General features: G+C 52.9%; 5 protein-coding genes, 1 long non-coding RNA gene and 1 other non-coding gene across 20 annotated transcripts; 6 read left to right on the forward strand and 1 right to left on the reverse strand.

The window, feature by feature from the left end:
* Positions 1–3,553: 3,553 nt before the first annotated feature.
* Positions 3,554–56,355, forward strand: SLC43A2 (solute carrier family 43 member 2). 10 transcript variants are annotated; one of them, XM_030799287.1, is made up of 15 exons: positions 3,554–4,388; positions 6,174–6,373; positions 17,237–17,444; positions 18,952–19,007; positions 20,747–20,823; positions 37,688–37,780; positions 39,275–39,408; positions 39,481–39,683; positions 40,004–40,150; positions 44,304–44,315; positions 45,137–45,275; positions 48,939–49,071; positions 52,372–52,445; positions 53,992–54,115; positions 54,957–56,355. In XM_030799287.1, exons 2-15 carry the CDS (start codon positions 6,214–6,216, stop codon positions 55,116–55,118), a joined length of 1,722 nt encoding a protein of 573 aa, XP_030655147.1. In that variant the 5' UTR covers positions 3,554–4,388; positions 6,174–6,213; the 3' UTR covers positions 55,119–56,355. The 10 variants fall into 10 exon arrangements, with proteins under 10 accessions (XP_030655147.1, XP_030655151.1, XP_030655145.1 ...); XM_030799285.1 differs by lacking the exon at positions 3,554–4,388 and adding an exon at positions 4,894–5,309 and having other exon boundaries at positions 54,957–56,341; XM_030799288.1 differs by lacking the exon at positions 3,554–4,388 and adding an exon at positions 5,320–5,431.
* Positions 17,711–17,812, forward strand: LOC115831656. Its single transcript, XR_004027175.1, has one exon. It is a non-coding gene; the product is annotated as a small nucleolar RNA U13 (small nucleolar RNA).
* An 11,404-nt stretch (positions 56,356–67,759) lies between the features above and the next one.
* PITPNA (phosphatidylinositol transfer protein alpha) lies at positions 67,760–112,667 on the forward strand. The gene is made up of 12 exons (XM_030800375.1): positions 67,760–68,042; positions 72,101–72,131; positions 78,056–78,201; positions 83,071–83,162; positions 89,546–89,553; positions 90,962–91,036; positions 93,147–93,230; positions 96,578–96,655; positions 96,804–96,914; positions 97,708–97,830; positions 108,996–109,063; positions 110,124–112,667. Exons 1-11 carry the CDS (start codon positions 68,023–68,025, stop codon positions 109,038–109,040), a joined length of 813 nt encoding a protein of 270 aa, XP_030656235.1. The 5' UTR covers positions 67,760–68,022; the 3' UTR covers positions 109,041–109,063; positions 110,124–112,667.
* LOC115831547 lies at positions 112,560–113,730 on the reverse strand. Its single transcript, XR_004027062.1, has 2 exons — positions 113,570–113,730; positions 112,560–112,937 (listed from the first exon to the last, which is right to left on the reverse strand). It is a non-coding gene; the product is annotated as an uncharacterized LOC115831547 (long non-coding RNA).
* A 68-nt stretch (positions 113,731–113,798) lies between these two features.
* On the forward strand, positions 113,799–135,967 carry INPP5K (inositol polyphosphate-5-phosphatase K). 2 transcript variants are annotated; one of them, XM_030800376.1, is made up of 12 exons: positions 113,799–114,226; positions 116,731–116,838; positions 117,149–117,257; positions 120,920–121,036; positions 121,367–121,542; positions 122,314–122,425; positions 123,463–123,572; positions 132,405–132,591; positions 133,735–133,872; positions 134,136–134,219; positions 134,374–134,478; positions 134,659–135,967. In XM_030800376.1, the coding sequence occupies exons 1-12, from the start codon at positions 114,183–114,185 to the stop codon at positions 134,713–134,715; spliced, it is 1,347 nt and encodes a 448-aa protein (XP_030656236.1). In that variant the 5' UTR covers positions 113,799–114,182; the 3' UTR covers positions 134,716–135,967. The 2 variants fall into 2 exon arrangements, with proteins under 2 accessions (XP_030656236.1, XP_030656237.1); XM_030800377.1 differs by having other exon boundaries at positions 113,947–114,226; positions 117,156–117,257; positions 134,659–135,965.
* A 1,838-nt stretch (positions 135,968–137,805) lies between these two features.
* On the forward strand, positions 137,806–167,027 carry MYO1C (myosin IC). 3 transcript variants are annotated; one of them, XM_030800378.1, is made up of 32 exons: positions 137,806–138,117; positions 146,559–146,714; positions 147,138–147,253; positions 147,800–147,998; positions 148,267–148,347; positions 149,999–150,178; positions 150,277–150,375; positions 151,185–151,298; positions 151,388–151,459; positions 152,153–152,272; positions 152,384–152,466; positions 152,677–152,782; positions 152,898–152,978; positions 153,272–153,363; positions 156,180–156,274; positions 156,354–156,400; positions 156,522–156,602; positions 159,014–159,119; positions 159,218–159,335; positions 159,869–159,982; positions 160,058–160,134; positions 160,442–160,510; positions 160,611–160,695; positions 160,795–160,954; positions 161,521–161,604; positions 162,774–162,867; positions 162,962–163,017; positions 163,148–163,283; positions 163,362–163,432; positions 163,681–163,778; positions 163,916–164,015; positions 165,471–167,027. In XM_030800378.1, exons 1-32 carry the CDS (start codon positions 138,043–138,045, stop codon positions 165,495–165,497), a joined length of 3,192 nt encoding a protein of 1,063 aa, XP_030656238.1. In that variant the 5' UTR covers positions 137,806–138,042; the 3' UTR covers positions 165,498–167,027. The 3 variants fall into 3 exon arrangements, with proteins under 3 accessions (XP_030656238.1, XP_030656240.1, XP_030656239.1); XM_030800380.1 differs by lacking the exon at positions 137,806–138,117 and adding an exon at positions 138,807–138,940; XM_030800379.1 differs by lacking the exon at positions 137,806–138,117 and adding an exon at positions 145,054–145,159.
* An 8,688-nt stretch (positions 167,028–175,715) lies between these two features.
* On the forward strand, positions 175,716–211,417 carry CRK (CRK proto-oncogene, adaptor protein). 2 transcript variants are annotated; one of them, XM_030799970.1, is made up of 3 exons: positions 175,716–176,106; positions 195,741–196,276; positions 208,526–211,417. In XM_030799970.1, the coding sequence occupies exons 1-3, from the start codon at positions 175,866–175,868 to the stop codon at positions 208,661–208,663; spliced, it is 915 nt and encodes a 304-aa protein (XP_030655830.1). In that variant the 5' UTR covers positions 175,716–175,865; the 3' UTR covers positions 208,664–211,417. The 2 variants fall into 2 exon arrangements, with proteins under 2 accessions (XP_030655830.1, XP_030655831.1); XM_030799971.1 differs by having other exon boundaries at positions 195,741–196,106.
* The last annotated feature ends 17,274 nt before the right edge of the window (positions 211,418–228,691 follow it).

The following is a 228,691-nucleotide window of genomic DNA, read 5'->3' on the forward strand; positions in this document are numbered from 1 at the left end:
ATTTTAAACAAAAACAAAATTTTAGCATACTAAGCATACCATTCCTCATCTTCTTTTTTTTGTTTGTTTTTGAGACAAAGTATCACTCTGTGGCCCAGGCTGGAGTGTAGTGGTGCAATCTCGGCTCATTGCAACCTCTGCCTCCCAGGTTCAAGCGATTCTCCTGCCTCAGCCTCCCGAGTAGCTGGGACTGCAGGCACCCACCACCACGCCCGGCTAATTTTTGTATTTTTAGTAGAGATGGGGTTTCACCATGTTGGCCAGGCTGTTCTCCAACTCCTGACCCGCCTTGGTCTCCTGAAGTGCTGGGATTACAAGCATGAGCCACCGTGGCCAGCCTCAACTTGCTTTTTCACTTAACGACATATCCTGGATATAGTTCAATGTCCATAAATATAAAGCTAACTCTCTTTATTTAAAAAATGACTACATGAGATTCCATCTAGCACAATTATTTAAATCATTCCCCCGCCAATGGAAGGTTGCGTTGTTCTGATGTGTTTTGATACAACAAGCAATGACATAGTGTACAACTTTGTCCATATTTATTTATTTTTTGAGACGGAGTTTCGCTCTTGTTGCCCAGGCTGGAGTACAGTGGCACGATCTCAGCTCACTGCAACCTCCGCCTCCTAGGTTCAAGCGATTCTCCTGCCTCAGCCTCCTGAGTAGCTGGGATTACAGGCACCCACCACCACGCCCGGCTAATTTTGTGTTTTTAGTAGAGACGGGGGTTTCTCCATGTTGGTCAGGCTGGTCTCGAACTCCCGACCTCGGGTGATCTGCCCACCTTGGCCTCCCAAAGTGCTGGGATTATAGGCGTGAACCACCACGCCAGGCCCCATATTTATTTTTACATTTGTGCAAGTTTTTCTATAGAATAGATTCCTAGAAGCAGGGTTGTTGAGTTGTAGGATAAGGAAGTTAGACACTTCTGTACTTACTCCAAATTGTCTCCAAAAATGTTGCCTGGATTTGTATTCTCACAAATTATGGGGGAATCCATTTCCCCACACTCAATCTGATCAGTTAAAAAATGGTATCTCATTATTTTACCTTGGTAAAAATAAAGTAACATATGCTAAAGCTTCTTCATTTTTTTATTTTTTGAGACGGAGTCTCTTTCTGTCGCCCAGGCTGGAGTGCAGTGGCACAATCTCGGCTCTGCAACCTCTGCCTCCTGGGTTCAAGCAATTATCCTGCCTCAGCCTCTCGAGTAGCCAGGACTACAGGCACGTGCCACCACGTCCAGCTAATTTTTTTGCATTTTTATTAGAGATGGGGTTTTGCCAGGTTGGTCAGGTTGCTCTCGAACTCCTGACCTCAGAGGATCTTCCCGCCTTGGCCTCCCAAAGTGCCGAGATTACAGGTGTGAGCCACTGTGCCCAGCCACTAAAGCTTCTAAAAAGTATATATAATTTTTTTGTGTGTGTTTAGCCATCAACAATTGTATCTCATTACAATTTAAATTTCTGAGTATTCTAAGGTTTTCTTTTCTGTCTTGGCTCACTGCAACCTCTGCCTCCCAGGTTCAAGCCATTCTTGTGCCTCAGCCTCCTGAGTAGCTGGGATTATAGGCGCCCACCACCATGCCCAGCTAATTTTTGTACTTTTTGTAGCGATGGGGTTTTGCCATGTTGGCCAGGCTGGTCTCGAACTCCTGACCTCAGGTGATCCACCCACCTCAGCCTCCCAAAGTGCTGGGATTCCAGGTGTGAGCCACCGCGCCTGGCCTTTTGCCACTTTTCATGAGTTCATGTTTTCATTCCACAAACTCATATTGTGCAACTGCTTTGTGCTTGCTTCTCTATCAAGGGCTGGTTATACAAAGTTGAATAAGACACCGTCCTGCCCCCAAAGAGTTCATAGTCAATTAGAGAGGAAGACAAACAGATGAATAGCTAATTATAAAACAATGCCAGCGGCCGGGTGCGGTGGCTCACGCCTGTAATCTCAGCACTTTGGGAGGCCGAGGCGGGTGGATCACGAGGTCAGGAGATCGAGACCACGGTGAAACCCCGTCTCTACTAAAAATACAAAAAATTAGCTGGGCATGGTGGCGGGCGCCTGTAGTCCCAGCTACTTGAGAGACTGAGGCAGGAGAATGGCGTGAACCCGGGAGGCGGAGCTTGCAGTGAGCCGAGATGGCGCCACTGCACTCCAGCCTGGGCGACACAGCGAGACTCCGTCTCAAAAAAAAAAAAAAAAAAAAAATGCCAGCAGTGGACAAATAAAGTGAACAGTATTAATGGGGAGTGGTTAGGGAAGGCTTCCCAGAGGAGGTGCTGTCCAAAATGAGGCTATGTCGAGAGCTAGAGGAGAGAGAACAGCAGGTGCAGAAACCACAGGCGATTCCATGTGACTGGAGCATCAGGGCCCAGGCAGGTCAGATGTCCTCCAGAGGGAGGGAGAGGGAGGAGCCTGTGTGGGTCAAATTGGGGAACTGGAGCTTTTTAATTTTATTTTTTTGAATCGGAGTCTCGCTTTGTTGCCCTGGCTGGAGTACAGTGGTGCAATCTCTGCTCACCGCAACCTCTACCTCCCCGGCTCAAGCAATTCTCCTGCCTCAGCCTCCCCGGTAGCTGGGATTACAGGCGCGTGCCACATCACCCAGATCTTTTTTTTTTTCAGATGAAGTTTCGCTCTTGTTGCCCAGGCTGGAGTGCAGTGGCACAATCTCGGCTCACTTCAACCTCCACCTCTCGGGTTCAAGTGATTCTCCTGCCTCAGCCTCCAGTGTAGCTGGGATTACAGGTGTGCGCCACCACGCCCGGCTAATTTTTTGTATCTTTAGTAGAGACAGGGTTTCACCATCTTGGCCAGGCTGGTATCAAACTCCTGACCTTGTGATCCGCCTGCCTCAGCCTCCCAAAGTGCTGGGATTACAGGCATGAGCCACCGCGCCCAGTCATTTTTGTATTTTTAGTAGAGACAGGGTTTCACCATGTTGGCCAGGCTGGTCTTTAACTCCTGACCTCAAGTGATCTGCCGCCTCAGCCTCCCAAAGTGCTGGTATTACAGGCGTGAGCCACCGTGCCCAGCCAGGAACTGGAACTTTATCCTGTTTTACAAATAAGTTTCTGAAGGACTTTGGCAGAGGTCACATTTACATTTCCCTTAGTACCCTGGGATGAGATGGGGGCTGGATTTGAGGAGCTGAAATTTGAAGGTGGCTCAACAGTAGTTATGGGCCTAAGGGCTCAGATGGACCGATTAGGTAAATATGTAGGAGATACAGCTGTATCAGCTTGATGGGGATGGAGTGAGGGAGAGGCAGAATCACAGCGACTGCCTAACAAATGTCTGATGAAAGGATGGTTCTCAGCAGGGCACTGTGAGTCATGCCTGTAATCCCTGCACTTTGGGAGGCTGAGGTGGGACGATCACTTGAGCCCAAGACTTTGAGACCAGCCTGGGCAACAGGGCAAGACCCTATCTCTACAAAAAATACAAAAATTAGCCAAGTGTGGTAGCACGCACCTGTGGTCCCAGCTACTTGGGAGGCTGAGGCAGAAGGATCACCTAAGCCCAGGAGGTCGAGGCTGCAGTGAGCTATGATCATGCCACCACACTCCAGCAGTCTGGGTGCCTGAGATCCTGTCTCAAAAAAAAAGAAAAAAGAGAGGGTTCTTGGTATCTAACTTCAGTAGACAGTAGTATGGTTATCTGAGAAAATGTGGAGGACAGTTCTGGGGGATATTTGAGGTATGTTTGACCCTGCAGTGCCCTCAGGCTGCTCAAAGAGGAGGGAAGGGTGAAGGAAGAGATTTTTCAGATGGCAGTTGAAAGCTTGTGAGTGGGAAGGGTTCCACAGGGTGAGGAACCGGGGAGGTTACCAGCTGGAGCCGCCCCCCAGCAGGCTGACAGCTCCAAGCCTCGTCTGGGGGCGGTTGCCCTCGCCAGGTGGCCCGGGCGGATTCTAGACAGTAGGGGGCACACTCGGACTGGGGCAGGTGGAGCAAGAGGCGTTTGGGGCTCCTACAGCCCTGGGGTGGTGGTGGGGTTTTTATTTTTGGTTTTTATTTTGGTAGAGATGTTTCTCGCCATGCTGCCCAGGCTGGTCTCGAACTCCTGGCCCTAAGTGGCCCTCCGACCTTAGCCTCCCAAACCGCTGGGATTCCAGACGTGGACACCACGCGGCAGCCCTGGAGTGCTAAGCCAGCCCCCCCGGGAGCAAGCCAGGGAGACCAAGCCGATTCTGGGGCAGTCAGACGGTCTTCCGAGGTCGGGCTAGTGCCTCGGATCCGGGGGACGAAGACGGGGAGCTGAGCTTTCGGAGCCCGGGCTTATCAGACGGGGACCCGGAGCCCCCTCGAACCCTCGCTGGCTTGTACCAGCTGGCGGACGTGGCCCGGAGCATCGCCCTGCGGAGGGACCTTCCCTGAAAGGTACGGGGAACGGGGTGAAGGTGGCCAGCGCGGGCAGGGAGCACCCAGATGACGATCAAGGGTGGAGGGTCCCCGGGGGACCGAGCAGTGCGTGAACACGGGCAGAGAAAGGTCAGTCTGATGGGGGGACCTCAGGAGACCCCGTCCTAGGACAGGACAGACCAGCCCCAAATCCCATTGCAGATTTCCAAGGGCCAATTTCCAGGGACCGGGCAGACGGCACCCGGGAGAGGGGAAGGGGTCAGTGCATCAGCAGGGGGCGCCACGGCTGGACCGGGTCCGGGATCCCAGGCCCCGAATACACCGGGACGGGAACCACCGGGGCGGGGGAGCGAGGAATCAGGACGCAAAGCCCGAGGCGGCGGGGCGGCGGCGCTGCGCGGGGAGGAGGCGGGGTGGGGATTCGAGAATGGAACCACCGTGCGGAGCCGGCGCATCTGGGCGTGGTGACTGGCGCGCAGGGGGCAGCTGGGGACGGCGGGGCGGCCGCGGGAGAGCCCGGCTGGGGGCGCTGGTGGCCCGGCGGCCTCGGTGGGGAGTCCGCTGGGGGCCGGGACGCGGAGCCGGAGCCCCAGCCTGGCAGGGTCAGGTCGCTGGAGAGGCCGCGGGGCGATGTCGCCGGGGGTTCCCGGCTGCGCTGTGACTCGGGTTGAAGGCTGCAGAGCCGAGGCCCGGCCCGCAGCGCCCAGGCCCCTCCCGCCCCCCATCTCTCTTGTTTGTCTCCGAGTCCGGCCGGAACCGGCTTCTGCTCGCGGCGGGGCGGGCGGGGGGCTGGCTGCTGATTGGTCGACGCCTGTTTCCAGCCCCGCTCAGCCAATCAGCGGGCGGCAGTGTTTTCTTCTTGGGGTCGGAATAAAAGGGCTGGAATAAAAGAGGGCAGAAAAGGCGCCGGGCGGGCCCGACACACGCCGGAGGAGCCGGGTGAGCTGGAGCCGGGGATCGCAGCCGGGGCGAGGGCGCGGGGGCAGAAGCGGCCGCCGAAGGGGCGTAGGGAGAAAACGTGGGAATAAGAGGAGAGAGATGGAGTGATGAGGGGCCGCCAAGTAAGAGATGACGAACAGATGCGGGCTGGGGATTGGAGGCGCGGGGGTCCGAGGCCATGGAAATGGGCGAGTTGCCGGGGAAACGCCCGGGATGGGGGTCGCGCGGCTGGCTCGCGCCGCCGGTTTGAACCGGCTCCTCGTCTCCCACGCCGGGTTCGCGTGGCCGCAGCGCCTAGCGACCTAGACGGCGGCCAATGGCGCGGCAGTTCCTGCGCCGTCCGGCCAATGAGCGCGCCGGGGCGGGCCGTTCCGTAGCTCTGGGCGCTGATCTTGTGGTTGAAGAAACCAATTCTGGGGAAGGGTCTCGGGCGCGGGCGGGAGGGCACCTGTCAGGGTCCCTGGGAGAGGCAGCCCTCGGATCTGCCCCTGCCCACCTCACGCTGCGTTCCATGCTGGCCCCAGGCGATGTCAGTCCTGCTGCAGGCCAGGACTAGTTCCACGGCCCTGAGCATGCGTTAGCCCCTTCTTGCCTCCATGCCTCAGTTTACCTCGGAGTGAGCTGCGGGAGACGTCTCCCTGCCTGGCCGGGGCGGCTCTGTCGTAGCGGAGGGTAGCGGTACGAGCCGGCCGCGGGGTAGGGGTGGCCCAGGTCCGGGCAGGGCTGGGGTTCGCCGCCTCCGCTGCGCGCACCGGCCACCGCGGCCGGGGAGGGGTGACAGTCCCGAGCCCTGCGGCAGCGGCAGCTGGGGGCGGCCGCAGGGGCTGGGCAGGGCCGGCCGCTGACGCCGAGGTCTGTGCGCAGGTGGTGCAGAGCCGGAGCCGGAGCCGCGCCGCGCCGCACCATGGCGCCCACCCTGGCCACTGCCCATCGGCGCCGCTGGTGGATGGCCTGCACGGCCGTGCTGGAGAACCTCCTCTTCTCGGCAGTCCTCCTGGGCTGGGGCTCGCTGCTCATCATGCTCAAGTCGGAGGGCTTTTACTCCTACCTGTGTACCGAGCCAGGTGAGACAGGCGCCTGGGGCTGCCGGGGGCTCCTGGAGCCAGGGCTTTGGGAGGGGGCGGGATGGGGGCGAAGACCTAGCGAGCCACCGCATTGCCCAGTGCCTCTCGGGTATCAAAAGGCCCATCTGATCCTCACCCAGCCCTGCCAGGTACTCGTCATTGCCCCTGTTTTGTGGACGAAGACATGGAGGCTCAGAGCGATCTGTCTTGCGCAAGGCCACAGAGCCTGGGCCTGCAATCCACCCAGAACCCCACCTGCTGTCCAGGGTGTTCCTTCCACCCGCTACGAACATTGCTGGACTCCTCTCCTCTCCTCCCAGCCCTGGAACATAGCTTGGCTGGTAGTAAACATGTTGCTGTCTGCTTGTGAGAAAGAGGAACTCCAGATTTAGGGGCTGGGGTGCAGCAAGAGAGGAAGTGGCCTTGCCTCCTCCACCCCAGGGAGGGCTCATCTAGAATCTAGACGTTCCTCAGGCCATTGTGGAGGCTCCCAAGTGCTTGCTGGACACAATTTCTCGTCTATTTTTGCTGCCTTCTTATTCTCCAAAGGACATTTCCCCCACGGGCTCTGAGGACATCTCCGTGGCTTTCCAACCTCATGGGCATGAAGGGGAAGAGAAGGGAGCATTTATGGAAACGATGTTAGGCTTGTTCTCTGCTCTTTGCCTCGTCACTGGAATTGCTGAAGGCAGGCTGAGGATGCTTCTCTACATGACATCTGCACCACCCAACACACACTCACCTTCACACCTTCACACCCTGTTGGAGGATCCTGATTCCTTCAGGGCAGTAGTTTCAGCCCCACAGGAGGGCCACAGCAGCCCCCAGCCTCTAGCCTCCTACCCTCCTTCTTAGGCAACCTTGACAGGAAATGTTTCCCTCTGCCTTCTCCTTGATCCCAACGGTAGCTGCATAATAGCTGAGCTCACATAATCTCTCTCGCCAGTGCTAGAGTGCCCTTAGATGGAGGTAGCCCAGGTTTGACTTCCTGAATCCCCAGCAGCAGGCCTTTTCTTTCTAGAGCTCTTTGCAGGAAGAGAAAGCTTTGGACCAGCTCATGCTGGGTGTAATCCTTTGTGGAAGCCTCCCTGTTTCCCTTCTCTGATCTGCCCTGGAGATTCCTGTGTGTCCCAGTCTCTAGGGAGGGAGGCTTAGCTGGAGAGGTTCAGGGCAGGAGAAAGCAGGCGAATGCAGAGGCCGCGGGGAGAGGACAGAAAGTATATGATTTATAACTAACCTTTAGCCTTTAGCCACTCAAAAATATTTCCTAATAGCCTAAGGGTTCTTGGCAGGCCTTTCCCCACATCAGCAAGAAATCTTGGGAGTTGGGAAGAGTCAGACCTTGTTCCCTGAACAAGCTTTCTGCTTTGGCCAAGAGTTGTTAGGAGATTAATGCCTGTCCCCAAAAGGCACAGGTTGGAGTGTTTGCTGCTTCCTCTTCTTTCCTCTCTCCTCCCTTAGAGATCGTGACCCTTCCTGCTTGCCTCCCTGATGGGCTCTTTCAAGCTGGACACAGGGTTTAAAAAAAAAAAAAAAGAAAGAAAAAAAGCAGAAAAAAAAGTCATCATCCCCAGAGAAAGCTTTTAGTGTCTCACCCAGACCAGAGAACTGTTGTGGGCAGGTTTTTTTTTTTGTTTTTTGTTGTTTTTTTTTTACCCACCATGGTGTCGGAAGGTCAGATTCTAGGACTTTTTTTTTTTTTTTTTAATAGATTGTCCACGGATTTAATTGATTGTATGGTTTTGGCAGAATTGGGTCTGGTCCCTTCATTCCTGCCTCAACCTCAGCTTCTTCCTCTGTCTAAGTGGGAGGAGTCCCAGAGATTGTGCCAACGCGGTGCTGAGTTGGTGTTTTAAGCCCTGGGCAGACTTGACAGGTAGCTCCTCTAAACCAAAGTGAAGGTGAAGGGTCAGGATTGTGGGTTGAACATCAACTTTTTTTCCCGTACTTTTGCTCCTGCCTCCAATTTTGGTTTTTCTGATTATCTGGCAAACATGCTGGGCCCACGTCCTGGGCGGGAAGGCTGCTGATTCCACACAGCTTATCTCTCTGGACACACTGCTCCTTGATTCTTGGAGTCGGCATAACCAGTTTTCTTTTAGGCCAGAAATCCCCGCACTTGGCTCGTCTGGGAGTGCCTGGCGAAGTTAGGGTGAACGTTTCTGCTTCAGTCTAACATTTTCAAACTTGGTGCATGGCTGAATTGCAGGGAAGCAGTTAGGCCATTTTTGAATTTATTGAATTAGACTTGTGAAAGGCTGAGCAATGTCCAGCTGATTGAGATGCAAATTTGTCAGCTTCGTGTCGCTCTAGGACGATGCTTTAGTTTGTTTGTTTTCTAAAGAAAATTTGCCTGAACCTGTTGAAAGGTTCTTAGAACTCTTTCTTAGGACTCCAGCCAGAATCTGGCTACAGACATGGTGTTGGGTTCCAGCCGGGTGAGGTGGCAGAAGGAAGGAAACAGCTCATTTCTCGGCTGCCCCTCAGTTTGTCCTTCCTTGCCTGCTGGGAGACATGGCAGGCTGGGTTTGGGGACCTGGGTGCGGGAAGCTGGCAACGGGTTTTGCACAACATCCTCCAGGTGTTGGCTGCTGGATGCCTCCCTCGTCCCCCTGGTGAGGGCAGGAGACCAATTGGGTTCTCAGCCCAAGAAGCACGGGGCTTCCCAGAGCTGTATCCTCTTGGTCTCTGGAATGGCAATGTGACCGTCCACGCCTGAGCTCTTTCTTCATTTTCTCTGTTGTCCAGTGGCCCCCACTTCAACAGGGCAGGGTCAGCCTGGGGGGCTGCAGCTAACTGTGGATGTTTTCTTTTTTCATTTGAGACAGGGTCTCGCTCTGTTGCCCAGGCTGGAATGTAGTGTTGCAATCACAGCTCACCGCAGCCTTGACGCCTGGGCTCAAGCAATCCTCCCACCTCAGCCTCCTGAGTAGCTGGGACTACAAGTGTGCGCCACCATACTCAACTAATTTTTGTATTTTTTGTAGAGACAGGGTCTCGCCATGTTGCCTAGGCTGTTCTCAAACTCCTGGGCTCAAGCGATCCTCCTGCCTCAGCCTCCCAAAGTGCTGGGCCTACAAGCATGAGCCATCATACCCAGTTAGTGTTTTGTTTTTGTTTTTGGGATTACAGGCGCCCACCACCATGCCCGGCTAATTTCTGTATTTTTAGTAGAGATGGGGTTTCGCCATATTGGCCAGGCTGGTCTCGAACTCCTGACCTCAGGTGATCCGCTCTCCTCTGCCTCCCAAAGTGCTGGGATTACAGGTGTGAGCCACCGTGCCTGGCCCTGGTTAGTTTTTGTTGTTGTTGTTGTTGAGACAGAGTCTTGCTCTGTCGCCCAAGCTGGAGTGCAGTGGTACGATCTCGGCTCACTGCAAGCTCCGCCTCCCGGGTTCACACCATTCTCCTGCCTCAGCCTCCCGAGTAGCTGGGACTACAGGCACCCGCCACTGCACCCAGCTAATTTTTTGTATTTTTAGTAAAGACAGGGTTTCACCATAGTCTCGATCTCCTGACCTCGTGATCTGCCCGCCTTGGCTTCCCAAAGTGCTAGGATTACAGGCATGAGCCACTGCATCCGACCCCCTGGTTAGTTTTTCAACTTTTTTTGTTTTGTTTTGTTTGAGACGGAGTCTCACTCTGTCGCCAGGCTGGAGTGCAGTGGCACAATCTTGGCTCACTGCAACCTCTGCCTCCCAGGTCCAAGCAATTCTCCTGTCTCAGCCTCCCAAGTAGCTGGGACTACAGGTGACTGCCACCATGCCTGGCTAATTTTTGTATTTTTTAGTAGAGATGTGGTTTTACCATATTGGTCAGGCTAGTCTCGAACTCCTGACCTCAGGTGATCCACCCGCCTTGGCCTCCCAAAGCCGTGGGATTACAGGTGTGAGCCACCGTACCCGGTCAAATTTTTTGTAGAGATAAGGGTTTCATCATGTTGCTCAGGCTGGTCTCAAAACTCTTGGGCTCAAGTGATCTGCCGGCCTCAGCCTCCCAAAGTGCTGGGACTACAGGTGTGAGCCACCATACCCAGTTAATTTTTAAATGTTTCGTAGAGATAGGGGTTTCACCATGTTGCCCAGGCTGGTCTTGAACTCCTGGGCTCAGTCGATCCACCCACCTCGGGCTCCCACGTTGCTGGGATTATAGGCGTGAGCCACTGCTCCAGGCATACATGTGGATCGTTAATCCCCTCTTTCTTGTAACCTAAACATTCAGTAAACATTGACGAAGGTGCCGTGCTGGGTGCAGAGCAAACAAGTCATCACATACATACCTGTGTAACCTGTATAATTCCAGGGGGTGGTCGGGCCCCCAAGAAAGCAGGGTGCCAGGAGCCAGAACAGCAGTGGAGGTGTGGCTGCTACCGGGTGGGAGGGCCTCTCTGGGGTTCAGGCGGAAGCCTGGAAGTTGAGGAGGGGTGATTCAGGAGAGGAGGGTACACTCTGGAGGAGAGGAGAGAAGTGGGAAGGGGCTGGGCCTGCAGGGACTGGGAGGCCATTCAGGGAAACTGAATTTTATTCCCAAGGCAGGAGGAAGCCAGGGAGGTAGAGGAGGGCGACGATCCAATTCCCCTGTTAGAGGCTCGTGTGAATTGCTGAGAGCTTGCCACATGCTGGTATGTTTGGGTGGCATAGAAACCAGAAGTCATCATGGCCTCTGCCCGAGGAAGTCACTCACGGTCTGACCATGGGCGTGAAGGCCGACCCCGGTTGTATGCTCTTGACCACTGCAGTTGCTCTGTCTGTGGTAGTGGCAGGGAGCCTCTCACCCTGGCACAGAGGTCGCTGCGAGTTCACCCTGGCACAGAGGTCGCTGCAAGGGCAGAGGGGCTGCCGCCCACCTTGGGGAAGCGGGGCCAGGCTTGATCCCCACGGGCTGAGTGAAGCTGCAGATGTGGACAGGAGACTTCTCTGCTGCCTCGAGGACCTCTTTTTTCTTGGGGGACGGGGAGGCGGGGACGGAGTTTCACTCTTGTCGCCCAGGCTGGAGTGCAGTGGCGCAGTCTCGGCTCACTGCAACCTCTGCCTCTCGGGTTAAAGCGATTCTCCTGCCTCAGCCTCCCAAGTAGCTGGGATTATAAGCACCTGCCACCATACCCGGCTAATTTTTTGTATTTGTATTTGTTTTTTATTTTATTTTTTTTTGAGATGGAGTCTCAGTCTGTCGCCCAGGCTGGAGTGCAATGGCGTGATCTCAGCTCGCCGCAACCTCCATCTCCTGGGTTAAAGTGATTCTCCTGCCTCAGTCTCCCAAATAGCTGGGATTACAGGTGCCCACCACCACACCCGGCTAATTTTTGTGTGTTTTTGGTAGAGACAGGGTTTCACCATGTTGGCCAGGCTGGTCTCCAACTCCTGACCTCAGGTGATCCACCAGCCTTGGCCTCCCAAAGTGCTGGGATTACAGGTGTGAGCCACCGCGCCCGGCCGGATAGCTTTCTTAAATCCAGCCTTTCACTTTTATTGCTGTAAATGTGACTTTTAAACTTTTCCCCCAGTTTATTTGCAATTTTAAAAATTCCATAGCAACGAGTAAGAAGGTTTAAAGGCTGGGGCCGGCAGCCTCAGGATGCGTCTCAGAGAAGAGCTGGCGGCCTTGGCTCTTCCCACTGCCCCAGCCTCCCTCCTTCTTGGTTCGTGACCTCATTTCCCTCCCAGACATCCGCTGGCCACCCCTGGCTTCTGGTGTCCATGAAGGTCCTGTCCAGCTTAGGCTGGCGCTCAGGGACCTCGTGGGACAGGCTTAGTCCGGTGCTCACCAAGCGATATTCAGAGCCTCCTGGTGTTGCCGACACCATGGGCAGCCTTTTCCCGGCTCTGTTCTCTCAGCATTTTCTCTCTGGGATATGAGCCTCTAACCCAGGTAGGCCAGCATCGGCACAGCCCAGCTTCCTCAGGGACCCCCATGAGACCTTCGGCAAGTGACTTGCCTGCTCTGAGCATCCCTCGGGGATACGCTGACAGTATCCTCGTGGGGAATATGGGGTGGGCGTGGGCACACCCGTTGAGCGTGGCAGCTGGCACACACTTTCACTGCGCACATGGCAGCCGCTGCTGGGACCACTGCTCAGGGGCCAGGCCCTGGTCAGCCCAGGACAGCCTCTGCCTGTCCGTGCCCTCCTGCCTGTTGTTTGCTCTGTGTCTGAGCCGACCTCTCACCTACATCTCCCCTGCCGGACCGAGGACTGAGATGCTGCTTCCTGTTGCCGGATAGACTAAGGATTTGAGAGACGGGAGATCCCGGGCAGGGGCCATGGGTGGGCTGTCCAGGGGCCCGCACCCTGGAGTGGGGGGCTCAGAAAGCAACCAGTCAGGGAAGGGGGCAGCTCAGGAATTGAGAGGGGACCTCAAGGCAGGTACTTCTTGGCCCCCTCAAGCATCATCTTGGAGGCCCCCCTCCCTTTGTCTCCCCGGGGTGTGGGGAGGCTCCTCTTTGACTCGGGGGAGACTGGGGGGCCACAGCACCCTCTTATCTCCCTGATTCCTCTGTAAAGATCTTGTGCGTCTTCTGCGAGCGGGGCTGGACGGTGTTCCTCCTCCCTGGCCCTGGGTCTCCCCCTGAGCCGCCCTGTTCCTGTTCTTGGCACTCACTGGCCACGCTGACTCTTGCCTGTCTTCTCGGTTCACCTTCTCTGGCCGGGCTGGGCTGGGTCACTTCTGGCCGCCCCCGAGGAGGCATCTGTTTAATAAACAGGTGCAGGTGTGGAGCAGAGCAGGCTGGCCCGGGGTCAAGCTCTAGGCTGGAAGCAGAGGGCCACTCCACGCCTTGGCACTTCCTGGGTGCTTAATGTGTTTGTCTCTCTCCTGGCCCACGGTGGCCCAGGTGGGAGGAGGGGGAGAGGAACAGCCTGGGTGTGTCTGTGTTTGGGCATCTGCTGGGGCTGTGCGGGTGCGTGTGGGCTGTTTACTGTCAACAGAGCTTCTCGGCTCACCAAGGGCTTCCTTCCCTCCAGCAGGAGGGAGGCTCTCAAATTGCTCCACAAGCAGAAGGAGAAGCCGCTCACCTCCCCCGCCCCAGGCGCATCTGTTGCCGGACAGGACGGCCTGGAGGCAGGCGGCCGGGCAGAGGGCCTGGTGGCCCCATCGGCAGGGATTTGTTTAAGAGGAGAAGGCTGTTGGCCTAAGTGCGAGGTCCCTGCCCCTGTGTGTAGTCGCTCCAGGGTAAAAGATGGGAAGGACAGATACCCTCGCCTCTAACCTGACCTTGCCTCTCCCCTATGTGGTTAAAGGGGTGACCAGATCTCTAATCAATTTAAGACTTTTGTTTGTTTGTTTGTTTGTTTGGAGACAGAGTCTCACTCTGTGGCCCGGGCTGGAGTGCACTGGTGGGATCTTGGCTCACTGCAACCTCTGCCTCCCGTGTTCAAGCGATTCTCCTACCTCAGCCTCCAAAGTAGTTGGGGTTACAGGCACCTGCGACCACACCTGGCTAAATTTTTTTTTGTATTTTTAGTAGAGATGGGGTTTCACCACGTTGGCCAGGGTGGTCTCAAACTCCTGACCTCAAGTGGTCCACCTGCCTCGGCCTCCCAAAGTGCTGGGATTACAGGCGTGAGCCACCACGCCCGGCCTAGCCTTGGGATTTTTATCTTCTGGCTCCAGATGAGAAAACCCATGGGTTTAGAGACCCAGCTGCGGTTCCTCCCTGGGGTAACTGGAGGTCCCTGGTGCCTTTACTCACAGGCAGTGCTGCCTCACCCACTCCATTCCTCGTGCCTGTGGCTCCTGCTTGCAGCAGTAGAACCTACGGCCCCCCAAGCCCTCCGTCATTCCACGGCCCCTGTGCAGTCACTAACTCCAGACTGTGCATGGCCCCACAAGTCACCCATCCTGGGCCCTGGCGTGCCCTCTCCATCCATCCTCTCTGTCACCTCTATGCTGGTTTGCTCCTATCTGCATGTCAGCCTGGAAATGGCTGTTGCTTTGTAGAGACCCTCTTTCCCCGACTTCAGAGCCAATTCCTTTGCTGCTGGCAGAGCTGGCATTTGAAACCAACACCAGCTCACAAAGCAGCTCCTCCTTTCCAGAAGCTGCCGCACTGTGCATGGGCGAGTGGCCCAGGCCCGCCGGCTGAGGCGGTGTACGTGAAGCTCTGAGCTCGACCCTGACGGGCTCGAGGACCCCGTCTGCCATGTGTTTTGGCTGACCGTGTGGTGGAGCTTGTTTTTGGAAAACCGAGAGAAAGTGGCTGAGGGGGAATCTGGTTGGTAAGGTTGTATTTCTAGGGCTCCAAGTGATTGACTTGTGGTTCTGATCTCCTTAAATCCCCCCTAGATTCAACTTGGTTCTGTTGATTCCTCTCTCGATCCTTTTGGCCATTGTGATCTGGTTCCATTGTTTTTTTGTTTTGTTCTATTTTGTTTTTCGAGATGGGGTCTCACTCTATTGCCCAGGCTAGAGTGCAGTGGTGTGATCTCAGCTCACCACAACCTCCGCCTCCCAGGTTCAAGCAATTCTCCTGTCTCAGCCTCCTGAGTAGCTGCAATTATAGACGCCCACTACGCCCGGCTAATTTTTGTATTTTTAGTAGACACAGGGTTTCACCTTATTGGCCAGGCTAGTCTCGAACTCCTGGTCTTAGGTGATCCACCCACCTCGGCCTCCCGAAGGGCTGGGATTACAGGCGTGAGCCACCGCGCCCGGCCTTTTGTTTTTTTTTTGAGACAGAGAGTGCAGTGGTGTGTGATCTTGGCTCACTGCAACCTCCGTTCCCCGGGTTCAATGATTCTCCTGCCTCAGCCTCCCGAGTAGCTGGGATTACAGGCATGTGCCACCATGCCTGGCTAATTTTTGAATTTTTAGTAGAGATGGGGCTTCACCGTGTTGGCCAGGCTGGTCTTGAACTCCTGACCTCAGGTGATCCACCCACCTCTGCCTCCCAAAGTGCTAAGATTACAGGTGTGAGCCACCACACCTGACCCTGTTGTTTTTATTCATTCAGTAAACAGCTATTGTAGGCCAAGACCTGGGTGAGATACTGGGGACACAGAAGTGACCACAATGCAGGCCCTGCCCTTCAGGGCTCACAGCCCTGGGGGATTAGACATGCCTTTGCGCTTCCACACACGCTAACGGGACTGTGCTCCCCGCAGCCATTGCATCCGGCTCTGTGCCGGCTATTGGTGCCGTGATTCCACCCGGAGCCTCCAATAGCGGCAATGATCGTAATAACCACGAGAACAGCAGCAACTTGTAGCTGTTTGTTATTGAGTGCTTTCTATGCCTGGGTGAGCTCTAGAAGGTTTTCTGAGTTTTTCTCATTGATCTTCCCCCAAACTCTAGGAGGTGGATCTTATCATTATATGATGTCCATTTTATAGATAAGGGAACTGAGCTAGAGCAAGGTCATGCAGGTAGAAAGTGGAGGAACAAAAATTGGAAGCTAGAAACCAGATTCCAGTTCCACGCTTGTCATCCACACGGCCCTGGCGGGGCTCCTCGGCCACACGTTGGCATGAAGCACGATTCCACCTGTGCGCATCCTTTCCAGTGACCTTGGAGGAGCCCTGGGAGGCCCGAGCAAGCTTTTGCAAAGCTCAGCGCTACAGCCCTGGCGCCAGAGGGCTGCAATTGGAAGGCAGGCGGTTATCGGAAGAAAAGCGTTTGCCTGACTCTCCCAGTGTGACCTCACATCTAATCAAAGTCGGCTCCTGTTTCCTGCAGGATTAGTCAGCGTCTCTTAACTAGCAGTCCCGGCCAGGGGAGCTTCTCAGCCACGTTCCCAGCCCGTCCTCCACCTTCCCGTCTTCAGCTGCCACAGCACTTTTCTCTTCCTTTTTGTGTTGTTTTGGTGCTGGGTGGACTTTGGAGGGGGCCATTAAGGGCTGGGTGTGGCAGACACACCAGACTCAGCACCCAGCGAGGTCTGGGCATGGCCATGGGATGGCATCACAATGACCCCGGCAAGGAAAATAAGAAAGGTGCATATCGGCGGGGTGTGGCAGCTCACGCCTGTGATCCCAGCACTTTGGGAGGCGGAGGTGAGAGGATCACCTGAGATCAGGAGTTTGAGACCAGCCTGGGCAACATGGTGAAACCCCCGTTTCTACTAAAACAAAAATTAGCTGGGCACGGAGGCAGGTGCCTGTAATCCCAGCTCCTCGGGAGGCTGAGGCAGGAGAATTGCTTGAACCCGGGAGGCAGAGGTTGCAGTGAGCTGAGATCGTGCTACTGCACTCCAGCCTGGGCAACAGAGTGAGACTCCGTCTCAAAAAAAAAAAAAAAAGAAAAGAAAAAGAAAATATCAGGGGGAGAAGGAGGCATCTGTTCTATGTTTGAGAAGGCAGCTGGACTTTGCATTGAAGGAGGCGCCCCAGTCTCCCCACACGGACAGAGGAGAACCAGGCTATTGGGGTGAGACCAGTGCTTGTGCTTCCCAAGTGGTCTGGGATCTGCCTCCATATTGGCTGCAGTCTGTCCCCATGGACGTAGCTGCCGTGAGAAGGTTCTCGCCAGCCTGGGGCCCCACAGCCAAGGCTGGGCCCTGAGGTCTGCTGTTCTAGGGTGGCGATGCTCTCGAATGGGACTCTCAGCCTGGGCTGCGTTGCTCTTCAAGGGACACACGAAGCTCCTGAAACTGTGGATAAACCTTGGTGTGCATTTTCTGGGGAGGTCTTTATTGGATTCTTCAAAGGGTCCGTGGCCCCCACTAAAGTTAAGAACCTCTACGTTTTCACTCCAGGGAACTTGGGCCAAATGGCCATCCAAGCCTGCTGCAGGGGTAGCCTGAGCCCTCGAGAGGCCCCCAGCCAGCCCTGGCATTCCCAGTGGGGGGACTCTGAATGGGCACCTGCCCTTCTGATCTTTGGGAATCCCTGTCATGACCCTGAGGTCAGGGTTTCCTTCCCTCTTCACACAGAGAATGTCACCAATGGCACAGTGGGCGGCACAGCAGAGCCGGGGCACGAGGAGGCGAGCTGGATGAACAGCTGGCTCAGCTGCCAGGCGCAGGATGAGATGCTAAATTTGGCCTTCACTGTGGGCTCCTTTCTGCTCAGTGCCATCACCCTGCCCCTGGGTATCGTCATGGACAAGTATGGCCCGAGGAAGCTCAGGCTGCTGGGCAGGTCAGTGCGGGTCCCTTAGGGGGCAGGGAGTGGGCAAGTGGACCCCTGGGGCTGAGTTCCCCACAGAAGGGTATCCTGGTCATACCTGATAGCAGGTGTACCGTGGAGCTCCCTGAAGGCCTTCCCGAGTGGAATTCCTACCCCGTCCGCCACCGAATCAGCAGGTGCTGTGGTCCTCGCCGTGCTCCAGTGCCAAATAAGAAAAGCTCCAGGCTCCAGGCCGCCCGGGGACCGGAGTTGCTTGTCGCTAAGAATATGGGTTTCCGGTCGCTTTGTAGTTCATAAGCGCGATAACTGGGGTTTCACTCTCATGTGAGACATGCTTCCCTCAAACCTTGTTACGAAGCTGGCACAGTATCCATCTGATGAGAAAAAAAAAAACAAAAAAAAAACACTGGTTTCCACAGCCCGTTTGACCTTATAGCTCCACCAGAAAAAAGATTGTCAACACGTACCGCCAATATAATAAGCACATGGAATTGCAAATGATGTATATCTGTGCTTTTTTTTTTTTTTTTTTTTTTGAGACAGAGTCTTGCACTGTGGCCCAGGCTGGAGTGCAGTGGCGTGATCTCGGCTCACTGCAACCTCCGCCTCCCCAGTTCAAGCAATTCTCCTGTCTCACCCTCCCGAGTAGCTGGGATTACAGGCGCCCACCGCACCCAGCTAATTTTTATATTTTTATTTTTTCATATTTATTTATTTATTTAATTTTTTTTTTGAGATGGAGTCTCCCTCTGTCGCCCAGGCTGGAGTGCAGTGGTGCAGTCTCGGCTCACTGCAAGCTCCACCTCCCGGGTTCACGCCATTCTCCTGCCTCAGCCTCCCGAGTAGCTGGGACTACAGGCGCCCGCCACCACGCCCTGCTAATTTTTTGTATTTTTAGTAGGGACGGAGTTTCACCGTGTTAGCCAGGATGGTCTCAATCTCCTCACCTCGTGATCCACCCGCCTCAGCCTCCCAAAGTGCTGGGATTACAGGCGTGAACCATCGTGTCTGGCCCCTATGCCATTCTTTTTTTTTTCTTTTGAGATGGAGTTTTGCTCTTGTTGCCCGAGCAACTGGAGCTGGAGTGCAGTGGCTCCCAGCCCCCTGTGCCATTCTTAATGTGCTTTATACAAAATGAAAATGGGCCGGGCACGGTCGCTCACACTTGTAATCCCAGCTTTTTGGGAGGCAGAGGTGGGTGGGTCACCTGAGGCCAGGAGTTCGAGACCAGCCTGGCCAACATGGTGAAACCCCATCTCCACTAAAAATACAAAGATTAGCCAGGCGTGGTGGTGGGCGCCTGTAATATCCCAGCTACTCGGGAGGCTGAGGCAGGAGAAATGCTTGAACCCAGGAGGCGGAGGTTGCAGTGAGCTGAGATCGCGCCACTGCACTCCAGCCTGGGCGACAGAGCGAGACTCCGTCTCAAGGAAAACCAAAAGAAGAAAACAAAAACAAAACAATAACACTGAATAAAGTCATAATGGTAAATAACATTCCGTTTCTGCTTGGCTTTTAGCGCCTGCTTCGCGGTTTCCTGCTTGCTGATTGCGTATGGAGCAAGTAAACCAAACGGTGAGTGTGCTCTTCCTCCGTCTTTTGTCAGGGACTGGGGAGAGAGTGCCCCGAGCTGCTCCCAGACCCACCTGCTCTTGGACACTGTCCTGGGCTTGCTGCTCACTGCTCAAGTTAGAGGGGACACCTGTTAGGCCTCTACTCAGTTACTTACCTCAAATGGACGGCGGGATCAGGGAGCAGCCACCCCAGACGGGAGCTTCCAGGATATGAGCAACTTCCATCTCATCACCAAACCAAGCCAGTCCCTCACTGATGCCAACCTGAGAGGCAAGTTCTAAGAACCAGGCCGGCTGTAGGGGCACGGTCCTCGGTGTGTGCAGAAGTCACGAGCTGAGTCCCCTCCAGGCAGCACAGGCCAAAGCATGAAGGATAGCTTAGAAGCCACCTGGTCCACAACCCTGCTCAGGTGGAGCCGTTGTTTTAAGGACTTGTAGAGCAAACACCAAAAAAGGACTTGAGTTTCACCGAAATCTCAGCCAGGCTCATCTACTGATTTTCGGGAACCTATATTTTTGGTTTCAGTGAAGTAGCTTCCTTAGGCCTCCGCTTGCTGCTGTTTCTTTTTTTGTTGTTGTTGTTGTTTTGTTTTGTTTTAGAGACAGGGTCTCTCTCTGTCACCCAGGTTGGAGTGCAGTGGTGCAGTCACAGCTTACTGCACCCTGGACCTCCCGGGCTCAAGTGATCATCCTACTTCAGCCTCCAGAGTAGCTGGGACTACAGGCACGCACACACACACCTGGCTAATTTTTTTTCTTTTTTTGAGACAGAATCTCCCTCTGTTGCCCAGGCTGGAGTGCAGTGGCGCGATCTCGGCTCACTGCAAGCTCCGCCTCCCGGGTTCACGCCATTCTCCTGCCTCAGCCTCCTGTGTAGCTGGGACCACAGGCGCCCACCACCAAGCCTGGCTAATTTTTTGTATTTTTAGTAGAGACGGGGTTTCACCGTGTTAGCCAAGATGGTCTCGATCTCTTGATCTCGTGATCCACCCGCCTCGGCCTCCCAAAGTGCTGGGATTACAGGCGTGAGCCACCGCGCCTGGCTTCACCTGGCTAATTTTTAACTTTTTTTAGAGATGGGTTCTCATTTTGTTGCCCAGGCTGGGCTTGAACCGCTGGACTCAAGCAATTCTCCTGCTTCAGCCTCCCAAAGTGTTGGGATTCTAGGCGTGAGTCACTGCCTGGACACTGCTGATATTAATTGGAGAAAAGAAGGTGGGTGTGCACCTTTTTCAAGAGCCCACGCTTTGTGAAATAGGCAAGAGGAGGCCGGGCACGGTGGCTCACGCCTGTAATCTTAGCACTTTGGGAGGCTGAGATGGGCAGATCACCCAAGGCCAGGAGTTCGAGACCAGCCTGGCCAACATGGCAAGACATACAAAAATCAGCCGGGTGTGGTGGCGCACGCCTGTAATCCCGGCTACTTGGGAGGCTGAGGCAGGAGAATCACTTGAACCCGGGAGTCAGAGGTTGTAGGAGCCAAGATGGCGCCATTGCACTCCAGCCTGGGTGACAAGAGCAAAACTCCGTCTCAATTAAAAAAAAGAAAAAGAAAAAGAAATAGGCTAGAGGAGGGATGAGAAAGGGGCAGTTCCACTCCCCAGATGTCAGGTACTAACCCTGGCCTGCATTTACTGGATTTACAGGGAGCCTGCACCGCTCAGGACTCTGAGCCGGTCCCGGCTTCCCAGGAGCTCAGCTGGAGTCTCCTCCACTCACGAGCTTTCCATTTCCCCACAGCTCTCTCTGTGCTCATCTTCATCGCCCTGGCTCTGAATGGCTTTGGTGGGATGTGTATGACCTTCACCTCATTAACAGTGAGTACGGACTTTTTAAAGCTCTGTAGTTCAGTAATCTGCTTCTAAATTTGAGGCCACTTTGATTGCTTTCTATTTCCTTGCCTTCCATGTGCCTGCATGTGCCTGGGTGTCCCAAACAGTAGAGGGGCTATGGGCGAGGTGGCCTGGCAACAGAGCCTGGCAGGGCCTCCTCAGCTGAGGTCCACAGGCAGCAAGGCGTGGCTCTCACAATCCCTTGCCTTTCTTTTTTTTTGTTTCTGAGACCGCGTCTTGCTCTGTCGCCCAGGCTGGAGTGCAGTGGCACGATCTCGGTTCACTGCAACCTCCGCCTCCCAGGTTCAAGCGATCCTCCTGCCTCAGCCTCCCGAGTAGCTGGGACTACGGGCATGCGCCACCACACCTGGCTAATTTTTGTATTTTTAGTAGAGATGGGGTTTCGCCATGTTGGTCAGGCTGGTCTCAAACTCCTGACCTCAGGTGATCCACCCGCCTCAGCCTCCCATAGCGCCAGGGTGACAGGCGTGAGCCACCTTGCCTGTTCGACATTCCCTGCCTTCTGATCTGGGCTTTGACGCTGAGGAAGCAGCTCACTAGCCTTGTGCCCAAGGAAGGCAGAGGCAGGAAGACAAAACGCTGCCGCCCACTTTCTTTTCCTGTTTTCCTCAGCAGCTGTCATCAGGGTCTCCGGGAGCTTCTGCTCATGGAGCAGCCTGAACACCCCCCTCCCGTGGAACTGCCCCAACCTTTGCCTTTGTCCGGAGCCAGACGGAAAACTCAGGGAACACCTGGTCTTCTGCTCCTCTTGTTTCCTCTGTGCCCGGGCATAGACAGTCGCCTGGGGGAGATGTTTTCTCGGGGTACTGAGCACCCCCTTGTTGGGAGTCTCAGGACATCACAAAATGTGCTTCTTCTTGATGTCAGGGAGGCAGAAGGAAGGTGGGGTCGAAAGAAAGAAAGTCAAAAAAGGGGCCGGGTGTGGTGGCTCACACCTGAAATCCCAGCACTTTGGGAGACTGAGGCAGGCGGATCACTTGAGGTCAGGAGTTTGAGAGCAGCCTGGCCAACATGGTGAAACCCTGTCTCTACTAAAAAATACAAAAATTAGCCGGGCGGGTAGTGCATGCCTGTAATCCCAGCTACTCGGAGGCTGAGGCAGGAGAATTGCTGGAACCTGGGAGGCAGAGGTTGCCGTGAGCCAAGGTCGAGCCACTGCACTCCAGCCTGGGCGACAGAGCCAGACTCTGTCTCAAAAAAAAAAAAAAAAAAAAAAGAGAAAGAAAGTCAAAAGAGGAACCAAAAAGTCTCTCCCAGAGGGAAGAAGGGAACTCTCTGTGGCTCGCCCAGTTGGGCAATCGTGCCATTCAGAGCTGGCCACTGGGAAAGAAGTGAGAATAATAGCTTTCTTCCGAGAGACTTCTGTCCAGCAAGGAAACCTCGCCTGTGTCAGTTTACCGGAGAAAAAGTTTCTAAGAGGCAATATCTACCATTACTATTCGTAGTACACTCTGGTTTCCGATTTCCCTTGTCGTGCCATTGAAGGGTTCTTGTTCAGCTTTGAGGGAGCTCTGGGGGCTTCTGGGCCTCTTCTTTTTTTCTTTTTTTTTTTTTTTTTGAGTCTGCTTGGTCGCCCAGGCTGGAGTGCAGTGACGCAATCTCGGCTCATTGCAACCTCCGCCTCCCGGGTTCAGGCGATTCTCCTCCCTCAGCCTCATGAGTAGTTGGGACTGTAGGCACGCACCACCACGCCTGGCTAATTTGTGTATTTTTAGTAGAGACGGGGTTTCACCATGTTGGTCAGCCCGGTCTTGAACTCCCAACCTCAGGTGATCTGCCTGCCTCAGCCTCCCAAAGTGTCGGGATTACAGGCATGAGCCACGGCGCCCGGCCGAAAACCAGCAACTCTTTCATCAGCATGAAAACTAAAAACCTGGCCTCACCTCCATTATTTTAGTCACGCTACGCCTCTGTCACGGCAGGCCTGAATTTCGGGGGTAAAGGAACGAGATGGTCGTTGACCTTGAGGACCTCACACTCTGAAATGCAGAGAGATGCTTTGTCATGAAAAACGACAAACCAACCATGAATCCCTGTTAAGAAAGACTTTAGGCCGGACGCGGTGGCTCACGCCTGTAATCCCAGCACTTTGGGAGGCCGAGGCAGGTGGATCATGAGGTCAGGAGTTTGAGACCAGCCTGGCCCAAGATGGTGAAACCCCGTCTCTACTAAAAAATACAAAAATTAGCTGGGCGTGGTGGCGGGCGCCTGTAGTCCCAGCTACTCGGGAGGCTGAGGCAGGAGAATCGCTTGAACCCGGGAGGCGGAGCTTGCAGTGAGCCGAGATCGTGCCACTGCACTCCAGCCTGGGCAACAAGAGTGAAACTCTGCCTCAAAAAAAAAGCCTGCCTGCCACCACAGGCCCACCAGCGTGCACACAAGTGTCTTTTCCTCCATGTCCCTTCCAGTGCCATGTCATTCCTCTTTCAAACATAGCCACTCTGATCCGATGAAAAACGACATACCATTTTTAAAATTTATTTCATTATTAGTGAGACAGAGCATCTTTTCTCCTCTTTATTGGTAATTTGCATTTCTTCTGTGAATTGCTTCTTTGTGTCATTTGTCTATTTTTCTACAGTGCTCTCGATTTTATTATTATTAGTATTTAGTGACTTGTAAGAGCTCTTTCAAATACAAAGAAACTAGTGTTCTTTCCGAGTGAGCAAGAGATCTTACCCTGGGGTTTTCAGGTCTCTACATGGTCCATGAGTAAGCTTCAGGAGAGCTGTGCATGCCCTTGAAATTCCATGCCAACAAATCATGTGTAGGTGCCGCTCAGCTGTGTCTTTCTGGAGGGGAGGGTCCATTACTTTCACTGGCCTCTGGCAGGTCTGTGTGAAGGCTAAAAACCACTGCGGTGGCTGGGCACGGTGGTGCACGCCTGTTATCCCAGCACTTTGGGAGGCCAAGGCGGGTGGATCACCTGAGGTCAGGAGTTCAAGACCAGCCTGGCCAACATGGTGAAACCCCATCTGTACTAAACATAAAAAATTAGCCTGGGATGGTAGCAGGCGCCTGTAATTCCAGCTACTCGGGAGATGAAGCGGGAGAATTGCTTGAACCCAGGAGGCGGAGGTTGCAGTGAGCTGAGATTGCACCACTGCACTCCAGCCTGGGTGGCAGAGTGAGACTCCGTCTTAAAAAAAAAAAACACGGCTGGGCACGGTGGCTGACGCCTGTAATCCCAGCACTTTGGGAGGCCGAGGCGGGCGGATCACAAGGTCAGGAGATCGAGACCATCCTGGCTAACACAGTGAAACCCGTCTCTACTAAAAATACAAAAAATTAGCCGGGCGTGGTGGTGGGCGCCTGTAGTCCCAGCTACTCGGGAGGCTGAGGCAGGAGAATGGCATGAACCCAGGAGGCGGAGCTTGCAGTGAGCCGAGATTGCGCCACTGCACTCCAGCCTGGGCGACAGAGCGAGACTCCGTCTCCAAAAAAAAAAAAAAAAAACCACAAACTACTGCAGCTCTCCCACTGGAGGCAAAAAGCTACACAGGCTAGAGAGTGATGAGGCAAGAGAGTCACCTGATCACCATTTGAAGCGTTTGGCTATCAGAGGTCTGTCTAAGGGAGGCTGCTGGTTTGTTCTTCAAGGTTTTTATTTTTTCATCTAGAGCAGGAGTCACCATTGCCAGGCCAAATCCAGACCACTGCCTGTTTTCGTAAACAAAGCTTCATGGGGTAGAGCTGTGCCTGTTTGCTCCTGTCTATGGCTGCTTTTGTGCTATAGCGGCAGAGTCACGCAGTTGTGACAGAGACCATATGGCTTGTAAAGCCCAAAAGGTCTACTATTTTAGCCAGGCACAGTAGCTCACGCCTGTAATCCCAGCACTTTGGGAGGCTGAGGCGGGTGGATCACCTGAGCTCATGAGTTTGAGACCAGCCTGGCCAACATGATGAAACCCCGTCTCTACTAAAAATGCAAAGATTAGCTAGATGTGGTGGTGTGTGCCTGTAGTCTCAGCTCCTCAGGAGGCTGAGGCAGGAGAATTGCTTGAACCTGGGAGGCAGAGGTTGCAGTGAGCTGAGATTGTGCCACTGCACTCCAGCCTGGGTGACAGAGCGAGGCTCTGACTCAAAAAAAAAAAAAAAAAAGTCTACTGTCTGGCCCTTTATGGAAAAAGTTTGCCAACCCTTGGTCTAGAGGCCCCAGGAAGCTGCTAAGTCACTGTTCCTCGTCTGAGGGCATGTGCTGACACCCACCATTCACACCCATACCCTCTGGTTGCATGGGCCAGCTCTCCTTCTAAGTCATGTCTTTCCCCCTCCCCCCAGGGTGGAGGGAGCTCCGTGGGCATTCCCCTGTCCCATGAGGCCTCTGATGAGGGCTCCAGTGCCTGCTCCTTGAGAACAGACCCCAAAAGGGAAATGAGGTCAGTGAGGACAAGGCTGAAGCAGTTTAGCAACACCCTTGGGCTGACTGGGGCTTCTGCTGAGCAGAGCTGAATCATTCTGATACAACCCAGGCCTTCAGAAAGCAGAACTGTGGGGATCAGCTCCCGGAGACGCCAAGCTCAGGGCACAATGGCACTTTCTGTTTGCGTCTCCCACCCGTGTTCTAATTTTGGGGACAAAGGAGTCTCCAGGGTCGCCTTTAGGAATTTCTAACTCCAATCTTCAACAACCGTGTTGGGGCCGTGGATAATGGCTCTGTGATAACCCAGGAATCTAGGGGACGGCGTTGCCGTGGAAGCCTTAATCTGGGGACTTCCTGGGTCCCAGGGGGCTTTGTGCTGCATGGGCTATGGTCTAAATAGAGATGACCAGGGACTGCGAGCTGTCACCCCCACTGGTAGGAGAGCGGGCTCCAAGCGGGCACACGCCTTTTCCTTGTACTCCAGGAGGAGATGGCCGCAAGCCGTCCTTCCAGACCCGAGAGGTTGGCACCCATGGTGCCCAAGTGGAGGCTCCGAGGGGCAAGGGTGGCTTTCATGTCAGGTGGGCTGCCCAGTAGCCAGTGCTGGCTCTCCCAGGGCCCTGCAGCACAGGGCCTGGGCCATCATGTAGCATCCGTGGAGGGCGGACACCAGGTCACTCCGTGGGGTCAGAGCACTCCCCACAGCGTGGAGCCTCAGCCTCCCCCGGGACATCTGGACAGCACGCTCAGTGTTTGCTCAGTGCCTCGCGTTTGTACAGCCCTTTGCACTCGCTTCATCGGCTGGAGTACAAACACAGCCGGCGGCTGAGGACGCGTCTTGGGGTCGCCACCCTCCAACCCGGAGCCTGGGTTGCTTAGAGATGGGAGCAGCTGCAGCCAAAATTGTGAACTTGCCATTTCCACTCCATTACTCTGACCCCTGTCCCCATGGGTGGGACAGGGAGTTCTCAGCAGAAGCCACACAGAAAACGGGGTTTCAAAACGTTGCCAGGCTCCCCGATGAAATGTTTCTCTGTGGCGTTTCCCTTTTGATTCCTTCAAGTCTGACTTTAAACCTGAGGAAGAAGCCAGGCGCGGTGGCTCACGCTTGTAATCCCAGCACTTTGGGAGGCCGAGGCAGGCGGATCACGAGGTCAGGAGATCGAGACCATGGTGAAACCCCGTCTCTACTAAAAACAAAAAAATTAGCCGGGCATGGTGGCGGGCGCCTGTAGTCCCAGCTACTCGGAGAGGCTGAGGCAGGAGAATGGCGTGAACCCGGGAGGCGGAGCTTGCAGTGAGCCGAGATTGCGCCACTGCACTCCAGCCTGGGTGACAGGGCGAGACTCCGTCTCAAAAAACAAAACAAAACAAAAAAAACCTGAGGAAGACATGATTTCATGGGAGGTGGGATCTGAGGGAAGTGAAGAGGATAAACATCCCTCTTCAGATCCTGGAGAGGAGGGCAGGGCGGCAGATGCCCCCAGAGAGGGGAAAGGAATTTAGTGCCCTGGCTCAGTAGACCCTGTGTCTGCAGCCAGGAGAGGGTCCCGCGGTGCCCCCCGGCCAGCTCTGGAGGGTCCAGGAGAGGGTCCTGCGGTGCCCCCTGGCCAGCTCTGGAGGGTCCAGGAGAGGGTCCCGCGGTGCCCCCCAGCCAGCTCTGGAGGGTCTAGGTGCCTGGTGAGCTGGACTTGCCAGTGCCCAGTGCCTGCTCTGCCTCCCCACCTTCCTCTGTTTCTGCCTTGTGCCTTGGGGAAGCTCAGGCAGTCAGCTGCTTGCCTTGGTTTGGGGAGAATTCGCTGTCTGAGGTTCTGCCTCATGAATTTGCTGCAGCATGTGACCACATTCAGGGGCTGGACAGAAAGGGCAGTGGTATTGGCAGGACTGGGCCCGGCCAGGAAGGCACAGGAGGTGGCCGGGGGAGGGGAGCACGCCCTTCCCCTCCCTTCAGCACTGAAGCAGAAAGGTGACCACAAGGACCTTCTCCCGGGCGGCGTGTGCTTGGAGGTGCCGGTGGTTGTGGGTAGGAAACAGCCCAGCCTGGCCAGGTCTACCTGTGCAGTCTGGTTCCGGGATCCTGGCCTGTGCAGGTTGCACAGAACTCTGGGTGTGTACTCCAGCCACCTGAGGACAAGTCTCCCTCTGGAAGGGACCCGAGGGCCAGAATGCCAGCCCCCACCCACCTCCCAGCTCCCCAGCCTCCTGCATGCCAGGGAGGACTCGGGAGGCCGTGGATGTGGAAAGTCAGGGCCAGGGATGCCACAGTTGCCCCTTGTTTCTGCCTGCCAGCAATGCCATGGCCTGCCCTGGGCCAAAAGGCACATACATCTGGCATCTTAGAGAAGCTCCCTGGCCCGCACTGTCCCAGGGCCTTGGCCCTCCGGGGACTCCTGTCCGGTGGCCATGCTCTACGGCCAGAATGCCAGGGGAGGGGCCGCCTGCAGCTGCTGTTTTCCCCTCTGGGAAGGTCACACAGTCCGGCCTGTTTATGCTGCAGCCAGGGGGCTGAAAGAGAGAGAGTCACGGGCTTCCCTGTGTGAGTGAGGCCGCGTGGAGGCAGTGAGTGAGCAGCCCGGGCCGGCAGGACAGGTTGACCCGCACGGAGGCGGAGGCAAGGGGGCTGTGGGAAGCACCCGAGGGCTGGGAGAGGGGCTTGCACTCCCACCTGTGAGTGTGGTGGTGAGTCAGGAAACACAGCGCCGGCTTCCTGCCTGGCAGCAGAGCTGGTCCTTCCCCTCCTGGGGTCCTTCCCCTCCGCCGGCCCTCGAGGCCCGCACTGGGGTGCTCTGTTCAGCACTCAGCCCGCACTCTGGCACCGCGGCTTCCGAACAGCCATTATGCGCAGCTGAGACCGGTGGAGGCAGGGAAGGGGGGGACAGAGTGAGTGAGTCGGGGAATGTGGGGAGTGACCCAGATGTCAGGATGACCCACGGGAGTCCACAGGCAAATGCAAGCCCATCCGGTTCTGTGGCGCCGGAGTGTGGGGAGGTCAGCCGAAGGCAGCAGCAGGAGGTGAGGGCAGGGGGCAGATGGGTCTGAAAGGAACTTCAGAAGGAATGTGAGAAATCTGTAGATGGGGACTGGTATCCCCCTGTAGTCTCAGCTACCCAGGAGGCTGAGGGGGGCAGATCAGTTGAGCCCAGGAGTTCTGCACAATAGTGTGCTGTGTTGAGTTGTCTGCACTAAGTTCAGCATCAATATGGTGACCTCCGGGGGCTGAGGGACCACCAGGGTGCCCAAGGAGGGCTGAACCGGCCCAGGTCAGAAACAGAGCAGGTCAAAAGTGTCCTGCTCATCAGTGGAGAGACTGCGCCTGTGAATAGCCACTGCGCTCCAGCCTGGGCAACATAGCACGACCTCATCTCCAAAAACAAATTTTAAAAAATGACCGGGCGCGGTAGCTCATGCCTGTAATCCCAGCACTTTGGGAGGCCGAGGCGGATGGATCACCTGAAGTCAGGAGTTCCAGACCAGCCTGGCCAACATGGCGAAACTCCGTCTCTACTAAAAATACAAAAAAAGTTAGCTGGGCATCGTGGCAGGTGCCTGTAATCCCAGCTACTCGGGAGGCCGAGGCAGGAGAATCGCTTGAACCGGGGAGGTGGAGGTTGAAGTGAGCTGAGATCGTGCCACTGCACTGGAGCCTGGGCAACAGAGTGAGACTCTGTCTCAAAAAATAAATAAGTAAATGAATGAAAAATAAACCTCTAGTTGAAGGGCACAGATTGGATCTTAATAAGGCACATGTAAAAGCCGTGGGATCCAAACTGAAGTGTGTATTGCCCGGGGCCGCAGGACACTCCAGAGAGGCAGTGTGGCCTGGGGCCTACACACAGGCTTGGCCTGGCTTGAATCCCCAATATGACCATTACTAGCATGGGGGAGTCCCTTGACTTTTCTAATCTTTAAGTTTTTTTTTTGTTTTTTTTTTTTTTGAGGCAGAGTTTCACTCTTGTTGCCCAGGCTGGAGTGCAATGGCGTGATCTCAACTCACTGCCACCTCTGCCTCCTGGGTTCAAGCGATTCTCCTGCCTCAGCCTCCCGAGTAGCTGGGATTACAGGTGCATGCCACCATGCCTGGCTAATTTTTTGTATTTTTAGTAGAGACGGGGTTTCACCATATTGGCCAGGCTGGTCTCAAACTCCTGACCTCAGGTGATCTACCCGCCTCAGCCTCCCAAAGTGCTGGGATTACAGGTGTGAGCCACCGCGCCCGGCCTTATGGTGTTGTTTGGCCAATAAAACTTTTAAAATAGGTGGTCAAAAGTGTGTTTCAGCTTTTAGGGAGTACCTAGCATTTGTGTCAAATGAAATCTCTCTGAAGAGAACATGAGGGATAACCTTGACCAGTGAAATCCAAAGCATAAACATCCTGACGGCAGTCAATGTGTGGTCCCAACAGAATAACAAGGACAGGAGAAGAAAGGCTGTCTCTGTGGACACTAATTATTTATTTAAAGGGGAATACTAATTTGTGTTTTATCCTGTGGTCGGCTTCCTTTTCTTCCTCCCAAAGCTGTGGTTCCTGCCAGAGGACACTTCCCTCGTTGGCTGTGCCTGGGAGCAGCTTGACCAGATTTTCCTTGTTATTAAGTCATAACACATAATAGTAACTATTGTTACTACCTACCCTATTTATGATCTTTAAAACCCTCGGCCGGGCGCAGTGGCTCACGCCTGTAATCCCAGCACTTTGGGAGGCCGAGGCGGGTGGATCACCTGAGGTCAGGAGTTCGAGACCAGCCTGGTCAACATGGTGAAACCCTGTCTCTACTAAAAATACAAAAATTAGCCGGGCGTGGTGGCGCACGCCTGTAATCCCAGCTACTCAGGAGGCTGAGGCAGGAGAATCGCGTGAATCCAGGAGGTGGAGGTTGCAGTGAGCCGAGATCACGCCATTGTACTCTAGCCTGGGCAATAAGAGTGAAACTCCATCTCAAAAAAAAAAAAAAAAAAAGAAAAAACAAAACACCATGAATTAAGAAGTTAAATGACAAACTAGGAAAACTTATTCATAGTATAGAGAACTGTGAATGTCTTCATTTTATTTTATTTTTATTATTTTTTCGGACAGAGTCTCGCTCTGTCACCCAGGCTGGAGTGCAGTGGCACGATCTCGGCTCATTGCAACCTCTGCCTCTGGGGTTCAAGCGATTTTTCTGCCTCAGCTTCCCAAGTAGCTGGGATTACAGGTGCCTGCCACTATGTCCGGCTAATTTTTGTATTTTTAGTAAAGACGAGGTTTTACCATGTTGGCCAGGCTGGTCTCAAACCCCTGACCTCAGGTGATCCGCCCTCCTCAGCCTCTCAAAGTGCTGGGATTACAGGTGTGAGCCACTATGCCCGGCCTGTGAATGTCTTTAATACATAAAGAGCCTTCACAAAATCAATATACAAAGATTGGCCGGGTGCAGTGACTCATGCCTGTAATTGTCGCACTTTGGGAAGCCAAAGTGGAAGGATCGCTTGAATCCAGGAGTTCAAGACCAGCCCAGGCAATAGAGTGAGACCCTGTGTCTATAAAAATAAAAGAATTAAAACAAAGCTGAAGGAGACCTCGCTGTGCAGCCCCCCGCAGCTTGTGCGCCCTTGTGGACCCACGCGGACCTTCAGGAGGGCGGTGCATGCCTGAGGTAGTCTCGGTGCAGAAGGACTCTGGCTCAAGAGCGCCTTTGCATCGGTTTGGCCTTGCTTCCCGGCACTGGTTGTTTCTGGTGGGGTTGTGGGCTGTGTGAAGCAGGCAGTGTGCCTCTCTGGCTGTGGGGCTCTCTTCGGTGGCATAGCAGGCCTGAGTGCTTATTAGCCGTCTCGGGATCCAGGGAGCATTTGGGTTTTCCCAGCGACACCTGGAACGTTGGCAGGCATATGGGAATGAGACTCTACCACTCTGGAAGATTCGTGCCCGCAGGTTTAATTGCAGTTTGCTGATGGTCCCCAAGCCTGGAATTAGTGTGTTGAACAGACCCCTTTGGTAGCAGTCTAGTGCCAGCTTGGACCTAAGAAGAATTAAAAATCTGCAAACTTCCACTATTTTCAATGTCTTAAGAGAAATAAATGCAGCATTTTTGCATTTCTGACATTTTACTTAAAACAAACAAACAAAAAAAACCACCAAACTGGGAGGGGTGGAAAATCAGTCGTTACCACAACAACCGTATGGAGGCAGCAAATATGCAACGCGATTCTTGTATACAGATATTATCTTCTCTTTCGGTATCTCTAGGTAAAATCTCAAGGGTAAAATGTTAGTTGTCAACATTGAGGGCCCTGAAATCTGATTCCTCACTCAGAGGAACAGTGTGGGAAAAAAAAAAAAGTCTGGGCGCAGTGGCTCACGCCTGTCATCCCAACACTTTGGGAGGCTGAGGTGGGCAGATCGCTTGAGGTCAGGAGTTCCAGACCAACCTGACCAACATAGTGAAACCCCGTCTCTACTAAAAATACAAAAATTAGCTGGGTGTCATGGCAGGCACCTGTAATCCATCCCACCTGCTCAGGAGGCTGAGGCAGGAGAATCACTTGAACCTGGGAGGCAGAGGTTGCAGTGAGCCAGAATCGTACCATTGCACTCCAGCCTGGATGACAGAGCGAGACTCTGTCTCAAAAAAAAAAAAAAAAAAAAGGAAAGAAAAAAATCTTTCATGAGATTTAGAATATCTGTTCTTTTGCTCACCTTAGAGCACAGACCTACTTTGAAATTATGGTAAATGAAATATTGGAAGGGCGTGGTGGCTCACACCTGTAATCCCAGCATTTTGGGAGGCCGAGGTGGGCGGATTACTTGAGGTCAAGAGTTTGAGACCAGCCTGGCCAACACGGCTAAACCCCGTCTCTACTAAAAATACAAAAATTAGCCAGGCATCGTGGCAGGCACCTGTAACCCCAGCTACTCGGGAGGCTGAGGCAGGAGAATCGCTTGGACCTGGGAGGTGGAGGTTGCAGTGAGCCGAGACAGCACTACTGCACTCCAGCCTGGGCGACAGAGCCAGACTCCGTCTCAAAAAAATATATATATATACGTATATATAAGTATATATATGTATATATATATATGTGTGTATATATATACATATATATTCAATTAATATATAGCTTACTGTAAAAAAAAAAAAAAGATTAACATCCCCATAGAAAAAAAGGACAAATGATTTTTTTTTTTTGAGATGGAGTCTCGCTCTGTTCCCCAGGCTGGAGTGCAGTGGCGCGATCTCGGCTCACTGCAAGCTCCACCTCCCGGATTTACGCTATTCTCCTGCCTCAGCCTTCCAAGTAGCTGGGACTACTGGCGCCCGCCACCACGCCCAGCTAATTTTTTGTATTTTTAGTAGAGACGGGGTTTCACCGTGTTAGTCAGGATGGTCTCGATCTCCTGACCTTGTGATCCACCCGCCTCAGCCTCCCAAAGTGCTGGGATTACAGGCGTGAGCCACTGTGCCCAGCCAAATGATTTTTTAAATTGTAGAAAAATGTTGAAAGTCATTAGTAAAAGTTTTTTGTTTTTTTGAGACGGAGTCTAACTGTGTTGCCCAGGCTGGAGTGCAGTGGCTCAATCTCAGCTCACTGCAACCTCTATCTCCCAGGTTCAAGTGATGCTGCTGCCCTAGCCTCCCAAGTAGCTGGGACTACAGGCACCCCCCACCATGCCCAGCTAATTTTCTGTATTTTTGGTAGAGATGGGGTTTCGCCATGTTAGCCAGGCTGGTCTTGAACTCCTGGCCTCAAGTGATCCACCTGCCTCAGCCTCCTAAAGTGCTGGGATTATAGATGTGAGCCACTGCGTCTGGCCTCAGGGTGATTTTTACTTTATTCTTTTTATACTTTGCTCCAAACATTTTGCGACGGATATGCTTTTCTTTTCTTTTTTTGAAACAGAGTCTCTGTCGCCAGGCTGGAGTGCAGTGTCATGATCTCAGCTCATTGCAACCTCCGCCTCCTGGGTTCAAGCAATCCTCCTGCTTCAGCCTCCCAAGTACCTGGGACTGCAGGTGCACACCACCACACCTGGCTAATTTTTGGTATTTTTAATAGAGATGGGGTTTCACCATGTTGGCCAGGATGGTCTCGATCTCGTGATCCGCCCACCTCAGCCTCCCAAAGTGTTGAGATTACAGGCGTGAGCCACCACGCCCAGCCCAGGCATTGCTGTTCTAAGGAAAAGATCATAATTAAAAATACAAGATGTCGGTGTTGGTTTGAAGGCTACCTAGTGTGGTCCCCCTAAGGCACTCTACTCCCCTAAGGAATGGCCCTGCTGACCAGAATAACATGTTGGGAAGAATTTTCTTGGTGCTGGTAAGAATGTTCCAGGCGGCAAGAGGCAGGGCATCAAAGGGAGCAGCTGGGAGGCCCCTGCCCTGTCCAGGCCTGAGGGCAAGGCCTCATCCATGGACAGATGGAGAGTCGGCCTCTTCCCCAGGTTCTGCTCTTCCCCATCCTGGATCTAGTGCTGGGGAGAAGACTCCAGAAGACCAGGCAGGGCCACATGGTCACCCCAAGCCCCTGTGGCTCTGTGGTCTGTAGTCTCGGTTAGGGTTAAGGCAGGCAGGCTTGAGATTAAAAAGGTAGAAGGCAAATGCCTAGCTAGCAAGCTCTGCTTTTCCGGAACATTCTCTAGCTCTGTTGAAAAGTTTGAGACACTCTTTTTGCCCAAAGGTGACTGCAGCAACCTACATGTCAGCCTCACCTGACCCTGCACCAAGGGAGCCAGGCTCTGGGCTTCCATCTGCCCTTCTGGCTGGGTTCCGAGCCTTCTTTGGGCCCCCCCATTTTTTTTTTTTTTTTTTTTGAGACAGTCTCGTTCTGTCACCCAGGCTGGAGTGTAGTGGCACGATCTCAGCTCACTGCAAGCTCTGCCTCCCGGGTTCAAGCAATTCTCCTGCCTCAGCCTCTTCCCCAGTAGCTGGGACTACAGGCACCCACCACCACGCCCAGCTAATTTTTGTATTTCTAGTAGAGACAAGGTTTCACTGTGTTGGCCAAGCTGGTCTCAAACTCCTGACCTCATGGTCCACCTGCCTCGGCCTCCCAAAGTGTTGGGATTACAGGCGTGAGCCACCGCGCCCGGCCCCTTTCTTTCTTTCTTTGCCCCGGCTGGGGTGGCATGCCGGGCAGTAACACTTCCCTCCTTCCGCATAAGCAGAGCAAATACTTGGATTCTCCCTGGGGTAGATATGGCCACGGAGATGCCTTTGCTACACTGCTGCCTCGCTGGAGTAATGGAGCAGCCCAAATATGTGAGCTTGGGAACCGAGGCTTGTCCCTTGAACTGTAGCATACCTGGGAGGCAGGTGCCCAGAGAGTACGATTGCTCACCTGGGTGTGCCTGGGCACCCGTAAGCACGTCACATTTCTTTTGTCTTCTGTTGGAAGGGATTTCTTTTCATTTCTTTTTTTTTCTTTTTTTTTTTTTTTTTGAGACAGTCTCACTCTGTCGCCCAGGGTGGAGGGCAATGGCAAGATCTTGACTCACTGCAAGCTCCGCCTCCCAAGTTCAAGTGATTCTCCTGTCTCAGCCTCCCAAGTAGCTGGGATTACAGGTGCCCACCACCATGCCCAGCTAATTTTTGCACTTTTGTAGAGACGGGGTTTCGCCATGTTGGCCAGGCTGGTCTTGAACTGCTGACCTCGTAATCTCCTACCTCGGCCTCCCAAAGTGCTGGGATGACAGGTGTGAGCCACCGTGCCCAGCTGTCTTTTCACTTTCTTGATGCCATCCTTTGAAGCACAGAGGTTTTAAATTTTGCTAACATCCCTTACTCATTTTTAAAAGTGGGCAAAACAGGCAGAAATGACTGCAGACAGGTATGTCGCCAAGTTCAAACTCCCTCCACTCAGCAACAGTTAATTTGCTTGCAGGTAGGCAGGTTTGATAAAACAAAAATTATTTAGTTTGGGAGGCCCAGGTGGGAGAAGAGCCTGAGGCCAGGAGTTCAAGACTAGCCTGGGCAACATAGTGAGACCCCATCTCTACAAAAATAATTAAAGGCCAGGCGTGGTGGCTGATGCCTGTAATCCCAGCACTTTGGGAGGCCAAGACAGATGGATCGCTTGAGGTCAGGAGTTCAAGACCAGCCTGGCCAACATGGTGAAACCCCGTCTCTACTAACAATACAAAAATTAGCCAGGCGTGGTGGCGCACACCTGTGGTCCCAGCCACTCAGGAGGCTGAGGCAGGAAACTCACTTGAACTTGGGAGGCGGAGGTTGCAGTGAGCCAAGATTGCATGTCAGTGCGTTCCAGCCTGGGTGACAGAGTGATACCCTGTCTCCAAAAAAGAAAAAAAAACTAGCTGGGGCATGGTGGCGTGGGCCTGTTGTCCCAGTGACTTGGTAGCTGGGGTGGGAAGATCACTTGAGCCCAAGTTGGAGGCTGCAGTGAGCTATGATTGCATTACTGCACTCCCGCCTGGGCAACAGAATGAGACCCTGTCTCTCTCTCTCTCTTTTTTTTTTTTTTTTTTTGACACAGAGTCTCGGTCTGTCGCCCAGGCTGGAGTGCAGTGGCGCAGTGTTGGCTCACTGCATGCTCCGCCTCCCGGGTTCAAGCCATTCTCCTGCCTCAGCCTCCCAAGTAGCTGGGATTACAGGCGTGCGCCACCACACCCAGCTAATTTTTGTATTTTTAGTAGAGACGGGGTTTTGCCATATTTGCCAGGCTGATCTTGAATTCCTGACCTCAGGTGATCTGTCCCCCTTGTCGCTCTCTCTTCTTTTTTAACTTTAAAAAGATACAGAGGCAGGGTTTCGCCATGTTGTCCAGGCTGGTCTTAAACTCTGAGGTCAAAGGCAGCACTCTGGGATTGTAGGCGTGAGCCACTGTGTCCAGCAGATCCTGTCTCTCAAAAAAAGAGAAAAACGCCAGGCGTGGTGGTTCACGCCTGTAATCCCAGCGCTTTGGGAGGCCGAGGCGGGCGGATCACAAAGTCAGGAGATCGAGACCATCCTGGCTAACACGGTGAAACCCCGTCTCTACTGAAAATACAAAAAATTAGCCGGGCGTGGTGGCGGGCGCCTGTAGTCCCAGCTACTTGGGAGGCCGAGGCGGGATAATGGCGTGAACCTGGGAAGCGGAGCTTGCAGTGAGCCAAGATCGTGCCACTGCACTCCAGCCTGGGCGACAGAGCGAGACTCCGTCTCAAAAAAAAAAAAAAAAAAAAAAAGATTCAAGACAAATGGGGAGTGGTGGGGAGGGTAGGGGGGACGTAGATTAAGTCCCCATAAGTAGCCTGAATTTAATGAAATAGGTTGGTATGGCTATCCAGAGGGCAGCCCCCAAGGCCAGGAACACTGGGTGTGGACAGGAAAGGTTGGCTACACACAGGGTGATCTCTCTTGAGGTTAGAGGAGCTGTGCCTCTTTGGGAGGATGTAGTTTGCCCTCGGCCTGGATTTCTGTAGAATTAGCATGAGTTAGCCTTGAAGTCCTGTTCAGGTGGGCCCCCTCTTGCCCTGTACCCAGAATGAGCTGATGTGAGATGCTGAGAGTGGCTTCGTTGGGAAGACAGCCCGGGCCTTTCTTCCCATTGGCCTTCTAGGATGCTAACTGCTAGGGCAGAACATCCTGTGGGAAGGTAATCCCTGGCTTGTACTGAGAAATTCAGTAGCAGGAGGCCGGGCGCGGTGGCTCACGCCTGTAGTCCCAGCATTTTGGGAGGCTGAGGTGGGTGGATCACTTGAGACCAGCCTGGCCAACATGGTGAAACCCCGTCTCTACTAAAAATACAAAAATCAGCCAGGCGTGGTGGCGGGCACCTCTAATCTCAGCGACTTGGGAGGCTGAGGAGGGAGAATCGCTTGAACCAGGGAGGCGGAGGTTGCAATGAGCCGAGCTCACACCACTGCACTCCAGCCTGGGCGACAATAGCAAAACCCCATCTCAAAACAAAGAAAAGAAAGAAAAGAAATTCAGAAGCAGGAATCCTGGGCCAGCTTCATCCTGAGACCGAAGAGAACTGTAGAATTCTGATTGACATCTTCCCAAACAAAGGTCAATTCTGATGGACCTCTCCAAAAGCAGTTTTTGCTGACATCTGGTCTTTCTGGGATGCTGATATTTTTATTTATAAAATGATGCTATTATCCCCAAATAGATTCTTATTTTTAACAGGCTTTCTTCCCTTTGAGGGCTGCCTGAGGCTCATAACTTTGTTCTCTGGCATCTCACTGTTACCCTGAAAAGACAAGAAGGCTCCTGGGCTTTGCCGGGAGCAGAGAGATGGGGAGGGCTGCCAGCCGGAAAGTCAGACGACTGCTTGTATTCTGCGTTACCTCTCTCGTTGCCCCCATCAGCCTCAGTCCAGGAAGGTGAAGCCTTCAGTGAGCGGTCATTGAACTAATGCCCCTGTGAGTCACACAGGAAGGGGTGCAGGTGAAGAAGGGGCCTGATGGGGCCTAGTTCTCTGTCCCCTCCTCCTCCCATTCCCTGGTGCATCCTCCCCACTGAGGTTTCTCTGCTTCTTATCTCTCAGCTGCCCAACATGTTCGGCGACCTTCGGTCCACGTTTATTGCCTTGATGATTGGCTCCTACGCCTCCTCCGCAGTCACCTTTCCAGGAATCAAGGTGAGCACGTGTATTTTGCACTGGCGTCTGTGCAGAGGCCTGCTCCAGGCTCCTTCTGCCCTCTCAGAAGAGGGAGGCAATTGTGGGCACCGGGGGTGGCCCCTCTCCGCCACCCCAACCCGGGCAGGATGCACCTGGGCGTCACAGGAGCGGGAAATGAAAACCGCGGGGCCTCAGGGGACAGGATTCACGCATGTGGCTGCAGGATCTGCCACAGGTGCCTTTGCATTTCTGGGCTGGGGCAGGGAAAGGGCGGTGGGTGAGTCTGTCTCCAGTTGTGAGTTCAGCCCCCGTCTCCTCCGTCGTCCTGGTCTCCCCCTGCTCCCCTGGCTTCCCCGCCCCCCAGCCTGCTGTTATTGTGCCGTTAGTCCCCGCCAGCCAAAGCACTGCTCTTGGCCAAGTGGTTCAGCTGTTTCCCTCCTAGGCAGGATTTTGAGCCTGTGGAAGTCACACAGGGTCAGGACGAAGCAAACACCTCACAGTCCATCAGCCCAAGTTCCCCAGACCCTGCGGCTCTGCGAGGGCCTCGTAAGGGCTTCTCCCACCTCTGACCCTCACACTAAGTAAAAGCCCCTTTCCTCAGGGGTGTGTGTAGGAATGCTGTTGGCGAGGAGAGGGGGTCACGGTGTGGGCTGGCCACCTGGGCATTGAGGTGGTGGGAGCTGGGACTCTGGGGCCAGCCATCCTATGGACTTGCAGAGATTCTCATGCCCCTGGAGCGGGGAGGATCCCGAAAGTTCTTCCTCCTCCTTCTTTTTGCGGGGGGCAGAGTCTTGCTCTGTCGCCCAGGCTGGAGTGCAGTGGCACAATCTCGGCTCACTGCAACCTCCACCTCCCGGGTTCAAGTGATCCTCCTGCCTCAGCCTCCCAAGGAGCTAGGATTACAGGCACCCACCACCACGCCTGGCTAATTTTTGTATTTTTAGTAGAGATGGGGTTTCACCATGTTGGTCAGGCTGGCCTCGAACTCCTGACCTCGTGATCCGCCCACTTTGACCTCCCAAAGTGCTGGGATTACAGGTGTGAGCCACCATGCCCGGCTTCCTTGAGCATTTCTTTGGCCTCTGCCATGTGAGCTCTCAGAGGCACTGGGGAAGCATCAGTGGACGGGGCTGGCCGGTTCCCGCCTTCAGGGAGCTCCACTAATGCCAGACAAGCCGATGGATGGACCAGAAGCACCGTCCCCTCTGCTGGGCAGATCACTATGAGCCTGCAAGACGTGCCGTGATCATGGCGGGGTGGTCAGGAAGGCCTGCAAGTCGGGGGGCTAATGACATGCCAGGCCCAGATAACCAGCAGAGCAGGCACAGTGGGAGGACTGGAAGGCGGGTGCCTGATGCCCCCACGCCCAGGCTGGCAGGGCTGTGCCTCTTTGCACGGCTCAGCACAGGGACAGCAGGGGTGGCCAGATGCCCCTGCCTGCCACGGCTCTGGCCTCCCTGGGCTAACTCTGTCCCCTCCCCCACCCCACCCTGTCCCCGCGGTGCCTGTCAGCTCATCTATGATGCCGGTGTCTCCTTCATCATCATCCTCGTGGTCTGGGCCGGCTGTTCCGGGCTGGTTTTCCTCAACTGCTTCTTTAACTGGCCCCTGGAGCCCTTCCCGGGGCCGGAGGACATGGACTACTCGTAAGTAGAGGTGCCCCCGCCCCCCAGCCGGGGTCCTGGGCAGCACCCACAGACACTCTCCTGGGGCCCCAGGGTGAAGATCAAGTTCAGCTGGCTGGGCTTTGACCACAAGATCACAGGGAAGCAGTTCTACAAGCAGGTGACCACGGTGGGCCGGCGCCTGAGCGTGGGCAGCTCCATGAGGAGTGCCAAGGAGCAGGTGGCGCTGCAGGAGGGCCACAAGCTGTGCCTGTCCACCGTCGACCTGGAGGTGAAGTGCCAGCCGGATGCCGCAGGTACCTGCGTGAGACCGCAGCCGGGCGACGGGCAGGGAGTGCTCCGTGGGTATCGGCTCACCCCGTTCCCACCTCACCCCAAAAGGGAAGGCGGCCCCGCCCTCCCTGGTCTGCAGAGGCGCTCAGGAAGGCTTGGGGGAGGGAAAGGGATTTGCCTGATTTCACACAAGAGGTGACCCCACCGCAGCGCCAACCCCGTTACCCTCACCAGGCCCGTCCCGAGGGGCCCCCTCCTGGCCTCCAGTGTGGAGGGATCTGCACGGCCCCCGGTGGTGGGGACAGCGTGCCCCGGCGCTGAGCCCCGCACCCTCTCCCCGCAGCGGCCCCCTCCTTCATGCACAGCGTGTTCAGCCCCATCCTGCTGCTCAGCCTCGTCACCATGTGCGTCACGCAGCTGCGGCTCATCTTCTACATGGGTGCCATGAACAACATCCTCAAGTTCCTGGTTAGCGGCGACCAGAAGACAGGTAGGCGCCCCGGGCAGCCTCGGTCGCTGTCACTCCCCGGCCTGAGCCCAGCCCACTGGCCGCCGGCCGGAATGTGTTAAGCTGAGCCAGGCCAGCAGGGCCACGGGAAGGCCGCATCCCAGGAGCTGTCTGCGTGTCAGAGCTACTTCATCACTGCCAGCCCCAACTGTTTCTTCATGTCCCCATCAGGGTTTCCTGGTCCAGGAGGGAGGGAAGGACCAAAATAGCCTCCTGGGTGTGGGGTGCGGGGTGTGGGGTGTGTGTTTTCCAGTGCCTGAGGGGGAGGGTTGCCGTGTGTGTCTGTAAACGAAAACAGAACAGAACGCTCCACCTGAGCGTGGCTGAAAGACAGCAGGTCAAGCCCGAAGTCCTCCCAGAAAGTGGCACGGTGGGTGCGTGGACACCCTGGGTGTCGAGGTCAGGACGTGGCTGGAGACGCTGGAGCAACTGGCCCACACTGGGATCTGCATCCCTCACCGCGAAACAGGGCGGGGCAGAGGCTTCCTCGGAGCCTGCAATCAGTTGAGGCTTGTCAGCTCCAGCACACACAGCTGATAACCCACACTCCACTTTTCCACACAGCGCGGGTCTTCAGCTGATTAGAGGTTTCGATTCTACAGAGAAAGTCAGGACTTCCCCGGGGCCTGAGCTGAGTCAGCCTTAGTCATCCCCAGGCGGGACAAACACTCCAAATCCTTTTTATTGGCAGCCTCCCTGGTGTGCAACTTTTTCCAATGGTTTACTTGTTTTTATCAAGGTGAAGATACCCTAGGACTTGTGAAGAATCAGTTATCAGGTTTTTAGGGGATGAGAAAGCCAGCTTTATCAAAAGGAAAAGATAGCAAAAGGAACCAGATAACAGCCAGTTCTACTGTGAAAATGGGAGTCTAGGCCAGGCACGGTGGCTCACGCCTGTAATCCCAGCACTTTGGGAGGCCGAGGCAGGTGGATCACCTGAGGTCAGGAGTTCAAGACCAGCCTGGCCAACATGGTGAAACCCCGTCTCTACGAAAAATACAAAAATTAGCTGGGTGTGGTGGTGGGCACCTGTAATCGCAGCTACTCAGGAGGCTGAAGCAGGAGAATCAGTTGAACCCAGGAGGCGGAGGTTGCAGTGAGCTGAGATTGCGCCACTACACTCCAGCCTGGGCGACAGAGTGAGACTCCGTGTACATAAAAAAAAAAAAAAAAGGCCGGGCGCGGTGACTCACACCTGTAATCTTAGCCCTTTTGGAGGCCGAGGCAGGTGGATCATGAGGTCAGGAGTTCAAGACCAGCCTGGCCAAGATTGTGAAACCCCATCTCTACTAAAAATACAAAAAATTAGCCGGGCGTGATGGTGGGCCCCTGTAATCCAAGCTACTTGGGAGGCTGAAGCAGAGAATTGCTTGAACCCAGGAGGTGGAGGTTGCAGTGAGCCGAGATCGCGCCACTGCACTCCAGCCTGGGCGACAGAGTGCGACTCTGTCTCAAAAAAAAAAATCCATGGAACACACTTTGGGAAACCCTAATCTATCATGTCTTTTTCTTCCTTCCTGTTTTGAGGCAGGGTCTCTCTGCGTTGCTTAGGCTGGAGTGCAGTGATGTGAACACTGCAGCCTTGACTTCTTGGGCTCCCCAGGTGCGCCACCACACCCAGCTAATTTTTAAATTCTTTGCAGAGATGGGGTCTTGCTGTGTTGCCCAGGTTGGTCTCGAACTCCTGGGCTCAAGGGATCCGCCCCCCCTTGGCCTCCCAAAGTGCTGGGATTACAGGCGTAAACCTCCACGCCCGGCCTGGTAAACACTCAGCCCTGGAGTGGCGGAAACCCCAAGGTGTGCAGAGAGAGCTGGTCCCTGGCCCTCGAAAGGCACATCTCCCTGCTGCTGCGTCAGCGTCTTTTACTCAGGCTCTCTGAGAAATCTGCTGCTGCCCAAGAGGAATGTGACCAACTGTTTCCTATGTTCAAAAAGTCAATTTCAAGAAGTAGAGGAAGCCAGGCCAGGAAGGTTGGTCTGTGGCAGACGAGGCACTGGTTTTCCCCCTCCTCCTTCTGTGACCCGTTACACCCAACACCCGTAGCCCTAGCTCTGGCCGAGAGGCGGCTGCACAGTCTGGGTCACTTTCTGCAACTCATGAACTTTGTGGCTCCCCAGGAGCGGGTGTGCCGTGCTGCTGAGGAACGGCTCGAAGTACCAGAGCCATCGCCTCCATGTACGGCCCCACGACCACCCCCAGCAGAGGCTCCCGGGTGCTGGTTCCAAATGGAGACTCCAGGCCTTGCTGCTGCCCGGTGACTCTGCTGCCTCCCAGCGTTTGAGACCCGCCATCAAACAGGAGTGCAGATTCGGGGAAACCCTAACTAGCCAGGGTGCTGCCAGCTGGGAAAAGGCCGCCTTTTTTTTTTTTTCGAGTTGGGGTCTTGCTCTGCCACCCAGGCTGGAGTGCAGTGGTGCAACTGATAGCTCACCATAGCCTCCGACTCATGGGCTCAAGGGATCCTCCCACCCCGGCCTCCTAAGTGTCTGGGACTACAGGTGTGTGCCACCATGCCTGGCGAATTTGTTGTTGTTTTTTTTTTCTGTAAAGACAAGGTCTCGCCATTTTTCCCAGGCTGGTCTCAAACTCCTGGGCTCAAGCAGTTCTCCCACCTCAGCCTCCCAAAGTGCTGAGATTATAGGCATGAGCCACAATGCCCAGCCAAAAATACAGCCTTTTTTTTTTTTTTTGAGACGGATTTTCGCTCTTGTCACCCAGGCTGGAGCACAGTGGCGTGATCTCGGCTCACTGCAACCTCCGCTTCCTGGGTTCAAGCGATTCTCCTGCCTCAGCCTCCCAAGTAGCTGAGATTACAGGCATGCACCACCATGCCCAGCTAATTTTTGTATTTTTAGTAGAGACAGGGTTTCACCATGTCTCCAACTCCTGTCTGGTCTCCAACTCCTGACCTCAAGTGATCCACGTGCCTCAGCCTCCCAAAGTGCTGAGATAACAGGCGTGAGCCACAAAAACCAGCCAAAAAAGCCAGTCTTGAGATGGGGAAGACGTGGCCCGTGCTGTCACCAGCAGTGCCCAGTCCCAGCCAAAGTGGGCACCGCTGCCTCACTCTCCCACCCACTCTAGGGGTGTGGTACTTACTGGGAAGAAGCAGGCATTGAGAAACCAGAATTGAGGGGAGAAAACAGTCCGGGGCCAACAGTGCTTGGGGATTGAGGCCTGAAAATGGGAGCAGGGTACAGAGGCTGTGGCTGGCCAGATGAGTTGGGTGCCCCCTGCACCCCCACCCGCTAGTCAGGGGCCACCTGTCCTACCCTCCCTTTGTAAGCGTTGACAGGTGACATGTTTTCCTATTGTTGTCCTTGACTTGATAACAATCTAGGAGTTAAATAGATACTATCATTTGTTTACATCATCATTTATGATAGATACCATCGTCATGTACAACTGAAAAATGAGGCCTAGAGTGATGGAGTAACTTGTTCAAGGTCAGAGCCAGGACTCACATATGGGTCTTAAGACACTGGAGCAGCCAAGGGCCTCTAGACCAGGACATTCCACTCGGAGCAGCAGCTCAGGGGCCACCAGGCCTCTGTCGAAGGGGGGCCACGGCCCAAGGAAGGGGAGCAGGCCCAGGCATGGTCCCCATTTCTTGGAGTGGAAGGGAGACCCATGGTGTCAGATGCCTTGGCCGGGCGTCTGGGGCAGGTTCTTTGACCTTTCCCTCTCTCTGAGCACAGCAGGAGGTAGCTGTGACAGAGCCGCTTCCCCCAGGCAGCGGTGAATCAGTGGTGACAGGGACCCTGATTGCACCAGGCCTTCCGCATGCCCGCCACTTCCCCATCACGCTACCCTCCAACGTCACAGGCCTAATTCACCAGCCTGCCTGTGACCCGGCACCAGCAGACAGGAGAATGTCAGCAGGGGCCCGGGCTGGGCATTGTCCCGAGTCCACTTCCAGAGGCCTGGCTGCAGCTCCGCCTCCCCTGAGTGCCCCGAGTCACGCTTGGTGGGAAATGCAGTGTGGGAAATGTGCACGGGAAACGCAGTGTGGGAAATGCAGTGCTTGCTGGGTGTGGAGTGAGCCTGCCTCCTCTCCCATCTCTCTGTAGCAACGAGATTTCTGCCACTAACCTCTCTTCTTTCTACTTTTTCACTTTTGCTTTCTTGATGCAGTGATGGCCACGGGTAAGCGGGGGGTGGGGGATATTGTCAGGGAATGCTGTGATGTCCCCTCCCAGCCAGTCTGGAAAATCTACCGTAATTTTAAGTCTTTGAATATGGAAGCCCTGACATCAGAGCCCTGTGAGTGGTGCCTTTCTGGGATATTTCTTACTTTCTTTTCTTTTTTTTTTTTTTTTTTTTTTGAGATGGACTCTTGCTCTGTTGCCCAGGGTGGAGTGCAGAGGCGTGATCTTGGCTCACTGCAACCTTCACCTCCCGGGTTCAAGTGATTCTCCTTGTAGCCTCCTGAGTAGCTGGGGTTACAGACGTGTGCCACCACGCCCGGCTAATTTTTGTATTTTTAGTAGAGCTGGGGTTTCACCGTGTTGGTCAGGCTGGTCTCGAACTCCTGACCTCGTGATCCACCCGCCTCAGCCTCCCAAAGTGCTGGGATTACAGGCATGAGCCACCATGCCTGGCCGTTCTGGGTTATTTCTAGAGGCAGAAACTAACAGCCCATCACTTAGCCTCCCCGTCACAGGAGTTCCCAAGTCATAGCGACTTCCTGGAGCTCTGGGAAGGCCATTGTGACACTCTGGGTCTCATTAGCTGTTTCTTAGAAACAAGCAGGGGATTTGGAGCCAAGAAGAAGGTGGCCTGCCCCGTGCTCCAGCTCCAACTTCAGAGTTAAGGTCTCCAGGCTCCCCACAAGACCCACAGTGACAGGGGGTTCTGGGACAGACCCCAGAGAGCCTGTGGGGACCAGCCCCTTCCCAGCCGGTGCCAAGTCCCTGCTCCAGGGCTGTCTGCCGGGCGTCCCCATGACGCAGCGCCTTCCTCCACAGTTGGCCTCTACACCTCCATCTTTGGCGTGCTCCAGCTGCTGTGCCTGCTGACGGCCCCCGTCATCGGCTACATCATGGACTGGAGGCTGAAGGAGTGTGAAGACGCCTCCGAGGAGCCCGAGGAGAAAGACGCCAACCAGTGCGTAGGCAGGGCCGGTGCCCCGGCTCCCAGCCCGCAGCCCCTGCAGAAAGACCCCAGAGCCGCATGTCAGGCATAGGGTGGGTGGGTCAGAGGGAGAGAGCAATGCACTCCCGCCCCTCCCGGAGTCCTTACAGAGACTCACTCTCAGCTCAGCATGCGTTTCAACTGCTCCCCTTTATGGAAATTCTTTGGAATTCTATGGAAATGCTGAAGTTTGAGGCCAGGTGCGGTGACTCATGCCTATAATCCCAGCACTGTGAAGGGCTGGGGTAGGAAGATCACTTGAGGCCAGGAGTTGGAGACCAGCCTGGGAAACATGGCCAGCCCTGCCCCCGTCTCTACAAAATAATTAAAAATTGGCCAGGGATGGTGGTTCATGCCTATAATACCAACACTTTGGAAGGTTGAGGTGAGTGAATTGCTTGAGCCCGGGAGTTAATGACCAGCCTGGACAACGTGGTGAAACCCCATCTCCACCAAAAAATACAAGAATGAGCCAGGTGTGGTGGTTCGCACCTGTAGTTCCAGCCGCTCGGGAGGCTGAGGTGAGAGGATCGCCTGACCTGAGGAGGTCGAGACTGCAGTGAGCTGTGATCGCACCGCTGCACTCCAGCCCGGGTGACAAAGCGAGACTGTGTCTCAAAAAAAATTTAATTCAGGCGGGCATGGGGGCATGTGCCTGTTGTCCCAGCTACTCAGGCGGCAGAGGCAGCAGGACTGTTTGAGCCCAGTTTGAGGCTTCAGTGAGCTATGATCGTGCTGCTGACTCCAGTCTGGGTGACAAAGCAAGACCATGTCTCTTAAAAAAAAGTTTAAGAAGCATTGAGGGCCGAGCACAATGGCTCACGCCTGTAATCCCAGCACTTTGGGAGGCCGAGGTGGGTGGATCACCTGAGGTCAGGAGTTGAAGACCAGCCTGGCCAACATGGTAAAACCCCGTCTCTACTTAAAATACAAAAAATAAGCCAGGTGCGGTGGCAGCGTGCCTGTAATCCCAGCTACTCAGGAGGCTGAGGCACGAGAATTGCTTGAACCTGGGAGGTGGAGGTTGCAGTGAGCCGAGATCACGCCATTGCACTTCCAGCCTGGGCAACAGAGCGAGACTCCGTCTCAAAAAGAAAAAACAATAAAGAAGAAGCACAGGCCGGGCGCGGTGGCTCACACTTGTAATCCCAGCACTTTGGGAGGCCGAGGCGGGCGGATCACGAGGTCAGGAGATCGAGACCACGGTGAAACCCCGTCTCTACTAAAAATACAAAAAATTAGCCGGGCATGGTGGCGGGCGCCTGTAGTCCCAGCTACTCGCAGAGGCTGAGGCAGGAGAATGGCGTGAACCCGGGAGGCGGAGCTTGCAGTGAGCTGAGATTGCGCCACTGCACTCCAGCCTGGGCGACAGAGCGAGACTCCGTCTCAAAAAAAAAAAAAAAAAAAAAAGAAGCGTGGAGTAAGATGGAAGAAAAAGAGACACAGGTGAAAGCGTGCGGACAATGGCTAGCAGACCATTTTGCTCCTAAGACCACTCTCCCTCCACCCCTTGGCAGTGGCTACACCATCTTAAAGCCTCCCAAAGTGCTGGGATTACAGGTATGAGGCATCGCGCCCGGCTCACATGGTGACTTTCATTCATTCCATTCAACCAAGCAGCCCACCAGCCCTTTGTTATCTGCCTGCAAGGTTTATTCCAGTCAGCTTGAGTAGTAAGTTGCTATGACCATATTATGTGTTAATAGAGTTGTTCATGATTGTGAAGATTAAACAAGGTACTGGAGTCCTACTTTATGCAAGGGATGGGCTCCAAGATCAGAGGATGAGTTAAACGCTGTTTTCTTTTTTCTTTTTTTTTTTTTTTTTTTTTTTGAGACAGAGTCTGGCTCTGTTGCCCAGGCTGGAGTGCAGTGGCGCGAACTCAGCTCACTGCAACCTCCATCTCCCGGGGCTCAAGCGATTCTACTGCTTCAGCCTCCCGAGTAGCTGGGACTACAGGCGCCCGCCACCACGCCTGGCTAATTTTTTTTAATATATATTTTTAGTAGAGACAGGGTTTCACCGTGTTAGGCAAGATGGTCTCGATCTCCTGACCTTATGATCCGCCTGCCTCAGCCTCCCAAAGTCCTGGGATTACAGGCATGAGCCACCACGCCCAGCCAAACGCTGTTTTCTATGGCTCCACACCTTCATATAATAAGCTACGGTTTATTGTGTGAGGCCCTCCGTCAAGCACTCCACGCACAGTATCTCAGTGAAGCTTCCCAACACCACGGTGAAGTGGGGACCAGTGTTACACCCATTTTACAGATGAGGGAGCTGAGGCTGGGACGAAGTGGGGACCAGTGTTACACCCATTTTACAGATGAGGGAGCTGAGGCTGGGACGAAGTGGGGACCAGTGTTACACCCATTTTACAGATGAGGGAGCTGAGGCTGGGACGAAGTGGGGACCAGTGTTACACCCATTTTACAGATGAGGAGCTGAGGCTGGGACGAAGTGGGGACCAGTGTTATACCCATTTTACAGATGAGGAGCTGAGGCTGGGACGAAGTGGGGACCAGTGTTACACCCATTTTACAGATGAGGGAGCTGAGGCTGGGACGAAGTGGGGACCAGTGTTACACCCATTTTACAGATGAGGGAGCTGAGGCTGGGACTTGCAGTAGTTTGCCTGGGGCCGCACAGTTAGGAAGTGGTGGGCCTGGGACTCCCTGCACATCTGCGAGCACCCGGGGTCTGTTCTTGGATCATCCGGGGTGTCTGCGTGGGTGTGAGACTAGGATCGGTAATCATTCATTCACAAGAGATAATTACAGAGGGTGCTTGGCCAGGGGCGGTGGCTCACGCCTGTAATCCCAGCACTTTGGGAGGCCGAGGCAGGTGGATCACAAGGTCAGAAGATCGAGACCATCCTGGCTAACATAGTGAAACCCCGTCTCTACAAAAATGCAAAAACTAGCCAGGCGAGGTGGCGCACGCCTGTAGTCCCAGCTACTCGGGAGGCTGAAGCAGGAGAATCGCTTGAACCCAGGAGGCAGAGGTGGCAGTGAGCCGAGATCGCGCCAGTGCACTCCAGCCTGGGTGACAGAGCGAGACTCTGTCTCAAAAAAAAAAACAAAGAACAAAAAAACAAAACAAAACAAAAAAAACAGAGTGCTGTGCTATCTAGGTCAGGTCCTGCAGCCAAGGGGTTATTTGTGTCCACTCCAGTTCCATCTGCTGCCTGCTCATTTCCCCTTTACCCTCTCCTGTCCCCACAAGGGGAAACCCATTCACTCCCCTATTTGGCTTGTATCTGGCTTCTTATCAGCATCCTGCAAGATGTGGGTGAACTTGAAGCCAGTGGTGAAGTGAGGCTTTGCCATGTGCCAGCTACGCTACTACTTCTCTCCCCGTCGTCTTAGCTCAGCCTTCACAGAGCTCTGCAGTGTAGGGACGGCCATCTTCTCTGACCCGAGGCCCCCTCTGAGAGTCACACTCAGCGCTCCACTGAGAAGGGCCGGGAGTGTCCGTAGTGCTGGTCCAGCCCCGACACAGTCCCTAAAACGTGCCTGGGTGGCTTCTGAGTCTTGCGTCCGTTCACGGGCTGTGACGCTTGAGGCCTGACTTCTCAGGAGCACCCGGCTTCCTCCGGGGAGCCCTCCCACCCCTGCACGTTCTGTGTCTCCACAGAGGTGAGAAGAAAAAGAAGAAGCGGGACCGGCAGATCCAGAAGATCACCAATGCCATGCGGGCCTTCGCCTTCACCAACCTGCTGCTCGTGGGCTTTGGGGTGACCTGCCTCATTCCCAACCTGCCTCTCCAGGTGGGTGTGGGGCGTGGGAGGGGCTCCTCCCAATCTGCTTCTCCAGGTGGGACGTGGGGCAGTAAGAAGGCACATGTAAAAACTCAAAAGTGTGTAATGTTTCATGGAAGCCATCACAAAGCAGATGCTGACTTTCTTTATTTTTTTGAGACAGAGTCAAACTCTGTTGCTCAGGCTGGAGTGCAGTGACGCTATCTCGGCTCACTGCAGGCTCAATCTCCTGGCTTCAAGCCATTCTCCTGCCTCAGCCTCCTGAGTAGCTGGGATTACAGGTGCACACCACCACTCCCGGCTAATTTTTGTATTTTCAGTAGAGACGGGGTTTTGCCATGTTGGACAGGCTAGTCTCGAACTCCTGACCTCAGGTGATCCACACGCCTCGGCCTCCCAAAGTGCTGGGATTTTACCGGTGTGAGGCACCGTGCCCAGCTCAGTTGGTGACTTTCATTCATTCCATTCCACTGAGCAGCCCACCAGCCCTTTGTTATCTGCGGAGGGCCTGTTCCCTGCCAGGCTCTGTGCTTGCTGCTGGGGGTGAGCTAGACACCTGGATTGTCTTCTGCAAAGGGACTCCTCCCCAGGAAGGCATGTCTTGCTTTTGGGGGCATCTTGCATAACCGTGGATACCACCATCGTGCCATTTCCTGGAAGTGTGTGGGGTCGCTGTAGAGTTACTTGTTTTGTGTTGGCTCAAACAGCTGGAATCTGACGTCCAAAGAGGTCTGGCCAATCTGTGGTGTTGGTGGGAGCATGTGCTCCCCTGTCACCAGAGTCTCACGGGGTTTCTACACTGAACAGAGTGGAGGAAGACCTTCATGATGGCTTCATATCTGGATTCAAAAGCTTCATTCCAGGCCGGTGGCTCATGCCTGTAATCTCAACACTTTGATAGGTGGAGGCAGGTAGATTGCTTGAGCTCAGGAGTTTGAGACCATCCTGGGCGACTTGGTGAAACCCTGTCTCTACAAAAAATATAAAAATTAGCTGGGCGTGGTGGCACACGCCTGTAATCCCAGCTACTCGGGAGGCTGAGGCAGGAGAATCACTTGAACCTGGGAGGCGGAGGTTGCAGTGAACTGAGATCGTGCCACTGCACTCCAGCCTGGATGACAGAGTGACTCTGTCTCAAAAAAAAAAAAAAAAAAAACCACACTGGGAGGCCGAGGCAGGTGGATCACGAGGTCCGGAGTTTGAGACTAGCCTATCCAAAGTGGTGAAACCCCGTCTCTACTAAAATTACAAAAATTAGCTGGGCGTGGTGGCACATGCCTGTAATCCCAGCTACTCAGGAGGCTGAGGCAGGAGAATTGCTTGAATCCGGGTGGCAGAGATTGCAGTGAGCCGAGATTGCGCCACCGCACTCCAGCCTGGGCGACAGAGTGAGGCTCTGTCTCAAGAAAAAAAAACTGAATTTCTTTGCCAAACTTTTGAGGCTTCTGAAACCTGATTTTTGACAGAGATTTTGAGTAAGGTGGACCTTGTCACCTGCCTGGCTCCACCCATTGGTCTGTGAAAGCCGTCTAGCAGTAGGTTTTGGCCCAATCCCTAAATTTACAAATGGTGGAGGGACGCGAGTGTGGCTCTTGCTTCCAGACAGGTGTAGCCTGAGTCCAGATGGTATCTTGGGTCAAGTCCAGGAGGGAAGTAAGAGTCCCTCCCTTTTTACAGGTGGCTTTGAGGTACGTTGAACACCCAGGTGTGCCCCACCGTGGGAAGTGTGATGTGTGCGTGCCAACACTGGGCGTGCAGAGCACAGTGGGCCATTTGTGCCGGCCCCGGGGGGTGCTGCATCCCTCTGGCCCTCCCTGGCCTCCTGGGCTGCTTTCTCTGCAAGACTGGCGGATCTTTGCCCTAACCGCCTTGTCCAGTCGAGGGGCAGTGCTCAGTGGGGACAGTCATGTTTTTGTTTTATGTAGGTCTCACTGAAAGAAAAGTTGTAAAAAGGCAACAAGGCATTTGAGGTGGAGAGGCCTGCACAGCGTGTGCATATGTGTGTGTGTGTGTGTGTGTGTGTGTGTGTGTGTGTGGGCACTGGGCACAGCCCTCTTTCAACACTGCCAAGAGCAGCCCCTGCCCCCCCCGCCACCCACATTCCTGGGAACAGGTCCTGGCTGCTGGGCGGGGTGGCAGGGCTGTGTACAGAAGACAAGGCAACCACAGGGACCTGGTGGCCAAGAGGACGGCTCTTGTGCCGGCCAGAGATCATTAAAAAGTGCCTCTCGGAGTTTGCAAACTCCTCCAGCAGCAGCCTTCCTGGGCGGGGGTCCTCCCACAGACAGTGACAGAACTTTACTAGGACCAGCCTGGGCAATATGGCGACACCCTATCTCTACTAAAAATAAAAATTAGCCAGGTGTTGGAGAGTGCACCTGTAGTCCCAGCTACTCAGGAGGCTGAGGTGGGAGAATCTTGGCTCACTGCACCCCAGGAAGTTGAGGCTGCAGTGAACTGAGATTGCACCAGTGCACTCCAGCCTGGGCAACCAGAATGAAACCTTGTCTCAAAAAAAAAAAAAAAAAAAAAAAAAAATAGCCAGGCGTGGTGGCACGTGCCTGTAATCCCAGCTACTCAGGAGGCTGAGGCAGAACCATCGCTTGAACCCAGGAGATGGAGGTTGCAGTGAGCTGAGACCACACCACTGCACTCCAGCCTGGGGTGTAGAGCGAGACTATCCCAAAACAAAACCAAATGAAACAGAACAAACCACAAAAAGAAAACAAAACAAAAAGCAAAGAAACACTTCACGAGGGAGGTGAGAAAGCCACCGTGCCCGGCCTATAATTTAATTTTTAATAATGACTGTGTTAGGCCGGGCACGGTGGCTCACGCCTGTAATCCCAGCACTTTGGGAGGCTGAGGTGGGTGGATCACAAGGTCATGAGTTTGAGACCAGCCGGGCCAACATGGTGAAACCCCATCTCTGCTTAAAAAATAAAAAAATTAGCCGGGCATGGTTTTGTGGGCCTATAATCCCAGCTACTCCGAAGGCTGAGGCAGGAGAATTGCTTGAACCCAGGGGGCGAAGCTTGCAGTGAGCCGAGATGACGCCACTGCACTCCAGCCTGGGCGACAAAGCAAGACTTCTTCTCAAGCAAAACAAAACCAAACAAACAAAAAATGACTGTGTTAACGACTGGCTTGCAAAATTTCTGAAAATTCACAATTGGCTCCGGAGGATGGGGTTGATCCGACCCCAGGCCGATGCTGCCCCTGAGGTGAGGGCCCCCAGGAATTGGAGGGCGGGGGCTGAGGGGAGGGTCCCTTAAGGCCTTATGCTCACAGTCTCCTTTTCCTCCCCAGATCCTCTCCTTCATCCTGCACACAATCGTGCGAGGATTCATCCACTCCGCTGTCGGGGGCCTGTACGCCGCCGTGTAAGTCCTGGAAGCTGCGGGTGGCCTGGTGGGCGAGGGCGTGGGAATGGCCGGGGGGAGGTTGCTGGTGGGACTGAGACTCTGAGGCAGGGTCAGCCTGTCCCAGAAGGGCTCATCTTCCTGCATCAGGGGACAGGTACCAGGGTTTCTGCTGGGTGTGTCAGGGAAAGGCCATACCTTGTGGGAAGCGGGTCAGTGGGCAGACAGTTGGGTGCCCACAAGCCTTGGCATTCAACACGAAGTCAGTTCCCCCAGCCAGGGTCAGGCACCTGTGCAGCTCATTATGGCCTTAGGGGCCACCACCGAGTCCTGGGGCCGGCCCTGGCTGCTCACCGGGAAGGATGGGTAGGTTCTGGCTGCCTGAAGCTAAATGCCAAAGTTCAAATGGCCCTCATCACGGGCAGCAACATGGGTGACTGAGTGCAGAATACACCAGACGGGCCCCATCCAGAGCCTCAGCGCGCCCAGCTCTGGCCATGGCTTTCTCCAGCCCTGGCTAACATGAAACTGTATCTTTTTCCCAGAAGCCCCAGAAACATAAGGAACCACGGTGGTTCCTCCTTCTCTGGCTCAGGCCTTGATCCAAAAACTGAAACTCAAATACCATCATCCACAGTCTCTGATGTGGGACCAGCTCATTCCTTGCTGGGATTCCTTTCCCACCTCTGGGCCAGCAGAGCCTGACGTGTGCCAAGATTTAGCCCGGAACTCTCTCCCAATTCCCGCAACAGCCCCTGGGGTAATCCCAGCTCCGCTTGCCCTCCGCCTGCCCTCCACCTGCCCCTCCCCAGGCCTGGCGGAAGCTGTGGCTGTCCTGGCAGGGTCTGAGGGAGGGGGCAGGATCTGTGGTGCTGAGTTTCCACGATTACTCAATGCTTCTCTGGACGAGGGCACTGCGGAGCCAAGTCCAGCCTCCACACTCCTCTCTGGGCCTGTTTCCCAAACCACAGGTCCCCGCTGGCACCACGCTTTCCACTCGGCTCAGCCAGACACCCACAGGCCCCAGGCACAGCTGAGTGGGGTGGGCCCTCCCCAGAGTCTGGGCCCTCCCCAGAGTCTGGGACCTGGAGCTGGTCCAAAGAGAAACACTTTGCAGAACTGCCCAGCAGGGCTGGGTGCGGTGGCTCATGCCTGTAATCCCAGAACTTTGGGAGGCTGAGGCAGGCAGATCACGAGGTCAGGAGTTTGAGACCAGCCTGGCCAACGTAGTGAAACCCTGTCTCTACTGAAAATACAAAAAATTAGCCGGATGTGGTGGCGGGCACCTGTAATCCCAGCTACTAGGGAGGCTGAGGCAGGAGAATCGTTTGGACCAGGGAGGTGGAGGTTGCAGTGAGCCAAGATCGTGTCGTTGCACTCCAGCCCAGGCGACAGTGCAAGACTCCATCTTAAAAAAAAAAAAACAGGACTGCCCAGCAGGAAGGAATCCAAGGGCTGGCACCCCACCCTTCTCTGGCACCAACGGTGCAGCCTGGGGTCACCAGACACCTGGGGCCAAGCAAAGCCCAGGAGGGAGGATGGCTGTGAGCTGTCGCTTGCCCTGCAGGTACCCCTCCACCCAGTTCGGCAGCCTCACAGGACTGCAGTCGCTGATTAGTGCGCTCTTCGCCCTCCTGCAGCAGCCGCTGTTTCTGGCCATGATGGGTCCCCTCCAGGGAGACCCTCTGTGGGTAAGAGGGGTCGGGGGATGGTGGGTCATGAGCGCCCGCCCCTTTCTGCTAACTGCGAGCTGCAGGACCCCCCTCGGGGGCTTCAGGGCCCCGAGGACATGTGGGAGCGTTGGTTAGGATCGGTTAAGAGTCCCTTTGTGAATGGTGGCCAGGCAGGAGAAGAAACATGTCCTCTCTGGACCTCATTTGGGAGGAAACAGAACAGAGTTCCTGGGCCGGGCGTGGTGGCTCACACCTGTAATCCCAGCACTTTGAGAGGCCGAGGCAGGAGGATCACTTGAGGTCAGGAGTTCAAGACCAGCCTGGCCAACATGGTGAAACCAGGTCTCTACTAAAAACACAAAAATTAGCCAGGTGTGGTGGCGGGTGCCTGTAGTCCCAGCTACTTGGGAGGCTGAGACAGGAGAATCACTTGAACCTGGGAGGCGGAGATGGCAGTGAGCTGAGATTGCGCCACTGCACTCCAGCCTGAATGACGATGGAGCGAGACTTTGTCTCAAAAAAAAAAAAGAACAGAGTTCCTGTCCCCGCCCCACCTGCAAGGGCCAGATTTCCTCACCAGGAACCAGGAACTTGTTCCAAGCCCAGAGGTTCAGATCAGCCCGTGTGCCCCTGTTTCCTGGGGGCCCAGGCCCTGAGGGTGGCCACGTGGCCTGTGAAGAGTTGGGAACTAGGACGCTGGAATACGGAATGACAGGCCCTGGGACCTCGTGGGCCTTCTTGTTTCGTTCCCCACTCCACCCGGTGACCTTCTCCCTTTTCCCAAACCCGAGTGGAGGGCGGGTCTGCAGCCTCAGCCCACCGCCACGCCCTGTGATGCGCGGCCTCCCTGCCTCCCCAGGTGAACGTGGGGCTGCTCCTTCTCAGCCTGCTGGGCTTCTGCCTCCCGCTCTACCTGATCTGCTACCGGCGCCAGCTGGAGCGGCAGCTGCAGCAGAGGCAGGAGGACGACAAACTCTTTCTGAAAATCAACGGCTCGTCCAACCAGGAGGCCTTCGTGTAGCGGCTGCCACTTCGGAACTGCGGTCTCCTGCCTGTGCTTCAGTGACTGACCCCTGTCCTGCCCCTCCAGAGTACCCCACGCACCCCCAGGACCCTCGCCATCTCCCTGCCAGAGTTCACGCTCCCTCCCGGGGCCCTGCCTCGGAGCTCTGTGGTGCAAGGACGGGAGAGGGCCCGGGACATGCGAGTTTTCTCCTGCCGAACGCAGGGGCTGCCCTGACTTTGCTCTGCCGCGCCCCCCAAAGGACCCGGGGCCCGGGGTCTCCGCGGCGCCTGCAGGAGGAGCAAGGAACACCCGGCAGGCAGGCGCTCTCCCGCCAGTGTCTGGATTCTGCCTCTTGCCAAAGCAGAGGGGGCTGCCGTCCCCTGCCTGCCACCTGCTCCTCGGCTGCATGCCCACGGCCGTACCTGCCTGAGGACAAAGGCTTGCACTGTCTCGCCCGTGCCTGGCCCCCACCCCCTCCCCGGCCAGTCTGAGGCTGCCTGAGGAAGGAAGGACCCGCTTCCTGTTGTTGGTGCTAATTCCTTTGTAATTCCAGCGCCCTGTCGCCTGTCCAGGGCCTGTCCACCCCTTGGAGGCCAGTGGAGAAGCCCCACCTGGCTTACGCCTTGGGGAGGGTTTAGCGGGCTTGGTGGACAGGGGTCTCCCGTGGCCCCTCGCCTCCTCCCCCAGGGCCTATGCCAGGGACACGTTTCCACTGTCACCCTCGCTCCTGTCGCCACCTGAAGGGAATTTGAGGGCCGCTGCCAGGGCACCCCCTGCTTACACACAGCTGCTTTTGTGGGGGTGGACGAAAGGCTGTGGCCGGCGGACACGGAGGTCCAGGCCGGGGTGCGGACGTGGGTGGGTCCGAGGGGTGTGTGGGGTCAGGCGGGCTCTAGGAGTTAGCCCTTATCCCCACCGAGCAGGCGGGAACCGCCAGGCCTGCAGCTGCGCCAGCGCCCAGGAGCCATCCTGGCGTGGGGCCGGGAGCTTGTCCAAGGCCACAGGCCCACAGCACCCCCTGCTGGCGGGCTCCGCGGGGCCCTGGAGCTGATGAGGGGGGAGGCGTCCGCCTGGCCCACCAACCCACCCACCTTGACTGCCCCCAGAAGTGTGTCTTGAGACCTCCTGGGCGTGCTTAGAGGGGTGAGTTGATGTTTGCATTTTTAGTTATTTTCTCTTCAGTTTTATTAGACTTCTTTTTTATAAAGCAATAAATCCATTTTCCTCCTGGTAAGGGATGCCCCTTCTGGCATATCAGTTAATAGCTGCATGTGCCTATTTTGAGCTTGAGAAGAAAAGGCAGGACAAGATTCTCTGCCACCGACCAGCTCCAGCCATACCCAGCTGCTCTTCGTCTCTCTGGGGAACTGCTGACAGTGGGCCAGGAAAAGACCTTACTCCCCCACCCCAAACAAACTCGGCAGACATCTTAGAAGTGTGAGCCACCCTCCTCTGCCGATTTTCCCAGCCAAACAGGCGAATCCTGGTCCCTTTCCATCTCTACACCCTTCCACAACCCTGAAGATTCCCGCTGGGTTCTGCAGGCTCAGAGCAGTTCAGGATGTGGGCGTGGGGGAGGGGGATGAAAGGAGAAGAGGAAAGGGCAGGTCCAGGCCACATTCACGCTCCGCATTAACAGCTTGGGCGGCTGGCACACACATCTCCTAGGCTTTAGTTCACTCAAATATTTAAAAAAAGGCTGGGCGCGGTGGCTCATGCCTATAATCCCAGCACTTTGGGAGGCCAAGGCGGGAGGATCACCTGAGGTCAGGAGTTCGAGACCATCCTGACCAACATGGAGAAACCCTGTCTGTACTAAAAATACAAAATTAATCGGGCGTGGTGGCGTGTGCCTGTAATCCCAGCTACTCGGGAGGCTGAGGCAGGAGAATCGCTTGAACCCAGGAGGCAGGGGTTGTGGTGAGTTGAGATCGCGCCGCTGCACTCCAGCCTGGGCAACAGAGCAAGGCTCCGTCTCAAAAAAAAAAAAAACAACAAAAAACTAGATCAACATGTCCACTCCTGAGAACACTCGTTTTGTGATGTTAGTGGTTATTCTAATTTTCAAGAAAGTATTCTAGTCAAATTCGGGAAAGGCTGAGTTAAAGTCAAGCCTGTTTCCTTATAGCCAGCACTGACAGCACTTTCCGAACGCTCGAGCTCAGTGGCTCCTCAGGAGCGGGTGTGCCGTGCTGCTGAGGAATGGCTCGAACCACCAGAGCCACCAGCCTCCATGTGCGGCTCCATGATTACCCCCAGCAGAGGCTCCCGGGTGCTGGTTCCAAATGGAGACTCCAGGCCTTGCTGCTGCCCGGTGACTCTGCTGCCTCCCAGCGTTTGAGACCCGCCGTCAAACAGGAGTGCAGATTCGGGGAAACCCTAACTAGCCAGGGTGCTGCCAGCTGGGAAAGGGCCACCTTTTTTTTTTTTTTTTTTTTTTTTTTGAGTTGAGGTCTTGGTCTGCCACCCAGGCTGGAGTGCAGTGGTGCAACTGATAGCTCACCATAGCCTCCGACTCATGGGCTCAAGGGATCCTCCCACCCTGGCCTCCTAAGTGTCTGGGACTATTAAGTGTGTGCCACCATGCCTGGCTAATTTGTTTATTCTTTTTCATAAAGACGAGTTCTTGCTATTTTGCCCAGGCTGGTCTGGAACTCCTGGGCTGAAGCAATTCTCCCACCTCAGCCTCCTAAAGTGCTGAGATAACAGGCATGAGCCACAATGCCCAGCCAAAAAGCCAGTCTTGAGATGGGGAAGACGTGGCCCGTGCTGTCCCCAGCAGTGCCCAGTCCCAGCCAAAGTGGGCACCGCTGCCTCACTCTCCCACCCACCCTCAGGGTGTGGCACTTACTGGGAAGAAGCAGGCATTGAGAAACCAGAATTGAGCTGGGAAAACAGTCCAGGGCCAACAGTGCTTGGGGACTGAGGCCTGAAAATGGGAGCAGGGTACAGAGGCTGTGGCTGGCCAGATGAGTCGGGTGCCCCCTGCACCCCCACCCCTAGTCAGGGGCCACCCATCCTACTTTGCCTTGTGTGGAGCTGACAGGTGACATGTTTTCCTATTGTTGTCCTTGACTTGATAACAATCTAGGAGTTAAACACATACGATCATCCCTGCTTTACAACTGAAAAATGAGGCCTAGAGCGTTCGAGTAACTTGTTCAAGGTCAGAGCCAGGACTCACATATGGGTCTTAAGACACTGGAGCAGCCACAGCCCTCTAGACCAGGACATTCCACACGGAGCAGCAGCTCAGGGACCACCAGGCCTCTGTGGCGGGGGGGCCTCTGTGGCGGGGGGACCTCTGTGGCAGGGGGGCCACAGCCCAAGGAAGGGGAGCAGGCCCAGGCATGGTTTCCATTTCTGGGAGCCAAGAGCTTTCTCAGAGGAGGGGGCAAGAGCTACTGCATGGAATCATTTGGGCCCTGGAGGCTGATGGGTACTTGGGGGAGCAATTCCCTGGTGACCCCAACAACAAGACAAGTGCCCTGTGAAGGGGAAGGGACCACAGCTGATCAAAGGAGCAGGCACCAGTGGCCGGACCTCCCATCTGCCCCTCATCCTCCAGGCTCTGGGGGGAAGGAGCAGGCACCAGTGGCCAGGCCTCTGTCTGCCCCTCATCCTCCAGGCTCCGGGGGGAAGGAGCAGGCAGGGCTCCCTGCCCTTGGGGTTTTGATAAGTGAGGAAGGGGCTGGGGCTGGGGCTGGGGCTGCTGCAGAAACACTGCCCCCAGCCCCTCTCGTCACTAGACTCTGGGGTCTAGGCATGTCTTTGTGGTCGGCCTTCTCCAAACCCTCTAGGCCTCTGTCTGCAGCTCCTGCTGCCTGGACCTATACACAAGGTCCCAACCCTCACTGGGTCCTTTCTGTTTTGCTCCGTCCCTGTCCCCTCTTGCACCCAGCATAGTCCTGGCCAGAACTTCCGTTTAAACCTTCCTTGTCATGGCCCCGTGCGGTGCACTCTGCGGAGGGCGTCACTTTGCCATAGGCCCAGGGGCTGAAAATAGCGGGACATCCAGTATTGGGCTTATGAGCAGCGCAGACATGTTCAGCCAAGTGGCGTTTCCGATGCACTTGTGTGGCAGCCGCGTGAATGTGAGCCAGTCTGCAGCTGGGAGGGGCTGTGGGCCGGGCTGTGGGCCTCCTGTGGTGAGGGGGTCCTGCCGGGAGCTCTGAGAAGCCTCCACAGAATCGGCCGTCGGGGCTTCTTCAGCAGCAGCTCCCTTTATGTGTGTCAACGACCAGGGGCCCACCTCAAGGGTGCCAGCCCGTCTTCTGCCAATACAGACCGTGGGATTCTGAGAGGTAGGAGCCTGGGGCCCCCTGGGGTGGGGTGGTCAGGGTGAGCAGGTGGCCTCTGTGAGCCGGTTTCCCCATGCCTTGACTCACCCCAACCCCTGGGTGAGGACAGAGCTCCTGAAGGCCACTGAAGGAGGTGCAGCACACTCCACCTGGGTGGCCCGCCGCAGCCCAGCCCTCTCCCTGCCAGCATGAAGCCTCCGCCTGTGCTCCTCAAATTAGCCATCCTCACCCCCCCGGGCAGCTCTGAGACTGAGCCAGGGCCACTGGCAGCGCCCAGACCCCGATCCTTCTCACACCGAGGCTCCACCACCCCACGCTGAGGAGGCAAGGAGGGAAGACCAAAGGCTAGAGGACTGTCTTGGTGGCCCTGGGCGAGGCTTGAACTTCGGTGCCATAGTCTGCAAAAGGGAGGAAAGAATGCCTGCGGGGTGTAGCTACGTGGATACGCAGTGAAGACCCACACGGTGGGACGCCTGGCACTTAACAATGGTAGCATCGTTTTCAGTGCCCAGGAAGAAGGCAGCTGGGACAGGGAAAGGGCCACCACCCCACACCCAAGCCCACACAACAGGAGAGCCACTTTCAGCAGCTCTGAGCAGGACAGACTTGTGGCCAAGTCAAGAAAGTAAGGTCTGGGCCCAGTGCGGTGGCTCACGCCTGTAATCCCAGTGCTTTGGGAGGCCGAAGGGGGGAGGGGGTGGTGGATCACTTGAGGTCGGGGGTTCGAGACCAGCCCGACCAACATGGTGAAAGCTCATCTCTACTAAAAATACAAAAATTAGCCGGGTGTGGTGGTGGATGCCTGTAATCCCAGCTACTCGGGAGGCCGAGGCAGGAGAATCGCTTGAACCCAGGAGGTGGAGCTTGCAGTGAGCCAAGATCACACCATTGCACTTCAGCCTGGGCGACAGAGCGAGATTCCATCTCAAAAAAAAAGTAAGGTCTGTATCTGCTGACCCCACCCTTCTCCGAAGCCCTCTCTCAGCAAAGCCTTAAGAAACTCTTCTCTCGTTCACTTTTCTTTTGTGGCTTTCACATTTTGGTAAGACTTGGCCAAATAGCTGCTCGAGATAATCACTAGTAGACAGGTTTCTGCTGAGTGAGGTTTCTGCTGAGTGGGGCGACTCAAGGTACAGTCATGTAGGTGGCACCTGTATGCTGCATCCTCATACAACTGCGTGACCGTGCCTCTGTGTGCCTGTGTGTGTATCTAAGTATGAGATGCATCTGGGCATGTCAGGGTGTGTACATGTTCGGAAGAGTGTGCAGGAGATTGCCTGTGTGCCTCTCCCCGAATGGAGGAGAGGGGAAGGGTCTTACCTCGCTGAATCCCTTTCCATTGCTGGAAAGAACACCTGGGCAGGAGCGGCCCCAAGACCCGGCCCAGACCCTCGGAAGGGAGCCTGAAGGGTTAATCCGTACCCTGTATTAACCAGGGTCAACCCAGTGGCTGATGCGCCTCTTCCCTGCTCCTCTGCCGTTTCTAGCACCTGGCTTACTTCCTGGCACACAGTAAGCACTAAATAAATGTATGCTGAGAATGGCTGCGAGCAGCTTCCTCCTTGGCTCCTGTGTCTCTTTCTCCCTAGATCACACATTTCTTGCCTCTTGTCTGGTGCCCAGGTTCCCTGTCCCTTGACTGGGATGCGTTCCTGACCCCCACCCCTGCCAGGCTGCATTTGCTGGTTGATCTGCACTGCCATTTGAAGGAGTGTGGGAGGGCAGAGCAATGGGACTTTGGGGTGGGAAGACCAAGGCTGCTGGTGAATTCTGCTTATAAAGAAAGTCTCCTTGGATCACCTGAAATCAGAAGTTCGAGACTAGCCTGACCAACATGGTGAAACCCCATCTCTACTAAAAATACAAAAAGTAGCCAGGCATGGTGACGGGCAATCCCAGCACTTTGGGAGGCCAAGGCAGGCGGATCACAAGGTCAGGAGATCGAGACCATCCTGGCTAACAGGGTGAAACCTCGTCTCTACTAAAAATACAAAAAACGGCCAGGCACGGTGGCTCACGCCTGTAATCGTAGCACTTTGGGAGGCCGAGGTGGGCGGATCACAAGGTCAGGAGATCGAGACCATCCTGGCTAACACAGTGAAACCCCATCTCTACTAAAAATACAAAAAAATTAGCCGGGCGTGGTGGCGGGTGCCTGTAGTCCCAGCTACTCAGGAGGCTGAGGCAGGAGAATGGTGTGAACCCAGGAGGTGGAGCTTGCAGTGAGCCGAGATGGTGCTACTGCACTCCAGCCTGGGCGACAGAGCGAGACTCTGTCTCAAAAAATAATAATAATCATAATAATAAAATAAAATAAAAATACAAAAAATTAGCTGGGCGTGGTGGCGGGCGCCTGTAGTCCCAGCTACTCGGGAGGCTGAGGCAGGAGAATGGCGTGAACCCGGGAAGTGGAGATTGCAGTGAGCCGAGATCGCACCACTGCACTCTAGCCTGGGCAAGAGAGCAAGACCTTGTCTCAAAAAACAAAAAAGAAAGAAAGAGCCACAGCATAACCCCTGCAATGACACAGGGCAGTCAGACCTTGACCTCCGAGTGGGGAACATCCTGATGGAGACTGGGGGGCCTGGAAGTTGCAACCCCCATCTACAGGGACAGCCTTGACAAAGCTTCAACCGATTATTGTCATGTGGAATCGGCCAGATGTTACCAAATCTGATTTTTTTTTTTTTCTCAGAAGAAACTGGAGGCCAAGCGCGGTGGCTCACGCCTGTAATGCCAGCATTTCGGGAGGCCGAGACAGGCGGATCACCTGAGGTCAGGAGATCGAGACCATCCTGGCCAATATGGTGAAACCCCATCTCTACTAAAATACAAAAAATTAGCCAAGCGTGGTGCAGGCACCTGTAGTCTCAGATACTCAGGAGCTGAGGCAGGAGAATTGCTTGAACCCAGGAGGTGGAGGTTGCAGTGAGCCGAGATCATACCACTGCACTCCAGCCTGGGCAACAGAGCAAGACTCTGTCTTAAAAAAAAAAAAAAAGAAAAGAAGGAAAGGGAACTGGAACGACTGAATTTTATATAAAATATCCCCACTTTCTTTTCCTTTTTTTTTGAGTCAGGGTCTCCGTCGCCCAGTCTGGGGTCCAGTGGCATGGTCAAAGCTCCCCCTACCTTGAACTCCCAGGCTCAGGTGACCCTCCTACCTCAGCCACCTGTGTAGCTGGGACTACAGGTGCACGCCACCATGCCCAGCTAATTTTTTTGTATTTGTAGTAGACACCGGGTTTCACCGTGTTAGCCAGGATGGTCTCGATCTCCTGACCTCGTGATCCACCTGCCTCAGCCTCCCAAAGAGCTGGGATTACAGACGTGAGCCACTGTGCCCGGCCACACCCAGCTAATTTAAAAAAAAATTTTTTTTTTTTTTTTTGAGACGGAGTCTCGCTCTGTCGCCCAGGCTGGAGTGCAGTGGCTCGATCTCGGCTCACTGCAAGTTCCGCCTCCCGGGTTCATGCCATTCTCCTGCCTCAGCCTCCCAAGTAGCTGGGACTACAGGCGCCCGCCACCACGCCCGGCTAATTTTTTGTATTTTTTAGTAGAGACGGGGTTTCACTGTGTTAGCCAGGATGGCCTCGATCTCCTGACCTCGTGATCCGCCCGCCTCGGCCTCCCAAAGTGCTGGGATTACAAGCGTGAGCCAACGCGCCCGGCCTAAAAAATTTTTTGTAGAGATGTGGTCTCCCTATGTCGTCCATGCTGGCCTGGCCAACACTTCCCCGCCCCATGGGAGGAGCCGGGCAGCCAGGGTCACGTGCTTCTCTGTTCTTTGGCCTGCTGTCTGTCTCTCCACTAGAAAAAAAAAAATTCTTTGGGCGGGGCGCGGTGGCTCACGCCTGTAATCCCAGCACTTTGGGAGGCCGAGGCAGGGAGATCACGAGGTCATGAGATCGAGACCATCCTGGCTAACACGGTGAAACCCCATCTCTAGTAAAAATACAAAAAATTGGCCGGGTGTGGTGGCGGGCGACTGTAGTCCCAGCTACTGGGAGAGGCTGAGGCAGGAGAATGGCGTGAACCCCGGAGGCGGAGCTTGCAGTGAGCGGAGATTGTACCACTGCACTCCAGCCTGGACGACAGAGCGAGACTCCGTCTTAAAAAAAAAAAAAAGAGAGAAAAACATTCTTTGAAGGCTGGCGCATGCTCTGCCTTGGTCCCCACTCTACCCCCAGTGCCTAGAATCGTGCCTGGCATGGAATAGCTGCTCAATAAATATTTGGGGGACGAAGTTTAAAAAGAGAGAGGGAGAAATAAACAGAAAAGAAGCTAAAATACACTAAGGCTGGGAGAAGAGCAGAGCGGAAGATGGAAACAGTGAAATACAGTCTCCCCAGGACACCCAGAGATGGGTTACAGGGCTGGCTGTAACCGACGCAGTACCAAGGGCCAACCAGCCAGGGGAAGCCATGCTGAGGGCTGGAACCGTGAGATCCACAGACAGAATGATGAAAGGGCAGCCAGGTGCCGTGGCTCATGCCTGTCATCCCAGCACTTTGGGAGGCCGAGGCGGGGGGATCACTGGAGCCTAGGAGTTGGAGACCAGCCTGGCCAACATGGTGAAACCCCATCTCTACTAAAAATGCAAAAAATTATCCGGCGTGGTGGCGGGCGCCTGTAGTCCCCGTTACTCGGGAGGCTGAGGCAGGAGAATCGCTTGAATCTGGGAGGCAGAGTTTGCAGTGAGCTGAGACGGCACCATTGCACTCCAGCCTGGGCAACAAGAGTGAAACTCCATCTCAAAAAAAAAAAAAAAAAGAAAAAACAAAACAAAACAAAAGGAGGAAGGAGTGAGAGAGAGAGAAACAGACTGCGATAGAACACAGCACACACGGGAAAGGAGATAGCTGCAAAGAGACGATGAAACGCGGGGTCTTCTGGTTCACATCTATCATCCCAGCAATTTGGGAGGCCCAGCCAGGAGGATAGTTTGAAACCAGCCTGGGCAACATAATGAGACCTTGTCTCTAAAAAAAAAAAAAAAAAAAAAAAAAGGCCGGGCGTGGTGGCTCAAGCCTGTAATCCCAGCACTTTGGGAGGCCGAGGCGGGCGGATCACGAGGTCAGGAGATCGAGACCATCCTGGCTAACACGGTGAAACCCTGTCTCTACTAAAAATACAAAAAATTAGCCGGGCATGTTGGCGGGCGCCTGTAGTCCCAGCTACTCGGAGAGGCTGAGGCAGGAGAATGGCGTGAACCTGGGAGGCGGAGCTTGCAGTCAGCTGAGATCGCGCCACTGCACTCCAGCCTGGGTGACAGAGCAAGACTCCATCTCAAACAAACAAACAAACAAACAAATTGGCCAGGCACAGTGGCTCACGCCTGTAATCCCAGCACTTTGGGAGGCCGAGGCAGGTGGATCACGAGGTCAGGAGATCGAGACCATCCTGGCCAACACGGTGAAACCCCATCTCTACTAAAAATACAAAAATTAGCTGGGCGTGGTGGTGCGCGCCTGTAATCCCAGCTACTTGGGAGGCTGAGGCAGGAGAATCTCTTGAACCAGGGAGTCGGAACTTGCAGTGAGCCGAGATCACGACTGCACTTGAGCCTGGTGACAGAGCAAGACTCTGTCTCAAAATAAATAAATAAAATAAATAAATAAATAAAATAAAAAACAAAGACTGAGACCACAGGAAGTGGGAGAGAGGGGAAGGGAAAGGCCCAAAGAGAAGAGACGGGAAGAGAGGTAAAGGCGAGGCAGAAATGCAGAGAGCTCCGAGAAGTGAGACGAGTCATAAAGGGAGACAGAGATGTGAAGGGAGGGACAGAGAACAGAGAGAGAATGAGACAGGGAGACAGAGGTCCAGAGAGAGACAGCCTGGGAGAGACAGAGAGACACAAGTGAGAGACAGAGAGATACGAAAGGGACAGGAGAGACAGGAAGAGAGAGGGAGCTTGAGAAACAGGACAGACAGAGGGAGCAAGGCAAGGAGAGAGACAGAGATCCACGGCCCTGGACAGCTGCTTGTTTCTTTCCTCTGTCAAGCCTGGAGCATGCAGAAATGCAGAAGTAGGTTGTTTTGTTTTGTTTTGTTTTGTTTTGTTTTGTTTTGTTTTGGATACAGAGTCTTGCTCTATCCCCCAGGCTGGAGTGCAATGGCGTGATCTCGGCTCACTGCAACCTCTGCCTCACAGGTTCAAATGATTCTCCTGCCTCAGCCTCCCGAGGAGCTGGGACTACTGGCACACACCTCCATGCCTGGCTAATTTGTGCATTTTTTAGTAGAAACGGGGTTTCACCATGTGGGCCAGGCTGGTCTCGAACTCCTGATCTCAGGTGGTCCACCCACCTCGGCCTCCCAAAGTGCTGGGATTACAGGTGTGCGGCACCGTGACCAGCCTAGAGGTAGTTTTGAGGGGCAGGGGTGTCCATCCCTCCTTGTTCACAGCACCCTTTTCCCAATAATAATAATAATAATAATAATAATGAAATATGCCACTCACTGCACAAAGCTGCTTTATGTCCATTGCCTCATCCAAGGAGGCTCAGCAGCCCCATGACGCAGGTACTGGCATGTTCCCTATTTCCCAAGTGAAGAAGCTGAGACACAGAGAGGTTAAGTCACTTGCACAAGGTCACAGAGGTAGGAAGTGGAGGCCTGGGACTCCAAGGCAGCGGGAGTCTGTCTCCTGGGCGGGGCTGTTGGCTCACAGTGGGGCACAGCTGGAGAGTGGTGTGACCCCTGCCTCTAACCCCTATGGACACCTGCAGCAAACTTGCTATTGGAAAAGATGTAAAAAACATAACTCAAAATGTGAAAAAAAAATACATGGACCTTGCCTGGATACTGAACTTCTCTAAAGGAAACTATAGTATTTTTTTAGATTAGCAGGGAAATTAGAATATGAACTGGAGATGAGATAGCATCAGGAAATCATTATTAATTTTGTTAAGTATGACAATGGCATTATGCATTTGTAAGAAATATGCATATTTCTAGAATGTGCACTGTCACCTGGAGGGGCGAGATGACATGATGTCCAAGGTCGGCTTGTTTTTTATTTTTATTTTATTTTATTATTATACTTTAAGTTCTAGGGTACATGTGCACAACGTGCAGGTTTGTTACATATGTACACATGTGCCATGTTGGTGTGCTGCACCCATTAACTCGTCATTTATATTAGGTATATCTCCTAATGCTATCCCTCCCCCTTCCCCCGTCCCACAACAGGCCCCGGAGTGTGATGTTCCCCTTCCTGTGTCCAAGTGTTCTCATTGTTCAATTCCCACCTGTGAGTGAGAACATGCAGTGTTTGGTTTTCTGTCCTTACGATAGTTTGCTGAGAATGATGGTTTCCAGCTTCATCCATGTCCCTACAAAGGATATTAACTCATCCTTTTTTATGGCTGCCTAGTATTCCATGGTGTATATGTGCCACATTATCTGAGACTTTTTTTTTTTTTTTTTGAGACAGTCTAACTCTCACCAGGCTGGAGTGCAGTGACACGATCTTGGCTCGCTGCAACCTCTGCCTCCTGAATTAAAGTGATCCTCCTGCCTCACCCTCCCGAGTAGTTGGGACTACAGGCACGTGCCAACACACCCAGCTAATTTTTGTATTTTTAGTAAAGACGGGGTTTCACCATTTCGGCCAGGATGGTCTTGATCTCTTGACCTCGTGATCCGCCTGCCTCAGCCTCCCAAAGTGCTAGGATTATAGGCTTGAGCCACCGCGCCCGGCTGTGCCACATTTTCTTTATCCAGTCTGTCATTGATGGGCATTTGGGTTGGTTCTAAGTCTTTGCTATTGTGAATAGTGGTCGGCTTGTTTTTTTTGAGACAGAATCTCGCTCTGTCGCCCAGGCTGGAGTGTGGTGGCATGATCTCGGCTCACTGCAACCTCTGCCTCCAGGGTTCAAGCAATTCTCCTGCCTCAGCCTCCAGAGTAACTGAGATGACAGGCACATGCCACCACACTGAGCTAATTTTTGTTTTGGTAGAGATGGGGTTTTACCATATTGGCCAGGCTGGTCTCGAACTCCTGACCTCAGGTGACCCGCCCGCCTCGGCCTCCCAAGGTGCTGGGATTACAGCCGTGAGCCACCGCGCCCGGCTATTAATATTTTTTGAAACAACCTTTTCCTGGGTCTCAATTCGCTCAACCGGGGAGGCCCCCCAGCCAACACCCGCGTGCATCCGTGGCGGTTCACACCGAGGGCGCTGACGGACACCCTGGAGTCTGCTCCGCCTTCTGCCGGCTCTGGCCCTAGCCACGGGGCCCCACCTCGGAACCGACGCCGCCGCCGCGGCCCATTTAAGGACGGGAGGGCCGCCCTGGGAAGGCTCCGCCCCGCGTGACGTCAGCCCGCACCGCGGCGTGTGACGCTCTGGTTGCCGCAGAGACGCCCCGCCCCCGCGCGGCGCTGCGGAACCGGAGCTCCGGACGGCGTCGGCAGCGGCGCGAGAGGTGACGAGGCCGGGGCGGCAGGAGCCGGCGCGGCGACCGCGGCGAGGGCGGCGGGGACGGAGCAGACCACGACGAAGACGCACAGGCAGCCGGGCCGGGCCGGGCCACGGGGAGAGCGGCCGGCGGGCAGCGGGCGGGAGGCCGGGCGGGCCGCGGGCAGCGGGCAGCCTCCGAGCCGCGAAGCGACATGGTGCTGCTCAAGGAGTAGTGAGTGTCCGGCGGCCGTGCGGAAGCGGGGAGGAGGGAGGGTGGGGACGGCCGCCGGGGCGACGGCGCGGCGAGGGACGCAGGGCCCGGATGGACGGAGGGGCGGCAGGGACGGAGGGCGCCTGAGGCGGGCCCAGCGGGGATGGAGGGGATCCGGGGCGGGCGGCACCTGAGGCGGGGCCCACGGGGCACGGAGGGGCGGCCGGGGCGTGGAGGGGCAACCGGGGCATGGAGGGGCGGCGGGGCATGGAGGGGCGGCCGGGGCGTGGAGGGGCGGCCGGGGCGTTCGGCATCTGAGCCGGGGCCCACGGGACATGGACGGGCGGCCGGGACATGGAGGGGCCCATGGGCACGGAGGGGCAACCGGGACGGACGGCTCCTGAGGCGCCCCGCGGGCTCGGAGGCCCAAGTGGATCCCAGGAGAGGCCGGGGACAGCGAGGGCCAGGCCAGGCCCGAGACGGGGTCAGGGCAGGGAGAGCTGGCCCGGGACTGGGGGAGGCCGAGGGGACGCCGATCGCTGGGAGGGCCGTGGGGTCGCCCTGCGCGGGCCGAGGGCGCGGGCTCAGTCGGGACTGCAGGCGGCGCTGAGAGGCCTCGCGGCGGGCCGAGGAAGAGGCGCACCGGGGCAGGCAGGGCCTCCCGGCGGTGGGGAGGGGTGGAGAGCCGAACAGTCCACACGGAGAGCCGGGTGGGTGGGTCAGAGGCTCCGGGATGGAGTTGCGATGGGGATGGGGAGGAGTGGCCGCCTTAGGCATCGGGTGAGAGGTGGTGGTAAGTGGACACAGCAGGAGGACTAGGAAGTCAGGGCCCGGCTCGGGAGACAGGGGAAGGGTCTGAGAACATAAAGCAGAGGGGGCTGAGATGGGGACCGGAGTGACCGTGGTGCTCAAGCAGCAGATGCGGAAGAGAAGGCTTTTGGAACAAGCTTGGGATGACTACTTGGGACTTGGGGAGACTTGGGCGAGGAGGCCAGAAAATGTTGGGTAGGGTCCGAAGTGGAGAAGGCCAGGAAGTTACCAGGGGTCGAGGCTGGTCCGGAAAGAGAGTATGTTTGGACGGGTATACCTGTTGTTGGAGATGGGGGAGACCAGGGCAGGGGCAGCTTGTTTCTAGGGGATCCTCAGTCTTGGTGCAAAGAGGTGGGGAAATTCTTTGAGGAATTGAGGGGTCCGTGAAGCAGTGAACTGAGGAGAGATGGTGGAAGGGGTGGGGAGCTCTTGAGTAGTGAAGAGGGGTGCGTGGGAAACTGGTGACTTCTGGAAGGAGTTGCAGGATGACGGGTTTGCTCCTGAAATCCAGGGAACTGGGGGACAGGTGGAGATGTTGGGCGTGCTAAATCTTTCAAGTACAAGATGACCTATCGTTGAAGCTCAGGGTTCCAAGTAAACATCAGGAGACATTTTTCTCCCCAAAGAGGATAGATTGGATGTGTGTGTGTGTGTGTGTGTGTGTGCGCGCGCGCGCATGTGTGCACAGAATTTACAGTGAAACTGCTTTCCTGGAGGGAGGGCAAGTGGGCAGCATAGGGCCAGAAGCCCCAGGAGTGGGAGGTGGTCAAATAGCAACTTGTGGGGCGCTCTGGGCAGCCAGGCATGTGTGCAGAGGGTTCTTGCCACTTTGTCAGCGATGGCACTTTGACCATCCCCACCAGGCTGGCTCCTTGGAGGTGCTTAGGACATTCAGGACATAGAGTGGAGTTTGGGTAACAGAGGGAGCCGAGCTAAACACCTCATCTGAAGAGCATTATCTTGAGGCCTCATCCCCTCTGTTTCTTGACGTCCAGCCTGATGTTAATTCATCCAGGGCTGGGAGCTTTTCGTGGTGAGGAGGAAGAACTTTAGGATGCCAACAGGAGAACGTGGTGCACTTTGGATTTTAATCTTCAATGTCCAGACTGACAGGCTTTTCCCATCCTTCTGATTCTTTTTCCTGTTCCCAGATGAACCCTAGAATCTGTAGAAATCTGTGGTTTTGAAATGAAGGTCAGGCAGGGAAAGGAAGGGACCTTCAGAAGAGATCTGAGTGAGGTCTGAAGAGAGGCACTCCTTTCCCCTTCTTTGTTCTCCTCCCCTTGAAGCCTGCAAGGGAAAAGTCCAAGGTGCCGGAGATGCAGAGCCCGCCTGGCATCTGCGTTTCCTTCCTGCCCGACTTGTGCCGTGTGTGTGCATCCCTGGGCGGGGGACGGGGGAGGAGCAGGTGTGTGTGCATCCCTGGGCGGGGGACGGGGGAGGAGCAGGGGCATCCGAGGCACTGGGCTGTGGCTGCAGCGCTGCAGCTCTGGAAAGGGTGCGAGTGAAGGTCACATTAGAGTGAGCACTGCTCCAGGCCCAGCCCGGCAGCTCCTCTGTGGCCCTGTCCTTCGGAATTGTACCCTATTGCTGCCGAAGTGGTTTTGTTCCTGAGGAGCAAGGGGGCAGTGTCAGAGTGTGCAGCTGTCACGTCAGCAGCCTCCGCGCGTCCCGTCAGGAATTGGCCCATGGCATTCTCTTTTGGGGTGAGACTTGGTTCCCACCCAGCGTCTGCAGGTTGCCCCTGTTGATTTTTCCAACACTTCCTGTAACAGGATTCTGTTTCATTTGATTTCTGCAAAATCTTGGATGTGATTTTGACTGCTGTTCTTGAAGATAAAAGGCTTATTGTTTTCTAGGAAGTTTCTTCCGAGGGTGCAGGAATTCTGGCCTCCAAGTTGGGAGTATTTTTCTGCACCACTGGCTTTCTGCAATGGGAGGGGAGCCTCAGTGGCAGCGTGCAATAAACTGGGGGATTTATTATTTGAGTCACTCTGGAGGAAGGGAGTTGTTAGCAGGCAGTAAAGACTTGGAGCCCATTTTGGTTTTCCTGCTACTTTCGTGCTTGGTGTCTTGCCTTTGATGTGATGTTTTCCTCAGACCCCTCTGTGTCCCTCTTGCTTCCTGGGGGACCTTTGTGGAACTAGAAAACAGCTGTTTACTAGCCTGGAGCAAGGAGCCTGAGTGGTGAGCCCGCTGCATAAGGCAGGCACAGCAGCTCACGCTTCACCAATGCTTCACTAAACATGCAAGACACAAAAGGACCCAGAGGGCTCCAGCAAGGGTCTGGGGACCGAGCATCTAAGCTTGGGAACTGGCTGGACTTGTATGGGTAAAACCAAGAGGTTTTGTCTTAGCTCTCTCGCCTCACAGCTTTGAACTGGGGGTTGGCTCTTGGACTGCATTTCAAATGCAAGGCACCCGGAGAAGTGCTGCTAGCCCTAGTATGTCTGTGGGGTTCTGACCCTGGCGGAGACTTTGCCAGCCACGGCTTCTCCATCAGGTTACTGGTGGCATCTCCAGCGATTGGTGGTCATTGAGTTGGAGAAGAAGAAAATGATAAATTGGGATTCCTTTGGACAGCTCCTGGAGGTCAGGACATACGTTGAATGCCCTTTCGGTGGCTTTGTGGTAGCAGCTTGGATTGTAATATCCGGCCCTGAGCAGAGGTGCCTGGTGTGTGTTCTTAGGGTGATTAAGGCTTCAAGGGGTTTGGTCCCTTCCTGGCCTTTCCGCTGGAGGGCTGTTATTGGGAGGTTGGGTCCACAGAAATATAAGTCCCCAGGGCCTCTTGTTTGGGTCTGAATCCTCACCATGATAGGTCCTCCTGTGTTACCTGTCTTACTAGACTCACTGGCAAGTCTTGTTGGGGGGACAACTCATTGGCAAGTTTGGGTGAAGTTTGTCATCCATATGTCCAGTTCCGAATGTGAGGTAGAGGCCTGGGAAGTAGCTGGCGGGAAGACAGGTTTGGACTGAATCACAGGGTTCTAACTGGGATGCCTCCAAGGTACAGAGGGTCCTGTCCTCAGAGCACTAAGAGGGCCATTCTCTGTGGGGGGAGTTGTCACAGAGTTTAGTGTCTTACACCTCTAGGGCACAGAGGGTCCTATCCCCAGAGCACTCAAAGGGCCGTTCTCTGTGGGGTTTTCGTCACTGAGTTTAGTGTCTTACGCAATAGAATGCTGCCTGTTTTAGGATGATGCCTTAAAGAGCCTGGAGCAGATTGCACAGCCTAAAGTTGATACTCTCTTTTCCCTTTCTTATAGTCGAGTAATCCTGCCTGTGTCTGTAGATGAGGTAAGTCCTTTTACTTTCTGGTCCATAGTTGTGTGTAACTGTTTGTGACCATTGGCTAAGCTGGGCTCTGAGTGCTTATCCTGTTTATCCTGTTTATATAGTTTTCTTATTTGTTCTTTTTTTTTTTTTTTTGAGGCGGAGTCTCGCTCTGTTGCCCAGGCTGGAGTGCAGTGGCGCAATCTCGGCTCACTGCAAGCTCCACCTCCTGGGCTCACGCCATTCTCCTGCCTCAGCCTCTCCGAGTAGCTGGGACCACAGGCGCCCGCCACCATGCCCGGCTAATTTTTTGTGTTTTTAGTAGAGACAGGGTTTCACTGTGGTCTCGATCTCTTGACCTCGTGATCCGCCCGCCTCGGCCTCCCAAAGTGCTGGGATTACAAGCGTGAGCCACCGTGCCCAGCTCTTATTTGTTCTAACATAAATATTTCAACGTGAATTTCGTGGTGCCACTTTCAGTTGAAAAATGGCAGTTTGTATATCTGGGTAATTGTGTGCAACCTGCCCCAAAGCTGTTGGTATGCTGGATAACTTTGAGTAGAGACTAAACCAGCCCCTTTTATCTGCTGGGGCTGTGCATGTTTGGGGACACTTTTTTTTTTTTTTTTTTTTTTTTTTTTGAGACGGAGTCTTGCTCTGTCGCCCAGGCTGGAGTGCAGTGGTGCAATCTCGGCTCACTGCAAGCTCCGCCTCCCGGGTTCACGCCATTCTCCTGCCTCAGCCTCTCCGAGTAGCTGGGACTACAGGCGCTCGCCACCACGCCCGGCTAATTTTTTGTATTTTTAGTAGAGACGGGGTTTCACCGTGGTCTCGATCTCCTGACCTCGTGATCCGCCCGCCTCGGCCTCCCAAAGTGCTGGGATTACAAGCGTGAGCCACCGCGCCCAGCCTGTTTTTTTTTTGAGACTGAGTCTCACTCTGTCTCCCAGGCTGGAGTACTGTGGTGCGATCTCGGCTCACTGCAACCTCTGCCTCCTGGGTTCAAGCAATTCTCCTGCCTCAGCCTCCCAGGTAGCTGGTATTACAGGTGCCCACCACACCCGGTTAATTTTTGTGTTTTTAGTAGAGATGGGCTTTCACCATGTTGACCAGGCTGGTCTCAAACTCCCGACCTCAAGTGATCCGCCCTCCTCAGCCTCCCAAAGTGCTGGGATTACAGGCGTGAGCCACCACACCCGGCCAGGGACACATTATTGATGGGATCAAGTGTGTGCATTTCTGGGACCTCCATGACTTGGCTGGCAAGTGTGCATGGCTGTTTCTGGTTGCGCAGCAAACCAGCAGGGCAGGAAATCTCTTGAGGCCCTCCCTAGCCACAATAGGTGACTGCTGGAAAGACCAAGACACAGAACCCTCCTTTTACGGAGGGCAGGGAATAACACATAGGCTTGGCTTGCCCTCTGTCCTTTTATGGTTCCTGGGTCTGACATCCTTGTATGTGGGGATGTGGCAGCAGGATTTGCTATAAGACGGTTCATAGGCCATGCTGACTCAGAGTCAGTCTCTTGGACAACAGAAAACTGTCACGGAACCTCCCTTGTCTCATTCTTTGAATTTCTTTCACTCTCCTCTCCTGGTGCAGCCTTGTTCTTTGCTTCCTTCTGAAGTCACAGCCCCACCCCGCCCCAGCTTCCAGTTAAACTCGAGTTTGGGTGAGGTTCGTCAGCCAGTATAGTGCCTCCAGTCACTGGGCTCCGTCTCTCTTTCCTGCAGTGTCAGCATGAAGCTCCTGTGATAACTTCCACTCTGTTCCAAATATGAACTGGACCTTTGAAAAATGAAATCAGGCCAACAGAGCCTGCAGCACATTTAGCTGAGACAGACATCCAGGCTTGTTGGCCCCCGAGAGGGGTGGGCAGACGCTGGCCCTTTAGAGGACTGCCTCCAGGGCTGGGCTGCATATCTGATAAGAGCTGTGGGGACCTGGGGAGGGGCCAGAAGTGGTCCTTGACCGTGATCTGGGGGTTCTGGGAAGGGCAGAAAAGAGAAACAAGACTGGGGAACTTGGGAACCAGGGAAAATGAGGGAATGGCTGGGTAGATGGCTCTGATCCCTGTAGGCACTGGGGATGTACCTGGGGCCTGCGAACTAGGTGCCTGGGCTGACAGGTGTTGGCTTGGGAGGGTCTTGCTAACCCACCTGCTTTGGCCATGCTGTCTTTATTTTTTTTGGGTCTCACTCTGTTGTCCAGGCTGGTCTTGCCTCAAGCAGTCCTCCTGCCTCAGCCTCCCAGAGTGCTGGGATTACAGACATCAACCACTTCACCCAGCCTGTGCTGTCTTTATTGAAAATAGCAAGCAATGATTTTCCAAACCAGAAGGCCAAGCAGGAAAGCGCAGCGCGTCCCTTGCCCTCAAACTCAGCTCCTGGGGAGGTGTCCAGTGACGTCCTCTCTGCTGTACAGGATGATCCCACCCCAGTTGTTAGGAAGATGTGCCCCAGGAACTCGGGATGTCCTCAGCGTGGTGATTAGGGGTGAAATGGATCCTTTGTAGGGAGTTTCTTGATGGAACGAAGGGCGGGAGTGTCTCTGAGAAGTGCTGCAGACCAAGGAGGGCCAGCCTGTCCTGGAGCGCCTGAGGCTGTTCTTGGATTAAGGCTGAAGGGCCAGACACTGATGGCTTACGGCGGGGCCAAGACTGGAAGGAAAGGGGAACTTCCACCTTGAGAGCATCCACTGGTGGCGGGTTTTCGCTTGTGATGGTTTTTCTGCAGCATTGAGGAAGTGGTGGGCGGAGTTGAGTAATCAGAGCGGCAAGTCTAAGCAGAAGCTTGGGAAGTGAGTGCTGATCAGGATTCAACTGTCTGCCTGGCAGTGGCCAGCCCGTTCTCAGCAAGAAACCATTGACAAGAAAGTACCACGTGGCCTGGGTAGGGTTGAAGCGGAATTTAGTTTCAGAGAATTAGAAAAATCTCGGAGGGGAAGGCCGAAGAAGAAGCAAGTCAGGATCAGCCTTCTCAGTCTTTGTCAGTAACCCCATCCTGACTCACAGTTCCTATGGGAACAGCTCAGCATCATGTGACTGGTGGACTCACTTCCTAAATTGGAGGCCATGACTTGAGACCCTTGCAGTTTTCTGATTTAGGGGGAAAATGAAGAAAGAGAAAGAGAAGGTCATGCCTTTGTAATCATTCTGATGGCCTGCATCAATATTTTGGGGGCAGAATTAGCTTCTGGGTGGCCAGAGCCTTTGGTCTAACCCTGAGTGTCTAGGCATTGTGCGGCAGAGCGAGAAAGCCCTGGCTGTTTGACGTGGGTGTGTCCACCAGTGCTTCCTGGCACAGGTCGGCCGGGCTGCTTCACTTCTTGTTTCCAGAGATTTATGGCACCATACCCTGTCTGGTACCCAGCCTGATAGGGCCACGTTGGTGGGACCAAAGCTGTACTGTTGTTTATGACGTGCTTCATGTCAGTATTGCAGGCCCACCCACTGGGCTCCCCCTCCCAGATTGCCAAAGTGGTGGAGTCTGTTTTTCTTAGTTGAATGTCTTAGTTCTTTGGGACAAGTGAACAGATCTCAAGAGCAAGGAACATCATCGTAGGTCTGAGGAGGCTAGAGTCCCAGTCTTGGAGTTTTTTTAAATCTGATTAAATGATCTGACCCCCCCACTACTATCTCTGCCCCATCCGAGTCTGGCTGCTTTCCCAGGGGGCAGAGCAGCTGTGCCAAAAGGAACTCTAACGTGAAAAGCGCCCTTCACTTGTAGCCTATGCAGGCCAGTCTTGCTTACCCCTTTAGATTAACAAAACTGCCTTCACATGTCCCATTGGGATTAAAGGATCAGAATATCAAGAGAGATTAAAGGGGGAAGATGCCAGCCAACAGGCTGATCCTCTTAGAACCTGCCCTCTGATTCCTGCAGCTGAAGAGAAACCAAATGAAGGCGATTAGTCTCTGCCTGGGGGCCCCCTTCCCAAGTGGTACCACTAGCCGGGAACCTCGCCCCTCCACCAGGCCCCCTCTCCCCAGCCTGTCCTTTAGGATTGCTGAGTCAGCGGTTAGATGTTCTTACAGCTCTTCTCTGAAACGGAGCTACTGCTCCTCCTTAGGCACCCCTGGCTCAGCCAAGCGCTGACCCACTTGACGGGTTTTCATGTGTGCCTAGCCAGGTGGTGGACTTGGAAAGGCACAGGGACAGTTTGGGGCTCCAGGGGGGCATTGAGGCAGCACTGATGCAGCTTAGGATTAGCAAGGTCAAGGTGACTGGCTTTCACCCAAATGTTCCTCTTGATGGATTTCACTGAGCCTCGATTGCTGCCCCTTTTCATGGCATTTTGTTCTGGGATTTTGCTTTGAAAGTTAGGGCTGTTTCAGCCTTGCAGTGAGCAGTGAATTGTCCTGGTCCTCTGCTTCACCTTCCAGATTTTGCCCAGAAATTTCCCTGCAGTGCTTAGGAAGCTGCCTGGTAGAGCAGGTTTCTAAGTTTGAGGTGAAGCAGCTCTGGAAGCTGCCTCTGTTCCTTGCTGTTGCAGGCAGTGATTTTAAGCAGCAGTTGCCTAGAGATACATCCTTTCCGTTTTAATCTCAAAGAGAGAAAAACCCAGTCCCTATAATCCCAGCTACTTTGGAGGCTGAGGCAGGAGAATCACTTGAATCCAGGAGGCGGAGGTTGCAGTGACCTGAGATCGCACCATTGCGCTCCAGCCTGGCGACAGAGCAAGACTCTGTCTAAAAAAAAAAAAAAAAATAGAGAAACACCCTTGTCTTCCCCCCGGGGGTACCAGGAGTTGAGCATAGAGCTCGAGGAAACCCTTTGTCCCCCCTCCACCCCCCAGCATGTTGAGTAATCCCGTAGCTTTTTTCCTTTTTCTCATATTCCTTAAGCAGTCATGCCTGATTAGCAAGGGCAGTGGTAGGAAAGACACATCCGTTGCTGTAGACATACCTTCCCGCCTCAAATGTTGCTGTTCATTTTTTTTTCACCTTGTTTTCTCCTCTGGACAGCTTCTCAGAGAAGAAGGCAGAAGGGCTAAGTCTGGGCACTGCCTAGGTCATTGGCCCATCCTGAAGGGGTCAGAGGAGGCCAATCATGTTGACTGGTGACTTGACAGGGTGGCATGTGACCCAAATAAAGGAAAACTAGGCTTTTGCCATGTAGAAAGTGCCAACACAGAGGGTGCACCCAGCTGGCACAGACTGTGCGGCAGGAATCTGTAATATCTCATGTGGGAAGCAGGAATACTTGCTTGGCCCCACCAGGAATCTGGAAAACGTCAAGAGGTTTCATTGCCTGAAAGAGCTACTTGCGGGGTGAGGAGAGGCCTAACACTAGAGCAGAAGCAAGTAGATGAGTCAGTTTTACAACAGAGGTGGTGGATTTCACAGAGCGCTGAGCACCTTTCTTTGACGAGAAATCATGCCTTAGGATCTATTTAAATGAGTGAGATCAAGTGATTCTAGCAACCACCCTAGATCTTCTGGGGTCTTAATACCAGAAGCAGGTTTAGCACAAAAGCTCCTTTGGACTCTAATCTGTTTTCTGCATGGTGGTGTGAGGTTAAGTAGATTCACCTGCCTCTTTAAATCCTGACGGACTGGCTGGGAACGGTGGCTCATGCTTATAATCTCAGCATTTTGGGAGGCCAAGGTGGGAGGATGGCTTGAGACCAGGAGTTTGAGACCAGCCTGGGCAACATAGCAAGACGCTGTCTCTACCAAAAAAATAAATAAATATAAATAAACCCTGATGGATGATGTGAAAATGAGAAGGGTGAACTAAACATGTCTGATGGGTCAAGAGGGGCCATGGAGCAGCACTGTCAGTTGCTTTGGGTGGATTTGGGCAAGGCCTGATGTGAAACTCCAGAACGAGCTCCTGCATGAGGAGACCCAGGGAGATCCAATTAGACACTTACTGGCAGCTGGATTATGTGTAACCATTGAGAAGGTCTGTGTTGAGAATAACATCTGTCTCTGTTCCTTTAGTATCAAGTGGGGCAGCTGTATTCTGTGGCTGAGGCCAGTAAAAATGAAACGGGTGGTGGCGAAGGCGTGGAGGTCCTGGTGAATGAGCCCTACGAGAAGGACGGTGAGAAAGGCCAGTACACACACAAGATCTACCACCTGCAGAGGTACGCAGCGCGGGCGGTGGGGCCGGATGCTGGCTTTCGTGTGTGTATCAATGAGTGTTATTTCCTTTATTGTTTTATATAGATGGGATTATACCAATTGTTATATCCTAACAATTAATAGTTATATGCTGACTATACAAATGTTATACTCACATTTATATAGATGGGAATATACTATTCTTTTTTTTTTTGTTACTTATCAAGGCCTCCTCTCTCAGCCTATTCTGTCTGCCTCGGTCTCCGAAGTCCATGCAGGATTCACAGTATCATGGGGTACAGATGTGCTATAGGTTGTTTAACCCTCCTGTCTTGACGCATATTTCTAGTCATTTCCAGATGCCTACATCATCCATTAAAGGCCTCCAGAGGAGGCCGTGTACATCTTCTGATGTACTTGTATATGCAGATTTTTAGCAAGTATTCCTAAAATTGAATTCCTAGAATTGCTGGGCTGATAGGGTTTTAAATTCTGATTTTGTGAAATCGGTTGCTAGGGAAATTTTGGTACCTCTCTTTGGGTCAAAGGCATTAGTATTTTTAAATGAAGCTTGAACCGATTTGTGTACTGGAATCCATATCAAACTACACAAATTTGCTAAATCCCTAACCAAAACAGTAATGTTTCAGCAAACTGTGAGCAGACCCAAAGGGCGCTGATGATGTTAATCATACATCAGCGTGAATGGAAGTCAAACCAAGCTAGTTTTAGAGGCTATCCAGAACTGGTAAAGGTAAACCCGAATCTTTTTGAAAATTGTGATAAAGTACACATAACATAAAATTCACCATTTTCACCATTTTTACGTGTACAGTTCGGTGACATGAAGTCCACACTGCTGTGAAACTGAAACCTGGATCTTAATTTCTAGTCTCTAAACCGAACTGAAATCAATTGACTTTCATTTGGTAAAAGCCCCACCTCACTGTGGTCTGTCACTTTGATGGTGTCAGAGGGTCCAGGACCTCAGTGCCGGGGTGCGAGGAGAGCAGCGCTGTGCAGTGGGGATGAGTCTCACCATCACCCAGTCTCCTGGCCAGAGGGTGCAAGACCTCAGTGCCAGGGTACGAGGAGAGCAGTGCTGTCCAGCGGGGAGGAACCTCACCATCACCCAGTCTCCTCGCCAGCACACTTTTTCTCTATGTCTCGTTTTGCTCCTCCTCTGGTATTTGTATTTCTTAAAGAGGATTTTGAAAAGAGATGGTGAAGTTGGTATTTTAGGTAGAAGATACCAAAACTAAGTTGGTCCAACCAAACTGACAGAGACGAGGTCTCTACGTATAAAAGATGGAACCTGGCCGGGTGCTTTATGGGCTGACGCCTGTAATCCCAGCACTTTGGGAGGCCGAGGCGGACGGATCACTTGAGGTCAGGGGTTTGAGACCAGCCTGGGCAACGTGACGAGACTCCATCTCTACAAAAAATAAACAAAATTAGCCAGGTGTGGTGGCGAGTGCCTGTAGTCCTGTCTACTCAGGAGGCTGAGGTGGAAGGATCACCTGAGCCTAGGAGGTCAAGGCTGGAGTGAGCCATGGTCACGCCACTGTACTCCAGCCTGGGCCACAGAGATCCTGCCTGTCTCTTTTTTTTTTTTTTTTTTTGAGACAGAGTCTTGCTCTGTCCCCCAGGCTGGAGTGCAGTGGCGCGATCTCGGCTCACTGCAAGCTCCGCCTCCCGGGGTTCACGCCATTCTCCTGCCTCAGCCTCCCGAGTAGCTGGGACTACAGGCGCCCGCCACCACGCCTGGCTAATTTTTTGTATTTTTAGTAGAGACGGGGTTTCACCCTGTTAGCCAGGATGGTCTCGATCTCCTGACCTCGTGATCCGCCCGCCTCGGCCTCCCAAAGTGCTGGGATTACAGGCTTGAGCCACCGCGCCCGGCCCCTGCCTGTCTCTTAAAAAAAAAAAAAAAGGAAAAGAAAGAAAAGGCCAGCAGTGACTGCCACCACTACCTCTCCCCGTGGTGACAAGAGAAGCTTTACTGTGTCAGCCATCTGGCTGCCCAAAGCAGAAAGCACAGCTCCCCCGCAACACTCTCAGGCGCCCTTCGTGTCCCATCAGGTCCCGCTGACTCCACCCCCAACACTCCCGCGCCCTTCCCCCCCCCCCCCCCCCCCCCCCCCCCCCCCCCCCCCCCCCCCCCCCCCCCCCCCCCCCCCCCCCCCCCCCCCCCCCCATCCCGCTGACTCCACCCCGCAACACTCTCACGCGCCCTTCGTGTCCCATCAGGTCCCGCTGACTCCACCCCGCAACACTCTCACGCGCCCTTCGTGTCCCATCAGGTCATGACTCCATCTCCTGGGTGTCTCCAGCATGTCCCTTCCTTGCCACCTCTTGCCTGGATTACTACAGCAGCTTCTAACGAGTCTCCCTACCTTCCAGTTCTCAGCACCGCTTCAAGTGTTCAGTCTGGATGTTCTGTCACTCCCAGAGCCAAAACTGCCGACGGCTTCCCTTTGCCTTCAGGATGAAGTCCATGCTGTCTGACATAACTTATAGGACCTTTTAGCCAGCCTGGGCAACATAGCAAGACCCCATCTCTGCCAGAAAATACAAAAATGAGCCAGGCATAGTGGTGTGCACCTGTAGTCCCAGCGACTTGGGAGGCTGAGGCGGGAGGATTACCTGAGCCCAGGAGGTCAAGGCTGCCAGTGAGCCATGATCACACCACTGCACTCCAGCCTGGGCCACAGAGTGAGACCCTGTCTCAAAAAAAAAAAAAAAAAAAAAAGAAAATCTTTTAGGATCCAGCTTCAAGTGTCTCCTTGAATTCCCCACCTTGTACCTGCACAGGTTACGCTGAACTTCTCCCTCTCTTCTCCAGCTTTTCCCACCCCACTCCCATCTGTCTCTTAGCTTAGCCCCACTCTGTGTCCCATGTGTTGGTTCATGCTGACTTTCCCTGCAGAGCCTTCCTGGTGCACTGCGTGTCCCCGCCTGTGTTCTCACAGCACTCCGCCACCCAGGGCCCTGTGCCGACCTCATTATGGCACGAATTTACGGTGTTGTGCTTGGCCCTTGTCTAGTTACGTGCCCCAGTAGACCGGAAACTCCTTGAGGGTGGGGGCCACATCTGTTTGGTTTCTCTGTGTGTCCCCCTGCCTGGACCTAGAAATACTCCCCTGAATTGGGATGGCAGTGAGTTCTTGAATCACAGAGGTCGGCCCAAGTGCTCCAGGTTAGCGCTCTGCTCTAGTTAGCTCTTCTTTCTTAGGCCTGAGGCACTAAAGCTGATGAGGTTGCCAGAGCTTGCCAAAGACTGGATAGATTATCTGTTAGAAACCAAGGACGGCTGGGCGCGGTGGCTCACGCCTGTAATCCCCGCACTTTAGGAGGCTGAGGCGGGCAGATTGCCCGAGGTAAGGAGTTTGAGACCAGCCTGGCCAACATGACAAAACCCCATCTCTACCAAAAATACAAAAATTAGCTGGGCATAGTGGCGCATGCCTGTAGTCCCAGCTACTTAGGAGGCTGAGGAAGAAGAATTGCTGGAACCCAGGAGATGGAGGTTGCAATGAGCTGAGATCGCGCCACTGCACTCCAGCCTGGCGACAGAGCAAGGCTCTATCTCAAAAAAAAAAAAAAAAAAAAGGAAAAGGAATATATGTACTATATTCATTTTAATTTAAAAAAATTTTTCTAGGCCAGGCACAGTGGCTCACGCCGCTGTAATCCCAGCACTTTGGGAGGCTGAGGTGGGCAGATCACGAGGTCAGGAGATTGAGACCATCCTGGCTAACACGGCGAAACCCTGTCTCTACTAAAAATACAAAAAATTAGCCGGGCGTGGTGGCGGGAACCTGTAATCCCAGCTACTCGGGAGGCTGAGGCAGGAGAATCTCTTGAACCCAGGAGGAGGAGCTTGCGGTGAGCCGAGATCGCGCCACTGCACTCCAGCCTGGGTGACACAGCAAGACTCTGTCTAAAAAAAAGATTCTCTATGTTTTCCTACTCCGTCAAACCACTCACCCACCAAAAAAAAAAAAAAAAAAAGGGGGCTTATACTATACATGTTGTTCTGTAACCTGAGATAAGAATTGAGTAGAAGAGGCCGGGCACGGTGGCTCACGCCTGTAATCGCAGCACGGCGGGAGGCTGAGGTGGGTGGATCACGAGGTCAGGAGTTCAAGACCAGCCTGGCCAACATGGTGAAACCCTGTCTCTACTAAAAATACAAAAATTAGCTGGGCGTGGTGGCGCATGCCTGTAATCCCAGCTACTCAAGAGGCTGAGGCAGGAGAATCGCTTGAACTGGGACCCAGGAGGTGGAGGTTGCAGTGACCCGAGATCGCAGCACTGCACTCCAGCCTGGTCAAGAGAGGGAGACTCCATGTCAAACAAACAGAAACAAACAAAAAGAATTGAGTAGAAGAAAATATTTTGTCCTAGGAGGCAAATGGTTCTAGGCCCTCCTGGCCTCTCAGAGCTGGTGAAAGCAGATCAGATAATCCTGGATCCCAAACCCAAGTTAGTCGGCCAGTCACCCTGGCCCTAAACCGAGACTGGTTCGTGCTTGGAGGCATCTCCTTTGTGTGTTGTTCTCGCACCTTGTAGTATAATGCCCTGGGCCCAGCGGGCTCTGGAAAAATGTGTAATGCTGATGGAAGGGGTGATAAGCCACAGCAGGTAGCCTGGGGTCTCCTGTGCGGTCCTGTTTCTGGTGGCTGGTGGGGAACGTTGTGGGTGCGTGTTAGGAGCCAGCCAAGGTGGGGTGTCAGGCTCTCATACGTAACTTCTCACTCCCACCAGTAACCTGCTTATCTCATGGAAACTTGCTTGTCAGCTCCCCATGAAGAAGCTGGATCTGAAAAACCTCTTGTCTCCTTTCTCTCTTCCATTTCTCTTTATAACCTTTTTTTTTCCCGCTATAGCAAAGTACCCATGTTTGTTCGAATGCTGGCCCCAGAGGGAGCCCTGAATATACACGAGAAAGCGTGGAATGCCTACCCTTACTGCAGAACCGGTGAGTGCAGCTGTGGCCACATTGGCCAGGCGGGGGAGCGGGCAGCAGGGCTTTGTGTCCCACCTGCATGTTCCGGATTAGACCAGGGAAAGGCTCAGGCTGGGGCCCCTTCAGGCTGATGGTGGGTATCAGTGCTGTGTCCAGCACAAGTTGGTGGACAGCAGGGCGGGAAGCACCGGTTGTCACGGCCTGAGAGCACAGAGCCAGTCTCTCACTTGGGGATGCTGCAATTTTGATTATTGTTATTCATTATAACATTTTAGTATATTTTTCTAGTCATTTTCTTTTTTTTTTTTTTTTTTTTTTTTTTGAGACGGAGTCTCGCTCTGTCGCCCAGGCTGGAGTGCAGTGGCACAATCTCGGCTCACTGCCATCTCCGCCTTCCAGGTTCACACCCTTCTCCTGCCTCAGCCTCCCGAGTAGCTGGGACTACAGACGTCTGCCACTACGCCTGGCTAATTTTTTGTATTTTTAGTAGAGATGGGGTTTCACCGTGTTAGCCAGGATGGTCTCGATCTCCTGACCTCGTAATCCGCCCGCCTCGGCCTCCCAAAGTGCTGGGATTACAGGTGTGAGCCACTGCGCCCGGCCTTTTTTCTAGTCATTTTTGTTTTTATTTATTTATTTTTTTTTTTGGGAGATGGAGTCTCGCTCTGTTGCCCAGACTGGAGCGCAGTGGCATGATCTTGGCTCACTGCAACCTCTGGCTCCTGGGTTCAAGCAATTCTGCTGCCTCAGCCTCCCGAGTAGCTGGGACTATAGGCACACACCACCACGTCTGGCTAATCTTTTGTATTTTAGTAGAGACAGAGTTTCACCATGTTGCCCAGGCTGGTCTCGATCTCCTGACCTCGTGATCCGCCCGCCTCGGCCTCCCAAAGTGCTGGGATTACAGGCTTGAGCCAACGCGCCCGGCCTTGCTCGGCTAATTTTTGTATTATTAGTAGAGACAGGGTTTCACCACGTTGGCCAGGCTGGTCTCGAACTCCTGACTTCAAGTGATCCACCTGCCTTGGCCTCCCAAAATGCTGGGATTACTAATATGATTACTGATTTTTAAATTGCTTTTTTTGTCTCACTCTGTTGTCCAGGCTGGTGTCCAGTGGCACAACCACAGCTCACTGCAGCCTTAACCTCCCAGGCTCAAGTGATCCTTCTGCCTCAGCCTCCCAAATAGCTGGGACTATAGGCGTATGCCATCATGTCCAGCTAGGTTTTTTTAGGTTTTTTTTTTTTTGGAGAGATGGGGTCTCACCATGTTGCCCAGGCCCGTCTCAAATTCCTGGGCTCAAGCGATCCTCCCACCTTGGCCTCCCAAAGTGCTGGCATTACAGGCATGAGCCACTGTGCCTGGCCTAAGTTTCTCATTTTTCTCCAGTGAATGGATAACATTTTCCCTGTCACTAAGGTATCTGATTTTTTTTTTTAATTTATAATAGCTGCATAGTATTCCATCATATGAATGAACTGTGGCTTCTGCTGAAACAGCATGTTCTGTAATTGAGGATAGAGGTATAATTATTTTCTTAAACTTGGCCAATCTCCTGCATAGAGTTTCTTGAAAGGAAAGGAAAGATTTGAACCTCCACAGAGAACTTTCTATTCTAGTCCAGACATTCTTAGATTTCTTTTGAGTGATTCAGATTCTTAGCTTTCCAAGATTCCCAGGTTTCTAGGGCCATCTAGGAATAGACCTGTTGGGAGGGCCTAAGCTGGTACTGATTCATAACCCTGGGGAGTCCTGAGAAGTCCCCTGGCACTTGTCTGTGAGGTGGGTGACCTCTCCTCCCGTTGGCCTCCCTGTGTGGGTACAGACAGTGTTGGGCTGCGGGGTCCTCCTCCCACCAGCCTCCATGTGTGGGCACAGACAGTGTTGGGCTGTGGGGTCCTCCCTGCAGCCTCTGCTGACCTGTCCTCCTGCACTTGCTTTCTTTGTTGGCACCTGGCACTCCCTAGAGTCTAATGAGTCTGGGATCCTTACGTGGCGCACATCACCCGTACCCTGTGGACTTTGGGAATGACTGCCATCCAGAGCACGGGGTCATTGCTCTTTGCAACCCTCAGTGGCCCCACATAGGTTCAAGGACCTTGTATCAGGAGACGCGCGGTCATTGGTGGGGTCTGGGATGTGTAACCCTTAGAGTTTTCTTGCTGTAGCTGAAACACAGCCCTCCCCACTCCCTAAGCACTGAGCCGGAAGTTAGACCCTTAGAGTTTTCTTGCTGTAGCTAAAGCACAGCCCTCCCTACTCCCTAAGCACTGGGCTGGAAGTTAGATTCTTGGAAATGAGGCATGCACAAATGTTCTTTTTTTTTTTTTTTTTTTTTTTTTTAGACAGAGTCTTTCTCTGTCCCCCAGGCTGGAGTGCAGTGGCACGATCTCGGCTCACCGCAACCTCCACCTCCTGAGTTCACGCCATTCTCCTGCCTCAGCCTCCTGAGTAGCTGGGACTACAGGCGCCCGCCAACACGCCCAGCTAATTTTTTGTATTTTTAGTAGAGATGGGGTTTCACCATGTTAGCCAGGATGGTCTCGATCTCCTGACCTCGTGATCCGCCCGCCTCGGCCTCCCAAAGTGCTGGGATTACAGGCTTGAGCCACTGCACCCGGCACACAAATGTTCTTAAAAGACAGGATCGTGCACGGTGGCTCACGCCTGTAATCCTAGCACTTTGTTAGGCTGAGGCAGGCGGATCACTTGAGGTCAGGAGTTCAAGACCGGCCTGGCTAACTTGGTGAAACCCCGTTTCTACTAAAAATACAAAAAATTATCCGGGCGTGGTGGTGCGTGCCTGTAACCCCAGCTACTCGGGAAGCTGAGGCAGGAGAATCGCTTGAACCTGGGAGGCGGAGGTTACAGTGAGCCGAGATCGTGCCATTCCACTCCAGCTTGGACAAGAGCAAAACTCCGTTTATTTAAAAAAAAAAAAAAAAAAAAAGGCAGTATGCAGTGTGGCTGGGTGTGTCTGGTCCAGGGCCAAAGGTGGATTTTCTTGATGTCTAAGAGAGTTGCAGTGAGCATGCGTTGCAAGAACCTTAGCCAACTTGGCACAAAGGAGGCAAACGGGTAGCGTGGACATCTCCCTTCCTGGGGCAGGGTTCTGGGTACACAGCTTGTGCCAACTGAGAGATGCCCCTGTTCTCTGTGTAATTCTGGGGAGAGTGTTGCAGCTGACATGGGCATTTTTCTGCACATTAAATGTTCATATATTGATCCTTGGCCAAAAGAAGAGAAAAACATAATTTCTTTTTTTTTTTTTGAGACAGAGTCTTGCTCTGTCGCCCAGGCTGGAGTGCAGTGGCGCAACCTCGGCTCACTGCAAGCTCCGCCTCCCGGGTTCACGCCATTCTCCTGCCTCAGCCTCTCCGAGTAGCTGGGACTACAGGCGCCCGCCACCACGCCCTGCTAATTTTTTTTGTATTTTTAGTAGAGACGGGGTTTCACCGTGGTCTCGATCTCCTGACCTCGTGATCCGCCCGCCTCGGCCTCCCAAAGTGCTGGGATTACAAGCGTGAGCCACCGCGCCCGGCCGAAAAACATAATTTCTGTATCAGCACCATGTGCTAACCGATTGCGCCACTGGAGCTCCACTGGAAAAATATAATTTCTAAATACTTCATGGAGACAGGGAGTAGGGGAAGGAAGGTTGGTTTCGTCAGTGGGTGCTGAGTTCAGGATACACCTTCACACAGAATGGATATGTTGAATCTTAGATCTGTTAGACACTTGCTCTTTTAAAATAAGAGATACAAACAGGCAAGGAAGGCTACTTTCCAGTTCCCTCTGGGGGCTGATGGGAGAGAGGTTATTAGTTCAGACATCTTAGCTTGGCCTCAGTGGATCCGAGTCTGAAGGGAGATAGATGAAGGAGTGTGAAGTCAAACGCCCCATGGCTTTTGGAAGGCTCTTCCTTTCCCTTGAGTGGAGTGAAAACAGACTGGGACACCCTGGTAATGATCAGCTCTTGCTGTTCATAGCTTGTTTCCCTCTCTCTTTTTCCCTTGAAGCTGATGAGCTGGAAGTGAGGAGAGGGTAAGATAGGAGTTGGTCTGTGAATGAATGAAAGTGGGAAAAGGGGCCGGGCACGGTGGCTCACGCTTGTAATCTCAGCACTTTGGGAGGCCGAGGCGGGCCGATCACGAGGTCAGGAGATCGAGACCATCCTGGCTAACACGGTGAAACCCCTTCTCTACTAAAAATACAAAAAATTAGCTGGGCGTGGTGGCGGGTGCCTGTGGTTCCAGCTGCTTGGGAGGCTGAGGCAGGAGAATGGCGCAAAACCCGGGAGGCGGAGCTTGCAGTGAACCGAGATCGTGGCCACTGCACCCCAGCCTGGGTGACAGAGCAAGACTCCGTCTCAAAAAAAAAAAAAGAAAGTGGGAAAAGGAAAAGAAAGTTTGTTTCTCCTTCCATCTCTCCCTGGAACCATAGCCCTCAGCTGGATACAGTATCACTAAGCCATGCTTTTATTTATTTATTTTAAATTTTTTTATTTTTTGAGACAGAGTCTCCCGCTGTCACTGGAGTACAGTGGTGCAATCTTGGCTCACTGCAACCTCCGCCTCCTAGGTTTAAGCAATTCTCCTGCCTCAGCCTCCGGAGTAGCTGGGATTGCAGGCATGTGCCACCACACCTGGCTAATTTTTATATTTTTAGTAGAAACGAGGTTTCACTATGTTGGCCAAGCTGGTCTCGAACTCCTGACCTCAGGTGATCTGCCCGCCTTGGCCTCCCAAAGTGCTGGGGTTACAGGCAAGAGCCACCGTGCCCGGCCCTGCCGTGCTTTTAAAATGCCTGTTAGTCTTACTTGGAAATCCCTGCTCTCCCACTGCAAAAGATTTCCTGTGGCTTTTCTGTGTACCTCGGGTTGCAGTTTGAACAGGGAATACTGGAATGCAGAGGTGTTTGAGGGCCTGGGAGGGCTGGAGAAGGTTTGGGGAGGATTGTTTGGTCACCCAAGTTGGCATGAAAAGGTCAGCAAGGGCTGTCACCCTCATGGTTTCAGAAAGCCAAGTTTGTCAGAACTGAGTGGATCTGTCTCCTAGGGTCTCACAAAGACTAATGTATAAAAACCCCAACGCCAATCTATGAAGTTATACTAAAACGCAAAATTACTACCGAAACCGGGCATTCCCATTTGATGATCAGGGCATTCTTTTCTCGTGGATTCTTCTACATGAGAAACCAAATTATAATCAGAATGCCACTGTGTGGCAAAGAATGTCCACTTGGCTGAGTGATCAGATTCTTGGGTCCATTGATGAGCACATCTCGGAGAGGCCGAACTAGGAGAGGCTTTCTTAGAGGAGATGGATTCAGAAAAGGTGCTTAGCTGGAGAAGTTTAATGGCTGGTGTCATCAGACCAGTCCAGCCTGGCACTGCTGCCCCCATTCCAGGGATGGCTCTGCCAGAGATGCCACATGCAGGGGCTGGGGCTCTGCGGCCCACCACGGCACGGGAGAATTTCTGCCGACGAGAGATTATACCCATCATTTCCCTTTCTTATTCTAACGTGGTTTTCTTGAAGCTGCTAACAGGGCAGTTACTTCAGTGTAGGCCTTTCCATTGTAATCTTAATCTGGTGCTTCCTTCTAAGTGTCTTTCGTTGGGTTTGGGGGAATTACTGACAGTCTTTTGGGTTATTTCTGTACATGATGGCTCTTACTCTTTATATTTCAACTTTGCCTCATTTTTTGCTCAGGGGTAACCTTAATTTCAGTTATGGAGTTTGTTAGCCGCACATATTCTACAAACATGGCAGTGGGGCAGCCAGCAGAAGTGGACATAGCTCCTAAATTCAGAGGGTACAGAATGAACCAGGCGGTCTCAGGATTAGAGCTAGTCCGTTCCCCAGTGACATGAGAGCTGCGGTCATTTTCTCTGATAAATAATTGAACCATGCTTTCTAAGGGGTTCCCATTACAATGAGCAGGAGTGCAGAGCCTGGGAGGTTTGATTACAGCGAGAGGAAGGGTGCAGGAGGCAGATACAGCGCCTGGCCAAAGCACCCTGCTCTGTGCCCTGGGAGGTAGAGGCTGGGGTAGGGGTGGGAGGTGCCCGGGAACGCTCTGATGCCAGAGTGATGGGTTGCGGCACCTCCACTGATCAGCGCTGGTCCCTGTCAGTGCCCTGCTGAAAAGAATCCCAAGAAGCCCATAGCAGCGTCGCTTTAATTAAATTCCCTATTTGGTTTTTTGGGACGTTTGTCTGAGTGAAATTTGAGGGTTGGTGCATTAAGGTATTTCTGACTCACTGGGGCTTGGAGGTGACTGTGGAGTCAAGAACTCTGCCATTCGTCCTCCTTGTGGGGAGGGGGGCAGGTGTTTCTTCATCTTCATTAATCTTTTTCTCTCTTCTTTCCATGTCCTTGCCTGGGAGCAGTTATTACAGTAAGTATTGTCAAGGGGGTTGGAACTGTAGATGATGTATGAGAACAGGAGAGAGGAAAATGGAACTGCACGGGTGGTCTTGGGTGCTCTTTCCCTTGGCTGATGTTTGGAGTTGCTGAGGCTGAGTCCTGTCAATGGACTAACAAGGAACCTGTTAACTGGCACGATGACCTCCTGCTTTAAGCTGCATTGGCCTGTGGCTCCATCAAGTGCATCCTGGCTGTGGGTCTGACGTGTACATGGTGGCTCGAGGCCCTGCCTCCCCAGGTCACACCTTTTCAAGGTTGTGGAGAGATCTCCATTCAGCTGACCTGACCGACATCCCTTCCCCATCTGTGCATCTGTTGACCCCACTGAGCACTGATCCTTGGCAAAATCGTGAAGTCAATGGGGTTTCTCTTCCACAGCCATCCCCTCTGTCATTGCCCACCCGCCAACCATTCAGCACACTCATCTGAGTGCCTTGTCCCTGCTGGTGAACACTGGCTGTCTCAGGGAAACTGGTTCCTGCTGAGGAGTTAATGGGTTAATGTATTCCTCCTTTGAGAAGTTCCAATTTTTAAGAAGCAGGAAGGGAGGGAGGGAGGCAATAATTAGCTTGAAGGGTTGAGTTACTGAGAAGAAAACTTAAGGTGTCAGCCACAGGCTAGTTGGAGGGAAAGGGGCCGTGGTGAGTATCTTTGATGGGTTAGGAAGTCTGTGCTCTTTCCACACTGCTTACTACCCATCAGCACTCTGCACGTTAAAGTATGCTGGAGTGCTGAATGCGTGGATTCTGAAGTCAGAAAAAACCGTTTTGAGGCCCAACTCTGTCATGATCTCTATGACTGTTTTTTTTTTTGAAACGGAGTCTTGCTTTTGTTTCCTAGGCTGGAGTGCAGTGGTGCGATCTCGGCTCCCTGCAACTTCTGCCTCCTGGGTTCAGGCGATTCTCCTGCCTCAGCCTCCCGAGTAGCTGGGGTTACAGGCGCCCGCCACCATGCCTGGATAATTTTTGTATTTTTAGTAGAGACGGGTTTCACCATTGTTGGCCGGACTGGTCTCGATCCTGTGACCTCAAGCGATCCGCCCGCCTCGGCCTCCCAAAGTACTGAGATTACAGGTGTGAGCCACCCTGCCTGGCCCAATCTCTGTGACTTTGGTTAAGTCACCTAACCTCTTTGAACTTCACTTTCCTCATCTGTAAAATGAGGGTGATTCTACGGAGCTCTCAGGCTGGGGTGAGGATTGAATGGGATAATACATGCCTAGTGTGTCGTGGGCTCCTAGTCAAGTTAGCTGTTATTACAAGGCAGAGACTGGAATCTCTTAGCTGCCCATGATCCAGTAATGCCCATCTCCAGTAATGGGAGATGGTTACTCTCAACAGTGAACCTAGTGACTTTCATGTATTTTTTTTTCTTTCCAGAATGAGTACATGAAAGAAGACTTTCTGATTAAAATTGAAACCTGGCACAAACCAGATCTTGGCACGCAGGAGAATGTGAGTAGTAGTTCCCAAAAGCCCCGGGGGTGAGGTCTTGAGTCTCCGCCTTGTAGCTTCTCCAGCGCTACCATGGGGTCCTCTCTGTGGTCCTCTTTTGCCTGGCCAGGAAGGCAGTGGCCTCTGCCTAGACCTGTCTTACCCGCATGGGATTGCTGTGTCTCTGAGTTGCAAAATGTGATCTCCGGAACTTTTTATGGGGTCTTCTCGTACTGCTTGGATTGGTGCAGTTCCTGGCACATGGGAGCTGTATCTTTAAAAGACCAAAATTACAGTTTTCTATAGAGCACAATTTGCAGTAACTCCCAAAATATAAAATACACCTATCCTTTAGCATTTCCATGCCCAAGAATTTAGATTAGACAGTTATTTTCACATGTGTGAAATAACATATATACAAGGAGACTCATTGCAGTCTTCTTTGTGTAGCCAAAGATCAAAAACAATGTAAGACCATCCTGGGCAACATAACAAGACTCTGTCTCTCCCAAAAATAAAAAAAAGAATTAGCTGGGCATGGTGGTATGTGCCTGTGGTCCCAGCTACTCCAGGGGCCAAGGGTGGAGGATCATTTGAGGCTGGGAAGTCAAGGCTGCAGTGAGCTGTGACTGCACCACTGCACTCCAGCCTGGGCAACAGAGTGACACCCTGTCTCCAAAAACAAAAAACAACATAAGAGCTCGTTAGACCGGGCGCGGTGGCTCATGCCTGTAATCCCAGCACTTTGGGAGGCCGAGGCAGGTGGATCACGGGGTCAGGAAATCGAGACCATCCTGGTTAACATGGTGAAACCCTGTCCCTACTAAAAAGACAAAACATTAGCCAGGCTTTGTGGCGGGCACCTGTAGTCCCAGCTACTCAGGAGGCTGAGGCAGGAGAAGGGTGTGAACCCGGGAGTCGAAGCTTGCAGTGAGCCGAGATCGCGCCACTGTACTCCAACCTGGGTGACAGAGTGAGACACTGTCTCAAAAAAAAAAAAAAAGAAAAGAAAAGGCCTGTTAGTAGGACAACATTAAATGAATTGTGGTGCAGCCAAATAGTGACATCCTTGCAGCCATGGAAAAACCAATAGGGAGCAGTCTTCAAGTTTACTGTTCAGTTAAGAATGGAAGTTATGAAACAATGTGTGTGCATGCCGCCCTTCATATTAGAAGAAGAATCCATGCACATGGATGTTTGTATGTAGGATCTCTTAGAGGTGGCTGTTACTAGACTGGGGACAAGGGACAAGCAAGAAGAGGAGTTACTCTAGTTGCTCTATTGTATCCCTTTGTAATTTTGAATTTGTGTCATAATTTTGTGTTATGTGCGTGTACAGCCTGATCAAAATAATCAGCATGTTGCTAAACAGGCACCATCTCTAGAAGGGTTTACAGTCTTTACAGCTGGAAACATATGGAAACGGTGTGGGCACCGTAAACACATGGAAGGCATTTTGACCTGCAGAAGTGACGTTTAGCCTGAACAGTCAGAGCATTCATTCTCCGTCATGTCTACTTAAAATCCAGCTGGGGCTGGGTGGGAGGGTTAGGCGGGCGGAACACTTGAAGTCAGGAGTTTGAGATTAGCCTGGCCAACATGGTGAAACCTCGTTCCTACTACAAATACAAAAATTAGCTGGGAGTGGTGGCCCACGCCTATAATCCCAGCTACTCGGGAGGCTGAGGTAGGAGAATTGCTTGAACCCAGGAGGCAGAGGTTGCAGTGAGCCAAGATCGCGCCACTGCACTCCAGCCTGGGCGTCACAGCAAGACTCCATCTCAGACAAACAAACAATCCAGCTGGGTGCAGTGTTGTGCACCTATAGTCCCAGCTCCTCAGGAGGCTGAGACAGGAGGATCACTCGGGCCCAGGAGTTCATGCTGGAATGTGCTGTGATCACTCCTGTGAATAGCCATTGCCTGAGAAACATGGTGAGACCCCGTCTCTTAAAAAAAAAGTCCATTCTCCCATTTCTTTGGATAATTTTGTATGTAATTGTATAATTACTTACCATTAGGAATCTTACATCTGTAGCTATGGGAATGGCAGGTCCTAGGTGTCCATTCTGGCTAAAGGATATTTTATAGCTGACAAAAACTGCATAGTGGTTACCCACTTGTTCCCACAGGTGCATAAGCTGGAGCCTGAGACGTGGAAACATGTGGAAGCCATATATATAGACATTGCAGATCGAAGCCAAGTGCTTAGCAAGGTAGGATCTGTTTAAAGATGCGGGTGGACTTCGAGATGCAGAAATGACTTCTCAATGTTAAAGAAACCAGGAAACCATACGCAACTTGGCACAAAAGGAAATTCTGATGTGTATTGCTTGTTTTATTTTTAAACGTGAGTATTAGGAGTTTTCTTGTCTTGAGTTGGGGATGCCATCAGAAAATTAGTGACCCAAATTTGTGTGCCCTGTTTGGCCTCTGAAAATTATTACTGGACTAAGTAGGTGCTGTAGCTAGAGTATTTTGCCCTGCTAAAATGATGCTTAGCCTGAAAAATCAGAGCACCAGTTCTCAAATTTGTTTTTCCAACTCAGTAATTTAAAAAACATTTATTTCCTGCCTACTGTGTTGTGGAATATTGTCAGGATCTCTGGGTTCCAGGTAAGGGATGCAGAATGTATGAATAGACAGATCCCCTGCCCTCAAGAAGTTGGTGGTGCCTTTTCAGAGTAACACACACTGGAGCAGACCCCTGGAAAAGAATAGTCCACTGCTGGACCATGACCTTGGTCAGAAGAGGGACGAGGTCTCGCTTGCTGACTGTTTTGCACCCAGAAGTATTTGCTCAGGGAATGAGGGAGTTAGATTCCTCCTCATTCATTACCATTCTTACTAGGCAGAGGCCTCATTGGGATTGAAAGACAGGAATTTAACTGTCTGCCCACTGATAGGGAATGCATGTTTGCTCTTTGTATCCCAGGGGTGTGATACCTCTTTCCTGTGGTCACTCTGCACTTAAGATATTTTGGGGCCGGGCACGGTGGCTCACGCCTGTAGTTCCAACACTTTGGGAGCCCAAAGTGACCGATCATCTGAGGTCCCGAGTTTGAGACCATCCTGCCCAACATGGTGAAACCCCATCTCTACTAAAAATACAAAAATTAGCCAGGCATGGTGGTATGTGCCTGTAATCCCAGCTACTTGGGAGACTGAGGCAAGAGAACCGCTTGAACCCGGGAGACAGAGGTTGCAGTGAGCAGAGATCACACCATTGCACTCCAGCCTCGGCGACACAGCGAGACTCCATCTCACACACACAAAAAAAGATACTTCGATTTGTACATTTCCAAAAAGATATGAAAACCATCTTGTGCTTCCTTGCCTAATATCCCAACCCCCACCCTCAAAACGTTGGTGGATTTTTCAAAAAACTTTTTATGGAAGTTTAACATATACAGCAAAGTGAATATAAGTATGCACCTTGATGAATTTTCTCAAACTGGATACTAGCAAAAAGTATGATTCTTTGAGTATTTTGTCAACTCTGGTTGATCTGTGTGAGTGGAGGGAAGCAGTGATGGAGAATATTTATTTTTTAAAGCACACATAAATATAATCTCCTCAGAAGCTGGGCACATTAGCTCACGCCTGTAATCCCAGCACTTTGGGAGACTGAGGCAGGCAGATCACTTGAGGTCAGGAGTTTGAGACCAGCTTGGCCAACATGGTGAAACCCCGTCTGTACTAAAAATACAAAATTAGGACCAGGCGCGGTGGCTCATGCCTGTAATCCCAGCACTTTGGGAGGCCGAGGCGGGCAGATCACGAGGTCAAGAGATCGAGACCATCCTGGCCAACATGGTGAAACCCCGTCTCTACTAAAAATACAAAAAATTAGCCAGGCGTGGTGGCAGGTGCCTGTAATCCCAGCTACTTAGGAGACTGAGGCAGGAGAATCGCTTGAACCCAGGAGGCGGAGGTTGCAGTGAGCTGAGATCATGCCACTGCACTCCAGCCTGGGCAAAAAGAGTGAAACTCTGTCTAAAAAAAAAAAAAAAAAAAATACAAAATTAGCTGGGCGTGGTGGCGCATGCCTATATAATTCCAGCTACTTGGGAGGCTGAGGCAGGAGGATCACTGGAACTCAGGAGGCAGGGGTTCCAGTGAGCTGAGATTGTGCCACTGCACTTCAGCCTGGGCGACAGAGCGAAACTCTATCTCAAAAAAAAAAGAAAAAAAATCGGCCGGACATAGTGACTCATGCCTGTAATCCCAACACTTCGGGAGGCTGAGGCATGTGGATCACCTGAGGTCAGGAGCTCGAGACCAGTCTGGCCAACATGGTGAAACCCCATCTCTACTAAAAATATAAAAATTAGCCTGGTGTGGTGGCAGGCATCTGTAATCCCAGCTACTCAGGAGGCTGAGACAGGAGAATGGCTTGAACTCAGGAGGTGGAAGTTGCAGTGAGCTGAGATCGTGCCACTGCACTCCAGCCTGGCCGACAGTGAGATGCCGTCTCAAAAAATAAAAATAAAAAAATAAGGCCGGGCGTGGTGGCTCACGCCTGTAATCCCAGCACTTTGGGAGGCCAAGGTGGGTGGATCAAGAGGTCAGGAGATCGAGACCATCCTGGCTAACACAGTGAAACCCTGTCTCTACTAAAAATACAAAAAAAATTAGCCGGCGTGGTGGCGGGCACCTGTCGTCCCAGCTACCTGGGAGGCTGAAGCAGGAGAATGGCGTGAACCCAGGAGACAGAGCTTGCAGTGAGCTGAGATCGCGCTACTGCACTCCAGCCTGGCCAATAGAGCGAGACTACGTCTCAAAAAAAAAAAAAAAAAAATTTCTCAGCTTTGGGTAATACTTTATGAGAGAGATAAATTTATTATCTTTGTTATTTTTGTTAAGTAGATGCTACAAGTTTGTATTTCCTGAGCCCACATTAGTCAATGTAGAGGGACAGCTGAAAATTAAACTTTTGTTGTGGTTAATTAACACAGGAAATGGACTGCATTATAAATCTGTGAAGTGAGACTCACCAGTAGTGGGTAGGTTCCATACATTGAACATTTCCAGTAATGATTTTGTTAAAACAAGCCAGAGGGAGATTGCACTGGAAGATTTAAGGAATGACAGCCGGGTATTCTGAGCACTGGCTGTATTTTAGAGTCACTTGCAGAGATTTAAAAAAATGAAAAACAAATCTGTGCTGCCCTCACCTGCAGATATTCTCAGTCACTGGGTTTTAGTTGGAGTGACTCAAAAATTTGTGTTTTAAAAAAGTCTTCCCTGGTGATTTGGATGCTCACCCCAGGTTGAAATTCTCTGTCTTCAACACCGTAAATGTGTGCCTGCTCAGACAGTCTGGTGATAATTTCACACTGGCAAAATGGAAAACAAACGCTGTCAGAGAAAATCACATAGAACTCTCCTCTGAGGCTAACGTAAACAGTTCCACATCTTGTTTATAACATTTTCCCATATTTGCTTTGCGCCATCAGCATCAAGATCTGGTATGAAGTGAATGCTAATGAAAAATCTGTCCTCCCCATGTCTCACTCCCTCTCCCATTCCCCTCCAACCCCAATTCCACAATTTCTCTCAGGATTACAAGGCAGAGGAAGACCCAGCAAAATTTAAATCTATCAAAACAGGCCGAGGACCCTTGGGCCCCAATTGGAAGGTACCATTCACACCTTCACTGCCAGGGGGCTGGGCAGCGTGTGGGTGGGCCGCTCCCTGCGGAGGAGGGGAATGGCTGGGGTGAGCTGGGGATGGCCTGAGGTCTGCCCGTTGTTACTTGCCTACCCGTGTATATGTTTCTAATGCAGCAAGAGCTTGTAAACCAGAAGGACTGCCCGTATATGTGTGCATACAAACTGGTGACTGTCAAGTTCAAGTGGTGGGGCCTGCAGAACAAAGTGGAGAACTTTATCCATAAGGTAAGTAGCTTGGCTGAGGCCTTCCCAGTGACTGCGTGTATGTGCGGTGGGGGGTGTTTGGCCGAATGAAGAAGATGGCCCAGCCCATGTGACCTGCATGACAGGGTTGCCAACATGAGCATACCTCACAGTTTGGCGGCTTCCCAGCTGCCCACCTTCCCTTGCACTTAAGTATCTTACAGTTTAATGCTGTCTTTCCAGGGGCACCACATGTGACAGGGAAGGAAACTGAGGCAAAAGAAGGCCACAGGAAGGGACTTGCTATGACTGACCTACAAATAAAACTCAGTCTTTCTTTTCTTGCAGCTAAAAGGCAAGAGGTACTGTGAGCCAGATTGGCCAGTGCCCTGAATTACTCTGCTGGGCAGATCTAAGGACTTTTATAGCGTTTTAATCCTCCGACGTGTTTGAGCCTCACTTGGGCCATATTTCATAGCTGCTGGCCAGTTTTAATCTGGCATTAGACACCAGAGACAGGAAGAAATGTGGCAGTGGTTTGGGGCCCTTGGCTTGCGTAGGAGTTCATGGGCTGCTGTCTTGCTAGTGCTTTGGGCAGAGGGCCTAGTGTGAGGTAGGCGTCCTTCTTTCTTGGGGGCTCCCTCCTACCTGTTAGACACGTGAAGGCAAAGGTCATTGACCCATGGCTGGTCCAGATAACCAGCCGGGCATTACTCCTCCTCCTGTACCCCCATCCCCAGTCTAGTGTGGGCATTCGTGTGGAGTGCATGGAGAGAAGGGCTGTGGCAGCAGCCTTTGCCTTCTGCGTTCTAACGTGGTTCCCTCCTTTCTATAGCAAGAGAGGCGTCTGTTTACAAACTTCCACAGGCAGCTGTTCTGCTGGCTCGATAAGTGGGTTGACCTGACCATGGACGACATTCGAAGGATGGAAGAAGAGACAAAGAGACAGCTGGATGAAGTAAGTGGGGGCTCTGGGGGCTCTCAGTTAGATAAACACACGAAGATTAAGGAGACCGTTTTGCTGGGGCACTTCACCGAGAGCACCATCCTGTAGTTCTGGGAACGTGTCAGTGTCTGCTCCAGGGAAGGTGTCCTGGGCAATATGTGGGCACTATATGGAAGAAAACAGCCTGTGCTCTTGAATTGACAGTTGAGTTGAAGTCTTGGCATATCCACAGAGACAAATATGGCAGTATGTGCCGAATGCCAAGTGGGTAATACGGCTGCTACAGCGATGCTTCAGAGCCTGGTGGGGAAGAGTGTGCAGGGCTGCAGAGCTGGAGGTGACCCTGGGAGGAGGCAGGCTGGGCTGACCTGTGAATACCATGCACGTTACCCACAGAGGACAGCCACAGCGCACGCAGGAGCTGACAGCTGGCGGCTGTCTATGGTCGTTTTGAGCTATCAGAGTTGGGAGCTTTTGCTTTTCTTTTTTTGGCCTTGGCGTGGATCGCAGAAGGAGGGTTCCCTGTTCCTCAGGAGCCTAAAGACCTAGCACTTCTCATGCCTCATTTGGAGATGCTGACGCTTCCCTGAGAGGCCCACTCAGAGGAGATTGTCAGTAACATTCAAGCACTCACTGTGTGCCATGCACCATTCTGAGGGCCTTTACGTACACCGTCCTGCAGTCTTCACGATACCCCGTGAGGAGGTGCTGCTGCTCTCCCTACCCTCAGATGAGGAAGTGGAGGCTCTGAGAACTCAATGCTGCGGTGCCCTGGGTCACACTGTCTTACAGATGATATGGTCAGAGTAAGAGCCCAGGACTCTCTGGCCCCGGAACCACAGCTCTTAATCACTCCCCTGTACTCCTCCCTCTAAATGCAATTTTGGGCCCTCCTGCCGTCTTGGAGCTAAAAATATAATAAGGCAGGAAGCTCCGTTTCATAAGAACTGCCATCACTTCTTCCTCCTTGCCCCAGGTGGGGTTGGCATGGAGTTTGGGTATCCAGTAGAGGCATTGCTTTGCAACAGCCACCCAGCTCTCCTGCAGGGCCTCAGGCGAGAGCCAGGCTTGGGCGCCCATGCTGCCGTGCTGCACGGACGCTCCCTGCTTCACCATGCTGGTCTAGGGCGAAAACTGGGTCCAGAAGTTCTTCCTCTGGAACCCCGCAGCGAACTGTTTTTACCATCCAGAATGATACTTTTCCTGGGCTGACTCACTGGTAAGTGGTGCACTGAGTTGGTTCCTGTTGAAGGCAGATGTTTTGGTTATTCATTTAGCTACATTTAGCAGGGAAGTGGCAGGATTTCATTGGGGCACAATCCCTGATTCTTTTGCTAAGGATCTTTAGGAAGGGGTAGACCTCAGTGTCCAGGGGTCTGGTGATTCTGACTGGGTAAGAGAAGCCTGAGGCTTTTGGTCACCCTAGTCCTGAAAAAAGAAAGGGAAAATGTTAACAAATGAAGAAACGTAGAGACTTTCATTGGAGGTTTAGCCTGGAGCTTCAGCCATCCACTGCCTGACAAAGGCCAGCATGACGTATGTTGGGGTTTGTGGAAGTGTTTGCTGTCCACCTTTCATTTCTTCGGGTAGAATTCAAATTCTTGGAGCTAGAAGAACTCTCCAGAGGATCTACTGGATCTACTTTCTTCAGATCCAAACTTTGAGAGCCCTCAGTGTTAGAGAGTTGTTTTTTAATCTCTCCCCCTTTTGAAAATCTTTCTCGGCTGGGCGTGGTGGCTCACACCTATAATCCCAGCACTTTGGGAGGCTAAGGTGGGCAGATCACGAGGTCAGGAGTCTGAGACCAACTTGGCCAACATGGTGAAACCCTGTCTCTGCTAAAAATACAAAAAATTAGCCTGGCGTGGTGGCAGGCGCCTGTAATCCCAGCTGCTCGGGAGGCTGAGGCAGGAGAATCGCTTGAACCTAGGAGGCGGAGGTTGCAGTGAGCAGAGATCATGCCATTGCACTCCAGCCTGGGCGATAGAGCAAGACTCCGTCTCGAGGGAAAAAAAAAAGAAAAGAAAATCTCTCCATTCCATGGAGAATCATGGCCAAAAGCTTAGGTGATCACCGTCCTCCAGGATAACTGCAAATAGAAGAAACTCTCTTTGGGATTAGAATTTTAAAACTCGTCTGCAGTGGGAGAGAAAGCAAGTCCACCTCATTGTGGTACATGTTGTGGCCTCTTTAGCAACTGTGCAGGACCTCTGTGGCTGACTGTGCTTGGTGTGGCTTGCCTTTTTATTTTTTTGTCTATCTAAAAATAAATGTTTTATCAAAGTTATATTTTGTAGTTTTAAAACTCAGCATCCCAGGATTATGTGTCCCACCCCCTCAGAAGCAGCCCCTTGTAATTCTGATGGTTGTTTCTTTTGTTAATTACTTCCAAACTTTCCAATAATCTGTGCTGATGCTCTTAGTAGTTCCTTTTTTTTTTTTAAGAGGTGAGGTTGTGTTCTGTCACCCAAGCTGGAGTGCTTGGCATCGTGCAGTGGCATGATCATAGCTCACTGCAGCTTCAAACTCCCAGGCTCAAAAATCCTTTTAATTCTTTTTTTTTTTTTTTTTTTTTTTTTTTTTGAGACAGGGTCTCAAAAAAAATGAGGCTTAAAGATTTGGGAAGCAAGGGATTGAGAGATTAGTTCTTTGCCCTGAAAAGAAAAAATTTCTGGAAATATGTGCCTGTAGGAAAACAGTTTCTTTCTGTCTCTCTCTCTTTCTCCCCAACTTGCCTTTTTTCTCCCTTTCCCAAGCTCTTGCTCTCTTAAGAGGCCCATAATCTGAAAAATGGAAGGAGAAAACTTGTTTTCTATTTTTTTTTTTCTTTTGAAACGGAGTCTCGGTCTGTCACCCAGGCTGGAGTACAGTGATACAGTGATGTGATCTTGGCTCACTGCAGCCTCGGACTCCCCAATTCAAGCAATTCTCATGTCACAGCCTCCCGAGTAGCTGGGACTACAGGTGCACACCACCACGCCCGGCTAATTTTTGTGTTTTTAGTAGAGACAGGGTTTCCCCATGTTGCCCGGGCTGGTCTGGAACTCCTGAGCTCAGGTGACCTACCCGCCTCAGCCTCCTAAGGTGCTAGGATTACAGTTGTGAGCCACTGTGCCCAGCCAAGAATCTAAATTTTTTTTTTTTTTTTTTTTTTTTTTTTTTTGAGATAGAGTCTTGCTCTGTCGCCCAGGCTGGAGTGCAGTGGCGCGATCTCGGCTCACTGCAAGCTCCGCCTCCCGGGTTCACACCATTCTCCTGCCTCAGCCTCTCCGAGTAGCTGGGACTACAGGCGCCCGCCACCACGCCTGGCTAATTTTTTTTGTATTTTTAGTAGAGACAGGGTTTCACTGTGGTCTCGATCTCCTGACCTCGTGGTCCGCCCCCCTCGGCCTCCCAAAGTGCTGGGATTACAAGCCTGAGCCACCGCGCCTGGCCAAATTTTATTTTTTTTTGAGACAGAACCTTGCTGTGTCACCCAGGCTGGAGTGGAGTGGCGCCAGGCTGGAGTGCACTGGCACAATCTCGGCTCACAGCAACCTCCACCTCCCAGGTTCTAGCAATTCTCCTGCCTCAGCCTCCCAAGTAGCTGGGACTACAGGCACCTGCCACCACATGCCACTAATTTTCTATTTTTAGTAGAGAGGTGGTTTCACCATGTTGGCCAGACTAGTCTCGAACACCTGAGCTCAGGCAATCCACCTGCCTTGGCCTCCCAAAGTGCTAGGATTACAGGCATGAGCCACCGCGCCCAGTCTCTAAAACTTTCATAGGAGCTGCAGAGGCTGCAGGATCCCTGTATGTGAAGGATGACACCGCCCTCATGGAGTCTTTTTTTTGTTTGTTTGTTTTTGAGATGGAGTCTTGCTCTGTCGCCCAGGCTGGAGTGCAGTGGCACAATCTCGGCTCACTGCAACCTCTGCCTCCCGGGTTCACACCATTCACCTGCCTCAGCCTCCTGAGTAGCTGGGATTACAGGTGTGCACCACCATGCCCAGCTAATTTTTGTATTTTTAGTAGAGATGGGATTTCACCATGTTGGCCAGGATGGTCTTGAACTCCTGACCTCAGGTGATCCGCCTGCCTCGGCCTCCCAAAGTGTTGGGATTACAGGCGTGAGCCACCATGCCCAGCCACTCAGGGAGTCTTAATTCCCTCCAACCTGCTGGCAGTGATTGCAGACCATCTGGAACATCAGCCAACATCCCCAATTATGGAAGTAGCTTTGTTTTCTTTTTTTTTTTTTTTTTTGAGACGGAGTCTCGCTCTGTCGCCCAGGCTGGAGTGCAGTGGCGCAATCTCGGCTCACTGCAAGCTCCGCCTCCCGGGTTCTGCCTCACGCCATTCTCCTGCCTCAGCCTCTCCGAGTAGCTGGGACTACAGGCGCCCGCCACCATGCCCGGCTAATTTTTTGTATTTTTTTTTAGTAGAGACGGGGTTTCACCGTGGTCGCGATCTCCTGACCTCGTGATCCGCCCGCCTCGGCCTCCCAAAGTGCTGGGATTACACGCGTGAGCCACCGCGCCCCGCCTTTACTTTTTTTTTTTTAAAGAGAGACAGTCTCGCTCTGTGGCCTAGGCTAGAGTGCAGTGCTGTGATCATAGCTCACTGCAGCCCTCAACTTCTGGGCTCAAGTGATCCTCCCACGTTAAGCTCCTAAGTAGCTAGGACTTCAGGTCCCACCACTACACTTGACTAATTTTTTTTAGAAATAAGATCTCAGTATGTTGTTCAGGCTGGTCTTGAATTATTGGTCTCAAGTGATCCTCCCACCTTGGTTTCCCAAAGTGCTGGGATTACCATCATGAGCCACTCACTATTCCTGGCCCTGTTTTCTTTTTAAATACAGTTTAGGGCATGGTGGCTCAAGTCTGTAATCCCAGCACTTTGGGAGGCTAAGGCGGGCTGATCACCTGAGGTCAGGAGTTCAAGACCAGCCTGGCCAACATGGAGAAACCCCATCTCTACTAAAAATACAAAAATCAGCCAGGTGTGGTGGTGCATGCCTGTAATCCTAGCTACTTGGGAGGCTGAGACAGGAGAATCGCTTGAACCCAGGAGGCAGAAATTGTAGTGAGCCGAGATCACACCGCTGCACTCCAGCCTGGGTGACAGAACAAGACAGGGTCTCACACCGTTGCCTAGGCTGGAGTATGGCAGCCTGAAACGCTTGGATTCAACTGATCCACCCACCTCAGCCTCCCAAGTAGCTGGGACTACAGGCGCAGGCCACCACGCCTACCTAATTTTTAAAATTTGCTTAATTTTTGTAGAGACAGGATCTTGCTATGTTGTCCAGGCTGGTCTCAAACTCCCAGCCACAAGTGATCCTTCCACCTCAGCCTCCCAAAGTGTTGGGATTGTAGGCGTGGGCCAACACACCCAGCCAGCTTCATTTCTGCACCAAACCTTTTATTTTGAAATGATTGAAAGATTCTCTTGCAGTTATAAAAAATAATGTGGAAAGAGCTATGTACCCTTTACCCAGTTTTTGCCAATGGTAACATCTTGCAAAACTATAGTACAATGTAATAACTTGGATATTAACATTGACACTTTACTATTTTTTCAGATCAAAGGCGTATTTCATACTTAATGGTCAAAATGATTTTCAAAAGATAGAAAAAAAATTTTTAAATAGAAGTCCAAATAACTAATAGATGAATACATAAATAAAAGTCTCTTTGTTTCAGCCCCTGGCCTCATTCCCTAGAGGAAACCACTGTTAAAAACAAAAACAAACCGGGGCTGGGCATGGTGGCTCACACCTCCCAGCACTTTGGGAGGCCGAGGCGGGTGGATCACCTGAGCTTGGGAGTTTGAGACAGCCTGAGCAACATGGAGAAACCCCATCTACTAAAAATACCAAAAATTAGCCAGGCGTGGTGGTGCACGCCTGCAATCCAAGCTACTCGGGAGGCTGAGGCAGGAGAATCACTTGAACCCGGGAGGCGGAGGTTGCAGTGAGCCAACATCATGACACTGCATTCTAGCCTGGGTGACAGAGCAAGACTCCGTCTCAAAAAACAAACAAAAAAAGATTGAAGTAATGAATTTTATTTCAGTGGTGCCCTCTGCGGGGAACCTTGTTTCTGACAATAGGGGAAGCTATCATGTTCCTGGTAGGAGGTTGCATCTTATTTCAAGCAGTGGGAAAATAGGACCTGGCTTTGCATTAGTAACTGAAGCAAGGTGGTGAACTCTCAGCGTGTGTAAGGATCTGGTTGAGAAGGAGCTTTGCTCCCATGATGTTAAATTCTCTGATTATTGAAAACTTTTGTAAATGGTCATTAGTGAGCAAATTGTCTTTTTTTAAAATTCTATTATGAAAGAGTTTTAAACTTACGGAAAATAGGCAAGAAGAGTACCAAGAACTCCTGTACACTCCTTTGCCCAGAGACTATTCCTTTAGAGCAAAGGCTACAGCCCAGGATCACGTACTTCACCCCATTCATCACAGTGCTCGTTTCTGTCCACCTGGTGCCGCTCCTCAGTCTTCCTGAACCTCCACGATTTTGGCGTTTGTGGAGGTTATAGGCTGATCATTTTGAAGAATGTCTTTCAATGTGGATTTATGTTTCTGCACGATTAGACCCCACCTGTGTATTTGAAGCCTGAATGTCACAGACTCTGTTCTTTTTATCCTATTCTGTGTCTTTCTGTCCAGTTACTGGTGAGGTTACTGCTGTCCCCTTGAAGCACAAGGTGTTCCGGATTTGTCTTGTTTTTTCATGACCCTGTAACTGGCCACATCTTCAAGGAGCGCTGCTTCCGTATAGTGGAGAGGGGTGTTTGGAAATGAGATCTGGGTGCTGGGTGTGCCTATTTCCACTAGGGTATTGCAGCTCCCAGACTTTCTCATAGGATAGAGCTAGGGGACTTGCACATTTATAGTTATTTCTGTATCTGCATCATATATCATGTTCACACAAATGCATCTAATTCCAATCTAACATCACAGGGTTGTCTTTTAAAAATATGACAAGCTGGCCATGCATGGTGGCTCACGCCTGTAATCCCAGCACTTTGGGAGGCCAAGGCAGGCGGATCACCTGAGGTTGGGAGAACAGCCTGGCCAACATGGAGAAACCCCATCTCTACTAAAAATAGAAAATTAGCCAGGCGTGGTGGCACATGCCTGTAATCCCAGCTACTCGGGAGGCTGAGGCAGGAGAATCGCTTGAACCCGGGAGGTGGAGGGTGCAGTGAGCCAAGATTGCGCCACTGCACTCTAGCCTGGGCGACAGAGTGACAGAGTGAGACCTTGTCTCAAAAAAACAAAAAAAAAAAAAGTTTCCCAGTGGAGAACTACTGCCAGAGATAGAATCTCCACAAAATGTGGCAGTATTAAATTTTCAGTGACTAGAATACAATTCTGAAGTGGGCTATGGCTTAAAATTCCAGGTTCTTCAGAGCTTCTATACACATCTCCTTTGCTATAGGACAGTGTCTGGAACGAAAGAATAAAATAAACAACATTTGAAACAGGGTCTCAAATAATTTTTTATCGGCCGGGCGTGGTGGCTCATGTTTGTAATCCCAGCACTTTGGGAGGCTGAGGCAGGCGGGTCATGAGGTCAGAAGTTTGAGACCAGCCTGACCAACATGGTGAAACCTCGTCTCTACTAAAAATACAAAAATTAGCCAGGCATGGTGGCGTGCGCTTGTAATCCCAGCTATTCAGGAGGCTGAGGCAGGAGAATCGCTTGAACCCAGGAGGCAGAGATTGCAGTGAGCCAAGATCATGCCACTGCACTCCAGCCTGGGCGACAGAGCAAGACTCTGTCTCAAAAAAAATAATAATTTTTTATTATATAACATAAATAACATTTGGAACAGCGTTTCCAATAATTTTTTATCTCTACAACAGGCCCCCAAATACTGAGTGTATACTCCCACGCCAAGCACTCTGCTGTGCTAAGTACATGAAAATCTCTCTTTTTTTTTTTTTTTTTTTTTCTTTTTTGAGATGTAGTCTCACCCTGTCGCCCAGGCTGGAGTGCAGTGGTGCGATCTCGGCTCACTGCAACCTCCGCCTCCCGGGTTGAAACTATTCTCCTGCCTCAGCATCCCAAGTAGCTGGGATTACAGGCGCCTGCCACAATGCCCAGATAATAGTTTTTGAATTTTTAGTAGAGACAGGGTTTCACCATGCTGGCCAGGCTGGTCTTGAACTGCTGACCGCACATCTTAAATCTTCATCACAACCCCATGTACTGTTATCTCTATTTTATTATTATAGAAATTGGGGCTTAGGCCAGACTCAGTGGCTCAAACCTGTAATCCCAGCACTTTGGGAGGCTGAGGAGGGTGGATTGCTTGAGTCCAAGAGTGTCAGACCAGCCTGGGCAACATGGCGAAACCCTATCTCTACAAAAAATACAAAAATTAGCCTGGCATGGTGATCACACCGCTGCACTCCAGCCCGAGTGACACAGTGAGGCCCTGTCTCAAAGAAAAAAAAAAAAAAGGTCAGGTGCGGTGGCTCACGCCTGTAATCCCTGTAATCCCAGCACTTTGGGAGGCCGAGGCGGGCAGATCATGAGGTCAGGAGATCAAGACCATCCTAACACGGTGAAACCCCGTCTCTATTAAAAATACAAAAAATTAGCTGGGTGTGTTGGCGGGCACCTGTAGTCTCAGCTACTCGGGAGGCAGGAGAATGGCGTGAACCCGGGAGGCAGAGCTTGCAGTGAGCCAAGATGGCGCCACTGCACTCCAGCCTGGGCAACTGAGCGAGACTCCGCCTCAAAAAAAAAAACAAAGAAAAAGAAAAAAACTGAGGCTTAGAAGCAGTGCAGTAACTTATTCAAGGTCATACAATTAGTGATGGAGTCAGAATACAATCTAGGCCAGGCGCAGTGGCTCATGCCTGTAATCCCAGCACTTTGGGAGGCCATGGCGGGAGGACTACTTAAGCCCAGGGGTTCAAGACCAGCCTGGGCAATACAATGAGACCCTGTCTCCACATACACCAAAAAAATAAAAAATCAGCCAGGCAGCCGGGTGCAGTGGCTCACGCCTGTAATCCCAGCATTTTGGGAGGCTGAGGCAGGCGGATCATGAGGTTAGGAGATTGAGATCATCCTGACCAACATGGTGAAACCCCGTCCCTACTAAAATACAAAGAAAAATTAGCCAGGCATGGTGGCGTGTGCCTATAGTCCCAGCTACTGGGGAGGCTGAGGCAGGGGAATTGCTTGAACCCAGGAGGCAGAGATTGCAGTGAGCCGAGATCGTACCACTGCCATCCAGCCTGGCAACAGAGTGAGACTGTGTCTCAAAAAAAAAAAAAAAAAAAAAAAAAGCCAGGCATGGTGGCACATGCCTGTAGTCCCAGCTTCTTGGGATGCTGAGGCAGGAGGATCACTTGAGCCAGGGGGGTCGAGGCTGTAGTGAACCATGATTGCGCCACTGCACTCCATCCTGGGCAACAGAGCCGGACCCTGTCTCAAAACAGAATACAGTCTAGGGAGTTTCATTCTAGGAGCTATGCTCTTAGGTGCTCAAAATTTGTTGAACATTATAAAGAACAAAAGTTGAGCAGAAAACTAATGGATAGTGAAGAAATACTTATTGACATTCTTCACATAGGATAGAGTCTTCAAATCAGAACTGATTTTAGAGAGATCACATCTATAGCATCCCCATTAAGTGATGTCTGCTTCTGCCTGGAAGGTGCCAGTGACAGGGACCACTTGGTGCCTCCACAGAAGCCCCCATCCTGTTTTCCAGCAGCCTCGCACATCTGTGGATCTGAGACCTGCCCCTGCACTTTGCACTTCTGCATCCTTGTGCCTAGTTCTGACACCACATTGTGCCCACCTTTAAACAGGTCAGGAAAGGGAAGTTCTGTTCCTCTGCCAGGAACTCCTCTCCCGGAGAGCCACAGGATTTTCTCCCTCATTTCTTTCAGGTTTCGTCTCAAACCTCACTTACAATCTTCCGTAACTACCTAAAATAGCACTTACCCCCAGTCATTCTTTTTTTTTTTTTTTTTGAGACGGAGTCTCCCTCTGTCGCCCAGGCTGGAGTGCAGTGGCGCCATCTCGGCTCACTGCAAGCTCCGCCTCCCGGGTTCACGCCATTCTCCTGCCTCAGCCTCTCCAAGTAGCTGGGACTACAGGCGCCCGCCACCACGCCCGGCTAATTTTTTGTATTTTTAGTAGAGACGGGGTTTCACCATGGTCTCGATCTCCTGACCTCATGATCCGCCCGCCTTGGCCTCCCAAAGTGCTGGGATTACAAGCGTGAGCCACCGCGCCCGGCCTCCCACAGTCATTCTCTATCCGAGCAGCCCACAGTCCCAGCTGACATAGATGAATGTTTGTTCTCTGCCCACCCTGCCCCAGAATATAAGCTCCTTGAGGAGAGAACTGGTCTGTTTAGTTCACAGCTAAATATCCCCAGCCCTCTGGAAGTTCCTAGCACTAAAGAGATGCCTCACTGAGGCCAGGCACAGTGGCTCACGCCTGTAATCCAAGCACTTCAGGAGGCCAAGGCAGGCGGATCACCTGAGGTCAGGAGTTCAAGATCAGCCTGGCCAACATGGTGAAACCCCGTCTCCCCTAAAAATACAAAAATTAGCCGGGCGTGATGGTGCATACCTGTAATCCCAGCTACTCGGGAGGCTGAGGCAGTATAATCACTTGAATCCAGGAGGCAGAGGTTGCAGTGAGCCAACACTGCGCCACTGCACTCCAGCCTGGGCGACAGAGCAAGACTCCCCACACACACACAAAAAGATGTTTCATAAGTATTTGTTGAATGAATAAATGAATGAAACGGGCCAAGTGTGGTGGCTCACACCTATGCTGTAATGCCAGCACTTTGGGAGGTTGAGGCAGAGGATCGCGTGAGGTCAGGAGTCCAAGACCAGCCTGGTCAACATAGGAAGACCCCCCCACACACACACGTCTCTACCAAAAAAAAAAAAAAAAAAAAAAAAGGTGCTTCAAACACCGTGACACAAGGAAGAGAACTAGAAATCATGAATGGTGAGGCCAGTGACACAGATCTGGAAATGTATGGCTTCGAGTCCATATGCAGAATTCTTCCGTCCTTCCAGTGTCTTACTTTTTACACAAAATATGTCCCACCCCACCTATGGGCAGGACTGAGAAGGCGGGAGTTACATCAGCGGCAGGAGCCTTCCATTTTTCCTGCTTTTTCTGTTCCAGATGAGACAAAAGGACCCAGTGAAAGGAATGACAGCAGATGACTAAAGTCGCCTTTCCCTCTCTGCACTGTACGTACCAAATTTCTCACTGCGTGTCACAGACACTAAGATCAGTTTGGGTTTCAAGGCCTCAGCAGCTCACTATGGAGTCAGCAAACCTATTCCTCCTTCCCTCTAGTAATGATGGTTGCTACGCTTAATAGCTCTCCACTTCCACTAGGAGATTATGGCCACTGGGACATTTCAGGGACGTTTTCCAAAGAACCACCCAGATAGAGACATGGACAGGGAGGGTGGTAAGAAGTGGACGGGGGTGGTGGATATAGAAGGGAAGTTCATCTGCTGCTAATCACTCCTCCTGTCTGGCAACTTGATCCATCTCAAGTTGCACCTGTCATGCTGGGCACTCCCTGGCCTTCCCACACCAGCGCCAGCTCCCAAAAGCTGCCATTACCTGCCCTTCCCCCTTGGAAAACTTGACGGCCAGACAGCTTTTGTTAGCGCCCACTGTTGTGTCTGGTGCTTCATTTCCTTCCTCTTTATACCCCCCGATCCCATACTAAGCTGCCCTCATCACAGGTGGCATCTTTCAGATGCTGGGAGGGTGTTTCTGCCCAGGTCACAGGGCCAGATTGGGGGCCCCTTGTTTCATGTTGTCACTCTTCCCCAAGCCCCTTCCTTCCGTTAGCGCTCGGTGCTGGTTTCCCAGTGCCCTGTACACCACCCGAGTCATGGGATTCCAGCAGCTCAAAGCAGTCTTAATCACTGAATGAAAAACCTGGCTGTGCTCCCAATTAGGCTCAGAGAGAAAATTACTTTTGCAAATAAAAACTGGCCTCTAACACTAAGGGTAAGGAGGGCCAGGGTCTCACTAGCAGTGATGCCAGGCCCTGCTTACTCTCCCTGCCCCGTGTTCCTAAAGCAGCTTCTGGGAGGCAGGAGGGTGGAATTAGGTGGACTGCTGTGATGCCAGCTTGTCAGTCACTGCTCGGGCCTTAGTGCCCTCCCCTACTCCCTTCCCCACCCACCCACTGGCTTCCCTCCTCCTTTTGAAATTCCCCATTCATGATGATTAACAGTGTTTCTGTTTTCTCCTCTTGCTTCCTTAATACTTTCATTTTTCTTCTAGTTTTGCAAGACAGTGGTCAACAGGAAGACCCAGCAGCTCCACCCTCCCAAGTGACAGGCCATCTTCGGACGCAGCCGTTCTGTGCCCATTCTTCAGGCAACTTTCGATTCCTTACTGTAGCTAATTCTAGATGCCCTTTAATATTGTGAACAAATAGACCGTCTGGTGTTACAGAGCCCGCGTGTGCAGGAGCCTGCTCCTCCGAGATACGTGGCGTGTAGGTTGCTGTATTTACAGCTCCTCCGTCTCTCTCCATTGTGTTCTGACCCATTTCTGTGTGTGCCCCCAACCTTTATTTCCAAGTGACATTTTCAGTCTTATCAAATAGCTGCCTTTTGTGATGTGGTGATTTAAATGATTTAAGTTCATTTGTTCTCAACCTTGGGATAAACTGAGGTATTTTGCTTCCTGGGCAGATCTTTGCAATTTTGAGTGCTCATATGGGGAGTGGGGATGAGCTAAAGATACAGTGTCCCCCCACCACTTCCACAAAATAGCAATGTGGTTTTGCAGCTCTGACTTCTGCTCCCAGTAACCCATCGTTAGGGCACTCTAGCACTATGGAGGTACCCAAGGCTCAGCCAGTCTCTATTTAAGAAAATTTAACAAATACGAATAACCCTGCCCCAATCACTGAATCTCTAGTTACTACTCTTAGAAACACCTGTGGCTTCTTGGCCCTCCTGTTGCCCGCTCTGAATCTCTCTGCAGAGTCTACAGAATTGCCCCAGTCAACTCTCCACTTGGAGGGAATTGTCCAGTGTGGCCCCTAGAATTGAGTCACCCCCTAGATATCAACTGTCCGACCCCGAGGAGCTCTGTAAGTCCCTGCTCCTCCTCTTCCCTTTGGGGCTGGTGCTGCCACTCAGCAATAATCCTCTTTTCTCTGTGCTTTCTTAGGTCCCTGTCCTCTGTCTTTGAGGCTGGTTAGGACGCAAGAGTCCTGATCTTTCATGCTGCACAATATGAGCATGCAAAAAGCTTTTTCCAGCAGAACATGTTCCCTTCGTCTCCAGTTGCCGGAAAGGAATTTGGGGATCAAGAACTTAGCTCCTCCTGCCCCCATGTTGAGTTCTGCCCTGGAAAACCCAAAGCAAGTAGTGATCATAGTACAGGACCCGACCAAAGTAGTCTGGTGAGAAGTCCAGGCTCCAGGGGAACAGACGCTGCCCAGTGTTCATAGCTTCCTACAACTTGACAGAGCCTGAGTTTGCCCTTAGTGGGAGAATGAGAGAGAGCTGTAGTGTCACCTGACATTCCCCAAACCTCGTGAAGCACGTTGGCGTAAATGTGCCGTGATCCCAGCCCACGCTAGCCTGGGTGCATCTGCTAATGAGAGACCAAATCTTTGTCCGGGAAGCAAGAAGTGGGTGGGAGAATGTATCCTTCTGTTTTTGTCAGTTTGTTTGCCTTACTCATTTCTAAGTGCAATAAGGGAGTGTCTCACAGGATTGCACCTGTGGCATCCTGATGGACGCTTCCCTGTAGCCCTGGGACAAGGGTGGACAGACTCAAACCCCCAACATGGTTAGCTCTGACCTTCATTCAGGTCCCTTTGGAACCAGATGTCTTGTTACAGGCAGCTTCCTCTGTGTGAGTCTCCTCACCTTGAGGGGTCTTTAGTAATGCATCTGGGTAGCATCTCAACTGCTGGTAGCATTCATCTGACTTGGAAAGTTGGAGAAGAGGCATTCTTACTGGAGAAAAATGTCAGTGTTTTCCTATAAGCTCTGTGTTACCTATTCATTATATTTGTGCTTAAAGATGTTCCTTCATTCATCAACTAGGGGAAGTCCAGATGTGGGTTATCTTGAAAGAAACAAACTGACATTCTAGGCAGACAGTTGTTTATGTGGTCTGAGGGTCAGCAGCTGTTAAGTCTCCTTCCTTTGGCTCTTGAGACTCACACATATCACTTTAGCCCTAGCAAGGCCTCCTCCCAGCTCCACCTGTTGCCCCAGTTGAAAAGCATCCATTATGAGCTGAGGTCAGCCTGGATCTGGAACTCCAGCCCACATAAACATAAAGGAGGATGTCCCTGGTCTGTTCCATCCCCACGGATGGTGTTGCTGCTGGGCAACAGTGTTGGCTTCTTTTAAGTACCCCCTTTCCTCCTCACCCACCTCCAAACTGAATAGCACTCAGAGGGACTTATGATAAAGGTTCACTCCAGGGGCAGTACCTGAGTGTGTGCCATGCCCCTTCACACCAGCTGCTTCCATCAGAATTCCAGGGTCACAGCCCCAACAGAAGCAGCCGTGCCTCTGTAGGAGGGTGCTGGGGTCTGGCCTTCTCATGCAGAGAGGTCCGGGACAGGGTCAGTATCGTGGGCATGTGTATAGCTTCCCAAGTTCTTCTACGGTCCCTGCTGGGACTCCCTGACTTACTTTGGTTGGTTCCTAGTGCTACTTCTTTTACAAACTACACTTTGTAGAATTGATTAGATTACCTTGTTTATTTAATGTGAGTTTGTGCCTTTTTGTCTCAATCTTCCAATACAGGTATATTGAGAAAAAAAGCAGTCTAATAAAATCCTAGACAGAACTTTCTGGAGTCCAGTTTGGTGATGTCCGTTTTCCAACTGTATGTATCCTCAAACTTGCACTGATAACCCCCATTTTACCAGGGCAGGATTAGGAAGAGGTACAAAGATGTGTCTGAAAAATTTTGCACGTGGATTTCTGCATATAATAGTCCCTTGTCAGTTTACTTACGCAAACATTGCACATCTGAATTGTAATTTGGCCGTTTGCTACTGGCAGGATTTCCTTTTGCTTTTGTCTGCTTCCTCTTCACATCTTCCTCTTTATCCACCTTACCAAACAAGCAAAACATTTACTTAAAGTAGTTTTAGGCCGGGCGCGGTGGCTCACACCTGTAATCGCAGCACTCTGGGAGGCCGAGACGGGTGGATCACCTGAGGTCAGGAGTTGGACACCAGCCTGACTAACATGGTGAAACCCCATGTCAGCTAATTTTTTTTTTTTTTTTTTGAGACGAAGTCTCGCTCTGTCGCGCAGGCTGGGGAGCAGTGGCGCAATCTCAGCTCACTGCAACCTCCACCTCCCGGGTTCAGGCGATTCTCCTGTCTCAGCCTCCCGAGTAGCTGGAATTAACAGGCGCGCGCCATCAAGCCCAGATAACTTTTGTATTTCTAGCAGAGACCGGGTTTCACCATGATGGCCAGGCTGGTCTCGAACTCCTGACCTCAAGTGATCCGCCCGCCTCGGCCTCCCAAAGTGCTGGGATTACAGGCATTGAGCCACCGCGTCCCGGCCTACGTTTCATTTATTGACGGCTAATTTTGTAGGAGTCCAGGAATCCCCAAACGTCCCATATGCAATAGGTAATCCAATCAGTTCGGGGCAGAAAGCCGCCTGAAAGTGGGCGTGGAGAACGGAGGCGCTCCAGCAGCGGCGTAACCGCCACGGGAATGGGGAGATTACCTGCAGCTGGGGGGCGGGGGAGACCGGATCCCAGGCAGGACAGTGGCTAGGATGCGTGTCCCCACCCCCGACCCTCGTCTGACCCCTGGGTCTCTGGATGGCGGGGAGCCGGGGCGAAGACAACACAAAGACTGGGCCCTCGGATCCCTCACGAGTGGGACGGAGGCTGCGGCGGCGGTGAAGCGACAACTTCCGCCGGAAGACGGCCCCTGGCGCGGGGCAGGCTGGGAGCTGCGGACGGCGGGCGCGGGCTGGGCCGGGTCTAGTGACTGCCGCTGCACCTCGCGTTGTCTGGGGCAGTGTTGCGTCGTGCGCTGATGACAGGCCCGACACGCCCCCCCTTACGTCCGCAAACCCGTCTTCGTTCAGCCTCTCGCAGCTTTGCGCTCGTGGGAGAGTCCCGCCTCCTTCTGCGAACCGCACCACCCAGAGCGCGGGGTGCGCGGAGGGCGCGTCTCTGACGGAAGCCGGAGCGGACGGTCGGAGTCCGGAAGAAAAACAGTCCGCGACCGCGAGGAGCGTGAGACCGGTCGCCCGCAGGGCTGCTCTGGCCGGGACCCGCTGGCCGGGAGACGCGAACCTGCCGGACCACCGCGCGGGGACGACGGCGGCCATGAGCTCGCGGAAGCTGAGCGGGCCGAAAGGCAGGAGGCTCAGGTGAGGGCACCCTGGCGGCAGAGGCAGGCCTGCTCGGGGGAATCGGCGCCCCTTGGGCTGCGGGCTGGGGGTGGACGCAGATTGGGAGACAAGGCACCAGACCTCCGTGACTGCCTTTGGTTCAGGGGCGCTCCCACCTTCTCCCACGCCTGTGTCAGGTGGGCTGTGTTGGGCCCGAGCCTCGCGCCCCCTCTAAGCCGAGGCCGCCAAGCTCGTTCCCACTGGGGCGCAAGCAGGCGTCCCGGTTGCTTTCTGGAGAGGACAGCCGTGTGGGGTTGTTTGAGGTTAAAGACATAACGAGGCCGTCACCCTTCGGCTCTAGGTTAGAAATCTTGTTCCTACTTTCCATCAGCACATACATCAGGAGGTCTGCCTGATCCCATGGTAAACCCCGGGAATCCGAAATCAGATTGAGATAAGATCCTTTAGGGAAGTGACTTAGCCTGGTCTGTTGCCTGCTCTTTCACGGGGAACAACGCTAATCGCCCACTTAGTCTAAGTCACGATGCTTGGATTTGCCGCTAATCGTAGGATTTGAGAGTGGGAACAAGAAATCCGGACTTCTGCTCTCCATCCTCTTAGAGTGAGTCTGGGAAAAGAAGTCTCTGAGTAAAAGGTCTTTGTTCCTTAAGCCTCTGTCGGACAGCAGGGGGAGATCGTAAACAAATGAAGCTCAAAATCTCAGGCCGAGTGCCTGGGAAGGTGGTTTCTGTATAGTGTTGTTTATGCTAACAGGGAGGGACAGGAAGTTGCTTTAAACTGGCCAAGAATTTCTTGAAGTGCTTTTGAGAACGTCGACCTCTAAGAACAGGGTCTGTTGGAGGAGAGATGTTTTGGCATCATCTGCCCTTTTCTCCCATCCCCCTGTACCCTCTGCCATTCCAGATCTCCAGCTGCTGCAGGTATTCCTCATCGTGTGCCTAGGACTCATGCTAGGCTGTTCCTGGTCTCTGCAGGGTCTGCAGCTCGTGCCTGCCCTGTGCTCCGCACAGTCTGGGGCTTCTTGAAGAGCTACTGTGACTGACTGTTCCACTAAAGACATCTGTAGGTCTCTCTTTCCTGAGCCTCTGACTGGATCCAGTGTCATTGAGGCCCCTGATCTAGTTTTCTTGCTTTCCTAACACTTGTAAGCTGAGGTGGAAAATGTTATCCAACTGATGACTTTTCCCGAGAGAGTACTCTTTATTTTTCACGGAATACTACACAGACATAGAACATAGACTCTTAAGAGAGATGTCGAGAAACCTGTTACTTAAAAACTCCTTGGCCGGACGCGGTGGCTCAGGCCCGTAATCCCAACACTTTGGGAGGCTGAGGTGGGCGGATCACCTGAGATCAGGAGTTCAGGACCAGCCTGGCCAACATGGTGAAACCCCGTCTCTACTAAAAATACAAAAATTAGCCAGATGTGGTGGCACACACCTGTAATCCCAGCTACTTGGGACATTGAGGCAGGAGAACCACTGGAATCTGGGAGGCGGAGGCTGCAGTGAGCCGAGATCATCCCGCTCCACTCCAGCCTGGGCAACAGAGTGAGACTCAATCTCAAAAAAAAAAAAAAAAAAAAAAAAAAAAAAGGCTCGCTGAAGTGCTTGGCAAAATTGGTTTGCTCCAGGGATCTGCTAGGGAGGAGAGAGGAAGGGAATATGGTATTGGTATCTCTTTTATTTTTTAAATTCCTCTGCCCTTGTAGTGCTGAGGCCTATCACAAGGTGAAATCTGAACTCCTAGGATCTTCCTGGTGGTCTTAGGAACACTTGGGGTGAGAAGTAGGGATTGGAAGTTGCTAACTGAGCCATAGATGATCACAGAGGGGTGTGGGTGGCTGGAGGAGCTGATGGAATCAATACATTCCTGGCAGTTCAGCCCCCTAACCCTTCCCTAGCCTGACCTGAAAGTCTTGGGCTCCCTTTAGCAACTCTGCTATATCAGCAGCACCAGTGCTGCCAGGTGTGGGCGGCTGTGAGCCTGCATGGAGGACCCAGTCCAGGGTGGGGATTTCTTGCTTCAGCAGAGAAAGCTGAGGATGGACAGCTGATGGTTCAGTATCCCCATTCCCTCCACCAGCACAGAAACCCACATTTCCCGTCATGAGTGTGGCAGATTGCAGTGACATGAGCAGGCCTAGATCCCGTGCACTATCTTTTTTTTTTTTTTCTTTTGAGACAGAGTCTCACTCTGTCGCCCAGGCTGGAGTGCAGCGGCGCGATCTCGGCTCACTGCAACCTCCGCCCCGCGGGTTCAAGCAGTTCTTCTGCCTCAGCCTCCAGAGTAGCTGGGATTACAGGCGCCTGCCACCATGCTGGGCTGATTTTTGTACTTTTAGTAGAGACGGGGTTTCACCATGTTGGCCAGGCTTGTCTCAAACTCCTGACCTCAGGTGATCCGCCCACCTCGGCCGCCCAAAGTGCTGTGATGACAAGCGTGAGCCTTTACGCCCGGCCGACCCCGTGCGCTATCTTACCCTCCTTCCCCCATGACTTCCCTCTGCATCCCTTCCACAGCATACACGTCGTGACTTGGAACGTGGCTTCGGCAGCGCCCCCTCTAGATCTCAGTGACCTGCTTCAGCTGAACAACCAGAACCTGAATCTTGACATATATGTCATTGGGTAGGTATCTGCAGGCTCCTTCGCCCATCCCTGACCAGTCCCAAGTTTCCCTGTGGGAACCACTGTGACCTGCCCTCCTCCGCTCTGGAGTCTGAAGGCTGGGAGCTTTCGGCCTGCTTCAGGGACAGTCCCATGTCTCTGGTCCTGGGTCAGCAACGGCAAAGGGGGCTGGAGATCAGCAGGCAGGGGAGGGAGACCTCATGGCCATCAGAACTCAGGGCTTGAAAGTCTGTGAAGACAGTATTAAATATCTGTGGCAGGGGAAGTAGCCTGGAGGCCAGGCGCCAAGCCTCTGAGCTGGCATGGTCAGTTTGCAGGAATTGAACTCTGGGATCATAAGCCTCCTTTCTGATGCTGCCTTTAATGACTCGTGGAGCAGTTTCCTCATGGATGTGCTTTCCCCTCTGAGCTTCATCAAGGTAACTTGCCAGTTCATGGGCACTTGACAACTGTGTTTTCACATCTACACTGACCCCTGCTTGTTTGGTCTGATGTGTTCCTCTTACTCCTACTCAGCCTTTCATGCTGTTTCCCATTTGTTTAAAGGGCTAAACCTCACTTCCACCTGGACCCCTGAGGCTCCTGCCTGCCTTCGCCTTTCTGAGGGAGCTGGAGTCTCCAGGGGTTGGGTTAACACCTGGATATGTTTCAGCTTGGGAAGATTCTGAGGGGAGGTGCAGCAGGGCTTGTCAACACCTCAGTGCTGGCCCCTGCCCCAGCCACCAGTCTCTATTCAAATGCCCATCCTGAAGTCTCTGAGTGTAATCACACGGCTGTCATTTATCAAGTGCTTACTTGGTGTTAAACATCATAAGTAGCTCTTTATATTATATATGTTATTTTAAAATCTTAACAAGTCTGTTGAAATAGAGGTATTTTACAGAGAAAACCATGGCTCAGAAGTCACACGCGCCCTCTGGGATTTGGATCCAGATCTCTCAAACGTCATAACCCAAGTTCTTAACTTCATTGCTATGCTGGTGAACTCTAAGACTGACAGGTCTTAGACATGGCTAGCCTGCTGGTGTCACAGGGTGTCCTCAGGTCATAGGGACGTGCATTTCAGATTCTGGGGGTCCAGAGGTTAGGAGAGGGGAGTCAGGCGTGGTGGGTACTTTGGGCGGCCTTCTTAGTCTGAGAGACCAGTATACTCTGGGGTGTCTTTAGACAGTAGGAGAGTCCACAGGAAGGCCCTGGGTTGCCAGATCCTCACCTTGGTTCTGCCCTGCACACCTGAGGGATGAAACACACTCCCATTCACAGCACCTGGTATACAGCTGCTTAGAAATACCAGAATTCCCTCTTTCCCCTTCCTGGGTGACTCTTGTTCTTCAGAATGGATTCTGTCAGCCTAGTTTGCCTGGGGGTCCTGAGGCAAGAGCTGTGTGTCCTTTGGAGGGGAAGCAGAATGGGGAGGAAATAATCTAAGGTTTAGAACTCCTGCTGAGGATAGAAAACGCCAGCCCGAGTCCTTGGTTCCCTCCGCATCAAACCCAGAGGCCTCCTTCTGTAGATAGGGAGCTAAATCCTTGTAGAGGACAGAACCAATTCTCTCTCACCCGCCACTCCCTTCCCAAGACTGCAGGCCCCCTTGCTTCTCGGCTGACTGGCAAAGGATTGGTAGGATGGAATTGAGCCAAGGAAATTAGCTCAGCTTGTGGCAGAGACACAGCCCTTTCTACCCATGTGGCCTACTGAGATTGGGAGGCCAGACTGAGGGCCTGGCACCCAAAATGAATGCCCTTCTTTCCCCAGCCAAGGACCAGGGTGGGTGGGTGAGCTCCGTGTGAGCCTCTTATTAGGTGTGCATTTGCCAGCTATGGACTGAGAAGGGCTGACCCCTTCCAGTGCTCCAGGGCCCCCAGCCACCACCTGCTAGTCCTTTCCTTGCTTCTCCTACTTCATTTCCTCCAACTAGAACTTTCCCTAGAACTCTCCTGCTTTTCCCACAGCCCCACCCTTTCTCCCAGTCTAACTCTGTCCTGCCCCGACCCCACCCTCCCCGCCCCCACTTCCCTGCTGCTCCTTCACAAAGTGAGCCAGTGTCCTTGTGGTGGAACCCAGTGGCCAAAAGCTGCTTTGTGGGTGAGGATTAAGCCTGAAACTTTTCCTGAGTCTTTATCAGTCCCCTTGCTTCAATCCTGACCCTGGGAGTCAGCCCCTCATGGTCCAGCCCGTCCTCCATCCCTGTTGTCATGTGTGCTTGGGTGTGGGAGAGAGAGAAGACTGGGGAGGAAGGTAGGCTTGAGGACACATCTGTAGCAACCTCTGGCCCACCTGAAGTTCTGATGCCTCCCTTGCCCAGTGCTGGGTTTGAGGTCCCCCTGCTTTGACTCCGCTATGCTAGGGCTCGTGGCCTGCAGGATCAAGTTTCATAATTCCTGGAAGGCCCCAGTACACGCTCCCCACCCGGGGATTTCCTCCTTGGCCTCCACACTTCATTCTCCGGAAACAGCTCCTCGGGTGCTGGTGGTAGACAGCCTGAACCTGACAGGGAGAGCTGCTGGCTGCGTCCCATTCCCACCCCACCTTTTGCAGCTGCAGATAGTAGGGATCTTGGCAGTCCTAGCCCTTTGATGTTGTTTTACAACACAGGTAGCCCTGCTGGTTCCTTAACCTCCCTAAATCTTAGTCCCTCATCTGCAAAACAGGGACGGTGATTCCTTACAGGGTTGACAGGAGTAAATGAGAGAGGAGGCACTTGAGCAGATGTTAGCTATTCTCCCCAGCCTGTGAGCATGTGTCCTTACCCACTGGCATTTCATGGGTGTTGCCTTCATGGACACCCAGCTGCACGCAGTATATAGTTATGGGGTTTGGGGGGAACATTTTCTTATTTTTTTTTTCACTGAGCTATAATGTACACAGAAAAGCATGCAGAAATTCAGTGTACACTTTGATGGATTTTTACATATACCCATGTTACCATCAGCCACATCTAGAAAAAGAGCAGGCCGGATGTGGTGGCTCATCCCTGTAATCCCAGCACTTTGGGATTACAGAGGCAGGGAGATTGCTTGAACCCAGGAGTTCAAGACCACCCTGGGCAACATGGCAAGACCCTGTCTCTACAAAACAAACAAAAATAGCCGGGCATGTTGGTGCACACCTGTGGTCCCAGCTACTCAGGAGGCTGAGGTGGGAGAATTGCCTGAGCCCAGGACGTCGAGGCTGCAGCGAGCCATGATCTCACCACTGCACTCCAGCCTGGTAGACAAAGTGGAATCCTGTCTCTAAGTAAAAAGGGAGGAATGGGGGCAGATGGTGGGTAAAGAACATTTCCAAGGAGAGAGAGAGGAAGGGAAGGAGATAAAGAAGAGCATTTCCAGCATCCTGGAAACCTCTCATGTTCCTTCCTTTTAAGAATGCTTGGCCGGGCGCGGTGGCTCACGCCTTTAATCCCAGCACTTTGAGAGGCCAAGGCAGGCAGATCACCTGAGGTCGGGAGTTCAAGACCAGCCTGGCCAACACGGTGAAACCCTATCTCTACTAAAAATACAAGGCCTGGTGGCGGGCGCCTGTAATCCCAGCTACTTGGGAGGCTGAGACAGGAGAATCACCTGAACCCAGGAGGTGGAGGTTGCAGTGAGCCGAGACCGCGCCATTGCACTCCAGCCTGGGCGACAGAGCAAGACTCCGTCTCAAAAAAAAAAAAGAATGCTTAAACCAAAAAATAATAACTTTCAGATAATCCCCACAGCATCTATGAGATGGATTCCTGCTTTATCAATGAGAAAATACACTGAGAAACTTCCTCAATGTCAAATACTAAGAATCAGAGCCAGGATTTGAACCCAGCTCTAACTTCAAAGCCAGTATCCTTAGCCTTATCTTCTCTTCCCGCCACCCCCAGGCCCAGGAGCAGAATCTAAACCCTCAGCCCCCAGAATGTATCATTTGGCAGCTGAGGAGAAGAATGGAAAGGCTTGAAACTCTGAGATTCAAACTGGGGTATCATAGACCCTGGAGCAGGACACTGCATACAGCTGAGGGCTCTCTAGAGTCCCTAGCATGGGGCGTGGAAGGGTTGCACTTGGCCTGTGCGGTTTAATGAGTGACCTTTGCCCTCTCTCTCCTGCAGGTCTCCCATGTCCGTATGCAGGGGATCCTCTTACTGGTCTTTGCCAAGTATCAGCATTTGCCTTATATCCAGATTCTGTCTACTAAATCCACCCCCACTGGCCTGTTTGGGTACTGGGTAAGGACTGAGCTATTGTCTGAGTCGTGAGCTGGGAAGGGCTGGGAACTGTGGAGCTGGGCAAAAGAAAAAGGAAGTGAAAGGAATCTTGGTCCTCTGTCCAGCCCAATGCATGTTTGTTCTTTTGCTTCAGAGTGGGCTTGCTATCCCTGAGGCCAGGCGAGGCGAGCTGGGCTCTGTGCTTGGAGAGATCACCCTGGGAAGCTTAGTTACTGTCCCTAGGAGACCCTGCGGGAAGTGAGACTGTCTCCCCTTAGGTCTAGGATGTGGAAAGAGGGGTGTGTCCAACCCAGAGTAGCTTCCCACTCTCCTGTTGACCTGTTCTACCAGGGGAACAAAGGTGGAGTCAACATCTGCCTGAAGCTTTATGGCTACTATATCAGCATCATCAACTGCCACCTGCCTCCCCACATTTCCAACAATTACCAGCGGCTGGAGCACTTTGACCGGATCCTGGAGATGCAGAATTGTGAGGGGCGAGACATCCCCAACATCCTGGACCACGAGTGAGCCTGGGTCTGCAGACTGTTCCCCGCCCTCTGCCCCACGCTGACCCCCACGAGTGAGCCTGGGTCTGCAGACTGTTCCCTGCCCTCTGCCCCACGCTGACCCCCACGAGTGAGCCTGGGTCTGCAGACTGTTCCCCGCCCTCTGCCCCACGCTGACCCCCACGAGTGAGCCTGGGTCTGCAGACTGTTCCCCGCTCTCTGCCCCACGCTGACCCCCACGAGTGATCCTGGGTCTGAAGACTGTTTCCCGCCCTCTGCCCCACGCTAACCCAAGCCAGCATCCTCTGCCCCGTCACGGATCCCCCAGCCAGGGTCATCAGTGTTCTGGCTCCCACCCTCTCCCTGCCCCTTCCCTGGTGCCCGTCTGCTGTCTCCCCTTGCTTTGCCTGCCTGGGGTCCCCTTCCTTCAGCCCATTTGTCCTGCCTAGAAACCCTGAACACTTGGGAACAGGTCAAGGACCTTGTGGCTCCTGAGGTCACCAGGAGGGCTTCTCAGCCTTTCCTCGTGACCAGTTGAGAGGAAGGAAGGGCCACGGCCTGCTCTGCGTTTGCCAGAGCAGGCTCTTTGGTAGGTCTCTTCGGTTTGAATGGTGGTTTAGGAGCCATGAGAACAGTTCCAGAGGACCCACGCGTGCCCTGGCGTCTCACCTGCCCCTCGGGCTTTCTGTGCCCCAGCAGCCCTTGGGTTGAGCAGGCCGAGCCACCTGGTGATCTCCCTTCTCTGACTTCATCACGAATCCTCAGGCTGCCCTCCTTTTTTTTCTGAAGCCTCATTATCTGGTTTGGAGACATGAACTTTCGGATCGAGGACTTTGGGTTGCACTTTGTTCGGGAATCCATTAAAAATCGGTGCTACAGTGGCCTGTGGGAGAAGGACCAGGTATCAAGTGAGGGGAGGGTCCCGGGGGGTGATCTGCGCCCACGGTGGGGGCCATGTGAGCTGTGCAGAATGTTGTTAGATGCCCTCGTTGCTGTTTTCCTTTGCCCAGGTCTGGTGGGGGAGGCTGTCTAGCAGGGCTTCGCATCCAGGGGTGAGGCAGCCACGCCTGCCAGTGCCTGATCTTCACATGGAAAAGCCAGGGTAACAGCCCCTAGGTGTGCTTTAGAATAGGGAGCCAGATACAAAGCATGAAATGAATTATTTAAAAAAGAAGAATAGGGGCCAGGCACGGTGGCTCATGCTTGTAATCCCAGCACTTTGGGAGGCCGAGGTAGGTGGATCACCTGAGGTCGGGAGTTTGAGACCAGCCTGACCAACGTGGAGAAACCTCATCTCTACTAAAAATACAAAAAAAATTCGCCGGGCGTGGTGGCGCGTGCCTGTAATCCCAGCTACTCGGGAGGCTGAGGTAGGGGAATCGCTTGAACCCGGGAGGCAGAGGTTGCAGTGAGCAAGATAGCGCCATTGCACTCCAGCCTGGGCAACAAAAACAAAACAACTCCATCTCAAAAAAAAAAAAAAAAAAAAAGAATAGGGAACCAGAAGGGCTTTGCACCAGGCACCATCATGCATCAGCCCATCGTATCCCTGTCGTCTTTCCCATCCCCAGCCTCGTTTCCCTCCTGGAGGGTGAGATGCCCCTTTGGAGGACCCTGGCTCCCCCAGGTTCCCCTCTGACACTTGTCTGCTAGTGACCTCCTCTAGAGACGGAATTCCAAGTCAGGTCCCTGCAGTCTAAGGACTGGGAAACAGCAGACAGCTGCCTCCCCTGGGCCTTGGTAATGTTTCCGAAAGGATTCACCTGCTTTCTGGTGGGAGTGGGCTGCTGAGTAGTCACTGGGGCAGTGAGGAAGTGGAGTGGCATTGCTTGACTCTTGCCCCATTTGTGACTGCATGTGCTGACCCCTTGAATGGGGTGTGGTGCTGGGTCACTGGGTCGAGACTGCTGGGAGACGGGACTATGACTTTGTCTGCAGCTCAGCATTGCCAAGAAACATGACCCGCTGCTCCGGGAGTTCCAGGAGGGCCGCCTACTCTTCCCACCCACCTACAAGTTTGATAGGAACTCCAGCGACTATGACACCAGGTGAGGAGGAAGTGGGGGGCCAGAAGGTCTAGGAAGTCAGGTTACACTGACCCTGCTGGCATGGGAGCTGTCTCAGAATAGAAGTGTTAGGGGGGCAGGAACTGGTCTAGCCATCCCCTCTCCAGAGTGGTACCTTCTGTCCACTTCATGAGGTGCTGACTGGGGGAGCCGTCCCAGGTCTCAGAGAGAGTGGGAGGAAAGCCAGTGCCAGCAAGGGCAGGAGAGGTGTGTGGGGGGTGGGAGTGTTACAGATAGAACCAGAGGAGAGGGTGGAGCAGCTGCCTCCTGACCTAGGAGGGACTGCACTTCAGCTTCTGGAAACCCCAGACCTTCTGGTCCCCAAACGGGGCAGAAAGCTTGGCCCAGCCAGTTACTGGTATTAAGGATGTCTGCCCCAGCCTGCGAATGGGTCAGGTCTTGTGTGAGAAGGTGAAGTAGTGGGTAGAGAATTTCATCAGGATCAGTGCAGAGATCATGAATCTGGTAGTTAGAAGCACGGCTCTGTCTTACTTTAGCCAAAGTGTTTAGGCCTTGATTTTGTCAGCTATAAGGTATGGATGATAAGAGCACACACCTCATGAGGCTGAGGGTTGAAGGAGGCCAGCACCCAGTAACCATGGGAGAGAACTGCTATTGTGACTTTTCGATTCATGCCGGCTGGGCGTGGTGGCTCACGCCTGTAATCCCAGCACTTTGGGAGGCCGAGGCAGGTGGATCACTGAAGGTCAGGAGTTCGAGACCAGCCTGACCAACATGGTAAAACCCCATCTCTACTAAAAATTCAAAAATTAGCTGGGCGTGGTAGCTGGGGTAGCTCACACCTGTAATCCCAGCTACTTGGGAGGCTGAGGCAGGAGAATTGCTTGAACCCAGGAGGCGGAGGTTGCAGTGAGCCGAGATCTCACCGCTGCACTCCAGCCTGGGTGACAGAGCGAGACTCCGTCTCAAAAAAATAATAAAATAAATAGATTCATGTCTTCCCATCATAGATTTACTAAAAACCTTTCTAAGAAGCTGAGAAGGGGGCCAAATAACCACCAAAACCTGAGAAAGAACCGCTGGCAACATGTCCCTGACTCATTTTGGGGCAAGGACCCTAATCTCTTTGAAGAAAAGAAGAGCCCCTTACATGTCATGAGGGTCTTTGTTCCAGCGGGAGCAGCTCGTTCATTCCTCCTAGTCGGAGTATCTCTGTGAGGGAGGCGGGAGGTACCAGCAGGGCAGCCCAGGGCTTTGGGATTTAGCCAGGGAAGAAATATCTCCACAGCCAGACCAAGACAAGAGGTAGAACTCAAGCTTGGTTCTGGAAGTGGTACAGCAAAGCCAAAGTATCCTTGCCAAGGAAAGGGGGAAGAGTGAGCCGATTCAGCAGTGTGGAGCAAGACAGGGTAGGGTCATGAGCAGGGCCATCCACAGAAGAGGAGGCAGTGGATGCTGGGGAAGGGACCCGCCCTGGGCAACAGAGCAGGCAGGAAAGGAGGTAAGAGGCCAGGCCATGTCTCCAAACCAGCTAATGAGGCTTCAGAAAAAAAAGGAGGGCAGCAGGTTGGCCGGCCCAGATCAACAGCTGCAGGGAGAGCCAGTCTCTGCAGCCATCCATTGGAAACAAGCGTCATGGTGGGAGCTGTAAGGACAGGGTAGGGCCTTGGGTGGGGAGGGGTTGCTTGAAGCCAGGAGTTCAAGACCCACCTGGGCAACATAGTTAGACCCTGTCTCTACAAAAATTTAAAAATAGCTGGGTGTAGTGGCATGTGCCTGTAGTCCTAGCTACTCAGGAAAGCTGAGGCAGGAGGATCACTTGAGTCCAGGAGTTACAGGCTGCAGTGAGCTGAGATTGACCTACTGCACTCCAGCTGGGCAACCCTGTCTCCAAAAAAAAAAAAATCCTCTTTAAAAACTTACCAGCAGGAAGAGAGCTGCTGGCAGGCCCTACGGCCAGGCATCCCCTTCTCCCAGCCCTATGGCAGAGAGACCTCCAGGAGACTGAAGTTTGTTGCAAAAGCTGGATCTGGTCTGGAGTTGGCAGGGTCTGAAAGGGCAGAGAGCTTTGGAGAAGTTCAAGGGCTTCCCCAGGTAGCTCAGCCAGTGAGTGGCAGAGCTGGGGCTAAGACTGATCTCTGAGTCTGGAGCCCACAGTGCTTTCCTCAAGCCCATTGTACCTCAGGATTCACGGTCATCCTTGCCAGCAACAGCAAGAAGGATGGCATGGTGGGAGGCACACACCTATTTCCAAAGAACAGCTCATCGTGATTGGCGTGCAGGTGTGCGCCGAGGCTTCGCCTGTATCAGTTCCTACCATGTCCTTGTTAGGTAGACAGAGTTATTGTTGACTGTTTACAAGGAAAGCAACTGAGTCTCAAAGAACGTATAAGTAAGGAGTAACAGACTTCGTCATCGCACAAGGATTGGAACTCGTATCTGTGTCTGTAGACTCATGAGCCTTCGGTACTCCTTCCCTTTGGCTGGAGCCCAGGAAATGGAAGAATGTCTGGGTGGGGACAGGGGACATGGTAACTGAAATATTCCTGGCTGGGGCCAGGGTCCAGGGGCAGCTGGGAGTTCTGCAATGAGCAGGGCCTGAGCCCACCTGGAGAACACACATTCCTATCTAATGACACTGTTATTTTATCCTTGGAAACCCAGTTGAGACATCACTTCTCCTAGGACGCCTTCCCGGCCCCTCCCATCTCACTGAGAGTTCCTCTCCTGCCCTGTGCCACCCCCAGCCTTGCGCACGCCATGCTTTCAGTGTTGCTTTTAAATCACAGCGTACCTTTCTTACTGTACTGTGATTGCCCAGAGAGCAGAGACGATCTGATTTAGGACCATCCCTGGGAGTAGCACAGTGCCTGGCATGTTACCAAGCCTGGGAGTTAGTCAATAGAAGGTTTCCAGAACTCTGTGCAGAAGTTGGAGCAAATGTTGAGGTGGACAGCTAAAGCTAGGAGAGGCCTATCAGACTTCCTGTCAAGGAGAGTATCTTGAAGGAGGCACAGAGTTTGGCAGAAAGCAGAAGGGCAGGCTTTCCAATCAGTCAGCACACTGACGAGAGGCACCTGGAGGGGGCTGGTTTGCTGAAGTGACTGTGAGCGTTAGTGTGCTGGGCCAGCCACTACAGCATCCCTGAGCCAAGATGTAATGAGAAACGAGGCCAGCTCCCTTACAGGGGAGGGCGAAAGGGCTGAGGGCAGGGCGGGAATCCTGCTAAAGTCCGGGGTTACACTGGAGTTTTGTTACAGTTGCCACTGTGAGCCCAGACAAAGTGTTTTATTTTTTTCGAGACAGAGTTTCGCTCTTGTCACCCAGGCTGGAGTGCAATGGCATGATCTTGGCTCACTGCAACCTCCGCCTCCTGGGCTCAAGTGATTCTCGTCTGCCTCAGCCTCCTGAATAGCTGGGATTACAGGCCCCCGCCACCATGCCTGGCTAATTTTTTGTATTTTTAGTAGAGATGGGGTTTCACCATCATAGTGAGAACCCTCCCCCTACAAAATTTTTTTTAAAGGCCAGGTGTGGCCGGGTGCGGTGGCTCACGCCTGAAATCCCAGCACTTTGGGAGGCCGGGGCAGGTAGATCACGAGCTCAGGAGATCGAGACCATCCTGGCTAACACGGTGAAACCCCGTCTCTACTAAAAATACAAAAAATTAGCCAGGCGTGGTAGCAGGCGCCTGTAGTCCCAGCTACTCGTGAGGCTGAGGCAGGAGAATGGCGTGAACCCGGGAGGTGGAGCTTGCAGTCAGCCAAGATCGCGCCACTGCACTCCAGCCTGGGCGACAGAGTGAGACTCCGTCTCAAAAAAAAAAAGGCCAGGCGGGATGGGTCACACCTCTAAACCCAGCAATTTGGGAGGCAGAGACAGGATGATCACTTGAGCCCAGGAGTTCAGGTTCAGCCTGGGCAACATGGCGAAACCCCATCTCTACAAAAAAGTGCAAAAGTTAGCTGGGCAGGTGGCACATACCTGTAGTCCCAGCTACTCGGGAGGCTGAAGTGGGAGCCTTGCTTGAGTCCAGGAGGTTGAGGCTGCAGTGGACTGTGATCGCACCACTGCACTCCAGCCTGGGCAACAGTGAGACCCTGCCTTAAAAAGAAGAAAAAATAGCTGGGCATGGTATGTACCCCTGAAGCCCCAGCTCCTCAGGAGGCTGAGGCAGGAGGATCATTTGAGCCTCGGAGTTCAAGGAGGCTGCATTGAGCTAGGAGGACACCACTGCACTCCAGCCTGCATGACAGCAAGACCCTGTCTCTAAAGAAAAACAAGGTGGGGTGGGCCAGGCGCGGTGGCTCAAGCCTGTAATCCCAGCACTTTGGGAGGCTGAGGCGGCCGGATCACAAGGTCAGGAGATCGAGACCATCCTGGCTAACACGGTGACACCCCGTCGCTACTAAAAATACAAAAAAAAAAAAATTAGCCGGGCGTGGTGGCGGGCACCTGTAGTCCCAGCTACTCGGGAGGCTGAGGCAGGAGAATGGCGTGAACCCAGGAGGCGGAGCTTGCAGTGAGCCGAGATCGCGCCACTGCACTCCAGCGTGGGGGACAGAGCAAAACTCCGTCTCAAAAAAAAAAAAAAAGGTGGGGTGGAGAGAACTTGATTAATTTGTACACGCTCACTTTGCTTCTTTCTTGGATTTTGCTAAACAGGCTCCTCAAGAACTTTGTCCATCCTATTTCTCATATCCCCAGTTGCGGGGCACATAAGAAGGGCTAAGTAAATCTTGGTATGCCCAGTGATCAGCCTGGCCGTGGCAAGGAAAAGGAAAAAAGGGGGTTGGGGGTGGGCTGAGAGTCCTGAGGGGGAAGGAGAGACAGGCTGTGGTCAGGACTTGGGGAAGACCCTTACATGACAGCAAATATGGGCTCCAAACCATCACAGGGAAGTTAGGGAGGGCGAATGCTTTGAAGGAGAGAACGTGCATTTGTGTGGTTCATTACCAAGTTTGTTTGTTTGTTTGAGACGGAGTCTTTCTCTGTCGCCCAGGCTGAAGTGCAGTGGCACGATCTCCACTCACTGCAAGCTCCGCCTCCCACGCCATTCTCCTGCCTCAGCCTCCTGAGTAGCTGGGACTACAGGCACCCATCGCCACGCTCGACTAATTTTTTGTATTTTTAGTAGAAACAGGGTTTCACCATGTTAGCCAGGATGGTCTCCATCTCCTGACCTCGTGATCCGCCCGCCTCGGCCTCCCAAAGTGCTGGGATTACAGGCGTGAGCCACCACGCCCGGCCCCATTACCAAGTTGTAAGCACTGCTAGGCATCTGCTGTCCAAGGCAGATTCAGGGACGCAGTGTCTGTAGTCTCTGGGATGGGAATACCACATTCCAGTGCCCTCTGAACACTCCTTAGAAGAGTGAAAGATTGGAAATGACCCAAGGAGCCAACAGGCAGACCAGGGTTAGTCAGTTACCGCTTCCTGACCACTCCCTTGACGCCCTTTAATTTCGTTATTGCTCTTTGAAGTAAGTACTGTTATCACCCCATCTTAACAGTTGAAGAAACTGAGGCTTAGAGAAATGAAGTCACTTGCCCAGGGGCATGCAGCTCTCAATTAACAGGACGGAACCTTCCCCCAACTGGTCTCTGATTCTAAAGTCTGAGCTCACCACCATTCTCCTCAGTTGCTAGAATACTTACTCTTTCACTGTTGAAGGGACACCTGTACATTGGGAACATTTATTTAAAATAGCAGTTGAATAGGCCAGGCGCGGTGGCTCACGCCTATAATCCCAGCATTTTGGGAGGCCGAGGCGGGTGGATCACGAGGTCAGGAGTTCAAGACCAGCCTGGCCAGCATGGTGAAACCCAGTCTTTACTAAAAATATAAAAATTAGCTGGGCATGGTGGCGCCCGCCTATAATCCCAGCTACTTGGGAGGCTGAGGCAGGAGAATCGCTTGAACCCAGGAGGCAGAGGTTGCAGTGAGCCGAGATTGCACCACTGCACTCCACCCTGGGCAATAGCGAGACTCCGTCTTAAAAAATAGCAGTTGAATAAAGAAGGAGACAAAAATAGTGTTTCCAACTGATTGCGAGTATACGGAGCTGTAAACATTGAGATTAGATGGGCATTTTTGAGGGGCGAGCTTCAGCTTGGGTTTTTAGTAAGTGTACCTGGTTACTGAGTACCTGCGCCAGGATCTGTGCTAATGCTGAGGACACACAGGACACTCCAACAGCTAAGTCCTTGCCATCAGGGCGCACACACTAAGTGATGTGCTGAGTGGGAAACAAAATTGCAATGTAGTGTTAGCCGTATAATACTGGTATAAAATGCTTCAGTGGCCGGGCGCGGTGGCTCACGCCTGTAATCCAGCACTTTGGGGGGCCAAGGTGGGCGGATCACGAGGTCAGGAGATCAAGACCATCCTGGCTAACATGGTGAAACCCCGTCTTTACTAAAAATACAAAAAAATTAGCCAGTCATGGTGGCGGGTGCCTGTAATCCCAGCTATTCTGGAGGCTGAGGCAGGAGAATTGCGTGAACACGGGAGGTGGAGCTTGCAGTGAGCCGAGATTGCGCCATTGCACTCCAGCCTGGGGCGACAGAGTGAGACTCTGTCTCAAAAAAAAAAAAAAAAAAAAAGCTTCGGAAGCAAAAAGCTGATGTCTGGGATGGTTTTGGCAAAGGCCTCTCCCTGGTGAAGAAAGGTATTCCAGGCAGCAAATGCTGCAAAAGCAAAGGTCCAGAGGCTTGAGAGAGTCACCAAGGTGGAGTGGGTCTGGGGAAGTGGTGTGAGATGAAGGACGGGGGTGGTCAGACTCCTGAGCCCCTTGAAAGCCCTACTTGGGGACTTTTAACTTTATTCTGGAGGCAGTGAAGATGCCTTAAAGGTTCGAAAATAGCCAGGTGCCCTAGCACATGCCTGTGGTCCCAGCTGGTCAGGAGGCGGTGGTGGGGGGTTGCTTGAAGCCTAGGCATTTGAAGCTGCAGTGAGTTAGGATTGTGCCACTGCACTCAGCCTGGGCAACACAGCGAGACCCTGTCGATGGATTGATCGATCAATAGGTAGATAGATAGGATTCAACAGAGTGAGACCCTGTCGATTGATCAATAGATAAGATAGAGTGTGTGAGACCCTGTCTATAGATTGATTGATTGATTGATTGATCCAATCAGGCTTTATTACTCTGGGTTGATTCAAGAAAGGGGATTGTGTACGAAGGGGGTGGAACCCAGAAACAGCAGCTGTCCTGCTCCCCCACCACACATGTACCCCACCTTCCGGACTCAGAGCTGCTGGTCCCCAGGAGGGCAGGGCCTCAAGGCCAAGCTGGCCTTAGAAACTGCCCCAGTAGTTGCTTGGGAAGGCTGGGTTATGGGTCAGAGACTTGTCTTTGGTCAACTTCAGTTACCTAGAGGAGGAATGCATTTTGTCTCCGGGGCGTATGACCTTTTCCAAAGCCCTCAGGGAAGCTGGCAAGTGAAGAACAGCTGGGAGGTCTCTCAGTCGACTCTTTTTTTTTTTGGAGATAGAGTCTTGCTCTGTCACCCAGGCTGGAGTGCAGTGGTATGATCTCAGCTCACTGCAACCTCCGCCTGCCAGGTTCAAGCAATTGTCTTGCCTCAGCCTCCCAAGTAGCTGCGATTACAGGCACCCGCCACCATGCCTGGCTAATGTTTGTACTTTTAGTAGAGATGGGGTTTCACCATGTTGGCCAGGATGGTCTCGATCTCCGGACCTCATGATCCACCCACCTTGGCCTCCCTAAGTGCTGGGATTACAGGCGTGAGCTACCGCGCCCCGCCTCTCAGTGGACTCTTGAGAGGAAATCATGAAGGCCAGTGTGCATGGCGAGCTCGTTTGCACCAAGCACTGTGCTAAACATTTTATGGATTTTATCTCATTTACTCACCTCAGCAACCCTACATGGTAACTATTGTTATTCCCTCCACTGGCAGGCAAGGAAGTTGAGGCCTGAAAGAGGTTAGTTTGGTGGTTAAGAGCACATGCTCTGTGGTCATGCTGGCTGGCCTTGAATCCTGGCTTCACCACTTAGCTTGTGACTTTGGGAAAGGTGCTTCCCCTCTAAGCTAAGTCTCAGTTTCTCCACCTGTGAAGAGAGCATGATACACCCAGGCACAGTGGCCCATGCCTTCTAATCCCAACACTTTGGGAAGCTGAGATGGGAAGATCCTTTGAGGCCAGCAGTTCACAACTAGCCTGGGAAACATATTGTCTTTCCAAAAAAATGTTTAGAAATTAGCCAGGCATAGTGCCACGCACTTATCGTCCCAGCCACTCAGGAGGCTGAGGTGGGATCGCTTGAGCCCAGTAGTTTGAGGCTACAGTAAGCCGTGATGTCACCACTGCACTCCAGCCTGCATGACAGAGCAAGCCCCTCTTTAAAAAAAAAAAAAAAAAAGGTGTGGTAACAGTACTGATCACAGGCATCATCTGCGTTTCCCAAATGCTTCCCTTCCCTTTCCTGAGGCATACTTCTAGTATGCAGGGCAGCCAAATTCAAGCTCAGGTCTGTCCAGCCTCAGAATCTCAAACCTCAGCTGCTTTGATCCACTGCTGCTTTTGCTCAAGAAAGAAGCGAAGCTTTGAAATGGAATGTTTCTAAGTCACAATTTGATCCATAAAAATATGAGCTACACATACAGAGGGTCCTGGCTAAGTCTGACAAGGGCTGGCATACTTTGGATTCTGTTGGGCACCTTCCTGCCTGCCGCCTTGCTCCCTCCGGCCCTGGCCCGGGGGGGTCTGTGGGTGCCAGTAGATGCTGGAGTTAGGAGCTCCAGCAAGCTCATGTGGGCTCATTTCTGCTCTTATGCCAACCCTTTCTTCTCTCCCCATTCTTCTTCTTTATGCCCCCTGCCCCTGCAGTGAGAAAAAACGCAAGCCTGCATGGACCGATCGCATCCTGTGGAGGCTGAAGCGGCAGCCCTGTGCTGGCCCCGATACTCCCGGACCGCCGGCCCCAGACTTCTCCCTGTCTCTGAGGAGCTACGGCAGCCACATGATGTACGGCATCAGCGACCATAAGCCTGTCACCGGCACGTTCGACTTGGAGGTGAACTTCTGGGCTGCCTGATACTTGCCAGAGGAATAGCTATGCTGGCCACATCCCCAAGCCCTCCATCCCTGGATTCGAATGTCAGCCAATCCCCCAGGGGAGACCTGTGGAGGCCATGATTGCCTTTCCTGCCAGGTCAGATATCCCAGCTCCTCTTAGGAGCCGTTGATGGCTCTGTCCGTCAAAACCATGTTCAAACCCTTTGTGCAAAGGTTTCCATTTCCTTTGGGTATTCTCCCTTGGGGCTAATGAGTTCCATTAGGCTTATTACCCAATGTGAGACGTAGGACATCTTTTATTTGTCCTAAACCTATCTGGATCAAGTTGCAACAGGAGCCCCCTCCATCCCTGCGTCCTTGTATCTTGCTATCTAAACGACCAAGGCGGTGTTGGCCTTCTTCAGGCTTCACATTTTCTTACAGGTTTACTGGCGTGTGTGTGTGTGTGTGTGTGTGTGTGTGTGTGTGTGTGTGTGTGTGTGTCAGGGTCTCGTTCTGCCGCCCAGGCTGGAGTGCAGTGGCAGTATCATAGCTCACTGAAGCCTCCACCTCCTGGGCTCAAGTGATTGATCCTTCCACCTCAGCCTCCCTAGTAGCGGGACTACAGGTGCACGCCACCACGCCTGGCTGCTTTGTATTTTTTGTAGACACAGGGTTTCACTCTGTTGCCCAGGCTCCTGGGCTCAAGTGATCCTCCCAAACTGTTGGGATTATGGGTGTGAGCCACCGTGCCCGGCCCACACTGGTGACTGCGTTGTGTTCTTGCACATTCACAGCTGTTCTCACCAGAGCATCCCCCCATGTGGGGCTTTGGGTCAGATAAGGCGGGAGGCCTGAGAGCAGCTGCCTGGCCGCCTCCTTAAGCCTCTCAGCCGTGCGTCTGCTCTCCGCCATTCCTACCCCCCAGCGCTGGGCCCCATGGGATTCCCTGACAGGGCCGGCCACCCCCCTGGCTGGTGTTTGGCCCTCTTTCCTGCTGGCCAGCCAAGGTCTGTTGGAGCAGCCCCGTGGAGTTCCATGCCCACCCCCTCTGGGTGCCCCACCTTCCCCGCTATGTTGGAAGGGCACAGTGAGGAACACTGAGCCTCAGAGGAGGGAATGATGCTGCGGGATTCAGCCCCCTTCCCACCCCCGTGTCTAGCTGAAGCCATTGGTGTCTGCTCCACTGATCGTCCTGATGCCCGAGGACCTGTGGACCGTGGAAAATGACATGATGGTCAGCTACTCTTCAACCTCGGACTTCCCCAGCAGCCCGTGGGACTGGATTGGACTGTACAAGGTGATGTGATGGCAAGGCAGGAAGTCCATCAGCAACAGCCCCTGGTTCATCCTTCCCAAGGGCTCCTGGGAGCTGGGCAGATGCTGACGAACTCACCCTCATCCACCCCGGCAGTTCTTCTGTAGCTAAGGGCTGGCAGTGAAGGGCGGCGGGGAGGCGTACAGTACGGTAGCCAGGCCCAGCAGTGAGACCATCTTCTCCTTAGGACTTGCCTTGGGTCCCATGTCCTCCCTGACCACTGATGGCCTGACTCCCCCTCACAGGTGGGGCTGCGGGACATTAATGACTACGTGTCCTATGCCTGGGTCGGGGACAGCAAGGTCTCCTGCAGCGACAACCTGAACCAGGTACGTCACCAGCACCAGGCACATCACCAGCAGGCAGGCCTGCCTCAGCCCTCCTGTCTTGTGGAAGGAACAGAGTGCTGAATAACTTGTCACTCAGAGCTGGGTGGAGCCCAGAGCCCTGGAGCTGACCCCAGTCCTGTCCATCCCCCTCCAGGTTTACATCGACATCAGCAATATCCCTACAACTGAAGATGAGTTTCTCCTCTGTTACTACAGCAACAGTCTGCGTTCTGTGGTGGGGATAAGCAGACCCTTCCAGGTAAGCGATGCTGGTGAGGGAAGGGGAAGGGTGAGGGCTTGAGCTCATCACTGGTTCCCTGAGGCCCAGGCCTGGGAGCCAGCCTGTACATGAGGAGCCGCTGCAGTGGAGGAATGGGAGTGATGGAAAGCATGGAGGAAGACCCGCTCTCCACTTCCAGCACCTGCTTTATCCCTGCAGATCCCGCGTGGCTCCTTGAGGGAGGACCCACTGGGTGAAGCACAGCCACAGATCTGAGCCAGGATGGGAGTGAATCCCAGGCGGAGGCCAGAGCTGGCAGCCAGCTCTGCCTTTCCCCTGCCGGGAGTGCTGGGGGCCCAGCCTGGCCCCCTGAAGAGACAGCCGAGTGTGCTCCACATAACTCCTCCCAGAGTGAGCTCTAAGCAGACTCCTTTGCTCTCTCCACTACTCACCTCTGGAATTAGCCACTTAAACACAGGTTTTTGTTGCTGAGATGTGAGTGAAACCAGCTAGTGTGTCAACAGTGAAGACCTGGGGACAGTTCTGCGTCTCATTTCTGGATTCCTACCCCCTCTTCTAGTCTTGCCCAAGTAGTCCTGCCAGGCGCATGCCCCATTTGGCACAGGCCTGCATTCTTGTCATGCCATCCTGGGCCTCAGGCTGTCTGGGAGGGGAGATGCTCACATTTGTACAGGCTACATAGACTGGTGCAAGCAGTGCTGGATTCCAGGAGTCTTGGCATCTCATAGCTTGTCCCCGTGAGGAGTGAGCAGAGGGTCTGGGATTCCTGCTTTCAGCAAAAGCAGTCTGACTCAGTGGGCAGAATGGAGGGGCCCCTCTAGCCAGGCTCTTACGCCATGGTTGTGAGCAGGTTAATGAGGGTCCTTCGGCCAGCACAACCTTCCTCCCTACCCACGGCATGGAGTCTGCCTTCATGGAAGTTCCAGATCCTGAACAGAGAGAACTGGGAAGGATCCAGGTTCGCTTCTGTTGGTAGCTTGAGTCCCATGCCTCCACCCTGCCATCTGAGGAAGGGGTGACAAGTGGTCAAGGAGCTGTGGCCACAGACTTTTCCAGGGTGCTCCTTGTCAGGTTAGGTGCATCTGCGCCACCCTTGTCAAGAGTCATTGACGACGGGCCCCCCTCTGGACCCCCCGGGACCTCAGAGTGGGGGCAGGCAGAAGGGAGAACCAGCTCAAGACATTTTGGAGGATCTGGCCCTGGGGGTCTTCAGAGAACACACTCTAGGGGCTTTGTGGACATGGCCTGTCCCCACATCCACCACTTGCCTCCTGCCATGGTCACTCGGCAGCCCTTTTCCCAGGAGAAGACACCTCTAGGAGCCTGCTCAGTGCTTGTCCTGCCATCCTGTGTCCTGGGACTGAGGGTTACTCCAGTTGCTCTATGTTGCATACTCTCCCCCGCAAGCCTGTGTATGAAGAACTGTCTCCTGGCCTCCAGCAGGCCATGGCTGGCTGTTTTGTGACTGTTACATTGTGCAGGGGTAATTAGAAGCATGGCTTTTACACTTGTGTGTGACTGATGATTGGGGGGTGGGGGTACGGTAATGGGCCTGGGACTAGCTGTAGATTCCAGGAACAGGGACCCTGTAGATCCCAACTAGACTTCTGTGTCTGAGATTTGCAGAAGTGGCCAGGATTGGGGCTAGGATGAGGTTCTAGAATGGTGAGCCTCTGGGGCCCTCACCAGCTGGAGCATGCCATCTATGCCGGTGGCCGCTTAATGTACTCTTGTTAAGTCAAATGAGCTCTTGTTCATCCCTCCTGACCCGCCGCTCTGCATATCCTGGTGTTGAGCCTTCTGCCCTGCGTTAACCAGTCCAGAATGCCACCATCTTCTCTTTCTGCCCCACTTCTACTCGGCCCCTTTTTTTCCCCCATGGTAACCTATCCCTGACCCCAACACATATACCTAGGCACCTCCAAAGCCCTCACTTGCCCATCTGTTCCTTCTCACATGCACAGCCATCACCAGGGTCACTGCATGGCACCCTTCATTGGGCAGGCGGGAAAGCCAAGGCTCAGAGAAGTGGTGCAGCCTCTTCAAAGTTCCAGGCATCCACAGGACCAGAAACAGGAGTGGGGTCTGAACCCACCCGCAGAGCGGTCTCAGTAGTCTGTAAAATACAGATGATGTCCCTATTCTCAAGATTCTTGTGGGAGAACAATTGTAAAAAGTGTATCGCACAAGACCCGCCTCCCCGTTCTGATTAATGCAGCCCCGGGGCTTGACCCCAGGGGTCCCCCCACCTGCTCACCTCCCCCATGGTGAACTGAGGTCCCCACACATCCAGCCTCCTGTGTGGGAGGGGTGAGCCCAGCAGTGATTGAGAGGCGGAAAGGGGAATGGGGGGTGCTCTCCGTCCTCTGGGCCCCAGTCAGGATATGGCCGCTCTGGGTCCACCCCGACCCGCTGGGTGGAAACAGGAAGTAAGTGAGACCTGGTGTGCACTGGGTCTACGCCTGGCTCCACGGCTGATAAGGGCCATTGTGTGGCCGCCGGGGATGAGCCTGCTCTGGATGGATGTGCTTCCCGGAGGAAGGAAGGAAGGCTTGCTAGCTTTTCCGGGGCGGGGGAAGCTGTGGGGAGAGAGAAGGGTGCCAGGGAGAAGGCCCCTGCCTATGGGGCTGTCCGTGCCAGCACACGCCCACGGGACTCAGCCCTTCCTATGCCAGCCTCTCCCTCTGGAAAGGTCTGTTTCCCCTATCCACTTCCCTGTTCTTACTTCCTATAAGGAATGGCTGGAGACTGGAGGGCTCAGTCTCAGGCCAGGAAAGTGTCAGCTGTGATTTAGCAACAATAAAAATAGAAAAGCAGGAACATCAGGGGTGGGGGTCACCTGGGGGTACTGTTGAAACGCAAGGGATGAACAGGGCTAGAGGTTGCCCACACCCAGGGAACCCAGAAACTAACTTCACAAGCTCTGAGGCCCAGAGGAGAGTAAGACCAGAGCTTCCTCACAGCGGGACACCCCCTCTCAGGGCCCCGCATGACCAGGCCCCAGCAGCCCTGATCTCTCAAACTCATCGTGGGGGCTCACCTGCTGTGGGGGGCAGCCCCGTTGAGGGGATGTGCAGGAAAGGCAGTGCCTACTGAGGGGTCCTCTTAGCCTAGGGGAGGGCATGCCTTCTGGTTTGGGGAGTGGGCCCTGTGCTCTCTAGCTGGTAGCGGAGAGTGGGCAGGAGGAGGGGCCCAGCCACAGAGCTGCTGTGGGGATGGGGGGAAGGGGAAAGGCGTCCTACCCTTTGACCTGGAGCCCAGGGTACCCCATGGGTGGCTGCATCGGCTCCTCTGGTTACCTGGGACAACAGGCATTTCCTCCATCCTCCCCAGCCCCTCCTCTTCCTGCTCCAACCATCCGGGCCAAGAGGCCTCCCAATCAGACCTGGACGGCTCCAGCTGTGTCCTGAGGCGCTGGACCAGCCACATCCCCTGGGGCTGGAGTTAAAGCAGAACCAAGTGGCCATCCCGGCGTTAGACCATCGGTTCCTGGCTCCCGGAGCGGTCAGAGCCAGCGAGTGGGCAGGCAGCTTTTGCTCACAGGCCCCAGTGCCCAGGGGCGCTGGCTCTCCGCAGGGCGGAATGGCGCTGCAAGTGGAGCTGGTACCCACCGGGGAGATCATCCGCGTGGTTCATCCCCACAGGCCCTGCAAGCTTGTAAGCTGGGATGCTCTGGGCTGGGAGGAGGGTGGGAGTGTCTCCCCAAGGCCGGGCAGCCCCTCTCAGGCAGAGCCCTCGGGCAAGAGCTGAGCAGCGGGGAGGGGTTCCGATCCTTGGCAGAGCCAGAAGCGACTGAACAAGACGGGGTGAGTAGAAGAGTAAGGATGTAAGGGCCGCTAGCAGCAGGATTTTTGGAAGTGGAGGTCTGGGCTTGACTCTTCTCCAGCTTCCTGAACCTCAGTGGGCAGAACTGTGAATACTGGGCACAAAAGGCAAGTGTCGGCTGCTGTGAGGTCGAAGGACGAGGGCATGGAAGCTCCAGGCTCAGTCAACGCCCCGCTCCTTTCCAGTCCGCAGGGCTGGGACCGCCTAAGACTCAGAACAGAAGCACGGTGTGGGAGGTGGGTGAAGGGACATGGGTGGGTAGAAACGGGGGAGCGCGGCCCTGGCCTGGCCCGCAGGAAGGGGCTGGAGATGCAAAGGGCCGGGAGGAGGGAAAAAGTCGGGCACCCCCACGCCCCCAGCACCGCGGCGGGGAGCCCGGTCTTCGGCCGGAGGGGCGCGCGCGTGTTCGCTGTGGCCGGACGCGCCTGCCCCGGGAACGGGCCGAGGTGGGGGCCGCACGCACCGAGGCTTCGCGGACGCGGCCGGGGCTGAGGCGGGGCGGGGCCGGAGGGTGCGCGGCCCTGCCCGGGATGACGACAGGCTGCGGCCCGGCCCCCGGCGGGCCCTGGGCGGGGAGAGTGCGCCCGGGCCGCGGATCCCCGAGCCCGCCACGCCGCCCAGCCCGGCCCCCGCCCGCGCCGGAAGAGCCAAGCCGGTGGGTACTCGGGGCGTGGGGACGGCGGCCGCGGGGGACGGGTGTGGGGAGCGGGCGGCCGGGCCGGGAGCCGCCGTGCGCGAAGCAGGGGTCACGGCCGGGGATCGCTGGGGCCGAAGAGCAGCCGGGTGGACCCGTGCGGGGGGGGTCCCACGACCCGGAGGCACCGGCGCAGCCTGGTGGAGACTTACATTTACCTGCGGGGAGCGGGAGGCGGGGAAGAGCGGCCTGGGCTGCAGGATCCAGGACCCTGCGCGCCCTTCGGGCCCCGCCCGCAGCCCTGCTCTGCCTCTGGGTTCCGGAGAAGCCGCCTAAACCCGCCCCTTCCCGTTCTCCGCCCCCGGGGCCCAGCGCGCCCCGAGTGTGGCAGGCGAGGGGCTCCGGGGTGGCCGGAGAATGAGGATGGCCACGCGGCCCTCAGTCCTCACGCTCCGGCCTCCCGCGCACCGCTTGGCTCTGAGATTCATTCATTCATCCAGGGGTCCAGGAAGGGGTGACTGAGCCCCAACGTGTGCCTCGCTGGGTGTAGGGAGTGGGAGAGGTCTCCTGGGAGGGACTGACAAGGAAACAGCTTATTCCTGCGGGGTGCGATAAGGAGACGCTGCGTGTTCGGGAGAACCAGGAAGGGGTTCTGAAGGAGGTGACACCTGAGCCGAGTCTCAGTGAGGTGGGCAGGGAGAGTGCCCCGGGCTGGGGAAGCCGCAGGTGCAGGCACTGAAGCTTGGACTGGCTGGCGACGGTGCGAAGGCCCCCTCCTGGGGGAGGGGTGGGGAGAGAGGGGACTGGAGCGGGCCACCGCACACCAGAATGCAGGAGCAGTGGGGTAAACTGAGGACAGCAGGGGAGTCTCCGGAGTTCATAGGCAGGGTTCTGGTAAGCAGCAGTAGATGTGAATCATGGGCCTGGCACATGGAGGGTGCCCTAAACCTTCACTCTATGAACATGAGGTGTTGGTTTGATTTGTGTTGCCCGAGGGGAAATGGATTGATAGGAGGAAGGCAAGGAGGCCAGTTAGGAGGCTGCTATCTTGGCCCAGGTAAGGAGCAGTGATGGAGGTGAGGTTTTTGTTTTTGTTGTTGTTGTTGTTTTGTTTTGAGATGGAGTCTCGCTCTGTTGCCCAGGATGGAATGCAGTGGTGCGATCTCTGCTCACTGCAACCTCCACCTCCCGGGTGCAAGGTATTCTCCTGCCTCAGCCTCCTGAGTAGCTGGGATTACAGGCGCGTGCCACCATGCCCAGCTAATTTTTTTTTTTTTTTTTTAGTAGAGACGGGGCTTCACTGTGTTAGCCAGGATGGTCTCAATCTCCCGACCTTGTGATCCACCTGCCTCGGCCTACCAAAGTGCTGGGATTACAGGCGTGAGCCACCGCGCCCGGCCTGGAGGTGAGGTTTTAGCAGGTCGTGACTACTTGGTGTGAGGAGTGGAAGGAGGAGAGCAGGCCTGTTAATGCCAGGCTGTGATGACCAGCTGAAACAGTGCCACCCTTCTTTCTACAAGGACATTAAACAGGGAGTACAGGTTGGGGTCAAAGGCCCTGTTCCCTTTTTTTTTTTTTTTTTTTTTGAGACAGTATCTCACTCTGTCAGTCTGGAGTGCAGTGGCGTGATCCCAGCTCTCTGCAACCTCTTCCTCCTGGATTCAAGCGATTCTCCTGTCTCAGCCTCCCAAGTAGCTGGGATTACAAGCGTGTGCCACCACACCCTGCTAATTTTTTGTATTTTTAGTTGAAACGGGGTTTCACCATGTTGGCCAGGCTGGTCTGGAACTCCTCACCTCAAGTGATCTGCCTGCCTTGGCCTCCCAAAGTGCTGGGATTACAGGCATGAGCCACCACTCCTGGGCCGTTTACTTTTTTTTTTCCCTCATACAAATTTGTTAACATGTTATGGGTTTATTGCTTTATTTGTTTGTTTGACACTGGGTCTTCTGGGGCACTCAGGCTGGAGTGCAGTAGCACCATCATGGCTCACTGCAGCCTCAACCTCCTGGGCTCAAGCAATCCTCCCACCTTAGCCTTCTGAGTAGCTGGGACCACAGGCACACACCATGCCTGGCTAATTTTTTAAAAAAATTTTAGTGGAGGCAGGGGTCTCACCACTACGTGGCCCAGGCTAGTCTTGAACTCCTGGCCTCAAGCGACCCTCCCACCTCGGCCTCTCAAAGTTCTGGGGTTACAGGCGTGAGCCACTCACTGCACCTTGCCTCTGTTCATGTTTGCTGGACCCCCCAGGCAGAGGCGTCTGGCAGCCAAAGACCCCCGGTTGTGTAGCTAGAATGGACATTCCTTGACCGAGGAGGCCCTAGTGAGCAATCAGGGTAGACACCGTCTCCTCCCCATTTCCCTTCACAACAGTTCCCTGAGGCCTGGAACGGTCCTTGATGGGCAGCCAGGCCCAGATCTAAGATTTGTTTAATAAACAGAAGTTGAAGCCCTGCTCTGTGCCCAGCACTGTGCCACCCGTGAGACAGGCTATGGCTGCCTTTCTGCTGCCTCAGGCTCAGTGGACATCGGTTTATAGCAGCAGTCCCAGGTGCCTCAGATGACACCTCCTCCCAGCCCCCAACACCCCTACCCCACGGCAAGATCTGTGTGCCCTTAGGCTGGGGGAACATTTGAGGTTTCCGCTGTCCCCAGAAGTCAGGCTTGTAGGCACCTGGCCTATAGGAGCTGAAGGGCACTAGATGGCCCAGGTCTGCTGGGCCACCCCATCCCCTGTGGTTCCAATAAACGCCTCCCCAGGTGGGAGAACACCCAGGGGCAGCCTTGGGGAAGAAGTCTCCTACGTCACTCAGGGGCCATGGCCTGCAGGGAACCTCTAGGCCCAGAGCCAAAGGCCCTGGCCCACTCCTAAAGCCCACATGTGACATAATAGAATCACACGACACCGACAGGGGCCTGTACCGTGTCACTGAAGGTCACAGCCCTGGTAGCCCTGATAACCGCACAAAGAGGCTCAGGGAAGCCCTGCAGTAAGGTGTTCCAGTGCCCGGGTTCCAGTCCCACTCCTCCTCAGACCTTGCACAGGTCACCTGCCCAGCCTCAATTTCTTCTGCATTGGAGTGATCGTACAGACCCCATGGCTTGGCTGGGGTCACTGAAAGGAGTAACCTAAGACAGTGCGGAGAACGCAGGAGGCGCCTGGCGCTGCAGCCTCAGCCGCGGCGTCTTTCCCACCCGGGTTCCCCGCTTTCCTCCCCGCCCCGGGGCTCGCGCTTCCGTCCAGTGAGGCGGGGCAGGCCGGGGGTTGCCAGTGCTGGAGCCGCCCTGGGGCCCGCGAGCGGCGGAGACGCCCCCTCCTTCCGCTGCCGGGCGGTGGCTGCGGGGGCGCCAGCGGGCATCCCGGGAATGCGGCGGCGCGGCCCGGGAACTGGAAGAAGCGGGCCCGACCCCTCCGCGCGCGGATTCCCCTCATTCCAGCCGCGTGACGTGAGGGGCGGGGCGGACACTGCGGCCGCGAAGCTCCGCCCCGCCCTCTGGCCGCGCCCCCACAGGCTCCTGCCACGCCCCCGGCCCGAGTACCCCACGCCTCGCCCGGCAGGAAGAGAGCTGAGCTTCCGGTAGGGGCTCTCCTGACTCTCTACCCCGACTTCTGGGACGCTCCCCACCCCTGGGCGGGCTGGAGGCTGGATCCCCTCCTTGCTCCCTCTAGATTATTCTTGTTTTGTTTTGTTTGGAGACGGAGTTTCGCTCTATCGCCCAGGCTGGAGTGCAGTGGCACAATCTTGGCTCACTGCAACCTCCGTCTCCCGGGTTCAAGCGATTCTCGTGCCTCAGCCTCCTGAGTAGCTGGGATTACAGGCGCCCACCACCACGCTCAGCTAATTTTTTTTTTTTTTTTTTTTTTGAGACGGAGTTCAGTCTTGTTGCCCAGGCTGGAGTGCAATGGCACGATCTCGGCTCACCGCAACCTCCGCCTCCCGGGTTCAAGCGCTTCTCCTGCCTCAGCCTCCCGAGTAGCTGGGATTACAGGAATGCACCACCATGCCTGGCTAATTTTGTGTTTTTAGTAGACAGGGTTTCTCCATATTGGTCAGGCTGGTCTCGAACTCCCGACCGCAGGTGATCCGCCCGCCTCGGCCTCCCAAAGTGCTGGGATTACAGGCATGAGCCACCGCGCCCGGCCAACGCTCAGCTAATTTTTGTATTTTTTAGCAGAGAGGGGGGTTTCGCCATGTTGGCCAGGCTGGTCTCGAACTCCTGAACTCTGATGATCCGCCTGCCTCGGCCTGCCAAAGCGCTGGGATTATAGGCGTGAGCCACCGCGCCTGGCCCTCCCTCTAGATTTTAAACCTGGGGGCACTGCAGCGGGCGTCTCCTCCCGCCCTCCCCCGCCTCTGCCCGAGACGCCCCCATTCCCCCTCCCCCGCTCCCACTCCCCCACCAGCTGGTGCCCCCGCTCGGGGGTCCCCGGGGCCGCCGCCCCGGCCGGGCTGTTGTTGCAGTAACAAGCCTTCCCCGCAAGGATCCAGCCCGCACCTGCCGCAGCCTCGCCCTCTCCCCAGGGAGCGGGGTCCGCGAGCTGGGGGTGGGGCGCTGGGGCTTTGGGTCCCCGCTCTGCCTACCCCACCAGGGCGAGTCTGTGTCCGCCGTTGTGTTGGTGGAGGAGGCAGGTGCCTGCAGACGCGCCTGAGACTCTCCCTACCGGGTCGGAAGCGTGGCCCACGGCCTGGCTCCCCGTAGGCCTCTGCTCGCAAGCAAGTGAGGAATGAGCGTCCGGCCGAGGGAAGGCGACGGGTGGGGGCAGCGGGGTCTACAGGGGGTCTGGGAGGTGCCTTCGCGCTGTATCTCAGGCCACCCAACGGCCCTTCTAGGCCTGTGTTAGCGTCATGTTAGGGATGAAGAACAGAAGCCGAAACGTTAAGTGACTTGCGCAGAGTCCCACCGCGAGGAAGAACCAGCCCAGCCTTTTGCAGGCTCTAGACGTCCCCGCCCCTGCCCGCGGTGGGATCTGAGCCAAGGTTCGCCCCAGGCGTGGGAGGGTGGTGCCCGCAGAGCCCAGCGAGGGCGGGGCTGCCGAGGCCGGTTCGGAGGTGGGGGGCGTCCCGGAGATCCCGAGGGACTAAGCAGGGAGGGAGATGCGCCGGGCGCGGTGGCTCACGCCTGTAATCCCAGCACTTTGGGAGGCCGAGGCGGGTGGATCACCTGAGGTGAGGAATTCGAGACCAGCTTGGCCAACATGGTGAAACCCCGTCTCTACTAAAAATACAAAAATTAGCCGAGTGTGGTGGCGCACGCCTGTAATCCCAGCTACTCGGGAGGCTGAAACAGGAAAATCGCTAGAACCCGGGAGGCGGAGGTTGCAGTGAGCCGAGATCGAGCCACTGAACTCCAACCTGGGAGCCAGCGCAAGACCCCGTCTCAAAAAAACAAAAGAAAAAAGGAGAGAGGGAGGAGGTCTGGGCCCAGAGGCGAGTGGGGTGTCCCGGGTGGGGAGAGGCTGTGGACCCCAAATGCCGTGGGCGGGGGGAACGCGAATTTCCCAGAGGGGGAACTGAGCCCTCCAGAGAGGCTGGGGACTCCGCGCGCTCGGCCAGGGCACCCGTTGGCCGTCCCTGTCCCTGGGGCGCGCGCTCCGTGCTGACGAGGAAACCAAGATCTTCCTGGGTTCGAGGCTCGGGCCAGGCCCCGGCGCGTGTGGGTGGACGGCGTCCCGCACGGAGAACGCTCAGCCCGCCCGGCGCGCCGGCCGTATTTGGACATTGGTTCTATTTTTAACTTTCCCGGGACTCGAGTTCGGGGGTTGGGGGAGGAAAATCCTGCTTCCTCTGGGACCCGCAGGCCTCGGTGCCCGCCCAGCGCCCGGGCCCCCCGCGGAGTGTCGTCCCAGGCCCGGAAGTGAGTTCCAGGTCGGTGTAGACGCAGCGGCCGCGTGGATTCCGGGCTCCACCCTGGTGCCAACGGCGTCCCTCCTGGAAAACCTGACTCAGGCGGAGCCCGCCCCGCCTGCCTCCGCCCCCGCCCCCGCCCCCAGCCCGCGGACCCCTCTCTTGACACCCCCACCTCCACCAACCCCACCTGGAGGGGACCCCAGCCCTGCCGCGGAGGAGGCGGAGGAGGCCGGGGAAGCCCCGCGCTTCAGGGGCCCGGGTGGGGGCGGTGCGGGGGGCGGGCCCTCCCTCGCTGACGCCGCCGCCACCGCCGCCAAGCCCGGGACCCAGAGCGCGGGCAGCGGAGCGGGCGCCAGGCCGGCGGGGCAGGATGCGCTACCGGGCGTCGGTGAGCCTGGGGGCGGCAGGGCAGAGCGGGGGGTCCCGGGCGCCCCTCCCCACCTCGCGGCGTCGCCTCGGCCTCGCCAGGAAGCGGGCGTGGCCCAGGAATTCCGGGTGGAAAAACGTCCCGGGAAGTTGCAGGGGGGAGGAGGCCGAGGCGGGGAGGGCCGCGCGGGACGCTCGGACCCGGGGCCGGATGAGGAGCTGCCGGGGACGCCTGAGAACGCGGAGACCCCTGACCCGAGGGCGAGGGGGCGGGGACCGCGGCCGGATTTGGCAGCCGCTTCGGCGCGAGATTGGAGCGGGGCGGTGAGGACAAGCCTGGGAGGGGCAGGCCCCCGGCCCGGCCCGGCCCTGAGTGACGCCCCAGGCCAGAAATCTGGGCCTTTAGTGGTCAGAGGACACCGGCGGCCCCTTCGGGATCCACCCCCAATCACCACCGCCTTGTTCTTCTCTGACCCTGGATACTCTGGGTGTCCATTTTCTGGAGCCCTGAGACCCTGTTTGAAGAGGGATCCATCTCAGCCCTGGTTGTGGGGCGAGGGTCTTGCTAAGCCTGTACCACCCTCCACGCTCCAATAGGACCCAGAGGCAGCTGGGCTTTCCGTGGTAAACCCCCCATCCCCTGAGGCTTCTCAGGACTCTCAGTGGAGGAGGTGCCTGGGGAGCCCAGCAGCTGGAGGAAAGGGAGTGGCCCCAGCCATGCGAGGGAGGCCCCCCCCTTCTGGAGTGGGTGGCTGAGCCCAGCCGGGGTGGGAGGCCCTCGGGGAGAACCCCTCTGGTGTAGTCTGGGAGTAACCCCTTGCTTGGTGCTAGACGCTCTACCCGTGGAGGTGTGGGTGGGTCCGGGTGGGAGAGACGGCCCCACCCTGCCTGCAGAATTGACCCTGAGCCATTTGTCCTCCAAAGCACCTGTCACACGTGGCTCAGAGTTAAGGGACCTGAGGTCACCTGGTCTAACTCAACTCCTCCTCCTTGAGGAGGAAGCAACCCAGAGAGAGGAGGGGATTGGTCCAAGCTCAACAGAGCAGTCTTTCTACTATTGCAAGGAGTTCCTTCTTGTTGACCCCCCTTTCTCCACCCAAAACCAGCACCTCCCGGGTTCTGCCCTCTGGTCCTGCCTGTGTCCGTGCCCTGTGTCCGGGTCCCAAGCGGTTCACGTTGTCTCTATTCTGTGCCCGCAGCCTCGGCGATCCCTGTGCTACCACACCGGGACCCGGGCCCTCCGCACCCGGCCCACCACACTCAGACCCTCCGAACCCAGGCCTTCCGCACCCATCGTGCTCATGTCCAGCTCTGAGTTCACAAGCCCCTACGTTCCCTCTCGGTCCCACAGGCGCAGTGGAGAAGTGGCCTTGCCCCACCCCCGATGACCCTGACCCTCTTCTGTGGCCCATTCTCTGCAGGCCCTGGGCAGTGACGGGGTTCGGGTGACCATGGAGAGTGCGCTGACCGCCCGTGACCGGGTGGGGGTGCAGGATTTCGTGCTGCTGGAGAACTTCACCAGCGAGGCCGCCTTCATCGAGAACCTGCGGCGGCGGTTTCGGGAGAACCTCATCTACGTGAGGCCCTTGTGGGGAGACAGCAGGGGTGCTGGGGTCACAGACACGGGTGGGCGGAGGGGGGGAAGGAGACACCAGGGGTCACCGGGATAAACTTTTTTTTTTTTTGAGATGGAGTTTCACTCTTGCCCAGGCTGGAGTGCAGTGGCGCGATCTCAGCTCACTGCAACCTCTTCCTCCTGGGTTCAAGCAATTCTCCTGCCTCAGCCTCCCGAGTAGCTGGGATTACAGGCATGCGCCACCACGCCCGGCTAATTTTGTATTTTTAGTAGAGACGGGGTTTCCCCATGTTGGTCGGGCTGGTCTCGAACTCCCGACCTCAGGTGATCCACCCAACTCGGCCTCCCAAAGTGCTGGGATTACAGGCATGAGCCATCGCACCCGGCCCGGGATAAACTTTTGACCCTCTTCCCCTGACCCCAGACCTACATTGGCCCCGTCCTGGTCTCTGTCAACCCCTACCGGGACCTGCAGATCTACAGCCGGCAGCATATGGAGCGTTACCGCGGCGTCAGTTTCTATGAAGTCCCCCCTCACCTGTGAGTGACCCCACCCCCTCTGGGAGCGACCCCTCTGTCTCCATGTGAGGTGACCCCGCCCAACCCTTACTCTAAAATGATCCTGGCCTCCCTCGCCACATCTGTGAGGAATCCCACAGTTTCTCAACCCCCAGTGACCAGAGATGAATGTCACAACTCAACTCCATCTGGGTGGGACTCAGTCCCTACTCCGACTCACATCCATGACTTATTCCACAACTGGGAGTGGCCCCCCAATCTTAGTGACCTCTGAACCCCACCTGCGCAGACCCCCCAGCCCTACCTGTGAGTGACTCCAGCCTCCACCTAAGTGACCTCCAGACTCCCACCTGTGAGATCCTCAGTCCTCCCGCTGGCAGGGACGCCCATTCTCAGCTGTGACGGATCTCCCGTGGCCCACACCTGCGAGGGACCGCCACTCCCCATCCTCAAGGGTGTATTCAACTCCCACCCACGAGAGGACTCCACCCCAGATGTGGGAGTGGGACTCCCGTGGGGCTCCGCTTGGCCCCCCTCCCCGAACTCCCTGACGAGCCTCTGCCCCAGGTTTGCCGTGGCTGACACTGTGTACCGAGCACTGCGTACGGAGCGTCGGGACCAGGCCGTGATGATCTCTGGGGAGAGCGGGGCAGGCAAGACGGAGGCCACCAAGAGGCTGCTACAGTTCTATGCGGAGACCTGCCCAGCCCCCGAGCGCGGAGGTGCTGTTCGGGACCGGCTGCTGCAGAGCAACCCGGTGCTGGAGGTGAGGGGCAGGGAGAGAACAGGGAGAGAAGGCCAGTGCGGGAGGGGAGGGGCAGGGAGAGAACAGGGAGAGAAGCCTAGGGCCGGAGGGGAGGGGCAGGGAGAGAAGCCCAGGGCGGGAGGGGAGGGGCAGGGAGAGAAGCCCAGGGTGGGAGGAGAGGGGCGGGGAGAGAAGCCCAGGGCCGGAGGGGAAAGGCGGGGAGAGAAGGCCAGTGCGGGAGGGCAGGGGGAGAGTGCCAGGTGTCCCTCATACCCCCGTCCACTACTAGGCCTTTGGAAATGCCAAGACCCTCCGGAACGATAACTCCAGCAGGTTCGGGAAGTACATGGATGTGCAGTTTGACTTCAAGGTACCATGGATGTGTGTGTCGTGAGGATTCCCGTTCAGTAGGCTCTACATGTGTTAAGCACCGACTAGGTACCAGGGACTATTCCAGGTGCTGGAATTCCAGCAGTCAAACAAAGCAAACGAAAATCCTGCCTTCCAGAGTGATAAACAATAAACAGGGAAATTGAGGCCGTGGCAGAAAATAAAACACAGTAAGGAGTTGGGGGGCAGGTGCGGTCGTATTAGGGTAGGCCTCACTGAGAAAGTGGCATTTTAATAAAGGCTTGACAGCTGGGTAGGGTGGCACATGTCTGTTGTCCCAGCTACTCTAGAGGCTGAGGCAGGAGGATCATTTGAGGCCAGGAGTCCAAGGTTACCCTAAGCTATGATCATGCCACTGTACTCCAGCTTGGGCTACGGAGTGAGACTCTGTTTCTAAAAAAAAATAAAAAATAATGGTTTGATGGAGACAGAGGAGCAGGCTGTGCAGGTGCCTGTCCAGGCAGTGGGAAGGGCCAGGACAAAGACCTGAGATACGAGGGTGCTGGAAGTGTTGCAGGACAGCACGGAGGCCCCAGCGGCCAGAGAAGAGAGCAGGGGCCCAGGAAAAGAGAGAGGGCACACGGTGCAGGCCATTTTGGGTTGTTCCAAGAACTTTTTTTTTTTTTTTTTTTAACTCTGAGTAGAAGGGGAGTCATCGGGCTGGGTGAGGTGGCTCATGCCCGTAATCTGAGCACTTTGGGAGGTTGGGGTGGGTGGATCATGTGAGGTCGGGAGTTCAAGACCAGCCTGGCCAACATGGTGAAACCCTGTCTCTACTGAAAATACAACAATTAGCCAGGCATGGTGGTGTGTGCCTGTTGTCCCAGCTACTCAGGAGGCTGAGGCAGGAGAAGCACTTGAACCCGGGAGGCGGAGGTTGCAGTGAGCCGAGATCGCGCCACCGCCCTGCAGCCTGGCCCTGGGACTTCGAGGCTACAGTGAACTGTGATTGCGCTACTGCACTCTAGCCTGGGTGAAAGAGCAAGACCCTGTCTCCAAAAATAAAAAATAAAAAAATGACTTTGGCTGCTTCACTGGGAGATTGGGAGTAGATGAATAGATGGTGGGGGAAGCAGGCTAAGCAGGGAAACCGGTTAGGAGGCTGATGTCATTGTGTAGGTGACAGGTGACAGTGGCTCAGACCAGTGTGGTGCAGTGGAAGTGGTGAGCAGTGATTAGATTCTGGATGTTTTAAAGGTTAAGGCAGCAGGATCAGCTGCCTGATTGGATGTAGGGTATGGAAGAAAAACAGGCTTCCAGGAGGACTGCCAAGTCCTTGGCTTGAACAACGAGAAGGATGTAGACACCACTGCCCAAGGTGGGCAGACACTCACAGGAGCTCGTTTGAAGAGGGAGAAGGTCCAGTGTTCAGCTTCAGGCCTGTTGAATTTGTGATGCCTGTCAGGCATCCAGGTGGAGCCGCCAGGTCGATGGAGCTGAATCTCCCCATTTCCTAGATGAAGTAACTGAGTCCAGCGTGGGTGGCGTGCCTGAGCCCACACAACTAGTGGCAGGGCTGGAATTGGCGCCCAGGTCTGGCTGCCAAAGCCCAGGAGTGCAGGGGAGAAGAGGGGCAGGTGGGTCCTTTTCCCAGTCCCCTGACCCAGCCTCATGCCCTACCCTGCCCACAGGGTGCCCCCGTGGGTGGCCATATCCTCAGTTACCTCCTGGAAAAGTCACGAGTGGTGCACCAGAATCACGGGGAGCGGAACTTCCATGTCTTCTACCAGCTGCTGGAGGGGGGCGAGGAGGAGACTCTTCGCAGGCTGGGCTTGGAACGGAGCCCCCAGAGCTACCTGTACCTGGTGAAGGTGAGTGGCTGGCGGGCAGGGCAGGTGCCACCCAGGGATCCGGTGCCACCCAGGGATCCTGTGCCAGGGCTGGCAACGCAGCTGTGCCCCTCCTCCAGGGCCAGTGTGCCAAAGTCTCTTCCATCAACGACAAGAGTGACTGGAAGGTCGTCAGGAAGGCTCTGACAGTCATTGATTTCACCGAGGATGAAGTGGAGGTGAGGCCTCTTCCGGGACCCTCCCTTTCCTCCTGTCACACCCCCAAAATCACCTTTTTTTTTTTTTTTTTTTTGAGACGGAGTTTCATTCTTGTTGCCCAGGCTGGAGTGCAATGGTGCAGTCTCGGCTCACCGCAACCTCCACCTCCCAGGTTCAAGCAATTCTCCTGCCTCAGCCTCCCGAGTAGCTGGGATTACAGGCGCCCGCCACCACACCTGGCTAATTTTTTGTAGTTTTAGTAGAGACAGAGTTTCAGCATGTTGGCCAGGCTGGTCTCGAACTTCTGACCTCATGATCCTCCTGCCTCAGCCTCTCAAAAGTGCTGGGATTGCAGGCGTGAGCCACTGTGCCTGGCTCCTTTTTTTTGAGATGAAGTCTCACTCTTTCATCCAGGCTGGAGTGCAATGGTGTGATCTCAGCTCACTGCAACCTGTGCCTCCCAGGTTCAAGTGATTCTCATGCCTCAGCCTCCTGAGTAGTTAGGATTACAGACACCTGCCACCACACCTGGCTAATTTTTGTATTTTTTAGTAAAGATGGGGTTTTGCCATGTTGGCTGGGCTGGTCTCAAACTCCTGACCTCAGGTGATCTGCCCGCCTTGGCCTCCCAAAGTGCTGGGATTACAGGCGTGAGCCACCGTGCCCGGCCCACCCCCAGAATCACCTTCCACCTTTAACACCCATTCCCACTTCCAGCCCCTTCTCCTCTCCGACACTTCACCACCCACCCCTGCGTGGCCATCCACTAATTGCCCTCGGGGCTCTCTGGCCCCTCTCACCCCCTCCTGCCCCTGGCCTGCTCCCCCAGGACCTGCTGAGTATCGTGGCCAGCGTCCTTCATTTGGGCAACATCCACTTTGCTGCCGACGAGGAGAGCAATGCCCAGGTCACCACCGAGAACCAGCTCAAGTATCTGACCAGGGTGAGCAGGGCGGGCAGAGGGCAGCAGGAGGACACCGGGGGCAGGGGCTAGGGGTGCACCCTCACTTCGTCCTTGCCTGCCCTTGCCAGCTCCTTTGCGTGGAAGGCTCGACACTGCGAGAAGCCCTGACACACAGGAAGATCATCGCCAAGGGGGAGGAGGTGAGGCCAGGCCCTTGCCCTTGGGTGTGGAGGAGCAGGTGTTCCAAGGCAGCCCCTACTCCCATCACTCCACTTTGCCTGGTCCCCTCAGCGATGCTGGAGGGACAGAAGGAAGGCTGCTCAGAGAAGCAGAGTGAAAGCTGGGTGCGGTGGCTCACGCCTGTAACCTCAGCACTTGGGGAGGCCGAGGTGGGCAGGTCACCTGAGGTCAGGAGTTCGAGACTATCTTAGCCAACATGGTGAAATCCCGTCTACTAAGAATACAAAAATTAGCTGGGCGTGGTGGCAGGTGCCTGTAATGCCAGCTACTCGGGAGGCTGAGGCAGGAGAATCGCTTGAACCCGGGAGGCAGAGGTTGCAGCGAGCCAAGATCATGGCATCAGAGCTAGACTCTGTCTCAAAAAAAATAAGCAGCACAGTGAGCTGGGCAGGGTCACATAAGAAGAGAGTAACAGTCCCGCTGGAACCGGACTCCCACCTCGAGAATGAGGCCTCCTATCCCTCTACCACCTTCCCTCTGGGGTGGCCACCTGTCCTCCCGAGGTCCCACTACAACACCCCTCCCCACACCGCAGGCTCGCTGGAGCTGGGAGTGCAGAGTGGTGACGGCTTCCTGGTCTGCCTGCGTCTGGGGGCAGGTGGGAGGCACGGGCTCTGTGGCATTCATCTCCTTGCCTCACGCTGCGCCCACAGCTCCTGAGCCCGCTGAACCTGGAGCAGGCCGCCTACGCGCGAGACGCCCTCGCCAAGGCTGTGTACAGCCGCACTTTTACCTGGCTCGTCGGGAAGATCAACAGGTCGCTGGCCTCCAAGGTGAGGGCTTGGTCCACACGGCAGGAGGGAGGGCCGTCGGCGAGGCGGGGGGCTGCGGGGTGGGGCTGGCACGCGCGGGGGCCCACGCCTTCGGTTGAATGACTGCCCTAGGATGCGGAGAGCCCCAGCTGGCGGAGCACCACGGTTCTCGGGCTCCTGGATATTTATGGCTTTGAAGTGTTTCAGCATAACAGGTCAGTGCCACCTTTCCCCCGTCTCTCCTCCTGGTCTCCTGTCCTGCTCCCTCTCTTCTGTCCCCCAGCCTCTCATTCCTGCCCTGTGATTCCCCAACCAGCTGGGGGCTGTCTCTGTGTTTCTCACCTCCTGTGCTCAGGGGCCTCGTCCAGCTTTTCCCCTCTCTCTGTCCCCGCTGAGCCACCGTGAGCTCTTCTCCTTCCTTACAGCTTTGAGCAGTTCTGCATCAATTACTGCAACGAGAAGCTGCAGCAGCTCTTCATCGAGCTCACGCTCAAGTCGGAGCAGGAGGAGTACGAGGCGGAGGGCATCGCGGTGTGTGCTAGCCTGAGGGCACTCTCCGTGGGCCACGGGGAGCCTGGGCATCGGGGCCCCTGGGAGAGGGTGCCAGGACCCCACAGTGATGCCTTCCTTCCCTTCTGCCCCTCAGTGGGAGCCCGTCCAGTATTTCAACAACAAAATCATCTGTGATCTGGTAGAGGAGAAGTTTAAGGGCATCATCTCGATTCTGGTGAGTCCTCTGCGCCTCCAAGGCCTCGTGCTGGAGGCTGGGTGGGGGGATGTCCCCCTTCTCCATTCTCTCCAGGCTGGTCCCCAGAGGGCCAGAGTTTGGGGCTGAGCAGAGACAGGGCAGGGCTGTGAATGGGGGATGGAGGGAGGTGCCGCCCCGTTGGAAGCTCTCTGTGGAGGCTCCCTGTGATCTGCCCCTCCCCTGTGTGTGTGCCTCCCAGCACGGTGACCCCAATCCTCTGTGCGCTCTGGCCTGTCCCCCATACATCCTTCCCCCTGTGCCACACCCCCCAGGATGAGGAGTGTCTGCGCCCCGGGGAGGCCACGGATCTGACCTTCCTGGAGAAGCTGGAGGATACTGTCAAGCACCATCCACACTTCCTGACGTGAGTGGGGCTGCGGGGCTGCTGGGCGCGAGGACTCACTTGCAGCAGAGCCTGCGGAGTGCAGGAGTCCCTCCACCATCACAAAACACCAGCCGCAAGGAGGTGACCAGGGAAGGTGCTGAGTTAGGGATCCCTCACGTGCGTCCAGAAACTAAGAAGCTCAGCCAGGCACGCTGACATGCCTGGAGTCCCATCTATGCAGAAGGCTGGGGCGAGAGCATCACTTGAGCCCTGGAGTTTTGAGGCTGCAGTGAGCTAGGATCAACCCACTGCACTCCAGCCTGGGTGACAAGAGCAAGACTCCATCTCAAAAAAAAAAAAAGGAAAAAAATAATTAATTAATTTTTTAAAAAAGAGAAAAAAGCCGGGCGCAGTGGCTCACGCTTGTAATCCCAGCACTTTGGGAGGCCGAGGCAGGCGGATCACGAGGTCAGGAGATCGAGACCACGGTGAAACCCCGTCTCTACTAAAAATACAAAAAATTAGCCGGGTGTGGTGGCGGGCGCCTGTAGTCCCAGCTACTCGGAGAGGCTGAGGCAGGAGAATGGCGTGAACCCGAGAGGCGGAGCTTGCAGTGAGCCGAGATTGCGCCACTGCACTCCAGCCTGGGCGACAGAGCGAGACTCTGTCTCAAAAAAAAAAAAGAAAGAAGGCCAGGTGCAGTGGCTCATGCCTGTAATCCTAGCACTTTGGGAGGCTGAGGCGGGTGGATCACCTTAGGTCAGGAGTTCGAAACGAGCCTGGTCAACATGGTGAAACCCAGTCTCTATTAAAAATGCAAAAATTAGCTGGGTGTGGTGGCAGATGCCTATAATCCCAGCTACTCGGGAGGCTGAGGCAGGAGAATCGCTTGAACCCTGGAGGTGGAGGTTGCAGTGAGCCGAGATCACGCCATTGCACTCCAGCCTGAGCGACAGAGTGAGACTTCAACCCAAAAAAAACAAAAAACAAGACACTAGTAGCCTGGCTTCCTCCCTATTCTTTTTTGAGAATGAAACTTGCTAAGATTTTTCATCTTCCGTTTTTGGAAATTGCTTCTTATTGAAGGAATCCTCTGAAGTGGGAGAGGTAGCAACAGGAACAGCACCTCTGTCCAGCGCGGTCTGACTCACTCTGTGCACGTCGTCATTTCACCTGCAGCCGCTCCTTGAGGTGTTCTTGGTGTTTTCTCACTGAGACTCCAAGAGGCGAAGTCATTTCCCCAAAATTAGCTCTCATCTAGGTTGCCAAGCTGGGGTCGGTCCCAGGGCTGTTGAATGCCAAAGCCATGAGTATTTTTTGCATCATAATATATTGAAAATTTGTTTCTGGATGGGCGCGGTGGCTCACGCTTGTAATCCCAGCACTTTGGGAGGCCGAGGCGGGCGGATCACCTGAGGTCAGGAATTCAAGACTAGCCTGGCCCACATGGTGAAACCCCGTCTCTATTAAAACTACAAAAATTAGCCAGGCGTGGTAGTGGGCACCTGTAATTCCAGCTACTTGGGAGCCAAGAGAATTGCTTGAACCTGGGAGGCGGAGCTTGCAGTGAGCTGAGATGGCGCCACTGCACTCCAGCCTGGATGACAGAGCGAGACTCCGTCTCAAAAAAAAAAAAAAAGACTTGTTTCTAGGAGTCTCTCTGAATCTCTTCAGGTTTAGGGGCTGCCTGATTCATTAAATAACAAATACTAAAAACTTGTTTCTGATTATAAAAATAATATTCCTCATTAGAGCAAAGCTGGATTGTGCCCAAAAACCACCTGTGATCCTGTCGCCAGAAGGCCATGGCTGTTAACTGTGTGAGGCACTTCCCTCCTGCCTTTTTCTATGCATTTTTTTTTTTTTATAGTCGAGAACTTCTTGTGTATGAAGCTCAGGGTAATGCCATATCCTACGCATTTTCCTGTATCATCAAACAGAACATCTTCCTCAGAACGCTTCCTGGAGCAGCTCTGACCCACAGATACTCCCCTCTCTCACCCAGCCCTTCGGTGCCCCTGGCCAGCCTCCCAGGTTTCTGCTGAAATCACAAGGCTGCCACACACATCTCCGTGCCTTCAATCTTTGTCCGTATCTCTGGTTAGCTGCTTGAAATAGTTCGTAAAAGTAGCAAATGGGCGAAAGGGTATAAACACGCCTAAGACTTAAGTGCTCTCTTGGGGCAGCAGATTCCAGTCTGAAAAGTAGTGGGCAGCTCACCACCCCTTTCTGAGCAGAGCCCGCAGCAGCCGGAAGCAACGAGCGTTGCCCTCCCTGCAGCGTGCCCTGGCCGTCAGGAGGCCCAGGTCCCGGTCCTGGCACTGTGTGGCCCTGGCCAAGGCCATCTACCTCACTGAGCCTCCCTGATCCCTGGTCCACTCTGAGCAGGGAGGCCACTGGCCCTGCCTGGCCTGCCTCGGTGACCCAGCCCTGGGGGCGCACCTGCTTTTTTTTTTTTTGAGACGACATCTTGCTCTGTCACCCAGGCTGGAGTGTAGTGGCGCGATCTCGGCTCACTGCAACCTCTGCCTCCCAGGTTCAAGTGATTCTCCTTCATCAGCCTCCTGAGTAGCTGGGACTACAGGCGCCCGCCACCACGCCTGGCTAATTTTTGTGTTTTTGGTAGAGACGGGGTTTCACCATATTGGCCAGGCTGGTCTCGAACTACTGACTTTGTGATCTACCCGCCTCGGCCTCCCAAACTGCTGGGATTACAGCCGTGAGCCACTGTGCCCGGCCTGGGGTGCACCTCCTCTTCACTGGGCAGCTGGTTCCTGCTCCTGAGGCCCTTTCAGCAGGCAGAGGGCTTGGCTCAGGCCGGCAGCCATCTGCAGCTTCCTCCCTGTCACCCCCAGGCACAAGCTGGCTGACCAGCGGACCAGGAAATCTCTGGGCCGAGGGGAATTCCGCCTTCTGCACTATGCTGGGGAGGTGACCTACAGCGTGACCGGTGAGGATCCTGGGGCTGTGTCCCCACAGGGGCCTGCAGGGAGGCTCTGTCTCACCTCACATCTGCTCTCCCCTCCCAGGATTTCTGGACAAAAACAATGACCTTCTCTTCCGGAACCTTAAGGAGGTGAGGAGGACCTGGGGAGGCCAGGGTGGGGGTGGGGATAGCCCACAGCTCTGTACCTGTGTCCAGGAGCCTATCCTACCTGTCCCTGTGCCCCACCCTGACCCTGGCTCTGCCCACACAGACCATGTGTAGCTCGAAGAATCCCATTATGAGCCAGTGCTTCGACCGGAGCGAGCTCAGTGACAAGAAGCGGCCAGAGACGGTGAGGAGGTGGTGGGACCGGGTGCGGGGGTGCGTGCGCCCAAGTGTGCGTGAGGACCTGCGTGAGCCTAGGAGTGGGCAGCGTGCGTGTGAACGCGTGTTGGAGCCTGTGCACACATCTGCAGGTGTCTGTAGGGGGCTGCCTTAGGTGCCTCTTTGCCTACCCTTTTTTTTTTTTTTTTTTTTTTGAGACAGAGCCTTGCTCTGTCGCCCAGGCTGGAGTGCAGTGGTGCAATCTTGGCTCACTGCAACCTCCACCTCCCGGGTTCAAGCGATTCTCCTGCCTCATCCTCCCGAGTAGCTGGGATTACAGGCGCCCACCACCACGCCCGGCTAATTTTTTGTATTTTTAGTAGAGACGGGGTTTTACCATGTTGGCCAGGCTGGTCTCAAACTCCTGACCTCAGGTGATCTACCTGCCTTGGCCTCCCAAAGTGTTAGGATTACTGGTGTAAGCCACCGCGCCCGTCCCTGTTTGCCTGCTTGTGTGTGTGTGCTGTGTCTGTAGTGGAGCCGTGTGTCTTCAGTGTGAGCTGTCTCTGTAGGGGAATCCGTGTGTACGTCTGTTTCTGTGGGTGCCCATATGTTGACAGCTGTCTCTGTGTGGCTGCTGTCATGTGTCCACCCACTCAGCAGACATTTATAGCAGATGCTGCCAGGCATCGAGGTACCACAGTGAGTGGGTGTGCCTGCAGCAATGTGCAGAGGGTGCTTTGCAAACTTAGAAGAGGGAACAGCAAACGGCCTGACAGGGCGGAAGGGGTGAGGGATTGGGGAGGCTCCTGGAGGAGGAAGCATTGGAGATGACTTGGGAATGTCAGGTGAACCTATAGTGAGGGCCCAATCCAGACACAGAGAGTCTAAAAAGGCCATGAGGTGAGCGGGAAAGCAATGGCATCAAGGAGAAGGACCGGGAAAGGCAGGCATGGCCAGGGTGCCAGATGCAGGGAGAGCTCCAGCGAGCTGGAGGCGGAGGTACGGCTGTTGGGCTTGGCAAGAAGAGGGTCAGGGGAGCCCCAGAAGAGTGAGGTCAGTGAGTCCATAGGGAGGTGGAAGCCAGACTGCCTGGCAGGGAGGGCATGCAGGCGACATGCTGCCCAGGGTCTGGCTCCCTGCACCCCTGCCCGCTGCTGCTGTCCACTCCACCCTCTCCCAAAGCGCCCACATCCTGCTAGCCCTAGCGTCTCCCTGCGAGGATGCCTACACACCCTCCCGCCCAGGCGTCCCCAGCAAGCCACAGACTCGTGTATCTCATCCTCTTCCCCTAGATGGCCCCAGGCACCCTAGATCCCACTGGTCTATAACAAACGGGCCCTTGGTCTGCCCTCCAGGCTTTCTCCTTCTCTCCCTAACTCAGGACAGGGATTACTCAGTCCCCCAGGCCAGAAACCTGGGTGTCATCCCTGGTTCTTTGTTGTTGTTTTTTTTTTTTTTTTTTGAGACGGAGTCTCGCTCTGTTGCCCAGGCTGGAGTGCAGTGGCGTGATCTCGGCTCAGTGCAACCTCTGCCTCCTGGGTTCACGCCTTTCTCCCACTTCCCACTCCCAAGTAGCTGGGATTACAGGTACCCGCCATCGTGCCTGGCTAATTTTTTTATTTTTGTAGAGATGGGGTTTCACCATGTTGGCCAGGCTAGTCTTAAACTCCTGACCTCAGGTGATCCGCCCGCCTCGGCCTCCCAAAGTGCTGGAATTACAGGCGTGAGCCACTGCGCCTGGCCCCGGCCCCCTCATTCTTTTCTCTTGTCTCCCCAGTCCAGCCACTGGACAGCCACTGGATCTTGCCAGAGTACTTAGCAGCTTCCCCTCAGTCCTTCCCTGTAGCCAGTGCACCCGCCCCTCCTCCTTATCCTTTAAAGCTCAGCAGAGCGTCCTTTCTAGAAGACGTCACCTAGTGCCCCTACCCCTCAGACTGCATGAGTTGTTCCTTTATGAGGCTCTCAGAACCCCCAGGCATACACCTGCTACTCTCGGACCACACGGGATTGTGAGTCTTTGCCAAAGAGTGTGTTCTCCGCCAGGCCTGAGATCCTTCCAGGTCCCGCAGAGCAGCATACCCAGATAATAGCTGAATGCGTAGCATGGGATACGCTGTTTAGGAATGCAGCCCTGAAGTTCTAGAAAGAAAAAGAAGGGCCACTAAAGGGAGGTGTAACATTGAGATTGCTGGGAGACCTGAGCAGGAGTTTTAGGCTGGAGTGAGGCTCGTAGACTGAGATCTCTCGCCCAGCCAGAGGGGTAAGGGGTGGAGTCTGGCCCCCTCCTCTCCTGCGAGGAAGGTGTAGGAGGAATAAGGACCAGGCAGAATCAGGGGCTCTGCTCGCATCACCAGCTGGGGGAGTGGGGTACTCGCTGCTGGGGTCAGCAGCTTTAGCCCAGCTCCGGCCAACCTTCCATGCCTCTTGGCTCACCAGGTCGCCACCCAGTTCAAGATGAGCCTCCTGCAGCTGGTGGAGATCCTGCAGTCTAAGGAGCCCGCCTACGTCCGCTGCATCAAGCCGAATGATGCCAAACAGCCTGGTAGGCCCCTCCCAGGGGGGACTTCGGGGCCGGGCCTCCCCTGCAGGAGAAAGGCTGTCAGCGCCAGCCCGCTGACCACGGCGCTCCCCCTACCCCAGGCCGCTTTGACGAGGTGCTGATCCGGCACCAGGTGAAGTACCTGGGGCTGATGGAGAACCTGCGCGTGCGCAGAGCCGGCTTTGCCTATCGCCGCAAATATGAAGCTTTCCTGCAAAGGTGGGGGCAGGTCCGGCTTGGTGCCAGGGAAGGGGAGCGGGAGGGTAGGAGCCCCTAGGTCCCATGAGGGCAGACAAGGGTTCTCGGCCCCATTTTAGAAATGCGGCGGCCCTGGGCTGCCCTTGGTGGAGGCCCTTGGTGCTGCGGACCTGACATCAAGCTGGGTGGAAAGAATACCCGGCTCCCCTAGGCCGTGCCCTCCAGGACACCCGGTCAGGGGTACAGGAGGCCTCCGTCCACGTGCCGGGCACCAGAGGCAAACAGCAAGCCTTGTAGGGCAGCTTCCAAGGGGCTCCGAAAGGGTGGAGCAGCTTTGTGGTTCTTCTGAGTCGGGGGTCTGGGGGGTCAAACTGTGAATTCCATCTCTGCCGCTTTCTAGTTAAATGGGGGTAGTGACCGAGTGAGCCTCCTGCGAGCTGTGAACGAGTCAGTGGGAGCACGCAGCAGGTGCCCAGAGAAAGCTGATTTGGGTCCCCAGGGCAGGCTGCTGACTGGGGTGGGGGCCGCGTGCATTCCTGCCCTCCTGTCCCCAGGTACAAGTCACTGTGCCCAGAGACGTGGCCCACATGGGCAGGACGGCCGCAGGATGGGGTGGCTGTGCTGGTCCGACACCTGGGCTACAAGCCAGAAGAGTACAAGATGGGCAGGTGGGTAGTGCCCGTGCCGGGTGCCTGTGGGGAATGGGAGTGGCAACCCCGGGCTGATCACTGCTGCTCTCCCAGGACCAAGATCTTCATCCGCTTCCCCAAGACCCTGTTTGCCACAGAGGATGCCCTGGAGGTCCGGCGGCAGAGCCTGGGTGAGAGAGAGGCCTACGCTTCCTGCTGCACAGGGTCCCTTCTGGGAAGCAGGGAAGTCACTCCCTTGGGCTCCTTCTCCAGGGAGTCCACCCCTCCCTACCAGCTCCAGCCCCAAGCCCGCCATCCCGCTCGCCAACCCCCCCTTTTCCGGGCAGTCCCCACATTCATGCTTCTTCACGACTCTCCTCTTGCTCGCTGGTTCCCTCAGCCACTCTCCCATTCGTGCCATTCATGGAGCGCAGACGGCACCAGGCTCCCAGCTGGCTCCCTGCGCTCTGGCCAACTGCCTTTCTTTCCCAATCGCAGCCACAAAGATCCAAGCTGCCTGGAGGGGCTTTCACTGGCGGCAGAAATTTCTCCGGGTGAAGAGATCAGGTTCGCGGGCCCATGGGTGTTTAGGAGGGGCAGGGTCTGGGGCCGGGGGGGCCACCATGGTGAGAAGATAGAGGTCAGCCATCTGTGGTCTCCACGACAGCCATCTGCATCCAGTCGTGGTGGCGTGGAACGCTGGGCCGCAGGAAGGCAGCCAAGAGGAAGTGGGCGGCGCAGACCATCCGGCGGTGAGTGCCAGGGTGCCTTGTGGGGACTGCAGAGCAGGGCGTGTGGGGGGTTCACCGCCAGGCCCCTCACCCCCAACCCTGTCTGACCCCCCACCCCAGGCTCATCCGAGGCTTCATCCTGCGCCACGTCCCCCGCTGCCCCGAGAATGCCTTCTTCCTGGACCATGTGCGCACCTCTTTTTTGCTAAACCTGCGGCGGCAGCTGCCCCGGAATGTCCTGGACACCTCCTGGCCCACGCCCCCACCTGCCCTGCGTGAGGTCTGTGGGCGCCCCCTGCCAATTTAGGGACCATCAATGTACACAGCAGAAGGGTCTGATTTCTTGGGGCCAAAGGATCGGTCAGGGAGGGCTCACGGTGGGCCCGGACCAGAGCTGAGCAGTGAAAAGTAAGGTCTTTTTTTTTTTTTTTTTTGAGATGGAGTCTCACACTTTCACCCAGGGAGTGGCACGATCTCGGCTCACTGCAACCTCCACCTCCCGGGTTCAAGCAATTCTCCTGCCTCAGCCTCCCGAGTAGCTGAGATTACAGGAGCCTGCCACCATGCCCGGCTAATTTTTTTTATTTTTAGTAGAGATGGGGTTTCACCGCGTTGGCCAGGCTGGTCTTGAACTCCTGACCTCGGGTGATCCACCCACCTCGGCCTCCCAAAGTGCTGGGATTACAGGTGTGAGCCACCGCGCCCTGCCGAGTAATTATGGTCTCTTGACTCAGGAGTGGAAGCGTCTCCAGATGGAGGGGGTGTTGCTGGGGTAGCGTATGTTCGATGTCTTCAGAGGGAAGGGCCCAGGGTGTCCAGGAGCTCTGACCTCACTGTTCCCCTCAGGCCTCAGAGCTTCTGCGGGAGTTGTGCATAAAGAACATGGTGTGGAAATACTGCCGGAGTATCAGCCCTGAGTGGAAGCAGCAGGTATGGAGAGCGGGGCTGGGTGAGGATGAGGAAGTGGAGTCAGGGAGCTGCAGGCATTGCTCAAAGGGTGTCCGCCTGGAGGGCATTTACCCCGGTCTACCGTATTTACCGCGGTCTACCGTATTTACCCCATTCTACTGTATTTACCCCGTCTACTCTATTTACCCCAGTCTACCTTATTTACCCCGGTCTACTCTATTTACCCCAGTCTACCCTATTTACCCCCTCTATCGTATTTACCCCGCCTACCATATTTACCTCGGTCTACTGTATTTACCTCAGTCTACCGTATTTACTCCGGTCTACTCTATTTACCCTGGTCTACTCTATTTACCCTGGTCTACTCTATTTACCCTGGTCTACTGTATTTACCCCGTCTATCGTGTTTACCCCGGTCTACCATATTTACCTCGTCTACCGTATTTACCCCGCCTACTGTATTTACCTCGGTCTACCGTATTTACCCCGGTCTACTCTATTTACCCAGGTCTACTCTATTTACCCCGGTGTACCGTATTTACCCCGGTCTACCGTATTTACCCCGGTCTACCGTATTTACCCTGGTCTACCGGCGACCTCAGTTGGATGCCAGGCCCTGCTGGGCCTGGTGTAGGAAGTGGACACTGGAGTACATTTGGGGTGGCCAATAGGGTTCATATTGTGGGCCAACTGCCCTTGATTGGTAGAGACTGCTCAGAACCTTGTGTTGAAAAGTCTGCGTCTTCACTCGGGTCGATTGGTGATGTCTGCCCTGATTACAGGCATTGGTTGATGTGCCATGTTTTTGCCAACTCGGTATTGGATGATGCTAAAAGATCCACCCAGCATAGATAACCTCCAGTAACCTTGAGTATTAGTGATCTGCTACTTACAAGACCCCAAGCTGGAGCTGAGTCTCAGGGCCTCATGGGGTGGGGAAACATTACCAAGGCCGGTTTCAAAACCCGACAGTGCCTTCGTGACCTTGCTGGGGAGTGCTTGGTGGCAGCAGAGGGTCAGGAAGTGGGGGGTTGATGGGTGTGTAGGGGGCAGGGCTCAGCCTCCTGGTGCTGAGCCAGAGAGGGACCAGCAAGTGGGTGAGGGAGGCTGTCTCAGGTCCTAAGGCTGGCTCTGCCCCCTGAGATGGTGCCCCCACCATGACCCTCTCCTCACTCCCCTTGTCTCCTCAGCTGCAGCAGAAGGCCGTGGCTAGTGAGATCTTTAAGGGCAAGAAGGATAATTACCCTCAGAGTGTGCCCAGGCTCTTCATCAGCACTCGGCTTGGTGAGCCCCTGACTTTCCAGCACTCAGACCTTTCGTCATCGTCCTGGTCCCCCGTTGCCTCCGCTGACCTCCCTCCCCGCCATCTGAGTTGCAGGTGCAGATGAGATCAGCCCCCGAGTGCTGCAGGCCTTGGGCTCTGAGCCCATTCAGGTAAGAGCCTGACCACAGCCCTGAGTCCAGCAGCATGGCTCTGCTGCCCAGGAGCTGGAGGCAGGTCAGGGCATGGGCGGAGCCTCAGGAGCTTCTCCCCGAGCCCCTTCAGCCTGGCCTCTGTCCCCAGTATGCTGTGCCTGTCGTGAAATACGACCGCAAGGGCTACAAGCCTCGCTCTCGGCAGCTGCTGCTCACGCCCAGCGCCGTGGTCATCGTGGAGGACGCCAAAGTCAAGCAGAGGATTGATTACACCAACCTGACCGGTCAGCCAGGGTCCAGGGCTGCAGGGGGAGGGCCCCTGCTCTGACACTCGACCTCTGATCTTTGCCCTCTCCCCTCAGGAATCTCTGTCAGCAGCCTGAGCGACAGTCTTTTTGTGCTTCATGTACAGCGTGAGGACAATAAGCAAAAGGTGCCCTTTCGTGGATGGGGAGGGGTGGGGGGTGGGGGTGAGTGGGGGGGTGGGGGTGAGTGGGGGATAGGGGGATGGGGGTGGATGAGGAGGTGGGGTAGATGGGGGAATGGGGGTGTGGGGGTGGATGGGGAGGTGGGCGTGTGGATGGGGGTGGATTGGGGGGTCGAGAGGTGGATGGGGAGGTGGGGCGGGGATTCCTCGAGTTCTGGGCAGGGCCTGACCCCTCCTCCTGCCTGGCCCCCCAGGGAGATGTGGTGCTGCAGAGTGACCACGTGATTGAGACACTGACCAAGACAGCCCTCAGTGCCGACCGCGTGAACAACATCAACATCAACCAGGGCAGGTGAGGCGCGGGCAGCACCTGGAGACAGGGCGGGGGGTGGCGAGGGGGCTGTGTGGGCACCCAGGGACAGGGCGGGGGTCCACCTTAGGGTTGGGGGTCTGTCTCCATGGAAAAACCCTCACCCACCCCGTCCCCAGCATCACGTTTGCAGGGGGCCCCGGCAGGGATGGCACCATTGACTTCACCCCCGGCTCGGAGCTGCTTATCACCAAGGCCAAGAACGGGCACCTGGCTGTGGTGAGTGGGGCCTGCTTTCCCGCTCCTGGCCTGGCTGCGATTGCCAAGCCTTCCTCCCCTCACCATGGGCCTTCATCCAGAGGCCATCATACCACCTCTTCCATCCCCTGGCCCACCCATGAGGGCCAGAGAGAGGGGCCGTTCAAGCCCCTCAGTGCAGAAAGTTGTAAAGGTGGCAGCACGGTGGCTCATGCGTGTAATCCCAGCACTTTGGGAGGCTGAGGCGGGTGGATCACCTGAGGCCAGGAGTTCGAAACCAGCCTGGCCAACATAGCAAAACCCATATACTAAAAAAATACAAAAGGCTGGGTGCAGTGGCTCACGCCTGCAATCCCAGCACTTTGGGAGGCCGAGGCGGGTGGATCACCCAAGGTCAGGAGTTCAAGACCAGCCTGGCCAACATCATGAAACCCCATCTCTACTAATAATACAAAAATTAGCCTGGCGTGGTGGTGCACACCTGTAATACCAGCTACTAGTGGGGACTGAGGCAGGAGAATTGCTTGAACCCAGGAGGTGGAGATTGCAGTGAGCTGAGATCATGCCACTGCACTCAGGCCTGGGGAACAGAGTGAGATGCCATCTCAAAAAAAAAAAGCCAGGCACAGTGGCTCACGCCTGTAATCCTAACACTTTGGGAGGCCAAGGCGAGTGGATCACCTGCGGTCTGGAGTTTGAAACCAGCCTGACCAACATGGAGAAACCCTATCTCTACTAAAATACAAAATTAGCCGAGTGTGATGGTGCATGCCTGTAGTCCCAGCTACTTGGCAGGCTGAGGCAGGAGAATCGCTTGAACCCGGGAGGTGGAGGTTGCGGTGAGCCGATATTGCACCATTGCACTGCAGCCTGGGCAACAAGAGCAAAACTCCGTCTCAGAATATATATATAAAAAGCCTGGTGTGGTGACGCACGCCTGTAGTCCCAGTTACTCAGGAGCCTGAGGTGGGAGGATCACTTGAGCCCAGGAGGTTGAGGCTGCAATGAGACCCAAGATCTCACCACTGCACTCCAGCCTGGGTGACAAAATGAGACCCTGTCTCAGAAAAAAAAAGGGGCAGCACGGCAATGCAGGGAAGATACAGGGTGATTGGGGGGTGCCGGGAGGGAGGACAGGCTCACTCTGGCCAGGGCGGTGGGCATTCCTATGGGAGTCAGGTCTGAGTCTCCAGGATGGAGACCGCTAGGCCCCCACCACTCGTTCCTGCATTGAACTCATGAATCTAAGCGCTGGGGCTGGGGCTGGGTGCGGTGGCTCACGGCTGTAATCCCAACTCTTAGGGAAGCAGAGGTGGGAGGATAGCTTGAGCCCAGGAGTTCAAGACCAGCCTGGGCAATATAGCGAGACCCCGTTCTCCATAAAAAGGGGGAAAAAAGGACGAATAAAAAAGTCTGAGTACCGGGGCCCCCCGTCTGCACCCCTCACCACTTGGGTGTCTCTCTCCGCCCCCGCAGGTCGCCCCACGGCTGAATTCTCGGTGATAAAGGCGCCCGCTGGACCCTCCCAACTCCCAACGCTTTGCTTTTCTCCTCCTCCCCCTCCCAGTTACCAAAGACTCGAGCTTCCAGACAGGGACCCAGGGATACCCAGAAGCTCACCTGCAGTCCCCCACCTCCTGCTCGTCCCTTTCTTGAGGGAGCAGCAGGGGCCAGGAGCTGCCCCAGGAGTGGGCCAGGCCGGGCCACAGCAATAGGAAAGCCAGGGCCAGAGCAAGCCATGCCAGCCCTACTGCCGATGCCAAATATTTGAGAGAAGGGAACTTTTGCTGAGGTTTTCTCTGAGGTTTTTTTGATGCTTTATAGGAAACTATTTTTTAAAAAAAGCCATTTCCCACCCAAGGACACACTGGATGTGTTTTCCCTGACTCCAGCGGGGAAAGGAATGTAGCCGAGAGGTTGTGTGGGCTGGGCTCTGGTGCCCTCTTCCCTGGCCCGGCCACCTCTCCTCCTGATTCCCTTGGCACCTTGTCTGTCTGTCTGCCTGCCTGTCTCCCTGCCTGCCCATCTGCACCTGTTGCAGCCCACTCTGACTTCCATCTGGGGGCTGAGACCACCCTTGCCTGCCCCCTTCTTTCTGCCTTAAGAATGTCCTTTTAGGCTGGGCACGGTGGCTCACACCTGTAACCCCAGCACTTTGGGAGGCCGAGGTGGGCAGATCACCTGAGGTCAGGATTTCGAGACCAACCTGACCTACATGGAGAAACTCTGCCTCTAGTAAAAATGTAAAATTAGCCGGGCATGGTGGTGCACGTCTGTAATCCCAGCGACTCGGGAGGCTGAGGCAGGAGAATCGCTTGAACGCGGGAAGTGGAGGTTGCAGTGAGCCAAGATTACACCATTGCATTCCAGCCTGGGCAACAGAGTGAGACTCCTTCTTAAAAAGAATGCCCTTTTACTGTCCTCATCATCCCAGTTTGAGGCCATGCTGGAGTGGGGAAGGCCATCTTAGACCATAGAGGTTGGAAGACGCTGAGAGTTCATCCAGCCCAGCCCCTTGATGTTACAGAGCAGAAGACAGACGCCCAAACAGGAGAAGGCACTTGCCCACGGTCATACGGCAGGTTGCCACAAAACCAAGACGGCAGCCCTTCCTCAGCATGCCTCACTGCCATTCCCAGAGACAGGGAGCCCCATGAAACCCAGTTCATGTCTTAAGAGTAGATCTGGCTCCTTGACCAGCAGTCAGCCCTGGGAGCCGCCAGGTGGGAAGCGCCTCTGCCTGAGTGCAGGCCTTGGGATGACAGACAGCAACTTGCCCACACACTCGGGCCCACTCAAGGATGTAGGGCCTTTTCTGGCCCCTGACCCCTCCCTGGCATGGGAGCGTCGGGAAGGGGCTGGCCTTGGGAGGAGCGGCAGGGGCATCACCTCTTTCTGCTGCTTCTCCCCGCTCTTACCCTCGAGGGCCTGGGGGCTGCCCAGCTGCCTCTATGCCCTTCTGGGGGTCTCAGCCCACTGCTGACACTTCTGCAATCCAGAGAAACACTAAATAAAGCAATACATGTTTGCCAATGTGGTCTCCTTGTGACTATTAGGAAACGAAGAGGGCCCCTGGGAGGCAACCAAGGGCCTCGTGTTGCAGGTTTTTCTTGAGACTGTCTTGTTCTTGTCACCCAGGCTGGAGTGCGGTGGCATAATATTGGCTCACTGCAACCTCCGCCTCCCAGGTTCAAGTGATTCCCCTGCCTCAACCTCCCGAGTAGCTGGGACTACATCATGCGCCACCGTGCCTGGCTAATTTTTGTGTTTTTAGTAGAGATGGGGTTTCACCGTGTTGGCCAGGCTGGTCTCGAACTCCTGACCTTGGGTGATCCTCCCGCCTTGGCCTCCCAAAGTGCTGGGATGACAGGCATGAGCCACTGCGCCCGGCCACCTCTCGTTACAATTCTGTTGCAAGTGACAAACCCAGTCCAAACTGGCTTGGGCCAAAAAGATATTTATGAGCATCAGCACCTTAGTCCCAGGGTAAGGCTACTTCCAGGTGCTCACACACTGTCAGGAATGAGTCTGGAACCGTCGCCTGGCTGAACCTTCCTCTACGGTGGCTTCTTTCCCAAGCAGATTCTCACCTGGAGGTGGGGTGGCAGCAACAGCCACCCACAGCTCTAGGCTTTCATTCTGTCAGTTCAGCATTGGAGGCAGAAAGAGGAAGTGCCTCTTTCCCAAAATGTGAAAGTCTCAGAGCTGATTCTCAGTGCAGCACCTTGAATGAGGTATCCACCCTGACCCAATCACTATAGCCAGGGAGAGGAGTAGATTCTGATTGGTCAGGCCCGGATCCAGTGCCTGCCCCTGGAGACAGAGCTACGTGAACCACACCAGAAACCATAGGACCAAGAGTGGGAGGAGATGACTCCCCAAAATGAAATCAGTGTCGCCTCCACAAGAAAGAGAATGAGTGGGCCGGGCGCGGTGGCTCACGCCTGTAGTCCCAGCACTTTGGGAGGCCGAGGTGGGTGGATCATCTGAGGTCAGGAGTTCAAGACCATCCTGGCCAACATGGTGAAACCCCATCTCTACTAAAAATACAAAAATTAGCCAGGCAGGGTGGCGCGTGCCTGTAATCCCAGCTACTCGGATGGCTGAGGCAGGAGAATCCCTTGAACCCGGGAGGCGAAGGTTGCAGTGAGCCGAGATTATGCCACTGCACTCCAGCCTGGGCGACAGAGCAAAAAAATAAAAAAGAATGAGTGCTTCAAGCTGCAACCACGGAGCTCATCAGCAGTTGGCTGTGAGTTTTTCCAAGAGGGCAGCATGCTGTAGGTGGAGAGAACGGTGCATGTGGAGCTTAGAGGCAAGAATAGGTTTGGCCCTGGGTCAGGCCAGCTGCCTGAGCAGCTTAGATTTGTAACCTGGGGTGGAGATTCTCAAACAGTGAGATAACACGCAATGTGATATTTTGGGCTTGACACAATCCTGTACACACACCTAAATTTTGATGCCTCGCTCCATGATTAATTTTCCCGAGGAAAAATGAAACCACAATTATTCGTCCACTTTATCAACAGTAACAGTGGCTCCAAGAAGCTGACAGTTAAGATAGGTATTGAGTTAAGTGCTTTATAACTGTGTCAACATTCCTTTCTCTAGCAAACCAGAATGCACGCAAGAATGACATCGCAGACATTACCCAGGCGTCCGCCTTTTTTTTTTTGGTGACAGAGTCTCTGTCGCACAGGCTGGAGTGCAATGGCACGATCTCAAAGTGGTCATCCCAAAGTGGTGGGATGACAGGCGTGAGCCACCGTGCCCAGCCTACTCTGACCTTTCGAGAGGTAACCAGGACTGGCTCGTGCCCTCAGCTCACATCCTGAGGGAAGTCCAGTGCCCTCCAGGAAATATCTGCCAATTGTGGGAAAAGCTAATCCTGGCTCTAGACAAGAGCTTCCGCCAGTTCTCCATTCATCCTTCCTTCATTCAACCCGGCGCTTTGGGAGGCCGAGGTGGGTGGATCATTTGAGGTCAGGAGTTCGAGACCAACCTGGCCTCCTGAGGCAGAAGTATTGCTTGAACCTGGGAGGTGGAGGTGGCAGTGAGCCGAGATGGCGCCACTGTACTCCAGCCTGGGCAACAGGTTGTTTGTTTGTGTGTGTGTTCTGAGACGAGTCTCACTCCATCGCCCTGCAGAACTACAGGCAGGCACTGGGGCCTCCCTTTCTCATTGTCCATCCCTTGGACATCTCCCTGTCCCCTTTCTTTTTTTTTTTTTTTTTTTTTTTGAGACGGAGTCTCGCTCTGTCTCCCAGGCTGGAGTGCAGTGGCGTGATCTCGGCTCACTGCAAGCTCCACCTCCTGGGTTCACGCCATTCTGCTGCCTCAGCCTCCTGAGTAGCTGGGACTATAGGCGCCCGCCACCACGCCCGGCTAATTTTTTGTATTTTTAGTAGAGACGGGGTTTCACGATGTTAGCCAGGATGGTCTCGATCTCCTGACCTCATGATCCGCCCGCCTCGGCCTCCCAAAGTCCTGGGATTACAAGCGTGAGCCACCGTGCCTGGCCTCCCTGTCCCCTTTTTACCCTCCCTGTCTCCATAAGTGGATGAGAACACGGCAGGAATGCATTTTCCCACTACCATACATTGTATCTGCACACACCCACCTTTTCTCTCTTTCTCTCTCACACACATTTTGGAAGGCGATACTGTCAGTTTTCTCTTTAAATAGCCATTTTTGCCATCTTGATACAAATAATTGTCTTTTTAGGCCGGGTACAGTGGCTCACGCCTGTCATCCCGGCACTTTGGGAGGCTGAGATGGGTGGATCATTTGAGGCCAGGAGTTCGGCACCAACCTGGCCTCCTGAGGCAGGAGAATCGTTTGAACCCGGGAGGCAGAAGTTGCAGTGAGCCGAGATCACGCCACTGCACTCCAGCCTGGGCAACACAGCGAGACTCCAGTCTCAAAAAACAAACAAAAAAACAAATAATTGCCTTTTTTTTTTTTTTTTGGTCTATGAGGCATGTTATTTGTAAATATGTTTGACATCCCTAGAAAAAGAATCCCAGGATTTTCCCTCCTGTGTGTTTTCGTCTTGCTTCTTCACAGTCCATGATGCCAGCTGAGTGCAATGAAACCAAACCAGTGGGATGGAAGCAGATTATCTTCCATTTTTCTAGATCTCTGAGTTGCACATCAAACCTGGGGCTGATCCCTGCACGCTCAGTGAGCCTGCCTCTGAGGTTCATAACAATTTTCCCAGCTCTGTGATCATCAGTGATTTCAAATTCCTCAATGTAACCCCGCTTCAACATCACAGTGAGCAACTGGACGAGGACTTTAGAGCGCGGCCCGGTAAGAACCTGGCATTTGAGTGCGGTGGCTCACGCCTGTCATCCCAGCACTTTGGGAGGCTGAGGCAGGCAGATCACCTGACGTCAGGAGTTGGAGATGAGCCTGGCCAACGTGATGAAACCTCGTCTCTACTAAAAATACAAAAATCAGCCAGGCATGGTGGCACACATCTGTAATCCCAGCTACTCGGGAGGCTGAGGCAGGAGAATTGTTTGAACTTGGGAGGTGGAACTTGCAGTGAGCTGAGATTGCACCACTGCACTCCAGCCTGGGAGACAGAGCAGGACTCTGTCTCAAAAGAAAGAAAAAGAACCTGGCGTTTGCCTCTCTTTTCGGCACTGTTGATGCTGTTGCCAGCATCGGCCAGGATATTCACATGTACCATTGTGGTGGCATGGAAAGATGGCGGAAAGACTGATAGAAATAATTTTCTTTTTTTTTTTTTTTGAGATGGAGTCTCGCTCTGTCGCCCAGGCTGGAGTGCAGTGGCGCGATCTCGGCTCACTGCAACCTCTGCCTCACTGCAACCTCTGCCGCCCGGGTTCACACCATTCTCCTGCCTCAGCCTCCCAAGTAGCTGGGACTACAGGCGCCCGCCACCATGCCCGGCTAATTTTTTGTATCTTCAGTAGAGACAGGGTTTCACCATGTTAGCTAGGATGGTCTCGATCCCCTGACCTCGTGATCCGCCCGCCTCAGCCTCCCAAAGTGCTGGGATGACAGGCGTGAGCCACCATGTCCGGCTAGAAATAATTTTCTTTCTGCCTGCTTTATTTCTTTCCAGGAAAAGTGGGAGTAAGTAGCCCAACTTCAGAGCGAGCCATTTACACGGTACCCAACCTTGTGCCGTGTCATGACCCTATGATGCGGCTCTGGAGGCTTCAGGGGACGGAACCAGCGGGCAAGCAGCTTGTCAAGCTCCAGTTTCTTCCCCACTGCTGAAAGAAGGAACGTCTTTCTTTAGTCAGCAGAGCTGGGAGTGGAGGATTTGGGTAGATTTTCCTGTTGGAATGAGCAGCCTTCCATTCTCTCCCCCTTTCACCTCTGCTTCAGAGACTCCTTTCAGGACCCTCCCTTCTCTCCTTCCCCCCGCCCCAAATACACAGCAGAAACCTCTCCTGAGCAAGGAGGTCACTTTCTTTGTAGGACAGGTCTCAGGCTTATCAGAGGGCAAAAGCCGCCATCGTAGCTGCAAATCCTTGTGTTTGCAGGGGATGGAGGAGGATGAGAAAAGAAAGGAGAGAGGGGTGGGCTTGCTCACTCATTGTCCCGAGGTTCACTCCCGTTCCTATGCTGTTGGCATCTGAATTTGTGGATTCTCCTCTGTCTACAAGGAGGGAAGCACGCTTGAGTGGCGGCTGATGGCGGGGTCTTCCCTTCTTATCTCTTCGTTTTCCATATTAGTTATGATTTCTTCCTCCTTCTCCTTCTTGTTTTTTTTTCTTGAGATGGAGTCTCACTCTGTCGCCCAGGCTGGAGTGCAGTGGCGTGATCTTCACTCACCACAACCCCCGCCCCCCGGGTTCAAGCGATTCTCCTGCCTCAGCCTCCCTAGTAGCTGGGACTACAGGCGCTCACCGCCACTCCCAGCTAATTTTTGTATTTTTGGTAAACATGCAGTTTCACCCAGTTAGCCAGGCTGGTCTTGAACTCCCAACCTCAAGTGATTCACCCGCCTTTGCCTCCCAAAGTGCTGGGATTACAGGCGTGAGCCACTGCACCCGGCCTATTCTTCTTAAAAAAATTCTTTTTTGGCAGGGTGTGGTGGCTCACACCTGTAATCCCAGCACTTTGAGAGGCCGAGGCAGGCGGATCACCTGAGGTCGGGAGTTTGAGATCAGCCTGACCAACATGGAGAAACCCTGTCTCTACTAAAAATACAAAAAATTATCCGGGCGTGGTGGCACATGCCTGTAATTCCAGCTACTCAAGAGGCTGAGGCAGGAGAATCACTTGAACCCGGGAGGCGGAGGTTGTGGTGAGCCGAGATTGTGCCATTGCACTACAGCCTGGGCAACAGGAGCGAAACTCCATCTCAAAAAAAAAAAAAAAAAAAAAAAAAAAAATTCTTTTTCTTGTAATTTCCATGCGCCCTAGGGAGGGATCTGAGAGGGACTGCTTTGGAACAGGCAGTCTCTGGGTAAGGTCCAGAGCTCACAGACCAGCCAGAATTCACACTGGGATGGCTGCTTCTGCTGGCTCACGGTGCCAGGCTGTGACTAAGCCAGGGTCACGATGAGTCACCTACAGCAGGAAAGGTGCCCTTGTCCCTCCCAGCCCCCAACCCCCACTTCCCCAGAGCAGGCTCAAGGGTGTGTAAGGTGAGTCCAGAAGGGCTGTGTTATTCATTAGACCATAATCCACAGCTGACTGCTTTTTTAAAAATGTAGATTTCTGCCACCCCTTCCTCCCAATTCCTATCTCAGAAAATTGAGGGTAGAGCAGAGTGACCATAGCTGTCTCTCCTTCCAGGATTTGAACCCTAGCTCCTCACTCTGCGACCGTGTATCTCTGGACACGTTACTTAAACTCTCTGAGCTTCAGTTTTCTCTTTTGTAAGATGGGAATACTTGTCAAGTAAGGTTGTTGAGAGGATTAAATGAGATGATCCATACAAAGGCAGTCAGCACCATGCCTGGCGGACGGTCATCTCTGAATCAATGTTAGCGGTCCTGAACGCTTATGGAGCACCTTGTAGAATAGCCGCTTGGCCTTTGAGGATATACACAGAACTGCAAATGAAAAATTACAGTAAAATGGGTAAGAGCTGTCATGGGAATAATTTGGACGTACTGCTGTTGATGAAGAGAGGGAGTGATGGGATGGTTAAGAAAGGGAAGACATTTGGGCCAGGTGCGGTGGCTCATGCCTGTCATCCCAGCACTTTGGGAGGCCAAGCCAGGCAGATCACAAAGTCAGGAGATCGAGACCACCCTGGCTAACATGGTGAAACCCTGTCTCTACTAAAAAAAAAAAAAATACAAAAAAAATTATCCAGGCGTGGTGGCGGGTGCCTGTAGTCCCAGCTACTCGGGAGGCTGAGGCAGGAGAATGGCATGAACCCGGGAGGCAGAGCTTGCAGTGAGCCAGGATCATGCCACTGCACTCCAGCCTGGGCGACAGAGCAAGACTCCGACTCAAAAACAAAAACAAAAGAAAAAGAAAAAAAGAAAGGGAAGACATTTGAATTTGAGACTCCAAAGTGGGTAGAAGAGCATTCCAGGAAAAAGAAACACAGCATTCACATAGGAGCAGTTAAATGAGACTGTGGACCGGCACAGTGGCACATCAATAATCCCAGCTACTGAGGAGACTGAGGAAGGCGGACCCCTGGAGCCCAGGAATTAGAGTCCAACCTGGGCACCATAAGAAGACCTCATCTCTTTTTTTTTTTTTTTTTTTTTTGAGACGGAGTCTCACTCCATCACGCAGGCTGGAGCGCAGTGGCGCCATCTCGGCTCACTGCAAGCTCCGCCTCCTGGGTTCACGCCATTCACATACCTCAGCCTCCCGAGTAGCTGGGACTACAGGCGTCCGCCACCACGCCCAGCTAATTTTTTTTGTATTTTTAGTAGAGACAGGGTTTCACCATGTTAGCCAGGATGGTGTCGATCTCCTGACCTCGTGATCCGCCCGCCTCAGCCTCCCAAAGTGCTGGGATTACTGGCATGAGCCACCACGCCCAGCCGACCTCATCTCTTAAAAAAAAAAAGATGATGATTATTATTTTAGAGATGTGGTCTCACTCTGTCACCTGGGCTGAAGTGCTGTGGCATGATCATAGCTCAATGCAGCCTCAAACTCCTGGGCTCAAGTGATCCACCCACCTCAGGTTCCTGAGTAGCTGGGACTATAGCTGGATGTGCCACCACGCCCGGCTATAAAGAAAAACAATTTTTTTTTTTGAGACGGAGTCTGGCTCTGTCGCCCAGGCTGGAGTGCAATGGCGCAATCTCACCTCACTGCAACCTCTGCCTCCCGGGTTCAACTGATTCTCCTGTCTCAGCCTCCCAAGTAGCTGGGACTTTAGGCACCTGCCACCACACCCGGCTAATTTTTTGTATTTTCTGTAGAGATGAGGTTTTGCCATGTTGGCCAGGCTGGTCTCGAACTCCTGACCTCTTGGCTTCCCAAAGTGCTGGGATTACAGGCATGAGCCACCATGCCTGGCCAGAAAAAAATTTTAATTAAAAAAAAAATGAGCCCGGCCAATATGGTGAAACCCCGTCTCTACTAAAAATACAAACATTAGCCGGGCGTGGTGGCGGGTGCCTGTAGTCCCAGCTACTCGCGAGGCTGAGGCAGGAGAATGGCGTGAACCCGGGAGGCGTTCAGTGAGCCGAGATTGCGCCACTGCACTCCAGCCTGGGCGACAGAGTGAGATTCCGTCTCAAAAAAAAAAAAAAGAAAGAATGTCCTTCCCCATTTGTCATTCAGCAGTCAACACATGCTGCCTCCTCTGGGAAGCCCTCCTGGATTACTCCACAGACTGGATGTGGGGGCTCTGCTCTGTGTTCATGTCCATTTCCCATGGCAGCGTTTGTCAGCATTTGTCATCCAGTTTCCTGGTTCCTCTCACTGGTCTGTGAGTTCGAGGAGTGCAGGGCCCAGCCTTGATCACCTTTGCACCTGCAGTGCAAGTGGAGTGTCAACAGCAATGTCCTAGGTGAATCAATGAAAATGAGAACGTCAGCTGGCCTGTGGAGAAGCTAGAGGAACGAGCAGGAACGAGCAGAAACGGAGCGACGTGGCCGGGCGCGATGTTTCTCGCCTGTAACCCCAGCACTTTGGGAGGCCGAGGCGGGTGGATCACCTGAGGTCAGGAGTTCGAGACCAGCCTGGCCAACATGGTGAAACCTCGTCTCTACCAAAAATACAAAAATCAGCCGGGCGCGGTGGCTCACGCCTGTAGTCCCAGCTACTCGGGAGACTGAGGCAGGAGAATCGCTTGAACCCGGGAGGCAGAGGTTGCAGTGAGCCGAGATCGCGCCACTGCACTCCAGCCTGGGTGACAGAACAAGACTCCGTCTCAAAAAGAAAAAGAAAAAAGAAACAGACTGATATCGCAGGAAGCCTGGCCGAGAACTCAGGCCCCAGGGCCACACGCATCTTTTCTCCTCCAATTCTGTCTGGGAGTCGCTGCCTATAAGTCCCGGGTCGTCCAGGAACGGGAGCCCGGAGAAGCACCGCTCTGTCCGCAGCGCAGGCGCCCGTCTCTGCGGGAGACTGCGAGGCCCCGCCCCCCGGGCCCTAGACCCCGCCTCCTATCCTCTGCAGCCCGGGGCCGAGCAGGGCGGCACCGCCCATGAAGCCGCATGCGCAGTGGGCGCGCGAGGGCCGCCTTGCCCTTCTCCCAATGGCGGGCCGCGGGCCCCTTCCCGGCAGCCTCCCTAGGGCAGGGAGCGCGTCATTTCCGGTGGGGAAGGCCCGCGGCTGCCGCCGCCATTTCGGGCGCTGCTGTGAAGCTGAAACCGGAGCCGGTCCGCTGGGCGGCGGGCGCCGGGGGCCGGAGGGGCGCGCGCGGCGGCGGCACCCCAGCGTTTAGGCGCGGAGGCAGCCATGGCGGGCAACTTCGACTCGGAGGAGCGGAGTAGCTGGTACTGGGGGCGGCTGAGTCGGCAGGAGGCGGTGGCGCTGCTGCAGGGCCAGCGGCACGGGGTGTTCCTGGTGCGGGACTCGAGCACCAGCCCCGGGGACTATGTGCTCAGCGTCTCAGAGAACTCGCGCGTCTCCCACTACATCATCAACAGCAGCGGCCCGCGCCCGCCGGTGCCACCGTCGCCCGCCCAGCCTCCGCCCGGTGAGGGACTGACGGGACGGCGGGCCCTGGGCGGGGTGAGGGCCGCGGAACTCCCAGCCTGGCTGGCTGGTCCTCCAGAGCGGACCCTCGGGGGTCGTAGGCAGAGGGCTGGGTGACCGTGGCAGGGGCCCGCCGGCTACTCGGGCTCTCTCCCACCCGGGGAGCAGGAGTGTGGGGGAGGAGGAGCCGCGGACCGAGACCCGGGGTGTGCCTGGCGAGGGCAGCCCCGGGGAAGGGGAACTGCTTCGGTCCCAGGGTGGGGCTGGCTCTCGGGCCAGGCGCAAGGGTAGGGCAGGGCAAGGCAACGTGGGGACAAAGAGCTGAGGGAGATGTTGGCACTGCGGGGGCATCACTTGGCAGCGGCGCCCAGAATGAATCCGATAATCCTACAAGTGGCTTTTAGGCTGGAAACGTTTCCTGCCGTGTTGGAGAGCCGGGTTTGGCCGTGCTCCCCTGGTGGCCTTTGGTAGGAAGTCACCACATACTGGCCGGGAGGGATGGAGACACCCTCAGGAAACCGGTCAGTTTTTTCCTTTCTTGGGCATTTTTCCAAAATCTTTGTACCGTCCTCTTCCCCCGTGGAGGACGAAGGTGGTGAACTAAGTGATAGAAGAAATAGTGGTAGAAGAAAGCCTTCAGTGACCAGCCCAACCCAGTTTAAGGCGATGCCTGGCTATGTGCAAGAGATCTAAGCGTCCAGAAGACTGTCCGCTGTTAGAAGGTTCTGGTTTTCAAAGTGTTTAGTGGAGGAAAGGCATTTTATTCCAGAAAATAAACCAGAAGTGAGGCAATGGAAACAGACCCTTCCCTGGAAGTGACTGGAACTTCATTTTCCTTGGACGTAAACATTGTCAGTGTGTACTTCAGGGCGTGACCTTGCTCAGTAAGATGGGGCTACGGGCTGTCTTCCTGGATATTGGGAACAGACTCTACGCCAAGAACATAAATTACCTGCGCTGGGTTTTCCTTGCCAGGGATCCCTGAGATTGACTGTCTTACCGATGCCGTTGGAGTTGATTTGGAAGTGTTTTAAGGGAATAGATAGATGCCCTTAGTACTGGAGATCTGTGAGGTACAAAGTAATTCTGGGATTCTCATTGTATGTGTACCTGTGTAACAGCATCAGGAGTCCTCGTGCCTTCACACTGTTGCCAAGTCGAAGCGGTTTCTTCTTGGCCAGCTGAGACTGGGTTCAGACTAGTCTCATATGAATCAGGAAGCTCCTGAGCCATCCTTTGTAGACTTGCCCTTGTAGGATAGTTCTAATTTAGATTTACTCGCTCCGGCCAGAAATAAGAGAACTGGATAGGCAGTCTCTTTGTTGTTAACATATAGCAATTTTTATTTTACTTTTTTCTAAGACGGAGTCTCGCTGTGTCACCCACGCAGGAGTGCAGTGGCGCAGTCTCGGCTCATGGCGATTCTCCTGTCTCAGCCTCCCAAGTAGCTGGGATTACAAGCACCCGCCACCATAACCAGCTAATGTTGTATTTTTAGTAAAGACGAGGTTTCACCAGGTTGACCAGGCTGGTCTAGAACTCCTGACCTCAGGTGATCCACCTGCCTCGGCCTCCCAAAGTGCTGGGATTACAGGCATGAGCCACCGCGCCTGGCCAACACATACCAATTTTTTTTAATTTTTCTTATTTATTTATTTATTTTGAGACGGAGTCTCTCTGTGGCCCAGGCTGGAGTGCAGTGGCACGATCTTGGCTCACTGCAACCTCTGCCTTTTGTGTTCAGGTGATTCTGCCTCAGCCTCCCGAGTAGCTGGGATTGCTGGTGCACATCACCACCACGCCCAGCTAATTTTTTGTATTTTTAGTAGAGATGGGGTTTTACCAGGTTGACCAGGTTGGTCTTGAACTCCTGACCTCAGGTGATCCACTCGCCTTGGCCTCCCAAAGTGCTGGGATTACAGGCGTGGGCCACCGCACCCAGCTTTGTTTGTTTGAGGCGGAGTTTCGCTTTTGTTGCCCAGGCTGGAGTGCAATGGTGCAATCTCAGCTCGCTGCAATCTCTACCTCCCCGGGTTCAAAGGATTCTCCTGCCTCAGCCTCCCTAGTAGCTGGGATTACAGGCACACGCCACCACACCTGGCTAGTTTTTGTATTTTTAGTAGAGATGCGGTTTCGCCAAGTTGACCAGGCTGGTCTCGAACTCCTGACCTCAGGTGATGTGCCCACCTCAGACTCCCAAAGTGCTGGGATTACAGGTGTGAGCCACCACACCCAGTCCAACACATAACCATTTTTAAAAAATGAGTATGGGGTCTATAAGCTCACAAATTATCGTCGATCTTTCTCATTGTGGCCAGTTTAATAGTATTATGAGATGGGAATATTGATGTACCTGTGTTGGCCCTGAACCAGGTATATTCTACTTTGATGCCACCTGCATGGTATCTGGGGTTTTGCATTATATGTAGTCACATGATGGCAAACTGTCATTGAAACTCACTTTTTAGCCTATTGTTTGTGTTTGTTGGTTGCCAAAGTTGAAAATGGCAGCAGGCAGGTTTATTAGCTTGATATTTTTTCACATCTTAGCATAACGATTTTATGTCTCAACACTTACCTTAATAATGGAGCACCACCTTTTCAAAACAGATAAGAACTCAGTTCCTTGGCTGAGGAAAGAAGGTGAAGATTGCCAAAGTTTATGGATGGGGTGTGGAAAATTCAGGAGTATTGTGATAATTCTGCCATGTTGTACCCCATTTTCTATGATTCAGTTGCTGTCTTTTTCTCTCTTCTGAGACAGGGCCTCTGTCACCCAAGCTGGATTGCAGTGGCATGAACACAGCTCACTGCAGCCTTGACCTCCTGGGCTCAAGCCATCCTCCTACTTTAGCCTCCTGAGTAGCTGGGACTCCAGGCGTATCCACCATGCCTGGTTAACTGTTTAAAATTTTTTTGTAGAGATGAGGGGTCTCATGGTATTGTCCAGGCCGGTCTCAAATTCCTGATCTCAATAGACCTCCCGCTTCAGGCTCCCAAAGTGCTGGGATTACAGGTGTGAGCCACTGTGCCTGGCCAGTTGCTTGCTGTCTTTTTTTGTTTTTTTTTTGAGACAGAGTTTTTACTCTTGTCTCCCACACTGGAGTGCAATGGCGCGATATTGGCTCACTGCAACCTCTACCTTCTAGGTTCAAGCAATTCTCCTGCCTCAGCCTCCTGAGTAGCTGGAATTACAGGTGCTCACCACCATGCTCAGCTAATTTTTGTATTATTTTTAGTAGAGATGGGGTTTCACCATGTTGGCCAGGCTGGTCTCGAACTGCTGAACTCTGATGATCCACCCGCCTCGGCCTCACAAACTGCTGGGATTACAGACGTGAGCCACCACGCCTGGCCTGTCTGTATAACCTCAGAATTACTTTGTACCTCACAGATCTCAAGTTCTAAATACTGAATCTTTGTTCTCCCCCTCACCAAGTCCTTTTGAAGTCACACAGAGAAATTTCTTGAATTTTAGAGAGGCGTATACAATATTAATAACTAATGTTTATTGACTGGTCATTCTGTGCCAGGTACTTTGAGTACTTTATGTGCCTTATTTCACTTACTGTCTAGGACAGTCTAGTGAGATAAGTAATATGATCTCCATTTATTAAAATATTCCCATTTTATACAGGAGGAAACACTCATAGATTCAGTAACTTGCTTAAGGTCACACAACTAGTAAATGACTTTCAGAAGTTGAACCTAGGCATTCTGACCTGAGAGCTGACCCTTTTACACTACACTCTGTCAAAGCCAGCGTTCTTTTGGCATCTCAGCAGTTCACATAGAGGTCCGTGTCCTCAATACTTTGCCTCTGCCCTGGAGTCTAAGACTGGGTGTTTTTTGTTTTTGGACGGAGTTTCGCTCTTGTCCCCCAGGCTGCTACAGTGCAGTGGTGCAATCTCGGCTCACTGAAACCTCTGTTTCCCAGGTTCAAGTGATTCTCCTGCCTCAGCCTCCCGAGTAGCTAGGATTACAGGCATGTGCCACTGTGCCCGGCTAATTTTTTTTTTGTATTTTTAGGAGACATGGGGTTTCACCATGTTGGCCAGGCTGGTCTCGAACTCCTGACCTCAGGCGATCCACCCACTTTGGCCTTGTGTTCCCCCCCCCCACTGTGTTGCCCAAACTGGAGTGCAGTGGCTGTTGACAGGCACTGTCATAGTGCACTACAGCCCTTAACTTTGGGGCAGGCAACCCTTCTGACTCAGGCTCTGAGTAGCTGGGACTACAGGCACATACAGCCGCATCCAGCCCAGGTTTTTTAAAGACTAGAATTAAAGAATGGCAAGAAGAGGCTGGGCGCAGTGGCTCACGCCTGTAATTCCAGCACTTTGAGAGGCCAAGGAGGGTGGATCACTTGAGGTCAGGAGTTCGAGATCAGCCTGGCCAACATGGTGAAACCCCGTTTCTTCTAAAAAATACAAAAATTAGCTGGGCGTGGTGGTGGGCGCCAGTAATCCTAGCTGCTGGAGAGGCTGAGGCACAAGAATCACTTGAACCCTGGGGGCGGAGGTTGCAATGAGCCGAGATCGTGCCACTGTCTTTATCATTCAGACAATACACATCTGCTATCTAAAGTCAATGATGAAGAAGCTTTTTAAAATTGTTATTACTTTTTTTTTTTTTTTTTTTTTTTGAGACAGTGTCTCGCTCTGTCACCAAGGCTAGAGTATAGTGGTGCGACCTCGGCTCACTGCAAACTCCACCTCCTGGGTTCACGCCATTCTCCTACCTCAGCCTCCCAAGTAGCTGGGACTACAGGCGCCTGCACCCACGCCTGGCTAATTTTTTATATTTTTAGTGGAGACGGAGTTTCACCGTGTTAGCCAGGATGGTCTCGATCTCCTGACCTTGTGATCTGCCTGCCTTGGCCTCCCAAAGTGCTGGGATTACAGGCGCGAGCCACCGTGCCCGGCCTGTTTGTTTTGTTTTGTTTGAGAGGGAGTTTCGCTCTTGTTGCCCTGTCTGGAGTGCAGTGGCGGGATCTCAGCTCACTGTACCCTCCACCTCCTGGGTTCAAGCAATTCTCTTGCCTCCGCCTCCCAAATAGCTGGGATTACAGGCGTGCGCCACCATGCCCAGCCAATTTTTTTGTATTTTTAGTAGAGATGGGGTTTTGCCATGTTGGCCAGGCTGGTTTTTTTTTTTTTTCGAGACTCGCTCTGTGACCCAGGCTGGAGTGCAGTGGCGCGATCTCAGCTCACTGCAAGCTCTGCCTCCCGGGTTCACGCCATTCTCCTGCCCCAGCCTCCCGAGTAGCTGGGACTACAGGCGCCCGCCACCACACCCGGCTAATTTTTTTGTATTTTTAGTAGAGATGGGGTTTCACCGTGTTAGCCAGGATGGTCTTGATCTGACCTCGTGATCCGCCTACCTCGGCCTCCCAAAGTGCTGGGATTACAGGCGTGAGCCACTGCGCCCGGCCCAGGCTGGTCTTTAACTCCTGACCTCAAGTGATCCGTTCGCCTGGCTTCCCAAAGTGCTGGGATTACAGGCGTGAGCCGTCGCGTCTAGCCTACAGAGTATATTTTGTGTACACAGTACATAGGTGAAAATATATGGAATGGCTTAGGTGTCGTCTTTATCTTTTTTTTTTTTTTTTTTTTTTTTGAGACAGAATCTCACTCTGTCGCCCACGCTGGAGTGCAGTGGCGTGATCTCGGCTCACTGCAAGCTCCGCCTGCCGGGTTCACGCCATTCTCCTGCCTCAGTCTCCCAAGTAGCTGGGACTACAGGTTCCCGCCACCACGCCTGGCTAATTTTTTTGTATTTTTAGTAGAGACGGGGTTTCATCGTGTTAGCCAGGATGGTCTCGATCTCTTGACCTCGTGATCCGCCTGCCTCGGCCTCCCAAAGTACTGGGATTACAGGCGTGAGCTACTGCGCCTGGCCTTATCTTATTTTTTATTTTTTTTGAGACGGAGTCTGGCTCTGTCACCCTGGCTGGAGTGCAGTGGTGTGATCTCGGCTCACTGCAAGCTCCACCTCCTGGGTTCACACCGTTCTCCTGCCTCAGACTCCCGGGTAGCTGGGACTACAGGCGCCCGCCACTATGCCTTGCTAATTTTTTTGTATTTTTAGTAGAGACGGCATTTCACCGTGTTAGCCAGGGTGGTCTTGATCTCCTGACCTCGTGATCCGCCCGCCTTGGCCTCCCAAAGTGCTGGGATTACAGGCGTGAGCCACTGCGCCTTATTTTTTAAACTTTATTTATTTTTTGAGACAGAGTCTTGCTCTGTTGTCCAGGCTGGAGTGCAGTGGGACGATCTCAGCTCACTGCAACCTCACCCTCCCGGCTCAAGCCATTCTCCTGCCTCAGCCTCCTGAGTAGGTAGCTGGGATTACAGGCATGCGCCACCACTCCCAGCTAATTTTTTTGTATTTTTAGTAGAGATGGGGTTTCACCATGTTGACCAGGCTGGTCTCGATCTCCTGACCTCAAGTGATCCGCCTGCCTTGACCTCCCAAAGTGTTAGGATTACAGGTGTGAGCCACCATGCCCAGCTGGGTATTATTTTTAAAGGCATGGGTACAGAATGGGCCAGTGATACTCAATGTTTTCCGTTGAACCTGTTTTTAACTTGTCTTGGGTCCTCAGCTCGCATAGGCTTTCTATGGTGCCATAGCTTGGGAGTTCCCTGGGGCCATAAGGAAGGGCTTGGTCAAGTCTACTGGTCACATTCTGGCAGGTTGGGCTTCAAGATGGACCTCCTTGGAATGCTTGCAAGAAACTAGTTTTTTCCTCTTGGAACAGCTAAACCTTTCAGGTTGACAAAACTGAAGGAGTGTGAGTTAGGAGAGTCGTTATAAGCTTGAGCTGTGGATCCTGGGTTGGGCCTTATTTACCTACCACTTACTACTTGTGTAACTTTGGGCAAATTGTTTAACTTTTCTCTGCTTCAGTTTCCTCATCTGTGAAGGAGGGAAATAGTAATACTAATCTCATAGGGTTGTTGTAATGATACTGCATATTAAGTACTGGCATATTAAGTACTCTATAAGCATTTTATGTATATTAATCTTAATAACATAACTGTGAGGTGTGGGGGCTTTTGAAGCAAAATGGAAAACTCTTCTCATCTTTGAGAGGCTCTGGAATTCATGGTGGATGGTAGGAACTGGTGAAACAGTTTGTCTTAGGGAGTAAGTGCCTGGGTGGGGTGCATCCGTAAGTGTGAAAGGACCTGGGGTCCAGCACATGGAAATAAGATGGTGCCTCCTGTTACCTGCTCATCCCACGTGTTGTGCTAGCGGGTGGAGGGGGGCATAAAATGTGCTTCATTTTGAAGGCGTGGGACAGAAGCTAGGGTGGTAATAGTTTGTGATACTCCCTGTAGGTAGTGAAGAGCTACATGCCAGGATGGCAGCTGGGCCAAGCCACTTCTCTGAAGGTAGCGTGAGACTGCCGATGGCCCTGTTGCTCAGGCTGGTGTGCAGTGGCTCCGTCATAGCTCACTACAGCCTCACTGGATGACCCACGCTGGGCTTGCACTCCTGGCCTCAACAGATTTCTCCCAAAAGATTGATTAATAAATCAATTTTTAAAAATAGAGAAAAAATAAAGAGATCCTCCTGCCTCAGCCTCCCAAAGTGCTGAGATTACAGGTGTGAGCCACTGCACCTGCCTGACCACAGAACTTGTGAGAAGCATGTTGAGATCCTATGGAATTTTCTCTGGGAAACGGTGCAGTGGGCTCTGGATTTGAGGATGAATTGAAAATTGCTGAAGGAATTTGGAGGATAGGTTGCTTTTTATTGAGCACCTATAATGTACAAGCCACTTTTTTTTTTTTTTTTTTGAAATGGAGTCTCGCTCTTACCCAGGCTGGAGTGCAATGGCGTGTTCTCGGCTCACTGCAAGCTCTGCCTCCCAGGTTCAAGCAGTTCTCCTGCCTTAGCCTCCCCAGCAGCTGGGACTACAGGTGTGCACCACTATGCCCAGCTAATTTTTGCATTTTTAGTAGAGATGGGTTTCACCATGTTGATCAGGCTGGTCTTGAACGCCTGACCTCAGGTGATTTGCCTGGCTCTGCCACCCAAAGTGCTGTAATTTTCACCCAAAATTATAGGCGTGAACCACCACGCCCAGCCTCTAGCCACTTTTAGGAACTTTATTAGGTATTTGACCCCATTTTGCAGAGTCGGGGGTGAGGCACACAGAAGTTAGATCACTCAGACAGCTAGAAACTGAGAGCCAGAACGCAGCAGACCTGCAGAGGACCATCCTCATACCCAGCATCTTTAGAACATTCTGTTTGCTTAGGAGGCCATATATCTTCTCAGATGGAAGCCAGTGGCCTTCTGTCGCCCAGGCTGGAGTACAGTGGTGCCATCTCTGCTCACTGCAAGCTCCGCCTCCCGGGTTCAAGCAATTCTCCTGCCTCAGCCTCCTGAGCCAGTGGCCTTTTTAGCATTTTGTATTGGTGGGTATTTAAGCAACCCCTGTAAATACCATAGGCAAAGAAGGAAGGGAGGGAGCAAGAATTGAGGAAAGAAGGGAAAAGAGAGGGCTGGGTGTGGTGGCTCGTGCCTGTAATCCCAGCACTTTGGGAGGCTGAGGCTGGCTGATCACTTGAGGTCAGGATTTTGAGACCAGCCTGGGCAACATGGCAAAACCCTGTCTTTCCTAAAAATACAAAAATTAGCCAGGTGTGGTGGCGGGCACCTGTAATCCCAGCTACTCGAGAGGCTAAAGAAGGGAGAATTGCAATTGCTTGAACCCAGGAGGCAGGAGGCAGAGGTTGCAGTGAGCTGAGATCACACCACTGTACTCCAGCCTGGGCAACAGAGGGAGACTGCATCTCAAAAAAAAAAAAAAAAGGAAACGAGAAAGTGCTGTGAGATCAAGGAGAGACTGGCCCGCTCTTGTGGTAGCCCTGTTAGAAGTGATTGGGCCTAATTTTAGCCCACAGAGCCCTCAGGTGTTCTTCTTGAAACCTTCAGGGAGGGAGTGGCCTTGTAAAAATGGTCGTAACCTGAGGCTTGAAATGCTTGGAAGGCTTAGAAGTAATGGGCTGAACAGGTACTGAGAAGCCAAAAGGATATCCTCTCCTTGTGTTGATTCTGATTTCCGTTTGTGTGACTTCCTAACTCCACGTTCAGAATCCAGCACAGGGTGATGTAGAACAAGGCATTGAGGTTTTCCAAGTCCCAGATAGCTATAAGAATCCTGTCGTTGCTTCTGTTCTCTAGACTGGCTGACTGTGCCTCCTTCCTTTCCCGCCCTTCTGTTTCCTGCCTTTGGCTGTTTGTGGTTGGAAGGAGAGGAAAGAGAGAAAAGGAGCCGGAACACACAGCCATGGTGAGGTTTGGGCTTATCTGGGACTTATGTGTGTTCTGTTCTCCTCCCTTCCTTCTGGAGTTTGGATGAATGAAGCTTGATGGCCCCCAGCAGCTCACAGAAACGGGCATTTCTCTGTGAAATTATTATAGTGTCAGAATAGAAAAATAATTTATAAGTAAGGTACATCAAAGGTTTTCCGTGGCGTTTTGCTTACATTTCTGTGTCTATTGGGATTGCCAAACAAAAAGAAAGTCATGGCCGGGCGCAGTGGCTCACGCCCGTAATCCCAGCACTTTGGGAGGCCGAGGCAGGCGGGTCACGAGGTCAGGAGATTGAGACCATCCTGGTTAACATGGTGAAACCCCGTCTCTACTAGAAATACAGAAAAAAAAAGCTGGGCGTGGTGGCGGGCACCTGTAGTCCCAGCTGCTTGGGAGGCTGAGGCAGGAGAATGGCGTGAACCCGGGAGGTGGAGCTTGCAGTGAGCCGAGATGGTGCCACTGCACTCCAGCCTGGGCGACAGAGCAAGACTCCGCCTCAAAAAAAAAAAAAAAAAAAGTCATAGCCAAGTTCACACTGTTGTGGCATTTGAACAAGAAGAGAATTAAACCTGCTTCCTACCTTTGTGCCAGATGATCTGCCAAGTTTTCTCTCACTCATCTTTCAGAAGGACTTGGCTTCGTAGTCTTATTTGTTCTTTCCCCGCCAAAATGCATTTCACTCGGCCTACTGTGGTAACTGAGGAACCATAACAGTGGGTGGCAGGGGGTGGTTGCCGTCCTTCTTCCAGCGGAGAGAGTACCTTGGAAGTGTTCACAGATGGTCATAGTTGCTCGTGGTGTTTCTGTTGTGTCTCAGGACACAGCGTGTTGTTGCAACTGTCTTTAGCAGGAACATAGATCCAGGTGAAGGTGAAAGCCTGGTGGGGAGGTTGTCTTCCCAAGACGTGCCGCTTTCTCCTTGTTCACCAACCACACTGTGCTTGCCGTGTTATCTCCAGCAATCCTGTCAACTTCTCTGAGCTTCTCCAGTCTAGGAGGGCGTTGTATTTAGCTTCTCTCCAGCACTTCAGAGTTACGCTTATTAAGATAATATCTGGCCGGGCGCGGTGGCTCATGCCTGTCATCCCAGCACTGGGGGAGCCCAAGGCGGTCAGATCACAAGGTCAAGAGATGTAGACCATCCTGGCCAACGTGGTGAAACCCCATCTCTAGTAAAAATATAAAAATTAGCAACACTTAACTGAGCACTGACCTGCCAACCACTGTCCCAAAAGGACAACTAATAGAACACCTTGGCATGTAGTTGGGTAAACCTCAGCAAGGGAGCTTTTCTCCACCCAGTTGTGATCAGAACCATTTCTAAGCCATGGGTGCCCAGGTGGCCTCCCTACCACTCTGCCCTAGCGTTTTCTTGACCAGGCAGTGCTAAGTAGGTCCCTATGCTCACACTGACCCTGTCCTTAACAGTTTCTCCATAGGCCTGAAAGATCACCCAGAATTAGCCTAATGGTGATAGGCAAGGTAGCCATGAATCTCCTTGACTACCAGACTTGAATAGGAATTATTCTCCATCAGTGATCCTCCTCAATAAAGAGAATCTCCAGAATATAGCACCTCCATGCTCTGCTACGGTCATAACCAAAATCCCCTGTCCAGTCCTGCCCTCGGAACTTTTGCAATCACCTTCTATTGGTGCATGAGGAGTGTTTGCCATAGAGGACAGTCCTGGCACTCGCACCCCTTTCAGTATCTTAAATTGGAGAGACGGCCAGTATTCCTGAGTCTGGGCTGTTCACTGTTTTAAGCTGACAGCCGTGACTTCCACAGGTGGACTTTGGGTAATATGAAAAATGTACGGCTCCCCTTCAGACGGTCTCGTCATTCATTTGGATGGAAAGAGAAGGCACTCATCAGTACTCTTTCTACCCGAAGGACTTTTCATTGGCTTCCAAAGTTAACATTCTGTCTTTTTACCTCTCTCCAATAGTGGAATGATTTTTTTTTTCTTTTGACGGTGTCTCGCTCTGTCACTCAGGCTGGAGTGCAGTGGCGCAATCTCGGCTCACTGCAAGCTCCGCCTTCCAGGTTCATGCCATTCTTCTGCCTCAGCCTCCCAAGTAGCTGGGACTACAGGCACCCGCCACCACACCTGGCTGATTTTTTTGTATTTTTAGTAGAGACGGGGTTTCACCGTGTTAGCCAGGATGGTCTCGATCTTCTGACCTCGTGATCCACCCGCCTTGGCCTCCCAAAGTGCTGGGATTACAGGCGTGAGCCACCACACCTGGTCAAGTGGAATGAATTTTAAATGTACCTTTTCTGATCATACTGGAAGAATTGTGTTTTTTTTCTTTTATTCTTTTTATTTTTTGAGACGGAGTTTTGCTCTTGTTGCCCAGATTGGAGTGTAATGGTGCGATCTCAGCTCACCGCAACCTCCACCTCCTGGGTTCCAGCGATTCTCCTGCCTCAGCCTTCCAAGTAGCTGGGATTACAGGCATGAGACTCACGCCGGGGAATTTTTTTTTTTTTTTTAGTAAAGACGGAGTTTCTCCAGGTTGGTCAGGCTGGTCTCGAACTCCCGACCTCAGGTGATCTGCCTGCTTCGGCTTCCCAAAGTGCTGGGATTACAGGCATGAGCTACCACGCCTGGCCTTTTTTCTTTTTTTAATTGAGACAGGTTCTTGCTCTGTTATCCAGGTTGGAGGGCAGTGGCACAGTCTTGACTCACTGCAGGCTCCGCCCCCCAGGTTCAAGCAGTCCACCTCAGCCTCCGAAGTAGCTGGGACTAAAGGCGCGCACCACCCTGCCTGGCCTTTGTATTTTTTTCAGTAGAGATGGGGTCTTACCGTGTTTTAGCCAGGATGTTTCTAACATTGAACGAAATAATTACATCTCTAGCTGGGCGTGGTGCTACACACCTATAGTCCCAGCTACCCAGGAGTCTGAGGCAGGAGGATGACTCCAGGCCAGGAGTACGAGGCCACGGTGTACAGTGATGGTGTCTGTGCATAGCTACTGCAGTTTAGCCTGGGCAGCAAAAACCTGCCTCAAAATTAACAAGACCAGGCATGGTGGCTCATGCCTATAATCCAACACTTTGGGAGGCCAAGGGGGAAGAGGACTACTTTGAGCTCAGGAGATCAAGACCTGCCTGGGCGACATGGCAAAACCCCGTTATTAAAAAAAAAAATAGGCCGGGTGGGGTGGTTCACGCCTGTAATCCCAGCACTTCGGGAGGCCAAGGCGGGCGGATCACAAGGTCAGGAGTTCAAGACCAGCCTGGCCAATATGGTGAAACTCCATCTCTACTAAAAATATAAAAAAAGTAGCTGGGCATGGTGGCGGGTGCCTATAATCCTAGCTACTTGGGAGGCTGAGACAGGAGAATTGCATGAACCTGGGAGGCAGAGGTTGCATTGAGCCGAGATGGCGCCACTGCACTCCAGCCTGGGCAACAGAAAGAAACTCCATCTCAAAAAATAAAAAAAAGTGGGGCTGGGCGCGGTGGCTCATGCCTGTAATCCCAGCACTTTAGGAGGCCGAGGCGGGTGGATCACGAGGTCAGGAGATCGAGACCATCCTGGCTAACACGGTGAAACTCCGTCTCTACTGAAAAATACAAAAAAAAAATTAGCCGGGCGTGGTGGCGGGCGCCTGTAGTCCCAGCTACTCGGGAGGCTGAGGCAGGAGAATGGCGTGAACCTGGGAGGCAGAGCTTGCAGTGAGCTAAGATCACGCCACTGCACTCCAGCCTGGGCAACAGTGAGACTCTGTCTCAAAAAAATAATAATAAAGTAAAAATAAAAATACAAAAATTAGCTGGGTGTTGGTGGGTGGCTTGTGCCTATAGTCCCAGCTATTTGGGAGGCTGAGACTGTGGAATTGCTTAAGCCTAGAAAGTGGAGGCTGCGGCCGGGTGCGGTGGCTCACACCTGTAATCCCAGCACTTTGAGAGGCTGAGGTCGGTGGGATCACCTGAGGTCAGGAGTTCGAGACCAGCCTGGCCAACGTGGTGAAACCCCATCTCTACTACAAATACAAAAAATGACCTGGGTGTGGTGGCAGCTGCCTGTAATCCCAGTTACTCGGGAAGCTGAGGCAAGAGAATCACTTGAACCCAGGAGTGGGAGGTTGCAGTGAGCTAGGATCGCACCACTGCACTCCAGCCTGGGCAACAGAGCAAGAGTCCGTCTCAAAAAAAAAAAAAAAAAAAACGGGAGGTTGCTGTGAGCTGAGATTGTGCCACTGCACTCCAGCCTGGACAGCAGAGTGAGACCCTGTCACATACCAGGCACAGTGGCTCATGCCTGTCATCCCAGCACTTTTGGAGGCCGAGGCAGTCAGATCACTTGAGGTCAGGAGTTTGAGACCAGCCTGGCCAACGTGGTGAAACTGCGTCTCTACTGAAATTACAAAAATTAGCCAGGCGTGGTGGCACACACCTGTATCCCAGCTACTTGGGGGGCTGAGGCAGAAGAATTGCTTGAACCCAGAAGGTGGAGGTTGCAGTGAGCCGACATCCAGCCACTGCACTCCAGCTTGGAATGCAAGACTGTCTTCAAAAAAAAGACCCTTTCACACACAGGAAAAATCCCAATAAGCAAATAATTAAAATTAATAATAGGCTGGATGCAGTGGCTCACATCTGTAATCTCAGTACTGCAGTGGTGCACATCTGTAATCTCAGTACTGTACTGGCTCACATCTGCAATCTCAGTACTGCAGTGGTGCACATCTGTAATCTCAGTACTCTGGGAGGCCAAGGTGGGCGGATCAGTTGAGCCCAGGAGTTCGAAACCAGCGTGGGCAGCATAGCAAAACCCCATCTCCACAAAAAATACAAAAACTAGCCAGGTGTGGTCGTGTGCGCCTATAGTCCCAGTTGCTCAGGAGGCTGAGGTGGGAGGATTACTAGAGCCTGGGAAGTGGAGGCTGCAGTGAGCTGAGATTATGCCACTACACCTCTGCCTGGGTGACGGAACAAGACCCTGTCTCAAAAAAAAAACAGGCCGGGTGCCCTGGCTCACACCTCTAAACCCAGCATTTTCGGAGGCAGAGGCAGGTGGATCTCTGGAGCTCAGGAGTTCAAGACCAGCCTGGGCAACATGGTGAAATCCTGTCTCTACAAAAAATACAAAAATTAACTGGGCATGGTAGTGCTTGCCTGTAGTCCCAGCGACTCGGGAGGCTGAGGTGAAAGAATGGCTTGAGCCCAGGAAGTGGAGGTTTCAGTGAGCCAAGATCATGCCACTGCACTCCACCCTGGGCCACAGAGCCAGACCCTATCTCAGAAAACAAAAACAAAACCGCAGCCTGGGCAGTAAAGCAAGACACTGTCTCTATAAAAAAAATTTCAAAATCAGCTGGGGGAAGGGCTGGGCACAGTGGCTCACGCCTGTAATCCCAGCACTTTGGGAGGCCGAGGTGGATGGATCACGAGGTCAGGAGTTGGAGACCAGCCTGGCCAAGATGGTGAAACCTTGTCTCTACTAAAAATACAAAAATTAGCCAGGCATGGTGGCGCGGGCCTATAGTCCCAACTACTCGGGAGGCTGAGGCGGGAGAGTTGCTTGAACCCGGGAGGTGGAGGTTGCAGTGAGCCAAGATTGCTCCAGTGCACTCCAGCCTGGGCGACAAGAATGTGACTCCGTCTCAAAAAAAAAAAAAAATCAGCTGGGTGCAATGCCATCCGCACCTTTAGTTCCAGCTACTCAGAAGGCTGAGGTGGGAGAATATCTTGAGCCCAGGAGTTTGAGACTGCGGTTAGCTGTGATCACACTACTGCACTCCAGCTTGGACAACAGAGTTAGACCCTGTCTCTAAAAATAAACAACAAAAACTCATACTCAGGAGACTAAGGTGAGAGGATCGCTGGACCCAGGAGTTTGAGATGAGCCTGGGCCACATAGGGAGACTCCTGTCTCAAAAAACAAAGCCAAGGCCAGGCGTGGTGGCCACACCTATAATACTAGCACTTTGGGAGGCCACGGCAGATGGATAACTTGAGCTCAGGAATTCGAGACTGGCTTGGGCAACATGGCGAAATCCCGTCTCTACAAAAAATTAGTTGGGTGTGGTGGTGTGTGCCTGTAGGCCCAGCTACTCAGGGGCTGAGGTAAGAGGATAGCTTCAGCCCGGGAGGTAGAGGTTGCACTCAGCTGAGATCTGCACTCCCGCCTGGGTGACAGAGGCAGACCACCATGTCGCAAGACAACAACAAAGCCAAAAACTCACAAAACTCTTGGATTTTAGTTTTTTTTTTTTTTTTTTTTTTTTGAGACGGAGTCTCGCTCTGTCACCCAGGCTAGAGTGCAGTGGCGCGATCTCGGCTCACTGCAAGCTCCGCCTCCCGGGTTCACGCCATTCTCCTGCCTCAGCATCTCCGAGTAGCTGGGACTACAGGCGCCCGCCACCACGCCCGGCTAATTTTTTTGTATTTTTAGTAGAGATGGGGTTTCACCGTGGTCTCGATCTCCTGACCTCATGATCCGCCCGCCTCGGCCTCCCAAAGTGCTGGGATTACAAACGTGAGCCACCGCGCCCGGCCGATTTTAGGTTTTTTGAGACAAGCTCTCGCTCTTTTGCCCAGGCTGGAATGCAGTGGCGTGATCACGACTCATGGCAGCCTTGACTTCCTGGGCTCAGGCGATTCTCCCACCTCAGCTTCTCGAGAAGCTGAGATTAACAGACATGCACCACCTTGCCTGGCTAATAGTTTTTTTGTTTGTTTGTTTGTTTTTGAGACAGAGTCTCACTGTCCTGACCTCATGATCCACCCGCCTCGGCCTCCCAAAGTACAGGGATTACAGGTGTGAGCCACTGCGCCCAGCCTGTTTTTTGTTTTTTTAAGAGATTGGGTCTCACTTGATTGCCCAGGCTGGTCTTGAACTACTGGCCTCAAGCAGTCGTCCTGCCTTGGCCTCCCAAAGTGCTGGGATTACAGACGTAAACCACTGTGCCCATTTTTTTTTTTCAAACTTATTTATTTTTTCTTTTTTTAAGAGTCAAGGTCTTCTGTCACCCAGGCTGGAGTGTGTTGACGCGATCATGGCTCACTGTACTCACAAACTCCTGGGCTCAAGCGATCTGTCACCTCAGCCTCCCAAGTAGGTGCAACTGCAGGCATGCACCACTATGCCCGGCTAATTTTTTTTTTTTGAGACGAGTCTCGCTGTGTCGCCCAGGCTGGAGTGCAGTGGCGCGATCTCGGCTCACTGCAAGCTCTGCCTCCTGGGTTCATGCTGTTTTCCTGCCTCAGCCTCCTGAGTAGCTGGGACTACAGGCACCCGCCACCACGCCCAGCTAATTTTTTGTATTTTTAGTAGAGACGGGGTTTCACCATGTTAGCCAGGATGGTCTTGATCTCCTGCCCTCGTGATCCGCCTGCTTCGGCCTCCCAAAGTGCTGGGATTACAGGCGTGAGCCACCATGCCCGTCCAAGCTGGCAGTAGCCACCGCCGCCACCTGGCTAATTTTAAAATAATTTTTGTAGTGTTGAGGTCTTGGCTGTGTTGCCTGCGCTGGTCTCAAAATCCTGGACTTAAGCAATCCTCCCACCTCAACCTCCTAAAGTTCTAGGATTACAGGTGTGAGGCACCATGCCCAACAAAATTCATTTTCTTTTTTTTATTTTTTTGACACAGAGTCTTGCTCTGTTGCCCAGGCTGGAGTGCAGTGGCGTGATCATGGCTCACTGTAGCCTTGACCTCCCAGGCTCAAGCCATCCCCCTACCTGAGTGTCCCGAGTAGCTGGGACTACAGAAGTGTGCCACCATGCCCAGCTAATTTTTTAAGTTTTTTTGCAGTGGCAGCCATGTTGCCCAGGCTGGTCTTGAACTCCTGAGCTCCAGGGATCCACCTGCCTCAGCTTCCCTAAGTGCTGGGGTTAGAGATGTGAGCCACTGTGCCCAGCCAAAACTCATTCTCTATGGAGAATGTTTATTAGTTATTATTAGAGAGTTGTTTATTACTTCTTCAGGAAACCATAATGTGAAAAATCCAATGAAGATAGTTTGCTATTTTGGGTGCTTAGCTGAGTGGGAATTAAAGGTTTGCATTCCTAATTAGAAACATTATGGCTGGGCGCAGTGGCCCACACCTGTAATCAGTCCCAGCACTTTGGGAGGCTGAGGCGGGTGGATCACGAGGTCAGGAGATCGAGACCATCCTGGCTAACGCGGTGAAACCCTGTCTCTACTAAAAATACAAAAAAAAATTAGCCAGGCGTGGTGGCGGGCGCCTATAGTCCCAGCTACTCGGGAGGCTGAGGCAGGAGAATGGCGTGAACCCGGGAGGCGGGGCTTGCACTGAGCCGAGATTGTGCCACTGCACTCCAGCCTGGGCGACAGAGCGAGACTCCATCGTGGTGTCCCACACATAATCCCAAAAGTTGGGGAAGCCGAAATCCTAATGATCCCGGGAGTTCACCAGTCTGGGCAACGTGGTGAAACCCCATCTCTACAAAAAATACAAAAATTAGCCGGGTGTGGTGGCAGGCACCTGTATTTGAAGCTATTCGGGAGGCTGGGTGGGAGGCTTGCTTGAGGCTGAGGCTGCAGTTAGCTATGATCATGCCACTGCACTCCAGCCTGAGTGACACAGCGAGACCCTGACTCTTTTTTTTTTTAATGGAACTTTGACTCTTGTTTGAACTTACTCGTTTTGTTTGAGTGTGTTCATATATTTTCCTTGAGTTTTAGAATCTCAGCATAGAAGAAATCCATTCTGAATTATGGTATGTAGGGCCACATACACACTTGTGTCTTAGGAATTTTAAGCGTTTGTAATATGTTCTTTCTCTGGATCCTCAGTGTGTTATCAGATGTTGAGTGTTTTAACCCTTTATTTCCCCAAACATTCTTTTTTTTTAATGACCTGTTTGCTTCATAGCGAACAGTCTAGTTTCTATGTTTTATTTAAGATCTTGGGAATTGATTTTTAAGCAGTTAGCCCCCTTAGTTTTTCAGCTGAGCTTCTTGGTTCTTTTACCTTCTAGCTGTCAAAGATAAAATTGAGATCACCTATCTTAGATTCAAAAAGATAAGAGAGGCCAGGCACTGTGGCTCATCCCTGTAATCCCAACACTTTGGAAGGTTGAGGCTGAAGGATTGCTTGAGCCCAGGTGTTTGAGACTAGCCTGGGCAACATGGCGAAACTCCATGTCTACAAAATATTTAAAAATTACCCAGGTATGGTTGAGCGTGCCTGTAGTCCCAGCTACTCAGGAGGCTGAAGTGGGAGGATTGCTTGAGCCTGGGAGGTCAAGGCTGCAGTGAACTGTGATTGTGCCACTGCACTCCAGCTTGAGTGACACAGCGAGACTCTGTCCCAACAACAACAAAAACCACAACAATAAAGAGATAGTTTTTCTTCTTCGGAATTATACATCCTAGATGTGAAGAGACAAAATGTATGAGCTCAGTGTAGACACAAGCTCTCTCCACCTTCTGGAACAGCAGCAGGGACCCATGAAAAACGAGAGCTTGCTGCATTTTCTGAGGTTGAAAAGTAGATGCAGGCCAGGCGCGGTGGCTCACACCTGTAATCCCCAGCACTTAGCAAGGAGGCCGAGATGGGTGGATCACCTGAGATCAGGAGTTTGAGACCAGCCTGGCCAACATGGCGAAACCCCGTCTCTACTAAAAATACAAAAAAAAAAAAAAATTTAGCTGGGCGTGGTGGCGGGAGCCTGTAATCCTAGCTATTCAGGAGGCTGAGACGGGAGAATCGCTTGAACCCGGGAGGCAGAGGTTGCAGTGAGCAGAGATCACGCCACTGCACTCCAGCCTGGGCAACAAGAGTGAAACTCTGCCTCAAAAAAAAAAAAAAAAAAAAATATGCAACAGAACCTTGAGGCTTACACTGCTCTGTAAATGGGGTAGCAACAGAACATATTTGGAGAATGCAGTGAAAGCCCCCGTCTTTGATCAAGTATGAGAGCATGTCCTGACCAGCCTAGTCTCCTGGCCTCCTGATCCTTCCCTGGGGCTGTAGTGATGGGCATCTTTCTTCCCAGGGGATGTTTCAGCTTTCAAATGTGATGTTGGTATGCTGTGAAGAGAAGGGGTTATTTTTTCTAGAGTTTTTTTTGCTGATTAAATATTGACTAAATGTGTATGAGGCATGTATGAAATCTCCATTTCCGCCAAGCACAGTGGGGGGCTCCCGTAGCCCCAGCTACTCAGGAGTTTGTGGTGAGAGGATCACTTGAGCCCTAGAAGTCGAGACCAGCCTGGGTAACATAGTGAGATCCCAACTCTAAAAAAAATAAAACTAAAATCTGCATTTCATTTCCAGTATAGTACATCATTAAATAACAGCCTGCTCTATTTTTTCCAGGGGTGAGCCCCTCCAGACTCCGAATAGGAGATCAAGAGTTTGATTCATTGCCTGCTTTACTGGAATTCTACAAAATACACTATTTGGACACTACAACGTTGATAGAACCAGTTTCCAGATCCAGGCAGGGTAGTGGAGTGACTCTCAGGCAGGAGGAGGCGGAGTATGTGCGGGCCCTCTTTGACTTTAATGGGAATGATGAGGAAGATCTTCCCTTTAAGAAAGGAGACATCTTGAGAATCCGGGACAAGCCTGAAGAGCAGTGGTGGAATGCGGAGGACAGCGAAGGCAAGAGAGGGATGATTCCAGTCCCTTACGTCGAGAAGTATAGACCTGCCTCCGCCTCAGTATCGGCTCTGATTGGAGGTAACCAGGAGGGTTCCCACCCACAGCCACTGGGTGGGCCGGAGCCTGGGCCCTATGCCCAACCCAGCGTCAACACTCCGCTCCCTAACCTCCAGAATGGGCCCATATATGCCAGGGTTATCCAGAAGCGAGTCCCCAATGCCTACGACAAGACAGCCTTGGCTTTGGAGGTACATAACGTGCACAATGTAGAAAGAAGAGATCTGCTGCAGGGTCTCCTCTCGGTCCTCTTAGAGCTTTGTAGCAATGCTGACTACAGCATTGGGATGTTGTAGATGGCAAGCCGCTAAGCACTGATTTTGGCATTAAATGTTGGGTTTTCTCTTCTTCATAGAAAACCTATTTGGGAATGAGTAAGCTTAAAACTGTATAACTGAATGTTCTTAATTGATCTACTAAACACACTTGGACTACTTTAATAACACCACCTGAATTCACAGGAATTAACCTCAAATGTTTTTCCTCATCTACATCCTCATCTGTTTCTTGCTTTCTGTTTGTCGTTGTCTAAAAGAAGGTGGGTTCAGATGGATTTGAGTGTAATAAGTGGTCTCTATCAAAGCACTTAAATGGAATTTTCCCGCAAAAACTTGTTTTTGCTTCAGAGGACGTGAAGTTCCTTACCACTAATTGTGTTCATTGAGTAGAATCCGGGAGGAAACAGGCCTAGTAGATGTTTGAAGAGATGCACACCCAGAAGTCCTCATTCCGAGGAGCGGCAGGTGCACGGGTCTTTCTAAATCATTTAAAAAGCCAGTTCTTCCTCAGGAATTAACTTTCGCCTTTACTGATGAAATATCTTTGGTAGCCCACTTCCTTCTGGCCAGCCATTACATGGTGTTAATTCCTTTATTCCTCTTTCGCACTCACACCTTGGTCTCCTACCTCCTTCCTTTCTTCTTCCTTCCTCCCTCTCTCCCTTTCTTTCTTTTCAGAAGAGCTGATGGTTCAGTGTAAAAGCTAGTACAGACTGGGCACAGTGGCTCACACTTGTAATCCTAGTGCTCTGGGAGGCTGAGGCAGGAGGCCCACTTGAGACCAGGTGTTCAAGATCAGTCTGGGAAACATAGTGAGACCTCAGCTTTTTTAATAAAAAGTAACAAAAAACACACACCAGGCATGGTGGCATGCACCTGCAGTCCTGGCTTGAATGAGAAATGGAATGTGTGTTGTCAGGGTTATCACTGCCTCTTGTTCTCGTTCCTTGTTTGGAGGAAAATAGATTTCTACCCTCAGGTCTTCCTGTGAGTTCAGATGACGGTAACATCCGGCATGGTGCTGTGTGTATGATGGATCTGACTTTTTTATTTTCTTTTTTTTCTCTCTGCTTTTTTAAATTTTTATCTGGCCTTACTGAGTCACTAGATGTAACTCTTGACATTTATTACAGACTTTGTTAGCACTGGGTTGAAGGAAGTATGAAAACATGGAACAGGCTGGGCGCAGTGGCTCACGCCTATAATCCCAGCACTTTGGGAGGCGGAGGTGGGCGGATTACCTGAGGTTGGGCGTTCGAGACCAGCCTGGCCAACATGGTGAAACCCCGTCTCTACTAAAAATACAAAAAAATTAGCCAGGCTTCGTGGCGGGTGCCTGTAATCCCAGCTACTCGGGAGGCTGAGGCAGAAGAATTGCTTGAACCCGGGAGGTGGAGGTTGCAGTGAGCCAAGATCGCACCATTGCACTCCAGCCTGGGTGACAGAGCAAGACTCTGTCTAAAAAAAAATAAATAAATAAAAATAAAAATAAAAACATGGAAGAAAGGCTGGGCGTGGTGGCTCATACCTGTAATCCCAGCACCTTGGGAGGCCAAGGTGGGCAGATCACTTGAGCTCAGGAGTTGGAGACCGGCCTAGGCAACATGGCAAAACGCCATCTCTACAAAAAATTAGCCAGGCATGGTGGCACATGCCTGTGGCCCCAGCTACTCGGGAGGCTGAGGAGGGAGGATCACCTGAGCCTGAAAGGTCATGGCTGCAGTGAGCTGAGATCATGACACTGCACTCCAGCCTGGGCGACAGGGTGAGACTCTGTCTCAAAAAAAGAAAAAGAAAAAAAAAGCCATGGAACAAGCCAGCTGACCCAGGAGAAACCAGTTATCATGTGAATTTTGCTTCTATTTGCATTTCCTTTCTCAGAGATTTAATCATGCCTGCCTTAGAGACTTTACTGCTCAAAAAAATGGTTGAGCTTCTCTACCTGCTGTGAAACACAAATCTTGTAAATAAAGATTTGAGTAGAAAACAAGTTTATGATTTTAGTAAGTTTTCCTTTTTGATTTGGGTATTGGGTTTTTATGGATTTTTTTGTTGTTGTTCTTTTTGAGACGAAATCTCTCTCCATCGCCCAGCCTGGAGTGCAGTGGCGCAATCTCAGCTCACTGCAACCTCTGTCTCCCAGGTTCAAGTGATTCCCCTGCCTCAGCCTCCTGAGTATTTGGGACTACAGGCATACACCACTATGCCTGGCTAATTTTTGTATTTTTAGTAGAGACAGGGTTTCACCATGTTGGCCAGGCTGGTCTCAAACTCCTGACCTCAGGTGATCCACCCGCCTCAGCCTCCCGAAGTGCTGGGATTACAGGTGTGAGCTGTCGTGCCTGGCCAATTTCTAGAAATGTCTTTATGTTGAGCTAAAACATACGTACTATGTGTGGTCACTGCTCATCAAGGGTATGGGGAGCTTAGCTTCAGGCATTATCAGTTGTTGAGCTAGAGATCTTTGTGACTCACACCAGAACCAGGGTAAGGCTTATCTCCCAGGATTCTGTGGGATGTTTTTTCTGTTCATGTGGAAGCCTACCAGTTAAATCTCAAACACCTGCAGCTTTCCACCAATACCACCTATGCCAGTTTCAGTCCATCTCTGATGCAGGTGAATTGTTAAGGCTGAATTGTCCTCATTTGTTTCCATCGATTTGGAAGACTGTCGATGGGCCCTAGATACACTACCTGTTACTTAGATCAGGGGTCTGCAGACCTTTTCTGTAAAGGTTTTTGAGGGCCTTAAATTCTGTGTCCCAACTCTGCCATTGTAGCAAGAAAGAAATCATAGATAAAACAACAAATGAGCTTGTTGTGTTCCAATAAAGCTGCAAAAACAACAGGCTGATGTTTGGCCAGGTGCTGTGACTTATGCCTGTAATCCCAGCACTCTTGGAGGCCGAGGTAGGAGGATTGCTTGAGTCCAGGTGTTTGAAACCAGCCTGGGCAACATGGTGAGACCCGGTCTCTACAAAAAATGTTTTTAAAAATTAGCCAGGTGATTTAAAAAAAAAAAAAAAAAAAAAAACATGCCGGGTGCGGTGGCTCACGCCTGTAATACCAGCACTTTGGAAGGCTGAGGCGGGCAGATCACCTGAGATGAGGAGTTCGAGACCAGCCTGACCGATATGATGAAACCCTGTCTATACTAAAAATACAAAAATTAGCCGGGCATGGTGGTGGGCACCTGTAATCCCAGCTACTCAGGAGGCTAAGACAGGAGAATCACTTGAACCCGGGAGGCAGAGATTTCAGTGAGCCGAGATCGCGCCATAGCACTTCAGCCTGGGCAACGAGTGAAACTCCGTATCAAAAAAAAAAAAAAAAGCCAGGCATGGTGGTGTGCACCTGTGGTCTCAGCTGCTTGGGATGCTGAAGTAGGAAAACTGCTTGAGCCCAGGAGGTTGGAAGAGAAGGCTCCTGTGCTGCCTCTCTGTACTTGCTCTTCCCTGGTTTTATGTGTATGAATTTGTGTGTGCTTCTTGCCCTAAGCTCACTGAAAGCAAGTCTGGATCAAGGCATGTTAGCAGTCACTGATGTGCTGCTGGTTGGTAGTAGGGACCTGGAAAAGCAGTCACCTGGGTTTGCGCCAGCAAAGAAAATCAGTTCTGTGATGTCCCCTGTGTAGTGAATTCCAAAAATTAATACCATTTGGGTTCTGATTTTGTTCTCATTATCTCTGGAACTCATTGATCAGCTGGGTAATCTTTTGTTCCTGGACCAATTCTAGATCTGATTGCACCAGGATCGATTAGCCTTGAAAACGACACAGAGCTAGGGAATAGCCAGTGTTTGTTACGTTCCTTGGGAGCAAAGAAACTGTAGTAACCACATTCAGTCTTTACGAATGACTCCATGATACAGCTGGACTTGCTTCCTAAAAAATGAAGACGAAAGGATGCTTGTTATGTTTTAGTCAACTTTTCTAGGTGTTTTGTGGATTGTGGTTCTTTAGGATATAGTCTTAAGTCTACCATTTTACTTGATAGCAAACTCTGTGTTTAAATACCTCAGTCTTACATTATCTTTGTTCTTCTTCTTCTTTTTTTTTTTTTTTTTTTTTTTTTGAGACGGGAGTCTTGCTTTGTTGCCCAGGCTGGAGTGCAGTGGCGCAATCTCAGCTCACTGCAAGCTCAGCCTCTTGGGTTCACGCCATTCTCCTGCCTCAGCCTCCCGAGTAGCTGGGATTACAGGCGCCCGCCACCACGCCTGGCTAATTTTTTGTATTTTTAGTAGAGATGAGGTTTCACCGTGTTAGCCAGGATGGTCTCGATCTCCTGACCTCGTGATCCACCCTCCTTCGCCTCCCAAAGTGCTGGGATTACAGGCATGAGCCACCGCGCCCGGCCTTTTTTTTTTTTTTTTTTTAAAGACAGGGTCTCACTCTGTCTCTCAGGCTGGGGTACAGTGGCGTGATCTCACTCTGTCTCCTGGGTTCAAGTGATTCTCGTGCCTCAACCTCCCAGGTAGCTGGGATTACAGGCATCCACCACCACGCCTGGCTAATTTTTTTATTTTTAGTGGAGATGGGGTTTCGCCACGTTGGCCAGGCTGGTCTCGAACTCCTGGCCTCAAGCGATCCGCCTGCCTCAGCCTCCTAAAGTGCTGGGATGACAGGCATGAGCCACCCCGCCTGGCCTATGTTGTCTTTATTCTTCAGCATTCAAAATGCAGTGCCAAATCCCATCCCACAGAGCTGTAAGAAGCTCCTAAGGATGTGTTACAGGATCAGGAGGCTGAGGACCAGCCTGGACAGTAGAACAGTTCCTCTGTGGTGAGACTCGTCAGTCTCTTCCCTGTAGTGAGGTCTCCCTCTTGGAAAGAAAGGTTAACTACCCTGTAGTACTTCAAGTCCTGTCTGAAGTCTTTGTTGTTCACTGGTAATTCCTATTAGGGTTTTTCTTTCCTATTTATAACTTGAATTTTGAAATCAGCAGTGTTGGAACTACTGTCACTACTACATTCACTGATTAGTACATTCCTTTGTATTGTCAGATTGTAACAGTTCCGGGGCAAGCACTTGGTTGCACCTTTGTATTTGAAGTAGTACACCCTAGTCTGGGCAACATGGTGAAACCTGTCATTACGAGAATTAGCCGAGTGTGGTGCACACGCCTGTAGTCCCAGATACTCTAGTGACTGAGGTGGGAGGTTGGCTTGAGCCTGGGAGGTCAAGGCTGGAGTGAGCTGTGATTGCGCCACTGCAGTCCAGCCTGGGCGACAGAGTGAGACTCTGCCTCAAAAAAAAAAGTAGTATACCAAGTTTTTTTTTTTTTCTTTTGTATTTTTAGTAGAGACGGGGTTTCACCATGTTAGCCAGGATGGTCTCGATCTCCTGACCTCGTAACCCACCCCCTCTGCCTCCCAAAGTGCTGGGATTACAGGCGTGAGCCACTGCGCCTGGCCTACACCAAGTTTCAAACCTGGATGATATCCCTCACCTTCCCTGATCGGATCTTTGGGAATTATGCTTTAGTGAATTAACAGGAGGAAACACAGTTCTGACTTTGCGTCTGAATTAGAGGAAGAACTGCATTTACTGCAGCAAAATGTTCTTAGAATATGCCATCCCCTCTGGCCTTCCTCTGCCCTCCTCCAGCCAGAGTCAGCAGCCACTCCTTCCTCCAAACTGTTAAAGACCTAAGGCCACGTGTGGCACCACAGGAAGCCCTGGTCTCTAAATATCGTCATAGTGCCTTTGGGACCTCAGGAAAATTTTCACGTGCTCTAAACATTGCAGGAGAAAGTCCCCAAAAAGCACAAAGGGTTAATTTTCGTTTGTTTTGTTTTGTTTTTTGAGATGGAGTCTCGCTCTGTCGCCCAGGCTGGAGTGCAGTGGCGCAATCTCGGCTCACTGCAAACTCCGCCTCCTGGGTTCATGTCATTCTCCTACCTCAGCCTCCCGGGTAGCTGGGACTACAGGTGCCTGCCTGTACTCGGTAGTTACAGTGGGGGAACCTCTACCTCAGGACACTCGGTAGTTAACAGTGGGGGGAATCTCTACCAGCTAATTGTTTGTATTTTTAGTAGAGATGGGGTTTCACCATGTTAGCCAGGATGGCCTTGATCTCCTGACCTCGTGATCCACCCACATTGGCCTCCCAAAGTGCTGGGATTACAGGCGTGAGCCATAGCGCCTGGCCATAGGGTTAATTTTAATAAGGTCTTCCTTGAGGTATTTTTACTTCAAGGCCATGTTGGTCAGGTTAATTAGCCCAATTGATTGCTTGCAAATTTTCTTTATCCATTTAAAAATCAGAATCAGGCCGGGCGCAGTGGCTCACACCTGTAATCCCAGCACTTTGGGAGGCCGAGGCAGGCAGATCACGAGGTCAGGAGATCGAGACCATCCTGGCTAATACTGTGAAACCCTGTCTCTACTAGAAAAAAAAATACGAAAAATTAGCCGGGCGTGGTGGTGGGCGCCTGTAGTCCCAGCTACTCGGGAGGCTGAGGCAGGAGAATGGCGTGAACCCGGGAGGCGGAGCTTGCAGTGAGCGGAGATCGCACCACTGCACTCCAGCCTGGGCGGGCGACAGAGCAAGACTCCGTCTCAAAAAAAAAAAAATCATAATCAGCCCTGGTGCAGTGGTTCACGCCTGTAATCCCAGCACTTTAGGAGGTCGAGGTGGGTGAACTCCTCACCTGAGGTCAGGAATTTGAGACCAGCCTGACCAACATTTTGAAACCCCATTTAAATTAGCCAGGCGTGGGGGCACACGCTTGTAATCCCAGCTACTTGGGAGGCTGAGGCAGGAGAATCACTTGAACCCTGGAGGTGGAGGTTGCAGTGAGCTCAGATTGTGCCACTGCACTCCAGCCTGGGCAACAAAAGCGAAACTCTTTTTTTTTTTTTTTCTTTTGAGACTGAGTCTCGCTCTGTCGCCCAGGCTGGAGTGCAGTGGCGCCATCTCGGCTCACTGCAAGCTCCGCCTCCCGGGTTCACGCCATTCTCCTGCCTCAGCCTCTCCGAGTAGCTGGGACTACAGGCGCCCGCCACCACGCCCGGCTAATTCTTTTGTATTTTTAGTAGAGACGGGGTTTCACCGTGGTCTCGATCTCCTGACCTCGTGATCCGCCCGCCTCGGCCTCCCAAAGTGCTGGGATTACAAGCGTAAGCCACCGTGCCTGGCCCGAAACTCTGTCTTTACAAAAAAAAAAAAAAGGAATCGTTTGACTTATGGCATAGCCATTATTTCATCCCCGTATATTTGAACCTGTCTGCCAAGAACCTAATCAGCTGTAAAGAAAAGATTCGTGTTTTTGGTGGTTTTTCTTTTTTCTTTTTTCTTTTTCTTTTTATTTTTTTGAGACGGAGTCTTGCGCTGTCGCCCAGGCTGGAGTGCAGTGGCGCAGTCTCGGCTCACTGCAAGCTCCGCCTCCCGGGTTCACACCATTCTCCTGCCTCAGCCTCTCCGAGTAGCTGGGACCACAGGCGCCCACCACCACACCTGGCTAATTTTTTTGTATTTTTAGTAGAGACGGGGTTTCACTGTGGTCTCGATCTCCTGACCTCACGATCTGCCCGCCTCAGCCTCCCAAAGTGCTGGGATTACAAGCATGAGCCACCTCAGCCGGCCTTTTCTTTTTTCTTTTTTGAGATCAGGCTTTGCTCTGTTCCCTAAGCTAGGGTGCCCAGTTGTAGCTCACTGCAGCCCCAAACTCCTGGGCTTGTGATCCCCCTACCTCAGCCTCCCAAGTAGCTGGGACTACAGGCACATGCCACTGTACCTGGCTAATTTTATACTTTTAATTTTGTAGAAATGGGGTCTTGCTTTGTTACCCAGACTGATCTTGAACTCCTGGCTTCAGGCAATCTTCCTCCTGCTTGGGCCTCCCAAAGCACTGGGATTATAGGTGTGAGCTACTGCGTCTGGCCCCCTTTTTTTTTTTTTTTTTTTAAGAGAGACAGAGTTTCACTGTGTTGCTGAGGAAGGCCTCAAACTCCTGGGCTCAGCTGGGCAAGGTGGCTCATGCCTGTAATCGCAGCACTTTGGGAGGCCGAGTTGGGCGAATCACTTGAAGTCAGGAGTTGCAGACCAGCCTGTCCAGTGTGGTGAAACCTGGTCTCCGCTAAAAATACAAAATCAGCTGAGCGTGGTGGCAGGCGCCTATAATCCCAGGTCCTTGGGAGCCTAAGGCACAAGAATCTGGGAGGCGGAGTTTGCAATGAGATAAGATTGTGACACTGCACTCCAGCCTGGGTGACAGAGCAATACACTGTCTCAAAAAGAAAAAAAAAAACCCTGGACTCAAGGGTTCCTCTCCCCTCAGTCTCCCAAGTAGCTGGGACTGCAGGTGCACGCCACCGCACCTGGTGTAAAAAAAAAAAAAAAAAGATTCGGATTTTGGCATGGTTTTCCTCTGGAGGGTAGAACCAAGGTTGAATTCTAAAATTGCTGGCAGGCCAAGTGTGGTGACAGCCCTGATGATAACAGCCTGTGAGGATTGTTACCCGTGTGTAAGGATAGGCGTGCCATCATCCCTTCCTCCCCTTCCTCCACACGTGTGCTTAACCGGCTTCGTCACGACACAGGCAGGGTTAGCTGCTTGGTTTTCTCTTGTTTTGCAGACAGGATCTTGTTGCCCAGGGTAGGGGGCAGCCTTGACTTACCAGGAGGCTCAAGTGACCTCCTACCTCAGCCTCCCAAGTAACTGGGACCACAGGCGCACACCAGCACGGTTGGCCACGCTTGGCTTTTTTAATTCTTTGTAGAGACAAGGTCTCTCTCTTTTGCCAGGGCTGCTCTCAAAATCCTGAGCTCAAGCCATCCCCCCACCTCAGCTTCCCAAAGTGCTGGGATTACAGTCATGAGCCACCGCGCCAAGCCTGCTGCTTTTTTTTTCTCAACCTCTGTATCTTATGTGTCTCTCTATCCCCTTCTTTCTGTCCCTCCTTTTCTCAGCATCCTATTACCCATACAATGACTTCAGGCCTCTGTAATTTTTAGAGAGTTCTTTAGGAAACAACGGAGGGACCAATAGGCAAGCTGTTCCACCTGTAAGTGAGGTCAGGCTGGGCCTGGAAGAGGCCCTGTGGCTAGATTTACGTTGGCTTTGGCCAGTAGATGTGCCTGCGTACACTTTTAGGGAACCCAGTACAACCCCAGGAGCATAATTTGAAAGTTCCTGATACTGTATAAAATTCATAAATTGTGTGGAGGCTCATGCCTGTAATTAGCTGGGCATGGTGGCATGCACCTGTAGTCCCAGCTACTCGGGAGGCTAAGGTTGGAGGATCCCGTGAGCCCAAGAGTTACAGGCTGCATTGAGCCATGATGGTGTCACTGCACTCCAGCCTGAGTAACAGAGTGAGACCCTGTCTCAAAAACAAAAGATAAAAAGACGGCTGAGCATGGTGGCTCACGCCTGTAATCACAGCACTTTGGGAGGCCGAGGTGGGCGGATCACGAGGTCAGGAGTTCGAGACCATCCTGGCTAACACGATGAAACCCTGTCTCTACTAAACAAAATACAAAAAATTAGTCGGGCGTGGTGGCGGGCGCCTATTGTCCCAGCTACTAGGGAGGCTGAGGCAGGAGAATGGTGTGAACCCGGGAGGCGGAGGTTGCGGTGAGCCGAGATTGTGCCACTGCACTCCAGCCTGGGTGACAGAGCAAGACTTTGTCTCCAAGGGAAAAAAAAAAAAAAAGATAAAAGTCATAAATGGGCTTTGGATCCAGATAGTTATGGGCTCAAATTCCCAGCCCTGTCACTAACTGTACCACCTCACGTGTATCGTGCAATTTCTCTAAACTGCTGTCTTTTCATTTGTAAAATGAAAACAGTTCCTGTATTGCAGGATTATTATGAGGATTGGAAAATACCTTATATTTTAGTGTAATATAAAGTATTATAAAGTATAAAATGCCCTCTACTGTGCTATATAATAATTCAGTAAATAGTAGGTGGTTTAATAAAACCAAATGAACAGAGTATGCTCAGAATTCAAATATTGATACTTAAAGGATGGTCATAAAACTCTTTAGTCCAGTGACATCTGAGGCTCTATTTCACCATTCAGCATTTTCCCACAGGGTGAATCCATACATCAGACTGACCTCTGAAGTTTCATAGCAGGATAGAAATACATCATATATTGTTAAAACTTTATATTTTGGCCGGATGCGGTGGCTCATGCCTGTAATCCCAGCACTTTGGGAGGCCGAGGCGGGCAGATCACGAGGTCAGGAGATCGAGACCATTCTGACTAACACGGTGAAACCCCATCTCTACTAAAAGTACAAAAAAATTAGCTGGGTGTGGTGGCGGGTGCCTGTAGTCCCAGCTACTCGGGAGGCTGAGGCAGAAGAATGGCATGAACCCGGGAGGCAGAGCTTGCAGTGAGCCGAGACGGCACCACTGCACTTCAGCCTGGGCGACAGAGCGAGACTCCATCTTAAAAAAAAAAAAAAAAAAAGGCCGGGCGCGGTGGCTCACGCTTGTAATCCTAGCACTTTGGGAGGCCGAGGCGGGCGGATCATGAGGTCAGGAGATCGAGACCACGGTGAAACCCCGTCTCTACTAAAAATATACAAAAAATTAGCCAGGCGTGGTGGCGGGCGCCTGTAGTCCCAGCTACTCGGAGAGGCTGAGGCAGGAGAATGGCGTGAACCCGGGAGGCGGAGCTTGCAGTGAGCCGAGATTGCGCCACTGCACTCCAGCCTGAGCGACAGAGCAGGACTCCATCTCAAAAAAAAAAAAAAAAACTTCGTATTTCATTTTGCAACAAGAGATATTTTATAAATACATGCCAAAACATAAGGGTTTTTTTGTTTTGTTTTTTGAGGCAGGATCTGGCTCTGTTGCCCAGGCTGGAGTGCAGTGGTGTGATCTCGGCTCACTGCAAGCTCTGCCTCCTGGGCTCAAGCAATCCTCCCACCTCAGCCTCCCGAGTAGCTGGTACTATGAGCAACCACCACCACACCCAGCTAATTTTTGTATTTTTTGTAGAGACGGTTTCACCATGTTGCTCAGGCGGGTCTCAAACTCCTGAGCTGAAGCAATCCATCCACCTGTGTCAGGCTCACCAAGTGCTGGGATTGCAGGTGTCAGCCACTGTGCCCAGCCATAGTTGGTTTTTTTGACCCCTCATTGGGTAATGATCAGGTAGCAAGCGGCTTTGAGGAAGCAGCAAGGTCTGTCCGATGGTGGGATTCGGGGGCTGGGCCGGCAGTGGCTTGTGAAGTAGAGCTTGCTGAACGAGGTGGGGGTTTTCTGGGAGCTAATTGGAGTTGGAGTTTTGGCCTATACCTGCCCATATGGGAAAAGGCTTGCTGTGGTCAGGAGGTGATAGGAACACTTGATTCTCTAGGACCAAGTGACCTATGCTTGCCATGATCGCTTTCTGCTGTGCAAGCAGTAACAGGCCCGGATGTGTGCGAGTGGGCCGGGGGATTGTGCTGCTGCCATATGCTAAAGAGGGGAGAAGGCGGCCGGGCGCGGTGGCTCACGCCTGTAATCCCAGCACTTTGGGAGGGCAAGGCAAGGTGGATCACGAGGTCAGAAATTTGAGACCAGCCTGGCCAAGATGGTGAAACTCCATCTCTACCAAAAATACAAAAATTAGCTGGGCATGGTGGCGGGCACCTGTAGTCCCAGCTACTCGGGAGGCTGTGGCAGGAGAATTGCTTGAACCTGGGAGGCGGAGCTTGCAGTGAGCCAAGATCATGCCACTGTCATCCAGCCTGGGTGACAGAGAGAGACTCCGTCTCAAAAAAAAAAATGAAAAAAAAAAGGGGGGAGAAAGCTGCTTCTCCTCAGACAGGGCCTGCGGAGCAGGCAGAAAGCTGAGGGTAGTGAGTACAAAGAAAGGGAACACTAGCGAACTCACTGAAGCTGGGATTGCTCATGCAGAGACAGTTGAGGTTTCCAATGATTATCACTTTCCATTTTTAATCAAAAAGTATCATTATCTGGGATCCTTTTTTACTTTATTCTCTTGTTTTTCCGCACTGCTAAAAACACTTCTTCCTTCTGCCTGCATTAACCACAAGTAATCAGTCTGGTGGCTGGGGCTGGGGAGGCAGCAAATGGCCATTTCTGTAATATCCCTAGAGCAGTCACATGGGCAGGGTGTGCCTAACCAGAGAATGGAGTTGTTCAGCTTGCATTCCTAACTGGAAATAAAGTGCTCTCCTTATTCTCCTCCTGCAGGTCGGTGAGCTGGTAAAGGTTACGAAGATTAATGTGAGTGGTCAGTGGGAAGGGGAGTGTAATGGCAAACGAGGTCACTTCCCGTTCACACATGTCCGTCTGCTGGATCAACAGAATCCCGATGAGGACTTCAGCTGAGTATAGCTCAACAGTTTTGCTGACAGATGGGAACAATCTTTTTTTTTTTTCCAACTGCCATCTATACAGTTTTCTTACAGATGTCAAAAGCAGTCTAGTTTATATAAGCATTCTGTTACCTGTGATCTTTTTTAGACTGAACTACTCCATTCCTAGTCTTATTTACCATATTCAGGGTACGAACTGGAGGGTTTGTGTGTTAGCTTCTGAATTGGCAATTGGAGGAGGTAGTGGTCATGCCTGTATGTATCAGAGGGATAGGTATCTTGCCTCCTTTCTCTCAGGCAATGCAAATCACCCTGTGGAAAACCGATGGACAGGAAGGAGTGTTACACACTGCTTACCCTGATTGATTCAGTGGTTTTGTTTTCATTCTGGAACCATACTATCAAATGGCGACAGACTGTTCCCTTCCACCCCCGTGAAGTAATCATGCACCGTGTGAATAGTATCAAGCAGGATTGCTTTCATTGTATGGAGCATGACCAGCGTATGACTCATTCTGACATTTCAGATCCTAAGAATTCTAAGAACACTACTAGAAGCATTTGTTCCCTCCTAGTCAATGCTTCATACTTTTTCTTGGGATTCTTTCAGCCCTTGACATTCTTGTCCCCCAAACCTGTAAGTAGGTTAATCCCTAAGATAAGTGTGTATTTTCATTCCAGGTGAAAAGCAGGATGTACCGAGCACTTTATTCAGTGCATAGCTTTAAGCCAGTGTTGGACTCACTAAGTGGACAGCCAGTCTCCCAGCTCTCTGCCTTCCCCAAAAGGGTCGTCGTAGGTCACCCTTCTACAGCAGCTAACTAGAGTCCTAACTAATGGGATCTAGCAGGGCCATTTCTCCAGAGGGCCAGTATCCTATTAGGAGACTCTTGGAATTCTTAGGTTCTACTCGGAGTGGAAGGACCAATCACCTCTAATATTCTGTGGAAGGTTTTGGGGCCAAATTCTGCCCTCTGCATTCTGTGCAACTTGTATAAAAGTCAAGTTAGTATTACATGAGTTCGGGGTAGGGTTAGTGCTTTGAACAGTGTTGAACCGGCTGGGCGCAGTGGCTCACATCTGTAATCCCAGCACTTTGGGAGGCCAAGGCGGGTGGATCATGAGGTCAGGAGTTTGAGACCAGCCTGGCCAATGTAGTGAAACGCCATCTCTACTAAAGATACAAAAAATTAGCCTGGCATGGTGGCGCGTGCCTGTAATCCCAGCTACTCGGGAGGCTGAGGGAGGAGAATTGCTTAAACCTGGGAGGCGGAGGATGCAGTGAGCTGAGATAGCACCACTGCGTTCCAGCCTGGGCAACAGGGCAAGACTCAGTCTCAAGAAAAAAGAAAAAAGTTGAACCAATCGTGAATTACTTATGTAGTATTCATTTCTCATGGGGAGAGTAATGCTGTTGAAGAACATTATAAACTGCCTTCATTTTTGGCTCTTTTTGTTTATGTTCAGGTTTAGTTTACAAACCCATTTAAGTATGCAATGATTTATACGGGGTCAGGTGCTCCACAAAATAGACCTATGAGACCAAAAATGATCTAGGCTATTTAGACGACAGCATGAAACTTCCACGTTAGTTCTCAGTCTGTAAAGGCACTTACCGGTCTGTGGTGTGGTATGATCAATAGAAACACCTTATAGTTGGCTTTGGACCTCATTTTGGAAAAATAATCTGCCTTTCTAATTGTTCTGCATAGGTTAACATGATAAATTTGCATTCTTTGAACCTATACCAGATTGTGGTATCCGATGACTGGCACGTATTTGTCTGAGTGAATGAGGAGACTGAGAAACTGGTGACGTGGCACAGGGAAGCCAGCTGGCCCAGGATTCCACACATGACCACTAGCAGACTAATGAGTTGACGCTAATTTAATGTATTTTTACCTCACACTAAGGTCATGCTTGATAAAGACATGAAACTCAACTTTTAAAATGTTAGCACAGTGCTATGCACAGAGTGGGTGCTCATTAGTGTTGAATGAACAAATTTGTAATATTAGATGTAATTCCATCTGACTGCTTTGTTAAATTTTCAGTTAGAACATAGATACTGTAAAATCCACATACACGTTAAATCTTGTTTTCCTGAAAGTATGGCATCTAAAATATTTGTAGAAAAACCTTGTCGCAACTGATTTGAATGTTCCTATTTTCTTTTCCTTTGACTTTGATATTGGCTTGTAATGTCTCTTTTCATCGTATGTAATATCAGTGGAACAGGCAGCACTACTCAAGTCCTAAGGAGTCCTCAGTGATCGGTGATCCAGAGCCGTTCCATGAACCACTGGGCTGGATTTGGCTGTTGGGTGTGGCAGTTAATGCACCTCAAGAAATCAAAGGATGTCTTTTAAGTGTCTTCCAAAAACAACAAATGCTGAAATCCTATTGGCAAAGTAAACTGAAATTGGCTGCTATATTTAATATAATCATTTCTGCAAATCCCATTTTTCGAATACTAATATTTGACATGGTTAATTCTTATTAATTTGTTGGAATTGTTTATTGTTAATAATGCAAATAGATAATTTTTAATTATCTACAAGTAACATTTCACTGTTAATGGTTTGAAATAGGTGATAAGCAAACCAATTTGAAATAAAATATAAACATGTGCCATTGTATTATAACACTATACACTTTCTTGACAGTTAAATTTAAAAAAATTTTTTTTGGTAGCATGTATTGTATATGTTTATAGTATATGTAGTAAATAAAAATATGGCCAAATGTTTGGCTTGGTGATCTTTTGGGAAAAGTAATTTTTGAATATTTGTCACAAAAGAGCTAAATCTTTTTTTTTTTTTTTTTTTTTTGAGACAGAGTTTCGCTCTTGTGGCCTAAGCTGGGGTGCAGTGATGCGATCTCAGCTCACTGTAACTTCCGCCTCCCACGTTCAAGCGATTCTCCTGCCTCTGCCTCCCGAGTAGCTGGGGTTACAGGCATGCACCACCACGCCCAGCTAATTTTTTGTATTTTTAGTAGAAATGGGGTTTCATCATGTTAGCCAGGCTGGTCTCGAACTCCTGACCTCAGGTGATCTACCTGCCTCCGCCTCCTAAAGTGCTGGGATTACAGGCTTCAGCCACCACCGCGCCCATCGAGAGGTAAATCTTTATGCTTAGGGAATAGGAGGTATGTGCCTTCAGCAGCCTATAGTCATATAATTAGATAAACAATTATACAAGCTCAGCGGGTGCTTATTAAAGATGGGATTAGGCCAGGCGTGGTGGCTCATGCCTGTAATCCCAGCACCTTGGGAGGCCGAGGTGAGCGGATTGCAAGGTCAGGAGTTTGAGACCAGCCTGGCCAACATAGTGAAACTCCGTCTCTACTAAAAATACAAAAATCTGGCTGGGCATGATGGCTCACGCCTGTAATCCCAGCACTTGAGGAGGCTGAGGTGGGTGGATCACAAGGTCAGGAGATAGACACCATCCTGGCTAACATGGTGAAACCCCATCTCTATTAAAAATACGAAAAATTAGCCGGGCATGGTGGCATGCACCTGTAGTCCCAGCTACACGGGACGCTGAGGCAGGAGAATCACTTGAACCCGGGAGGCAGAGGTTGCAGTGATCCGAGATGGCACCACCGTACTCCAGCCTGAGCAACAGAGCAAGACACTGTCTCAATCAATCAATCAATAAAATACAAAAATTAGCCAGGCGTTGTGGTGTGCATCTGTAGTCCCAGCTACTCAGGAGGCTGAGGCAGGTGAATTACTTGAACCTGGGAAGTGGAGATTGCAGTAAGCTGAGATCACGCCACTGCACTCCAGCCTAGGTGACAAAGCGAGACTCCATCTCAGAAAAAAAAAAAAATATATGGGATTAATCAATGGTGAGATATATAGATACAGATTTTTAAAAAATTTTTATTTATTTATTTATTTTTGAGATGGAGTTTCACTCTCGTTGCCCAGGCTGGAGTGCAGTGCTGCGATCTTGACTCACTGCAACCTCCACCTCCCGGGTTCAAGCAATTCCGCTGCCTCAGCCTCCCGAGTAGCTGGGATTACAGGCGTGTGCCACCATGCCCGGCTAATTTTGTTTTTTTAGTAGAAACGGGATTTCTCCATGTTGGTCAGGCTGGTCTGGAACTCCCAACCTCAGGTGATCCGCCTGCCTCAGTCTCCCAAAGTGCTAGGATTACAAGGATTAGCCACCGTATCTGGCCCCTTTTTTTTTTGGCGGGGGTGGGGGTGGGGAAACGGAATTTCGCCCTTGTTGCACAGGCTAGAGTGCAGTGGTGCTATCTCAGCTCGTTGTAACCCCTGCCTCCTGTGTTCAAGCGATTCTTCTGCCTCACCCTCCTGAGTAGCTGGGATTACAGGCACATGCCACCATACCTGGCTAATTTTTGTATTTTTAGTAGAGATGGGGTTTCGCCATTTTGGCCAGGCTGGTCTCAAACCTCCTGACCTCAGGTGATCCACCCACCTTGGCCTCCCAAAGTACTGGGATTACAGGCGTGAGCCACCGTGCCTGGCCTCGTGATTTTTTTTTTTTTTTTAAAGACGAAATTTCACTCTCGTGCCCAAGGCTGGAGTGCAATGGTGCAATCTCAGCTCGCTGCAACCTCGCCTCCCGGGTTCAAGCGATTCTCCTGCCTCAGCCTCCCGAGTAGCTGGGATTACAAGCGCCTGCCACCAGGCCCGGCTAATTTTTATATTTTTAGTAGAGACGGGGTTTCACCATGTTGGCCAGGCTGGTCTTGAACTGACCTTAGGTGATCCACCCGCCTCGGCCTCCCAATGTGCTGGAATTACAGGCGTGAGCCACCGCGCCCAGCCTCTGGCCTGGTGATATTTTTAAGGGTCTCCATCAGTATGAGTCATAAAATATTGATTTGAGGGGACCATAAGAATCACATAAAGGCCTGAAAGCAGGCCAGGTACAGTGGCTTATGCCTGTAATCCTAGCACTTGGGAGGCCTAGGCGGTGGAATCACTTGAGATCAGGAGTTTAAAACTAGCCTGGCCCACATGGTGAAACACTGTCTCTACTAAAAATACAAAAAAAAATCAGCTGGGTGTGGTGGTGTGCGCCTGTAATCCCAGCCACTTAGGCAGCCGAGGCAGAAGAATTGCTTGAACCCAAGAGGCTGACGGTGCAGTGAGATTGTGCCGCTTCACTCCAGCCTGAGCGACAGGATAAGACCCTGTCTGAAACAAAACCCAAAACCAAAAAAACACCTGTTGAATGGTGTGTTCCTTTATACAGTCTACAGTATTCATACCAGCTGTCATATTTTGTGACCTTGACTTCCAGGTTAAATTCTATTCCTCTTACAGGTATGAAAAGATGAGAGGGGGCCGGTATAGAAGAAAATGTGAAAATAACCATTAACCCTGCTAAGTTTGACAGGGAGAGGCGGAGAACGTGGCGTGCGGTTGCCATCCATGTTCTGAAGACTATGAAATGGGAGATAAGGTAGAGGGCAAAAAAGAACCAGCCATCTAGAAGTGAAGCTCAAAAACAGAGCAGGCCGGGCGCAGTGGCTCATGCCTGTCATCCCAGCGCTTTGGGAGACCGAGGTAGGCAGATCACCTGAGGTCAGGAGTTGGAGACCAGCCTGGCCAACATGGTGAAACACCATCGCTACTAAAAATACAAAACTAGACAGTCATAGTGGCACTTGCCTGTAATCCCAGCTACTCAGGAGGCTGAGGCGGGATAACTGCTTGAACCCGGGAGGTGGAGGTTGCAGTGAGCCAAAGTCATGCCACTGCACTCCAGCCTGGGCCACAGTGCAAGACTCTGTCTCAAAAAAAAAAAAAAAAGTACCTCTTGTTATTTAGGCCTTCAACTCAAGAAAGCAACTAACGGGCAGAGTTCTTGTGACTGTTCTTGTGCATCATGGTTAAAGTCACAACCCCATTTTAATGTGAAGGTGGGTTAAAGATAGAGTTGGGGCCGGGTGCGGTGGCTCATGCCTGGGATCCCAACACTGGGAGGCCAAGGCAAGTGCATCAGTTGAGGTCAGGAGTTTGAGACCAGTCTGGCCAACATGGCAAAACTCCTTCTCTACTAAAAATACAAAAATTAGCCGGGCGTGGTGCCGCACACCTGTAATCCCAGCTACTCGGGAGGCTGAGGCAGGAGAATCGCTTGAACCCGGGAGTTGGAGGTTGTAGTGAGCCGAGATCGCGCCACTGCACTCCAGCCTGGGCGACGGAGCCAGACTCCCTCTCAAAAACAAAAAGAAAAGGTAGAATTGGCGTGAGTCTGAGACCACATCCTTTTAGGAGCCTTTTAATATAACAAAAAAAGGAGAAAGCCAGATACCATCCTCAAAAAATGTAAGAGAAAGTGGTTGATTTCTCCTTTTCTCCCATTAGAATCAGTGCCTCCTCTACTTTCACTTTTTCTTTTGAAGAAAAATTTGCCCCAGTTTCTCATTTCCCTTGTTGGGCATGCCTGTGGGATCAGGTTTATGTCTGAACCGGCCAGTTGCTTCTGGTTCCTCAGTAAGCCCTGCCATATGATCAAGGGCAGTCTTTTCTGTTGTTGTCATGGTGACCGACATTTACATCAGCAAGAACCAGGGAAAACTTGTTTGGAATCACTTGTGGCAAATTTCATCTTAGTGGGAAGATAAAACACCAGTGTACTGGGCTAGCAACTAGAATTTGGAACAACAGGATGAACTTTGTCTGTTTTTTTTCTGGTGATATCAATTTTTTTTTTTTTTTTTTTTTTTTTGAGACGGAGTCTCGCTCTGTCACCCAGGCTGGAGTGCAGTGGCGCAATCTCGGCTCACTGCAAGCTCCGCCTCCCGGGTTCACGCCATTCTCCTGCCTCAGCCTCTCCCAGTAGCTGGGACTACAGGCGCCCGCCACCATGCCCGGCTAATTTTTTTGTATTTTTAGTAGAGACGGGGTTTCACCGTGGTCTCGATCTCCTGACCTCGTGATCCGCCCGCCTCGGCCTCCCAAAGTGCTGGGATTAACAAGCGTGAGCCACCGCGCCCGGCCGTGATATCAATTTTATAGGTGCCACTTTTGGCTATTCGAAAAACTATGATACTTAGGCCAGGCATGGTGGCTTACGCCTGTAATCTCAGCACTTTCGGAGGCCGACGTGGGCAGATCACCTGAGGTTGGGAGTTCGAGACTAGCCTGCCCAACATGGTGAAACCCCATGTCTAATAAAAATACAAAAATTAAGGCCGGGTGCGGTGGCTCACGCCTGTAATCCCAGCACTTTGGGAGGCCAAAACAGGCAGATTACTTGAGGTCAGGAGTTCGAGACCAGCCTGGCCAATGTGGTGAAACCCTGTCTCTACTAAAAATACAAAAACTAGCTGGACCTAGTGGCAGGCACCTGTAATCCCAGCTACTTGGGAGGCTGAGACAGGAGAATTGCTTGAACCTGGGAGGTGGAGGTTGCAGTGAGCCGAGATCATGCCACTGCTCTCCAGGCTGGGAGAAAGAGCAAGACTCCGTCTCAAAAAAAAAAAAAAAAAAAAAAAAAAAAGCCGGGCGTGATGGCGCATACCTGTAGTCCCAGCTACTTGAGAGGCTGAGGCAGGAGAATCACTTGAACCCAGGAAGCGGAGGTTGCAGTGAGCTAAGATCACACCATTTCACTCCAGCCTGAGCATCACAGCAGGACTCTGTCTCAAAACAAAGTTACTCTATCAGTTAGCTTTTGCTGCAAAGTAAACCATGCCAATCCTTAGTGGCTTAAAATGACAATCACTTAGGCCAGGCACAGTGGCTCACGCCCATTACAGGTGTGAGCCACTGTGCCCAGCAGGATCATTTTTTAATTCAACCGAGGGCATTTCTTTGGCAGGGGTACCTTTTTTAATGAGTCCCACAAAAGTTCCTTATGAGCCAACAAGGCCCTGATATTCAAATGAAAGTTAGCACAGAGCTGGTTACTAAAGAATATGCAAGGGCACAGGGTACGCAATGCAGCAAAATGAAGTAAGCACAAAACTAAAGACAACGCTTATTAATGGATCAGAATAAATCAATGAGGAATTGAGAGAAATGGGAGCAAGGAAAAACAACAGACTCAGGGAGGTTAATATGTCTAAATTGAATTCAGAAGTCACCAGAAAAAGCACACAAAATATGATTTATTTCTATAAAAGGCAAATCTATAGAGATAGGAAATAGATTAGTGGTTGCCTAGGGCTGGGAGTAGGAATGGAGACTGATTGTAAATGGGCACAAAGTTTGATTTTAGTATGATGGGAATGCTCTAAAATTAGACTGTGGCGATGGCTGGATAACTGTAATATACTAAAACTCACTGAATTCTTGCAGGTGAATTCATGGTGTGGAAATTGTTTCTCAATGAACATATTCTTTTATTTTGTTTTGCTTTTTGAGATGGAGTCTTGCTCTGTCTAGGGATGGGGTTTTACCATGTTGACCCAGCTGGTCTCCCAATTCCTGACTTCAGGTGATCTGCCCACCTCAGCCTCCCAAAGTGCCAGGATTACAGGCGTGAGCCCCTGTGCCCGGCCCCAACAAACATATTCTTTAAATATTGTCACTTGTCCATCTTAGCACAATAAGAGCAAAGGAAGCTTGCAGCAAGCACCACCTCTGAGGTATTCTGGCAAAAAAAAAAAAAAAACAAAAAACCTGAACCTGGCTGTCATCCAGTTACCACTTTACAGGAAATTTAAGGAATAGGAAACAATTTAAATAGCATCACAAGGAAGCAAAGAAACAAGTCCAGAGGGCCAGGTACGGTGGTTCACACCTGTAATCACGAGGTCGGGAGATCGAGACCATCCCGGCTAAAATGGTGAAACCTCGTCTCTACTAAAAATACAAAAATTACCTGGGCGTGGTGGCAGGTACCTTAATCCCAGCTACTCAGGAGGCTGAGTCGAGAATGGCTTGAACCCGGGAGGTGGAGGTTGCAGTGAGTGGAGATTGCGCCACTGTACTCCAGCCTGGGTGACAGAGCGAGACCCCCCGTTTCCAAAAAAAAAAAAAAAAAAGTCCAGAGTGTGAGTGAGATATTTTACATGACAAACAGCCCAGAGTCATCGTCTTTCCACACGTGATATGAAAAATAAAATGGCTGGGCATGGTGGCTCATGCCTGTAATCCCAGCACTTTGGGAGGCCGAGGCGGGCGGATCACCTCAGGTTGGGAGTTCGAGACCAGCCTGAGCAACATGGAGAAACGCCGTCTCTGCTAAAAACACAAAATTAGCCAGGCGTGGTGGCACATGCCTGTAATCCCAGCTACTAGGGAGGCTGAGGCAGGAGAATTGCTTGAACCTGGGAGGTGGAGGTTGTGGTGGGCCAAGATTGCGCCATTGTACTCCAGCCTGGGCAGTAAGAGTGAAACTCTGTCTTTAAAAAAAAAAAAAAAAAAAAGGGCAGGAAGAGGCGGGGCGCAGTGGCTCCCACCTGTAATCCCAGCACTCTGAGAGGCCGAGGTGGGCAGATTACCTGAGGTCAGGAGTTCGAGACCATCCTGGTGAACATGGCGAAACCCTGTCTCTACTACAAATACAAAAATTAGGGCCGAGCGCAGTGGCTCATGCCTGTAATCCCAACACTTTAGAAGGCCAAGGCAGGCAGATTACCTAAGATTGGGAGTTAGAGACCAGCTTGGCCAACATGGTGAAACCCCTGTCTCTACTAAAAATACAAAAAATTAGCCGGGCGTGGTGGTGGACACCTGTAGTCCCAGCTACTCAGGAGGCTGAGGCAGGAGAATGGTGTGAACCCTGGAGGCGGAGGTTGCACTGAGCCGAGACCGTGCCACTGCACTCCAGCCTGGGCAACAGAGGGAGACTCCTCTCAAAGACAAACAAACAAAACAAAAAACCGCCTAAACCCACAGGGCATCAGCCTAATGGCTAAGGTTAGCATGACCATAAAGCACAAATAACATTTCCGAACAGAAACATGACAAACTCCTCCCCGACCAGAGACACGTCAGCCCCAACATAAGCCCCCTCCAGCCGGAAAGATGTCAGCCCCAAGATAACCCTCTCCACCCAAGACATTCCAACCCTGCCGTAAAACTTCCCCACACAGAAGCATTCCCAGCTTGTAATAAGCCCCCTCACCCTCAAACCAATATATACTCTCAGTCTGTAAGAGTAAGCACTCTTGACTGAAGTTGGCCAGAAGCCCCTCTCAGGTTTATTTTCTATAAAATAAATCTGTCTTTAACTGTTGAGCCACATTTCATGTTTTTTTCTTCTTTCTTTCACTCTTAGAGAGGATCACTTGAGCCCAGGAGTTTGAGTCCAGACTGCAAAATAGCAAGACGTTTGTGTCTAAAAAATCAAATAGAGGCCAGGTGCGGTGGCTCACGCCTGTAATCCCATCAGTTTGGGAGGCCGAGGCAGGCGGATCACTGAGGTCAGGAGTTCCAGACCAGCCTGACCAACGTGGTGAAACCCATCTCTATAAACTACAAAAATAGCAGGCATGGGGGGGCCTGTAATCCAGCTACTTGGGAGGTGAGGAGGGAATCGCTGACGAGGAGGTGGGGTTGCGGTGAGCAAGATGCGCATGCACTCAGCTGGGCAACAGAATGGACTGTCTCAAAGAGTAATAAATTAGGCAGGCATGGTGTCTAGGCCTGTATCCAGCACTGGGAGGCTGAGGGGGCAGATCATAGGTCAGGAGATCGAGACCATCCTGGCTAACATGGTGAAACCCGTCTCTACTAAAATACAAAAAATTAGGCGGGGCGCGGTGGCTCACGCTTGTAATCTCAGCACTTTGGGAGGCCGAGGCGGGCGGATCACAAGGTCAGGAGATCGAGATCACAGTGAAACCCCGTCTCTACTAAAAATACAAAAAATTAGCCGGGCATGGTGGCGGGCGCCTGTAGTCCCAGCTACAGGCTGAGGCAGGAGAATGGCGTGAACCCGGGAGGTGGAGCTTGCAGTGAGCCGAGATCGTGCCACTGCACTCCAGCCTGGGCGACAGAGCGAGACTCCATCTCAAAAAAAGAAAAACAAAATTATTTATAAGAAACCAATAGTAAACCTCAATGATGAAACACTAGAGTCATTCCCATTAAAATCAAGTATTCAATAGAATTCAATAATGCCCATTATTATCTCTCTTATTTAATATTTCTCTGAAGCTCCAAGTCAATGCAGAAAGAAGTTAGAATTAGATAAGAAGTTGGCAGAGTGCCTGTAATCCCAGCACTTTGGGAGGCCGAGGCGGGCGGATCACCTGAGGTTGGGAGTTTGAGACCACCCTGACCAACATGGAGAAACCCCATCTCTACTAAAAATACAAAATTAGCTGGGTATGGTGGCCTGTAATCTCAGCTGCTCGGGAGGCTGAGGCAAGAGAATCGCTTGAACCCAGGAGGCGGAGGTTTCGGTGAGCCAGAGATCGCGCCATTGCACTCTAGCCTGGGCAACAAGAGCGGAACTCCATCGCAAAAAAAAAAAAAAAAAGAAGTTAGAATTAAATAAGAACTTGGCCGGGCGCGGTGGCTCATGCCTGTAATCCCAGCACTTTGGGAGGCCGAGGCGGGCGGATCATGAGGTCAGGAGTTCGAGACTAGCCTGGCTATCATGGTGAAAATTCGTTTCTACTAAAGATACAAAAAATTAGCCGGGTATGGTGGCAGGTGCCTGTAATCCCAGCTACTTGGCAGGCTGAGGCAGGAGAATCGCTTGAACCCGGGACGTGGAGGTTGCAGTGAGCCGAGATCGTGCCATTGCACTCCAACCCACACGACGGGGTGAGAGTCTGTCTCAAAAATAAATTAATTAATTAATTAATTAATTAAAATAAGTAAAAGCTCTATGGCTGGGTGCAGTGGCTCACGCCTGTAATCCCAGCATTTTGGGAGGCCAAGCCAGGCAGATCATGAGATGAAGAGATGGAGACCATCCTAGCCAACATGGTGAAACCCTGTCTCCACTAAAAATACAAAAATTAGCTGGGCGTGGTGGCGTGTGCGTGTAATCCCAGCTACTCAGGAGGCTGAGACAGGAGAATCAGTTGAACCTGGGAGGCAGAGGTTGCAGTGAGCCAAGCTAGCGCCATTGGACTCCAGCCTGGTGACAGAACAAGATTCTGTCTCAAAAAACAAAAACAAAAAAAAAGCTCTACATATTCCAAAGGAAGAGATAAAATTATTACTTCACTCTTAAAAACTAAACCAAATTACTGAAGGCTGGGCACAGTAGCTCACACCTCTAATCCCAGCACTTTTGGAGGCTGAGGAGGGAGGATCGCTTGAACCCAGGAGTTTGAGACCAGCCTGAGCAACATGGCAAAACTCTATCTCTACAAAATGCAAAATACAAACATATTAGCTAAGGGTGGAGGTGCACGCCTGTGGCTGAGGTGGGAGGTTGGGGTGGGAGGATCGCTTGCACTCAGGGAGGTCGAGGCTGCAGTGAGCCGTGATCACACTATGACACTCCAACCTGGACAACAGAGTGAGACCCTGTCTCAAAATCAATGAATCAAATGACTGAAAAACTATTAGAATAAGACGGCCGGGGCGGTGGCTCACGCCTGTAATCCCAGCACTTAGGGAGGCTGAGGCAGGTGGATCACGAGGTCAGGAGATCAAGACCATCCTGGCTAACATGGTGAAACCCCATCTCTACTTAAAAAATATAAAAAATTTGCCGGGCATGGCTGGGCGCGGTGGCTCACACCTGTAATCCCAGCACTTTTGGAGGCCGAGGCGGGTGGATCACCAGGTCAGGAGATCGAGACCATCCTGGCTAACACGGTGAAACCCGTCTCTACTAAAAATACAAAAATTAGCCGGGCGTGGTGGCGGGCGCCTATAGTCCCAGCTACTCGGGAGGCTGAGGCGGGAGAATGGCGTGAACCCAGGAGGCGGAGTTTGCAGTGAGCCGAGATCGCGCCACTGCACTCCAGCCTGGGCGACAGAACAAGACTCCGTCTCAAAAAAAATAAAATTAGCCGGGCATGGTGGCAGGCGCCTGTAGTCCCAGCTACTCGGAAGGCTGAGGCAGGAGAATGGCGTGAACCTGGGAGGCAGAGGTTGCAGTGAGCCAAGATCGTGCCACTGCACTCCAGCCTGGGCGACAAAGCGAGACTCTGTCTCAAAAAAAAAAAAAAAAAAGAACTAATAAGACAGTTCAGTAAGGCAGTTGGGTACAAGATAACTATCAAAAATCATTGATTTGATTTGGGGCTGGGTGCAGTGGCTCATGCCTGTAATCTCAGCACTTTGGGAGGCTGAGGCTGGCAGATCGTTGAGCCCAGGCATTTGAGACCAGACAGAGCAACATGGCGAAACCCCGTCTATACAACAACAAAAAAGTGATTTTTGTATATATCAGTGGAAGTATAGATCAATCAGAAATATAAAATAGGGCCGGACGCGGTGGCTCACGCCTGTAATCCCAGCACTCTGGGAGGCCGAGGTGGGCGGATTACCTGAGGTCAGGAGTTCAAGACCAGCCTGGCCAACATGGTGAAACCATGTCTCTACTAAAAATACAAAAATTAGCCAGGCGTGGTGGCACATACCTGCAATCCCAGCTACTTGGGAGGCTGAGGCAGGAGAATTGCTTGAGTCTGGGAGGCGGAGGTTGCAGTGAGCTGAGATCATGCCACTGCACTCCAGCCTGGCCGACAGAGCGAGACTCTGTCTCAAAAAAAAAAAAAAAAAAAAAAAAAAATATATATATATATATATATATATATAAAATAGGGGGAGAGCCCATTTATAACATCAATAGCCTCCTAAATACTTGGGAACAAAGTTATTTAGAAATATGTGAGACCTCTATACATCTAACTATACAATTGTACTTAAGATCATTTCAGGCTCAGCGCAGTGGCTCACGCCTGTAATCCCAGCACTTTGGGAGGCCGAGGCGGGCAGATCACCTGAGGTCAGGAGTTCAAGACTAGCCTGGCCAACATCGTGAAACCCCATCTCTACTAAAAATAAAAATTTAGCCAGGCGTGGTGGCGTGCACCTGTAGTCCCAGCTACTCAGGAGGCTGAAGCAGGAGAATCGTTTGAACCCAGAGGCAGAGGTTGCAGTGAGCCGAGATTGTGCCACTGCACTCCAGCCTAGGCGACAGAGTGAGACTTTGTCTCAAAAAAAAAAAAAATCATTTCAGCAAGGAGACTGGAATAAAATTGGAGAATTTTCCTGAGAAAACTCATTTTTGAACATATCTCCAATTCTTGGGCTGGGTGCAGTGGCTCACATCTGTCATCCCAGCACTTTGGGAGGGTGAGGCGGGTGGCTTACATGAGGTCAGGATTTTGAGACTAGTCTGGCCAACATGGTGAAATCCCATCTCTACTAAATACAAGAAATTAGCCAGGCGTGGTGGCACATGCCTATAATTCCAGCTACTTGGGAGGCTGGGGCAGGAGAATCACTGGAATCCGGGAGGCAGAAGTTGCAGTGAGCCGAGATTGCGCCATTGCACTTGAGCCTGGGCCACAAGAGCGAAACTTTGTCTCAAAAAAAAAAAAAAAAGAAAAAATTTCCAGTTCTCTTTTAATTAATCTATAAATTCAGAGCAGCCCCCCAAAAAACCTACATGGGTCTTGAGAGAACTTTTCTTTTTCTTTTTTTTTTTTTTGAGGTAGAGTCTCGCTCTGTCACCCAGGCTGGAGTGCAGTGGCGCGATCTCGGCTCACTGCAAGCTCCGCCTCCCGGGTTCACGCCATTCTCCTGCCTCAGTCTCCCCAGTAGCTGGGACCACAGGCGCCTGCCACCACGCCCCGCTAATTTTTTGTATTTTTAGTAGAGATGGGGTTTCACTGTGTTAGCCAGGATGGTCTCGATCTCCTGACCTCGTGATCCGCCCACCTCGGCCTCCCAAAGTGCTGGGATTACAGGCGTGAGCCACCGCGCCCAGCCGAGAGAACTTTTCAAGTTGATTCTAAAGTTCATCTAGCAGAGTAAAAGTACAAAATGAGTGAAATTTTGAAGAAAAAATATTCTACCAGATATAAAAATGTACTATAATGGTATTATATTTAAAATCTTATCGACATAAGAACAAACGGATCAGTGGAACTGAATAGATTCTAGAACCAGACATAGGAAAATTTGAAACATAATAAACATGTCATTTCAAATCACTTTAGATATGGATTTTTTTTTTTTTTTTTGAGATGAGGTCTTGATCTGTCGCCAGGCTGGAGTGCAGTGGCTTAGTCTCGGCTCACTGCAACCTCCAACTCCCTAGTTCAAGCGATTCTCCTGCCTCAGCCTTCCGAGTAGCTGGGATTACAGGTACGTGCCACCACACCTGGCTAATTTTTGCATTTTTAGTAGAGAAGAGGTTTCACCATGTTGGTCATGCTGGTCTTGAACTCCTGACGTCATGATCCGCCTGCCTCGGCCTCCCAAAGTGCTGGGATGATAGGCGTGAGCCACCGCGCCCGGCCTTTGTATTTTTAGTAGAGAAGGGGTTTCACCATGTTGGCCAGGCTGGTCTCAAACTCCTGACTTCAGGTGATCCACCCGCCTCAGATTCCCAAAGTGCTGGGATTACAGAAGTGAGCCACTGAGGCTGGTTAATGATATTTTTTTAACATCTATTTCCTTCTCATAGTGCTTAGTACACTGCCACGTATCCAGGGGCTCTCCAGACGGACTAAGTGAGTTCTTGTTTCTTTTTTTTTTTTTTTGAGATGGACTCTCGCTCTGTCACCCAGGCTGGAGTGCAGTGGTGCAACCTCGGCTCACTGCAAGCTCCGCCTCCCGGGTTCACGCCATTCTCCTACCTCAGCCTCTCCAAGTAGCTGGGACCACAGGCACCCGCCACCACGCCCGGCTAATTTTTTGTATTTTTAGTAGAGACAGGGTTTCACTGTGGTCTCGATCTCCTGACCTCGTGATCCGCCCGCCTCGGCCTCCCAAAGTGCTGGGATTACAAGCGTGAGCCACCGTGCCCGGCCTTCTTGTTTCTTATTAAAGCAAATTTTCAATCAGTCAGGGAGACTTACACTTGGGGTTGTGACCTATGACCTGGAGATTGTTTCAAAGGAGTTTCAATAGCAAGTGAAATATCTATGGCCGTGGCAGCAGTGAAAAGCGCAGGACCCTGTCACGACAGCCACCTCTGTGCAGCACCAGGATGTTTTATATCTGTTTATAATCCCGAATGCTACATCAAAAATGTTTCTGTGTATATTTTTGTTGCCCTATCAACAATGTCTGCCCGTTAGTTCCATGTATTGAGAGAACAGGCAGTACAGTCACAGCAGCAATCTACGTGTAGGGTTTCTGCCGTCTCAGCAGTTACGCAGGAAGAGGCACTTTTGGAGAGACTTCGGCACGTCTGGGGAGACACTGTGCAGAAGCTTCTTTGCGAAAGAGAGGACCGGTAGCTTCTTTCCCTAGCACAGACAGCTGCATAGGCACGGCAGCCCCTGTAATCAACCTGGCAGCAGAGCTGTCTTTGTAGGTAGGTTTGTGAATGTGTGGACCAAATCCTTCATTTGGCCACCCCATTGGCCACTCATTGCTCTCAAATTACCTGTCTTCGCTGCTCCTCTCAGGAGACCCCTACACTTACCAGTTCCACTTTCTCCAATTCCCTGAGCTTCAACCAAATGCAATCTGGCTTCCAACACCATTTCCAAACTCCTCTTGAAGGCCACTAATGACCTAATCGCTATATCCAATGGCTTTCCCTCAGTGCTAATCTTACTTATGTCTCTGCAGAATGTAATATGACTGACACCCCCTTTATTCTTTTTTTTCTTTTTTTTTTTTTTGAGACGGAGTCTCACTCTATCACCCAGGCTGGAGTGCAGTGGCGCAATCTCGGCTCACCACAACCTCTGCCTCCCGGGTTCAAGTGATTCTCCGGCCTCAGCCTCCTGAGTAGCTGGGATTACAGCCGCGTGCCACTGTGCCCGGGATTACAGCTGCGTGCCACTGTGCCCAGCTACTTTTTTTTTTTTTTTTTTTTTTTTTGAGACGGAGTCTCGCTCTGTCGCCCAGGCTGGAGTGCAGTGGGTGATCTGGCTCACTGCAAGCTCCACCTCCCGGGTTCAGCCATTCTCCTGCCTCAGCCTCTCCGAGTAGCTGGGACTACAGGCGCCCCCCCCCCCCCCCCCCCCCCCCCCCCCCCCCCCCCCCCCCCCCCCCCCCCCCCCCCCCCCCCCCCCCCCCCCCCCCCCCCCCCCCGGCTAATTTTTTGTATTTGTAGTAGAGATGGGGTTTCACCGTGGTCTCGATCTTCTGACCTCGTGATCCGCCCGCCTCGGCCTCCCAAAGTGCTGGGATTACAAGCGTGAGCCACCACGCCTGGCTTGTATTTTTAATAGACACAGGGTTTCACCATGTTGGTCAGGCTGGTCTCGAACTCCTGACCTCATTATCCACCCACCTTGGCCTCCCAAAGTGCTGGGATTACAGGCGTGAGCCACCGTGCCTGGCCAACAGCTTCCCTTCTATTTGGAATGCATGTCCCCTTTTACAACTCCTTCGTGGTCATTTGTACCTGGGTGATCCTTGGGTACCTGAGGATCCCTGATCCTCTGAACCAACATGTGCTAAAAGGAACTTTGTCTTTCTCTGCATTCCGTCAGCAAGTGTTCGTAGCATTCCCATTTTCTGTTAATATTCTCAGGGTGGAAAGATGGAAAGTCAATTTTTATTATAAAATCTCCAATCTGTGCCTGGCGCGGTGGCTCACGCTGGTTAATCCCAGGACTTTGGGAGGCTGACGTGGAGGATCACCTGAGGTCAGAAGTTCAAGACCAGCCTGGCTAATACGGTGAAACCCTGTCTCTACTAAAAATACAAAAATTAGCTGGGCGAGGTGGGGCACACCTGTGATCTCAGCTACTCAGGCGGCTGAGACAGAAGAATCGCTCGAACCCAGGAGACAGAAGTTGTGGTGAGCTGAGATTGTGACATTGCACTCCAGCCTGGGCGACAGAGCGAGACTCCGTCTCAAAAAAATAATAAAAAAATAAAAAAAAGAGCTGCAATCTGATCAACTACTTGTGGCTTCCCTCTGTAGTGCTATTCCTATTTATCCTTTCTATTTTCATTGCTCCCATCTATTACCTTTGGTTATCCTCCTCTTTAATCATTGCTATGGAATATTTGTTAGTATTTCTGAAATATAACTATGATGACATCATCCTCCATGCAAAATCATACAGCTCCCTTGGCCACAAAATAGGATGCAAAGTTGGGTGCGTTGGTGCAAGCCTGTAGTCTCCCAACTACTTGGGAGGCCAAGGTGGGATTGCTTGAGCTCAGTTTAAGGCCAGTCTGCGCAACATGGCAAGATCCCTCCCTCTCCCCACTTTATTTTTTGAGACAGGGTCTCGCTCTGTTACCCAGGCTGGAGTGCACTGGTGCAATCACAATTCACCACAGACTCAACCTCCTGGACTCAGGAGCTCCTCCTGCTTCAGCCTCTGAAACTGCTAAGATATGGCCAGGCGTGGTGGCTCACGCTTGTAATCCTAGCACTTTGGGAGGCTGAGGTGGGCAGATCACGAGGTAAGGAGATTGAGGCCATCCTGGCTAACACGGTGAAACCCGTCTCTATTAAAAATACAAAAAGGCTGGGGCGCGGTGCCTCACGCTTGTAATCCCAGCACTTTGGGAGGCCGAGGCGGGCGGATCACGAGGTCAGGAGATCGAGACCACGGTGAAACCCCATCTCTACTAAAAATACAAAAAATTAGCCGGGCGTGGTGGCGGGCGCCTGTGGTCCCAGCTACTCGGAGAGGCTGAGGCAGGAGAATGGCGTGAACCCGGGAGGCGGAGCTTGCAGTGAGCCGAGATTGCGCCACTGCACTCCAGCCTGGCGACAACAAAAAAAAAAAAAAAAAAAAAAAAAAAAAGCATATGACAGAGCGAGATGCCGACTCAAATAAAAAAAAAAAAAAAAAAAAAGGTTTTTGTAGACATGGAGTCTCGCTATGTTGCCCAGGCTGGTCTCGAACTCCTGGGCTCAAGTCATCCTTCCGCATGGGCCTCCCAAGCGCCAGAAACTGAAGCAATGTTCACTGAGTTATTCCTGCTTCCACAATCTTAATTTGATCTTGGTCCAACTCTTCTGTACCATGTACTCCACCCCATCCTCATCTAACGAATTCCCTGCTCCTATTCATAGTGGGTCTAGGGAGGGAAAAAGGTTAAACAGGAGGAGAAGAAAAAGATCAGTGTGAGGGGAAAGTTGAGGCGTGAAAACTGGAGCTCCCCTGTCCCTGACAACTATAACAGGGCCCAGTTCGTTGTTTTTTTTTTTTTGAGACAGAGTCGTGCTCTTGTTGCCCCGGCTGGAGTGCAATGGTGTGATCTCGGTTCACTGCACCCTCCCACTCCCAGGTTCAAGCGATTCTCCTGCCTCAGCCTCCAGAGTAGCTGGGATTACAGGCATGCACCACCGCGCCCAGCTAATTTTTGTATGTGTATATATATATATATATATATATATATATATATATATATATAATTTTTTTTTTTTCTTTTGAGACACAGTCTCGCACTGTTGCCCGGGCTGGAGTGCAATGGGGGGATCTCGGCTCACTGTAACCTCCGCTTCCCGGGTTCAAGAGATTCTCCTGCCTCAGCCTCCTGAATAGCTGGGATGACAGGCATGCACCACCATGCCAAGCTAATTTTTTGTATTTTTAGTAGAGACGGGATTTCACTATATTGGCCAGGCTGGCCTCGAACTCCTGACCTTGTGATCCTCCCACCTTGGCCTCCCAAAGTGCTGGGATGACAGGAGTGAGCCACCGCGCCTGGCCAGGGCCCAGTTCGTTACCCTAAGTGTAAAAGTGTCTGAAAAAGGCCCATGACCAGGCTTGGCAGAGAAAACTAGGACGCAGGCTGGGCGCGGTGGCTCACCCCTGTAATCCCAGAGCTTTGGGAGGCCGAGGCGGGCGGATCATCTGAGGTCGGGAGTTCGAGACCAGCCTGTCCAACATGGCAAAACCCCGTCTCTATTAAAAATACAAAAGCTGGGGGTGGTGGCGGGGGCCTGAAATCCCAGCTACTCGAGAGGCTGAGGCAGGAGAATCACTTGAACCCGGGAGGCGGACGTTGTGGTGAGCCGACATC

The sequence above is a fragment of the Nomascus leucogenys genome, chromosome 19, assembly GCF_006542625.1.
Source record: "Nomascus leucogenys isolate Asia chromosome 19, Asia_NLE_v1, whole genome shotgun sequence".
Classification (NCBI taxonomy): domain Eukaryota; kingdom Metazoa; phylum Chordata; class Mammalia; order Primates; family Hylobatidae; genus Nomascus; species Nomascus leucogenys.

What these genes read in the sequence shown, in the direction of transcription:
- SLC43A2 (XM_030799287.1), top strand. Translation starts at nt 6,214, where the DNA reads ATGGCGCCCACCCTGGCCACTGCCCATCGGCGCCGCTGGTGGATGGCC. An exon ending in CTACCTGTGTACCGAGCCAG is followed by an intron (nt 6,374 to 17,236) that starts GTGAGACAGGCG and finishes CTCTTCACACAG; the next exon opens with AGAATGTCACCAATGGCACA. An exon ending in TCACCTTTCCAGGAATCAAG is followed by an intron (nt 37,781 to 39,274) that starts GTGAGCACGTGT and finishes GGTGCCTGTCAG; the next exon opens with CTCATCTATGATGCCGGTGT.
- PITPNA (XM_030800375.1), top strand. Translation starts at nt 68,023, where the DNA reads ATGGTGCTGCTCAAGGAGTA. An exon ending in TGCCTGTGTCTGTAGATGAG is followed by an intron (nt 72,132 to 78,055) that starts GTAAGTCCTTTT and finishes CTGTTCCTTTAG; the next exon opens with TATCAAGTGGGGCAGCTGTA. An exon ending in CAAAGAGACAGCTGGATGAA is followed by an intron (nt 97,831 to 108,995) that starts GTAAGTGGGGGC and finishes TTTCTGTTCCAG; the next exon opens with ATGAGACAAAAGGACCCAGT.
- INPP5K (XM_030800376.1), top strand. Translation starts at nt 114,183, where the DNA reads ATGAGCTCGCGGAAGCTGAGCGGGCCGAAAGGCAGGAGGCTCAG. An exon ending in CCCCTCTGAGCTTCATCAAG is followed by an intron (nt 117,258 to 120,919) that starts GTAACTTGCCAG and finishes TCTCTCCTGCAG; the next exon opens with GTCTCCCATGTCCGTATGCA. An exon ending in CCCAACATCCTGGACCACGA is followed by an intron (nt 121,543 to 122,313) that starts GTGAGCCTGGGT and finishes TTTTTTCTGAAG; the next exon opens with CCTCATTATCTGGTTTGGAG.
- MYO1C (XM_030800378.1), top strand. Translation starts at nt 138,043, where the DNA reads ATGGCGCTGCAAGTGGAGCTGGTACCCACCGGGGAGATCATCCGCGTG. An exon ending in TTCGGGAGAACCTCATCTAC is followed by an intron (nt 146,715 to 147,137) that starts GTGAGGCCCTTG and finishes CCCTGACCCCAG; the next exon opens with ACCTACATTGGCCCCGTCCT. An exon ending in CCCCACCTGCCCTGCGTGAG is followed by an intron (nt 160,955 to 161,520) that starts GTCTGTGGGCGC and finishes TGTTCCCCTCAG; the next exon opens with GCCTCAGAGCTTCTGCGGGA.
- CRK (XM_030799970.1), top strand. Translation starts at nt 175,866, where the DNA reads ATGGCGGGCAACTTCGACTCGGAGGAGCGGAGTAGCTGGTACTGGGGG. An exon ending in GCCCGCCCAGCCTCCGCCCG is followed by an intron (nt 176,107 to 195,740) that starts GTGAGGGACTGA and finishes TATTTTTTCCAG; the next exon opens with GGGTGAGCCCCTCCAGACTC. An exon ending in AGACAGCCTTGGCTTTGGAG is followed by an intron (nt 196,277 to 208,525) that starts GTACATAACGTG and finishes CTCCTCCTGCAG; the next exon opens with GTCGGTGAGCTGGTAAAGGT.